The sequence below is a fragment of the Gadus chalcogrammus genome, chromosome 15 (assembly GCF_026213295.1).
Source record: "Gadus chalcogrammus isolate NIFS_2021 chromosome 15, NIFS_Gcha_1.0, whole genome shotgun sequence".
Taxonomy (NCBI): Eukaryota; Metazoa; Chordata; class Actinopteri; order Gadiformes; family Gadidae; genus Gadus; species Gadus chalcogrammus.
The window spans coordinates 24671579-24954078 of record NC_079426.1 but is presented as its reverse complement, the minus strand read 5'-3'; the positions used below and the strand labels follow the sequence as shown (position 1 = coordinate 24954078).

The window sequence follows — 282500 nt, the reverse complement described above, 5'->3', positions numbered from 1 at the left end:
TAATATGTCAAGCATATTTCTATGCATTTCCATTAGACTTTTTTTCTAAATCTGTCCTGAATTGGTAAATTGCTACCAGGTGAATCTTGACTTTCTCTAAAGAAGGGAAATGTGGGAAGTGTTAGATCAACCAACGATCAACCAGTTTACTGAAATAGCTCAAAGGTGCATCTCCTGAACTGGCAAGTATTTATATAGCTGGAGCACAACACAATGTTACATTGTCTGACAATGGAGGGACAAGGAATTGGACAGGGTCAACAGCCAGAGAGAAGAAGAAGAGGAAGAGGAGTGAGGCTGCGTGAGAATGAGAATTTGTGGCCCAACAGACCGGAACGTCAGGAGGTGTAGGCAGACTGTAATTCATACAGCAAAGCATGTACAGTTTACCCTGAGGAGATTTTCCTATGTTCACATTTCTAGCAATGACATGGTCTGTCAACAAATTAGAGTACAAACAGTCAAAGAGTAAATGTGAATCTTGTCCAGTCTCTTGCAATCAATCTCCCACATACACTGAGGTGTAACTTACAATAATTGTCTTCAAAACTTTAGCCATAGTTTACATCAGAACATCCCTCCAAAGTACACTGTTATATTGACAACATGACTAAGCAATTTGACTGTCTTATCCGTACACAATGACACAAGGTCCAGGACTTGTCATTGTGATGGCACTGACATGTTCATTGACACAGATATTTACTTCTGAGAAACAAACTAAGGATTTGGAGCAAGAGACTGGCTTTTGCATGAAATCCATGGTGTTTAGCTATTTGTACCAATTGTTTTGAGAAATGCACTTACTGTTTTGCAAATTCCAATTCTGATCTGAGAAATGTACCAAAGCGACTGAGAAAAACTGTAATATATTTACATATACAGTTTATTCAAGCACATGTGTATTTATATCCTGTGTGTGTGTGTGTGTGTGTGTGTGTGTGTGTGTGTGTGTGTGTGTGTGTGTGTGTGTGTGTGTGTGTGTGTGTGTGTGTGTGTGTGTGTGTGTTATTTGTGTGTGTGTGTGGTTGTGTGTGTGTGTGTGTGTGTGTGTGTGTGTGTGTGTGTGTGTGTGTGTGTGTGTGTGTGTGTGTGTGTGTGTGTGTGTGTGTGTGTGTGTGTGTGTGTGTGTGTGTGTGCGTGTGTGTGTCAGCTTGAATCTGGGGTCCCCCTGCCCAGTCCTCAGGAGCTGATGGGTAAGATCCTCATCAAGAATAAGAAGTCCCATAAAGCCGCAGTGGCCCCTGAAGTCAAGAGGTTGACTGACCAACCATCCAATCAGAATGCAGAGTCCACGTCGCCAAGCAACCACATCAGCGGTACGCTTCACACACACAACACTGAGTGCTGATCAATGTTCCTGATGTCCACCAATGCTGGGAATCGGTCATACTTGCTTTTATTACAGCTTCAATCCGCATAGCAACAGGAAGGCCAATGTAATACGACACGGTGTTCAGCAGAATCATGTGTTATGCAACGCAACATTTCATTCTTCTTGAACAGAGATAGAGGCCGAGAGTGAGGAAGACGATGAGGATGAAGACGACGAGGGTAAAAAGGTCTGCTGATGCTATCGTTGTCCTTCTTATGGCACAAGATTCTCCTGATAGTAATGCTCATGAGGATATTGATGCTGTGGTGCCTGGTGTCTCCTGCAGGGGTCAGCAGAGAGAGAGGCGGTGGCCACTGAGGAGATGTCCACCCTGGTCAACTACGTCCAGCCCACCAAGTTCAACTCTTTTGAGGCATCCAAGAGTAGGAAACACAGACTACTACCACTAATATTACTATGGCGACTACTACTACAACTACTACTAATATGACCTCTACTACTACTTCCACTACTGCTACTATTACTACCACTTCTACTACTATGACCTCTACTACTGCTACCACTACTGCTACTACTACTTATACTATTACTACTACCACAACTTCTACTATGACCACTACTACCACTACTGCTTCAACTACTTCTACTACTACTACTACTACTACTACTATGACCTATACTATTACTACCACTACTGCTACTACTACCTCTACTATTACTACTACCACTACTACTACTACTACTGCTACTACTACTACCACTACTGCTGCTACTACTACCACTACTGCTACAACTACTTCTACTCCTACTATTACTACCACCACTACTATTATGACCACTACTACTACAACTACCACGATTGCTACTACTACTACTATACTACTACTACTTCTACTACTGCTACTATTACTACCACCACTACTACTACTAAAAACCTATTTAAATATTGGCACTGCTTTTCAGTCATTCGTTTTGAATGCTAAAAGATAGGTCTTAGGTCAGCAGAGAGAGAGGCAGTGGCCACTGAGGAGATGTCCACACTGGACATCTCCAGTGTGCAACGCACCAAGTTCAACTCTTGGAACCACAGACAACTACCACTATGGCGACTACTACTAATGTGCTTTATTTTCGTGTAATTTTACCCCGTGCCACTAGGGGGCTGTGTGGTTCAGTTGACCTCGGGTCAGCAGAGTGAGGCATTTAACCTGATTGAACCTGATCACAGGTTGTTGTTGATGGGGAAGCAAACAGTTTTTCGACTGTGCCCGTGTGCCCGTGTGCCCGTGTCCCCGTGTGTTAATGCATCTTAGTTTAGTGAGGAATTCGGGTTTATTGTTTTGTTACATATATTTTGAGTTAGAATTACTGCGGCTGTGTATTATTGGAAGGAAAATAAACCAGCAAAATAAACTGAACTGTCTTCGTTTTTGCGGTACTTGAAGGGCGCTGGGCGCACGTCGGAAACTATAAACGGAATCAACAACCAGTAGTACTAAGTTTAGGGCTTAGTCACTACATTTAGGTCGAAAAACTGCTTCGATTTGGAGAACGTTCACCAAGAGGACGCCGACTTGTTACATTGTGGATTAACGTCTTCTTTGGAAACCACGGATGTGAGGGTGGGCGGGGCACTATCGCCCACCAGGGGCCAGCCGCCCCTGTGTTTGGAGTTGCCGATCGCTTACGGAGCTGGAGCTACCGGAGTGAGCTACGGGTCAGCGACAGCATCATCTCACCGGGACATCATTCATCAAAGCCGGCCAACGCTCGATTGGGGGCATAAAGGTTTATGTATGTGTGGATCAGCGCTGATATGAATGGCCATGGCATTTGTGTGCACACATTCGCGTAAACCCAATGCATTGGTAGCAGACTCGCAACCGACTAAAAATAACTTTCTCGTCGAGACGAGTTGTTTGCGCAACACAAACTATTTTGCGGACTAATAAAGCCAACTGACTTTGTCGTCATTATGGCTGAAGAGGAAACAGGCCAACTGGGCCTTGAGACTGAGCTTGCGGGTGCAGAGGTAAAATGTGTAACTGAAAAACGTGTTGGTAAATTAACACATAAAGCTTTGTTGGAAAAAATAAGCATTTTAGAAAAGGAAAGAAAGTCTAACTTTGGTAAACTGTCTAAAGTAAAACATTCTATTCTTAAATTCATGGGTGATAAAGAACATGTGAATAAGGTTGAAAATGAGCTAACCGTTTTTAATGAGTTGTGTAACACAATACAGCAGGTGCATGCATCTTTATTGGGTTTACTGCCTGCTGAGGAAGCAAGCAAACATGAAATATGGTACCAAGCTAAAATGTTGAATGTAAAGGAGTTTCTTGTGGGTACAAATCAATGGTTGTCTGACACTGCTGCTTGTCCAGCTACTAAAGTGGGTGATGATCATGATGATGAGGTTAATGATGATTTACTGGGTCAAACTGAACAATCTCAAACTGTCCAAAGTGAAAATGAGATTGGACCTCAAGACAGCATTTCAAATGTGCAGTCAAGGCACCATGGCTCAAACAGATCGTCAAGTAGCAGATTCTCCACTTCATCAGCCAGACGCAGGGCAGAGGCGGAACGGGCCGCACTCTTGGCCCGAGCTGCTGCTTTAAAGGCTAAACATGCTTTGGAGGAGCAGGAACTTCTCTTGAGGAGAAAAAGGGAGAAGCTTGAGCTGGACACTGAGATAGCTGCCACTTCTGCAAAGCTAGCAGTGCTACAGATGGGGAGCAGCATCCATTCAAGGCAATCTGATGGAATGGCTTCCTACTTCAGAAAAGGGGCTAGATCTAAGCTCACCGCTCTCAATCCACAGGCCTCAATATATGTGGCTCCACCCACACAGCAGCGTGAATCTTTACCACAACAATGCAATGCTGAAACTTCAATCGTTTCAGCATCTTTGTCCATGCATTTTGCATCACAACCACAGCCAACTGTCAGTCATGGCTCTCAACTGCCTCACTTGCAATCAATGCCAACATTCAGTCAAAGCTTTCAACCCACTCTAGGCCAACAAGTGCAGCAACCCCTGCAAGACCAAAATCAGACAGCAGGTCTTTACAATCTGCTGCAACAACAGAATGACATAACGGCTCGCCTTGTTCAAATGCAAACATCACATCTGCTGCTGCGCAGAGAAATTCCAACTTATGATGGAGACCCTTTGCAGTTCAACACATTTATGAGGGCATTTGAGCACTGCGTGGAAGCAAAGACTGGCTGTAAAGGAGACTGTTTGTACTATCTCGAACAATTCACTAGGGGGCAGCCTAGAGATATTGTACGCAGCTGCCTTCACATGACTGCAGACAAAGGATTTGCTGTCGCTAAAAGGTTACTAAAGGAGCACTTTGGAAATGAGTTCAAAATAACAGCGGCCTACATGGAAAAGGTCACAGGATGGCCAAGCATCAAAGCTGAAGACACCAAAGCGCTCAAAGCTTATGGGCTTTTCCTCTGTGAGTGTTCCAACGCTATGGAAGATCTTCAATATTTGGAGGAACTTAACATGCCAGCGAACATGAAGATTCTTAGTCAGAAGCTTCCGTATAAACTAAGAGACAAGTGGAGAGCAAAGGCATGTGACGTACTGGAGAAAACTGGTCGAAGGGCACGATTCTCAGACCTTGTCAAGTTCATTGAGCGCCAGGTCAGAATCATTTCAGATCCAGTCTTTGGTGATATACAGGACACTTCACCTGTGCTCAAAGGAGCTACAAAAGTGAGCAAGATACAGGTGACGCCACAGCTTTGGGGAAGAAACAGCTTTGCAACACAGGTGGTCATTGAGGATGGATATAAAGCAGACACTCACAGGAATGAGGACGGATGCAGCAGACCAGATGGTGACCAGAGGGAAAAGGCTCTCGGCAAAGTGACCACCTTCACTAAAACTACTTCTGTATTCTGCCAGTATTGTGCTGCTGGTGGTCATGTTTTAGATCAATGTTTTAAACTGGGAAGAAAACCACACAGGGAGAAACTGGACTATCTAAAGGAGAAAGGTCTGTGTTTCAGTTGTTTGTGCACAGGACACTTGAGCAGGAATTGCGACAGGCGCATCACTTGCAAAAAGTGCAACCGAACGCACCCCAGTGTTTTGCGCATTGAAGAGAAAGAAAGGGTTTCTTCAAAGGATGAGAAGAACAGTGAGCGGTCAAAAACATCTGAGAGCCGCACAACATCCTCCGCTTGTGGTCTTACAGGGGCTGGCCACTGCAATGGTATTCTTCCCATTTTGCCTGTTAAGGTGAAGTGCGCAAAGGGAAACAGGGTTATTGAAACCTACGCTTTTCTGGACCCAGGGAGTACAGGAACTTTCTGCACCAGGAAGCTTGTCGACAGGTTGAACATGGAAGGATGCAAATGCAAAATTCATATCCGCACCTTGGGCCATAACAACTCAATAGAAAGTTCTATCGTTGACAGTCTGGAGATTTCCGGATTTTCTGGTGAGAGCTTCTATCCACTTCCCAAAGTGTTTACCCAGAAAGAGATGCCCGTCTCTACAGCCAACATAATCAGTGAAAGGGAGCTGAGAAAATGGCATTATTTAGACAATGTAAACATTCAACACATAAACGCTGACGTGGATCTGTTAATTGGCACAAACGCCTCCAAGTTGATGGAGCCTTGGGAGGTCATTAACAGTCGTGAAGGTGAAGATGGACCCTACGCGATCAGAACCCTACTGGGGTGGGTAATAAATGGCCCGTTAGGGGGAAGTGACGACTGTGGAAGTGACCACCCTTCATTTTGTGCAAATAGAATTGCCATTGACCATATTGAAGAACTGTTAATTAGCCAATATAACTATGACTTCAATGACCGAGCTTCTGCAGAACAGGAAGAAATGTCAAGAGAAGAAAATAAGTTTATGGAGAAAATGGAAAGCTCTGCTCAGCTCCAGAACGGACACTACACATTTCAATTGCCTTTCAAAGGGAAAAATGTTTTGATGCCGAACAACCTCAGGGTTGCCGTGCAACGTGTCCGTGGTCTGAGAAGAAGAATTCAGAAAGACGTAAGCTTTCATGAGGAGTACAAAAACTTTCTTGCTGATGTCATTAGCAATGGCTACGCCGAAGAAGTGCCGCAGCATCAGTTAGAAGCACCAACAGGGAAGGTGTGGTATATCCCGCACCATGGTGTGTACCATCCACGGAAGGGAAAGTTACGAGTGGTGTTTGACTGTGGAGCAGAGTACAAAGGGATCTCTCTCAACAGTCAGCTCTTGCAAAGACTTCACGAGGCAGAGGAGCAGAATCGAAACCTTGTTGCCGAAATAGGTCGACTGAAAGAAGAGCTCCTCGAGAGAGAAGCTTGGCTGAAACAACAGCAGGTCGCCATGGTTTCCTTGGAGAAGCAGACGCTGGTGCAGCAGGAGGAGGTGGTCAGGATGGAACAGTGCAGCGCAGTGCAGGCGCCGAGACCGGAGACGACGGACCAGAGAGATGAAGACGGAGAGTCTCTGGAGTCCTTGAAGGAGAAGCTGACTGAGGTCAAGAACGAGAAACTGAAGATCCACAAAGACTTCACCAGGTTGCAGAAGGACTTCCGGTCGCTGAGGAGGGAGAATGAGCAGGATCTCGAGCACCTCAAGAAGGAGTTGGCGGAGGAGAGTGACAAGAATTTGAAGTTGGAGTTGGAAGATCTGGAAATAAAGCAAAACTATTCTCTCAAGCAGCTCATGAGGGACTTCAACACACAAATGGCTCATTTAAAATTGTTGGTGTAATTGCTCTAGCAGACGCAATTAGGGGCTGGTGTGTAGGAGCCATATTAAATGTGCTTTATTTTCGTGTAATTTTACCCCGTGCCACTAGGGGGCTGTGTGGTTCAGTTGACCTCGGGTCAGCAGAGTGAGGCATTTAACCTGATTGAACCTGATCACAGGTTGTTGTTGATGGGGAAGCAAACAGTTTTTCGACTGTGCCCGTGTGCCCGTGTCCCCGTGTGTTAATGCATCTTAGTTTAGTGAGGAATTCGGGTTTATTGTTTTGTTACATATATTTTGAGTTAGAATTACTGCGGCTGTGTATTATTGGAAGGAAAATAAACCAGCAAAATAAACTGAACTGTCTTCGTTTTTGCGGTACTTGGAGCGCGCTGGGCGCACGTCGGAAACTATAAACGGAATCAACAACCAGTAGTACTAAGTTTAGGGCTTAGTCACTACAACTACTATTACCACTACTACTACTATGACCACTACTACTACTAACACTACTGCTACTACTACCACTACTACTATGACCTCTGCTACTACTATTAATACCATTCTATTACTATGACCTCTACTACTTATACGACTACTACTACTACCACCACTTCTACTATGACCACTACTACCACTACTGCTTCTACTACTACTATGACCTATACTAGTGCTACCACTACTTCTACTACTTCTTCTTCTACTACTACTTCTACTACTACCACTACTATTACTACCACTACTGTTGCTGCTACTACTACTACTTCTACTCCTACTACTACTTTCACTACTGCTATTACTAATGCCACTACTATGACCACAACTACTACTACCACTACTGCTTATTCTACTACTGCGAATATTACTGCCACCACTAATAATACTACTAAAAACATCTTTAAATATTGGCACTGCTTTTTAGAGTAGTTAGTTGTGAACGCTAAAACATAGGTCTTACATCAAACGTCATACAATAAATTACAATACATGAGTTCACAGCTGCACGTGTATATTGATTTTATTTATTATTATTGACAGTTAGCTGAAGATTATACTATCTGTTTTCTAACTTAAACACAGAAATCAAATTCATTTGTCCCAATGTTATGTTAAATTAAGCAAAAAAGACGCTCTAATTGGCCGGTTACGAATTCGTTCGCGACACCTCTCTTCTTCGTAGTTTCTTCTATTTGTCTCTAACTCATGCTCAAATCTTTCATCGATCGATGCTTCGGATGTTGTGAATTCAACAGAATATATGATGCATCGTTGCAGCAACATTAAAGATGATCGCGATGAGTTCTGCCCGTTCTGCCTCCAAGATGTCTGCGGTAGAGGTGGCTCGGTCGCGACCGAATCAGTTCGAATGAACGAATCTTTAAGACGAACGAACCGAACTGGTTCCTCTCTCTCGTTCGTCTCGTTCGTTCTCAGACTCGACTCCTCTCAGACCCACTAGTCGCTGACTCGCTGCGGTCAAACCAAAACAAACTTGATAATAATAATTAATTTAATAATTAATTTCATTTGAGGGCGCCATTCATAGCACTCAAGGTCACCTTACAGGGCAGTGTTTAAAAAACAAAATCAACAATCATAAAAAACACAAGAACAAGATACATTGAAACAATTTACACAAGTGTGTCAGGATTCTTGTATGGACTGTTGTTTTTGTCTCCCCCTACCTGTTGGAGTGTGATAATTCAGGACTTTGTTTATGTTTGTAGCCATGTGTTGGTCATGTGCCCGGAGTAACACCCATGTCCTTATTTGGGTAACTTCCTGCCTTTGTTTGTTTCCCTCCAATTTCTCTGTTCACTTGTCTCTCATTTGGTATTGATCGGTGGAGTATTTAAATACTGCCCTTTCTGTTCACTTTGTCAGATCGTCACGGTATATACTGTTTGCTACCTGACTGCCACGTGAGTGAGACTAGCGTGAAGATCTTTAAAGAGAAGTTATAGTTTACTGTTCTTCCCGGTTTTGAACCCTGCCTGTTTTGGACTAAGTCTTCTGCCTATCGGTTTTGGATCTCTTGCCTGTACCTGTCCGTCTGTATCTGTCTGCCTGCCTGTTTATGAACCCCGCCTGTACCTGGAATCTGATTTGCCTGCTGGACTGTTTGTGAATAAATCCTTTTGATCTGCAATTGATTCCCGTTCTGAGTCGTGACAGTACGATCTGACCAAGATGGAATCAGCAGATCTGAATCAGGTGAAGACTGTGCTGGAGAGGCAAGGAGCACATCTCGGTCGACATTAAGCCCAGTTTGAGACAGTTGAAAGGTCTCTGGACACCACCCGGCCCATCTGGTAACCCGTTCCGAGAGCCCCGAATGCCAGCTCCTGCACTTTATGCCGGGGAACCAGGAACATTCAGATCTTTCCTTTCGTAATGTTCGCTGGTGTTCCAGCTGCAGCCCGCCACCTTTCCGTTGGATCAGTCCCGGGTTGCATATGTCAGGGGTTCTCAAACTATATGGGGCCGGGGACCCCCCCATAGGGCAGAAATTATTTCAAGGACCCCCTCATAACCGCAACACAAATGTAATCATATAGGCTCATGTCTATTTTTTCTGTTAGATGCTTTTGAACTCTTTTATGCTTCAATCATTCAGTGCTAATACCACAATAGTGTTAAATAAGCATTTTATTGTATTTTGGCATACTTTACAATATGTAAATAGATTTGACTTTTTTATAAATGTGTGTATAAAAATTTCGCCCAGGCACACACACACACACACACACACACACACACACACACACACACACACACACACACACACACACACACACACACACACACACACACACACACACACACACACACACACAATACCCAACCCAAACAAAACCAGCAAAAACATGACATGGCAACATTGCCCAATGTTGTCACAATGGACATGGGACAACGGCAGAGGACATGTTTATTTCCAAATGTCTGCAAGGATTGGTTTACAAGAGAGATAGTAAAGTGGTGCAAAACAGTTAAATTATTCACCCACGTAAACACGTTACCTACTGTTACCAATGGTCCATCGTAACAAATCGCCTGCTCGGCATGCCATGCATATATGGATGAAGCCTTGAAGGGGACGCAAAACACAGCTTTGGCAACGCTATTGAACGCTGCTTGGCCGTCATCACGCGTTTGCTGCCGAAAAGTTGAAATATTTCAACTCGAGCAGCATTTGACGCGCCGCAAAATACGTGAACGCGCCTGCAGCGCGGGCAGCCGGGCACGGGCGTGCTCGCTGCAAATCAAATTGCCGCGCTCGAGCATGCGTTGACAGGTTGACGCAATGTTAACAGAGTTACTATTGGCCGAAAATTAAAGCAGGGGGAGGGCTGAACACAATGCGCCTGTTTAATTGGCTTTTATTGAGGTATTTAGGTGCGAGATGTGAAGGTAAAGCCTGAGGGAGTTTGACGTAATGTAAAAGCAGAGTGTTCATTGGTTTAACGTTACGCCGACGGGAGTAATGACGACCGGCCCAAATTTTTTTCCGTAAATACCGGTATGTTTATGTTGCAACAACAAGCTCTTCACGGACCCCCTGGCAACGCGCCGCGGACCCCCGGGGGTCCGGGGACCCCACTTTGAGAACCGAGGGCATATGTCATAACCCTCTTGACGGGCCGTGCAAGAGAGTGGGGAACTGCGGTTTGGGACTCCAACTCCCCAGTCTGTCTCAGCTATCAGGCATTCATAGGTGAGATGAAGGAGGTCTTCGATCGCTCGGTGCATGGGAGAGAGGCCGCCAGAGTGATGTTGCAGATCCGTCAAGGCAAGAGGTCTGCTTCCGACTATGCTATAGACTTCCCCACCCTCGCCAACACCAGTGGCTGGAATTCAGATGCCCAGTATGATGCCTTCCTCTATGGACTCTCTGAGGTCATCAAGGATGAGATCGCCACCCGTGAACTGCCTTCCACCTTTGATGACCTCGTCGAGCTTGCCATCCGAGTGGACAAACGCCTGAAGCAGCGGGCCAGGGAGTGAGAGTTCCGCCCTCCTCCGAGGTCAGCCTCCTCGGAGGTCCCTCTCCCGTCCCTGCCAGTGCCAGCTGACACCAGCGTACCAGAGCCCATGCAAGTGGACCGTACCCATCTGTCTCCGGCCGAGAGACAGAGAAGAAGGGACACCAATTCTTAAATGTATTGTGGTAAACCGGGCCATTACTCCGCCCAATGCCCAGCAAAAGGCAACGCTCACCCGTAGAAGGGGGATTACTGGTGAGCATCACTCCTCTTCATCCCTCTTCTACCTTCCGTACCCTTGACCCTGCCACGCTCATTACAGGAGCTCATTCCCACCTCGTGTCCGCACTTATTGACTCGGGAGCTGATGGCAATTTCATGGACACCTCTCTGGCTTCTGAGCTACACCTCGTCCCAGCCCAGCTGAAGACAACCCTGGAGGCAAGAGCACTAACCGGAGTAAGGTTCTCCCAGATAACCCATGTCACGTCCCCGGTGAGTCTACTAATTTCTGGCAATCATCAAGAGAACCTAGTGTTCCATATGTTAGAGTCACCGACTGCTCCCATCGTCCTCGGCCGGCCATGGCTGGTAAAGCACAATCCACATATTGATTGGGCTAATAACACCATCCTAGGCTGGAGCCCATTCCGTCTGAATAACTGTCTTAAGAATGCTTTTACCCCCCTGCCTGCAGTCTCACAAGCCACAAATGATTCCATGGATCTGTCTGATGTACCACCTGAGTACCTGGATCTCAAGGCCGTGTTCAGTAAAGCCTGTGCAACCTCCCTGCCACCACACCGACCCTATGACCTGGCCATCGATCTTCTACCTAGTACATCACCTTCTAGGGGCTGTCTCTATTCCTTGTCTCCTCCCGAAATCGCAGCTATGAACAAATCCATCGGTGAATCACTAGCTGCCAGTATCATCCGCCCCTCTTCCTCGCCTGCTGGTGCCGGTCTTTTCTTCGTAGGGAAGAAGGACGTGCCCTGCGTCCTTGTATAGACTATAGGGGCCTAAACAACATCACGGTGAAGAACCGCTACCCTCTGCCTTTGATGTCCTCAGCTTTTGAGCTGTTGCAGGGGGCCAAGATTTTCAGCAAGTTGGATCTCCGCAGTGCTCACAATCTGGTCCGAGTACAGGAGGGGGATGAATGGAAGACTGCATTTAATACTCCTTCAGGTCACTATGAGTATTTATTCATGCCATTTGGTCTCACTAACTGCCCAGCTGTGTTCCAGGGTCTGATTAATGATGTTCTGAGGGATATGCTTAACAAGTTTGTTTTTGTTTACCTAGATGACATTTACATTTTTTCTCTGTCGGTTTCCCAGCACTCCCAGCATGTTCGTAGTGTCCTGCAGCGCCTTTTGGAAAACCAACTGTTCGTTAAAGCGGAGAAATGTGAATTTCAAAAAGAGACTGTTTCCTTCCTGTAGTATGTCATCACAGCAAGAGGGGTCCAGATGGATGGTCCGAAAGTAAAAGCAGTCACCGACTGGGAGCGTCCAACGTCTAGGCGGGAGCTACAAAGATTCCTGGGATTTGCTAACTTCTACCAGCGGTTCATCCGCAACTATGGTTTAGTGGCTGCTCCCCTAACCACAGATGTTGAGGTGAGTGCTATTCTCTCTCAGAAGTCTGGGGCAGATCAGAAGATCCACCCCTGTGCATTCTACTCCCACAAACTCACTCCCACTGAACGCAATTACGACATTGGGGACAGAGAGCTATTGGCAGTAAAATTGGCCCTAGAGGAGTGGCGTCATTGGCTGGAGGGAGCTAAGGAGCCATTTTTAGTTTGGTGACAAAGTCCGGATGCCCTGGACTTTGTCACAGGTTTGCCACCATCTCACGGTACCACAACAATCCTCGCTATTGTTGACCGCTTTTCCAAATCCGTGCACTTAGTCCCCTTACCCAAGTTACCCTCTGCCAAAGAGACAGCGGACTTACTCGCGCAGCATGTCTTCAGGCTACACGGGCTCCCAGTGGATGTGGTCTCAGACAGAGGTCCCCAGTTCACCTCTAATTTTTGGCGTGCTTTTTGCAGCCTTCTCGGTGCTAAAGTCAGTCTGTCCTCAGGTTTTCATCCCCAGTAAAACGGCCAGTCGGAGCGAGCCAACCAGCAGATGGAGACAGCATTGCGGTGTCTGACGTCACAGGACCCTACAGCCTGGAGCCTTCAGCTGGCATGGGTGGAGTACTCCATGAACTCCTTGCCATCTACTTAAATTGGTCTGTCACTGTTTCAGTGCTGCCTCGGCTACCAGCCTCCATTGTTCCCGGCCCAGGAGGTGGAGGTTGGGGTTCCCTCAGCACAGACATTCATCCAATGCTGTCGCAGAACGTGGAGGCGGACCCGGGCCGCCATTCTTCGCACACAGACCAGAACGAAGAGTCAGGCAGACCGTCGCCGCATCAGGGCTCCCCATTACACCCAGGGGCAGCGGGTGTGGCTTTCCACGCGTGACCTTCCTCTGAAGGTGACTTCCCCAAAATGTAATCCACGCTTCATCGGCCTCTACTCCAGGGTGGTCAATCCCTCTGCAGTTCACTTGAACCTCCCTCCTGCCCTCCGCCGCATCCACCCCACCTTCCATGTGTCCCGTGTCAAGCCCTTCCGGTGTAGGCGTCTGGGTCCCAACCCCGACCCCAAACCCCCACCACCCCCCAGACTCGTTGATGGGTCTGAGGTCTACAAAGTTCGCCGCCTGCTCGACGTCCGCCGTCGGGGTCGGGGCCACCAGCACCTGGTGGACTGGGAGGGCTACGGCCCCGAAGAGAGGAGCTGGGTCTCTGCCCGGAACATTGTTGACCCCTCGCTCATCAAAGACTTTCACTGTCAGCACCCTGCTCCTTCCACGGTCAACGCCAGGAGGCGTTGGTAGAGGAGGGGGTACTGTCAGGATTCTCGTATGGACTGTTGTTTTTGTCTCCCCCTACCTGTTGGAGTGTGATAATTCTGGACTTTGTTTATGTTTGTAGCCATGTGTTGGTCATGTGCCCGGAGTAACACCCATGTCCTTATTTAAGCAACTTCCTGCCTTTATTTGTTTCCCTCCATTTTCTCTGTTCACCTGTCTCTCATTTGGTATTGATTGGTGGAGTATTTAAACACTACCCTTTCTGTTCACTTTGTCAGATCGTCACGGTATGTACTGTTTGCTACCTGACTGCCACGTGAGTGAGACTACACTGGAAAAAGGGTTTTAAGCCGTACTTCATCTGATTATTATTTTGTAATTCAATTCAAATAAACATTTTTTGTTTTATTTTTAAAATATATATTTTTTATTTCAAAATACTGTGAAATATAGATATTTTTAATTAGGAGCTCAATTAAGAAATATCCATTTTGACAAATGTAAAATTTTAAGGTTGTGTATTCAACTGATTAATAATTTTGTAATTCAATCCAAATATTTTTGTTTTGTTTTCTTCCTAAAACACTGTTATATTTGATTAGGAGCTCAATTTAGAAATATTTGTTCTGACAAATGTACAATTTCAAGGTTACGTACAAGCCTGCGCATGCGCATTAAATACAAAGACGCTTACGACTACTGGACCAAACCGCAGTGTTGCCAACTTAGCGATTTTGTCGCTATATTTAGCTACTTTTCAGACCCCTTTGGCGACTTTTTTTCAAAACAGCGACAAGCGACAAGCTTCTTTTTCAGCTGCTATTGGTGACTTTTGGCGACTTTTTGAGGTGAAAGCACTATCACTATTACCTCTTCACAACGAGCACCGGGTGCCTGCGCGGCCCCTCCCCCGTCTCAACGCACTTACAGGCAGCTCAGTCCTCGTGGTAAAAAGCAAACTCAGGAACCGGATGTCCTTGCAGACCTTAAACTCCATCCTATACATCCGATATGGATTAAAGCAGAGTGGATTAAAGCTGTCAGGTGATGCTTGCTTTGAGCACCAGCTGCCTGATCATGTTTTGAAGCTTTTTGGAACATCAGCTGCTTATTCATTCAAGGTAGCACCTACAGCTGAACCTGCAGTAGAGAGCCTTGACCAGAGTGACGATGACTCACTGGTTCTGTGAGCTAGGACAGTCTGTCTGTGTCTGGAGGGAGGTCTGGAGTAGGCCTAACTCTGCCATTTATGCCGCTTTTCCACCGCACGTGTAGCTCGACTCGACACGACACGACTCGACACGACTCGACACGGTAGCAGCGCGGGTGCTTTTCCACCGCAAATAGTACCTCCGGGACGTGGGCGGGGTCGTCTGCGCGAAAGGGCCGTGACGTATTTTTGTATGCGACGCAAACAACACCTACGTAACCCACACATGGACAGAACCCACATAACAACAATGGAGAACATCGATGCGATGGTATTCGTGTTCGTATTATTAGCTGGCATGTTGAAGAAGTGGAATATGTTGGCTGCGGCGCTACTATGGCTGTTCTATCGTTACCAGCATGGTTGCCATGTCGCTCTCGTGACTTCGTCACACTCTCTGGCCAATCAGTGGCCGGCCGTCTGCCGACGTCACCTTTTAGCATCGGCTCAGCCGCTTGGAACCTAGAGCGAGGCGGTACTAGAAAAAGCAGCCACTTGAGGTACTAGATCGCGGTGGAAACGCAAAAAAGGCGAGCTGAGTCGAGTCGAGTCGAGTCGTGTCGAGCTGGTACCATGCAGTGGAAAAGCGGCATTAGATTGTTAATTGGTTCGATCCCCGGCTTCACCAAGCAGAGTATCGAGGTGTCTTTGACAAAGCACCTAACCCTGACTGATGTCGCGATGTGATGTCGAATCCAGACATCCTGCTGATGCTGGAACAGAGACTTCCAACTCTCCAGCAGAAGCGCCCCAAGGCCATGAAGCGGCGAGAGCCGAGCGGGAAAAAATGATGATGATGTATACAAAAACATGTTTTGTTTAAAAATGTTCATGTTTAAATGAGAAACAATTGTTTGATTAAATTGTAATCTTTTTGATTGGATAAAACAAATTATTTCTGATAGATATTTCTTAAATGAGAAATAATTGTTGGAGTGAATCAATATTTTTTTGTTTAGGATTTAACATACGAATTAAATGTATTAACTTCATTCAAAGAATAGAATTATACTTGGTGCCAAGTTGTATTATTTTGTTTTTATGAACATAGGAAATATTGTTTGAGGCAAGCTATATATTTGTCATTGGCTCAAGTCATGTAATATAGATGTGAACCATTACCCTTGTTTTTTTTAATTGGTTCAACAGAAGGCTTTTTCCAGTGTAGCGTGAAGCTCTTTAAAGAGAAGTTATAGTTTACTGTTCTTCCCGGTTTGGAACCCGGCCTGTTTTGGACTAAGTCTTCTGCCTATCGGTTTTGGTTCTCTTGCCAGTACCTGTCCGTCTGTATCTGTCTGCCTGCCTGCCTGTTTACGAACCCCGCCTGTACCTGGAATCTGATTTGCCTGCTGGACTGTTAGTGAATACATCCTTTTGATCTGCAATTGATTCCTGTTCTGAGTCGTGACAAAGTGGGGTGAAATGGGTGGTAAATTATCATTTAAATCCACAAACAACATATGTGTAATCCAGGGCATATAAAGACTGGGACCAGAAAATAATTACTTTCAATCGAGAGAAAGTAATTATTTTCTGGTCCCAGCCTTTAGTTTGACCGTTTATTGTGAAATTGTTCAGTTAAATGCTGGAGAGAAAACACAATGAGAATGACTACATGTCTCGTATGTGACGTCAGGCTCCTTGCGACTGGCGTGTACAAGACCGACAATCGCCCCATCGGCATAACGGAAACTATCCACATGCCCCGACTTATCATGGTTTTCACCTCTTTCGATGCTTTTATCCTCACCTTGGAAAAAAGCTGTGAAATGGAGCAGCACTACTGCAACTACTACAACTACTTCTACCACTACCACTACTAGTGATACTACTACTACTACTACTTCTACTACTACACAGGTCTACCACAGCATGACCAGTCATTTGACCTGCCACACTACTATATTTCTGACAACATTGACCCTCTAAACTCTTGATTGTGTGTGTGTGTGTGCGCGCGTGTGTGTGTGTCCAGAGGCTGGCAGGTCTTTCCAGATGTCGTCCTTTGTAGAGACCAAAGCACTGGAGCACCTCACCAAGTCCCCTGTGGAGTTTGTGGAGTATCCTTCACATCACCATAGCAACGACACACCACTTCAGCATGGCGACGACACACCACATCCCAGCAGCCCTCTTCTGCATTTAAATAAATATTCTCAACGATAATCCTTCGAAATCCACACATACATGAATCAAACCTTATAAAGAGACAGAGTCCCTATAACACGGAACGAAAACATGTCAATAACACAGTATGGTGAATTATGTCTATAGAGTCCAACACAAGACTACACTTTGTTGCTAAAAGGTAATATTATGCTCCTCCTTGAGCCTCCCGAAATTTCTTTATACTTTGTTGCTCATACTTAATATTACTCTTCTCCTTGAGCCTCCCGAAATGACTTGCGATATTGATATCCCCTCTCCCCCCTGCCGACTGTTTTAGTTGTTTTATTTTTCTAATGTTTTGTTTGTTGGTTATGTGTGACTAGGCTACTGCAGCCTTTCTTGGCCAGGTCACTTGAGAAGGAGATGTTTAATCTCAATTACGCATTCTTCTGGTTAAAAAAAACAAAAACAACTTAACCTCTCACGTCAGGTTACTTTTTATGTGGCTGTCTGCCCAAATATCAAATAGTCATTCCGTCTCCTTTTTGCACCATGTTGAGCCATGACTCATTTTCAACCGACGGTCCTACAATGTCCTGCTAATATTGGAGTAGTAATATTTCCCATAATGTGCGCGGCTAAGCAAGAGCCTGTTACGTCCAAAGAAGCTTATGATTTTTAGAACTGGAAAGGACTGAAGTGCGGTCGCTTTCAGAATCAGGATCGGCTATTGCATCAATAGACACACAGGAATATAACTTGCCATCCAGTGCTTAACACACAACTAGACAGACAGTAAAATACGCATAGCTCTAATAAAACATGATATTAAAATCAGTTCTATAAATAAGGAATAATAAAATTGTCCAATTCAGAGGGGGGGAGGGGGGGGGGGTTGGGTGCGGTGTGTAGTCATTGATTGACGAGAGAAATAACCTTAAGGAAAAAGCTATCTTGAACCAGAGGTCCTTGTCCTGATGGCACGGTACCGCCTACCCGAGGGGAGGAGCTCAAAGACCTTTGCCGGATGAGACTTATCAGCAGAAATTTGACCTGCCCTCTTCCTGACCCTGGCCTCTTGCAGGTCACTGATTGAGATTGAGACTGCCCCTGTCGAGTCAGCCTTTCTGCTGTGAGCACGATACGTTGCAGCCTGTTATTTGCATTGACGGATGCTGAGGCATACCACACTGAGATGGACGAAGTCAGATAGTTTTCAACAGTGGCTCTGTAAAACCTGGACCGAACAGAGCTGGAGACGTTCAGTTTCCGTAGCTGCCTCAGGAAAACATTCCACTGTGCGTGCTCTTAATGGTGGAGGAGGTGTGTGAAAAAGAGTTTCCTTGATGCACAATGTTGTTGGTAAAAAGCATATTTTTACTTAAAACAAACTACCACAGCAGTCGATTCACTTGTACAACTCAAGCCTCCCTCCAGTCTAGAACTCTGGCCCTCTTCAGGAGCACCAGAATGGGTGTGGCTCAATTAACCTATGAGCCACAGTTGCCACTATTACAGGGCTAACAGCCAGACAGGAACATCTGCATCTTTTAAAATATGGTTTAACACAGTGAAGATGCCATTCACATTTTCGCAAGGTGTTTTCCTTCCATTTCAGGAAAACACCTGAAACATCTCAAGCAAACTCCCCAAGGGTTCATTTTGAAGCAAACCGAGACCATCTCTTCGGCTGGTTCTCGGACTGGTTGTTTGGTCCACTCCTGAGTTCGATAGTTTGTATTTAACAAACTCAAGTAGCTGTAATGTTATAGCTGTAATAGCTGGAATGTTGCAGGGGGCTACCGTGTCCTTCTACATGAGCTTGCACAGCACATTGGCAGCCTGGAGACCAGACCGATCTGCAGCTCATTTTTGATTTGCTATGGCGTATGCGTTATGCCAAAACCCCTTCAAGATTGATTTCCAGCGGACCTGCCAATCACAGCATCTATCTAATATGGGGGGGCTTGATACAATGTACAGAGGAGCACCCTATGTGTGCTGTTGAGGCATATACATAAACAACCAAGATGACTGATGTTGATTATATGGCGGCTTCTGGTTGGTCTATCCAATGGTGTCCAGAGACCTTCTGGTCTGTGTCTGTTGAGTACAGCCCTTGACAAATTGAAAGAGGTTCGAGGCGCATCTGAGAATTGGTCCTGTGGTGTCAGACGAGCAAAACACCAGAACAGACATCATTGGTTAATTAATTACAGTAAATACGATGAAAGATAACACAACAGGAATTGCAATCACCTGTTCGGACATTTGAGGTGATAACAAAAAATATACCCCCAAAATAAAACTAATAATTTTTTTTTATTTAATCTCGGAAAACACATTGAGGGGAAAAAAAAACTCCTTTAAACTTAGGCTGAAGGTTTCTTTTGTTCTTCTTTTTTTTGTGCTGAAGTATCTCATGCCTTAACCCAATCTCTTGACCAGATACAATAAATCCCAGCTGAGTCGTATATACCCTAAGGGGACGCGAGTGGACTCCTCTAACTTCATGCCTCAACTCTTCTGGAACGCCGGCTGTCAGCTGGTGGCGCTCAACTACCAAACGATAGGTGAGTGTTTAACCTCTGAACTCTTTCTCTGTCCAAACTCCCTGCTGTTGTCCAAACTGCTCCCAGAATACGTGATGCCAAGTTTCTTTAGGAGCTGGTGACCTAAAATAAATGTTTCATATTTATATGACAGATAAAATTGCATGACACCAGGTTTTAGGGTGTTAGTTTTATGTTTTTATTTCCATTTATTTATGTCAGTGCCGTTCTTTTTGGAAATTTCTGTCTGTAAATATGTAAATATGCGCAGAAATTAAGAAGGGAAGAATCTCTGGATCAAATATATTATTTAAGAAATGATATTGCACGACACTGATCATGTTATTAAAATTGGATAAATGTGTCTCTCAATGCAGTTAAGTGTAAAGTGGATGAAATGGGACAAGGCTTTCAAACCCCTCATTTCGCCCTTGTCTACAAGAGCAGTGCACAAGAGCAGAGCACTGCACCAACTTCACAGATCAGAGTCCAGCCTTTGCTCTTAAAGACGTTCCCTGATTACCTCAACCATCACTGTTTCCTCTAAGAGAGATTGCATGTCTTATCCTGAAACAGCATTCATACCTCATCATCTGTACTTTGAAACAGTATGGCTTGCTTCCTCTACCGGTTCCAGACCTTTCCACACAGCTGAATCTCTTCATGTATGAGTACAATGGCCGCAGCGGGTACAGGCTGAAGCCCGAGTTCATGAGAAGGCCGGACAAACACTTTGACCCTTTCACAGAGAACACAGTCGACGGCATTGTCGCCAACACTCTTTCTGTCAAGGTAATATCCTTCTTGTTCTTTCTCTAGCACATGTGGAGTGCTGTGATGATTATGCAACAAGGCCTTTGCAATTAATACCAAAAAAACGGCCATTGTTATTTTGAGTTCTGCCGAGTTTATATCACATCCTTTCCTGTATTCATATAGCATCATTCAAATTTTGATAAGATAACTTTAATACTGGGACAAAGTTGACATTAGATTCAAAGAAATATAAAACACAAAGGTATAGTTGGTAAAAATGAAAAAAAAATTTTTTATTTATTTATTTAATGTGTCAGGTGATCTCAGGCCAGTTCCTTACCGAGCGCAGAGTGGGTGTGTATGTTGAGGTGGAGATGTTCGGACTTCCTGTTGACACCAGGAGAAAAGCACTGAGGACCAAAACCTCTCAGAACAACGCCATCAACCCTGTGTGGGACGAGGAGGCAGTGGTCTTCAAAAAGGTGAGATAGACAGAGGTATGAGAGAAGGTGAGAAAGACAGAGGTATGAGAGAAGGTGAGATAGACAGAGGCATAGGTATGAGAGAACGTGAGACAGTTGGGTTGGGTTGTTATGGTGATGGCGCCTTGTATGGCTGCTTCGGTGTGTTGGTGCACACTTCTGTGTTTGTTTTTAGTCTTTAATAGTGTTTAATTTAGTTTATTGCGAATCAAACCAGATTATTTTGTGTTATTGTCTTATTGTCACAAACTGTGTTGGTTTTAATTTTGTTTATTACGGATCAACTCAGACTTTTTTAGTTTTTTTCCATTTTTCAGTTTTTTCCGTTTTTGTTTTTGTTTTGTTCCATTTTTTTTGTTATTATGTTGCTATGGCGATGTCACAGAATTTTTTTACGAGAGATGAGATCCTTAACCACAGGGACTCAACACCATCGGATTTATGTCCCAACTTTCTCGCCTCTCCCGTGGACTTACAAGACCGACTTACATCAGCCCGTATTTCAAATGGATGTGTCTCAGTTTTACGGATCTATGATCGGGACTCTCTGGTTCGTATCAAAGAGTCGATGGAGGGCCTGTTTGATACACGGGGCAGGTACAAACAAGCGTTCCCTCCTCCTTTCCTCATCGACCCCGACTCACCTGAGTACCTGCTGCTTTGTCGGGCGCCAGGCAAAGTCCGCAGGAAATCGAGGAAAAGAGGCTCGCGATCCGGAGTCCAGGTCAAGCGAAGACGCGCTGCAGCACGCCTGGGCTCTGCCATCTTCGGCCACGGAGAACGCGTAAAGGTGCGGCCACACCAGACGCGTATCTCGCGTACTTCGCGTATAAAATCGCCATTTTTTCCATAGGGAACCATTGGTTTACGCGCGTATTACGCGTTTCACGCGTATAAGCAACATTTTACGCGCGTATAGCGCGTATGTGGCGCGTATATTTACGCGCAATACGCGCCATACGCGCGTATATCGCGTACATTTCAAGAGTTCAAAAAATTGAACTTTTTACGCTCAATACGCATGATACGCATGACGATTAGCCGCGTTGCCCAATCAGCGTTGAGCTTGACCCGACGTCACTGGCAGAGAGTAGTGAGCTTGGACAGAAGCATACGGCCGACATCTTTCTTTACTCTGTGTGGAAATAGTAACATAGTTACGCCATTAAATGCTTTTATGGAAACATTTCTAGCGAGAAATGTGCATTTTACTTTCATAATGTTCGCTCGGTGAATGTGAAGGATGTTTGGTTTGATAGTTATGACGAAGAGGGAACGCTCCGTTCACTTGCATGGACAGAGTCTCTGGCAGTGGTTACTAAGCAACCTCAACGACTTGGCGGACTATATATCTGCTTATCAACACTAAGAAAGCTGGAAACACACCAGACACACCATGTGAAGTTATTTAACCCGATTATTGTTATTTATATATCCGAGATTATTTAATCTAACCCGATCTAAACTCTATCACCCAAACACGGCGGCGTTTGGGTTTCCTACCTCGGACTCCAGTGCAGCTTATCCTGGGGCAACACACACACACACACACACCCAACCGTGGGGAGCCTCATCCTGGGGCAAGACACACACACAGACACACACAGCCACGGCCGACAACTTTCTTTATTCTGGGTGGAAATAGTAACATAGTTACGCCATTAAATGCGTTTATGGAAACATTTTTAGCGAGAAATGTGCATTTTACTTTCGTAATGTTCGCTCGGTGAATGTGAAGGATGTTTGGTTTGATAGTTATGACGAAGAGGGAACGCTCCGTTCACTTGCATGGACATGGACTCATCTAGGCGAGTGACGTAGGCGCGTATGGCGCGTATTGCGCGTATGTGACCATTTTTGACACAAAATGGTCAAGCAACATTTTACACGCGTATCTCGCGTAAAAATTACGCGAGATACGCGTCTGGTGTGGACGCACCTTAAGGTATCTGTGCCGGATCCCTCTCCTCAATGTGTGTGACAGCACATCCACGCTGCCATCTGCTTGGACCACTATGACAGTCTTGGAGCCTACACGGCACTGGAGTAGTGGTCAGCGGCTTTCATCGCCTCCACGCTCTTCCGTATTTACACCGGTTCCGGCACGGTCCAACTGGAGCCCACGTGACCGATGCCTGCGACCAATCCCGCTGCGCTCCGCGGACACTGCCTCCGTGACGTCATCAACATTGCATATCGGCCTGTTAAATGCCCGGTCTATTGCAAATAAATCCTTCTCTCTGAACAATCTTTTCACAAGAGAAAAGCTGGATTTAATGTGTCTTTCGGAGACATGGCAGAGAGAGGAAGAGTTTATTCATCTAAATGAACTCTGTCCAGCTGGTTGCTCTGCCGTCGGGAAGCCCCGCCCCTGTCGTCGTGGGGGGGGTCTGGCTGTTGTATACAAGGACAGTTGCACATGCAAAGTGACTCAGACCCAAGAATACACTTCATTTGAGTCTCAGATGGTCAGGGTGGGTTCTTCAAATCCATTCTACTGTGTGTCAATCTACCGTCCTCCTGGCCCTGCTGCTGTGTTCTTGAAGGATTTTAGTGACTTTTTAACCTCCATAATAAGGTTGGAATCTGTTCTAATCCTTGGAGATTTTAACCTTCATGTTGATGACAGCTCATCTTGCTCCGCAAAGGAACTCTTATCATTGACTGAAGCTTTTAATTTTGAGCAACATGTTTCTGAGCCTACACACCAGAAAGGCCACATTTTAGATTTAGTTTTTACTCTTGGCCTGGACATTTCAAATGTGTCTGTACAGGACGTCCATCTGAGTGATCATTGTTTTGTTTTGTTTGATCTGCACTTCAGCCCTGAGCCTAAGCCCTTAGAAGTTAGGTCTCAGAGGCGTGTTATCTCTGCTAATACTCCAGTTTGACCCTCTTTTATTTATGGATTGCCTCGATGTGGACAATTTTATGCACTGTTTTACCATGCAGTGTGTTAAAAATTTGGACCAGGTGGCACCTGTTAAATAAAACTTGTCAAAAAGTGTGCCCTTGGACAAATTAAGTTACCTTGAGTCTAAAGAGACTATGTCGAAAGACTGAGCGTCTGTGGAAAGCCACTAACCTTGAGATGCACAGACTTTATCTCAGGGATCTTGTGTCCTCATACAATGAGATGGTGGAAAATGCCAGATCGGACTACATTCGCCAACTGGTAACAGTAAATAAGAAAAACCCCAAAGTGTTATTTGACACTATCAATTCTCTTGTATGTTCTGCTGCGCCAGTTACCCCTGTTTTTTGTGAAGCTGACAGCAATGCATTGTTGAGATTTTTCACTGACAAAATTAAGATGATCAAGGAGAAAATCCCTCCCCTTTTGTGTGGAACCCCTGCTGTCATTGAGCCTGTCTCCAGCTTGTGGTCTTCATTTAAGTCTGTGACTCTTGCTGATATCTCTGCACTGGTGACCAAGATGAAACCCTCCTCTTGCTCATCTGACGTCCTTCCATGTAGGCTCTTTGTGAAAGTGTTTGATATAATTGGCCCCTGGGTCACCAAAATGGAAAACCTCTCTCTGTCTACAGGTGTGTTTCCCAGTACATTTAAGCATGCCATAGTGGAGCCTTTACTTAAAAAAACAGGCTTAGACCCGACTGTCCTCAGTAACTTCAGGCCTATTTCAAAGCTGCCACTCTTGTCCAAGATCCTAGAGAAGGTGGTCTCTGAACAACTGTCATTATTCCTGGATCAGGGTAACATCCATGAGACCTTTCAGTCTGGTTTCCGCAAACTTCACTCTACGGAGACGGCCTTACTGAAAGTGTCCAGTGACATTATGATGTCTGCTGATTCGGGAAAGTGCACTGTTCTAGTTCTCTTAGATCTGTCCTCAGCCTTTGACACAGTTGACCACCAGATCCTGCTGAGAAGACTGAGGGATGAAGTAGGACTGTCAGGGTCAGTTTTACACTGGTTCTCGTCATACCTCTCAGGGCGTAGCTTTAGTGTCACTCTTAACCAAATAAGGTCTGAGTCAGGCTTGGCGGACTATATATCTGCTTATCAACACTAAGAAAGCTGGAAACACACCAGACACACCATGTGAAGTTATTTAACCCGATTATTGTTATTTATATATCCGAGATTATTTAATCTAACCCGATCTAAACTCTATCACCCAAACACGGCAGCGTTTGGGTTTCCTACCTCGGACTCCAGTGCAGCTTATCCTGGGGCAACACACACACACACACACACCCAACCGTGGGGAGCCTCATCCTGGGGCAAGACACACACACAGACACACACAGCCACGGCCGACAACTTTCTTTATTCTGGGTGGAAATAGTAACATAGTTACGCCATTAAATGCGTTTATGGAAACATTTTTAGCGAGAAATGTGCATTTTACTTTCGTAATGTTCGCTTGGTGAATGTGAAGGATGTTTGGTTTGATAGTTATGACGAAGAGGGAACGCTCCGTTCACTTGCATGGACATGGACTCATCTAGGCGAGTGACGTAGGCGCGTATGGCGCGTATTGCGCGTATGTGACCATTTTTGACACAAAATGGTCAAGCAACATTTTACACGCGTATCTCGCGTAAAAATTACGCGAGATACGCGTCTGGTGTGGACGCACCTTAAGGTGTCTGTGCCGGATCCCTCTCCTCAATGTGTGTGACAGCACATCCACGCTGCCATCTGCTTGGACCACTATGACAGTCTTGGAGCCTACACGGCACTGGAGTAGTGGTCAGCGGCTTTCATCGCCTCCACGCTCTTCCGTATTTACACCGGTTCCGGCACGGTCCAACTGGAGCCCACGTGACCGATGCCTGCGACCAATCCCGCTGCGCTCCGCGGACACTGCCTCCGTGACGTCATCAACATTGCATATCGGCCTGTTAAATGCCCGGTCTATTGCAAATAAATCCTTCTCTCTGAACAATCTTTTCACAAGAGAAAAGCTGGATTTAATGTGTCTTTCGGAGACATGGCAGAGAGAGGAAGAGTTTATTCATCTAAATGAACTCTGTCCAGCTGGTTGCTCTGCCGTCGGGAAGCCCCGCCCCTGTCGTCGTGGGGGGGGTCTGGCTGTTGTATACAAGGACAGTTGCACATGCAAAGTGACTCAGACCCAAGAATACACTTCATTTGAGTCTCAGATGGTCAGGGTGGGTTCTTCAAATCCATTCTACTGTGTGTCAATCTACCGTCCTCCTGGCCCTGCTGCTGTGTTCTTGAAGGATTTTAGTGACTTTTTAACCTCCATAATAAGGTTGGAATCTGTTCTAATCCTTGGAGATTTTAACCTTCATGTTGATGACAGCTCATCTTGCTCCGCAAAGGAACTCTTATCATTGACTGAAGCTTTTAATTTTGAGCAACATGTTTCTGAGCCTACACACCAGAAAGGCCACATTTTAGATTTAGTTTTTACTCTTGGCCTGGACATTTCAAATGTGTCTGTACAGGACGTCTATCTGAGTGATCATTGTTTTGTTTTGTTTGATCTGCACTTCAGCCCTGAGCCTAAGCCCTTAGAAGTTAGGTCTCAGAGGCGTGTTATCTCTGCTAATACTCCAGTTTGACCCTCTTTTATTTATGGATTGCCTCGATGTGGACAATTTTATGCACTGTTTTACCATGCAGTGTGTTAAAAATTTGGACCAGGTGGCACCTGTTAAATAAAACTTGTCAAAAAGTGTGCCCTTGGACAAATGAAGTTACCTTGAGTCTAAAGAGACTATGTCGAAAGACTGAGCGTCTGTGGAAAGCCACTAACCTTGAGATGCACAGACTTTATCTCAGGGATCTTGTGTCCTCATACAATGAGATGGTGGAAAATGCCAGATCGGACTACATTCGCCAACTGGTAACAGTAAATAAGAAAAACCCCAAAGTGTTATTTGACACTATCAATTCTCTTGTATGTTCTGCTGCGCCAGTTACCCCTGTTTTTTGTGAAGCTGACAGCAATGCATTGTTGAGATTTTTCACTGACAAAATTAAGATGATCAAGGAGAAAATCCCTCCCCTTTTGTGTGGAACCCCTGCTGTCATTGAGCCTGTCTCCAGCTTGTGGTCTTCATTTAAGTCTGTGACTCTTGCTGATATCTCTGCACTGGTGACCAAGATGAAACCCTCCTCTTGCTCATCTGACGTCCTTCCATGTAGGCTCTTTGTGAAAGTGTTTGATATAATTGGCCCCTGGGTCACCAAAATGGAAAACCTCTCTCTGTCTACAGGTGTGTTTCCCAGTACATTTAAGCATGCCATAGTGGAGCCTTTACTTAAAAAAACAGGCTTAGACCCGACTGTCCTCAGTAACTTCAGGCCTATTTCAAAGCTGCCACTCTTGTCCAAGATCCTAGAGAAGGTGGTCTCTGAACAACTGTCATTATTCCTGGATCAGGGTAACATCCATGAGACCTTTCAGTCTGGTTTCCGCAAACTTCACTCTACGGAGACGGCCTTACTGAAAGTGTCCAGTGACATTATGATGTCTGCTGATTCGGGAAAGTGCACTGTTCTAGTTCTCTTAGATCTGTCCTCAGCCTTTGACACAGTTGACCACCAGATCCTGCTGAGAAGACTGAGGGATGAAGTAGGACTGTCAGGGTCAGTTTTACACTGGTTCTCGTCATACCTCTCTGGGCGTAGCTTTAGTGTCACTCTTAACCAAATAAGGTCTGAGTCAGCAGATCTGTTGTGTGGAGTCCCCCAAGGCTCCGTTTTGGGCCCTGTGTTATTTTTGCTGTATTTGATCCCCTTGGGAAAAATCATCCAGGGATTTCCTGATGTTTCTTACCACATGTTTGCTGATGATATCCAGCTTTACTGTTCCTTCAAGCCAACTGAGCTCCAGAGGCTAAGTTCCTTAGTTCAGTGCTTGGTGGAGATAAAACATTGGCTGAGTGATAACACCCTGCAGCTTAATGTGGACAAAACAGAAACACTGGTTATTGCCCCTGATGATTCCATTCCAGGGATTAACCAGTACCTGGGTGACTTGGGCCAGTCTGTCAAACCGAGCCTAAGAAACCTGGGTGTTGTGTTTGACAAAGACATGTCATTAGTGCAGCACTGTAAACAGCTGACCAAAAATTGCTTTTTTCAACTGAGGAACATTTCGAAACTCAGGAAAATGGTTTCACAAAATGACTTGGAGCTGATCACTCATGTATTTGTGTCTTCGCGTTTAGACTATTGTAATAGTTTGTTTTCTTGTCCAAACAAAAAGGAGCTGTCTCGCCTGCAGTTAGTGCAAAACTCTGCAGCGAGAGTTCTGACTCGCACCAATAGGAGGACTCATATAACCCCTATTCTTAAAGCTCTTCATTGGCTGCCAGTTTCGTCCAGGATCAATTTTAAAATTTTGGTTTTAACGTTCAGAGCTTTGCATGGCCAGGCTCCGCCTTACATCAGTGATCTGATCCAGCCTTACACCCCAACTCGGGCTCTGAGGTCTGTGGATCAGAATCTGTTGACGTTGCCACACACTCGTTTCCGGACCAGAGGAGACAGATCCTTCCAGGCTGTTGCTCCCCGGCTCTGGGCCCCGTTTCCCGATAACGATGGATCTTCGCTCGTACGATCATTCTCCCGATGGATCTTGCGATCCATCGATAATTTCTTTGGAGCGTTTCCCGAAACTCCTCTTAACGTGAACGTGCATTCGCTGCACTCACGACGTCGTAGGATTGTAACTGTCTACTGACACGGTGCTGAAATGGGCTCCGTAGGAGGGGGAGGGTTAAAATATATCCCCATCAAGGACAACAGCAGAGTAGCCTACGAAAAAAATAGACTGCAATTATATGAATGCTAAAGACATTAAAACACAATTGATTAGGCTGAAACCGACATATATCAGTCCTAATCCTGAATGCACTGTGCGTTTCACGGCATTTTCCCCCCTGAAATAATTCCATATGACAAAAAATTAAAAATAGCTTGTGTGACAACTACATTTATCTTAATGGGCTGATTTCTGAAACATGCTTTGCGCAGCAAAGAGAGCCGACTTAATCTGATTCCGCATAAGGGTTTCCTTGATTGATAATTTGATTGGCTATAAAAGCCCCTCCGGAAATAGGGTAAGGTATGTATTGATGAGGAATACAACGAAGCCCACCGTCTGGCCCGGTGCATCGTTGAGCGCACGATCGGGAGGTGGAAGTTGCGCTTTAGATGCCTTCACAGGTCAGGCGGAGGGCTCCAGTTTTCGCCGCCCAAGTCATGCGCCGTGATATGTGTGACGGCTATGTTGCACAACATTGCAGCTAAGGCTGGGGTGGCATTGCTTGAACCGGAGGACGCTGAGGACGATGACGACGAGGAAGATCGGTGTGAGGACGGCCTCCCTCAGTATACGCGGCTGGTTTTCATGCGCGTCGAAGAGTGATTGAGACTTTTTTTTAACCCCCTCCACCCTCCCACATGTCACTAAACATTCCCGTCAACGTGACCAATCCCCACCATATCCCAGCCTTTTGCCTGCTCCTTTGTTTGTTTTTTATAATTTATTCTATTTCTTTATTTTTATTTATTTATTTATTTTTTTATTTATTTTTTTTTTACATTATTTTATGCTACGTTATATGAGTAGCCTATGTCAGTCTGCACAAATCCCCCCACTTTCTCTCACACATTTTGAGTGCCCTGCCTGCGCAAACATTTTCTGGACTTATTTTGGCCATTTTAACATCTTTGTTAATAAATTAATTCATAATCTTTATTAATTACCAAACTAAGAACATAAAGGCGCAATGCGTTTTGATAAAACGCATCCAATAGACGGAATGTCCGATGGTGTCGCCACTGAGGCTATAGCTGACGATGCTCTTAGAGTCCTACGAGTACCTACGAGCACCCCTGGAGTACTCGTTAGCTACGAGCGTTTTCAAGACGTTCGTTCCCCACGATGCTTTCGGGAAACGCGGTGAAAACTCTACGATGCCCTTTCGACGCACTTCACGATCCACTTAGGCTAACGACGCTTTCGGGAAACGGGGCCCTGGAACGATCTTCCGCTCTCTCTGCGTTCAATGGAGTCTGTTGACTCCTTCAAAAAGCAACTAAAGACCTATTTGTCTGCTCATGCTTTTGCTTAGCTGTCTTGGGGCTGCTATGTTTGTCACCTAGTTGTCTTGGCCTTTTAAACTTAAATTTGTATGTACTTCTTAACTGTGTATTGTTATTGTTTTTGTTTTAACTGTGAAGCGCTTTGTGACCCTGGTCTGTGAAAGGCGCTGTACAAATAAAGCTTACTTACTTACTTACTTACTTACAGACAGAGGTATGAGAGAAGGTGAGATAGACAGAGGTATGAGAGAAGGTGAGACAGACAGAGGTATGAGAAAAGGTGAGATAGACAGGAAGGAAGGAAGGAAGGAAGAAAGGCAGGATTGAAGGAAGGCAGGCAGGCAGGCAGGCAGGCAGGCAGGCAGGAAGGAAGGAAGGAAGGAAGGAAGGAAGGAAGGAAGGAAGGAAGGAAGGAAGGAAGGAAGGAAGGAAGGAAGCCAGGAAGGAAGGGCAGGCAGGCAGGAAGGAAGGAAGGAAGGAAGGAAGGAAGGAAGGAAGGAAGGAAGGAAGGAAGGAAGGAAGGAAGCAAGGAATGTAGCCAGGAAGGAAGGAAGGGAGGAAGGCAGGCAGGCAGGCAGGCAGGCAGGCAGGCAGGCAGGCAGGCAGGCAGGCAGGCAGGCAGGCAGGAAGGAAGGAAGGAAGGAAGGAAGGAAGGAAGGAAGGAAGGAAGGAAGGAAGGAAGGCGGGCAGAAAAGGTAATAGGAAGGAAGGAAGGAAGGAAGGAAGAAAGGCAGTATTGAAGGAAGGCAGGAAGGAAGGCAGGGAAGGAAAGAAATCGTACTATTATAATTTCAAGCCTGTCGGACAATATATGTCGGACAGTATGCATGTGCCAAGCAGCCTGCAGCTCACACACACACACACACAGCACGCACACACGCACGCACGCACACACATACTGCACGAACGCATGCACGCACACAGACACATACATACACACACACACACACCACTCGGTGTAAATGCACCATTACATAGGCCTACAAGCTAACATACACAGAAATGTATTATTACTCTCCTCCTTGAGCCTCCCGAAAAGTCTCGCAATATTGATATCCATATCCCCCCCTCCCCCTACCGACTGTTTTATTTTTCTAATGTTTTGTGTGAAGGCTATGTGTGACTGTAGGTCAATCTTGCCTGTCTTGGCTAGGACACCTCAAATGCTCACACTATAAGGAGAAAATCATTATGCTTGCATCATAACGTAAGGAGAGAATTATTATTCTTTTCATTATGTAATAGGTGAACCAAAATGTAACATTATAGGCAAAATGTTATTATATTGTGCGCTCAGTAATTTGTTGCATTATTGACTGGGGTACTAGAGGTTGAGCGTGCGCAACACTGCACAGAAACTCTTGTCCCAATAAATTCCAGATTTACCAAGGCTGCTGCAAATAAATAAGGTTTTTGCGGAAACACACAGTTTAGTTGGTTGATTAGTCGGTTTGTTTGTTGCTTAGTTAGTTTGTTAGTAAGTTATTTATTGAATTATTATTTATTATTCTGTCTGATTGTTTTGGTTGTTGGTTAGTAGGTCAGTTTGGTTGTTTCCTCACGTTGATCTTTTACAGGTGATTCTTCCTACCCTGGCCTCGCTAAGAATCGCTGCTTTTGAAGAGGGAGGAAAGTTCATCGGTCATCGCATCATTCCAGTGTCTGCCATACGACCAGGTGTGCTCCATCTCAGGGAAAGAGTTACTACGACAAATGCCTTATACAGTTCAGAACCAAACCTTTGTAAAAAATTGACTGAAAGCTTTAAAGGGTAAAGAAACTGTATTTAACTGGAATATGGAGTTATGTATTTATAAAATAGAAACATTGCTTTTATTGACACCTATTTATACCCCTCACATCTTATCTTTTGTAGAAATGTATTTTTGTTAGATGCAAGCCAATCAATCTGCCATCAATGGCAGATTGATTGTAGCCAGAGCTCTAGCCTTGACTCTGAGTCACAATCCAATACTCGCCATTGGTACCAACAGGTCCTGAATCCAATTTGAATCCAATCAATTAGCCCCAATACATTACAAATGTATGATCAAAACTTGAGCAAGTATATGTGATATTTTATTTAACTTGCAACTTGAATAGAGTTTTTGTTATTTGTACTTCAGGTTATCGCTACATCGGTCTGAGGAACGAGAGGAACCAGAACCTGATTCTGCCCGCTGTGTTTGTGCAGCTAGAGGTTAAGGATTATGTACCGGACACTTTTGCAGGTATAAGGCTCCAATACATACAGATTCACAGACACACGAATAGACGCACGCTGACACACCCATTCATGTGTGCAGATGCATCTATCACACATACATCCACACAGCCCCCTGTACACATGCATATCAACATCGAAATGCACTTTAATGTTAAACTTTTGCAAATTGTAATTGTAATTGTGCATAATATATTGTGATAGTTTCTGATATGTCATGCTGTCATCAGCTCAGTACCAGCTGTGTGTCACATCCTAGTGTTATTCTTCACACTGGGCAGATGTGATCGAGGCGCTGTCCAACCCCATCCGCTACGTCAACCTGCTGGAGCAGCGGTCCAAGGCGCTGGCTGCCCTGACCCAGGAGGACGGAGAGGAGGAGGCCCACACTGAGGTCTGAACCATGCTCCTCTTCCCTCTAATTAAGGAGAGGAAGAGGCCTTCACTGAGGTCTGCCCAAACCATGTTCCCCCCCATTACTTAAGGACAGGAGGAGGCCCACACTGAGGTCTGAACCATGTTCCCACCAATTATTTAAGGAGAGGAAGAGGCCCACACTGAGGTCTGTCTGAACCATGTTCCTCTACTTAAGGAGAGGAGGAGGCCCACACTGAGGTCTGAACGATGTTCCCACCAATTATTTAAGGAGAGGAAGAGGCCCACACTGAGGTCTGTCTGAACCATGTTCCTCTACTTAAGGAGAGGAGGAGGCCCACACTGAGGTCTGAACGATGTTCCTCGATGCCCTCTACTTAAGGGGAAACACAAAGAGCTGAAGTGCACTGATCAAATGAAGGGATATCTCAAGAAGTAAAGGTTGTTCAATTGTCAACCTTTTTTTCTAACTCCTCATCCTCATCTTCAGACCGCTTATCGGAGGTCAGGTCGTGGGGGCAGCAGCTCAAGCATGGGACCCCAGACTTCCTTTTCCCGGGCCACATTGACCAGCTCTGAAGGGGGGGAGCCTGACGGGTTCTCAGGCCAGTGTTGAGATATATTCTCTCCACCTAGTCCTGGGTCTTCCCCGAGGTCTCCTCTCCACTGGTCGTGCCTCCTTTTTAATTTTTTAATTTATTTATTTATATTTTAACATAAGTACTAGTAAGTGGTGTTTTATGAGATACTATGAAACCTTCTCAAGCTGAAGACTGTATCCACTAATATAATTGCAATACATCACAATCACATCAATGTGGTCCTTCAATAAGTTGATATTTAGCATGTTCAAGAAAAGTAAAGGTAAAAATAGTACAAATTGTGATGATGTAACTTATATGCCGTTCAATCTGGGGAAATTGTAGGTAAGGATGGAGTGAACCATTCAACAGACTTTAAGAGAGTGGTTCACTCCATCCTTAAAGTTTACTCAAACAAACACATTGCAAACAGGTCAGGTTGTATTTAATTCTTTGAATCTTAATGTCTAAAGCCCTGTTTCCTATTCAGGAGGAGGCTGAGAGCTCTTTAGACCGGAAGAACGACCCAGGGCCAATCCCCGTAGAGAACGGTCTTAGCCCCGCCCCTGGGCCAACCAGCCAAACGCAAATCACCACGACACCAAAGGCAACCGCAGCCAATCAGCAGGCAGCAGCCACAGGTAACACATTCTGCTCCAGTGGCAATCCTCCAACACCAAATTAAAGAAATACAGAACAAATACATACACTGTCTGCTACCACTTATAGGAATACCACATAGCATGGGTTTAATGCAACACAAAGCCAGGGAATCGAACCAGAAGCTCTTGATTCCCCTTCAATTCCACTCAAACCCCCGTTGACTCAGAATCAGCTCATGTCCTTCGGCACCACGGCCAGAGCCTCTTATCGCTCTCTTCCAGCAGGGGGCAGCCTTCAGCTGCCTTTCAATTCAAACTCAGCTTCAAACCTCCGTAAATGTCCTTCCAGAATTCCTCCTTTTCTAGTTATTCTAACTCCTACTCCTTCTATTCTAACTCCTCCTCCTCCTCATTCTCCTCCTCCTCCTCCTCCTCCTCCTCCTCCTCCTCCTCCTCCTCCTCCTCCTCCTCCTCCTCCTCCTCCTCCCCCCTTCTATTCCTAAATATTCTACTCCTATTTAACTATTTTCCGTGATCTTGTGATGTTGTCTTCCATTGGTGTTCCAACAGAAGCGGCCAAGCCCGCGGCCAAAACAGAAGATCTGGTGCTCAGTGTTCTGATAGGTTAGTCATACAAATTACCACATTAATACCATAAGTCAAATTGACCAGAGGGCTAGTCTCCTCGATATTCGGACATCTGCATGTGAGATTGCTTTAATATTTTGTAAGAAGCGACCCCTTTGACTCTTATACCGCGTGCCTGCACATTTGTAAGTTAAATCATGTAATATAAATATAATCAATAAACAGTCTGCCAGAGCACCCAACTCTTTAATCAATACGCTGAACATTCTGACGGCCAGCCGTATCAGCAGAGGGCCAGATTCATAGGCCTTCACTGAGTGACCCTGTCCCCAGACCTCCCGCTGTGTTCGCTGGAGAGCCTGCAGCAGCTCAAGGGCTACCAGAAGGAACAGAGGCGACAGTTCAAGGAGCTCAAAGAGCTGGTGAGACGGCACCAGAAGAAGACCTCTGAGCTCATCAGAGACCTCAACAACCGCCACAAGAAGACTGCGCGACAGCACAGCAAGAACAGGCACAGGGAGAGCGCTTGCGTGTGTGTGCGTGTGTGTGTGTGTGTGCGTGTGTGTGTTTGTGCGTGAATGTGCATGAATGTGTGTGCGTTTGGGAATGTGCCTGTTTTTGCATGCGTCTGTGCATGCGTGTGTTTGTGGAGGCGTTAATGCGTCTGCGTGTTTTTGTGTGCGTATGCAAATGCATCTGTGCTCGCATGTGTCTGTGCGTGCTAGTGTGTATGCGTGCATATGCATGCTTGTGTAGGTGTGTGTGTGTTAATGTGTATGTGTGTGTGTGTGTGTTTCTAAGGAGTGAGTCTGCAGAAGGCGAGCGGGAGGAGGAGCTGCAGCAGCTGAAGGAGGAGCAGCACAAGCATCTCCTGGCTCTGAGACAGGAGCAGTACTTCAGTCAGAAATACCTGCAGAGGGAACACATCAAAACGGTGGGCCTCCCACACAGCCACATCACCACACTGCTGCTTCTGCTTCTTCCATGTTTGGAACACCAATGAACCTTATATTACCCTTGCAACTACACACTATCACTGCAACAAACCAAATACAACCTCTAATGGCGTTAGTCAACTACACACTATCACTGAAACAAACCAAATACATTCTCTAATGACTTTAGTCAATTACCCTATCACACCAAAACACTAAATACAATCTCTAACAAAGTCAGTCAATCCACCCAACTGCGGCCCCATTGTTGTCACTGTTTTGGACCTGGACTATATTGTAAACTGGTTGTGAGGGTGTAACGAACATATAGCTGAATGTTCTAGCGTTCCTGTCTCAGGGTCCTCCTTGTCTTACAGCTGACCGAGCGACTCACCGGCCTGGCGGAGGAGAATCACAACACTCAGATGAAGAAACTCAAAGACATCTGTGATAAGTGAGCCAGTTCATACATATGAGATTAGAGTACGATTTTATTTATATTAGGGCTTACATATCGTGACGTCACATCTCAATGACCGTCGGCATTTTGAAAGTATAGTAGCACTAAAATGTTAACGTTACTAATAGCGTTTTGGTCATTGTTTAGTGATTAACATAGGATACACGTTTTGATTGACATAGGATACGGTATATTTACATTTATTCAGGACTTTACATTACTACTCTCTTGAATACTAAATCGTGGGCTATCGCCAACAAAAAATCCCATGATGCAATCTGATGTCCAAGCCCTATAAACCTACTCCCGTTCTGGGTATTGGGCATTTCGTTTAGGTACAGTGACTGTTAACCCATTTGGATCAACAAACTGACGCAATGCTCAAAGTCAGCTTAAACACATTTAATAACCCAGAACAGACCAGCATGGACGGCAGAAGACATTGGAGTCCTACCTTCATTGTGATGTGAGCTCCGCTCACTGTATTCTACTCTCTGGACAGGGAAAAGAAAGAGTTGAAGAAGCAAATGGATCGGAGGAGAACAGACAAGATCAATCAGGCCAAGACCAAAGAGAAACATCTGGCAGAAGAGTAAGCTCTGCTGTCCCATATATTCAAACCATCCTTCTCTTTCCTGTACACATCATTACCCACCCCTTTATGGACCCTATCCATTACTAACACCTTGAGCCATAGACAAATACGTCTTACCACCACATATCATTCCCATAACATACCATGCAATACTTAATACTAAAACATATAGGGTTATTCAATGATGCATCTTTCAAACTGTCTACTGAGCAACGACACATAGTATTACAGAACACTGAGATCTAGCAGTTAACTTCATGAGACCCACCTGTGTTTGGCCCTATGAGAGCTCCTTTCTGATCTAGGCCTACTGTCCTTGTGCTTCTGTATGAAGGGAGAAGATTGAGATCAATAAGTCCTACGTCACCGAAGTGGTTCAGAACATCAAGCGGGTGAGAGAGGAGGACTCGGTCTGTTATCTGCTAGCATGTCTTCCAACTTGGTACCCATCAAGCAATATTTCCTATAGGGTATCACTCTCTATGCCTGTGTCACTTCCCTGTCTGTCTGTCTGTCTGAAGCTGGAGGAAACCCAAGCCAAGCGTCAGGACCAGATGGGGGAGCAGAACGAGCAGCTCCTTCAGGAGATACTGGAGCAGAAACCTACGGTACACACGCACGCACAAACTCCATGTACACGCACACACACACACACACACACACACACACACACACACACACACACACACACACACACACACACACACACACACACACACACACACACACACACACACACACACACACACACACACACACACACACTCGTACAAACTCCATGTACACACACACAGGGACATACTCCCATGTACAAACACACACAAACTCCATGGACACACAAACACACACACACACACACACACACACACACATACAAACTCCATGTACAATCACACTCAGCACATGCACACAATGTAACAGCTGGGTGAGCAGCAGGGGAAAAAGGACTCAGTAGATAAAAAAACAACAGGAACCGTGAATATCGTTAGGAAAATGCAGGGATGCTTGATGCAAAGAACCAAGACAAACTGGCACACACTGGGAAACACACTGACGGGATGTGACACCCAAAAGCTCACGTGTGCACTTTTTCAACCCCAGCTCCTGGGAGCCGTGGATGCTGACTTTCAGGAAAAGTTCCAGATGTTACCGGGGGAGATCGAGGACTTCCTGCTGGACAGGAAGTTGGCCCGCGGTCACAGCAAGTCCCGCTCCTCAACCCCACATGACACTCTCTCAGAGGAAGACGGATGATATATTTGAAAGAGAGAGATTGAGAGAGAGAGAGAGAGAGAGAGAGAGAGAGAGAGAGAGAGAGAGAGAGAGAGAGAGAGAGAGAGAGAGAGAGAGAGAGAGCAGACAAAGGGAAGATGGAGAAACATCATATGAGATGGTCTATATATTTATTTATTATTTTCAAGGCCTTGATATTCTGATCAAATCACCAAAGCTTGTCGCATGCATGATATAGGATCAATCTTTCTATAGATCTATCTATCTACCCATCCATCTATCTATTGATCCATCTATCTATCTTTCTATCTCTCTCCATACATAAGTGAACATATTGTTATTGTTAAGGTCTTTTATTGGTTCTGACTGAAGACCAAACTGTATCCGTGTACATCTTTGGGTTACGTGGATTCTAATCCAGCCCATTACTGGAACTAAATCACCCAAAGTTAGTCAAATCCAAAGGCATTTCAGTTTGTGGGTCTGTGTGTTTTCTGGGCTCACAGCGAATACATTCGAGCAACGATTATATCCACATATCTTTTTAAGGCTCATGCTTTTTCTTTCTATGTATTTCATGTTTTAAAATGCCTACTTTATGCGCCAAAACATCCATTCTACAGCCCTTGTCCTCCGCTTATAATCAATAACCAGAATCAGCTCCACCAGTAAGAGGGAAGGTTGACGCTGCAGTCGAAAAACAATGCTTGAAGAACAACGACAAGCTGGTCCAGCATCTCAGCGGGAACCTGTCAAATCTGTAAAATCTACAGTATGAAATCAAAATTACACATGCTTATGAACCAGCTGATGTTAACATAATTCATTTCTGAATGATTCCAATAACATTGACCAGCAAGGTCATTTCACTATATTTATGGATGATTGGCTTTCTGAACAGTATATCAACTGTACATTATGTAAACCAATGCATTTGGTTTGGGGTAAAGCAGCATGGTTTTATGAGGGTTAGGATAATATGTTTAAATGTGTGTGCGATGGTGTGTATTCCCCAGTCCAATGTCTGTTTGAGATGTACAGATTGTTGAAAAAATGTTTTCACATCTGACGACATGTGTTTGAGAACATGCTTCCAAAGCATTGATCAAATGCACCTGATGGATGGATTAATGCTTGTTGGTGAAACCAAAACTGTTTTGTATGCTTTGTAAATCTGGCTTTTGTAGGGAAAATACATTATAGCTTAGTTTTGATCAACCAAAGTCCCAAAGAACTGACTAATATGCTCTTATTTTACAAGTAAATATTACTTGCTTGCTTGAGAATGGAAAATACACCAAAAGACTGTTAAAAGGTTTAAAGTAATAATATTCCAATCGGCCCCAGCATGTGCATGTGGGTATGTGTTATTTATTATTATTATTATTATTTTTATCTATTTCAATCTGCACTATGTACGGTTACATTAGCATCCTCTAGTTGCTCAAGGTGTAGCTACTACAGTTATTATTATACTATATTATCACCAAGAGTCCCTGGATAGATCGACTCATGGTTGGTTAGGGTTTGAGAAAAGTAAAAGATATTTTTTTGATGGAGCAAATGGCTGATTTAGTGTGTGCATGTTTAAGAGTACAATGCTGGTGGGGGACCATGAATCAATTGGGTAACCATAAAACCAAATACAATGGAGAAATCGACTATACTAGTTTTTGTAAGAACATTGCTAGTACCGTGTTTTTCAAACATTTTCTCAAATTCTGTGGACTTTCTAGCATTGTCTCCACCTAGTCAACAAGATATCATGTTGTTGTCGAATGGGCATTTTGTAAGAACCTAACACATTCTTCTGTGGAACATTGTAGATCATTCTAGACTGGATATCCAGACTCATTTCTACAATATTTTGTAATAATGTAAGGTCCAATGATGTATTTAAAGCTGTATGTGATGCATTATAAATAAAGTCAGTTTGTAAATACCACATTTAAAGAAATACCTATAGCTCCCCCGTGTGTTGCTAACTGATGTCAAATACAGTGGCTGATAATCTCCAGCGATACGCCTTGTAAAACCCACACCTACCAACTGAAACTGAGCATGATTTACTGTTTATTTCATGTTTTATTTAAAGTTTATTTACTGGATGCTGTTTTGAATTAAACACATTTAATGCAAATGTGATGATTTATTCTGGTTTCAGTGGACCTATGATACATACCTATCATATAATATAATATTATTATTATGAGCCATGGAAGAATAAAATGGAGATCAGATGGTTTAGGAGAGGTAGAGCTATCGTGTCTGCTAGAGACACGATAGCTGTACCTCAGGCCTTGTACACCCTTATGATGGCGGTCTAAGATTATAGGTAAATTGTGAAGTGAAGCCCCTGGTCAGCTTGTCTGGGTCTTACCAGTCATGGTGGGCGGCTGGGGGGTTTCTTTAAGCCCCCCTCCCGCCGCTAGGGGGCGGTACCAGCCTTATAGATGACGTCACACGTGGAGAGGAACAGTCGCACCTCAGCTTCAGCACCGAGAGACGTTCGTGCCACTGCGGAACATCGCTCTGTTTTCCTTTAGGTCCGCATATTCACCTTGATAACAGCGATGGATAACTCCGGGAAAGAGAAGGAAGCCGTCCAGCTGATGGCCGAGGCGGACAAGAAGGTTAAGTCGTCCGGATCATTCCTAGGAGGGATGTTCGGGTAGGATGCTCTCTCTCTCTCTCTCTCTCTCTCTCTCTCTCTCTCTCTCTCTCTCTCTCTCTCTCTCTCTCTCTCTCCTACTCTCTCTCTCTCTCTCTCTCTCTCTCTCTCTCTCTCTCTCTCTCTCTCTCTCTCTCTCTCTCTCTCTCTCACTCTCTCTCTCTCTCTCTCTCTCTCTCTCTCTCTCCCCCCCCCCCCCTGTGTTGGGGTGGGTTTCAATCAGGCAGGTCTGCAGTCCCTTCAAAGCCGGATTGCTTATTATTGTTTATTTCACATGTCGCTGTTATAATATAAAGATAATATAACATAGTCCATCACAGCGGGAACAGCGGTCACATGTTGCGGGGGAGGGGGCGGGGCCGGGGGGTGTTGCGCAGTCAGAAGCCTGCTGCAGAGATACCGACTAGATACTGACTCCGTGCGGTGCAGAAACGGTTGGATAGCAATATTAATCAGTTTCAAATATCTGAAGGAAGACTTTAGGGAAATAGTCCTATGGAAAAACGTCCTATATTATAATTAGCATGAAGAAATTATAAATATAATTTATCATCAATTCTCTAAAACTCTATTTAGTTGTAATTGTACAAAGATCCAAAGAATATTCAATCCAGTGAATATCCGATTCACAAGTGTGTCTGTGTTTGTATGTTCTTGTGTTAGGGGGAATCATAAGGTGGAGGATGCCTGTGAGATGTATGCTAGAGCTGCCAACATGTTCAAGATGGTAAAGAACTGGAGTGGTAAGACAAACACACAAACATGCACGCACAGCGATCTCTCCGCTTATCGGGAGGCAGGGCCTTCCCCTTCGCCACCCCCTCTCTCTGGAACCGATCCAGGACTCATCTCTCCTTTCTTTCTCTAAAACAAAACTGCAAACACAACTTTTAAAATAGCTAACTCTCCTCCCCTCTCTTTCTGTGACCTAAGTTGTATGCTTTTACCCTATGATGATTCATTTATTATGTAATCAAACAATACATAATGAATCCTGAGCCTATTTCTTGGCCTTCTTGAAATTAAGGTGTGGCCCTGCAATAAGTTCAATGATTGTCGTTGCTGATAGAATGCTGATAGAGAAAATGTATTACACACTGCGTCATTTTTTTAATATGTTTTATATTGACCTTGTTTAATTTTTTGAAGAAATTTCGTGAACGATTATGCTTTCCGGTGATGCAACTCAACATGTGTGTGTGTGTGTGTGTGTGTGTGTGTGTGTGTGTGTGTGTGTGTGTGTGTGTGTGTGTGTGTGTGTGTGTGTGTGTGTGTGTGTGTGTGTGTGTGTGTGTGTGTAGCTGCAGGAAATGCGTTCTGCCAGGCCGCTCGACTCCACATGCAGCTCCAGAACAAACTGGACTCAGCCACCAGCTTTGTGGATGCAGGAAACGCCTACAAGAAGGCGGATCCACAGGGTGAGACACAAACACGCACAGGAGGGTGAGAAACACACACACAGGAGGTTGAGAAACACACAGGAGGGTGAGAAACACAAACACACATACACTGGAGGGTGAGACACACACACACACACACACACACACACACACACACACACACACACACACACACAGGAGGGTGAGAAACACACACAGAAGGTTGAGAAACACACAGGAGGGTGAGAAACACAAACACACATACACAGGAGGGTGAGACACACACACACACACCCACACACACACACACACACACACACACACACACACACACACACACACACACACACACACACACACACACACACACACACACACACACACACACAGGAGGGTGAGACAAACACACAGGAGGTTGAGAAACACAAGGGAGGGTGAAAAACACAAACACATATACACAGGAGGGTGACACACACACACAGGAGGGTGAGACACACACACAGGAGGGTGAGACACACACATACACACACACACACACAGGAGGGTGAGACACACACAGGAGGGTGAGACACACACATACACACACACAGGAGGTTGAGACACACACAAACAGGAGGGTGAGAAACACACACACAGGACGGTGAGACACACACACAGGAGGGGGAGACACACACACAGGAGGGGGAGTAACATACACACACACACATACACAGGAGGGTGACACACACACACACACACACACACACACAGGAGGGTGAGTAACATACACACACACATACACAGGAGGGTGACGCACACACACACACACACACACACACAGGAGGGTGGACACACACACAGGATGTTGAGACAAACACACACACACTCACATGGGTGTGAGAGACACAAACACACACACACAGGGTGAGACACACACAGACAGGAGGTTTAGACACACACACGGGTTGAGACACACACACACACACATACAGACAGGAGGGTGAGACACACACAGACAGGAGGTTGAGACACACACACACACACACACACACACAAGGATGAAACACATACACACACACACACACACACACACACACTGGAGGGATTTAAACATACCTGTTCCTACTCCTCTGTGCCTGCTTCCTGTAAATCGTTTTCCCTTCCCCCCTCCTGTCAATGTCTCACTCTGTCTGTGATTCTTTCTGTCTGTCAATCTGCCTGTCTCTCTTTCTCTAGAGGCCATCAACTGTTTGAATCAAGCAATTGATATCTACACTGACATGGTTAGTTCTAACTTAAACACAATATCATGTATAGTTACTTATTATCGAGGGTTATTATATGTTTTGGGTTTTTGTGTGTGTTCTAGGGTCGTTTTACGATCGCAGCCAAACACCACATCACCATTGCAGAAGTGTACGAGTCTGAGCTGGTAGACATTGAGAAGGTAAGGGGAGGTTTGGTGTCCTGAATTTGTTAGTCATTTCAGTTTCAGTGAAACCCTGGAGAGCAGCATCTCTGATTGAACAAGCTTTGATTGGTCAGATGTGATTGATTCGACCAAATCTCTGTTGAAGGCACATTCCATCAATTTGCATGGGACTTCACTTGAGATTTTGTGAAGGAAAATGACCTGGCTCAAATTAGAGCCAATCAGAAAAGGCCTTTTCATGAATGTGTGTGTGTTTGTTTGTGTGGGTATTCAGGCCATCGCTCACTATGAACAAGCAGCAGACTACTATAAGGGGGAGGAGTCTAACAGGTGGGTGTTCCATATTGATTTATTGTAGCTGTTAACCTCTTCTAATAATTCACCTGAACGCCAGAACTTTATTCTTTTGAATGTCAAGCCATATTATACCCCTGTGATGATAATGATAAAGAGTTCATATATGTGTGTTGTTGTGTGTGCGCGTGTGTGTGTGTGTTTGTGTTTGTGTGTTTGCTTCAGCTCGGCCAACAAATGTCTCCTGAAGGTGGGACACTACAGCGCTCAGATGGAGCAGTACGCGAAGGCCATCGAGATCTACGAACAGGTAACAGCCAACAGCGTGTGTGTTTATGTGTGTGTAATGTGTCTTTTTTAAAGGTCCCATGACATGCTATTTTATGTATTCTTTAATATAGTTATTAGTGGGCAACTAACATAGTATTCAAAGACGTTCCCGAAATTCAGCCGTGGTGCAGAGTTACAGCCACTCCGAGCCAGTCGCACATTGAGCTTCTCCCAAATGCGCTGTTTTGGCGTCTGTAGCTATAAATATATATATCATCTCTGGTTGTAGAAATACTAGAGATGAGAGTCCGACGTGTTATGCGCCATAACACCAAAAGCAGAACGGTTATCCAAATAACCAGGAAGTGTACAAAACTTGCGTTACAGTCCTGGAGCTCTATATCTAAATAATATATAGATATCTATATCATATAATACACATCATCACGGCCAAAAGCTGTGTGCGCCTCCAGACGATATTATGAATCACCAACGACTTTGTCGGATTCTGCGACGTCTCTGGTTCTTCCACTTTCACATCAATCTGAAGTAGACTGAACCGCGCGCTGCCTGCTGCCGGCTGCCCGCTGCCGGGCGATGGTGCCTCGCGGCAACCGGCGGCATGTCGCAGTTCATGTACTTCAGCGAGTCAAAGCCAAAGTTCCTTTCCCCCAATTCCTTCTCAACCATGGCTCAGATAACCCCTACTACAGTCTCCTTGTGGAAATACAAGAGATGTCAAAGAACCGACAAGAAACACTTGCGTTACAGTGTGTGTACTCACACACACACATGTGGTGCTCGCACGGTCGTGTCTCATTGGCGGGCCAACGTCTCTGGGCGGGCCAGGCAGAGTAAGGGGAGGAGCTTAGATGCTTTATGACGACAGACATTCCAAATCAGCGCGCTTGAGCCTCCGTTTTTTCAAAGGCGAGCAGAACAGCTAGTGCTCGTTTTACACCAAACGCAAGTTTTAGCCACTGGGGGACCATAGGCTGGCTAGGGGAACTCATATTTATGTTAGAAAACCTCATAAAGTGAGATTTTCATGTCATGGGACCTTTAACTACAATTGCTTGTCCATCTATTGAACCGGGCTAAACTGGGTGTATCTGTGTGCTTGTGTGTGTGTGCGTGTTTTTGCAGGTTGCCACCAGCACCATGGATAACCCACTCTTGAAATACAATGCCAAGGAGTACTTCTTCAAAGCCTCCCTCTGCCACTTCATCGTGGATGAACTCAACGCAAAGGTAGAGATTTACGCTCCGTACACCATGTCACTGCCCCGCCACATAATGATCCTCTGTACGTCAGGTCACTGCCACATAGTGAGCCTGTTGGGAACACCATGTCACTGCCCCACCACAAAGTGAGCCTCTGTACGCCATATTGCCACATAGTGAGCCTGTTGGGAACGCCATGTCACTGCCCCGCCATATAGTTAGCCTCTGTACGTCATGTCTCTGCCCCGCCACATAGTGAATCTGTTGGCAACTCCATGTCCCTGCTCCGCCACATAGTGAGCCTGTTGGGAACTCCATGTCACGGCCTCGCCACGAGTGAGCCTGTTGGGAACACGATGTCACTGCCACATAGTGAGCCTGTTGGGAACGCGATGTCACTGCCACATTGTGAGCCTGTTGGGAACACCATGTCACTGCCCTGCCACATAGTGATCCTCTGTACGCCATGTCACTGCCACATAGTGAGCCTGATGGGAACGCCATGTCACTGCCCCGCCACATAGTGCGCCTCTGTACACCATGTCTCTGCCCAGCCACATAGTGAGCCTGTTGGGAACGCCATGTCACTAGCCTGCAACATAGTGACCCTTTGTACGCCATATGACTGCCCCGCCACATAATAATCATCTGTACGCAATGTTACTTGCCTTCCACACAGTGAGCCTGTTTGGAACGCTATGTTACTGCCCCGCCACATAGTGAGCCTGTTCGGAACGCCATATCACTGCTCCGCCACATATTGAGCCTTTAGGGAACGTCATGTCACTGCCCCGCTGCATATTGAGCCTGTTGGGAAATTCATGTCACTGCCCTGCCGCATAGTGAGCCTTTTGGGAAGGCCATGTCCACTGCCCTGCCACATAGTGGGCCTGTTGGGAAGGCCATGTCACTGCCCTGCCACAGAGTGAGCTTATTGGGAAAACAGAGACCTGTTGGTTCAGAAACCCAACTCTCTGTATCCCAGTTAAATATTACATATTCGCTGGCCAGTGTTACTATTATGTAAATATATGAATATAGAAAAGTGCATTATTAATGTTATTTATTATTCGTAATAACTCTGCTTTGTACTTATACTGTATTCTAACTTACTTACTGACTTACATACTTGCTTACTTACTCACTTAGACCTAGTTACTTAAATACTCACTAACTCACCTACTTAAAATGTTACTCAATAACTTACCTAGTTACTTACTTACCTACTTACCTAATTACGATTAACTAACTAATTTACTTACTATTCAGTTTTATTCACTGTGTTCGTTTATTTCTAACTGTGGGTTCTGTGTCCAGCTGGCCATTGAGAAGTATGAAGAAATGTTCCCAGCCTTCTCAGATTCCAGAGAACTCAAACTGCTCAAGGTAAAGGCTGCATCACAATACTTATTCCAAATGTAGTTCATCCGTGGCTCATTTATTCATGAGAATATTCAATTTGAGATCGATTTCAGTTGATTACACTGGTAGTAGCAGTACGCAAATGGAGCAAATCAAGTGGTTGTTTTGGTGTTGCCATAGAAACTGCTTGACGCCCACGAGGAGCAGAACAGCGAGGCGTTCACCGAGGCTGTGAAGGACTTCGACTCTGTGTCGCGTCTCGACCAGTGGCTGACCACCATGTTGCTGAGGATCAAGAAGACCATTCAGGGAGACGCCGGGGACCTGAAGTAAAGCAGAGGGCCAAGAAAGGGATGGGGAGAAGAGGATTTATAATGGGATAGATAAGGGAAGGGAGGAGGAAGAAGAGGATTTATAACGGGATAGATACAGGGAAGGGAGGAGGAAGAAGAGGATTTATAACGGGATAGATACAGGGAAGGGAGGAGGAAGAAAAGGTTTTATGATGGGATAGATACAGGGAGGGAATAAGGAAGAAGAGGATTTATAACGGGATAGATACAGGGAAGTGAGGAGGAAGGAGGCAGGACAGGAACGGAGAGGGTTTAAAATACAAAGAGAATACACATACAGAAGCAAGCAGAATAAAATGGAAAAGGGTAGAGAGGAAGATTTGTGGAAATTAATGAATGAAGGATGGGAGGGAGGGAGGAAGAAAAAGGAGGTAGGGAGGAAGGTAGGGAGAGAGGAAGGGATGGAGGGAGGAAGGGAGAGGTAGGGAGGGAGGAACTGAGGGAGGGAAGGAAGGAAGGAAGGAAGGAAGGAAGGAAGGAAGGAAGGAAGGAAGGAGGGTTTAAGGGGGAGTTTTCACTTGTACATATTGAGCTGCATGTAACCCCCAATGACCTGCAGCTGGTTGCACCAGCAGAACGTAAGGTCCAACTTAGGCTACGTTGAACGTAAATCACCCAAACGTTCGACTTTACACTCTACTAAAAAAATAGCAGTTGCACCAAGCAGATAGTTTCAACGTAACACTAAGTTATAACTTATCTTTTACACCTCCCCTCTAGCTGGTGTAAGTTCCATACTAACGATAAAGAACCGTTAAAAGAAAAAAAGGTAAAAAGATTTCAACACTAACGCAGGGTAAAGATGGCTATTCGGTTTGAGCAATGGGAAGAGGAGTTTCAATGCGATTTGCGCCAGGAACGGATTGTCCGTGACCGTATCGATCCATTTCTTTATTATGATGATGTTGAATTATATGCGCGATTTCGGTTTTGCCGGGCGGAATATTATATTTATTTATTTATTATAAAATCCGCCATCAAATAGCTTAACCTCACGCCTATACCGTCCAAGCAAATTTTAGAGAATAAATGACTGAAACTGTTTTGTTTGCCCTCTCATTTGAGTGTTAACGCGTCTTCACTCGGGTAAGGTGGACACTTGCCGGTATTTCCTGTTTACATTGTTATCTGTCAATGATTGGCTTGAAATTATCTAAACGTCATTAAAAGCGACACTAGTACCGTTTACGCACTACCAGTAACGTTACAACTTAAGTTATGGTGGTGCAACCAAAATTTAGAACACCTTTAGTTTGACACTAGCTACGTCGAGCGTAGGGTTACGGCGGACTTTACACCCGTACTTACGATCGGCTTTACGTTCTGCTGGTGCAACCGACTGCTGGCCCTTAACCCTCTGTTAACCTTTAGATGTCCTCAGAATAACCCTTCTCCTTTCCCAGACCCAACAGTATTGGTTTGTTAGCACTGGACATGATAATGTTCAAATTTTAGCAAAATTGTGTGGTGTGTGTGTGTATGCGTTTGTGTTGTATGTGTGTGTGTGTGTGTGTGTGTGTGGGGGGGGGGGTATTGGTCTGTATGTGTCTGTGTGTGTGTGTGTGGGGGGGGGGGGTGTCTGGGTGTGTGTGCATGTCTGTGTGTGTGTGTGTGTTGTAGCTTGTGTGTGTGTGTGTGTTGTAGTTTGCGTGTCAGGTGAATTACAAAAACAGTGAACGGGACTTTGTGCAACTTATATCAGAGAAATATATATATAAAAAATGTTATTTATAACAATAATTATAATTGCTTTTTATTGTCACTGCAGAAGATCTGCATTCTTTATTTTGGAGCTCAGTGTTAGCCTGGTCCTACCAGACTCTCGTACTTCATTTCATTTGCACAGAGTCTGGACCTACTCAATTGACAAACGTTAACTCACTTGAAGGCGGGTGTCTGTTTAATACTATTGGATCTGCAGGAGTAAACAAACAAAACACTGTGCGTGAAGATGTCCGTCAACGAGAGCTGACATTAACGTGATTATTCCCAGCCACTCCCTCTGTTCGCTAATTTGGACGGAGAAAACACACTAACATACCGCAGACACAGACGTACGGTGGTACTGAAGGGAAATTCAAATTGAGCGGAAGTACTTAGGCGGGCGGAGCCAGGCTAGCTCAGTGTATCAGTCGGTGTAAATATGTTGACCTTCTCCTGATCTCTGCTATCAGACTCCCCCCTCTTACCCCATTGGTCGTATTCCCGCTGATGGGGGTTATATTCATATTTGTGTTCTGGCCAATGAGTGGATGACAGAGTTAGCATTATCCCCAGATGTTCACCGCTGCCATTTTGCTACCTTGTTTGTGCATGTCTAATGTCAGTTGGTATAAGTGTGTCTGTGTTGATATGTTTAGAACACCCGTATAACCTGGTATCATTCGTAACGTCAATAAACAATGTACCACAGTAAACACAATATGAGATAATTGTTGTCTTATATATTATATTATATTTTGTTGCATGGGAGAGGGTAAAACTACTATAAATTAACAATAACATTTTAAAACAAAGTGAAATTAGTATCCATCTTACCAAAAATAAATGTAATTCTTAATCATACTCTGCAGAAGTGCTAGCCTCAATCCTTAATTTACAATACTTACGCAAAAGTAGTCAATTTAGTATTAATATTATAATTGTCATTATGTGTTAGGAAACTGGAATTAAAGTCATGCTCATACGGAGTCCATCATATGTAGGCAGATATGCTTTAAATGTCATGGTCAATGTGGGGAATATGTTATCAAAACTAATATCTAAATTTCTAAAACATTTACTTAACATTCAAAAACAAATTGTGGGTCAAATGCCAGTTTTTCTTTCAAAGTGGCGAAGTCAGGCCCGTTCCGGTAGAGCCCATGGGACCTATGCGGACCTATGAGATCGAAAAATATTAATGAAAGTAATTATTTTCTGGTCCCATTCTTTATATGCCCCGGATTACACATATGTTGTTTGTGGATTTAAATTATAATTTTTTATGCAAAGAAAACTAAACATTTTCGTGAAGAAGTTTGATCATGTTAGGCTTTCCAAGGGGAGGATAAAAGCATCGATGCTTTTATCCTCCCCTTGGAAAAAAGCAGTTAAGTGGAGCAGGGTGATCGATAGTTACGAATGTAACTACGGTTCTATGAATCCTGGATGACCGCAAGAGGCGGTGCTTAAAGCACTGGATCTCCACCTCGCGCATGCGCATTTCAAGTACCTAATAACAACATAGTCACCTGTGACCCCCACGTGACACCGGGAAGGCTATATCTTCCGGTGTCATTAGAGGATCTGTTCCTAGAATCTTCTCGCGAGAACACAAGGATTCTGAGTGACTGAACGCTCTGGCGTGCCAGCTGGTTAACGTGCCAGCTGGTTAAAATAGGTGCGTGAAAGCACCTTGGGCAGAATAACCTCCATCTGTTAGCATACTGTGCTCTGGTAGATGGTGCCCTGGCACTCAGAATGGTATTCCTGACGGCTTCAGTGCAAACATTCATGCAGCTGGGTGCCAAATCTGGCCCCCCAGCTGCGAAAGGAGGTCCTTCCTGCAGGGGAGGCGCCATGGAGAGCTGCAGCAGAGCCTGCGCAGCAGTGGAAACCAGAGTCTCCCTGGCCAGTAGGGGGCCACCAGAAGTAACCTGTGGCCCTGCAGAAATACCCTCTGGAGTGTGGGGAGAATCAGGGCAGCGGTGGGAAGGCATACAGAGGACACTGTGGCCGGTCGTGAGCTAAGGCATCCTGTCCGAGGGGGCCGGTCACCTCCGTCCAGGAGAACCAGAGGGGGCAATGTGCGGATTCCTCTGATGCAAAGAGGTCTACCTCCGCCCTGCCAAAGAGACCCCACAACGTCTCCACCACCTCCGGATGAAGCCGCCACTCCCCCGGTGGGGGCTTCTGCCGCGATAGAAAATCTGCGACCTGGTTCCTTTGCCCCGGTATGAAGACCGCCCGTACGCTGGCCAGGCGGGGATATGCCCAGGCCAACAAGTTCCGAGATACCCGGAGTAGCCGTGAAGACCGGGTCCCCCCTTGGTGGTTGATCTGGGCAACAGCTGACATGTTGTCGGATCGAACCAGCACATGCTTGCCTCTCAAATGAGGCAGAAAATGATTGAGTGCTAGCTGTACCGCCCTGAGCTCTAGCACATTGATGTGAGCGTGGTTCTGGGCCGGCCACTGCCCTTGGGCAGTCCTGCCCTGCCAAACCGCGCCCCATCCTGATAGGCAGGCGTCTGTTGTGACCAGCTCCCGACGGGATGGAATGGTGCCCATGGGTACACCCACAGACATATACGACCTCTTTCTCCATGGGGACAGAGAGAAGAGGCACTGCCGAGACACTCTGACCTTTCGGTGCCTGTGCCACTTGGGGTCCAAGTGGAGCCACATCTGCATAGGGCGCAGAGACAGCAAGCCGAGGGGCACCACAGCTGAGGCAGCTGTCAGCTTGCCCAAGAGCTGCAGGCAAAAAATTAATGGTACCATCCTTCCATACCCAAAGCGGGGTAGGCAGAGGAGGATGTCGTTCACACGCTGAGGTGACAGATAGGCCCTCATAGCGTCCGAGTCTAGGACCATCCCCAGGTATGCGACCCGTTGGGATGGGTCCAGGCGACTCTCCACAAAATTCACCGTCAGGCCAAGCCGGGCCACGTGCAAGAGCAGCCGAGCCGTGTCCCGGGCCGCCTGAGACTGGGAAGGTGCACAGATCAGTCGTCCAAATAAGGCAGGACCTTCATGCCCTGCTTCTGCAGGGGTGCGGGAGCTGCCGCCACCACCCTGGTGAATACCCTCGGAGAGAGGGAGAGACCAAAGGGAAGTACCCTGAATTGAAAGTGCCGGCCGCGAAAGGCGAACCGGAGGAAGTGCTGATTGCGCTGTGCAATTGGGACGTGGAAGTATGCGTCCCTTAGGTCCACCGTGGTGAACCATTCTCCCCTTGCGACCACCCGCAGCGTGTCGGAAGCGGTGAGCATGTGGAATGGCAGGACCTTCAGGAACCGGTTGAGTCCCCTCAGGTCGAGAATTGGGCGAAACCTGCCATCTTTCTTTTTCACGAGAAAATATCTCGAGTAGAACCCTCTGGGGTGCAGCAGAGGATCCACTGGCTCGATTGCCCCTTTGGCCAGGAGGGTGGACAACTCCTGGTCCAGAGCTAAGGCCTCTGCCGGGTTGTTGACGACAGTCATTTTGACCCGGCTGAAGGCTAGGGGCCGACGTCGGAACTGTAACTCGTACCCTTGGGTCAAGGTGGAAACCACCCAAGGGTCTGAAGTACAGGCAGCCCAGTAGCAAAGCTGCTGATGGGAAAAAACTCCAGACGACCGGCCCCGAGGGCCTAGTGCCTACCCCCCCGGCCTCCTGAGGCTCTGGGGGGGCGTCGGTTGGGTTGTGGGTCACGGGGCTGCCAGGAAGGTAGGCGTTCGGGGGACCGAAAGCCATCCGTTGGCGGTTGCGCAGCCCGCTGGGACCTTCGTAGGCCACCGGAGTACTCAGGTGGCTGAAAACACCGCTGGGGGACTGCCGAGGGGCCCCCAGGCCTGCTAGGAGCGGACACACTCCTATTTAGGCCTGACAGTTGCTGCCTGGTCTGCCTAGCTCGGGCAGCCCCCTCCAGTGCTCCAAGAGCTCCCCTGGTTCCACCGGCACCGCACGAAGGACCCTCCTACATGTCTCCGTCAAGGGCGACTGCGCAAGCCACACCTGGCGGCGAGTCTGCACGAGGGTGGACATAGTGCGCCCTAACTCCCTCGACATGAGGGCAAAAGCCTGCAACGAGGCGTCACTCAGACTCTGCAGCGGCGGCTCGACCTGGGCCTGCTGCAGAGAGGTCGAAAGACCCAGCAGCAGGTGGGAAAGGGAGTTCCCAATACGACCCATGCGCGCCGCTGTGTCGTAGGCCTTTGATAGGAGGTCATCTGTGACCCTGCACTGTGGCCGAGGGCACCTGGCATTTGGCCTCAGAGCCTCATCAGGAGCCAGAATCAGGGAGGCGATGGCAGGCTCGACTGCCGGCATGCGGACCAGCCCAACCTGTGCCGCATTCTGCATGGCAGCCAAGGTCCGGGCGTCCGACGTCGAGTGGGACAGAGCCCTAGTGTCCCTCCAGCAAGCATGGAGCTCCTTCAGATACTCCTCTGAAGGAGGGACGGAGAATGTGGCCGGGACAGGGTTGCGCCTGAAGAAGGCGCTGGCCTGGGCTGACTCCGTCTGCGCCGCGTCAAGCTGCAGGTGAGCCAGAGCGGTCCGCAGGACGGCCGCCATGGAGGTGTCTGCTGCACCCTGCAGGGAGCCTTGTGCCGAGGAGCAGGAGGCCTCATCCAACGTGTGGGAGGCATCGCCCTCGGTCATAGTCTCATTAAAGAGGTTAGCCGAAGCCGCCAGAGAGAGGGCATCGCTTTCAAATTGGGAGGAGGGAGGGCCGGGCTGCAGCCCCGCCCGCCCCTGACCAGTCCCAGGCTGAAGGGCCAGGAGGAGGGACCGGATTTGCTCAATGTCGGATGCCAATCCGTCCACCCTAGCAGCAAGGCCGCCCCTTGCCTTCTTTTTGGGGGGGGCACCCATAGCCGCAGCCCCATCATGCCGCTGCCGCCCTCTCGAACGACCGGGCTGATCGGGAGGGAGGCTCATTAAAGCAGAGGGGTCGTTGGCTGCTGCCCGATTCTCCAGCTCTGCTAGCCTAGCCACTCTGAGCACCCAAGGCAGAAGGCTGCAGTTCATGCAGGCGCTGTCCGTGAGGCTCTCCCTCAGATGCCCGAGACCGAGGCAAGGAGGGCAACTGTCGTGGCCGTCCTCAGGCTCAAGAGGAGCCGCACAGGCGACACACAGGTGGGCCATTATAGAGGTAGCCACCGGCAGCGTACTGGGAGCAGAAGCGAGAGCACTTCCCTCGTCAGAAAAAATGAAAAACCGAAACTAATTAGCCTGAGCGTGATCGCTGCTAGTAATTATCAACCAAACAAGGGGTAATTGCGGCGTTAACGGGAGCGGGAGCGAGAACACTGCCTTCACCAGAAAATTAAGTCGACCGATATTAATTAGCTTGAGCGTAAGCGCTGCTGCTAAACAAGGGAGAAACCAAACAAAAACGTTACTGGGAGCGGGAGCGAGATCACTGCCTTCACCGGTAAGTTGTAAGGGCTAAATAAATTGATGGTTAGAACAGAGCAAAGCTAACGGCTAACACAACAAACAATAACAGTGCAAGAGGCGAACGAGTGCTGGGAGCGGGAGCGAGCACACTGCCCTCCCAAACAAACGCCGGCCACTCTTCTTATAGTTGCTTTCACTAAGTATCTGTATGAACTAGCCACAGCCTCTGGAGGACGGGTTATCCGCAGCTCCGACCTTGGTCACGAGGCTGCACGTAGCCAGTTGTAACAGCTTCCTTCCTTTCTCAAACAAAGGTTCAATACGGTACCTGCGCAGCGAGAAGATGTAAGGAACAGATCCTCTAATGACACCGGAAGATATAGCCTTCCCGGTGTCACGTGGGGGTCACAGGTGACTATGTTGTTATTAGGTACTCGAAATGCGCATGCGCGAGGTGGAGATCCAGTGCTTTAAGCACCGCCTCTGGCGGTCAGTAAGGATGAAATAGAACGCCATGTCTACTCTGTACCGGAGTTCCCGTGTGGGTGGTGGTGACTGGTGACGTATATCATTCGTCGAGAGCAGCGAAGAGCTGTAGTTCACAAAGCGGCCTCACACAAAACCTAACATTATCACTTTTTCGCAAAATATTTTAGTTTTCTTTGCATGAAAAATTGTCATTTAAATCCACAAACAACATATGTGTAATCCTAACCCATTCATATTTTTCGATCTCATAGGTCCCGTGGGCTCTACCGGAAGGGGCGTGACTTCGCCACTGGTGTTTTCTTGCTTTTCTTCTAGATATGTTGGGGTAAGACAGTGTTGTGGTTAGACCAGGGGAACCCAAACTTTTTTCGGTGGGGGCCACATCAACTTTCCTTTCTGTGATGGGGGCCGGGGTCAGTCTATAACAGGAAATGATATGGGCCAAAGTGACAACCAGTATTATTGTGGAGATTATAATGATAATTATTTTGCAGCTGCCCTTCGCCGGGCGTTGGCACCACCTGTTGGTTTGCAAAAAAAGTAATAGAAAGTCTTCACGTGTTTATTTGAAGTACCACAGGAACTCCTTTTATTTTATGGAAAATAAAAACGCAAGCTGATGCCAGGTAACCTAGTTGAAAGTTGGTGTGTCCCTGAGCAAAACACTTAACCCTAACTGCTCCTGATGAGCTCGCTGCCTGTCGCCTTGCATGGTTGACTCTGCCGTTGTAAGTCTCATTGGATAAAAGCGTCTGGGAAATGCCCTGTATGATATGCTGCAGTCTCATTTTGTCTGTGACATCACTGTTCAAGAAACATGTTTCCTACAAAAAGAGCACTATACTGACATTTTTTCATTTTCATAGATATTGAAATCAGCAGGCTTACCATATCAGTGTGAGCTGTGGGCTTGCTTCTGACTGGTGAGGAGATTGATGTCAGGTTCCATTCCAGTTACAGCCAGTCTCAGAGCCTGATGCAGGTGTGAGAGTCTTGATCTTGTCAGATTTTTTATCAGCTTCATGCGTGCAAAGTTTGCTCACAGATATATTTGTGGTCCCAAAAACTGTGGACATCTTCATTGCGTGCTTTCTTATGTTGGGGAAGGTCTCGTTTGGGAGGGAAGCATATATTCTATGAGACATTTGGGGTTGAATGCGTCTTTCAGCACATCGCAGGTCTGCAACTCAGCCAGTTCAAATTGAAGAGAAGGCAGGGTGTCATTAATGTCGGCAGCAAAAGCGTTCTGGAATATGCAAATGTCTTTAACGTGGGCACGAAGCTCACGGAACCGCACACTGAACTCCGCTCTCAGCATTTCCAGTGCGTCCTTCTTGGTTGGAAACGGGATCGCTGGTTTCTCAGCTGAGAGGCTTCGAGTAGCAGGGAGATGGGTGAAGTCTTGGTTTTACACTTGTCCAACAAGCAGCGCCAGTTTAACCTCAAATGCTTTTAAGTGGGAATACATGTCACCGATTAATTTTCCCTTGCCTTGGAGCTGTAAATTGAGGCCGTTTAAAATTTCTGTTACATCTGTTAAAAAGGCGAGGTCCCATTTCCATTCTGTGTCGATCAGCTCTGGGACCGTTTTTCCCTTTGTCAGGAGAAAGGCGTTGATTTCGGGTAGAAGCTCGTAAAAGCGCTTCAAAACTCTGCCCCGGCTTAACCATCTGACTTCAGCGTGGTAAAGCACGTCTCCATGGGCAGACTCCAGCTCAGATAGGAAAGCTTAGAACTGCCTGTGTTTTAGTCTGTTTCCTCTGATGAAGTTTATGCAAGACACAACCACCTTCATGAGAGATTCCCACTTCAGAACTTTGCAGCACAGTGCTTGCTGGTGAATCAGGCAGTGGACTTATAGTGGGGGGGTGAGGCCTCGTTCCTGCATTTCTCTTTTTATGCGCCCCACTAGCGCCGCGACGCACCAACCATACTCGGAGCACCGTCCGTTGTGACGCTAGCAAGCTTAGACCAGTCTAAACCCAACTCTTCCATCGTTTGGCGTACTTTATAAAAAATATCCTCTCCTGTCGTAGTATCCGTGAGACTTTGTAGAGCTGCCAGCTCCTCGGACACTTCAAAAATGTAATTTACTCCCCAAATAAAATTCAGCATTTGTGCCGTGTCCTGCACGTCATTGCTCTCATCCATTGCAATGCAAAACACTCCAAATCTTTAGCTCTCTCTTTCAGCTGGACATGTACATTATGCCCCATTTCTTCAATTCGCCTGGTAATTGTAGATGCGGACAGACTCACCGCGTTCAGAGCATCTTTCCTGTCCGGACACACCTCCTCCGCGACAGCGTTCAAACACTTCTTAACAAACTCCCCATCACTGAACGACTTTCCACAGCTTGCAATCAGTTGAGCTACCTTGAAGCTGGCCCGAGCGGATGACAGGTTCATCTGTGTTTGGCGTAGCATTGTACTCTGCTGGGCAGCAAATCCACTTTTTAGCCTAGCCACTTTGTCTCTCCTCAGTTGGCCCAGCAAGCTAGCATACTGCCCGCCATGGCGGGTTTCATAGTGTCGGCGCTTGCACTGGCCAAACAAATAGTCATCTGTCCACTGCTGTTTGAAAACTCTGCACTATGAATCTATTTTCCGTTTCCCCAACAGTTTCGACATTTTCTTGTCTTGCTTTCTACCACCCGTGCAAACTTGCCGCTCAATCGCCGCACGCAATTGCAGCTTGATCTCCCGCTTGCACTTGTAGCTTGATCGCCCGACATTGCGGCGCGAACTTGGTGACGTCACGTTGCAAAGCGCTATTTCACATCTCAAATATATGAAAAAGTACTATGTAAAAATTAACAATTGACTTGTATGTTATATTTTAATTTTTACTTCCCTCGTTTCTTCACTTCCCTCGTTTTTTTTTTTTAAATAGGCCATGTTTAGAGGGATTGTTTGGGATCGTTAAGGGGGCGACTCCAGTTGTTTAGGCTGAATCAACCATTTATGACTTATTTATTCATTTATTTATGACATTTAGAGTGCCTCTAGCAAAAAATATGCTAAATTCAAATGGCAATGCAATTTGCAATTTATTAAGTCATTACATTATGCAATTGACAATTCATTATGTTATTTAATAATGTAATTTGTCAATACGTTATTCAAAGTGTATTTTAATATGCAAAGTCACGATAAAATCCTCAAAAGTGCAAAAGTTATAACAATAATAATAGAATAACATTTTGTCTAGGTTTTTGAGTTCCTTTATTCAAATTGAAAAGCTATAGCGTCCCCGTGATGCAATGCACGTTTTGCAAAAGACTATGCAAAACGCTTTGCAAAGCGTTTTGCAAAACGTATCAGCCAATCGTGTCTGGGCGGGATCTACGTCACTTCCTCGTCAGACCAGCTGATCATCCACGACCTAGCACTTGGCACTTTATTTTCTATGCCCTACTACTATTGTGCCAGGTTTGACTTATATAGTAATAACGTGAAAATGGCGGAAAAGACGGTCGCGGAGCTGCTGCGGGAGGTCGCTGCAACTCGAGAGGAGCAGTGGGATGCAGGGGACGAAAGAGCGACCAACATGCCTGCACCGGATCGCACCGCGCAAACCGGTGTTTCAGTTCTGACATTGTTAACTGGTGACCATTAGCCGAAAGCGTCGCTTGTTGTCGTGGCTACGGCAGCTGTTGGAGTAGGTCCATGGTTGAAAATAAGGAAAAGACTCGTAGCTGTCCTTGCAATGCCTCTTTGAGTTGTTTTCAATAAAATGTCAGAAACCTTTCCATCTCATTCGTATTTGGAGTCTAATGCCGCTTTTCCACTGCATGGTACCAGCGTGACACGACTCGACTCGACTCAGCTCGCATTATTTGTGTTTCCACCGCGAAAACATTGTATCTGGTACCTGAAGTGGCTGCTTTTTCTAGTACCGCCTCGCTCTAGGTTCCAAGCGGCTGAGCCGATGCTAAAAGGTGACGTCGGCAGACGGCCGGCCACTGATTGGCCAGAGAGTGTGACGAAGTCACGAGAGCGACATGGCAACCATGCTGGTAACAGCCATAGCAGCGCCGCAGCCAACATATTCCACTTCTTCAACATGCCAGCTAATAATAGTAATGTAATCGATGTCCTCCATTGTTGTTATGTGGGTTCTGTCCATGTGTGGGTTGCGTAGGTGTTGTTTGCGTCGCGTACAAAAATACGTCACGGCCCTTTCGCGCAACCGACCCCGCCCACGTCCAGGAGGTACTATTTGCGGTGGAAAACAACCCGTGCTACAACCGTGTCGAGTCGTGTCGAGTCGTGTCGAGTCGAGTCGAGCTACATGTGCGGTGGAAAAGCGGCATAATTGGAGGAAATTTTAAGCCAAAATAAATGGAAGATGTGTTTTTCTTTTAATAATAAATACGGGATTCGAACTCATACCATTTTTTGGGGGAAATATTTCGAGCTGAGATTCCATTCCATTGTGCCACAGAAACGTGATCATCTGCAGTATTAAAAAGCACAAGACTTCCTAAGAGCAGGAGACAGCCAGATAAACTTGTGACCCGACTGTCCATGTTATTATAGACCATGGTATTTGTCTAGTTTCCAAAAAGAGGCCATTACACCAGTTATTCAAAACCTCATGTTGTGTTTCAAAAATTATCTTTTTCGCTCTTTCGCTATCATTTCGGTCGCCTGATGTGATGTAGTCTCTTGTTCTGGATCGTCTCTAAGCAAAGCAGCGAGCTCGAGAATCAATGTGACGCAAGGCAGTATCACTCGAGACACAACGTTTATTCAGATCAACAAAACATACCTACCTACAGATCGTCCAAGGGAGATAACGCCTGTGACTAGTTATTTCAGTAAAGTAGCCGATACGAGCAGGAAAGTGGCACACGCGGTTTGCGTGCCCTCCTCCGGTGCGATCCAGTGCAGGCATGTTGGTCGCTGTTCCGGAATCCGGACCCGGCTGCAATACATCCCGCTGCTCATCTTTCTAAGGGACTCTCTAGGGCCCAATCCCGTTTCTTTGCTCACTGTCTCAACCCTACATCTCAACCCTAACCCTAACCCTTACCCTCATAGCTCATGCTCATTGCTACCCCTAACCGATCCCCTACCAAATGGGACAACCCTACCCTGTGACGTCATCATGGCCTCCCCGTGCCCCCTAGCAGATAACCAGACCCCTGGTAATGTAAAGATGTTTAAGCTGAAATGGTATTTATATTTTGTAATTGGCATGTTTAAATAAAGTATAAAAAAAATAAAAAAATAATAATACTATTTGTCCCTCGTAATATACCTTTATTTTGAATGTCACTTAGCTACATGTTAAAGGTGGTATTAGGGTGCACTCACACTAGGCCATCTGGCCGTGGCCGTTGGCCGTTTTCACACCTAACCGTGCTCAAATGGCCCCATTGTTCTCTGGCCTGCACTCACACTAGGCCATCTGGCCGTGGCCGTCGCAGATGTGGCCTGGCCACCGAAGGCTCTTGTACATACGTCATCACGTCGTAACAGGTCATCACCAAGCGTCCGCTGCATGGACCATAATAAAGTCTGCCGCCAGTCAGAGTTTTAACAACAATGGACAACAACACAGAGAACACACCAACAGTTGAACCGCTTGACGCAATGTTTACCGTTTAATGGGAAAGAAGGCTCGTCGCCTTTATTATGTCCGTGGTCGTCGCATTGACTATACGTCATCCAGCTCAGGTTGCGTAGCCGTGCGTGTGCGCGTGTCGGCTCATTAGCATCTGTACCGTAGCGGCCCGTGCCGTAGCAGCACACCTCTCCCAAGTGGCCAAATTGGCCCGGCATGGCCAGACTGGCCACACCCACACTGGCAGATTTGAGCACGGTTAGGTGCTAAAACGGCCACGGCCACGGCCAGATGGCCTAGTGTGAGTGCACCCTTAGATAATAATCGGTTATGAACAAGAACACTTTAGAAGAAACACTTTATTTAAATAAGAAACACTGAACAACACATCTAAAAATACACACACACGCATCTAAAAATACACACACACGCTGTGGCATCCCGCCCCGTAAGCATCGGCTCGGACCAGCCCGAGGGTTGGTCCTGGACGGCGTGTACCGCCGTCACCCACCAGACGGCGAACGAGAGCAGCCCTTTCGGCTCCCCAATCAGGGTGATTGGGTGACACCTGGCCGAAAGCCGAGGAGGAGATATAAAAGGACTGACACTTGGACAGCACGGCACAGCACGGCAAGGGGGAAGTGCTCGTGTCCGCGAGAGGCTAGAGGCCCACGGAGGCCCTAGACTGCAAGCTCCTTGGTTGACTAAAGTTGATTGTTAATAAATGCCTGCAATGGCTTTAACCCTCACTAAACGCGTCGTTTGTACCGGTAACCCGGCTCATTCAAGGAGCGGGTTGCCACATATGGTGGAGAATGCAGGCACGAAGATCCTACTATGACCCCCCGCTAGAGCCGCCGCTGCTGCCGCAAGGGACGCTGCCGCAGCCGCAAGGGACGTCGCCGCCGCCGCCAGAGACGTCGCCGCTGCCGCAAGAGACGTTGCCGCTGCCGCAAGAGACGCTGCCGCCGCCGCAAGAGACGTCGCCGCTGCCGCAAGAGACGCTGCCGCCGCCGCAAGGGACGCCGCTGCCGCCGGTGCCGCAGCGGGAGACAAGGCCGCAGCGCGAGACCGGAACGGGACGGCGCCGCCGGCCGACGCGGACGTGGGGACGGGTCGGCCCTGTATGCTGGCAAACTGTTGGACGCAGGGTCCGTCCCGGAGCCCGACCATACCAGCGAGGGTTATGAACCAGGACACGCAGGCCATGGTGGACACCGGCAGCATGGTCACCCTCCTCCGCCCCGACTTGGCGGGAGGGAGGGAGGGGAAACCCATCGAGGTGGCCTGCGTGCACGGGGACATACGGCCCTATAAGACCTGCCATGTGGTCGTACGGACACCACAAGGGGTGTTTACGGCACGGGCGGGGATTGTGCCCCACCTCCCGGTTCCGCTCCTAATTGGGAGGGACTGCCCGATTGTCCGTCGGCTTTGGGACCCGGTGCTGGAGTCCCGGGGCAGGAGAGGTGTGGTCGCCACCGCGGCAGGAGAGGCAGCCGCCGCCGGCGCAGCGGGAGACGAGGCGGCGGGAGACGAGGCGGCGGGAGACGAGGCGGCCGGAGACGAAGCTGCCGGAGACGAAGCTGCCGGAGATGACGCAGCCGACGCAGACCAAGCACCTGACTACCCGGGGCTTAGACAAAGGGTGGAGGAGTGTGGCATCCCGCCCCGTAAGCCTCGGCTCGGACCAGCCCGAGGGTTGGTCCTGGACGGCGTGTACCGCCGTCACCCACCAGACGGCGAACGAGAGCAGCCCTTTCGGCTCCCCAATCAGGGTGATTGGGTGACACCTGGCCGAAAGCCGAGGAGGAGATATAAAAGGACTGACACCTGGACAGCACGGCACAGCACGGCAAGGGGGAAGTGCTCGTGTCCGCGAGAGGCTAGAGGCCCACGGAGGCCCTAGACTGCAAGCTCTTTGGTTGACTAAAGTTGATTGTTAATAAATGCCTGCAATGGCTTTAACCCTCACTAAACACGTCGTTTGTACCGGTAACCCGGCTCATTCAAGGAGCGGGTTGCCACAACGCACACCTAAAAATACACACACACACACACACACACTCTCAGCTTTTGAGAGAATGGTGGAGAATCACATCTTCGTCCTGAAAGAAAACGAATAAGGAATAAGAAAATATATGCCAGAACTGGTTGATATGGCCATATGTTATGTACAATATATAATAGCTATGTACACAATATAGTACTGCCAAAAAATACATTGATTAACCAAGTAATATTACTAATATAATACAATATATTAGTATATATAATAATACTTATAGAATATTACTAATATAATATATATTAGTATATATAATATTACTTATAGAATATTACTAATATAATATAATATATTAGTATTAAGCTTATTTTTAACCTGGAGTCACTAGAACATGGAAGATCTGGATATCATACGACATCATATGCAGCCCGGTTCTCGGCCGAGAACCGGGGTCGGGCGGCCCTCGAAAGTCGGCCGCGGACTTTCGCGATCTTCCGAGAGTCCGCGGCCGGGCTTCGAAGCCCGCGGCCGTGCTGCAGAGTATAATTAATAAAATAATTACTAGTTAATTACAGAGAAAACACTTACATTTGTGTTTTCCCAATCCTGTCGCATCTTTTCGCCCTCCATCTTGTCTAGGATATTTCTTGATTTTCCGTTTTCTCGCAAGGTATTGTGGGAGCAAGTCAGAACTGAAGCGCTTTGAGTGTGCCCATCGAAAATCTAAATTTTGAGGGGATGTTAGCCCTCCCCCTACCCCTTAAGCTACCTTTAAACTGGTATTGGGACATGGCTCCACGGCGCGTGAACGTGCAACAGCGAGGGTTAGGGCTGAGATTTTGAAGCGAGCCAAGTAATGGGATTCAAATCGACGCCACTTCGACCTGGGCGGGACTTTACGTCCTACGTCACTCGCTATGGGTATGTGTGCGCGTAGCCGTCACTCGCGATGGGTGTGCATGTGAGAAAGGTTTTGGCGTCTATGGGTTGGTAATAACGGTTCTGATGATTTTTCTGATGGAAAAGTGGTCTTTTATTTCCATAATCTTTGTTCTGTGAACGCATAAACCCGTTTGTTAGTTAGCAGTTAAACAAAATGCGATCTCTTTGTTTACAGTTACCAACGACCAACTGATGATTGGGGGTTCGATTCAAGATAATTTATTGTCATTTCAGCCATATACACAGTATACAGTGAGATGAAATAGTGTTTCCCAAGAACATAAGGTGCAACATAGAGCGACAATAATAACAACATCAACAACAACATGCTACATAACTGCAAACCAGTAAAGTTACTGTGTGGAATTTGTAGTGCGGGAATATAAATATAAATATGACTACGTGTCTGAGTAGTGCGGGAATATAAATATGAATATAATAAATATGAATATAAAACAATAGTGCATAAACCAAGGGCAACAGAGATGATCAGATCAGTCCCTTAGAGTTGAGGAGTCGGATGGCCTGGGGGAAGAAGCTGTACTGTAGTCTGGTTGTGGCGGACCGGATGCTCCGGTACCTGCTGCCAGACGGAAGGGGGGAGAAAAATGTGTGTGAGGGGTGGGAGGAGTCATCCACAATGCTGGTTGCCTTGCGGATGCAACGAGTGGTGTAAATGTCTGAGATGGAGGGGATTCCCTAGTGATGCAAGGTTTTTTCTTTCATTTTGGACTGCACACACATCGCGTGTGACGGATTCTCGCACAATGTACACACATCACTGTCTTTACAATTTCTAGGCAACCGAAGTTTAAAGATTGTCAAGTGGTTAACTCTTGAATCGCATGTACTAAGACCTGATGGGTTAGTGGTCAGAGAACAACTCAATAACGCGGGGATAAGGGGTTCGATTCCTTAATGAAGCTAGCTTTTTTCTTTCATATTTGACTGGATGTTTGTATGCCATTTTGCGTAACTTGTAGTTTATGATGAAGAAATGTTACTGGGGTTAAGGTTAGGGTAGGAAGGTAAGGGTAAGACACAAAGTGTTTTTGCAACACAATATTTCTTACAATAACGAAGTCCAAAGTTTTGATGACTCCAGTAGGAAACTTAAGATACCTAGAGAAATGCGTGAGTGCTCACAAAACATCAACAAGTCAGCAGTGTGGTACAGGGTGATCATTTCTGATATACAGTACAAAAGCTGAAACTATTAGCCAGGAGTGGGAAAGCTGTAGACGCAGACGTGGGAAGCAATAAGACACACACACCAACACACAGTTGCCTGTTGCAAAATGGTTCAGAGTTTAATAGAAATAGTTAGGGTTAGCTGGTATGGCGTTATCTGGTATGGCTATAGTCTAATGTTAGCTTAGTTCGTGTTGTTTCGTCATGTTAATCGCTAGTAATAGTAAGTCATTGATAGAAATATAGCCTATCATCACAGACTGTAGGAATGTCACCCACCCTCCATCGCGTACGACACAAACGCTCGTAATCCTGTGTAGTGCAAGGGAGTTCGTGCACAGATCCCTGAGACAAACGGCTACGCGCACACATGCACACACCGAGTGACGTAGCCTAAAGTCCCGCCCAAGGGCGAAGTGGCGTCGATTTAGAGAGTCCCGCTCATCTAGAGCTGCTGCGGGACCGTCTTCTCCGCCATTTTCACAATATTACTATGGCCGTTTCTCAATTCGTAGCACGCGTACTACGGACTCGATGACTTGCAAGCACGTACTTGGCAAGTCTGTACTTCAAGCACATACTTGCGAGCACGCGAGTACGTACCTGCAATTGGAACAGCAGCAGACTCGATGACGTCACCACCTCTGCTCGTCCGTTAACTGCGCTACGGCCTCATTTAGGCATATACTACTGAACAATATAAACAAATGATATAAAACAAAATCCCAGCCTCTTTCATTTTCAAATAGCCTAGTATGTAAATATTCTGAATGAATAAAAATTGAAAAGATATGCGTGTCCTTTCATGTGTATAAGCTATACACACACAACTTTATATATATATATATTTATATATTATCTTATATTATTATTAGTATATTATATAAATATATATATAAGTTAAGAGTAACTTAAGCTACAGTTGTACATCTTCTCCATATTGTCCGCCATTGTACTGGTGCCAGTGCGAAATGCATCCTGGGATTTATAGCGATTGCAAGCACACACGAGCCACCTCCGATGCATGCTCGGTGAAACGGCGATATCGAGCACGCATCAAGAACACTTCCGGGTTTTACGACAGTACTCGCTTGATGCGTGCTTCGAATTGGAACAGTGCTCGGGCAACGACTGATGACGTTTCACGAGTCCACGAGCACACGAGCACGCACAAGTACGCGAATTGAGAAACGGCTTATATACGTCAAACCTGGCACAATGCTAGGCATAGAAAAGCAAGTACCAAGCTAGGTCGTGGATGATCAGCTGGTCTGACGAGAAAGTGACGTAGTTCCCGCCCAGACGCGATTGGCTGATGTTTGCTAAATGTTTTGTAAAACGTTTTGCTAAATCTTTTTCAAAACGTTTTTCAAAATCTTTTGCAAAGCGTTTTGCATAATCTTTTGAAGAACAGACTGCCTTCAATCAAAGGCAATTTTCTAATATGGCAACACGTTGGACAAATAAAGCTTTTGAACTTTCAACTTCATGACATAATTTCCGGTTGGAGATTTCCGGTCGGAACACGTTTGTTACTTCGTCATTAGTTCTTGGTCGGTGTACTTCATGTTATGATCGCGGATCGTTTAAAATAAGTGTTGATCTGAAGATAAATAACGGATTGTTCCTAAAGAAAGAGAACAACACGCCGCCAAGATGCCGCGAATTATGATCAAAGGAGGCGTGTGGCGCAACACGGAGGTGGGTCACACGGCTAGCGCATAGCTAACGCTAGGCTAATTTTAAGCTAACGCATTAAAACCTACAGCTTCATTAAGCCAAGGAAGCTGGCTGAGGTTCACCATTACATTTTTCTTTGTCACACCAAGATATAACGCACAAACCTGCATGGCAATTAAGTTGAACAAATATTATGCAGACTGAATCTAAAGGAGCTACAAGCCGCCAGTAGCCTCATCTCCATGATGATGATAGATACAATGATGATAGAACAGTACCAGCTCAGCGTCCCTGTCCATGAACCGGTATCTGTCCTGGAACTGGTAGAGGTATCTGTCCATGAACTGGTAGTTGTATCGGATGTATTTATTGGGGATAAACGGACGATATGGAAGCTCTGCGACCGCTTGGGTCATCCTCTTTGTATCGGTATGCTTTTGGTTTCACTAAATCAACGTTTATAATGTAGGTGCGATGTTCTGTCAATCAGTATGAAGCCTTCAGTCTCTTCATTCTTCACTGACTTCTGGACAGAAGGTCTAGAAGGTCGTGATGCTAGATTTCCGCTCGTAGTCACTGTACCATGCACGAATGCGTAACCTATTTGTACGATTGAGGAAGGGATTTATGATGAACAATTATAGTTTTTATCAAGAAGTTGTTCCTGACTTTTATTGTGTCTAACCATATACACCCCTGTGGCTCCCTCACACACCACCAACCTGTAGACGTCCAAAATGAAACCTTACCGGTCATTGTGTTTCCGTCCAGGATGAGATCCTAAAGGCAGCGGTGATGAAGTACGGGAAGAACCAGTGGTCCCGTATCGCGTCGCTGCTGCACCGCAAGTCGGCCAAGCAGTGTAAGGCCAGATGGTGAGTGTCTGTAAAACATCTAACCAGTGTTGTCTCTAATATGAACAACCATATAATCAAATATTTATAAAACTGTTTATATGTGAGGTACAGGCAGTATGTTAAGTAGGTTGATAAGAAGGCAATGGACATGCAGACTAAAGGTATTGATTGTGTTATTATATATTACAAACGAGAGATCTTTAATACATTACGATATCAAAATTCTACAAATCACTTTCCGTCATTCAAATCTAAAGTATATCATGCATAAATATAAGTATACCAAAAGATAGGCCGACAATGGCTAGAGAATGAGAGACAATGCAGTGTCCTCAGTGGTTCTCCGGTTCCCACCCTGTTTGTAGGTATGAGTGGCTCGACCCCAGCATCAAGAAGACTGAGTGGTCCAGAGAGGAGGAGGAGAAGCTGCTTCATCTGGCCAAGCTGATGCCCACCCAGTGGAGAACCATCGCTCCCATCATCGGACGTACCGCTGCCCAGTGCCTGGAGCACTACGAATACCTCCTGTAAGAACTTATAACATGGCCTCCCACTATGGGGTCAGAACAGTCTCATTAATAATGAATGCACAGAGAAGGATTCACAAATGTATTTTTTGATTTATATATAAATTACTCTCTTCTCACAAATAAATGTCAAAGCACACACAATTGGATATCGGTATGTATAAATGTAAAATAAATCCATAAACAAAAATAAGTTAAACAAACACATTTCTGATCTGCCCACAAATTTCTTGTTTTAACTGAATGTAATATGAATCCATAAATATGTTAATTTAAAAAATATTTGCAATTTTCATAAAAAATGTATTTGGATGTTACATTTATATACAAACTGTTAAACTTGAATTAACAAGACGCTTTTCATTTGTACACTTGTTTGCATTTGTGTGTGAGCTTAACTGTATTTATATGTGGATTTTTGAGACTCCTGACGTGGCTGGATTCACAAATGCATTGCTTTCAACAAGGAACTCGGATGCCTCCCTCATTTTCAGCCATTCACATGACTGCAGTTCCTACCTCTGAGTCCAGCCTCCGTGCCTCCCGGTTCCCTCGGTCAAATGTCTATGGGAAATAACATGTTTTTTTTAATGATCGTAGATGACAATCTCTAGGTGGCGAAGCTGCATCATGTTTTGAACTACACTTTTTCTATCTAGTTTCGACTAGGTTTGGGGATTGTCTGTGCTGTTAAAGTAGTAAACGACAATGTAAAACCCAGTCACTGCAGTCATGTGATTGGCTGAAAACATGGGAGGCATCTGATTGGCTACAGAGAGTTCCTTTTTGAAAAAATACATTTGTGAATCCAGCCACATCAGGAGAGTCTCAAAAATTCACATATAAATACAGACCAGTTCGCACACAAATTACAACAATATCACAAATGAAAAGCGTCAATATAACGACATCCAAATATGTTTTGATGAAAATATATTTATGGATTTACATTACATTTAATTAAAACAAGACACATTTGTGTGTGCATTGAAATTTATTTGAGAGAGTAATTTATGTATAAATCACAATACATTTGTGGATCCTTCTCTGTGCATTCATTATTAATGAGACTGTTCTGACCCCATATCCCACCTGTCTGATAACTAAAGTACTCATACCATTCCCTCCCCCCTGTCTGTAGATAACTAAATAACTCATAACATGATCTCCCACCTGTCTGTTTTATTTGTACGATCATGTATTCCCTTTGTGTGGTGGGTGAGTGTAAAGGCTTGAGGTTTTTTTCGTTTAATTTCCAGAGACAAAGCTGCCCAGAGGGATAATGAGGAGGAGGGTGGCGATGACCCCCGCAAATTAAAACCAGGAGAGATTGACCCCAACCCTGAGACGAAGCCCGCCCGACCCGACCCGGTGGACATGGATGAAGGTGTGCCTACCTAGAAATTTTCTTGAACCAGTGTCTTTTGATAAAAATGTATTTTAGTTTTGGTAATTTTTAAGTCATCTGAATTGTTTGTTTTAGTTTAGATATCATTAAGTGTAAAGTAGGGATGCACCGTTTTATCGGATGAACATCTGCATAGGCCGATATTCGCGTTGTTGACTGCCATCGGCCTATCGGGAAATAAGATGACATTCACAAATGGCAGTGGCCGATGTTTATCTGTTGTGTCATATACATTTTGCGCTGGCTAAATGTTGTGTTGGTTATTTGCGGTCTGACTTGCCGTTTCGGAGAACATGCAACTGGTGGTAGGCTACTAAAAATACCACCCTTAACGGCCACTGGCTGGACCCGCCTCAGGCATGATGACGTAAGTTCCACATGCACGTGTGGTTTGTTTATAAATAAAAGTGAAAGAAAATGTCGGTCGTGTGAGAGTATTTCACTGTCTTGGAGAAAGATCAGCGACATGCAGTTTGTAAGACATGTTCCAGTGACATTTCAAGAGGAGGTACTACAACCAAGCATTTTAACACATCAAATCTCATCAGCCATTTGAAAAGCAGACATTGAGAAGTGTACAACGATTACCTGTAAGCTGATAAAAAACAGAGAAAGGAACTGGACACCAAGAAAGCCCAGTCGATAACCACAGCATTTGAGAAAGGGAAAAAGTTCCCCATGGACGTCGGCAAAGCTAAAGGGATACCTTACAAGGTGATGGAGTTCATCGCATTAGATGACCAACCTTCTCCACTGTGGGGAATGTGGGGTTTCGAAGCCTGATGGAGTATATGGAGCCCCGCTACACACTGCCCAGTTGTCGTCAGTTTGTTCGTCTGTCTCCCCGATATGTACATCGTTGTGGCCACACACAATTATGAGCTACTGACTCGTGACATCCCTGCCATCAGTTTTACAACTGATATATTGAGTTCGGATGTTAGCCCTGTGAGAATGCTTAGCCTCACGGCACAGTGGATTGACAACGATTTTAACTTGATAAAATTAGTGTTACACTCCTTGGTGTTCGCAGGCTCCCACTCCGCATCTGCTATCTCAGAGGTATTTGAGAAAATGTTTGAAACATGGAAAATAGACAATTCCAAAGTGCATGCTGTTCGTGAGAGAATGCCAGAAATATGGCAAAAGCTTTGACAGATATTGGTCTGGCTAGTTTTGGCTGCATGGCAGACACCCTGCAGCTGGCTGTCCACAATGGCGTTCTGAGACAGCACAGCATCTCGGATGTTGCGGCAATAAGCCGAAAGATAGTCTGACATTTTAAGCACTCACCCCTTGCCTACTCGCGCCTGCAGGCTGTGCAGATCCAGTTGCGGATGAAACCAAAAAGGCTACAGCAAGATGTTGCCACCCTGTGGAATAGTACATTCTACATGTTGGAAAGCCTTCTGGAACAAAAGCATGCACTCACTACATATGCCGCAGACTACGACCTCCCCCGCAACCCTCACTGTGCACCAGTGGGGATTATTTGAAAACGTTATCACACTTCTCTCCCCGTTTGAACAACTGACAAGAGAAGTCAACTCATCAGAGGCATCGGCTGCTGACGTGATCCCCTCGGTACGAGCCCTGAGACGTCTTTTTAACAAGGCGGCTGACACAGACCATGGTGTTAAACGAGGGACGAGAGCATCACAGCAACTGGATGGTTTCTTTGCAGAAGCCCCCATTCCCAGAAATGAGACCGCACTCGGATATTGGAGAAACAATCACCTTCATTTTCCAGCACTGGCACAAATGGCACGTAAATACCCATGTGCTCCATGCACCAGCACGGAGAGTGAGCGGCTGTTCAGCTCTGCGGCTCACATCTTGGATGAGAAGAGAAATAGACTGAGCTGCAACAAGGCAGAGATGCTTATCTTTGCAAAGAAAAACATGCATCTTACTAAGAAGTAGGCTGAGGTACTGATTTTATTTTATCATTAATATTCGGAAGAGGAAGCCCACTGAATGTAAGGCTTTTCCTAAGAGGCCAAGTTTCGTTTTGCCAAAAGGCCCATGTTCAGCCCCATGTTCCAGCCTACTGCAAGTTTGCATAATGGAAACACAAGAATGTTGTATTCTGTATAAAACCGAAGAGTTGAAAGATGGCCCTATTTATGTTATTTATTACTAGCTCATTATTTATTTTTTTATTTTATTGATTTGATAATCGCTTTTACATTTAATTTATGTTTCACAAAAATATATTTTGTTGCGCTATAATTACTGATCTCTTCTCATTCAGTAGGCAGTTGTATAGCAGACTAAAAAGAAGAGTGTTCATATTGTTCTGTCTCTCATCCATTCTCGGCTTTCACTCATACTCGGACACACACCTCCAGGTTGGCTCTATACTACATAACTGGTCCTTTCTCCCGTCATAATAATGTTACTGTATGTGTGTGTGGCGTGGCATATAGATAGCTTTGTATTTTTTAAACATTAGTATTTTGAAAGTATTTCTCATCTCACAGAAACCAGAATAAATCCTGTGTTTCTGTGCTGTGGTGTCGACAGCACGGATCTCCAGTAAGGTTACAGGACAGCACGGAGCTCTAGTAACGTGTTCTAGGAACGTTATAGGACAGCACGGAGCTCTAGTAACGTTACAGGACAGCACGGAGCTCCAGTAATATGACAGGACAGCAGCACAGAGCTCCAGTAACATGACAGGACGGCAGCACGGTGCTCCTGTTAACGTGAAGGGACAGCACGGTGCTCCTGTAACGTGACGGGACAGCACGGTGCTCCTGTAACGTGACGGGACAGCACGGTGCTCCTGTAACGTGACGGGACAGCACGGTGCTCCTGTGACGGGACAGCACGGTGCTCCTGTGACGGGACAGCACGGTGCTCCTGTGACGGGACAGCACGGAGCGCCAGTAACGTGACGGGACAGCACGGAGCTCCAGTAACGTGACGGGACAGCATGGTGCTCCCGTAACGTTAGAGGACAGAGCTCCAGTAACATTACAGGACAGCACGGCGCTTTAAGGGCAGCAGTAGTTTCTTTCAGCTTGCATTGTATTCCAAGTTTAGCGAAAGACATTAGCTTGAAAAAAAAAAACGTGCAAGATGTGGAATGATCAGTCGTCTCTAAACAAAGATTAGTTCTGATTGAATCTCTTCCGAAATCGTCCGGATAACATTTTCGTCACGTTTTTATTCGTGATGAAAGTGTAAATAGATTTGGTCATTGCTTTTTTCGTCATAAATTTATTTTTGTTTGGTTATCGTCTCATTTTCGTCAGTGTAAACATGTCGTTGAAGAAAACTGACGTCAACTATATTCATAAACTAAATGCACACTGCCTGGAACCAGACAGTAAAACAAACTGCATGTTATGTAAAACGACCTTCAGAACGAGCAACAGACGACCACCATAAACATCATCCACAGAACATTGGTTCTGTGTATGCTCTTTAAAGACATTGTTTTGTGTTGAACCTTTCTGAGGTGCATCCTAACTGTATTGTTTGTATGAACCCAGATGAGCTGGAGATGCTGTCGGAAGCCCGGGCCAGGCTAGCCAACACCCAGGGTAAAAAGGCCAAGAGGAAGGCCAGGGAGAAGCAGCTGGAGGAGGCCAGGTAACGTCCTAAAGCCCCCCGCCACACACTGTGGAGTCCAGTGGCTCTGGTGTCTGACGGGCCTCATCACCACTGCTCTGTTGTTCCTCCCACCAGGCGTCTGGCTGCACTTCAGAAACGACGGGAGCTGAGGGCGGCAGGCATAGATGTCCAGAAGAAGAGGAAGAAGAAGAGGGGGGTCGACTACAACGCCGAAATCCCCTTTCAGAAGAAACCCGCCCAGGTTACCAGATCATTTTAAACACCTTTCAGGACCCTGCCGGTCACTTTATACACCATTCAGGACCCTGCCCGGGTCATTTAAAAAACCTTAAGGTCCATGCCCGGGTCATTTTATACACCACCAGGACCCCGCCCGGGTCTCCACAGCTGGTGTCTTTTCAGCTCTCAAGGTGATGGCCATTTATTCCGATGGTTTATTGGAAGTGAAGTCTGGTCTTGATTAGGGCTGCACGATATGGGCAAAATATGATATCCCGATATTTTTTGGCTGAATGGCGATATACGATATATATCTCGATATTTTCTATAGAGTGGGTTAGATGTTTTTTTTCTAAGTCAAAAGCCACATGTGAGATGTTGCAAGCACTTTTATTAAAACATAGGTCAGTATGACTGCAACATGTGATTTTGTATCGTTATTTTAAACAGAATTGAATGAAAAAAAAAAAGGGACGTTTTTCACCTTCTTCACAAAATAATCACCTATGCAAAACATTATAAAGCTGTAGGTTACACACATTAGCTACCAATAAGAGCATTGGCTTCGTCACATTGTCCTGTGTACTACGGTGAGGGTTTCAGTGCGCCGTAACTTTAATCCCTCGCCCCCTCCCTTCTCCGTTCCATTTGGGAACATGTTTGGTTTCATTTCGCTTGTTTCGTATATTTTAATTAATTAATTAAGAGCGTCACCAGAGGGCGCCCACAACACATTTGCCGAGCGCCGGCCCTGGTTTCGGGGCAGAAGAAACTGTCGCGGCCGGTGATGCAGCAGCACAGCCACAGAGTATTACGCATTCCTTATACTGCACTTTGTACCGCTGGTGTAAATGGTGGAACAGATTTGTCGTGCTTCCACTTTTAGTCGCAACGGTTTTGCTACACTCTCTACAGATGACCTGCAGCTGCTGCTCATCTGTTTTTTTTTTTAAACCCGAACTATTTCCACATTATGGAGCCGTTGTTTCTCCTCTTTGAAACAATTTCGTCTACCGCCGCCGTCTCGTTTTCTTTACGGGTATCATCCATGCTTGTTGTGTTGTGAGGGGGCGGCGGTGGCGGGAATGAGGCGTCTTTGCACACGGCACGTTCGGAAAGACAGAGTAGGAGGGGGAGCGGTCGCGCTCACAGTCTCCAAGGCAAGCGCTGTAGACGCTTGAGGGGGAAACTGACCATTTTAACGCATATCGATATAAACTATATTGTCAAATCTTGTATCCCCGTGGAAATTATATCGATATATCGTACATAGCCGATATATCCTGCAGCCCTAGTCTTGATGACCGCTTTGTTTTTTCCTCCTAGAGCTTTTTCGGATATTGAACTTCCAGTATGAATTATTCTAACATCTCTAGTCCCCCGGCTATAATACAGTGCACACTGAGCTCCTTTCTATGAAAACAAGGAGATACAGTGGAACAGGTCTAGCATGCTCCTGTTTTATCACAAATATTTACTCAAAACAATGAACACGATTAGATTGTCAAATTTCACCATATAGAAGAGAGATCGAAGTAGTTTTGGATCCACAGTGTGGATAAACAAGCTGTCTTTTTAATGCTGGCTTGTGTTTCCTCTGTAGGGCTTCTACGACACCAGCATGGAGGAGTACAATGCGCTGGAGCCAAACTTTAAAAGGCTTCGCCAGCAACACCTGGAGGGAGAGCTACGCAAGTCAGTTCCACACGGATCCGCACGGCACACACTTTCCCACACTGTACACACTCTGTCCCACACAGATCCACACTGTACACACTCTGTCTCCACACAGACCAACTGTAAACTTTACACACTGTCCCCATGCATACTAACTGTACACAATCTCCCCCCACACGTACCACCTGTACACACTGTCCCCACAAAAATTCAATTGTTGTGGGGATAAAATTGTCCCCCTCTGTAGCTATTTTTAAATCAAATCTTAAAACTCAACTCTACTCTATTGCCTTTAATTCAGTATAACCTTTCTTTTACCTCATCTTTATTTAATATTTTAGTCTTTTGATCCTGATTGACATTGATTTATTGCATTGTGGAAACATCTAGCCAACATTGTTATTGTTATTACTGTCATTATTACTATTGTAACTGTTATTATCGTCGTCTCAAATGTATGATTGTTGTTTTATTATTCTTTTTTAAATATTTATTCTTTTTTTTAGCACTTTGGTCAACTGTTGTTTTTTAAATGTGCTTTACAAATTGATTTACACCCACACTTAACACAACATGCAGAACATTGAGCTAAACAAACTGAGGTTAAACAGAGGATAATGAAACCATTATGCGAGGACTAAAGCGGTTTGTGTGCAGTGAGCGCGAGGAGCGGGACAGGAAGAAGGACAAGCAAAAGATCAAGAAGAAGAAGGAGAATGACCTGCCATCTGCCATCATCCAGACCAGCGGCGTGGCAGAGTTCACCAAGAAGCGCTCTAAGCTGGTGCTGCCGGCTCCGCAGGTAGACATGATGGAACTCGTGTATAGAACTCTATGGATCAACCATAGAATAGTATCTTCAATGCATGCTTGACCATTGGGAGGATTAATCCTCCCCGCTAAGTTATTTATTTGTTCCCTAAAACCGTAATGTGCTTTTAGGGACTTAATATCAAATGTGTGTTGTCTGTGTTTCATTGTAAATGTAAGGTTTAAATAACTTTCTTTAAATGTGCTGTACTGCTATCGCTGCAAGTTGGATAGGAATAGGTATATGAAACTGTAGAAGGTGATCATGGCCAGAGGCAGTATAAAGACCAGTCCCTATCTGAATGCCTCAGATCAGCGACGCGGAGCTTGAGGAGGTTGTGAAGGTGGGTGTGGCCAGCGAGGCGGCCCGCCAGGCCGCGGAGGAGAGCGAGAGCGGCAACTCTGCCTCCTCTGCCCTCCTCTCGGAGTACAACCTGACCAACAACCAGGGCCTCCGCACTCCCCGCACGCCGGCCGCCCAGGACAAGATCATGCAGGTCAGTCCTCCTTCCTGCCGTTAACCCCATATGCACAATCTGAGGTCTTGCCCCAATGCACACATGCTGAGGTCTTGCCCCAATGCACACATGCTGAGGTCTTGCCCCAATGCACACATGCTGAGGTCTTGCCCCAATGCACACATGCTGAGGTCTAACCCCCATGTACACATGCTGAGGTCTAACCCCCATGTACACATGCTGAGGTCTAACCCCCATGTACACATGCTGAGGATCAGGATCCGCACTAAACCCCCGTGTGTGTGTGTGTGTGTGTGTGTGTGTGTGTGTGTGTGTGTGTGTGTGTGTGTGTGTGTGTGTGTGTGTGTGTGTGTGTGTGTGTGTGTGTGTGTGTGTGTGTGTGTGTGTGTGTGTGTGTGTGTGTGTGTGTGTAGGAGGCCCAGAACCTGATGGCTCTGACAAACATAGACACGCCCCTGAAAGGGGGCCTGAACACGCCGCTGCACCAGAGCGACTTCAGCGGCTCCACCCCTCAGCGCCAGCAGGTGCAGACGCCCAACACCGTCATCACCACACCCTTCAGGTACACTGTCTCAGGGATTATTATGGGATGTTTTGTGTCTCGCCCTACGAAATGCCAGTCTCTCTGTAGTAGGTGGTGGGTTTGAATGTTTTAGGAAGGACTTGGTGCATCCGGTTATGTTCCTGGCCTTTTAGTCTCACCTGCATTATTAAAGAAGGTTTGAGTTGTAAACCGAGAGCAGCTATAATCTTGCGTCATGTCCCCATCTCTGTAGAACTCCAAGTCAGAGCCAGGGGGCGGAAAGCCTGACCCCCCAAGCCGGAGCCGCAGGGGGCCTGACCCCCCGTGGGGCCCTCACCCCCGGGACCACCCCCAGCCGCACGCCCTTAAGGGACAAGCTCAACATCAACAGTGAGGAGCAGCTTGCGGACCCTGCTTACGCCAAACACCTGGTACGTGGCCACGCCCTCACCGCCCTCAATCTCATTAGGAACATGAGCACCACCTGGTTCCTGGTCATGCCCTCACCCCCCTCAGTCTTATTAAAGCTTGGAACCATGGCCACCCAAATAACACGTTTTAAAGGTGCTGGAGTTGAGATTTGTACAGGGTGCAGTAGAGAGAAGAAATGGATTTTCCTCAAACGTGGAGAAGTGAAGCCCCTTAGCCTCCGTGTTGGGCCTGAATGTGACCCTGAGCCAATCAGGGAAGAGTTGCCCTGGTTGGTCAGTATAGAAGTGAGCCCTGTTTCCCATACTGTGCCTCTCTCCCCACAGCTGAGGGAAAGCCTACAGCAGCTGAAGCAAGGCCTGATGTCACTTCCTGTTCCCAAGAATGACTTTGAGATTGTGCTTCCGGAAAATGCAGAGAGTGGGCTGGAAGACACAGAGACGCCTGCAGGGTTCATTGAGGATGCTAGCGACATGGAGAACCGCAAGCAGGTAGTCACCTCCTCAGGAGCACTGGGACATGGTCAAACACGTGCAAGATGCACGCATTTTGATTTGAAAGTGTGAACCATGCTTTTCAAAGTGTGTGTGTGTGTGTGTGGCAGGCTGTGCGAGACTTTGAGCGAGAGAAGGAGCTGAAGCTGCGTCACACTCCGGTGCGAAGGAATCTGCCAAGACCCACAGAGGTGAGTGACCAACACGCCCAACGTTGGATAGATCGATCAAAGTCCGCTCCCCACCCACACTGCCCAAACGACTCCTGCAACTCATAATCGTTCCCAAGCTCTCTGGTTCCCGATGGCGTGCGTGTGGTGACACGACCATATGAACCAGATGAAGCATACCTCACGTCAGCATCAAGTTCCACAAGCGTACCTTGAGTTAGTATGTGTCGTATCTTGTTGTTTTTGTCATTCAGAGTACGACATTGAAGGCTCCTATAACACGTGATTATATTAATTTGTCGTTCTAAAACGATTAAACGATTAATCTAGCGATTATTTTTTCGATTAGTCGACTAATCTAACGACTAATTTTACGATTAATCTTACGATTATTATTATTATTTTATTTTTTTATATAGCATAAGTCTGCATGATTGTTGTTGTTATGCTATTTGATAACAGTTTACTAATACTGCCACCTCAGAGCCTCAACTTCAAAAAGGATTTATGTAATTTAAATTGTCAACTTGTAGTGTGTGTTTACTAATTAGAACTGGTTGATAGATCGTGGAATTTCGACAGTCAACAGCTAGACTAGAACTACATAACATGACAAAAGTTCTCTTTTCACCAGAGTATAAAATCCGAACCCGACAAAGTCTATTCATAATATTGTAATGACCACGGAAGAGGCAGTGAATGAAGTGATTAGACGGCTTATTAGATACCTAATAAACCGTTGGAACATGCAAGACCGATCCCCATAGCAACGCTGGTAAACAAACTCTCGGAGCTCGGCTATAAGACCTATACGTTTTATACCATATAGGTCTTGCTGAAGGCATTTAATGGTCCGAATATTATTAATAAATATTCGAATATATTCAAATATTAATAAACAAACTAACTTTTATCTTTGGTTTACTACTGCGACTGCTTGATAAATGAACATTCCAGTGCGGGGAAGGGGAAAAATCAACAGAACTTACGGTGTTTTGCTGCCATCCTGAACCAGAGCTTCCAGGGTGTTTTTGTTTTTAACGTGTTTTTTTTTTGCTCTTTGAGCCTCTGTGCTCCCAGCCTCTGTGAGCCTCTGTGGGACGACTAGTCGACTTTTTGAAGTCGACTAGTCGTCCCAGCTCTACTCTCTGATACTATAGTATAATGTTCAACATCTGACTGATGCATGAAGTGACTGTTTGTGATGTTTCTTCTTCTCTCAGGTCAATGAGTCAGTACTTAGGCCCGCCTCCGTTGAGCCCCTTTCTGACCTCCAATTGGCTGAGGAGTTGATCAAACAAGAGATGATCACCATGCTGCACTTTGACTGCCTGCACCATCCTTCGACTGCCTCAGCCAGCCAACTGCAGCGCTTCAAGTCCAGAGGGACTGCCTCCGCATCCAACAACGCCTCTCACATCGCATACCTTGAGTCGAACAGCTACCAGCCAATCAGCACAGAGGAGATGGAGCAGGTAACCCTACACTCCATCATTAGGATTGTTTTTACCGGTGTCTTAAATCCGGCCTTTCAGTGTGTCATTGAACTTAATTAGGGATAGATTAATGGAGTGTACTGTTCCTGAGATACTGTTCACATATGTTCATGCAGGCCCTGCATTCATTGCCCCTCATAACTTTTAATCAGAATAGTATTCAAATATCGCTTCGCAAATGTTCGCTATTTACTGTGTCTGTCTGTCTGTATGTGTAGGCCTCAGGTCTCCTGGTAGCAGAGATGGACGTGGTGAAGTCAGGGATGAGCCACGGAGACCTCAGCATGGAGGCGTACAGCCAGGTGTGGGAGGAGTGCTACGGCCAGGTAAACATGGCTACATTAAAGGTCCCATGGCATGCTACTTTATGGATGCTTTGATATAGATATTAGTAGGCCCCAAACACAGTATTTGAAGACGTTCCCGAAGTTCAGCCGTGGTGCAGAATTACAGCCACAACGAGCCAGTCGCACATTGAGCTTTCCCCAAATGTGATTTTTCGGTGTCTGTAGCTTTAATGGAAATGAGGAGGAGAGAGGTGGGTCAAGGAGGAGGGTGGCGTTGAGGGTGTGGCCTTGAGCAGCTAAATAATATCATTATCTATATTAGGGCTGGGCGATATATCGATATTTAAAATATATCAGGTTTTTTTCAAACGCGATATGAAACGAGACCATATCGGCAATATCGATATAATTTAATTTGCATTGAAATTACAGCACATTTGTTCCAAATAACACTAGTTTCGAACCGCGCCTGCCGCCTGCTATTTTTGAACTCTGCTTATGTCTCTCCCGCTCTGCCTCCGGCTCACACACAGTCTCTGCCCCTCCCCCCCTCCCCTTCCACTGACACGTCACTTTTTCAAATCGCGAAACATGAGCCGTGTTTGAAATCGTTCACTATTCATTGGGTATTTTAAGTGCACTATATTGTGCATGAAATATACCACTGAGAAATCGAACACCACTACAAAATGGCGCACCCTATATAGTGCACTATATCCGTGATGAGGAACGATTTTGAACACAGCTATGGAGTCCGCCTGCACAAACGGCTCCGAGGAGCTTGTTTGCAAGCGAAAGACCAACGGCTCCATAGTATGGAAATGGTTTGGATATAAGGTGTCTGACGAATTACAAAAATACGTAATTTGAAGAGTGCTTAAAAACTGTAGCAACCAAAGGGTTGCAATTCTGTGCATAATATTCCGGAGGTGCACACAGCTTTTGGCCGTGATATTATATATTATAATGTCAACCTGGTCTCACAGGAATCCGTGAAATTACCACGGACGCTTAACTCGAAATCCGTGGGATAATCACGGAAACACGCCGATTTCCTTGATGTGGCCACGGAATTCACTCCATTGCAAGTTAATGACACTGATGTTCCGTGGCTCACACACGGATCCCTGTTTCAACCAGCAAGTCGACCACGGGCGCTTAACTCAAAACCCGTGGTGGTCTCACTGAAACACTTAAATTGTCCTTGATGCGTCCACGGAAGTTGCTCCAATGCAAGTAAATTACACTGATATTCCGTGGCACACACAGATTCCCGTTTCAATCTGTGTGTGTGCCACAGTACACCACGGCGGGGGCTTAACTCAAAGTCTGTGGTGGTCTCACGGAATCACTTAAATTGTCTGTGATGTGGCCACGGAATTTGCTCCAATGCAAGTAAATTACACTGATATTCCGTGGCACACACACAGATTCCCGTTTCAATCTGTGTGTGAGCCACAGTTCACCACGGCAGGGGCTTAACTCAAAGTCTGGTGGTCTCACGGAATCACTTAAATTGTCCGTCATGTGGCCACGGAATTTGCTCCAATGCAAGTAAATGACACTGTTATTCCGTGGCTCACACACGGATCCCCGTTTCAACGAGCGAGTCGACCACGGGCGCTTAACTCAAAGTCCGTGGCGGTCTCACGGAATCACTGAAATTGTCCGTGATGTGGCCACGGAATTTGCTCCAATGCAAGTAAATGACACTGTTATTCCGTTCTGAACGGTAGGAATAGTAATTGTAAATCGAAACGGTAGGTAGGTATAGTAGTAACGGTAACTCCACAGTAACTTCAAGGTTTCTTAAGCCCAGTTCAGACCAAAGAATCCCCTTGCAACGAGACGGTTTTAGAACGTCGCAGGGGCGGTGTGAACGGGTCGTCGCAAGGAGTTGCAAGGAGTCGCCAGAGATTGAACATGTCAAATCGCAAGGTCCAGTTTTAGAACGCGGCGATTTAACTATTTATCTTCAGCCAATCACAGCACAGAACAACTTGTACGTCACGGCCTTACTCCGTCCCAGTACCGTACTGTCCACCCCAGCATAAAAATATCCGATTGAAATATCCGATATCCGGTGAATGACAAAACACAGTAACTCTAGCCTACTCTCATGCAAAATAAAACTAATTGCAAACCTAACTAATCGCAAACCTAACTAATCTAACCTAACCTACGCAAATGATGCTGTTGCGGCTCTCTGTGCCAGAGCGTTCACAGTTGCTAGGGAAACCACCTAGCGTCGCAGTGCGTTGCAGCCAGTGTGAACGGCCCAGTTTTAGAACGTCGCAGCCCGTCTCGTCGCAAGGAGTTGCGAGTTGCAAGCCGTTGCAAGGTGAATTTTTGGTCTGAACTGGGCTTTACTCAACGAGACCCAAACATAAAATAGTGTCGTTACGATTCAGAATATTTCGGAGGCGCACAAAGCTTTTGGCAGTGATGTTATATATTATAATGTTCTCAAATACGAGGCGGAGGCAGTGTCTAGTCCACGGTTTATTCAACCATCAAACTGTATTCAATTCCGAACGGTAGAAATAGTAATGACAAATCTGCGCGGAGCGCGCTGGCCCACCCCCCCCCCCCCCCTCGACAAATATCGATATTTATCTTATATCGATATTCTGCTTGAAGATATCGAGATATGACTTTTGGTCCATATCGCCCAGCCCTAATCTATATCATGTAATATATATTGTCACGGCCAAAAGCTGTGTGAGCCTCCAGACGATCTTAGGAATCTCAAACGGCCGCGTCGGGTTCTCCGATGTCTCTGGTTCTTCCACGTCAATCTGAAGTAGACTGAACCATGGAGGTGAAAGGGATTGTTGCCCGTAATGGTTGACCGAGGTTGTCTCCCGCCGGAGCCTCGCTGCCGAGGGAGCGCTTAGGCACCACCGCCTCCTGCAGCGCCGAGGCAGTGGTCCCTCGGAAGCGGGGCTCATGCGGGAGACATTCGCGGCCAACAATCCCTTTCTCCTCCATGTCGTGGTTCATGTACTTCAGGGAGTCAAAGCCGAAGTTCCTTTCCCCCAATTCATTTCTCAACCATGGCTGAGATAACCCCCCTCTCCCCTGTTATGCGCCATAACACCAACAGCATAACGGTTATCCAAATAACAAGGAAGTGTACACTTGGAGCTGAAGCTCTATATCTAAATAATATCATGATACATAGATATCTATATCATATAGGGATGCAAACAATTAATCGATTAATTGTCGATAAGAAATTACTAGATTAAAATAAATTAATTGCGTTCTGAACCCTTAATTCCCCGTCAGTCCACGTGAGGGCGTGCTTGACGCCAGACGTACTTGACGCACACGCGGGAACTCAAGAGAAGCAGTGCTCTGACGACAACAAGAAAAACGAGAAGCGGGACACAGAGGATGAAGAGGGCAAAACGGAGTGCAGTATGGAACCACTTTAAGTTGGTTAATGACGACAAAGACGCCAAATGCACAATATGTGGAAGTACAACAACTCCACAACTTCGTTGAATTACCACCTAAATACGTCACATTCAACCGTGCTTTGAGCAGCGAGTGGTTCTCGGCCTACAATCACCAGTGTTGGGACGAAGGGTATGTGATAGGGATGGGCACGAGTAGTAAATTCCAAACTCGAGTGATCGAAGGAATTCCTTGAGGATCAATCGAGTACTCGTTAAATCAAATCTATTTTTAGAATGCAACGCATCTGCAGCAGGAATAGGCCTGATGATGAACGGCAATATTACCAACCAAACATGTAATGCTTATTCTCCATCAAAACAGTCAGAGTTATCAGAGTATTCATTATTTATTTTTGCAAACGTTCAAAACACATTTTCCTTACAAAAATAAATATGCGTCTCACAATTTAAATCACGTCGAACCGTCGAAAGGCCTGTAACAGTTTAAAAAAACAAAACAAGTAGCCTAACCATTGCAAATAAATGCTTAAAGCTGCAAATAAAACGGCAAATATGTAAAATACTAAGCGTTGTGATCTTCTCTACACGCCCGGGATTACAGCTGCGTCTTGCGGCGGTGAAAATAGCCGACATACTTTCACCGTTGCTGCGGGTCTGCTTTCCCGAACTCACCGTTGTGTTTCAGGAGCATATGTTGCCGCATAGTACTTTCTGGTAGCTCGATTTCGCTTGGCATATATTACATTTCACCTTATGATCTCCTATTTCTTTAAAGTATTTAAATTCTTCGCTGCGGTTTGCTTTAACCGCCATCTCTTAACTTTTTGAATTCTGGCGTGCCTGCACACGGGACGGAACGCGCCATGGAAATGGATGCATTTAATTTTCTTTGTGCCCACGTCATGCGTTAGTGGCGCCAACAGAAAATTGATACATTTGCTTCAGAAAACTTTGTTTGTGTGTATATGCAAACTCGAGTTTGCCTGTCCACCAACCAAGTTCATTTGTAACGAGGAGTACTCGAGTAATCGATTCCTCACGCCCATCCCGAGTATGTGACTCCACGAAAGCAGAGGGAATTACCCAGCGGATATGTAACATGGTTACTACATGGTCATGCTGCCGATAAATGTTGTTGACAGACAGGGACTTCGAGAGGTAATAAAGTACATCGAGCCAGGGTATTATATCCCCTCTAGAACAACCATAACCACCCGCAAGGAAGAAGGCCGAGTTTAAAACACAACTTGCAACCGCAAATGTGGCCCTCACAACAGACTGGACTTCCTTGACTACCGAAAGCTACATCACATTTGAGCGTTTATTCTCAGCAACTGGCCTAACATTAACAGGCTGCGCACACGACTTACTCCTGACCATGTTGATACGCTGATATTCTTGAACAAAAATAGATAGGTGTATCTATGCGATAAGGAGCACTAGGGAGGTTTTTGTTTTACGAAGACCGACACATCTATCATCAGGCAGCCTATATTTTAAGTTAACTTGAGCTACGACAGTCCAGTCCTGGTCTACTAATGTTATTGTGATATTGTCACATTTCCCAGTTTAAGGGGGATTATATATCGTGCTAATAGTCCACGTGACACCTTATTTACTTTTCAGAATTCATTTTATTATTTATTATTAGGCCAAAAGCAGTGTGCTACGTTATTATGAATCACAAACGACTTTTTCGGGTTCTCCAAAGTCTCCGGTTCTTCCACATCAATCTGAAGTAGACTGAACCGCGTGCACATATTGTACCTGGGGCGAAAATTGTACCGCCTACGTAATTTGCGTTCGAAACATTACGCCATCATTTGACGCGATTGTCCGTTGCCAGGCAGGTTTCATAATACAGAAAACACTTGTTTATACTTTATATTTGTATTGAATTTAGCTAGTAAACTGAGTGTTTAAAGTTTATCATAGTCTAGCTAGCTTGTGTTAACACTCAGTTTACTAGCTAAATGCGATTAAACAATAAAATACAATATAAATATAATGTTAGAAACGCTAAGAAATGTAATTTGTGCAATAAGTGTTTAATATGTTTAAGTGTTAACTGTTTAATTTTGTCTTGTGACGCTCAATGAATGAGCGTGAATGTTCATGAACCTTCCTAAGTCATCGTTCGACGCGATGGTCCGTTGCCAGGCAGGTTTGGAATTTTCGAACGCAGATTACGTAAGCGGTAGGGGTGCAACGGATCATCATTGATCCGTTCGGATCATCTATTTCGGTTCGGCACACGCATGATCCGCGGATTGATTTATGAAAAAAAAAATTGTGCGCATGTTCAGTCCACACACAGCCGCCTTAACCATTCCTGCTAGTTCCAGGGACAGAGCTACTTAACACGCTCTGGGTAAAAGTCTGCAACAGTTCCCTTTTCAATAAGCAAACAGTCCTATGGCTCGTTGTGATTTATTGTCCTCAGCGTACAACATGAAGAACAGTGGGCATGGAAAATAAAAGTAGGCTAGACTTCGGGGGCTACTGTAACGATAACTGCTGCTTCCAGTGCTACGTCTGTTTCCATATACTCGCGCTGCCACACAGACGTAACACGTAGCTGACATAGCGATTGCTAACATAAAGAAAAAAAAAATCGAGCATGGCCACGCATTTACAGCGACATCACCCCGGTGTTTCACTGACAGGAGTGAAACCGAAAGCGGCTCAACAACTGCTCATCACCGCGGCATTTAAGCAGCCCCTTCCTCCACAATCAGACCGGGCTAAAGCAATCACAAACGCTTTTTTTTTGCTGATCCGAAAAATTATCCGATCCGAGGAATGATCCGAACCGTGGGTTTTTTGATCCGTTGCACCCCTAGTAAGCGGTACAATTTTCGCCCCCGGGACAATTTTGTTGTGACAGTGCCTCGTTGCAACTGCCGGCAGATAGCATATCGCAGTTCATGTACGTCAGGGAGTCAAAGCCAAAGTTCCTTTCCCCCAATTCCTTCTCAACCATGGCTGAGATAACCCCAACTACAGTCTCGTTGTGGAAATACAAGAGACGTCAAAGAACCGACGTGTTATGCGCCATAACACCAACAGCAAACACTTGCGTTACAGTGTGTGTAATCACACACAAGTGGCGCTCGCACGGACGTGACTTATTAGCGGCCCAGATTCTCTCGGCGGGCAAGGCAGAGAAAGGGGAGGAGCTTAGATCCTTTATGACGACAAATGGGACCACATTCCAAATCAGCACGCTTGAGCCTCCGTTGTTTCAAAGGCGAGCAAAACACCTAATGCTCGTTTTACACAGAACGCAAGTTTTAGCCACTGGGGGACCATAGGCTGGTTAGGGGGACTCATATTTATGTTTAGAAAACCTCATAAAGGGAGATTTTCATGACACCTTTAACGTCTTCACCTTTCTGTTGACTATGTATTGATTCAACTAGACTTCTCCTTCAACCCTCAGAATGACAATTTCAATTTTCTTCTGGCGGCCCCATCTCATACTTTGTTTCCAGTACGCTGACACTAATCCAACATCATGCGTTCATATCCTCTGCTTGTGTAGGTGCTGTACCTCGCGGGCCAGAACAGGTACACCAGAGCTAACCTGGCCTCCAAGAAGGACCGCATTGAGAGCCTTGAGAAGAAACTAGAGGTAGAGACACACACTTCGGTTTTATATTCTCACATTTTGCGTTGCATGAAGATGGTCCTTTTATCATCAAGAGAAAGGGCAACATATTCAGTCAAACATTGGATTGAAGTGTTGCTTTAAGAAGCCATCAAACTGAATTATAGCTACTTACCAACACACTAGAGTTAGTTTATGTTAGTGTTTATCCTCTGTCACCAGCCCACTCATAACATAGAGCCGTGGTGTTGATCCTCTGCTCTGATAGGTCAACCGGGGTCACATGACGGCGGAGGCCCGCAGAGCAGCCAAGCTGGAGAAGAAACTCAAAGTGCTGCTGGGAGGCTTCCAGTCCAGAGCACTGGGACTTCTGAAGCAGCACAACGAGCTCTGGGAGCAGGTACCCCTATCCTCTACCTATATACCAGTAGCAGGTACCCTCAGTCCTATAGCTATAGACCAGTAGCAGGTACCCCCAGTCCTATAGCTATAGACCAGTGGCAGGCACCCCAAGTCCTCTACCTATAGACCGGTAGCAGGTACCCCCAGTCCTATAACAATAAACCAGTAGCAGGTACCAGTCCTCTACCCCAGGCATAGGGCTGCCTGATATGGACCAAAAGTCATTTCTTCAAGCAGAATGTCGATTTAATGTATATATCGTTATTTGTTGACGCAATAACATTGTTGCCGTTGCCGCGCTCCAACTCGTCAGTCGACATCCGGGGCGCCGCTCTGCTTTCATTCCCAGCCTTGCTGCCATGCTGTGCTCGTTTAACTGCCTCAGTGATTGCAAACTCAATCCTAAATTTGGGTCTAGGCCAGGGTAGCTAAACATTTTATAATTAGTCAGTCAAAAACAGTTGGAGCAAGATGTGGCAAAGGAGTTTGACAGACAGAGCCAGAGATAGAGCTGGATGGCGAGAGATAAGCAGAGTACTGCACGGGACTTATTTTGCAAACCCGCACCCGCCCGTACCCGCAATACTTAAAACCGCATCCGACCAGTGTTCAGACTAGGGCTGCAACAACTTATTGATAAAATAGATTCCTAAAAGCGTTGGCAACGAATTTTGTCATTGATTCGTTGAATTGCGCGATTAATGTGGCAGTTTACAGCCAGCCGCCGACAGGTTGGTTCATGGTTCATGCACGCGCAGTGAGCTTTAGTCCAACCGACTCCGAGCCCCAGACGGGCTCGGAGTCGGCACCGCTTGCATCAGTCATTCAAAGCAGCGGTAGTAATCACACAACAGGACGGTGTAGAAAGTCCTGTCAGTTAAAAATAGTAATCCAGTTTTTAAATCCATCTTAAAATCTGCAGGATATAGTGCTAGTTAGCTTAAAAGAAAGTCGCAAACAGTGTCAAATGTGATGTGTTCAGGTCAGCTCACTAATATGATAGATGTGTTCAAATGTAACACAAAAAAAAGAAATTGAGATTTTGGCGGAAACTTGTTTTCCCGGCAATATATAATGGATATTAAAGATGGAATTATGACCCCTTTAAAGTCCTTTCTTGAGCTATGATCATCTTATCAGCATTAAAGCAATAATACAAGTTCTATTTCAACAAAATAATAGAAAAGTATCAATAGTGGTATCAATAAGGGTTAACGATCTGTCATCTGAGAGAAATTAAGATGATTTAATTTACTTTTAACCGTTAGTATTAACCGGTTAAGAATCGTATACATCCCTTATATACTGTGTATATCATACATTGTATGTATTTTTTGTGTTATCCCATTTATCTTTTATTTTTTTATCATCGAATATTAGTTTAAATAGTTCCAGGACGTTGGAGCAATAACCTGGTGTTTTTACACTGCAGTTTTAAATGTTGCTCTTGTTATCCGATTCATCGAAAAATTATCGACCGATTAAATCGATTATTAAAATAAGCGTTAGTTACAGGCCTAGTTTAGACAGTGGCGTAAATTACATTCCGACCAGTGGCGTGGTGCTTTAGATTGCTGTGCAAAAAAAGGCATGCTGCGCCATCCCTCAGTGCAATCTAAAGCCCTGCACTGAGCAGGGATGGCGTGGTTAAATCTAGCAATCTGAGCAATATTGGGAAATGAATGACCGGGATCTCCGCACCACGATAACACACCTAAAGAGTTTGATAACACACCTTTGACCCGCACTGTTCAGGCGTCCGACCCAGTACATTTTTCACCCGTTTCATCCAAATTGTGTGGGTCACCCGTCGGGTGCAGAAACCCCTGCAGGACTCTGAAGCAGAGTGAGGAAATGGCAGGTCCGGCTCGGAACGTTCTTTTTGGGCGCAAATGCGCTGTTATCAACGCAAATGAACTATCGATGTTGACGATAGTGTCTTGTTCGAAAAAATATCGATAGACCACCCATCCCAGGCACAGTACATTAAACTGGGTGCTGAAGCTATTCTGTGCATGTCCACTAGGTGGAGCAGGCAGCGACCGAGCTGCAGACCTTCACACAGCTGAAGAAACAGGAAGATCTGGCTATACCCCGGCGACAGGAGGTGAGGATGAACAGCCATTGACACTCCAGTTTAAGTTTGAAAAACATTATTAAACGTGAATGATACATCACTCTGAATGTGTGTTTCAGGGCTTGCGGGAGGACGTTGAGAGGCAGATGGAGAGAGAGCGCGAGCTGCAGCACAGATATGGAGACCTTCTCATGGACAGAGAGACGGTGCTCTCTAACCCCCAGAAGTACTGACTCGGCCCGCTCCCACATTTTGGTGTCGGGCTCGACACGTGACCTTTGGGCTGATTCTATCTAGTATCAGATCTAGAACATGCTTTACCTTTACACACATTCCAGCACAGTTCAAGTCATTTGGGTGCAGTGTTGCCAGATTGGTTGGGAAATCTGGAAACCCTGCTTGGGCTTGGTGTTTGAGTCCAGGTATTTTGTCTATATAACTGGGCCTCAGCTAACGATATGACAGTGGCCTTTATACAGACATTCTTACTGCTCATCTAACTTCACAGTAACAATGGGGACAACATTTCTTGCTCCTGTAACATGCATCTTCTGACTGTTTAGAACCTGTGTGTGGCCGCTAATGTAATTTGTCGAGTGATATCCAAGGCTTTGTGAGCATGCTCAGTCGAGGTATTGGATTCTGTACTAGTGATAATAAAGTTACTTTTTGACAAATTGTCTTGTACTGTGTATGAATGTTTAGTTTTACAATTATGATCATACAATTTGAACAAAATCTTGCCGATAATGTCAGTTAATATGAAGTAGCATTTTAATCAATGGCTGGACCAATAATAATTAAAATGTTATTTTAATGTACCAAAGAATGTAAGCAGAAGCTGTTTAAATACTAGGAATCCTCAGCAGGCAAGGAACATCATCCCACTGCGGCGATAGGCATTCTGGGAAATTAAAATACATTTAGATTTAGTACACAGTGGGTCGGTTTTGTTTATCCAACAGATGACCAACATGAACATTTATTAAATACACAACCTAGATGAAAAGTAAAAAGGTTTTGCTGATGGAAGTGCCATGACACGCTAAAGGTACGGCCACACCAACCGCGTTGCTCGCGTTAGGGGCGTTGAAAATCGGCATTTTTGCATAGGGAACCATTGGTCTAGGCGCGGTACACGCGTTGAAGCGTTGCGTTGGGCGCGGCAGTTGCACGTAATTACGCACGTAAACGCAGTAACGCGCCCAACGCCCGGAGTTCAGAAAATTGAACTTTCAACGCTCCAACGCGTGACGCTTAGCCGCGGTAGCCAATCAGCGTGGAGCTTGACCTGACGTCACTGGCAGAGAGTAGTGAGCTTGCACAGAAGCATACGGCCGACATCTTTCTTTTTTCTTCTGGGTGGAAATAGTAACATAGTTACGCCATTAAATGCGTTTATGGAAACATTTCTAGCGAGAAATGTGCATTTTACTTTCATAATGTTCGCTCAGTGAATGTGAAGGATGTTTGGTTTGATAGTTATGACGAAGAGGGAACGCTCCGTTCACTTGCATGGACAATGGACTCATCTAGCTGCGTTGGCGCGTTGACGCGTTGGAGCGTTGAACCACCACACACTGGTCAAGCGTCAGGTTAAGGCGGCTGCATGCTTCAGCGTTGGTGTTACGTTGTTGCGCAAAATTTACTCAAAGCAATTCATGCTCCCTTTTAGGTTGCGCGTGTTGCCAAGCAATTTACCGCCAGAACAGTAGGTGGAGTAATATGTGGAGGAAAGTTTTTCGTTGAAGACGACCTCGAGAATGACGTCTTTGTCTGTGGGAGTCGTTGGTTTGTTTATGTGCCAGATCGTGTTCTCCCCATACACAGTGAATGATGGCAACAGACAGAGGAACAGGGGTGATGAAGTTGTTGATCATTGGGGTTGTATAAATGTGCATATCTCTCTACATTTTAAAACGACATAATGTGTTGGCAGCAAAGTTAACTTCACTTCAGGTTAATGCTTTTGTATATGAGCCTGCCGGGTGATACTCCAGACAGGAAGTAGTAACCAGACCAGCAAACCAATCACAGCCTTGCAGGCTGGGCGGCTCGCGTAAAAGCTTACGTAAAAAATGACGCAAGTCTAGAAAAATCGCCCGACGCACGCAAGACGTGAGAAGTCGCGCAAGGGGGGCAAGGGCGCGCAAGGGCCTCTTGCGCTTGCGCTTACGCTTACGTAACCGAGCATAAACCAGCCTTTAAGGCGGCTGCATGCTTCAGCGTTGGTGTTACGTTGTTGCGCAAAATTTACTCAAAGCAATTCATGCTCCCTTTTAGGTTGCGCGTGTTGCGCGTGTTGCTTAAGCAATTTACCGCCAGAACAGTAGGTGGAGTAATATGTGGAGGAAAGTTTTTCGTTGAAGAAGACCTCGAGAATGACGTCTTTGTCTGTGGGAGTCGTTGGTTTGTTTATGTGCCAGATCGTGTTCTCCCCATACACAGTGAATGATGGCAACAGACAGAGGAACAGGGGTGATGAAGTTGTTGATCATTGGGGTTGTATAAATGTGCATATCTCTCTACATTTTAAAACGACATAATGTGTTGGCAGCAAAGTTAACTTCACTTCAGGTTAATGCTTTTGTATATGAGCCTGCCGGGTGATACTCCAGACAGGAAGTAGTAACCAGACCAGCAAACCAATCACAGCCTTGCAGGCTGGGCGGCTCGCGTAAAAGCTTACGTAAAAAATGACGCAAGTCTAGAAAAATCACCCGACGCACGCAAGACGTGAGAAGTCGCGCAAGGGGGGCGCAAGGGCGCGCAAGGGCCTCTTGCGCTTGCGCTTACGCTTACGTAACCGAGCATAAACCAGCCTTTAGGCGCTTCCAACGCGTCAACGCGCCAACGCAGCTATTGAGTCCATGTCCATGCAAGTGAACGGAGCGTTCCCTCTTCGTCATAACTATCAAACCAAACATCCTTCACATTCACCGAGCGAACATTATGAAAGTAAAATGCACATTTCTCGCTAGAAATGTTTCCATAAACGCATTTAATGGCGTAACTATGTTACTATTTCCACCCAGAAGAAAAAAGAAAGATGTCGGCCGTATGCTTCTGTGCAAGCTCACTACTCTCTGCCAGTGACGTCGGGTCAAGCTCCACGCTGATTGGCTACCGCGGCTAAGCGTCACGCGTTGGAGCGTTGAAAGTTCAATTTTCTGAACTCCGGGCGTTGGTGCGTTGGGCGCGTTACTGCGTTTACGTGCGTAATTACGTGCAACTGCCGCGCCTAGCGCCCCCAACGCAACGCTTCAACGCTTCAACGCGTGTACCGCGCCTAGACCAATGGTTCCCTATGCAAAAATGCCGATTTTCAACGCCCCTAACGCGAGCAACGCGGTTGGTGTGGCCGTACCTTAAGACTGCTCCGCCCCATTCAATCCCCTGGTGTTTTGTTCCTAATGGAGCCTTCAGCACAAAACATTTGGGTTGGAAATGCGTTATCATTCATGTGTGCGTTAGTGGGTGTGAACATTACCACAATGTTTGTAAAAATGTCTTACATTTTATTTTACTTCACTTATTTGTATATTGCCCTTCAGATTCATTTTGTTCTCTTACACGCTGTTTTTACAACTCTCAAATCCTACCTCCAGCAACTTCGATATGGAGGACCACAATTGTCACGGAAATAGTAAAAGAAATAGACTCAATAATAAAGTAATTCATTATTTGATGGGCAATGAAAGAGGAATTAAAAAAAAATATTTACAAATTAAATATTAATCCATCAATAAGTAGCTCAAATTAAAAAGGGATTTACAAAAAACAAAAGTCAATAAATACATTAATGAATTCATAAATAAATGATGCAATTAAAATATCGATTTGAAAATGCAGTTTAAAAAGAGAAATAAATAACTGGATTCACAAATTGAATTAAGAACACAGATTTTAATCAGGCATTTAAATGGGCGATTTCCTTGGCATTTGCATTTCCATTTCCCCGCTGCTTTTCCTTTTCGCTATTCGATTAGCTTAGTCATTTAGCTTTTCCGTGACACTTTGGTCCTTGCGCTGGTAAGACGAGGTAAAGCAATGCAAATTAGCCATGTAACAAGATCTCTGATGGCATCACCTGGCATGTCATATGCAGACGTATGACATGGATGTGGGAAGGAGAAGGTGGGTTTTTTTAAGCACTAGATGGAACTAAATGGAAGAAACACGGAATAACACAATAAATGCCATAATTAATTTGGCTGACTGTCGACAGTAATGTTCCAGTTGACTATGACTATGCTCTAACGAGGTTGCTTCAGCTAAGGGAAAACTTGGAAGCATCCAGCTGCCATTTAGAGGACGCTGTTCGGGCCAAGTTTGATGAGGTGGAGCATTTAATTCGCCAAATTGGTAACATTTCAGAGATTCAGCCCTGTCTTGACATACAAATGCCGCTTTTCCACTGAATGGTACCAGCTCGACCCGACTCGACTCGCATTTTTTGCGTTTCCACCGCGAAAACTTGGTACCTGGTACCTGAAGTGGCTGCTTTTTCTAGTACCGCCTCGCTCTAGGTTCCAAGCGGCTGAGCCGATGCTAAAAGGTGACGTCGGCAGACGGCCGGCCATTGATTGGCCAGAGAGTGTGACGAAGTCACGAGAGCGACATGGCAACTGTCACGTTAAAATTGTACCGGGGGTGAAAATTGTACCGGCCTACGTCATCGTTTGTTTACATCCTGACAACCTGCCCGGCAACAGACGACGCGATGCAGAAAACATGTTTCCAAACGACGAAATAACATAATACAGATAGCGGATCGCTATCTGTATTATGATAGATAGCGATAACAATTGTTTTTACTTTATATTTGTATTGTATTTAATTGTTTAATCGAAACAATAAAAGAATTTGCCCGCGAAACGGGCGATCGCGTCAAATGACAAATGTTTTGCCCGCGAAACGGGCGATCGCGTCAAATGACGTAGGAGGGTTCTTGAAACATAATACAGATAACGGATCGCTAGACAACACTTGTTTTTACTTTATATTGTATTGAATTGTTTAATCGAATTTAGCTAGTAAACTGAGTGTTTTAAGCAGGTTTCATAGTCTAGAATGTTCAAGAACCTTCCTACGTGATTTAACGTCATTTGACGCGATCGCCCGTTTTGCGGGCAATTTTTTTTATTGTTTCGATTAAACAATTAAATACAATACAAATATAAAGTAAAAACAAGTGTTATCGCTATCTATCATAATACAGATAGCGATCCGCTATCTGTATTATGTTATTTCGTCGTTTGGAAACATGTTTTCTACATCGCGTCGTCTGTTGCCGGGCAGGTTGTCAGGTTGTCAGGATGTAAACAAACGATGACGTAGGCCGGTACAATTTTCGCCCCCAGTACAATTTTAACGTGACACAACCATGCTGGTAACAGCCATAGCAGCGCCGCAGCCAACATATTCCACTTCTTCAACATGCCAGCTAATAATAGTAATGTTATCGATGTCCTCCATTGTTGTTATGTGGGTTCTGTCCGGAGCTGTGTTCGAAATCGTTCCCTATCATGGATGTAGTGCACTAAATAGGGTGCACGCCATTTTGTAGGGTGTTTTCGAATTCTCAGTGGTCCACTATATAGGGCACTATATAGTGGACTTAAAATAGGGTACATACGATGTTCCCTACATGTTACTCCCGTATACCACAATGCAATGCGGTTGTATTTTTCCAGGGGAGAAGAAGAAGCTGAATAACCGCGAAAACGAATACATTTAGGCCGTTTCTCAATTCCTAGCACGCGTACTACGGACTCGATGACTTGCAAGCACGTACTTGGCAAGTCTGTACTTCAAGCACAGACTTGCGAGCACGCGAGTACGCACCTGCGATTGGAACAGCAGCGGACTCGATGACGTCACCACCTCTGCTCGTCCGTTAACTGCGCTACGGCCTCATTTAGGCATATACTACTGAACAATATAAACAAATGATATAAAACAAAATCCCAGCCTCTTTCATTTTCAAATAGTATGTAAATATTCTGAATGAATAAAAATTGAAAAGATATGCGTGTCCTTTCATGTGTATAAGCTATACACACACGACTTTATATATATGTATATATTTATATATTATTATTATATAATATAAATATATATATAAGTTAAGAGTAACTTAAGCTACAGTTGTGCGTCTTCTCCATATTGTCCGCCATCGTACTGCTGCGAGTGCGAAATGCATCCTGGGATTTGTAGCGGTTGCAAGCACACACGAGCCAACTCTCGGTGAAATGGCGAGATCGAGCACGCATCAAGAACACTTCCGGGTTTTACGACAGTACTCGCTTGATGCGTGCTTCGAATTGGAACAGTGCTCGGGCAACGACTGATGACGTTTCACGAGTCCACGAGCGCACAAGTACGCGAATTGAGAAACGGCCTTAATGATGGAGTCTCCGGCTTGTGTTAAGAAATGTCAACAATTTATTTGGGATTTAACATAGAATATTTATCATTCAAAATTAATTTAAAAAAACTTGAACAAGGAAATGTAACATTCAACATCAATACAACCTCCAGCCCGGTTTGTTTAGATGATGTCGACGCATCACGTCACACAAATACCAGGCGCATTTACTGACGCAAATGACGTTTAGAAATGTTCACCGTAGTGTCCGATTTCTCGTTCCCTATTCCCTATATAGTGCACTATATCATGTACACTATATAGGGAATAGGGAACGAGTGCATAGGGAACGATTTCGAACACAGCTCATGTGTGGGTTGCGTAGGTGTTGTTTGCGTCGCGTACAAAAATACGTCACGGCCCTTTCGCGCTGCCGACCCCGCCCACGTCCAGGAGGTACTATTTGCGGTGGAAAACGACCCGTGCTGCTACCGTGTCGAGTCGAGTCGAGCTACATGTGCGGTGGAAAAGCGGCAAAAGAGACCAGTTACAGCTGCAGATCTCCTTCGGAATCCCGCGCAGGGAGATAGCAAGACGTTTTGGTGTGTCTTTGAAAACTCCCCATCGCAGGATTGCACTGCGGTCAAGCCAGCCGACCCATCGAGATCTGCAGTCAAGCCAGCCGACCCAGTTTTTTGCTGTACCTGTTTATACTAGCCATTACGGTAATAGCGTCTCAGAACTAGATTAAAATAAAAGCATTCGTCGGGTACATACATGGACAGGGTACATACAAAAAGACAGTCAATAAAAGCAAATACTATCAAAGGAAGTGTACGGCCGTTGTGATATTTACTTTCAAAATAAAAGCCCACCAAACGTTCCAATATGAGACATATTATATATGATTTTGGATTCGATTTAAAAGAAAATGCCCTGTTATTCCATGTTCATTTCACTTCAGAGTTATACTTCAAAACCCCATAGGGTCACCCAAGAAGTTTCAGAACATTCTGATATGGAGTTACAAAATAAAAGCCCAACAAACATTCCAATATGAGACTTATTACAAATGATTTTGGATTCGATTTAAAAGAAAATGATACATTAGATATGATTTAGGTATGAATTTGGATTAAATTTAAAAGAAAATGCCCTCTTATTCCATGCTCATTTCACTTTATCTAGTGGGCTTTTAATTTGAAACTACGAATCAGAATATCCTGAAACTTCTTGGGTATCACTATGGGGTTGTGAACTATGACCCTGAGGTGGAATGAGTCCGGAATAGCAGGGAGTTTCCTTTTAAATTGAAACCAAAAAAAGATGTAATAAGTCTCATATTTCAATATCTAGTGGGCTTTTAATTTGAAACTACACATCAGAATATCCTGAAACTTCTTGGGTATCACTATGGGGTTGTGAACTATGACCCTGACGTGGAATGAGTCTGGACGGGCGTTTCCTTTTAAATCGAATCCAAAATCATATGTAATATGTCTCATATTGGAATGTTTGGTGGGCTTTTATTTTGAAAGTAAATATCACAACGGCCGACTTCCTTTGATAGCATTTGCTTTTATTGACTGTCTTTTTGTATGTACCCGACGAATGCTTTTATTTTAAACTAGTTCTGAGACGCTATTACCGTAATGGCTAGTATAAACAGGTACAGCAAAAAACTGGGTCGGCTGGCTTGACTGCCGATCTCGATGGGTCGGCTGGCTTAACCGCAGTGCAATCCTGCGATGGAGAGTTTTCAAAGACACACCAAAACGTCTTGCTATCTCCCTGCGCGGGATTCCGAAGGAGATCTGCAGCTGTAACTGGTTTCTTTGTATGTCAAGACAGGGCTGAATCTCTGAGATGTTACCAATTTGGCGAATTAAATGCTCCACCTCATCAAACTTGGCCCGAACAGCGTCCCCTAAATGGCAGCTGGATGCTTTCAAGTTTTCCCTTAGCTGAAGCAACCTCGTTAGAGCATAGTCATAGTCAACTGGAACATTACTGTTGACATAGTCAGCCGAATTAATTATGGCATTTATTGTGTTAATCCGTGTTTCTTCCATTTAGTTCCATCTAGTGCTTAAAAAAAACCCACCTTCTCCTTCCCACATCCATGTCATACGTCTGCATATAACATGCCAGGTGATAGCCAATCAGAGAGCTTGTTACATGGCTAATTTGCATTGCTTTACCTCGTCTTACCAGCGCAAGGACCAAAGTGTCACGGAAAAGCTAAATGGAGAGGCTAATAGGAGAAGCTAAATGACTAAGCTAATCGAATAGCTAATAGGAAAAGGAAAAGCAGCGGGGAAATGGAAATTCAAATGCCAAGGAAATCGCCCATTTAAATGCCTGATTAAAATCTGTATTCTTAATTCAATTTGTGAATCCAGTTATTTATTTCTCTTTTTAAACTGCATTTTCAAATCGATTTTTTAATTGCATCATTTATTTATGAATTCATTAATGTATTTTTAAATGATGTACTTATTGACTGTTTTATGTTATTTTTGTAAATCCCTTTTTCATTTGAGCTACTTATTGATGGATTAATATTTAATTTCTATTTTTATTTTTTTAATTCCTCTTTTATTGCCAATTAAAAGATCAAATAATGAACTTTATAATTGAGTCTATTTCTTTATTACTATTTCCGTGCACTTGTGGTCCTCCATACTTTGAGCCAGTTTAGCAGCAATTTAAATGAAGTGCAGCCGGTAAATCTGCTAGAGATGGAACAGGAACTGATATGCTTTTGTGTACGTACCGTGGGCCTGTAGTTGTATCTTCTAATGGCTTCTCGTATGTGACCGGGCTGGATGGCTCCGCTGGGCTGCTCTATGGCCGCAGGGCAGTTCTGAAACACAACACGCCTATCAGGACCAACACACCTTCTGATGTGCTGCTGGCATCCCGGCTGCATCACATCAGCGTGGGACACAAAAGGGCTGTCAATACCTAGGTAAAGACCTTTGCTGAAAATGCATGTATAACTTATCACCACTCACACCCAGTCACCTGATGGTTTTAAAAGGTATTGTAGAGATGCCCTATGCAGCCTACCTTCTTGCGCTTGCGGAGTCTGGCTCGACCGTCAAGGCTGCCGTTGCCTTGAAGGAGGGGCTTAGAGTGGGAGGAGCCGGGTGTGGAGGGGGGCGTGGCGTCAGGAGATTCCGGGTCCCTCTTCACCTGAGACATGGACAGTGTAAGGTTGTAGAGAGAGATGTCTAACCAGGGGGAGGTGTTTCCACTGAGGGTGAGCTGTACCTCTGGATGTGTGTTGTAGTGGATGTAGCTCGAAGAGATCACATGACTGACTGGATCGTTCTTCGACTCCATTTCCTGTTTAACCAACAGAGACAGATCCACAATCTGGAACGAACACACACAATAAGATTACTAGTTGTATGTCTAAATTCCTATTAGGGCCCGACCGATATTGATTTTTGAGTGCCGATGCCGATGCAGATTATTTTCAGAGAAAAATTACGATTACGATTTAATCGGCAGATTAAAAACAAAACAAAAAAAAGCATACAAAACATAGTTTTTGATACCTTAAATATACTTTAAACACTTTTGACATATATGTGAATTGAATGCAGAACCTTTGAGTGTTTTAGAATACATTTACAGTAAAAAATTAGTGTAATGTAAAATGTAAAATAAATAACTAACTCCCAATGTGCTGCGCTCGTGAGCAGTGACTAACACGTGCGTGCTGAGCAGTATGGTCTCACCGTTAGAGTCTACAGGATAACAAATTAACATGGCCTGGGACCTAAAGAAAAACAGGCACAACATGCTCAAACAACGCGTCTCGTGTACATTGGTGAGGTGAGCGCGCAGCTGCCTGAGCGAGAGTGCTTTCATGTTGTACGGTAAAATTCAATCTCCTCTTTTACTCCAGCTTAAGTTGTTAGTTAGCAAGGCGAGTAGGAACGCAATCTGCAGGATACTAAGCGCAATAACATTTCAAAAAAAAAAAAAAAAAAAAATCGGTTGTAATCGGCGTCTTTTAGGCAGATGTTGATTATTTTCAAAAAGGCTATAATCGGCAGATTAAATCGGCAGGCCGATGAATCGGTCGGGCCCTAGTTCCTATGGCTTATGGAAAGTTTGCTTAAAACAGTGTTGCCCATTTTTGATATGTATGTATGGATTTAACACTTGGCTGCGGTTACCTGGGCAACCGTTTCATAGGCAAGGTAAGATAGTATCTCCATTGCGATGCTGTTGGGTTTGACTTCCAGGTTACTGCAATCCAGCCAGTCCCGGAACTTTGAGGCTTTCTTAGCTTGAGATGTGCGTCCAACACACACACACACACACACACACACACACACACACACACACACACACACACACACACACACACACACACACACACACACACACACACACACACACACACACACACACACACACACACACACACACACAGAGAGAGAGACAAAGCAAAGCGAATTCAAAATTCACTCACAATGCCTGAACATTGGCTGAGTATCTTGCCTCCTGGTCCAGGGTCCTACCGAAGCTGAGCTGTCGGCTCTCACAGAACTCAGAATACTGGGATTGGTCCATGGTCCGGGTCTGACGCTCCAGGCGCTGGACAGACAGAGACACACCCACACACACACACACACACACACACTAAGTGCGGATCCGGAGGTACATGCGTACACTAGTTTGACAGAAAGTTATCACAGAATTTTGCAGCTCTAACCTGGAGAGTGCTGAGGGCCCAACTACAGGCCGGGGGTGAACATCACTACACTGAGGGCCACACTCCCACTACCTTCCATCCAGCCCTCCACTCCCACTGGGCATGCTGTTCCAACCTTACAACTATATAAAAGCAGGTCGGACAAGTTACTCAAGTTGGTCAGTGCGCATGTGCCAGAGTTATAGAGAGAGAGAGTTGCGACACTTCCATTGGACTCCGTTGTAGCGCCTACTTCCGGGGTATGGAGCCTCGAATAGTTCCAAACAACCATTTTACGGCGTAGGAGACCGTTCACTTCCATTGCTGGCCGCCGAGTAACTTCTGAGGTAAATTGATTAAATAGCTACCTCTTTTGAATTGTCAACTGTCTATATTGTATCAGAGGCCCTTTATGATGCATATACTGATCTTTATTTGTAAATGCACAGCGTAATTATATATATATTTATCTTGGTAGACGACCGATTGCTTGCTAGTTTGTTAGCTCAACTTCACCATCTGTGAAGGTATCTCCAGGGGTAAATTGATTAAATAGCTACCTCTTTTGAATTGTCAACTGTCTATATTGTATCAGGACCTTTATGATGCATATATTGATATTTATTTGTATATGCACAGCGTAATTATATATATTTTTATCTTGGTAGACGACCGATTGCCTGCTAGTTTGTTATCTCGACTGCACCATGTGATGGTACATGGATTAAAAGTTCTCCGTCGCTACGACGGATTTCCGTCATTTGGAGTTCACAGAGGCCACTTCACATCTCCGATAACGTCGGGACAAATTTACAAACAGCCGTCATTTGGATAAACTAATCGCATATTAAGGATCTAAATGGGTACTTTCTCGCATAAAAAAATATTAAAACTTAAGAAAGTGATGTATTAACAGCACTGAAGCGAGAATTAAAACAGCTTTTAGCAGCTTTACCGCTACCGCGAAATGCATTCTGGGAAACTTGCATACTGTATACTGCGGTGCAGTCGGTCTGCTGTATACTGCATACTGAATCCCACATTCAGTATGCAGTATACAGTACATACTGCGCAGTATGTAGTCGGCAGTACGGTAGTATGCAGTTTCGAACATGGACATAATACACGCGTGTATTATGTCATCATACGTCAACGCCGGTAAAATTGTCAAATTATATAGTGAGTATTTAAAAGGTCTACCGTTAAAATTGACTGAAAACACAAGCATTTTAATGTACATCCCGATTATATATTAAATATATATTAAATATATTATATACAAATGTATATATATACACACCATTTTCGCGCCACATCTTACGTCTCTTTGTTGTGTTAGTGTTGAGTGTCAGAGCGAAAGTTAAGCTAGTATGAACTCCCTTATAATGATTGACGGCTCTGATGTATCGGATATTGATAAAACACAAAAAAATAAATGGAGATGGGCATGGCTGACGGAAACGGGGAACGATGGCAAGCCTTACGGTTCATGGTGCAAAAAAATTCAACTGCTGTTTGTTGTATTTTTTTATTTCTATTTTCTTATATATAAAAGGTTTACTTGAAATAAAACATGTAATGAAAAGTTATGTAGATGCTTGATTTTTTTAGAGAGTAAAATATGAGACAAGCTTTGCAAAAAAGAAATCTTAGAGTCTAATTGAAAAGACAACAAAAAAATTGCAATAGATGCAAAAGAACAGCTGTTTAAAATCCTCCTCCTGTAAAACAGTATTGGTCGAGCATTTAAACGTGATGGCTGCATTTGGTGCTGACGTCTTATACATTTGTGTTTCTTAAGCAGGTGTCAAGTAACCTAACCTGGAACATGTTTCACACACTGCACGTGACTTGGCTGTAGCGCGAATAAAATTTCAGTCAGAAGATTTTTTTTCACTTTAATCCCTGGATGGTATCTACAGCAACAATTACAAAGTTCAGTACTAGTGAATCTAACTTTTATTTAGTTAGTTATTTATGTTGGATTACTAGGATAATTTAGGTTGATTTAAGGACGGGTTTTATGATGCGATAGCTAGTAGAAATAACAGTGTTTGTTTAATTATATCCTGGAAAGGGATATAAGGGCTTCAGCACATGAAGCCCTACAGATGCCGCCGATTCAACAATGCTGATTATGATGGGCGGTCAATTTAACTTGTATGGCTTTTTCGTTTTAACTTCTTGTTGACTGAATTGTTTCTCTTAGTGCCAAATTGATTCTCTTTCTTTATTTTTTTTTGTTTTGCAATAGCCCTCTCTGCTCTCCTTCTCATACATTTTTCCTTTTCTAGTTGCCTTATTAGGTCCTCCACAGTCGCCCCATCAGTCCCTGGCAGTCTGGTCCCTGGAGCAGCTGGCCCTGGCAAAAGTTATTCCTTCACTGTTGACCCCTGACTGACTGGCCCTCGGCACACAAATCCCTGGATCACCCGCCACTGGATCACCTGCCCCTGAATCACCTGCCCCTGGCAATGTGGCCTCTTGATTGCTCTCTCTGTCTCCTGTGATGTCCTTTTCAACGCTCTTGAAATCCACCTAAATTTCTCCCTCAATCTCTGTAACAATTACAAGGTAATGTTGCTGTTATATGTATTTTGCCTTTGCATTTGCAACTACTGTCATCTCCAATGTAAGAAAATGAATTAAAGCAAAACATTTCTGTCATGTGAATTAAATCATCTGCCACAATCAGAAACGAATACAATTTATAAATGGATCTACCGGCAATTGTTAATTGGGTAGAAATGTGTCGATTATCTACATTGTGTGCAAATCCTCAGAGAATCCCTGCCTTCTGGTTGTTTTTTAAACTGAATGTACAAATATGAATTATGTAATCTCATTAGGAGTGTAGTCTATCCTTGAATTACATGAAATGGGGAATATTGCTAGCTGCATGGATCATACCGAAGTTTAATTTGGCGCAATATGTGTGGTCCGTTGCACTTGGTTCCGGAGTCACCCTCACAGAAGGGGGTTTCCTCCTCTTCGGTTTAGGGCGATGGATGAAAACTGTTGGGCCTGCATCGGGCCTCAACTACAACATCCTATCTACTTTTGTGGCTTTGAATTGGTCATTTTCAAAGTGTACCTGTAGGTAGGCTTTAATATCAGTTTCCATTGCACTTCAAATATCATTGGAAAGTCATAATTCTCTACACTTAGAATTATTATGCCCTTTGAAATGCTAGCAAGTGATCTGAACATTACGTTACATCGTTTTTGACTGTTGCTGACTGTCAATAAGTTTTGACGGCTGACCATTGCCATCCATTTCTCCCTGCGCTCTTGGTCCTTGGGGAAGCCGTGATAACCCTTCTCGGACCGATTGGAGCATCCAAATGCTGCACAGCCAACCATGGTATGACCATTGATCTATAAAATGTTAGTTGTAACCAATGAACCATGACACTATTGAAGATCACAGAGCGGGTAACAACTGTTCCTCAACCACTTATGCCCTGACTTTTGAGAATAGGTTAGAGGTCAGAGTTCATGACCAAACGAGGATCCTCCCTCCTAAACCCATTTTGAATTTGCTAGGGCTATTCTAAGTATTGTAATGGCATAAAGTATAGTATATTTGCAACGTTATATGTTAATGGTTTGCCCTAAATATATAGTGTTCCCTGCTGTGTCCATTGTTGAATCTGTTCACACAATCGCAATCACTTGTTCTTGTCACACTAATTGTTTAATAAAAAAAAATACAATTTCATTCATCCAAGCGTAATGAGTTGTTATTCTTTAATATATTTGATACTTTGTGTGGCTTATATCTTTAAATGATCATGGTAGAACATCTTGAATACTTTGATTTCAACACAGATGTAAGGTAAAAGTTAAGGTTAGGCCAGTATGCTAACACGAACGTGAAGCTTTCCCTCCAAAACTTAAAAACGTATCTAAGTAATAGTACTTGTAGATAGCTTTCAGTTGCCCCCCTACCGCTCTAAATGTAAAACTGACATTTACAAATATGCAATAATGCAATAACAGTCAGACAAATACTTGCATGTGATTTTTTGATTCATATTTACCATTTAATATTGAAATCTCTGCTGTCGTCCCATAGAATAACATTGAAAGCGCGGCGTGTTTGGAACTATTGAGGCTTACATGAACCACGTGACAACCACGTGACCACCCTGTCGGCGAGATCATAGCGTGTCGCAACTCTCTCTCTCTCTATAGCTCTGGCATGTGCCAAGCAGCCTGCAGCTCACACAGCACGAACGCACACATACACACACACGCGCGCTGACGCAGACGTTTCATGACAAAGGCAGCGCAGTACACCGCATACACGCATGCACACCCATGCATGCCAAGTGCCCTGCAGCTCACACAGCACGCGCGAACGCACGCACATATACACCGCATACCCACACGCGCAAGAACACACGTGCGCAGACTAGGGATGGGCATGATTAATCGACGATCGACTAATTGATTGTTAAGAATTTCGTAGATTACGTAAATTTTGCATCGATTAAACTAATGCAGTGTGCAATTAAACATTTTACCACACTGGGGCAATATTTAAATTTGCAGCTCCTCCCCCGCAATAAACATCCCGCTTTGAACGGTGAACTCTTTACGCCTAGCAGCTATAAGAAGCTATAAAAACTATAAAAACTAAAAAATTACTATAATGCAGGCTATGTGGAAAATGCGCCGACTTTGGCTCAGCCTGGCTCCGCCCTCTTCCGCTACATAGCTAAGATGGCTGCCGTTGAGTACGAAAAATGTACATCGCCACACACTTCGCGATTTGACCGTTTTCAGTACACTTATTTTCGCCCGATCTGAATCGGAACGCCCTACGTACTCAAACTTAGACTAGTAAGTACGGATAGTATGGATATTGGAACACAGCGTTAAAATGAAGCGGACGAGGCCATGGCAAAGTCTGGTGTGGGACCATTATGATTTAAAAGATGACTTCTTGGGGAGCACTATAGCCCTACCACTCAAGGCGAGGTTAGCATCGAAGCAGAAATAAAGAACTTTCTGAGCCCCTGGATTGTGGAAGGTTGTTCCCCCGCCTTGCCAAGTTAGCACGGAGGTATTTGTGCATCACGGCAACATCGGTCCCCTCACGCCTCGTTTCCACATACGTATGTTTTTCGTATCCGTGCTTCCGTAAATTTACGGAAGGAGTCGCTAGTGTTTTACGTACAGACATGAATTTATTTACGGACAAAAGATGGGGGAGAGTATGATAATGGCCGTTTTTAGGAGACCGGTACTTTGGAACATGAGGATCGAAATATACAGAGATAAAAACAAAACCAACCAGGCTTGGAAAGAGATCGGCGAGGAGTTTGGCCTGCCAGGTACTTACATGTTTTGTGAAAAACATAAAAACTTTCATACAGTATCTCCGTAAAACAACGGCGAAAGTTAAAATTTTTGAACGTATATTACGGACATACCGGACAGAAATTTTACGGAGGGGAGGAGTCTCAGAGGAAAAACGGACATTACGGAGAATCACATAGGAATGAATGGACTTTCGGTCGGAGATGGTTGGCTCTCATACGAGAATGTACGTATGTGGAAACGAGGCGTCAGAGCGGGTGTTTTTGGCGGCTGGACTGACGGTCACTAGGCTGCGGTCGCGTCTGACCCCAGAGCATGTCAACATGCTCATCTTTCTGAACAAAAATCCGTAGATTGGTTGGTTAAGTTATAACATGATTGTTTTTTTGATATTATTATTGTTATTATTTTGGGAAGAAACTAGGGTTGTGTTTATTTTTAGTTATGTTTATGAACACCTGCTTCGAGCTGCATGCTCCGTTGCTTAGCGCAGAGTAGCGCATAACTATTGAACGGATCTGGTTTAACTGAGTTGTTCATCTAATAATAAAGATCCCAATGAGGAAAACACGCTGCATTTGTATTTTCATTTCATTTTTAATATAATATATATATATTTTTTAATGTAAAATATTAACGATTAATCGACTAATTGATCATTAATTCTCCCGTCGATCGACTACGACAACTTAATCGAATGCCCATCCCTAGCGCAGACACAGACGTTTCAAGACAAAGGCAGCGCAGGACTGCGCATACACATGCACACACGTGCGAGTTGAAAGAACTGGCAAGATTGATCCCGCATCCCGCAATGTCTTGCGATATTGATATCCCCCCCCTCGCCCTTCCGTCTGTTTTAACAGCGTCATCGTCGACAAACTCCCAGGTGAGAAGTTCTGTCTGTAGACTGTAGAAATTTCGATAAAAGAAGCAAAAAGAGAAATTTCTCACGTCAACAAGCAACGGCAGGTTGTTCATTTTGTCATATAAAAACCGTTAAATTCAAACATTGCGCCGACCGGCATATCAACACACAAGTCACGTGACCTCGTAAAGAGACAGCGTCCCTATAACACAGAAAGAAAAAGTCAATAACACAATATGGTGAATTATGCCTAGAGAGTTCACCGCAAGACTACACTTTGTTGCTCAGATATAATATTACCCACCTCCTTGAGCCTCCCGAAATGTCTTTACGATTTCCTCCTCCCCCCTGCGGACTGTTTTATTTTTATTTTTATTGTGTTTTGTGTGTATGCAATGTAGGCTACTGATGCCTGTCTTGGCCAGGACACTTGAAGAGATGTTTAATCTCAATGATTATTATTATTTTCAACTAACCAATAGTAGTTGCCATGCATTTTAAAATTTCAATTCACTTTTCAGCCCTGAATAACAGTAAAAGCTATTGAATAATTGATTTGCATGCATAGTAAACTACACTTTCCATTGAACAATTACCCCTGTTACCCATAAATGTACTCATTTTATAATGTAATCAAATACTCACACACTAGCTCCTTTCAGACATGCGTGTAAGTCCTGATATTCTCCTGCTATTCTCCTGATGGGCCGTATGTGTGAACAACATATCCTGACATTTGTACCCTGTAAATCTCCTGAATAATTAATAATAATTCCTAATAATTCCTCCGTAGGAAATGTAAATTAACTTATGTGAATGAGGAGTAGAAGTTCCTGTCCTCCCATTCCCTGTTTTCTGAGTTAAACACAGAAATCACCAACATTTGTCCAAGTGTTAGTTATATGTGAAATTAGGCAAAAAAAATACGCTGTCTTTCTCCGGTAATGCAAACGTTCGCGACGCCCTTCTTCTTCGTCGTTTCTTGCATTGATCTTTCATTGATCGATGCTTCAGATTTTGTGGACCCAGCGGATATAATACATCATTTTAGCAACATTTAAAAAAGATACAATTTAGGCAGAACGGGCAGAACTCATCGCGATCATCTTAAAGGTCCCATGACTTGCCACCAGGTGTGGTGTGATTAGCCGTTACAAGCCGTTTTGGAAATCTGCCCCTTATGACATCACAGGTGGGTGTGTCCACCTAGATGTGTGCTGGATTGATCAGCATCAGCCTACCAGCCTACCCAATGGACTGTAGCAAACGTTGCTCATCTATCCGTCAGTTCTGCATACATTTTTTCTATGGTCAAAATCAAGACAAACTACAGTGACAGCGGCCACACTTATCCAACCTCTTACGAACTTAGACCCTACGTCGTATCCCGCCCCTTGCAAGCCCACCTCCATAAACCCCCCCGTTCATTCTACCAATGTCTTAATGACATCGATGTCCGCATATAAAGCATCAAGTGTGAATCACCCTCAGGGTTGAATCTCCTGATATATAAATGCGGCAAAAATGTGTGAAAATGGCTTATAAATAGAAAATGATTGTGCTTGCTTCATAACGAAAGGAGGAAATTATTATGCTTGCTTCATTACGTAATAGTTGAACCAAAATGTTACATTATAGCCCAAATGTTATTCAATTACGCGCTCAGAAATTTGTTACATTATCGACTGGGGTTCCCACATTTTTGCTATGGGTTTAATTACAACCAGAGGTTTGGGACACTAGTATAAATAAAGACACTTATAACCTTAGAGGCTCCAGAACTGACCTCCATCCTTTCCAGTTTCACAGGGTCTACTACTTCCTGTCTCTCAGCCAATGACAGGAGCTCCCCGGTCTGATCCATCCACATCAGGAAGTCCTGAGCCAATCGCTGCCTCCGTTGATTGGACGCTAGAATCCCCCCTCCCGACTTGTCTGAGGGACCATTTTAGGGGAAAATGTGAAATATACAAACCGCCAAAACATTGGTATTTTATACAATTAATGTATGCAAATGTGGGATCTTTGTGCGTACGGCTACTTATCATCACAGTCTTTTCTTGGATAATCCAAGGCAGTTGGACAATGTGCTCATGATTGACTGGACTTGAAGGATTTTGTGGATAGTTTACCAGTTTCTTGTGGTACCTCTTCTTCCTCCAAAGACTTGAGGAGTTTTGATTTATAATCCCTGAACTGAAGATACTTCAGTAACCTAGACAGCTTCCGCTGATTAAAGATAGAAGAGGGAGGGATAAACAAAGAGGAGAAAGGAGCAGAGTCAAAGAGCAGACCGAGAAGAAGAGCAGGAGACGCGTGTTTACAACACAACCTGGTCGTCCTGTTTCAGCCGCAAAGAACAGGTAACAAAAGGTCAGCATGTTACCTTGTCTCTCCTCATCAGGAACAAGATGTCTTCTGCTGAGATCACTCTGGAGCCCCGAAGTACTGCCCCCTCGGATGCCTGCTGCAACTGGCCAGCCAATCAAATCCTTTCAATTAGCATGCAAGCAATATAGCCCATTTCTAAATTGGCTCCACTGGACTGCCAAGGAGAAAAGGGCCCAGCGTTTATGAAGCTAACGTGGCTAGCTATAGCTCGCCCAGTTGGGGCAGGCTGAGGCAGCATAAGAGTCACATGGGTACAGGAGCAGCAGAGTTCACACAATAGAACGTTTTCTGTGGTGTTATTTGTACCAGAATAAAACAATATTTCTTGGTTTATGCGTGTACGGTTTATGGAACTTTAGCTCGGCTAAAAAGAGGAAAGCTAATGCAATATCCGCTTCAAAAGATCTGAATGAGTCCATAATTATACCTCCTGCGGTCATGACGCCATTTCTGGCTCATGCACCAAGCACTAAGGGTTAGGGATGTCCGATATTGTTTTTTTGCCGATATCCGCTATGCGATATTGTCCAACTCTAAATTTTCGATTCCGATATCAGCCGATACCGATGTCGATATTTGGGTTATTTTTCCTCAAACCTAATTTAGGTAACATTACACATCTCCTGTTGTGGAATTAACACAACATGCTTAATGTTATTGTGATGCCCCACTGGATGCATTCTTGAATGCAACAAGGCTTTCCAAATGTTAACATTGTCTGTGCAAAATAAGAAAAATACTTCAACTTAATTTAAGGGAAAAGTGCCATGTTTATCTTTTTTTTTTTTCAAAAAAAATCCGATACCGATATTGACAGATATTACATTTTTATGCTAATATCGGGCCGATAATATCGGACATCTCTACTAAGGGTCTTCAATGATTCTGGTTTATTAGGAAAGTGTGTGTGTGTATGTTACCATCGTGATGAGCTGTGTGTGTACAATGTCCTCCACCAGAGCAGCTGAATCGTAGAGTGGCCTTCGAGCATCTCCCAGTGCAAACCTAACACACACACACACACACACACACACACACACACACACACACACACACACACACACACACACACACACACACACACACACACACACACACACACACACACACACACACACACACACACACACACACACACACACCTTTTATGGGAAACTTTTCTCTATACAAAGGTCTGAAAACTATTAAAATTACCAAATGTAATTGTAATTATATTTTTAAGATGTGACATCTTCAAAATAACGCTTTTCAAACATGCTTTTCCTTTACAGTTAAACAATATACACAATAAAGAAGGCAGGATGACGGTGCATGCAAAGAAACCAACATTCAAGTCATTTGTCAATGGTCTCACCTCTTACCATGTCTACCCCCTCTCCGTCCATCCCTTACACACACACACACACACACACACACACACACACACACACACACACGACAAAATCTCTTTCTAAAACAGGCAAAAAAATTGGTCAAGCCACAATTTGCATGGAGAGAAGCCACTTCCATGATGGCAGAAAGAGAAACCTCAGCCCACATCCTGCCCTCTTCCCTCTCCTGTTCCTTCCCTTATTCCTTCTCTCCCCTCACCCTTTCAGTTCCTAACCACCCACACCCTCTGGACCGGTGTGCTGGAGTGGGTTGGGCCTGGGTTGGGCCTGTGGTCTTTGGGGGCTGGGTTTACAGGTCTGTGTTGGAGGACAGTGTTGAGTTTTTTGGGGTTTAGTTGGGTTTGATTCATTCTGACCACCAGCGCGACCGGTCAAGACTCCGCCACAGCCTCACCACACTACTACTGCAGCCGCGGTGAGTCCCCCTGACCACACAGACACACACACTGATCTGGGGGAGAACCTGGGAATCCAGATCTTATTTGATGATCAGGATGGGCATCTTTGTATTGGACAAGGAGATGGCTTTGAAAAAGTTCCCTATATATTTCATTGTTCCCTTGTTATGGTTAAATTCATGGATGAGGCTACATCCTCAAATAATTGTTATAGAAGAGTAATTTCTGTGTGTTAATACCAAAAGTTTCATACTACTATAGTATATACCATGGAAAATAACATAATAACTTTAGCTGCTTCAAATAATTTATTCGCCAACCCTGGCTATTATATTTATTCTTAAAATGCTTTTATTTGATTTCACTGTCAATCCCTAAAAAAACAGTTTCAATTTATTTCAAGTGAGTGGCGTTTGCTACAGTCAAACAGTGTTTACAATTTGCATTGCACAAATGTGGATTTTCCCATTTTCCTTTCAGTCCATCTTGTCAGCATGGCCTCAAACAGCCTGTTTGATAGCAGCACTCCAACTCACTACTGGGGTGAGTATCTGAGTCTCTGTTTGTCTTTCTTGGTGTCTCTCTCTCACTCTCTCTCCTTCATTGTTACTGGGCAGCTATTCTTTGTCAATTTTATTTTCAATTAATTCCATATATTAATAAATTAATTCCTTATATAGTAAGATTGTGAAACGTTTTATTCCTCCACCAATATCATAATTTGCATGACGGTATAGCTGTTGAATGGCTCAGACTTCAAGTGTGGACAATCTCCTGTACATATCAACCTCATGTAGTGCATATAGTGTGTGTAGCGTGTGTGTGTGTGTGTGTCTTACATCATGCTCTGGATCTCTGCGATGAAGCTGGTTCTGCAAAGGGGGCGGTCTTTAAAACTTGAAGGGGCGAAGCTAGCCATGGGACTACTCATAGCCACTCCGGCCTAGGGACAAAAATCACAACAAATGAAATAACGGTAGCATATTTGCATGACAACAGAATCCAAAAGCTGCTTGTTGTCATCAGTTTAAAGAGCACTTAGAGTGGATGTTAGACAGGACTCAAACGGCCTATCTTTGATGCATGGCTGAAGCTCAGCTGTGGTATTCAAAGCAGAGGATAGAGTCAACACTGAGGGGAAGCAGGCAGGGCAGCAGTTAAGATACCCAATATATAGGAAGAGAACATAGAGTATGGGCAAATGAAAGCCATGTTGGTTAATCCCAAACAATACTGAAATACAATCTACACAGAATGTTTACACTACTGTTCAATAAGTAATTACATGGGTATGGGGAGTCAGTCAGTCATTCGGATTCAAACAATGCGGCGGCAGAGCCATAAAGACAGCAGGACGACAGAGAAGTGGAGCAGAGAGGGAACATTCAAATGAGGAAGGCTCACCTGAAGGCGTCGAGTGGAAACAACCTACAAAAACACAACTAGTGAAACACAGAAAAACACAACTAATAACGTTTGTTTAGCTCCCTCTGATGCGTGCTGATGACGACTACAGCGAGGAATGCTGGGAGATAGAGTTGTTTTACCCGGAAACCCGCTGGCCCTTTAAGATGAACCCAACCCTATGCATCCAGTCGAGTCTATACATTGATATTTATGTTTTAAGATGATGTGAACCTATGCATTGATATTATTGTTCAATCAAAATGCAAAAGTGTGTTGTAGTGACAAAACATCTTGTGAAAATAATAATTTATAATAATAATTATAATTGTATCTAAAAATGCTCTACACCTTCTCCCCCCCCCCCCCCCCCCCATCTCCAGAGTCAGGGTCAAGGCGCCGGGATCAGGACCCACCACCGGAAGGCCGGGATTACGTCAGGGTCCTGCACCGTCCGGCCCCTCAGCCCGTCCCCCAGCGCCCCACAGCACCCCCCCATGGCCTTGTCCAAACCGACAGCCCCAACATCCTGTGCAGCTGCCTGCCTCAGCACTGGAGGTGCAATAAGACGCTGCCAAGAGCCTTCACCGTCAGTACCCTCGGCCAGCCCGCTGGGTTTATCTTTTAAACAGAAACTGCACATAAAACGGGGGGCAGTAGCTCAGGAGGTAGAGCGGGTTGACGGTTAACCGGAGGGCTGTTAGTTCCAGCCCTGGCTCCTACTAGCGGAGTGTGGAGGTGTCCCTGAGCAAGAAGCCTCACCCTGACTGCTCCTGACGAGCTGGGTGTCACCTTTAGGGGTCGACTCTGCCGTCGCTGTGTGAATGAATGGTTGTAAGTCGCTTTAGATAAAAGCGTCAGCAAAATCCCCTAATTGTAAATGCAAAACATCACTGGTGACTCATCAAAGCCCAAATAATGTCATATCATGTGATCTCTATTAAAGATTGCACTCATGGTGAATCTCAAGGTTAGGCTATGGTATCACACTAAAATGTGTCCCTCCTCCAGGTGGTGGCCCTGGGTGATGATGTGGTGGACGGGGTGGTGGTCACCCTGATGGCCGGCAACGAGGACAACAGCAGTGCTGAGCTTCGCAATGCCACCGCTACCATGAAGCAAGGCCACGCCCACTTCAATGACCTGCGCTTCATAGGACGCAGCGGGAGAGGTAGACAGAGAGAACCCGCCACAGCTAAGGACCTGTTAGGTCCAGAGGTAGACAGAGAGAAGCCACCACAGCTAATAACCTGCAGGTACAGAGGTAGACAGAGAGAAGCTAACCTAATTCTTTATGCTTGTTCCATCTTTGGACTTTTTGGTATTAACATAGCTAATAAGTTTCACTATGAGAGAAATAATTATCTTTTTGTTCTGTTGTGAGGCCTAAATGTATCTTCTTGGATAAATGACGCCCCACCTCTCTTATCTTATTGGATCTTAGGTTCTGTGTGTGTGTGTGTGTGTGTGTGTGTGTGTGTGTGTGTGTGTGTGTGTGTGTGTGTGTGTGTGTGTGTGTGTGTGTGTGTGTGTGTGTGTGTGTGTGTGTGTGTGTACCTGGGTTCATAAACGTGTGTGTATGTGTGTTTTTGATCCTCCCAGGAAAGAGTTTCAGTCTGTCCATCAATGTGCTGACCCGCCCCCCTCAGATTGCCACCCTGCAGGGAGCCATCAAGATCACGGTGGATGGACCACGCCTGCCCCGACGTTAGTACCTACTACATACTACATATCATCCAACCAACCTGTAACAATATGACATGACATACAGATGTCTATATAAAAATAATAGTAAAAAAAATTAAATTAAATTAATGTAATGAAAAGCTACATAAAACACAGGTTACGAATAATCCTTAAAATAAAACAAAATAAAACAGTGAGGGCTGATGTAGAATGTCATTTTCTCATGTTGTGACAAGCTGAAATAAACTGTCCTGCGAGGACGGAGCTCTCTTTTCTCTCTCCCATTAATATTTGTAGTTGGTCTAAATGGGAGTATATAAAATGTGGGTGTTTTTGGCCGAATTTGCTCAAATAAATTTCTCAGACATTTTTTAATTTGGGGCAGTATAGGAGGCAGTGCTGCTCGGTCTCTACAGCAGCTTCTTCACACTGCTGGCACAGCCAGCAGTGCAGCCACGTGCAGCCTCTTTTTGCAGCCACGATTTCTTATGTCGGCCTGTTTCTATGGCCAGGCTGTGAGTGCTCAGTCTGTACTTTGTTAACATCAGGTCTGACAGTAACGGTCTAGTAGGTCTGTTGAAGTCCTTCTTTTGTGGGACTTAACAGGATTAAATCATCTGTGTAAAGCAGGAATTTGATCTAGGTGTTGTGGAGAGTGTTACCAGGCACTGTGGACTGTTCCAGAATGGAGGCCATTTCATTTATGTAAATGTTGAACAGGGCAGGTGATAGACAGCAGCCTTGTCTCATTCTCCCCTCCTGAGAAATAAAATCTGTTTGCTTGTGTCCAATCTTGATGCCGCACATGTTGTTTGTGAACATTGATTTTATTATGTCATATGCTTTACCCCCTATACCGCAATTCTAATTTGTTTAAGTTTTCTGTAATTTGAGTTTGCTCTGAATCAGATAGGTATGTTGCTGTATAGGTTTTTGAAGTGATTGATCAGAATATCTCCATCTTGTATAACTGGTTTGTTGGGTTAGGTTTTTTTTTCTTTTTTAATTTTCCCAGAATTTGTGTGTGTTTATGGACTCCTCAATTATTGTCAGTTGTTTGAGTGTATATTGAGCCTTTTTGATCTTGAGTGTACGTTTGTATTGTTTGAGCATGTCACAGTAAAGAAGGCGAACGTCTGTATTGCTTGGGTCTCTGTGTTTCTGATAGGATCATTTTCTAAGTTATTTTCTTTTTTCTTGACATTCTCTATCAAACCAATTGTTCACTTTTGGTTTTTGGGGTTTGTGGCTGTTTTTTTTTCAATTGAGATTTATGAGCTATATTCCTAAAGATTTGGTTAATTTTTCCAACTGCATTGTCTATGCCTTCTTTACTGTGAGCATTTGCGGTGTCCAGAAAGGTGTCTAATTGTGTCTGAATTTGTGGATGCCCGATTGCTTTCTGAAACTCTTGTTCACTGTTTGGGGCCCATCTGAAGGTTCTGGGGATGTTTATCAGATTACTGGGCTTTGATTGTGAGGTGTTAGTTTCTGTCCTTTTAATGAACACAGTAATTTGGCTGTGATCAGACGGAGGGGTTAGTGGTTTGACTGTGAATGAATTGAGAGAGAAAGGGTCTAAATCTGTTATCAAATAATCCACTGTGCTAATGTCAAGAGGTGAGCAGAAGGTGGGTCTTCCCAAGGAGTCACCTCTAAACCTACCGTTAACAATGTACAGACCAATGCTTTGGCACAGCTGGAGCAGCTCTCTTCCAATCTTGTTAGTCTGGGGATCAGAAGGCGAGGAAGGTTTGTGGTGTTTTGGGGAAAATTTTGGCCAAATATATGGACGTTACCGTTATCAGGGTTTGAGTCTGGACGGCAGCCTGTGCGGGTATTGAGGTCCCCACAGAACGGCACAATTCCCTGGGCCTGAAATCTGCAGATCTTGGTGTGGAGGTTGGGGAATGTTTCCTCGCTGTAGTTGGGAGAGTCGATGGGGGGAATATATACCGTACATTGAAATCAATCTCTGTCTGTGCCGGATATATTTTTTGATATTTTTATCCAAAATGTTGTGTCCCAATTTATTATTGTTGTATGTTTTGATATTTCTGATTTGTGCCAAATTATAATGCCTCCTGAATCTCTACCTCTTTTTATCCCTGGGTTTTTCACTGAGGGAACGAATATTTCTGTGTAATTTGGGGTGCAGGGAATATCGGTATCGGTTCTACACCAGGTCTCTTGAAGATTTAAAAAATCGAAATCAATTGTATTCTCAAGGAAATCTTTTGAGTTGCACTTTGGTCCATACAGGGAAGAACGTATTCCCTGTATGTTCCACATAGACATTTTAAAGGGATTCTACCGTGTACAATGAAATAAACAAATATGTTAACATTTTAAATTGAGATAAACACAAATGCATAAAGATTCGTGAATAAGTTAGTTAAATTAGTGGAGTGGTGTTTGTGGGTGGGTGTGTGTGTGTGTGTGTGTGTGTGTGTGTGTGTGTGTGTGTGTGTGTGTGTGTGTGTGTGTGTGTGTGTGTGTGTGTGTGTGTGTGTGTGTGTGTGTGTGTGTGTGTGTGTGTGTATGCTTGTGTGTGTGTGTGTTTCTGTTTCAGTGTGTCTGTCTGTGAGCGATTTAAACAACCTGTCCCATTAGTTTGGTGCATATCAGACTGAGGAGCTGTGTGATCTCCCCTAGGTCTACATTGTTCCTTCTGGTCTCTGTAGGGCCTGGGCATAGCTCAGCTGACGGTGTAGCTGCAAGGCTCGCTGGGGAGGAGGGGGGTGCTTATGTGGGTGAGTCGTCTCTTGCTGGGGGTGGCCCCATCCTGGCGTCGTCCTAGGGCTGCATGCTTGAGGGCTCTAGCAAAGACACCCACCATGTCTCTGCGGAGGTGCACGCGGTCGTGGAGGCTGCTGATGTTCAGTGCGGGGTGGTGGGCCAGTTGTACGTTGGGCAGGGGGGAACATCCTCGGTAGATATCGATGTTCACCCTGTGGATGGTGGCGGGGTGAAAATCTCTCCGGGCCAGGTTGGTGGAGATGGTGATCCTGGAGAACACTACTGGAAGGTGTGGGTAGCTTTCTGTGCCACTCTCCTCACACACTCTTCCACTGTCTCCTGCTGGGCCCATAGGTCGTTGGTGCCTGTATGGATGATAATGTGCCCCTTTGTTTGGTTGGTAGGAGGGGTTGTTGTGGTGGTAGTTGTTGGTATTAGATGTGGTGTTGTAGTTTGGTTCAGGTTGAGGGGGGTTATTTCTGATTTTTTATGGGTTGTTTTTCTTTGAGGCCTTCAATTTGCTTTGTCAAATTCTCTCTCTCTCTCTCTCTCTCTCTCTCTCTCTCTCTCTCTCTCTCTCTCTCTCTCTCTCTCTCTCTCTCTCTCTCTGTGTGTGTGTGTGTGTGTGTGTGTGTGTGTGTGTGTGTGTGTGTGTGTGTGTGTGTGTGTGTGTGTGTGTGTGTGTGTGTGTGTGTGTGTGTGTGTGTGTGTGTGTGTGTGTGTGTGTGGGGGAGAACAGTCCAGCAGGATGTGGAACACAGACGTGCTTGGTTAACAAAACCATGCAGGCACTACTGGTCTTGTTTTTAAAAATCACTTATTATTTTTCAGGACAGAGACAGAAAGAGGGGAAGTCAGGAATGTTCCGGTCCACCAACAGCATCACCACTCTCACACCTTCAGGTATTTAAATGTGTGTGTATGTGTGTGTGTGTGTGTGTGTGTGTGTGTGTGTGTGTGTGTGTGTGTGTGTGTGTGTGTGTGTGTGTGTGTGTGTGTGTGTGTGTGTGTGTGTGTGTGTGTGTTAGGTAGAAAGGCTGATCTAACATAACCTAACCTAACCCTGTCCCTCAGACACTGGCTCCATCCTCTCCTCTTTCTGGCCCGGTGAGCCGCCGTTTCTTGGCCCTGTGACGTCTCTGGCACCGACGTTCACCACCAGAATGCATAGTCTGTCTTCCTATCCAAACCCTGCTTCTCCTTACCCACACTATCTCCCCCCTCTGAGCCACAGTGGTCAGTTCCAGCAGGGAAACTTCTACTGTGGACCGAACCAAGCGCTCCACTCCATGGGGGATGTGCCCACCCAGTTCATGAACCACATTGAAGGGCCCTGTCTTTCCTTCAGAGGGGAGGAGCCTGTTTGGAGGCCCTATTGAAATATTTTAGAGCCATTATTTGAGTGTAATTTGTAAGGAATGCGATAACCATCCATTCAGCAGTGAGCTAAATGTGCTGTGAGAATATCTGTTCCCATTGCACCTGCACCTGTATAAGACTATTTAAGTTAGAGGCCACCCCAGCTAATTTCTAATCAATCTGGGCATCTCTTGGTTTCTTTCGGGGAATTGTTTTGGAGAATTCATCTTGCAGGTCTGTGAAATACAACACTGCTGAATGATGGAGAAACGTAGGCAGGGAGAGAACGTTTTTTGAGGTTGTTTCAAAATCTTGCTCTCTTCTGCTCTTTTCTGGTCTCTCTCTTAACACCTATCAGATGTTACCAACTAGCAGCCCGACTTGTATCAGATCTTACAAACTAGCAGCTTCACTGGTATTAGATCTTACCAACTAGCAGCCTTATTGGGATCAGATCCTAACACCTAGCAGCCTGACTGATATTGAAATTATTCATGGGTCACCAAATTAATATTATTCAGAGCAAATGTGAATGAACATGATGTTGCATGTTAATCAATGATATCTGACAGGCTGCCCTTCTATTATCATCTATTTATTTGTCCTGTTACCATTTTATTTAATTATGTATTTTTGACTGTCATAAAGTGATGTGTTTTCTCTTTTTAGTAATCTTTGTTTTTTGGAAGTAGACAACTGTTTACTTGTGAGAAGAGACGTATTTAAGCATTTGAGGACAGATAATCAAAATCCTTCCCATTCCCAACAAGCAATGAAACGGTCAATAAATCATCAATGTTTGTACTTTTGGAAATTACCCCATATCAACCCAATCTGAGGGAAATAAAATGCAAAAATATGACCAAAAAATTGGTTTCTAAAAACTAGATTCCTAAAATATTTCTAAACATTTGGCATTGTGAATTTTATATAAAAAGGTATGCTATATAAAAATATGCATAAATGCATTTATATTGGAATCAATTGGAAAGAAGAAGAAACAACCTCGCCATGGTGACGCCCCCAACGCATTTGTCTCCCTAGGCGATCGCCTACGTCGCCTATGCAGAGAGAGAGAGAGAGAGAGAGAGAGAGAGAGAGAGAGAGAGAGAGAGAGAGAGAGAGAGAGAGAGAGAGAGAGAGAGAGACTTCAGAAGGGGTGTGCGCAGATAATACAGTAGTGCACCCTCTAGTTATATCGGCCTATGTTAATATTTTTGAAGCAGACCTCCTCAAAAACTGAAAATAAATAACTAAATAAAAATAACCGTGCTCCACAGAATGAAATGTAACCCAATGCATTCTGAATGGGAGCGTTTCTCAGATTTTTCCATGCTACACAGAACGAAATGTTAACCATGCATTTTGGATTGGTGCGTTTCTCAAAATATACATATATATATATATCAGTGTCCTTCTCTATGGCTCCTTCTCTCTCTTTTCCACTGTGTCTCGAGAATTCACATTGATATAACGAGAAAGAATGTAATGATAACGGCAAGAAAATAAATGCTCCATGGTCATAATAATTTAAAAATAATCAAATTAAAGCGTGTAAATCAGATGAACTACTTGTGGGCCAGCAGAGGCTGAATTTTAACCGAAATCGGCCCATAACCTTAGTTTTACATCGTTTTTATATTATGAATAGTGTAATATCTTCTGGTACCTGAACCACACTTACAAATTGGTGGAAGTGGATTTTCAACGGTCAATTAGGCTACAGATCTTGTTAAAACGACAATTGATAAAAGTTACATGGTCTAAATATTAGAGGCTAACTAAATAATTGTATGTTTATATCTAGGCCTATAAATATATATATATATATATATATATATATATATATATATATATATATATATATATATATAATATTTATTTTAATATTAAATGAATTCAATATTAAACCAATACATTTCAATCAGGAGATTTTTTCGAATTCAGAAGGGGGGGCGGTCTGCGCAGTGCATGATCTAGCATCATCTTGTTATTAGGATAATTGAATAAAAGCTAGGCCTACATGTCTAGTTATAATTATAATATTATAACTAAATAATTGTAGATAAAAAAAACAAGTGTAGCGCCCTTCTAATTTGATGAAATGGGATTTTCCTATGTAAAATGTATGCTAAATTGTCACTAATGTGGGCCTGAATTTGTAATACTGTTGAAATGTGTCGGAAGTTTGTGTAAAATATAAAAAACATCCTATGTTTTAAAGAGCCCTTGAACCCCTCCGTTTATTTTTATGGATTTGGATTTGTTTAGGCAGGTGTCAATCATTTTATCTGTCATTGGGGATTAACCTGTCGGAATGTCGGAGGGGCGGGGTATAACAAAAAGTCTGGGGATGAGAGAAAAGAAGCTGTGAGAAGAAGCTGAAGAGACTATGTTATGTCGGAGAAAACTTAAAGTAAACTTGAAGAACAGTTATACTATTACGTGCTTTAGAAGTGCAGCTTTTTGCTAATGGCTGACGCAAGCTTATGGAAAGCCAAGAAGGTCACTAACTGGCCCTAGAATGGCGCGATAAACGTGCTAAACCCGTGCGGAAACCGTACGGAATCCATACGGAATCCGTGCGGTTTGGCAAGAATTCCGTACGGTTTCCGTATGGTTTTTGAATGACTAAAGGCCCATTCACACCCTACGGTAAATACGGATATGGACCATTTCGTCCCGTCCCGGAGGTGTTTCGTCCTTCAATGGGTCCGTCACCTCTGAGCTTACGAATCCGGAGTGCTCCGGGAGAAACGGAGCAATACCACTTGAAATCGAGGCGGCAGTATAGAGTCAAAAGTCAGACCAATCAACCGAAATCAAGAAAATAAAGTGCTACAAGTTTTGATTTGTCGCGCCACACTTTCGCCGTGCACAGGCGAGCGCGTTCACGTTTCGCGTGATGACGGCCAAATCAGCGTTCAACAGCGTGGCCACTGAGTCACATATGTAACGTAACAGTGTTCAACCGTCAAACTCAGTGCAGTTCAGTCCGGGGTGAACTGCAGCATGGAGGAGAAAGTGATTGTTGCCGTTTGCGACTCCCGGAGCTCTATATATAACATAATAGTATGTAATATAATATTTGTATATATAATATCACGGCAAAAAAAGCTCTGTGCGCCTCCGGATGGCTGTAGAGGTGAGCTCCGGGAGCTCTCATAGGGATTGGGCTTCTCGGGGTTTGTTTACCGGCGTTGCTATGTTTCCAGTCTTGTGTGTTCCAACGGTTTATTAGGTAGGCCTATCTAATGAATCTCTGTCTATTCAATACTTCATTGACTGCCTCTTCCGTGGTCATTATAATATTATGAATAGACTGCGTTGGGTTCTCCGACGTCTCTCCCTTTGTTGTTATACTCTAATGCACGAATTAACTAAAAGAGCCATCTTTGACTGTCTTAAAAAAACAACTAAAAAGTAGTAGTCCTTTTTAAGTTAAGACAGTCAAAGATGGCTCTTTTAGTTCTTCAGTTGTAACAACTGCAGTTGGTCAAGGACTTTAGTTTACATGCATGTTTCTTAATAAATACATTTGAAATCAATTCTTAACTTTTGTTTTCATTCTTACATTAGAGTAATGGCATGTAATGTTTTAATGGTATGATGTCATGTTTGTAAATATTACTGTACATTGTGAATATTGCACTGAAGCCTGATTTGAAGAAAATCGTGAAGAAAATCGAAATCGCAATATCTGCCAGAAAAAATCGCAATTCGATCTTTTCCTTAAATCGTTCAGCCCTAGATGGCGGTATAAATATCACATATCTACATGACTGTAGAATATAATAAAACAACAAATAAACCAATACATCAATAATTGTCCATATCATAAATAAATAGCAGCACATATAGGCTATACAAATAGATGGCAGTATAAATACCACATATCTACATGACTGTAGAATATAATAAAACAACAAATAAACCAATACATCAATGATTGTCCATATCATAAATAGCACACCAACCGACGACACCAACAGCTTCTGCCAGCTCACCGGCGTCAACCGCTATCAACTAGATTCAAAACACTGCAAATCACACTTTCAAACACAACAAAGCTCCCCAACAACATGAACAAACACACCGCCCATAGGAATGCGTGATAGATTAACCACAGTTCAATGGAATATAATAAGACATACCTATGGGTAATACGAAGTGGAGAACAACAGTTTTCAATCTTGCTCAAGCAATCAGCAGTTTATTAACTCGAGTTACGTCTCCATGGCAACCCACCTCGTCAACAGTGGGAAGCAGGAAAATAATACAATAGCGATTAATATTAACCGCTATTGCAATTAACCGCTAATACCAAAAAATGGGTGGGGGGAACTGTTTTATAACACAAGCCATTTTCTATACCCATTACACTCTCCCCTACTTTAAAAGAGGTCTCCTGACTTCTAGAACTAAACTATCTGTGACGCTGTCTGTCAAGTTAGTCATCGATCAGAACATCAGATAAGGAGTCAACAGTCGGAAGGTCAGGTAAGAACAGTCCCCAGGGGTCATCAATCTGAACAGGAGATGAATCTGCCGAACGTCAGTCACAGGTAAGTCTTATGTAAGTAAGATTGTATGTCAATGCCAATGTTCTGGTCACTGTCAATTCTTCCGTATGTCCATACAGCTTGGGGAGGGTAGTAGCACATCTCAGGAAACACTGGGTAGGTGAGCATGGGATGCGGGACACAGTACAATGCATTTGCTCCCATTCTCCAAGGCTGGTAGGAAGGTTGTCCTCAATGGTCATACAGTGCGAAATGAAGCTGCTTCTGATGCTTCTGGGTTTCACTGGTCTGGTGGACCTCCCCAATTGCTGTTCTACCTCTATCACTGGCTGAGGAACAGGTACGACATATGTCTCAGAATCCTGAGGACTTCCACTCTCCACAGCATCATCCCTGTGTTGTTCCTCTACTTCCACAGCTGGGGACAGATCTATCCTTCGTGGTGCGGTCATTGGCTCTCCTGTCATCGAAGGGTCAGATGCTTCTGCCTGCCATACATCCTCAGACTCCAGTGCTCGGTTCTGTTAAGTATTTTAAGAAGCTGCATTACCCTCACATAACCACAAGGGGAGCAAGACCTTATTGAAGGCTGCTCCACCACAGAAGGCATCACCTTTATTTAAGGTGAAGAAGCCGAAGCCATTACGTCACACCGGCCACGCCCACTAGGCCACGCCCACTTGACATCTCCTAGCGGGTGATTTCGAACTCCAGAGGCAGAGATCAATAGGTAGACGGCGCAGAAAGCCACCCGGGCCTAAGCCCGGGGGGCTTGAAGTAGATCACTGTATTTTCCTCTCACACGTGTTAGATACAATTCCCTCCCTTAAGCTTCATAGTTTACCATACCGAAACATGCCGACGACTTTAATAAATGAAGTGAGCTAAAAGCAACCCGGGATTGGACAACTTTCTTCAAGAATATGCAACAGTTCAAAGGCTGATATGCTGGAGCCACAGCCCTCAGCTTGCTGTGAAGTTCACGTTGAGGTGAATGGTGTCTGACAGCCTCTCTCTCATACACAGGCAAAGGTCTGAGGTTGCATGAGCACTCTCCCTCATCAGAGGAGGTGCTGGAATCTGACTTGGTGGCTTCTCTGGGCTGAACATGATGTCTCTGTCTTTGTGGCTTCCTCTCCACACGAGTATCATGTTACTCATGGCTGACTGGCAAGTCACTGACAGGCGAGAGGAGGTTGCGGTGGAGAACCCGGAGGTTTCGGTCAGTTTCTGTTTCTGCTTGGACACGATAAACTGGAACATCTCCTAGCCTCTCGATGACACGGTGGATTTTCCCCTCCCAGTAAGATCTGAGTTTTCCTGGGCCACCTCTCTCAGACAGGTTCCTGACAAGCACATGATCACCTGTGAGGGGAAAAACGGTCTGTCTAGTAACTAGACCAGATGAAATGAGACGGAGAGGTAATAAAGTCTGTCGGCACGAGGACCTTGGATTTATTAAGTAAAGTGGCAACGGTTATACAGAGTCATAAAGCGTGAGAGATCGAATATGTCTAAGTCCCTAATCAGCGCTGATGGTTCGTCCGGAGCTTCGCCTCCGTGGAAGGTCTGCTTCAGAAGAAGATGCAGAGTCCCTGTGTGATACAGTCTTATGCTGTATCCTCCTCTCAATGAGGTGTGTGCGTTTGAGGTGTGTGTGGTTCTGTGTGTTTTTGCTTGACCTTGGCTCCCAGGCCCTAGTATATGCATGTGTATCTTCTTGTGTTCTTCCTAACGGGGGAGTGCTCCTCAAAGTGTCTCCTGTGTCCTCGAAGTATCTCTTGTGTCCTCGAAGTATCTCTTGTGTGATAAATTAATGTGGCTCTCCCGTTCTTGAGGATGACTGGTGCATTGTCTGAGTGTCTACCATTTGCCTGGATGGGGAAATGGTGCCTTCAGCTCCGGCCTTGACCTGACTATATTATCATGTTTGTGTTATTTGTTCGTTGGGTTAGAGCAAGAGTCGACTATATATTAATGTGCCTGCCATGTGATGTGCTCATCAGGCTAGGGTAGGAGTTAGCTATATTTGTAATGTACATGTGATGTACTCAGCAGGTTATTTTTCCCAACATATCCCCCTCAAGTCGTCGCAAGACGACTTTTACTCATTAGGGGTACGAGGGATAGGACTCCAGCGCGGGACTACCATTATAACACCATTAGAAATAACAGAAAGAAGGCATAATGATCATAAAAACAAACAACCATGAGTATGGGACTAAAACAACTCGCTGGACCGGGTGTATGGGGAACCACGTGGGAGAAACGCTACCCCTGCTTCAGACATGGGTATGCCATACACACCCCACCTAGGGGGGTGGCATCCACCCCGGCCTTACATCACGAGCAGACAATACCAACAATACTGGCAGCAGATGATACACAACAAAACCAACACCAAACCATAACAACAACAACAAAATGCAACAATAAAACTAACAGTAAACAATAACGATATAAACAAAAATGCAACAATCACACAAACACTTACACAATAACAATCACAGGAAAGAAATGCAACCATGAAACGTGTCCCTAAATAGTAATAATAATATCAGAAAGATATGAGGTACACAACGAATGGCAATCCCCCTCAACCCATCCCTAGATGACCACACACTAAGGATGTGAGGAGGAGTTAACTGGTCATGTAACAATAAGCAATCACACGCATGGGGTATTCAGGGTAGGCCCGGGGCACGGGAACAACTGAAACCACGGAATAGTCCTGAGCGTCATCACGGGCAGGTGGTCGCAAGGCGCCACCTGAGCATTAGACCCTTTTATTCAACTGCGCTCAGGACCTCATCTGATAAACGGGCAATCAAGGCCCCTGGAATCTCGCCCGTGTGTATCCCCGAGCTCCATCTAGTGGGACAGCGATATAAACAACAACATTTGCGTTCCCGGCGGCGGTTGCGTAGACGCGGGCATAGATATGGGAGCGGCTAAAAACAGTGAAGCGTACAGAGGCGAATACAGCCAGGGGCGTCCTCAAGCCTTAAAGGAACGGGCCGCGGCCCCTGGTACCGGAACGCAGATCCCTGGTCCGGGCGACGTGGGTGCATCAGGTGGGAGGGGGGTGGTGCCGTTGGCGGGGACGGGAATGGGGCAGCCCACCTGGAGAGGTTACTAGCACGTCACAGGCGGGGGGGGGGGGAGGGGGGTGTGGTGGTGGGGTCTGCTTGTAGTGGCTGGGATGGGGAAGGGAGGGGAGGGGGGGGGGGGGGGGGGGGGGGGGGGTCAGGTGATCTTCATGTATTGGTGCGCTGCATTGCGTGGGGGCTCTTGGACAGTGGGGCAGGGGCCGGATGATCTTCATGTATTGGTGCGCTGCATTGCGTGGGGGCTCTTGGACAATGGTGCAGGGGGTCTATTCTATATTCTCCAGCCAGATCAGGTCGGGCCCCTCTGGTGGTCCCGCGTCCAAACTCTCCGGTGTATACTCGATCCCCAGGTAAGCTTGGATGGCACCTGCTGCACCTGTAGCGCCCATCGCTCTCCATCCATCCTGTGAAGGGGTCATTAATTTCGGAGCTCTCTGCCAAATCTAATCTGAGGGACTGTAACCCTGCCAGCACCCTGGCCACCGACCCATCCGGTGCTGTGTTATTGGGGATAAAAGTACAACATGTCGTCTTTATCATCCCACACACCCCTCCTTGCTCTGCCAATAGCATATCTATATCTATATAGTCCCTTGACCTTATCCGTGGAAAAATTGACAAAACGTTGCTGATTATAGTATATATTATTTATCCAATCAACATTTTTGTTAATAGTGGACCACCAAAACAGGACTGATTCAAACCCTGCCGAAATCTGATTGCATCATCCTTGGGTAGTTGGTCGGCTCCGGGCGTGTCTGCATCTGGCTCCTCCTCTGGCCCTGGAACTTTGTGTTTCTCTTGCTGGAATTACAAACTTATGTACAACAGTTAGATGTTCAAACATATTTTCCTTAATTCTATTTCTAATTACTCTAATGGAAGTCCCTTTTGGGACCCTTGAATGTTAGGTGAATGCATGGGTCGACCCTTAAGCATTTCATGCGGGGTTAGATGTGTCGTTCTGTTAGTTTTCATGCGATAACTCATTAGTGCCAGTGGTAGTGCATCAATTCAATTTAGTGCTTGCACAAATGTTGTTAATTTTTTGTCTTGAGCGTCCCATTCACTCTTTCCACCATACCTTGTGGTTGAGGATTGGGGCGTAATCTAGTCTCTATTTGACATGCAAATGTTGAATCACTTGTTTGAGTGTTCTCTGAATAAACGTTTTGTCTTAGCTTATTTCTGACGGAATTCCAAACCTTGTCATGACTTCTCTAGTCCGAAACTTGATTACTGTAGCCGCACTTTGGTCTTTTGATGGGACTGCTTCTACCCATCTGTTGAACACTGTTTTTTTATTTTTATTTTTTTATTTTTTATATTTCACACTCATTTTAGCTGGATGTCAATCATTGTTTGCAAGTATGGTGAAGAAAAACCTTGTTTTCAAATATATATATTTATATATATTTTTTAATTCTCCTCAATACCTCCCCCCTTGGGCAATGGTCAAAACCATGCGCATTAAATGATAAGCAAATCTAAAAACGCCGTTGGTACAACCAACGTCGAAACGTCCAACCTTAACCATAAGCAAACTAAAACCAATCTTTTGGGAAGGGAAATCGAAACCAGTATGTCCAAAACCAAAGCCCAATATGGGTGGGTTTACCATCAGCCGCCTGAAACCACGCTGTTCCAAAGTCATGCACTAAACTGAAAAACGTACATGCGTTAGTGGGCTTCTATACCACAAAGGTAAAATAAAATAAAATAAAATAAAATAAAACGCGACATGCCCCGTTCCAAGACCACCTCTGCTGAAAGAGCTGACATATCTGACTCCTGTTCCTCCTCCACCCTACACCCCACCCGGCACTTCCTATGATTGTTGCAGCTCGTGACTTCATGATCAAGTAAGCCAGTGCCCACAGCGACTCTGCCAAGTAATCGTGACTGTGCCTGCCTTAGGTCGTCCCGGGTGTCAAGGTGGGATCTTACCCGTTGTTGGCTAACCAGCCTTCAATACTGGCTCGCTGCAGGATGCCGTACCTGGAATACAATCAACCCCCACCCATATGGTAGTATAGATCGCAAAGTGGAGGGATGGAGACAGAGTCTTCAGCCCCATCTGCCCTATGCAGCCAAGCGTGCGTAATGGATACACATCAGGGGGACTATAAGACAAAAGGTAATTTATCAGAGTTAAAATTATTGCAGCAGCAGTAGTGGCATTTGAAAGGTAAACCCACTACTTCCGAATCCAAATTGACAACATAACATGTAGGACCCCTTCCCAGCAGATGTGGCTTCAATCCACCTGTCATCCTTGACCAAAGAGATACACCCCATATTTTAATAGGTGTAGTCCTACTTGTACAGTTTATCAAGATTACTTTATTTTATTGTATTATTATTCTCCTTCTTTATCATATCCATATTTATTCAATTATTCTTTCCTGTGTGAAAATAATATGAATCACTTAGTTAATAGCAACACCTTCTTTAGTCCAATTGCATTAGATTATCATCACTGTTGTCCTATTAAAGTATCAACATTATTGTCCTTATAACCTCCTCATGAACTTTGATGTTCATCATCCTGAATGATAACTGTGTCAGGATGTTCATCATCCTGAATAAAAAACAAAACTAAAACTAAACTTAAAGAAAAACAAATTAGCCATAATGTGAATATCCACTGCGTGTCTCCCTGTGACTCTCTCCCTCCCTCAGGAGAACACGCCCCCCCTCCCTCCTCAGTACGGGGTGCTGTTTGGTGCAAGACAACAGATAAGGGTGTCTCCCTCCCACGTTGGGTGCGGCCATAACGCCTTGAAAGCGAGCGTGCTCTGGGGGCTGGGTGTGAGAGAAACCATGGGTAGTTCCTTTTCTCGGCCAGCAGAGGGGTTGTTCAGGTGAAACCTATGGACAGAGACTACAAAGAACTTCAAACATGGCAGACAGGGAACTACAAATTTATCAAAGCCTGAAAACTCAACAGAGCTCTACCTGCATTCCTTGGATATGTGGTATTTTATGGCGTATGGCCACCACACGCTTTCAGTTGAACACACTCTATTTCCTTTCTCTGTACTGTGTGTTAGTGTGTCTCTCTGTACTGCCTGAATGGTGTAGGTCGACAAATGGGGGGGAAATGTGTTCTCTCTCTCTCACCCTTCCTCACTCCCCTTAGGGTCAAGCAGCAGCTAGGACCGTTAACAGATAAGCCTGGAATGCAACATCCTCAACTCCCCATCATGGAACAAGACCTAATAACTATCTCTCACACACAAAACGATCCTTCTGTCCCTTCATTCACAATCCCATCTTGCCGCATCCATTCCCAAATAACTTTTCACTTTATTATAAATAACTTTAATACTGCTCCCCCTTTCCAAATTTCTATATACACAAAACTACGAAGCTGACCACCGAAATTGGTACAGGCCTCGTCAGGCCGAACCAAAACACCCTCACAGGTGTCTCGATCGTCCTCTGACTTTATATCTCCTTGCTATCTCTCCTTGCTATCTCTCTCGCTCCCTCTCACACAAACGCACATTCACACTGACTTCACACACGGCTCCTCTCATTCTGTCTCCCGCAGACGCACACAGAAACATATCAACAGACTTCTCATTCTGTCCCTCGCAGACGCACACAGAAACATATCAACGGACCTCTCATTCTGTCTCCCGCAGCCGCACACACAGAAACATATCAACAGACTTCTCATTCTCTCTCCCGCAGACGCACACAGAAACATATCAACGGACCTCTCATTCTGTCTCTCGCAGACGCACACAGAAACATATCAACGGACCTCTCATTCTGTCTCCCGCAGACGCACACACAGAAACATCACCTCTTGCGTACCCGCGCACACACAGAGTCGCTCACAGCCTTTCTCTCTCTCTCACACGCATACACACACTGTCTCTCTGTCTCTCTCTCACCCATGCTCTCCTATTCTTCCACCCACGCTGACTCTCGTTCTCGACTCCATGCACACGCACTTGCTCTCTGGTCGTGAAGGTGGGGGTGAGAGGTCTCTGCTATCCCTAGTCTGCGTCAGTTCAGGTGTCTGTCCGTCAGTCCCCGCATATGCAATGAATATATGGCCAAGAAATCGTTGTGCTTCTTCGGGCACCTCAGATTCACTTATCAAGGGCGGCGAGCCTTAGGCCTCGAGGGTGTTCTTTCACGACGCAACGAGCCTAGTTTATCTTATTCTCATTTACCTTTTTCCTCTGGGTGTCACTCATGCCCCAGGCATACCGTTTCCTCTGCAAAGGGACTCTAACCCTGATAAAGGACTCTAACCTTCTTTACCACATAGAATTATTTAATACACATCCATTACTTGGCCATCGGTAGTCTTGTATCACTATGCCCGATTCTTATAGGCCCTAGGTCTCGAGGATATTCCTTCACCATGCAACGAGCCTAGTTTATCTTATTCTCATTTTACCTTTTTTCCTCTGGGTTCCACTCATGGCCCAGGCATCCATTACTTGGCCATCGGTAGTCTTGTATCACTATGCCCAACTCTTATAGGCCCTAGGTCTCGAGGGTATTCCTTCACCATGCAACGAGCCTAGTTTATCTTATTCTCATTTTACCTTTTTTCCTCTGGGTTCCACTCATGGCCCAGGCATCCATTACTTGGCCATCGGTAGTCTTGTATCACTATGCCCGATTCTTATAGGCCCTAGGTCTCGAGGGTATTCCTTCACCATGCAACGAGCCTAGTTTATCTTATTCTCATTTTACCTTTTTTCCTCTGGGTTCCACTCATGGCCCAGGCATCCATTACTTGGCCATCGGTAGTCTTGTATCACTATGCCCGATTCTTATAGGCCCTATGGTCTCGAGGGTATTCTTTCACCATGCAACGAGCCGATATTCAATGTGTCACGCGTTCAGGGTCAATCGGGTTTATGGGGAAATGCTGGGATACAGTCCTATTCGTCCCCACGAGATATCCCGTAGCGAACCGCTCTCACAGTCTCACCTCCTAATGTGGTTCCTATATAACTATGCAGAGTTTGGATTTTATCAACAGGTTCTGCCTACCTTTTGTTGGGCGATCGCGAGGTGAGACTGCAGGAATCGGTCCGGTGCTCCGGGGTCCCGAGGTCGTGCCGCTCTCCGTCTCTCGTTTCCCAGTTGCGGTTCAATTCAACGAAAGATCACGTCGGGGTCATCAAATTTAGGGGAAAAACGGTCTGTCTAGTAACTGGACCAGATGAAATGAGACGGAGAGGTAATAAAGTCTGTCGGCACGAGGACCTTGGATTTATTAAGTAAAGTGGCAACGGTTATACAGAGTCATAAAGCGTGAGAGATCGAATATGTCTAAGTCCCTAATCAGCGCTGATGGTTCGTCCGGAGCTTCGCCTCCGTGGAAGGTCTGCTTCAGAAGAAGATGCAGAGTCCCTGTGTGATACAGTCTTATGCTGTATCCTCCTCTCAATGAGGTGTGTGCGTTTGAGGTGTGTGTGGTTCTGTGTGTTTTTGCTTGACCTTGGCTCCCAGGCCCTAGTATATGCATGTGTATCTTCTTGTGTTCTTCCTAACGGGGGAGTGCTCCTCAAAGTGTCTCCTGTGTCCTCGAAGTATCTCTTGTGTCCTCGAAGTATCTCTTGTGTGATAAATTAATGTGGCTCTCCCGTTCTTGAGGATGACTGGTGCATTGTCTGAGTGTCTACCATTTGCCTGGATGGGGAAATGGGGCCTTCGGCTCCGGCCTTGACCTGACTATATTATCATGTTTGTGTTATTTGTTCGTTGGGTTAGAGCAAGAGTCGACTATATATTAATGTGCCTGCCACGTGATGTGCTCATCAGGCTAGGGTAGGAGTTAGCTATATTTGTAATGTACATGTGATGTACTCAGCAGGTTATTTTTCCCAACACCTGGATGCTGCAGAACACCCCTGGCACCTTGGTCATAGTGCCTCTTCCCTTTCTTAGAGGACTTCTTGCTGTTTTCTGAGGCAATCCGGTATGCCTCCTGCATCCGGGAAGCCCAACAGCAGGTCGCTTTTGCTTAATGCATGAGCAGTGGCGGACGACGTAGTCTTCAATGTCGCGCTGCATAAAAGGCCAGTAGAACCGCTGCCTTGCGAGGTGGATGACTTTGTCAGCTCCAACATGTCCCATATCATCATGCATGTGTTTGAGTACAGTTAACTTGAGTGCTTTGGGAAGGACTAGCTGTTGATTTTGTCCTGACTGCCTGTACAGAATTCCTTTATCCAGTTTGAGCCTGTTCCACTCATGTATGAGCCGCCGCGTTCCTGGTTGTATTAGCCTCTGGTCTTTGTCTCTTGGATTCCATCCGCTCCTTTTCAACTGGATCACCTCACAAATGGATTCATCCCCTTTCTGGGCATCTCTGATGTCCTCTGGGGTGAACATTGGTGTACTCACAGGAGGAGGGTCATCATCAACGGTGGAGATCTGAAGGGCGGCAGCCCAGGGTACATCCTCATCTCTCTCGGCTTTGTGCCCCTGCCAGATGGCAGATACAACCTCAGGTAGCATTATCTCAGAGTACTCCAACAAGTCATCTTGGAGCTTCACTGGATACCTGGACAGGGTGTAAGCGTCAACATTTGCCTTGCCTGGCCTGTACTTGATGGTAAAGTTGAAGTCAGGTAATTCACCAACCCAGCGGTGTCCAACAGCATTCAACTTGGCCGTGCTCAGGACGTAGGTGAGGGGGTTGTTATCTGTATACACAGTGAATGTTGGTGCATAATACAGATAATCACGAAATGTATTGCAGATGGCCCACTTCAGGGCAAGGAACTCAAGCTTACTGGAATGGAGGTGATAATTCTTCTCAGCAGGCGTGAGTGACCTGGAACCATAAGCAATAACCCAGACTTTACTATCCTGTTCCTGGTAGAGCACAGCCCCCAAACCTTCATTGGATGCATCAGTGTGCAGGACAAATGGCAAATGGAAGTCGGGGTAGGCCAAGATGGGGGGGTTAATCAACATGTCAACAAGGCGGAACCCAACAGCACTGTGTTCAGGGGTCCACTGAACTGGTGTCTGATGGTAACTGGCCACTGTTCTTGCCTTTCTGGTTGGACTTTGCTGTAACAGGACTCTTGTTAGAAGCAGCAGGCTGTTCTTGGAGCTTAAACAGTGGCTTTGGCTGTCTCTCCTTCATATGCAACACCGCTTCCAGGTCTTTGGGGTCTATCTGAACACCTTCACTTGTGACCAGGCGTCCGACATACCTGACTTGGCGTTTGAACAGCTCACACTTTTTCGCGCGCAGCTTCACACTATGCTCTCGTAAGCGACACAGCACTCGTCTCAATTCCTCAACATGCCCCTGGAATGTCTTGGAAAAGCAGAGGACATCATCCAAATAAGGAGAACAGCATTCATCCCTCAAACCAGCAAGCATGCCTTCCATGCAGTGCTGAAATGCTGCTGGAGCATTGGTGAGGCCAACTGGGAGGCGTGCCCACTCATAAAACCCCCAAGGTGTGCTAAAAGCGGTCAGGTGACGGCAGCTCTCTTCAACAAAGCCTTGGTGGTAGGCACTGCCCTGGTCAACTATGGAGAACCATGAGTTGCCTCCTAAGTTGTCCAGGAGGTCTTGGATGCGGGGAAGTGGATGACTATCGGGGATGGTTTTGTTGTTCAGCCCACGGAAGTCAAGTGTCCTTTTTTCCCACGGAAGTCAAGTGTCCTTTTTTCTCACACAGACCACAGGAGAAGAGTAAGCTGAGGTGGTTTTTCTGATCCAACCGCGGTCAAGCAAGTTCTGAACGTAGTCTTTCACCTCTCGATACAAGGGCTTTGGGATGGCATTCTAAGACTTTTGGACGGGTGTTTAATCTGTGAGGTTGATTCTAAGTGGTAGGTCAGGAATACAACCAATATCAGCATCGTCTTTTGCGAACACGTCTGACTCCTTGAACAACATTTCCTTAAATACTCTCTGTTCATCCTCTGCTAGATGTGAAACGTCAACAGGAGGGTGCCACTCATCTTTGATCGGTCTGTCTTGCTCATCGTTCAGGTAGGTCAATGGATCTGTGTTTAGCTGAGCTGAAAAGGTTTGGGCAACGTCATGCTGCATGCCCTCAGGACTCAGGACAGGTTTCACATCAGCCATTTCCTCAAGGGTGCTGAGAATTGTTCTCTGGGTCAGATAAATGGCATGTCGGGTTGCATTTTGGATGGGAATTTTAATGCATTTTGATGACCCACAAGGAACGTCGACTAGGCCAGGAAACAGTTCTACACCCTCAGGGCAGGTGTTCTCTATGAGAGGCTGGAACAGCATGGTACGATTCCCTGATAACCCCCTAACCCGGCAAAGTATTTGATAGACTCGACCAGCAGGGATTGTGACATCTTTCCTGCCAATGCGCACCGTACACAAGGCTGTCTCATCACTGGTTGTGATCTGGAGGGCAGAGACTAAAGCCTCAACTGTGTTTTCAGGGACACTCAAAGCATCAGTCAGGATCACAGTCACATTAAAGGGGTAGTTCGGAATTTTGGACATAGGGCCTGATTCCGAAGTGAGCATTGGTATTCTATATCACTGGAGACAGTTTTCAACACATTTCATTCAGTCCTTCTAGTTGCAGAGTTCGCTCGTGCTAGGCTAGCGCACGTCAACGGGCAATGCTAGCCTGCTATTAAAAACAGTCTTACCCACTCCACAGTACACCCGAGGTAAATCAATTATAACGCCAGACTATAGATTTAAATGTCTGTGTTGATTGAATAATGTTAGAAATAAAACTAACCTTGCATCGCATGAATCATCGAGGGACTACTTTCTCAGCAGAAGCGGAATTCTACTATGCGCTGGTTAGGTTTGTAACCGAATCACGACAGAAGAACGTAAACAGAGAAGCGTGGGACAGAAGCGCAATTGAACGACTAGGCAACATGATGGTTCAGTGTGCTTTTAGAAATTGTAGAAATAAACGGTACAGATGGGCACCACAAAGTTTCCACCAATTTCCAGTGCGAGATCCAGAAAGGACTCAACTGTGGCTTGTTGCTGCTGGCTTTGACATCAAAACACCGGCTCGTACATGTACGGTTCGTTGGAAGTCTAAATTGCAGAAAATAAAAACATCCAAGCTGCCTTTTAAGGATACCTTGGAATATCTATCAATTTTTTAACCATCGGACCCTAGTTTACGACAAAAACAACACAATGGACGGCAGCTCCTTTGCCGCGTGGTTTTTAGAGCCATGTAAGGATTAGAGCTGAGGGGCTGGTCGATAGCAACCACCATAGCAACCATGACGGTCAAGTGACTGGATGCAACCCCGTTGAAAAAAATAGAATACCACCCTACACACTGAGGAGAATAATGATATTTAAATTATTATGACCATGAAGTCTTTATTTGCATGGGTTTACATTTCGTTCTGTGTTGCATGGAAAAATCGGAGAAACACTCCCATTCAGAATGCATTGGTTTACATTTCGTTCTTTGGAGCACAGTTATTTTCATTTATTTATTTATTTTCAGTTTTTGTGGAGGTGCTTCAAAGATGCTAATTTTTCTGCAATAATCCAAAATCCAATGGAAAAACCCGTTGGCTTTTTGTCAAGGGAAACCCATCGACGCTCACTTCCGGGTTGGCCAACATACGTCATCCCTCCACCACCCTATACTGTAAAAACACATGTTCAAGTTGAATGATAATGCATGAATCTATTCATGCTATTCATGACAATTATTTTGGCCATGGTGGATCCAGATCTGCTCCGGAGCATTTCTGCACCTCGGGCAACAGCGCAGGGTTGCCAGGTCCTGCCTGCAAAAAACGTCCTGCCCACATACCGTTCAAAATTCACCCAAAATGTCCTAGAAGCAGCCCAAGTTGTTGTTTTAGCAGCGAAATGCATTGTGTGTGTGTGTGTGTGTGTGTGTGTGTGTGTGTGTGTGTGTTAGCGTGCGTGCGTGTGTGTGTGTATGTGTGCTTAGCACGCTATTTTATGTTGAAATGCGACGTAATCTAGTGTTCACGAAAACGTACACTGTCAACGTATGCTTTTGGCGACTGGGTCAAGTGCCCCTGACTGCAGCCCACAGATCGAGGAGGAGCTAAATGTGGGCGGGTCTAAACGTTTAACCCATGGTTTTACCCTCGCGGGCGCCATCTGGTGGCAGAGATCCGGCAGCACATTCTCAAACATCAATTCAGCACAGCACAGCACAATGACTTACCGGTAATATGGAAAAAGGTATCATGCATTTGATAGACTTTCCTACTTTTAACTTGTCATTTCAAATGTCTTTTTTAGTATAGACACATATTATTTCGTACACTCAATTATATTAGCTAAGTCAAATAAACGAAAGACAGAAGACTTTGCATCATTGATTTTTATTTTCACCCCAGGCAAAGAAATTTGATCTGTAAAGAAGAAAAAAAAAAGCTTCCATAAATGTTTGACAAAGGCAAGTATCAAGGTATTTTTCTGGCCCATAGCAAGCAACCCTGTTCCCGGTTTCCAGGTCCGTCAATTTCAGCAGTGGTACACCTGTCACGCACATACACACACACACACACACACACACGTACGAAGGCAATACAAGGTCAATCAAAGTAGCTGTGGGTAACAAATGGACACAAAGAATGAATAAATGAATGCATTTCATTGCATTTATTTTGATTATTGTCAACGCAGAATTCCAATATCAAAATGGAATGCACTATGCAAAGAGTAAGGCCATGCATTAAATGTTGATATTCAAATCCTGTTATGCCTTATCATACTCTAATTCAAGTGAATGATTTATTGATTTCCTTCTTTATTTCTCTCAGACATACTCTAGGGTAGAAACACACACAAATATAGCGCATTAGTAACTGTTTTTATAGACCCGGATATGAAATATGATTTTTTTTAAGCATTGCAGTGAACCTACCTGACAAGAGAAAATAAGGACACAGACGGTCCGTCAGACAGACAGACAGACAGTCAGTCAGTCAGACAGACAGATAGACCATCAGTCAATCCGACAGACAGACCATCAGTCAGTCAGTCAGACAAAGACAGACAGACAGAGAGGAGTTCTTAAAATAACTGTTGGTTTCGTAATGTGTGTTTTATGTGGTGCAATGTCGTGGTGCAATGTGCAGGCAAATCTGGAGGGGAAAAGCAAAATTTAAATCAGGTTTCAATGTTTCACGGAACATATCTTACCAATGTGGTTTGGAGAATATTACCATGATAAGCAAAATATTGGAGTTTATTTAATTGTCCTCATATGTGGACCCGATTATGTGTCCTCATATGTGGCCCGAGGGCATGGCGTTAAAAAAGCTGAAAAACACTGCCTAAATGCTATTTTTCAATCGACCTCATGACATAAACATGAGGCCTACACTGGAAAAAGGGTTTTAAGCCGTACTTCATCTGATTATTATTTTGTAATTCAATTCAAATAAACATTTTTTGTTTTATTTTTAAAATAACTTTTTTTTATTTCAAAATACTGTGAAATATAGATATTTTTAATTAGGAGCTCAATTAAGAAATATCCATTTTGACAAATGTAAAATTTTAAGGTTGTGTATTCAACTGATTAATAATTTTGTCATTCAATCCAAATATTTTTTTTTTGTTTTCTTCCTAAAACACTGTTATATTTGATTAGGAGCTCAATTTAGAAATATTTTTTCAGACTCAGCTCAGTCCTGGTGGTAAAAAGCAAACTCAGGAACCGGATGCGTTTGCAGACCTTAAACTCCATCCTATACATCCGATATGGATTAAAGCAGAGTGGATTAAAGCTGTCAGGTGATGCTTGCTTTGAGCACCAGCTGCCTGATCATGTTTTGAAGCTTTTTGGAACATCAGCTGCTTATTCATTCAAGGTAGCATCTACAGCTGAACCTGCAGTAAAGAGCCTTGACCAGAGTGACGATGACTCACTGGTTCTGTGAGCTAGGACAGTCTGTCTGTGTCTGGAGGGAGGTCTGGAGTAGGCCTAACTCTGCCATTTACATTGTTAATATAAATACAGTGTGGCGGCAGTAGCTCAGGTGGTAGAGCGGGTTGGCTGGTAACCTGTAGGTTGTTGGTTCGATCCCCGGCTTCACCAAGCGGAGTATCGAGGTGTCTTTGACACTGCTGATGCTGGAACAGAGACTTCCAACTCTCCAGCAGATGCGCCGCACGGCCATGAAGCGGCGAGTGCCGAGCGGGAAATGATGATGATGTATACAAAAATATGTTATGTTTAAAAATGTTCATGTTTAAATGAGAAACAATTGTTTGATTAAATTGTAATCTTTTTGATTGGATAAAACAAATTATTTCTGATAGATATTTCTTAAATGAGAAACAATTGTTGGAGTGAATCAATATTTTTTTGTTTAGGATTTAACATACAATTTAAATGTATTAACTTCATTCAAAGAATAGAATTATACTTGGTGCCAAGTTGTATTATTTTGTTTTTATGAACATAGGAAATATTGTTTGCGGCAGGCTATATATTTGTCATTGGCTCAAGTTATGTAATATAGATGTGAACCATTACCCTTGTTTTTTTTAATTGGTTCAACAGAAGGCTTTTTCCAGTGTATGCATGTTACTTCACTCTAAAAAATAACACCTTGGCAGAACTTAAAAAATTAAGGTAAGTATTTGCATCACCCTTTTTAAGTATTCCCAACAAAGCAATTATTAAGTACTACCAACTCAATCCATTAAGTACTACCAACTCATTCTTTTGCCAATGCCAACTCAATTTTTAAGTAGGCTAAACCTAATTTGAGTGGGCTTCAAAAAGCTTAGACATGTTGAACAAACTTAATTTCCCCAAGTACCAACTTCATTTTTTTAGTATGCTGCACTTAATATCAGTTGACTTTTAAAAACATAGACATGTTCAGAAAACTTTATTTCCTAAGTGCCAACTTAAATTGTTAAATATTCTAAACCTAAAATCAGCTGGCTTTTAAAAGCTTAGGTATGCTGAACAAATTTAACTTCCAAAGAAGATTTTTAGTATAATCTGTGATTAGATCATTGTTGTGAGTAATACTAACTCAATGGATTTAATATAATTTTATCATTTAAAATGATACCTTAGTGCTTTTTCATGTTTTCCAACTTTCTATACTAAAATATAATAGACTAAACCATTTGAGTTTTAAAATCAAAGTTTTTTATTTGCATATGACTGCAACAGTTCAACAAGTCAACATTGCACACAATGGAACTTGGAAAGTCAAAAAATCAACCGTACAAACATGTGTGTCATTCTGGCCCTCATTAGAGCCTTCACATTTGAAGAAAGAATATGAACAACGAAAAAGATAAATATAAAAAAATAAAAAATTCTGTATTCAAAACACACACAATAAAACCGCATCCATCCCACCTTATATCAGAAGTTTAGATTTCAAGGACATTACCTTGTGGCTGGCTTTCAGGCTGTCTAATTCAAGAAATATTTTCTGGAATACCTCGAAAGTATTTCTGAGATTTTTTGGGTAGCTCAGGTTCAATGCACAGATGAGACCCATCAGCAGAGCACAGGCCCTAGGGACATCAATGTCTTCAAGAACAGAAGTTCCCTCAATGACCACTCGTGCTCTCGGTGGATCAGATCTGGTGGTGATGATTTTGATCACTTCAGCGCTGTCATCGTCAACATCCTTAATCAGACAAAAGAAATGAATAAGTCACACAAGTAAATAGTCTCCAAACTTCACCATGTCTTCACCCCTAGACACAAACGCATGGATTCTTGCCCATCTTTAATCATATTTATATTTAAATGAAATGCTTCAACCAGTAACCATTTTTATTGGGCATGGGCAAAATAATAGATAAGTAAGAGAGACAGAGAATCAATTTGTCATTGAGTGTTAAATGGGGGGCTGAATCTATATAATAAAGTTTATTTGCCCCACGATACTCTGAAGTGAGGGACATTACAGTTTCACCCGCACATTATTTCTGCAACAGACTCCTGCAGATGTTCTACCAGTCTGTCATGGCCAGTGTGCTCTCTTATGCTGTGGCATGCTGAGGCGGGAGCATTAGGAGGAGAGATGCTGGATGCCTAGACAAGCTGGTGAGGAAAGCGGGATCTGTTGTTGGCACAGAACTGGAGGCTCTTAGTACTACAGCTGAGAAGAGGACACTGGGCAGACTTAGTGAAAGGGGTGATGGTAATTGTCCATTATAGAGTCCAGTCTTTGCCAACCAGAAGCCTGTTCAGCCACAGATTTCGTGCCATTCCCTGCAACACTGACAGGCTGCGTAACTCCTTTGTCCCCAGAGCCATCCAGCTATTGAACACCACTCAGAATAGGCCAGTCAATCTAGCTCTAAAAAGGCCAAAACGTGGAACGAATTGCAATAGTAATGGTTCCTACTCTTAAGTGATCCTTACACTTAAGTGATCCTTAAACCCCCTTGCATCACATATTAAAAATCTACGGATTGATATTTAGTGGAACATGCTTTTTTTCCAAGGTCAACCTTGGAGATTTCCCATTCATTTTTCCATAGGGTGACATTATAGGAGATACTAGGTGAATAGGATACAATTTTAAACTATGACATATTGATTTGAAACTTTCACAGTTGCTAAACGCACATTAGGGCAAATATTTTTTGTATTGCAAGTTTTATGAAATATGATGATTGAATATGCAAATGAGGTAATGTGTACTGAAATATGTGATAAAATCAGTGGTAGCAGACCAAACATAAAACAAATTGCATTAGTAATGGTTCATACATTATATTGATCCCTCAACCCCTCTGCATCACATATTAAAAATCTACCCTCATAATTTCAGTGGAACATACTTTTTCTGAGGTCAAAAGTAGCAAGTTTTACCCACTGAATGGCAAAATGCATTGGAAATTTGCTACTTCTGACCTTTAAAAAAGTATGTTCCACTGAAGTGACGAAGGTAGATTTTTCATATGTGATGTAGGGTGGATTAAGCATCAATAAAAAGTGTGAATCATTAGGGGTCCAAGCCAACAGGTTGGATCCCTATTGTTTTTGTAAGGATTCTTATTAGGGGTCCAAGCCAACAGGTTGGATCCCTATTGTTTTTGTAAGGATTATTAGGGGTCCAAGCCAACAGGTTGGATCCCTATTGTTTTTGTAAGGATTTTTCTTTTTATTATTATTAGGGGTCCAAGCCAACAGGTTGGATCCCTATTGTTTTTGTAAGTATTTTTAGGGGTCCAAGCCAACAGGTTGGATCCCTATTGTTTTTGTAAGGATTTTTATTTTTAGGGGTCCAAGCCAACAGGTTGGATCCCTATTGTTTTTGTAAGGATTTTTCCTATTATTATTATTATTAGGGGTCCAAGCCAACAGGTTGGATCCCTATTGTTTTTGTAAGGATTATTATTAGGGGTCCAAGCCGACAGGTTGGATCCCTATTGTTTTTGTAAGGATTTTTTTTATTAGGGGTCCAAGCCAACAGGTTGGATCCCTATTGTTTTTGTAAGTATTTTTAGGGGTCCAAGCCAACAGGTTGGATCCCTATTGTTTTTGTAAGGATTTTTATTTTTAGGGGTCCAAGCCAACAGGTTGGATCCCTATTGTTTTTGTAAGGATTTTTCCTATTATTATTATTATTAGGGGTCCAAGCCAACAGGTTGGATCCCTATTGTTTTTGTAAGGATTATTATTAGGGGTCCAAGCCGACAGGTTGGATCCCTATTGTTTTTGTAAGGATTTTTTTTATTAGGGGTCCAAGCCAACAGGTTGGATCCCTATTGTTTTTGTAAGGATTTTTAGGGGTCCAAGCCAACAGGTTGGATCCCTATTGTTTTTGTAAGGATTTTTCGATTTTTCTTATACTTACCCCCCTAAAAGTGGTACCACAGCCCAAACCGTAAATGGTGCACCCACGCCAATTACATGACTAGATCCAGATCTGTTCGGACTACGCAGACGACAAAATCCAGACATGCCGGTCACTAGGTGGCGCTATACCTAGGAAAACTTGTTTGGGGCTATAACTCCCACACCGAACCTCCCAGAGTCCAAAAACTTGTACACACAGATGCACTGGAGTCTGCTGCATCTTTTGGCATAGGCCACGCCCATTTGCGTCTATAATTTTTTTTTTCGCAAAATCGCAAAAAACGTGAAACTGCATTTTCGCTACTCCTCCCACATTTCTTGACCAATCGACACCAAACCTTGCAAACGACATCTTCAGACGCACACAAAAAGAAAGCATGGAACACTTTTTTGATCCGACCTTCGACGACGAAACGGTAGCGTTTTGAATATTTGTTGCTTAGCTACGTTTTCCGTCGAAAATCCAAAATCCAAAAATAAAACAAAATTAGACATCGGATCGAGTCCAAATTTTAGACACATGTTAGCGCTACCCTTAATTGCATTCGAAAATTCGGAAAATTACGCCCTAAGGGGGCGCAATAAACGAGGAATTTGTATATCCTCTAATTGGCCAAAGGAATGTTCTTCAAACTCAAGGGAAACCATCAAGGGGTAATCCCGAGTCTATATAGAAAATATGGCCAAGAATTATTAATGTGGGCGGGAGTTATTTGGAAAAGGATAATTCTCTTCGGAAAATTTCGCCACATGGGGGCGCAAAAAAACGACGAAATAATATATCTCCTAACTGGCCAATGGAATGTTCTGAAAACGCTCCCACAGTCAAAAACGTTACACGCACAGATTCACTGGAGTCAGCTGCATCTTTTGGCATAGGCCACGCCCATTTGCGTCTATAATTTATTTTCACAAAATCGCGAAAACCCCTAAACTGCCTTTTCCCTACTCCTCCCACATTTCTTGCCCAATTGACACCAAACTTTGCACACGACATCTTCAGACGCACGCGCAAAGAAATTATTGACAGTTTTTTGATCCGACCTTCGACGACGAAACGGTAGCGTTTTGAATATTGGTTTATGAGCTAAATTAGACGTGGAAAATCAAAAATCCCAAAAAATCCAAAAGTAGACATCGGATCGAGTCCAAAATGTACACACATGTTGGTGCTAACCTTAATGTCGTTCGATAAAAAATTCGGAAAATTTTAGGGGGCGCAATAAACGAGGAAATTGTACTTTGCCGCTTTTCCACCGCACATGTAGCTCGACTCGACTCGACTCGACTCGACACGACTCGACACGGCAGCAGCACGGGTCGTTTTCCACCGCAAATAGTACCTCCTGGACGTGGGCGGGGTCGGCTACGCGAAAGGGCAGGGTGACGTATTTTTGTACGCGACGCAAACAACACCTACGCAACCCACACATGGAGAGAACCCACATAACAACAATGGAGGACATCGATAACATTACTATTATTAGCTGGCATGTTGAAGAAGTTGAAGAAGTGGAATATGTTGAAACGGGAATCTGTGTGTGTGCCACGGAATATCAGTGTCATTTACTTGCATTGGAGCGAATTCCGTGGCCACATCACGGAAATCAGCGTGTTTCCGTGATGTGGCCACGGATTTCGAGTTAAGCATCTGTAGTCATTTCACGGATTCCTGTGAGACCAGGAAGCAACGGAAGGTTATGAGATTAACATAAAACAGTCTTAGTTTAAAAACCTGTTGCTTGAAAAGATGTGTTTAGTTTAACTCTCAAGAGGAGTGAAAGAAATAATTAATGTTTTCTTAACATGAGTTTTATTGTGTAGTTATGCATCTTCTTAGACAGCATCTGTAAGTCAGAAAGGGGGATGTAGTATTAGTTGTAATACGGGGTTGGAACGTTCTGTATGTAACCTAGGCAACGATTTTATGTTCCATAAAAGGAACATACCATGAAGTCACGTCTCTACGAGTCTCCTTGATATTTTAATATATGTTGCAAGGCCAACCTGGGAGAAGGTTGGGAGAGTAAAGGGACAACGCTGAAATTGATGAAGGACACCATTTGGGGTGATCAAACCATCGTAAATCATCTCTCCTGGCCAGTGGCGGTTTTAGGCACGGGCGAACCAGGCAGCCGCCCGGGGCGCCATATTTGTGGGGGGCGCCAAATCACATTTGGAGGAAGTCTTGCCCGGGGCGTAACTGGACGTAGAACCGCCATTGCTCCTGGCTGCATTGTCAACGTCTCCACCTCCACCACCATCACCTCCACCTCCATCACCAGCACCACAACCATCACCTCCACCTCCATCACCACCACCATCACCTACACCTCCATCTCATCACCTTGACCACCACCACCTTCAACTCCACCACCATCATCTCACCTTCCACAACCACCTCCACCAACTCCACCCCCATAACCACCACTGTTACGGCTCCAGGATGTTAGCTTGCTACGTCTAGGGGGGGAGTAGGGGAACCATAACACATATTACTGTTAGGCTGACTGGGAGAACAACAAAACAGGGCACAACAGCAAACTGGATACGTAAGTGTGTTTATTTAGCTAGCGATCAGCCAAGGGGAATAGGGAACTATAAGCGGAGCCAAATCAAATAAAACAAGATAAAGTGACAACTAATTAGTGCACACATACAACCTAGCTAATACATACAGAGGGTGGCCCCGCTCCTAACCTGATGTGATAACAGAGTATGGTCTACGTGATGGCAGTGTAAACCCAAGGGTGTCTTACCTATTCGCCTAAACCCCTATGGCATCTCACAAACAAAAGGCAACAGCACGACACAGCCAACACACAGGCAGACAATGGCCTCCCCATGGAGACAAACAGGTGCAAGTTATCAAGGCCTGATGACACTGATTGGCCAACAGACAGCTCCCAGATTGGACAGGGGGTTGGACGATGGTGGAGGAACAGCCAATGGTGTGAGACCTACAGAGAACGAGAGCGGAGACGCAGGAAAACAACCACACACGTAACAACCACCATCACCTCCATCACCTCCACCACCACCTCACCATGCGCCTCCACCACTAACACAATCACCACCGCCTCCACCACCACACCCACCACTACCTCCAACACCATCGCCAACATCACCTCCACCTCCATCACCTCATCCTCCACTACCGCATCCACCACCACACCCACCACTACCTCTAACACCTCCACCACCACCACCACCACCTGCACATCACCCTCCACCAGGACCTCCACCACCACCACCACTACTTTCACCACCACTACACCCACCACCACCTCCAACACCATCACCTCCACCTCCATCACCTCAAACCTCCACCATTAACACCAACACCATCACCACCACCACATTCACCACCACCATCCCCTCCACCACCTCCGTCACCACCATCACATCAACTACAACAACAGCTCCATCACCACCACCACCTCCATGACCTCCACCACCACCACCACCACCACCACCACCACAACCATCACCTCAACCTCCATCACTTCCACAACCATTAGCTCAACCACAACCCCCTCCACCACCATCACCTCCACCACCACCACAAAACCACAACCACCACCACCGCCACAATTACCACCATCACCTCCAACTCCATGAACTCCGTCACCTCCACCACCATCACCTCACCTCACCCTCGAACCTCAACAACCACCACCACCACCACGACCACAAACATCAAAACCACGATCACCTCCAGCATCACCTCACCCTCCACCATCACCTCCAACTCCATCAACACCGCCATCACCTCCACCACCTTCACCTCAACCACCCCAATCACATCACCATCCCCTCAAACCTAGACCATCATCTCCACCACCAACATCATCACCACCAACACCACCATCACCGCCAACAAAATCACCTCAAGCACCATCACCTCCACCACCTCCTCCATCACCTCCACACCACCATTACCTCCAACCCCACCACCACAACCTCCACCTCCACCTCCATCACCTCCGCAACCATTACCTCAACCACAACCCCCTCCACCACCATCACCTCCACCACCACCACAAAACCACAACCACCACCACAATTACCACCATCACCTCCCACTCCATCAACTCCGTCACCTCCACCACCATCACCTCACCTCACCCTCCACCTTGACAACCACCACCACCACAACCACCATCACCACAACCACCATCACCTCCAGCATCACCAGCATCACCTCACTCTCCACCATCACCTCCAGCACCACCTCCAACTCCATCAACACCACCATCACCTCTACCACCTTCACCTCAACCACCCCATCACATCACCATCCCCTCAAACCTAGACCATTACCTCCACCACCAACATCATCACCACCAACACCACCTTCACCACCAACACACTCACCTCAAGCACCATCACCTCCACCACCATCACCTCAACCACCACCTCACCATCACTTCACCCACCACCACCTCCACCACCATCACCTCCACCACCATCACCTCAACCACCACTTCAGCCACCACCACCTCCACCACCATCACCTCCACCATCACCACCACCTCCACCACCATCACCTCAAACCTCCACCATTATCACCATCACCACCACCACCACAATCACCTCCACCACCATCACCTCCACCACCATCATTGATTATAGGAGGAATAAGCTGGACATTCAGCCCATCTATATGAACGGGGAGAGTGTGGAGAGAGTCTCGGACTTCAGGTTCCTGGGCATGCACATTCAGCAGGACCTGACCTGGACAATAAACACCAAGGCGCTTCTGAAAAAGGCCCAACAGAGATTGTATTTCCTAAGGATCCTCAGGAAGAACAATCTTCAGGAGAAAATGCTGATGAGCTTTTATCGCTGCACCATTGAGACTGTCCTAAGCTACGGCATCTCGCTGTGGTTTGCCAGTTGCACTGCAGCTGAGAGGAAAGCGCTCCAGAGGGTCATAAAAACGGCACAAAAAGTCATTGGATGTCCTCTTCTCTCTCTTGAGGATGTGTACAATAGACACTGCCTCAGGAGAGCTCATAGCATCCTGAGAGACTCATCCCACCCAGGCCATAACCTGTTTGAACTGTTGCCCTCTGGGAGGCGCTACAGGGCAATCAGGTCAAGAACAAATAGGCTTAAAAACAGTTTCTACCCCAGAGCTGTTATTTCTCTAAATAATGCAGAATTATAAATGACTGCATTATCATACCAATCTGACCTTTTAAATTGGCTGACATTTTAAAATGTATATATTTTTTTGAGTTCAACATTCTAAATTTATTTTCAAAAAATACACTCATTTTCTCATTTAGTTTTTGGTTTTAAAAGCACTTATTTTGAGAGCCTCTACCCCAATTTCGTTGCACTTTGTGTAATGACAATAAAGAGATTGATTCTGATTCTGATTCATCACCACCAACTCCACCACCATCACCACCACACCAACCACCACCTCTACCACCATCACCTCGAGCATCACCTCACCCTCAAACATCATCTCCCCCACCACCTCCCACTCCATCACCACCACCATCACCTCCACCAGCTTCGACGTCCCGCACCCCCATCACCATCCCCTCAAACCTCCACCATCACATCCACCGCCACCATCGGCGGCGCCAGAAATAATTTGTTGCAGTTGCTTAACAGTTGCTGTATGAATTCAAGAGGTTGCTGGTAAAAAAAAAAAAACCTTGATCAAAACACCTGAATTTGGCAGAGGCACGGCCGGGAAGACATTTTCGGCACGGGTTGGGGTGGTTGCGGTCCCGTACGAGGCAAGTTTACAGTACAGTAACAACACAGACTAATCGCACCAGTGTGATTGAGTGTGATCGTATCATTTGACAGTTCAACGTGCGCTATCTTTCTCCCTCTCCCTCACACACGCACAGACATAAAGACGTAAAGACATAGAACAATATAGAGGAAGATCTTTAAGAAGGCCAACATGAAAATAGCCCAGCGGCATGTACACATTCACTGCTAGTCCAGAGGGGTGTTCCACGAACGGAGGTTTAACAAACACTGAGTTAACGCTGAACTCTAGGTTGATTGACCCTGTGCCGACCAACCCAGAGTTTTCGGTTCCACAGCAGCGGTTATGCATTAGTTCAATCAACTCGGGGTTGGTTAACACAGGGTTGTGCGCGTCCACGCCAAACTTAAAAAGACGTGATGTATGGATCATGGAAACCCTGATCGATATGGCGAAACGGGCCGCTTATTTCAATGAAATGGAACTCCAGGTTCTCCTGGAGAGCTATGACGAGGAGAAGGACATTATCACAAGAAAAGGGAACGCTAAAACCTCTGGAACCCGGAGAACCAAAGCCTGGTAGCGGATCGCTGACCGCGTAAATGCGTTAGTTACACGTCAAAAGCATGATCCTTAATATTTGAGCCATGAATATATAAATATCCCAGTTAAGCATTCTTAAAGATCCTACCACACAACCCCTTTCTTCTAAAACAATATGTACTCCGATTGCTTCCAAGCGGTCAGAGGATCAAGTATAAAAATGAAGTATAAAAAACATACAAACTGGTAAGCTTTTCCCACCATCGTATTGGTATAAATTTAAATAAGCCATTTTTTTAAGCCAATCGTGAAAAGGCCGACAGTCGGCAGACTGGATCTGGCCCTCAAATTGTCTTGACCCCGGTGGAGGAGCTGTTAATAAACATAAATTCAGGGCGCCCTGGCATGGAGGGGGTACCTGGAGGTACCTAGTACCACCTCAGAGAGTCATGGGCCATACCCCACACTGGTTGAATGTAGGTTTTTGTGTTTTCTTGTATTTTCGATTTTTTTTGCCTTCGAAGTAACACATGCAAACCGTGTGCTTGCCACAGCGCATACTATTCCAAATGTTTCTTATTTTGGTAACTGGGTAGAAAACCTAAAAGTGACAATTCATCAACTTCACAGATCAAGATGGATCATTGCTTGTAATGAAGCCGCCGGCTACGATCGAACATTCTCCAGTGGATGCAAGTCCGTTAGGACTATTTTATACTTTATGTTGTAAATGCCTCTCGGCATAGTACTCAGACAATATTGCTCTTTGTATGATAGGAGGCCGATACAAATCTTGGATGGGTCATCTGAAACGACTGTGACATGTGCTCAGCATCTCCAGCATTATAGCCTAGATAAAACTACCATTTGAAAAAAACGGAGGGCTACGCAAATAGTCTGGAGTGAACTGAGGCCAGGTCCTCGATTGGTAGTGTTGGCTATGTAAGGCTATTTAAATATATTAAAGATTTGCGCGAGAATCTATATCTCTCCACTCCAGCAAAAAGTCATCCAATATGCCAAGATGTCGAGCCGTGGTCTTATCAATCGCTCCCGGTGGATTGCACGTATAATTTGCGCTCTGATATATATGTTGCTATAGCAACTAACATACCGTGATCCTTTTGGAACGGAAAACCTAGGGTTACAGCAAACCCTGGGTTAACTTACCCGGTTATGTGATAAAACCGGCTTTGTGGAACACCCCACAGGTGGCACTGCGGCCACACGATAACAAACAACATAGTTCTCTCAATCAACAGCCCGTCAGCAGTCCCCCAACTAAAAGGTTAGCTGTCCTGTCAATAGTGGTGAATTGCACATCTCAGACCCACCGTCGCCACGGTACATTCCAAAGCATTCACATTAGTTGCGCGATACGTCTCAAATGTAGGCCTATGTGGAACATTAATACAATAGTTGCTATTATTGTTGATACTATTATACTTCATAATACTTCTATTAAGGGCGGATCATACCAGGCTACGATAAACCCATCCTTTGGCATGAGCCAAACCTATAATCTAGTTCTACTTCAAAACAAAATCACATGGGCCCCAAGTCAATATGCTGCGACGGGCAAACTTAAATAACCAAACGGCCTACCTTAAATCGATGTCTTGATCACAGGACTTCTTGCAATATTCCACTTTAATCCATACGGTTTAACACACCAACATTGCTAGCAAGCATGTGATAACATTGTATTGCTAATTCAGAACTGTGTAGGCTACAATATTTTCTTCCGTTTCTTGACCTCAGCATAACCCCCCTCCGAACAACTGCCAAGTCCAACACAAGTCTGGCTATTAACGAGCCCATCCTCAGCCTCACCATCGCGAGTGTTGTGTATGAACTTGATTTTCTTTCGAAATAGTTAAAAAACTGGTGTCCTATGTTTTTAATGCCCGCCCAACGAGACGAGCAAAACGACCTCACTGACTGAATCTCAGCCGCGAGAATGATCCGGCATATTTGAAATGTTATTTATTTTCGAGAGCTTATGCTAATAATGAAATTATTGTTCATGTACATTAAAATAATAATAATTAATATTGTTACATATGCTTGGTGATAGTTGTTACCCTGTGTTACATCTGTGTATGTGTGTTTTTTTTTAATCTGATTAAATGTCAATTACAGATGTTGTGCCGGCTTCATCATAGCCCAACTGATCGCGGGAACAGGGGCACGGTGAGGGGCACCGATGGGTGGAGGAGAGGAGAGTCCCAGGCGACTCGTGTTCATTTGACGGACAGTCAGTCACCAGGCCCTGAGAATAGTTGACGCTTAGCTCACCTGATCAATGAGAATTATCTGGCGAATCATATGAAAGGTGAATGGCGGTATGGTGACGGGTACCGCATTCGGCCATAGGTTTAGTTGAACTTATTTAATACCATTTACGGAAAATGGCATTATTTCAAATATGTTGTTTGAGTTTGACAAAAAATCAGGGGTTGCTCTGGGGTTTCTGAGTAATTGCTTGGAGTTGCTATAGCAACGGCAAGCAACCGTTTGGCGCCGCCCCTGGCCCTACACCATCGTCACCACCATCACCACCAACACAATCACCTCAAGCACCATCACCTCCACCACCATCATCTCCACCACCATCATCTCCACCATCACCTCCACCATCACCACCACCACCTCAAACTTCCTTCACTTCCAACATCATCACCTCCACCTCCATCACCACCATAACCTTGAACCACCTTCTCCTCCAGCATCATCAACTCCACCTCCACCACCACTACACCCACCACCACCTCCCCCACTACCATCACCACCACATCCAACACCATCACCTCACCCACCACCATCACCTCCATCACCACCTCCAACTCCATCACCACCACCATCACCTCAAGCACCCCATCAACATCCCCTCAAACCTCCAACAACACCATCATCCCCACCAACATTACCACCACCACTTCACCTCCAACATCATCACCTCCATCTCCATCACCACCACCATCACCTCCACCGCCATCACAATCACCTCTACCTCCATCAGCACCACCTCCATCACCTCCACCATCATTACCTCCACAACAACACATCCTACCAGCAGGGTGGTGTCAGAGGAGGTGTTAAGAGCAAATACCTCCCCCTTCTGGTGTTGGCTGACTTGGCTCTGACACCAGATAATCAAGTGCTCCCTTAAATAGCCTTTGTTTGTGTCGGTGTGTGTGTGTGTGTGTGTTGGTTAGGTTGAGTAGGACAGAAAGTGAATGTGTTTTGTTTATGGGTGTGATGTAAGGGAAAAAATGTTATCAGCTCAAATGTACCAAAAATAATTCAGGAGGTGTGAGGCACACACAAACACAGACACACACGCACGCAACACACACACACACACACACACACACACACACACACACACACACACACACACACATGAGAGTGAGGTATCAGTTTGAGAGGGCCGAATTAGAGTATGCAGTCACTCTTCTGTACATACCTTGCACTCTCTGGTTCCATCCATCCCCTGGCTCTCCACCACTGTGGAGAGCCACGCTTTTTCAGGATCCTTTCTACAACCCTATTACAAGACAACATTCTAATTAACTCATGATACACTGTTGAACTCATGTACTTGGTCCCATTCAAAATACTCTCTCCTGGTCTGTGTCAAAATGTCCTTCAGCCCCGTGGTTTACACCCTCTTTGGGGCTAGGGTTAGGCCATGATCCCAAAACAAGGCACAGCAACTTAAAGTGGTTCGACATGTAAAAGGTCAAAATAAAGGGTAGATAGATGTCAGATATGGATGAAATGGAGAAAAAAATGAATGACGTAGAACGATTTGTCAGTATAAAGCAAGAAATAAATGCAGACTGTTCAACCGGCTCACCTACAAAATACCTTTTAATCCCCAAGAATCTAGAAAATTTAACCAAAACCAGGACAACCTAGCTATCCAGATAAATGCCTCAGTGACATCAAGGTTAATCCTGTCGTGGTTAATCTGGGAATTTATTCATCATGGGATTACTCTTTAAGATCCTCATTGTGTGACTGCTCTATAACAACCAGGCCAGCCTTGCTGTCTCTGATCCTACTGAAGACTGGCTGTCCTGATCCTACCGAAGACTGGCTGTCCTGATCCTACTGTGGACCGAAGACTGGCTGTCCTGATCCTGCTGAAGACTGGCTTTCTCTGATCCTGCTGAAGACTGTCCCTGATCCTACTGAAGACTGAAGAGTGGCTGTCCTGATCCTACTGTAGACTGGCTGCCATGATCCTACTGAAGACTGAAGACTGTCCTGATCCTACTGTAGACTGGCTGTCCATATCCTACTGAAGTCTGGCGACCCATTGTTTGAGACTGTTCATGCCCTCTGCTCCTTCTCTGTCGACACACAGGAAGAGTTAGAGGTCTTCATCTGAAAAATGAAGCCATCCACCTGTGCACTGGCCAACATCTCTGCCGTCTCTCTGCTCATCACCAAGACCTCCTGATGGCAGCAGACACCGGTTCTCCATCTCTTCTCATCCTCTTGGACCTAACAGCTGTTTTTGATACAGTCGATCACAATATCCTCCTCCACTGCCTGCAATACACCATTGGACTCTAAGGAAATTCACATAGCTGGTTCACCTCATTGCTCACGGGCAGAAAAGTGCACGTCGCCCTGGGCAAAGCGAAGTCACACACCCACAACGTCACCTGCAGTGCCCCCAGGGCTCGTTGTTGGGCCCCAACCTTTTCTCAATCAACATGCTCCCCCTGGGCAGTGTCATTAGTAGGCATGGGTTATCATTCCATTGCTATGCTGATTACACACAGCTCTACCTCAGGACAACCCCCACTTCTTCTGCCCCTCTGCCAACATCCACACTGACCACCTGCCTGGAGGAGGCGTGGATGAAGCTCAACTTCCTTCAACTAAACAGCTCCAAAACGGGAGCCATCCTTGTTGGCACACCACATCATCTCCGCTCTTCCACCATCACCAATATCCATTTCTCTGGCCAAAACATCTCCCTTTCCACATCTGTCCCAACTTGGGTGTTAAAATGGACCCTCAACAAAACTTTAATCCAACACCGACATCATTCTGTACGACATCATTTTACCACCTCAGGAACACCTACAGGTTGGACTACTGTAATGTACACACTCATCGGGACCATCCAGATGCTTCTGTACATACAGAACAGTGCTGCCAGGATCCTGAAGAGGGTGCGAAAACATGATCACATCACCCCCATTCTGAAATCTCTACACTGGCTCCCTGTCCCACTCAGAATTGAGTACAAGGTGTCCCTCCTCACCAACCAGTGCATTCACGGACATGCCCCCCTGTACCTCCAGGAACTCCTCACCCCCCAGAACCCCTCATTTACCCTCCGTTCTGCATTCATACGCACCCTCCCAGCCCAAAGGACAAAGCTCCGCACCATGGGTGATCGCAGTCTTTTCCGCTGCTGCCCCTAGACTGTAGAACGCTCTCCCTGACCACCTGAGGGCCCCACAGACTACAGCTGTTTTTAAAAAAATGTAACTTCAAAAAGTATATAAAAATGCATGTTGCTAAATTGTCTTTTATAGGTTCTCCTTTTAACCATTTATTGACTTTCTTAATACTTGTTTTATTGCATTTAGTCTCATCGATTTTTTTACTTCTCTGTAGCTCTTTGAGATTCCAGAAATATAAAGTGCAATGCTAACACAATTTATTAGTATTATAATTTATATCATTAAGACTGAAGAGTGGCTGTACACTGGAAAAAGCCTTCTGTTGAACCAATTAAAAAAAACAAGGGTAATGGTTCACATCTATATTACATTACTTGAGCCAATGACAAATATATAGCTTGCCTTAAACAATATTTCCTATGTTCATAAAAACAAAATAATACAACTTGGCACCAAGTATAATTCTATTCTTTGAATGAAGTTAATACATTTAAATCGTATGTTAAATCCTAAACAAAAAAATATTGATTCACTCCAACAATTGTTTCTCATTTAAGAAATATCTATCAGAAATAATTTGTTTTATCCAATCAAAAAGATTACAATTTAATCAAACAATTGTTTCTCATTTAAACATGAAAATTTTTAAACATAACATATTTTTGTATACATCATCATCATCATTTGTTCCCGCCCCCAATGGCCTTGGGGCGCTTCTGTCTGGATTCGACATCACATCGCGACATCAGTCAGGGTTAGGTGCTTTGTCAAAGACACCTCGATACTCTGCTTGGTGAAGCCGGGGATCGAAACCAACAACCTTCAGGTTACCAGCCAACCCGCTCGACCACCTGAGCTACTGCCGCCACACAATATACAATATATATTAACAATCTAAATGGCAGAGTTAGACCTACTCCAGACCTCCCTCCAGACACAGACAGACTGTCCTAGCTCACAGAACCAGTGAGTCATCGTCACTCTGGTCAAGGCTAGTGCTTTCACCTCAAAAAGTCGCCAAAAGTCACCAATAGCAGCTGAAAAATAAGCTAGATTTGTCGCTTGTCGCTGTTTTGAAAAAAAGTCGCCAAAGGGGTCTGAAAAGTAGCTAAATATAGCGACAAAATCGCTAAGTTGGTAACACTGCGGTTTGGTCCAGTAGTCGTAAGCGTCTTTGTATTTAATGCGCATGCGCAGGCTTGTACGTAACCTTGAAATTGTACATTTGTCTGAACAAATATTTCTAAATTGAGCTCCTAATCAAATATAACAGTGTTTTAGGAAGAAAACAAAAAAAAATGATTTGGATTGAATGACAAAATTATTAATCAGTTGAATACACAACCTTAAAATTTTACATTTGTCAAAATGGATATTTCTTAATTGAGCTCCTAATTAAAAATATCTATATTTCACAGTATTTTGAAATAAAAAAAAGTTATTTAAAAAAAAATAAATAAAATGTTTATTTGAATTGAATTACAAAATAATAATCAGATGAAGTACGGCTTAAAACCCTTTTTCCAGTGTACTGATCCTACTGAAGATGTGATAAGAGAGATAAAACCAACAATCTTATACTCATACGAGAGGTCGAGAAGGGTTGAATGATCAAGGTTTTATTACAACTTGCATAGAGTAGCAACGAAACCTGAGTTGGTTTGCAAAGAACTCACGAGCGGCCTCAGACCCCCACACAGGGACGCGGGAAGTGGGGGTGCTTAGGGTGCTGCAGCACCCCCCTGGCGGTCCCTGGCTGCAACTGCAAGTGAGAACGTTTTCTGAACGAATCAATACTTTATTTTTTTACAGTAGAATTTTATCATACAACATGATTATTCATGAAATTATTGACATCCACCCTTTTTGTTATATTTATCATATTAGCATTTCATTTTATTTAGGACATTGTCTGTGTAGGCTGACGTAGTGACGCACAACGCAGAACAATGCTGTGTGCGCGACGGGAAAATTCGAAAAGTCAAGCTTGTTACAAGTGCAATGTGGCGCAGAAAATAAGTATTTTCCGATTTTTTTGGCACCAAGAAGGCAAAACTTTGCGATCAAAACACCAGCCGGACATCCAATTCCCTGCATTTCGTATGTGACCTGTCCATAGCTCAATATGGTAGGCCTACTATGCTGATTTTACATAAGCATGTTGGTGTTCAACATCTGTTGTAGCGCAAAACATTCTAAAACTGGTGTAAAATGTTGCTGGCCATATTAATAGACACGTTGAATGTTATCGTTTTGATTCTGGAATCCCGCACGTAAACTGGTTGGCAAAAAAAGAGCAAAGACGGTTCACTTGACGGAGAAATCGTCACCTTCCTCATATCAGACAACTCGTAAGTCTGGATGAAAATTAAGGCTTTCGTTTACTGTCACTTTCCTTTGTAAACCTTTAGAAATAACCTCCTGAATCCTTGTTATAACGCTGTGCATAATCCCGGACCGCAACAGCTTGTCGGCATGTTGTTAGTGTGTGCAATTCAGCACAGTATCAGCCGAGTTGACTCTAATTTCCACATTGTTTACTTGCTAACGTTTTCGAATAACAGTGGCTAGTTGGCAGAGTTAGAATTTTTACACACCAATAAGTTTTTATCAGAACGGAGCTCTAAATGTGACGTCACCCGTCATCTCGTCTCTGTAAACATTGGATGTTGCGCAGCATTTATTATGACGTCATTATATAGACTCTCTCTCAGCACCCCCCACTCGGACTCACTTCCCGCGTCCCTGCCCCCACATTATATTCCGACTTGTGTGTTCTCCCCTAAAATGTCTTTGGCCCATCACAATGCTCTAAACTACGGGCCCTCCCCGTTCCCCATGAACATTTATCTTCCCTGTCCCGGTGGCCACATTAAATTCAAATACAGTAATTCAACAAGTACAACTACACTGGAAAAAGGGTTTTATGCCGCACTTCATCTGATTATTATTTTGTAATTCAATTCAAATAAACATTTTTTGTTTTATTTTTAAAAAACAACAGATGTTGAACACCAACATGCTTATGTAAAATCAGCATAGCATACCCTTGACCAGAGTGACGATGACTCACTGGCGGCAAAAAAAAATAATAATTTTTTTTATTTGAATTGAATTACAAAATAATAATCAGATGAAGTACGGCTTAAAACCCTTTTTCCAGTGTACTGATCCTACTGAAGATGTGATAAGAGAGATAAAACCAACAATCTTATACTCATACGAGAGGTCGAGAAGGGTTGAATGATCAAGGTTTTATTACAACTTGCATAGAGTAGCAACGAAACCTGAGTTGGTTTGGAAAGAACTCACGAGCGGCCTCAGACCCCCACACAGGGACGCGGGAAGTGGGGGTGCTTAGGGTGCTGCAGCACCCCCCTGGCGGTCCCTGGCTGCAACTGCAAGTGAGAACGTTTTCTGAACGAATCAATACTTTATTTTTTTACAGTAGAATTTTATCATACAACATGATTATTCATGAAATTATTGACATCCACCCTTTTTGTTATATTTATCATATTAGCATTTCATTTTATTTAGGACATTGTCTGTGTAGGCTGACGTAGTGACGCACAACGCAGAACAATGCTGTGTGCGCGACGGGAAAATTCGAAAAGTCAAGCTTGTTACAAGTGCAATGTGGCGCAGAAAATAAGTATTTTCCGATTTTTTTGGCACCAAGAAGGCAAAACTTTGCGATCAAAACACCAGCCGGACATCCAATTCCCTGCATTTCGTATGTGACCTGTCCATAGCTCAATATGGTAGGCCTACTATGCTGATTTTACATAAGCATGTTGGTGTTCAACATCTGTTGTAGCGCAAAACATTCTAAAACTGGTGTAAAATGTTGCTGGCCATATTAATAGACACGTTGAATGTTATCGTTTTGATTCTGGAATCCCGCACGTAAACTGGTTGGCAAAAAAAGAGCAAAGACGGTTCACTTGACGGAGAAATCGTCACCTTCCTCATATCAGACAACTCGTAAGTCTGGATGAAAATTAAGGCTTTCGTTTACTGTCACTTTCCTTTGTAAACCTTTAGAAATAACCTCCTGAATCCTTGTTATAACGCTGTGCATAATCCCGGACCGCAACAGCTTGTCGGCATGTTGTTAGTGTGTGCAATTCAGCACAGTATCAGCCGAGTTGACTCTAATTTCCACATTGTTTACTTGCTAACGTTTTCGAATAACAGTGGCTAGTTGGCAGAGTTAGAATTTTTACACACCAATAAGTTTTTATCAGAACGGAGCTCTAAATGTGACGTCACCCGTCATCTCGTCTCTGTAAACATTGGATGTTGCGCAGCATTTATTATGACGTCATTATATAGACTCTCTCTCAGCACCCCCCACTCGGACTCACTTCCCGCGTCCCTGCCCCCACATTATATTCCGACTTGTGTGTTCTCCCCTAAAATGTCTTTGGCCCATCACAATGCTCTAAACTACGGGCCCTCCCCGTTCCCCATGAACATTTATCTTCCCTGTCCCGGTGGCCACATTAAATTCAAATACAGTAATTCAACAAGTACAACTACACTGGAAAAAGGGTTTTATGCCGCACTTCATCTGATTATTATTTTGTAATTCAATTCAAATAAACATTTTTTGTTTTATTTTTAAAATAACTTTTTTTTATTTCAAAATACTGTGAAATATAGATATTTTTAGTTAGGAGTTCAATTAAGAAATATCTATTTTGACAAATGTAAAATGTCAAGGTTACGTACAAGCCTGCGCATGCGCATTAAATACAAAGACGCTTACGACTACTGGACCAAACCGCAGTGTTGCCAACTTAGCGATTTTGTCGCTATATTTAGCTACTTTTCAGACCCCTTTGGCAACTTTTTTTTCAAAACAGCGACAAGCGACAAATCTAGCTTCTTTTTCAGCTGCTATTGGTGACTTTTGGCGACTTTTTGAGGTGAAAGCACTACCCTTGACCAGAGTGACGATGACTCACTGGCGGCAGTAGCTCAGGTGGTAGAGCGGGTTGGCTGGTAATCTGAAGGTTGTTGGTTCAATCCCCGGCTTCACCAAGCAGTGTATCGAGGTGTCTTTGGCAAAGCACCCAACCCTGACTGATGTCGCGATGTGATGTCGAATCCAGACAGAAGCGCCTCAAGGCCATGAAGCGGCGAGAGCCGAGCGGGAAAAAATGATGATGTATACAATAATGAGAAACAATTGTTTGATTAAATTGTAATCTTTATGATTGGATAAACCAAATTATTTCTGATAGATATTTCTTAAATGAGAACCAATTGTTGGAGTGAATCAATATTTTTTTGTTTAGGATTTAACATACGATTTAAATGTATTAACTTCATTCAAAGAATAGAATTATACTTGGTGCCAAGTTGTATTATTTTGTTTTTATGAACATAGGAAATATTGTTTGAGGCAAGCTATATATTTGTCATTGGCTCAAGTTATGTAATATAGATGTGAACCATTACCCATGTTTTTTTTACTTGGTTCAACAGAAGGCTTTTTCCAGTGTAGCATTATGTACAAAAGGTTTACATATTAAACATTGTAGTTACAGATAACACATTACAGTTATATGAAGTGAGGTCTTTGATTAAAATCCATTCATCACCTTGTTTATTAACTTGATCGTAAACCGTCATGACTTACCACATGTGTTTAAGAGATGAGCCCTGTAAAACCAATATTCATTGAAACAGTAAAACATGCATTGAAATAGTTAACAATACCACTCTATTTGTCTGTGGCATAGACAGTCATTATCATAAAGCTGGTAGTGTCTGACATTAACAGAAGTATGGACTAGTTAACTCCAACTTCTGAATGGGCCTCCTCTCATCAAAGCCCTGATCCTACTGACTAAAGACTGGCTGTCCTGATCCTACTGATTGAAGACTGTCTGTCTGATCCTACTGAAGACTGAAGACTGGCTTTCCTGACCCTACTGAAGACTGGCTTTCCTGATCCTTTCTGAAGACTGGCTGTCCTGATCCTCCTGACTGAAAACTGGCTGTCCTGATACTATTGACGAATGGCTGTCCTGATCCTCTTGACTGAAAACTGGCTGTCCTGATCCTACTGACTAAAGACTGGCTGTCCTGATCCTACTGACTGAAGACTGGCTGTCCTGATCCTACTGAAGACTGAAGACTGGCTGTCCTGACACTACTAATGACTGGCTGTCCTGATCATACTGGAGACTGAAGACTGGCTGTCATGATCCTACTGACTGAATACAGGCTGTCCTGATCCTACTGAAGACTGGCTGTCCCTGATCGTACTGAAGACTACTGTCCCTCATCGTACTGAAAACTACTGTGATCCTACTGTAGACTGAAGACTGGCTGTCCCTGATCCTACTGTAGACTGAAGAATGGCTCTACCTGATCGTACTGAAGAAAGGCTGTCCTAAGCCTACTGTAGACTGAAGACTGGCTGTACCTGATCCTTCTGAAGACTGGCTGTCCCTGATCCTACTGAAGACTGAAGACTGGCTGTCCTGATCCTATTGACTGAAGACTGGCTGTCCCTGGTCATACTGGAGACTAGCTGTCCTGATGCTACTGGAGACTGAAGACTGGCAGTCCCTGATCCTACTGAATACTGTCCCTGATCCAAAGTGAGTATGCTGATGTTTGATTGCTTCAAAAACCCGGTTACACCAGGAATGAGATGGCCTCAATGGCTAACGTCTTTTGAAATTTTTGCTGATGGAAAGGGTCTCCTAGTTGTAGATGACACACTAGCAGCACCCTTACAATTTAGGAAAGCACTACTTTTACATCATGCAGGACCAGATGTTCAAGATATTTTCTCTACCTTGCATAATGCAGGGAGACGTGCCGATTATGATGCTGCAGTGATAGCTAGAAATAATATTCTTTTTCCGTTCCATGCACTTTTGCAAAGACAAGGAGAGACAGTGCAACCGTTTGCTACAAGGCTCAGACCAGCAGACAGGGACTGTGCATTTGATGCAGATATGGATAACCAAATTTGTGATTAAGTAGGTGCACAGTGTTCATCAAGCTATGTGCGCCGTAAACTTCTGGAGGAGGGTAATGATCTCACTCTCGTTCCCACAAAGAGAGTTGCATCACTCTGAGAAAATTGCGGAGCAGAAGGTAACAACGTTGCGGGAGGAGCCAGCAAGTGCAAAGCCGGAAAGCGTGAATCCTATAGGTCAAAAGCACGGCAAAGCAAAATTCCAGAGAGAACAGATCCCAGAAGCAAGAAAGTATGATCAGCCAAGCTGTTACAGATGTGGAAATACAGATCACTTTGGCATTGACCTGAATTGTCCAGCTAGGGGTCAGAAATGCCATAAATGTAACGGCAAAGATCACTTTTGTAAAGTGAGCAAAACCACTAGGAAACCAACAAAGAGCGAGCAGACTAAGCATTTGTGGTGAAAGACAGCACGGTGAAAAGCAGACTGAATGTGTGCGGGGTCATACCCAGGACAACATCAAGCCATGAACTCTTCCGGATGTCTGGCTATGCCTGCTGAACATAACAGTCCTTCTCAACCTTTTCTCAGGGCAACGAGAAAGGCTCCTGTGAGACAGAAAAACTTAGTCATTAGTTGGGTCTCTCACACTGAGTATAATGGTTGACTCTTCTTGTCAACACAGGCATTTACAGAATTTACAGAATGCATATAGATGTTTGTAACTGAGAATCCTGATTTAAAGAAGATAAAAGATTTATTTTAGAGATAGAGTTTAAGTCCAATTAAAGGGGGGATGTCGGGTACTGCGTAAGAGGAACGTTATATTGCGAATATGATTAGGGAACAAGTTTAATGTATCACATGCAGGTGGACAATTCAAGTAAAGCAACAGTAATGAGTTGAAATGCGTGTCCATGTCTTTGATTAAATTCAGTAAGACTAAAGACACATAGAACTCAAAACAAAACCGGTCTTATGTGTCTTATGAGGCTAGGATTTATCTTTTCATGACGTTTTTTTATGTTTAGGTTTTATCCTTATGTATTTATTTAGCTTTAGCTTTTTTACGGTGTGAGTCACATGGTCTACATTATCTTCTTAAGGGGTTTGGGTTATGTGTTGATGATGGCTGGTTGAAGCTGATTGAACACTGGGGCTGGGTGAGGATGCAGCTGTGAATCATTGGGAAATCAATGCCCACAGGACAAACCAGCACCAGTCACCACACACTCAGAAGTAGAGCCCTTTCATGTCAACTTGTAACATCGGCTCTGCAGGCAAAAAAACATCAAGCCCTGCTATAAACTGGTTTTCAACAAAAACAGAGAAACTGCTTCCAGGGCAATAGAAGAATTGCCCTGGTTTTGAAATCACTTTGACCAATGTTTACTGTAAATTACAAACTTTACAATCAACTTGCACATGCCCAACTAGAAAACTTAAAGATAGACACATATGCCACCACATATGCACACATTCACCAGTCAGACATCAACATATACGTACAAATAAGTACACATTTCAACATTAAATGAATGTAACTTAAATATTGGCACACCATTAGACCCAGGATCACACAGACAAATAAAAATAGGCAGGCAGCCGATTTATTAATAGTGCAACATGTGCAATAGTCCCATGCTCGTCTGAGGCTGCCATGTGCCTCGCCACAAACAACACATGGTTTTTATCCATGTAACCACAGGAGCAACGGCTCACAATTAAAATATAATCCTTATTCTATTTTAATAATCCATAAAAAAACAATTTTGAGGAATGCCAAAATTTGGTTTTATTTTCAGCACCATATGCGTGCTTCGTTCCATTCTGACTCTGAATATAGATTATGAAACGTCCAGTCGCTGGTACAAGATGTTCCTGCTGGACGTTCAATAACTCTTGGATGGCTTTACATTTCTTGCTTTCTTTGACCACAGAACAAGAACAACATGAAGGTTTGAAAAAGACAGACAAAGAGGAGAAGAGAATGACCAATGAAGGTTCAATAAGTAAAGGGAACAGCAAGAGTGGAGGACTGGAGGCTCTGACTTGCGAGAGCACACGGCACACGCAGGAAACCACGTTTCTTGTGCTGCAAACAGGAAACCTTGTTGCCCAGATCCCTCGACTGGCTTTCAGCCCACTGCCACCGCCCTGGCGAATGGAGAGATGGAGGTGATTGGTCCATTGACAGCACCTGCCACTCATTCACCGGTCTGCTAATTGGGTCCCCAGAGAAACGCCCCCTTCCCATCTCCGGCCAGTACAGGAGAGACAGAGCTCCACCACAGAGAGACCAGTATAGGAGAGACAGAGCTCAACCACCTCCACAGAGAGACCAGTATAGGAGAGACAGAGCTAAACCACAGAGAGACTAGTACAGGAGAGACAGAGCTCAACCACGAGAGACCAGTACAGGAGAGAGAAGCAGAACACGTTGACTGGGTGAACAAAGCCTGTAAGGAATGTAGGTCTGCACCCTGCTGCCATTGTATGCCAACACAATCTGTCTTCCTGTGCAGTCGAGAGGCAAGGAGTACACACCCATGTACATCACACACCCACACGTTAAAAGGGAAAGAACAACACAACCACTCACATCCAGGCAAACACAAACACACAGAGGACCTAAATGAGAGAGAGAGAGAGAGAGAGAGAGATAAAGTCTCCACAGGCCAGGCTCATTTGTTTCTTCGCAGAACTATACTCTGACTGACTGGATGTCTAACTCACTGAACGTCGTTTCAACTCTTTGTGTCAGACTAGCGGACCGAGGTCTGCTACAAGGTAGACTTTTGTATGTTTGCACTTTTTGATGTGTTTGATGGATTATTCCTTTAAACGGATTGTTACACTGGACCATTTTATTTGAAGCCGTTACACTTCAGACACGTCTGTCATTCTGCCTTCAAAGCGGTAAATGTTAGACTGTTTAACTTTCTTGTCTGTCAAACTCTCTGTGAGTGAGCTCTGCTCCCTGTCTAATGAGCCGCTTCTTCCCCTTCAGAGCACTTGAATGTGATGAACACAGCTCAGAGTGACTTCGATACTTTGAGAAGATCTGTTGTACACGGGATCGCCGCCAAAGCTCAACATTCACAAGACCTCATGTTTTTTTCTGTAATTATTTATTGATTTTGATTCCATTTTTTGGTAGACTTAAAGTACGTTTCATTCTCACAACTGGAACAGCTTGGTATAAACACAAAAACATATTCATTGTGCTTTGCTGCTGGATAAGTACTGCCTTAATCCCCCTCTGGTCTGGATTCATTTTATTGGACTCCTTGTTATATTCTTCTACATCTAACCAGGTAAAGTGTTTGTGTGTGTGTAAGCGAGAGCAAGAGTTGCCAATTACAATTATTCCCTTTTCTGTTTCCTGTATTTGTGCAATTTGAAATGCAAAATGCACAAATGTGCATGACCACATTGTTACAAGAAAAACTGTATAAAGTATAGTTTATTTTATCAGATATTTTAGTCAGCCATGTTTTTATTGTGTACAACATGTTGAAATGTAAAAATGCAATTTGGCATACATAGACATACTATGCATATACACACAGACACACACACAGACACAGACACACACACAGACATACAGACAGACAGTGAGGTATGTGACTGTGTTATTTCCGTGGCAGTGTTTACTCTACGTCTTTATTTCCTTTCCCAGAGAGAGGGCGCGTGGGAACCCTGCGTCAGAATAAATCAAACCCTGGGAAACATAATAGAGGAGGTCCTAAAGGTAACACACATTTAGACTACAATAAACCCTGGGACTACATTCTATAATGTCTCCCAGGGTTTAATTTAGTCTAAATGGTAACACACATTTAAACTACAATAAACCCTGGGAAACATAGAGAAGTTCCTAAAGGTTACACACATTTAAACTACAATAAACCCAGGGAGACATATAGAGGAGTTCCTAAAGGTAACACACATTTTAACTACAATAAACCCTAGGAGACATTATAGAGGAGTTCCTAAAGGGAACATATTTAAACTACAATAAACCCTGGGAGACATTATAGAGGAGGTCCTAAAGGGAACACATTTAAACTACAATAAACCCTGGGAGACATTATAGAGGAGGTCCTAAAGGTTACACACATTAAAACTACAATTAACCCTTTGAGACATTATAGAGGAGGTCCTAAAGGTTACACAAATTTAAATTACAATAAACTTACCCAACTTCCCATACACACACGCATGCAAGCACAGACACACCAATCCACTAAATGGGTGGATGGCGGGAAAAGCAAGGGAACATCGATAATGCTCCTACAATTCCAAATTCTAAACTACTTAATGTTTGCCGTCCACAAACTAAGAAACCTGCTTAATTTGTACCTTTGTATAAGCCTTAGAACCAGACAAATCTGGGAGTTTATGTTTTACTTGCTCTTGCATGTGTCTGGCCCCCGTTCCATCAGAAAGATTTCTAGCTTCCCTGGTCCGGGTCATGTCAATCCCAAGCGTTGATCTAATGTGTGGTGGTCCGACAGGGCGATAATTGTTTAGACCAGGGGTTTTCAAAGTGTGAGAGAGTGAGCCCCCCCTCAGAGAAAAAAATTCAGCTGAGCCCCCCCCCCCCCCAATTTTTTTTTTTCTAAAGACCTGTGTTTTGAAAGCTATCTTAATTATTTTACACATTTTAAACATCTCTGATCATAACTTTAAAACATTTGAAACATTTTTTAAACATTTGAAACATATTTTTTAAACATTTTAAACATATTTCTGAAACATTAAAACATCTTTGTGCGTTTTTAAACACATTTCTTAACACAATTTAACCTTTTATAAATACATTTGAACATCTTAATCTGTGATCTTAAACTGCCAGTTTGCACAGATTCATTCAGGATCCCCGACTCTGAATTTTCAGAGTCGAATCAGATCTGCTTTTTCAGTCCAGAGATTCGACTATTCGGCAGGGTTTGTTTACCGGCGTTGTTATGGTGACCTAAATTATTATAAGCAACTGAAAACGATGCCGGTTTGAAACTAAAACTGTGATTCTGAAAAAAGTATAAATGCTATCAAAATTCCGTTTCGATAGTATTGAAGATACAAGTGTGTTGATTTGTTTAATGGTTTGAACGATGGTAAACGGTTGAAAAATGAATGAGTTACGATGTCTAGAAGTAGGTGTATCAGAATGGGCTGACGTCTTCAATGAAAACAGCTGAAAACGAAGCGGTACGAAACTAAAAATGTGATTCTGAAGACATTTTAAATGATATCGAAATTCTGTTTAGTTATTATTGAAGATACAAGTGTGTAGATTTGTTAAATGGTTTGCACGAAGATAAACGGTTGAAAATCGATTTAGTTAGGTTACTTCTACAGTTGAAGTACGATTGATGATTTGAATCATCGACTTCCAGGTTTTTCTTCGGGTTTATTTTTTTCACACGTCGCGCCCCCCCTGAAGAACTCTGGCGCCCCCCAGGGGGGGCGCGCCCCACAGTTTGAAAACCACTGGTTTAGACCCAGGCCCTATGGGAGCTGTTGAGGCCTTTTCATAGTCAACCACAATGTGTGATGTTTTCCGTTGCTCTAATTGGTTGTCGGACTCACCGTCCTGCCTGTGTAAAACCTTCGTCATAGAGCCGGCTTTCTTGGTTCATTGGAGTAAGCGAGGCTACGCATGGAGAGTAGACGTCTTTAGAATCATTTGCATACTCTGATTTCAATTTTATTTTAATTCAAGCCACTCACATGCACGAATGAGTAGACCACATCTCAGTATAGGCTACTATTTACAAGTGCAAAAAGGCCAACATATTCTTTATTTTGCTGAGCACATGTTTTTTATCCCGACAAATGCCTCGCAAGGAAAGTTCCCCTGCTGCTTTCTCATAGTTGGCCACCATCTTTCCCTTTCTTCGTTAAACGTGACTGCATCACCTTCTCTCCCATGATCGTCAGCAGCTCTCAGATTTCGCCATCTCTACAGTTACAACTCCTCATGTTGATTTCGCTGCGTTGTAGAGAACGCCGGGAGGCACGCAATGTTTACAACTTCTCGGGGGAGTGTATTTGCAGACATGGGCAAAGTGTTCGATCAATCGCAACAGAGAGAGCGTACCCATCAATCACAGCAAACTGGGCTACTCGGAACGGGAGGGGGGCTAACGGGGGGGGGGTTAGACGCTGATATGGGTTTTGCAGTAATGAACAGTTGTAGAACTATTCTATTCTAGAAGTACCCCCAAATGCAATTATTAACCCTAAAAAAGCATGATATAGGATCTTTAATTTAGTGGTTCCAGACTTTAACACTGATATAAGCAAATATATATCAAAGTATCCCAATCAACTTCCTGAGAACAAATACTGTGGTCACTAAGATAACCCTTTTCTTCCTTCCGACAGGTTACTACCAAACCGATTGCAGTGCGCTGTTGTGACCCTGCTGTCCTCTGATTGGTCATGGCAGACTGGAGCCTTCTGGGAAACTTCCTTGAAGAAGTACAGGAACATTCTACCTCTGTTGGCAAGGTACCAGGCATATGTAGCACACACACTTGTTAAAACACACATTCATGCACATATTAATTAAAAGTATTGCCCTAGATCAAACCTGGTCACACAGGAATCCGTGAATTGACCACGGACGCTTAACTCAAAATCCGTGGAATCCTCACGGAAAGACGCCAATTTACGTGATATGGCCACGGATTTTGCTCATTTACATTTAAATTTAGGGCATTTAGCTTTCAATAACAAAATTTGTCATAAGACGTGAAACAATATATCGCTGTCAGTACAGTAATGATGTTCATAGAGCCAAGTGCAAGTACTAACAATTGCTAGGCTAACCCATTCCCCGTGTACAGCAATGCTAGCAGCTACTGCAGATGTTACACAATTAAGTACTATGAACAGTGTTGGGAAGGTTACTTTAGGTGTTGCCTATAAAATCAGAGAGAGAGAGAGAGAGAGAGAGAGAGAGAGAGAGAGAGAGAGAGAGAGAGAGAGAGGAAAAGAAAAAGATCGTTCAATCATCGGCATGTGTTTTCCAGCATATGTTTTATGTGGGTGTCTGTCCAAATTCCCAGACGGTCCGACAATTTGCTGCTAGTCTTGGAGTTACCGCTAATCAGACAATAATTCCCATAATGCGCGCGGCTAAGCGGGTGCCTGTTACGTCCAAAGAGGCATATGCTTTGTAGAGCTGGGGCCTGTACTACGAAGCTCGATTAGAGGGTTAGCGAGGTATGTTGAGCTGAAAGCCTGGGTTAGCTGTACCACGAAAGTCGATCTCTTTAAGCGTTGCGGTATCACCATGGTGACTTATGCTCGCAACCAAACCTGGTCGGGAGCAGCTTTTCAGCTTATGCCGCGTTTCCACTGCAGGGTGCGGAACGGATCGGTTCGCAAAGGTGCGGTACGGGTTGCGTTTCCACCGCAAAAAGTGGGCGTGACCCGGACTTAGCTGTACCCGTTTTGGCCTCGTTTTCAGTACTCCTCCGTTGGGGTACTGAAAACGAGACGAGACGCCTGAAAGGGTCCCGGGAAATTAAAGCTACACACCCCCTCCGTTGATTGGTGGACAGAATTATCACTTCCGGGCGACGTGGGGATAAAAACAAATAAACAGTAGCCTCGAGGTATTATTCTTTACAATGAACCTGTCGCGTCAAACGCTTGCTTGGGCGAACAAGGAGGTGGAGACGTTCGTCTGCATTCTTGGGGAGGAAGACGTTGTTTACGATGTTTACGTAGCTGCCGCGGCGATCAACATCCGGCCTACCTTAAAGGGTACTGTCGGCGGTGGAAACGCGACCTCGGAACTGAGCTGGGTTATACCGCCCCCTCCCTACCGCGCCTTTGCGAACCGATCCGTTCCGCACCCTGCAGCGGAAACGCGGCATAAGTATACCCGGAGATCGGCTACTTACATCGGCGCGCGCAGCTTCCTAGCCCCTGCTCCGACAATGGCGTCACCATTTGTGGGTGTTCCCGTGGACCTCGGCGCACTTATCGTACAGGTGTCTCTCCGGAGACAGACGGTTTTTCGGGACAGAACCGATCCCTTGGCATTGTCTGACGATATTCTTTATGAGAGATACAGATTCTCATCAGAGGGTATTCGTTATTTGATCGTCCTTGTTGGACCGTATTTTTTATTTGACCTTTAGTTAACCAGGAAAGTCCCATTGAGATTAAAAACCTCTTTTTCGAGGGAGTCCTGGCCAAGAAGCATTTTCGTATGTAGGCAATGCTACACAAAGAAGCCGTGCACTTACTGTTGCGTAGTGTGTCTGTGTTTCAAGTTCGAAGGTGGCCCCGCACGTTAAGTACCGTGTTGTCCATTATCCCTTATGTAACCGCTATGTCAGTGACACAATTAGGCCTAGGCATTTTTTATTCTACAAATTCATATTATAGCTGTGAGAATTGTTAAGAAAAATCACCTCCATAGTCGGAAAACCAAATCATAGGGTAGATTCACCTGAAATTATTCAAATGGATGCTTACAACTTACCAAATTGAATAATATTTTTATATTTATTTTTGACTTGGCCCCATGTTCGTAGGAGCGTGCTGGCACCACATATATGGGGGTAAAAGGCATGATTATACATTATATTTTTTAGACAATATGCAGAATCTTTTCACTTACGAATTAACACGGTCGGCTATTGTTTGCCAGCACGCCACCCTAGCCATATTATGGGCAACCGTGTTCCCCTTGGCTGTGATTTGAACTTTGAATTCAGGTGTTCATAATAATACACTGCTCGCCTTGGATGAAGTACACCGCTCTCGCACGATTTATTTTGCATAAGGGTGAGTCAAATGACACGATAAACCCCCTTTTTATGTGAACGAGCATTGAACCTAAAGCGGAAAATCTGGACCAACTAATTTAATCTAAAGTGGGCGTCGTGGTACCATTGAACTCTGATTGCGAGTTGCGCCTCTGTCGAGCCAGGTTTTCCCAAGAAAGCCTGGGTATGTTCAGCGAAGTTCGTGGTATACCCCCCTGGATCGGACAGGGGTGCGTTCGCTTTCACATCTCAAGCGAACCGTACCAATGTTTGTTTGGAAGCGAACCGAGACCAGTGGGGTGTTCCACAAAGCCGGTTTTATCACATAACCGGGTAAGTTAACCCAGGGTTTGCGGTAACCCCCTGAGACTGAATCGTTCTACACAGTATTGCGATGCATCGAAGAATCGATTATTTTTCCCACCCCTATTGGTTACTGTACTTAACAGTTCTAACAGAGTCTATTGTTTTGCATGTAAGCTTTTTGGTGAAGCTAGAGTTGCTGAAACGCGCCTTGTGGTGGGGTATAATAACTGGCAGTGTCTTTCAAAGATACTGAAGCACCATGAAAGAAGTGGTTGCCACATAAATGCTTATCTGATTGGAAAGAATTGGCATCCCGCTTATGCCTAGGTAAAACTATTGATAGCGAATTGCAGAGAGCCTGTTGACTCGAGTGATCGACTGCATATTCTTTCTTGCAGAGAGAAACCTGCCACTGAGGGGGACAAAATGCAGGAAATCCTAGAAATTGACATTTTCTAGGTATCCTTGATCTCATAGCACGGCATGATGTTACACTGAGCATCTTAGAAAGGCTGCCTCTAAAGAAAACACCGGATATCTGTCCTGGTGCACTCAAAATTAATTTTTAGCGCCTGCTAGCGCCTGCTATGTGTCTGCATACCCCCCAGAAAGTAGGCAGTTGCGCCCCTGACGGTATGTTAGTTGCTATAGAAACATTTGCTCTGAATCAAACCTGAGGGGTATTCCACAAAGTCGGTTTTATCACATAACCGGGCAAATTAATCCAGGGTTTGCGGTAACCCTAGGTTTTCCGTTCCAAAATGAACACGGTATGTTAGTTACTAAAGCAACATATGCTCTGAATCAAACCAGAGGGGTGTTCCATGAACGGAGGTTTAACAAACACTGAGCTGAACGCTGAACTCTGGGTTGATTTACCCTGTGTGGACTAACCCAGAGTTTTCGGTTCCACAGCAGCGAATATGCATTAGTTCAATCAACTCGGGGTTGGTTAACACAGGGTTGTGCGCGTCCACGCCAAACCTAAAAAGACGTGATGTATAGATCATGGAAACCCTGATCGAAATGGTGAAACAGGCCGCTTAATTCAATGAAATGGAACTTCAGGTTCTCCTGGAGAGCTATGACGAGGAGAAGGACATTATCACAAGAAAAGGGAACGCTAAAGCCTCTGCAACCCGGAGAACCAAAGCCTGGCAGCGGATCGCTGACCGCGTAAATGCGTTAGTTACACGTCAAAAGCATGATCCTTAATATTTGAGCCATGAATATATAAATATCCCAGTTAAGCATTCTTAAAGATGCTACCACATAACCCCTTTCTTCTAAAAAAACATGTACTCCGATGGCTTCCAAGCGGTCAGCGATCAAGTATAAAAATGAAGTATAAAAAACATACAAACTGGTAAGCTTTTCCCACCATCGTATTGGTATAAATTTAAATAAGCCATTTTTTTAAGCCTATCGTGAAAAGGCCGACAGTCGGCAGACTGGGGCCACGTTTATACGTAGCAGGGTATTTATAGAAACAAATATTTCCCCCCCTCCGTTTTCAAAAATAACATTGTGCACACAGCATCGTTTTCAAAAAAGTTGTCGTTTACATCAAAACGCATAAATACGCCGTCGAGCGCCATTATAACTATGCCAAACGTATGGGCGGCAGTGTAGTAGAGCTTAGATCGGGCCCAGAAAATCAAGCCCGACCCGGCCCGAGCCCGTGCACGTGCACGTTCTGTCCGAGCCCGGCCCGACACATTAACCGTAATTATGAGCCCGAGCCCGATTTCAACCCGACTTTTTATGTAACTTTATACACATTTGTTACTAGGCCTACTCTGCTAAATATATATGTAAGGGATAATGTATAGAACGCCGGTCATTATTGGGAAAATAAGCCCCGACAGGGTGAAGAGTACACCGACCGACGCGCAGCGAAGGTGTCTTGCTTCGCCCTGAAGGGGCTTATTTTCGACAATGACCAACGACGTTCTATACATTATCCCGCTTATTACACGGCTACTTGCCAAAACGAAAATATAACTTCACATGGTGTGTCTTTTTACAATTTATTCGTTACCAGCATTCTTAGTAGCCGCGTTTACATGGACACATCTGTTCCGCATAGATTTCTATGCGGAACAGAAAATGATCATGTATACCCCTCATTCGGAATACAATTATCTGTTCGGCATAGATTCTATGCCGAATAGAAGTGGTGGTGTAGTCCGTTTTAATCGCCATGTATACACATATTCCGAATAGATTGGGGTTTAACTTAGAGCAGCCGCAGTAGTTCGCCATTGGTCCACTGAGCTCCGTCGGTACTTTTAAGCACACCGAACTTCACCGCTGTCAAGGAAAGTGGATTTATTGCCTGATTCACGTCTTTGTAACCCTGCGTTCACACCAAAAGATGCAAAAAGTTGCCGCGCAGCACGATCCCATTCAAAGTGAATGTAGAGACGCGTTGCTGCTTTGCTGCCGCAGCACTAGCTGCCGAGAAAACCGGCAGCAAAATTTGATTTGCGGCGCAGCAAAATCTGATTTGCAGCGCAGCACGCCCGTGCCCGCTGCCGGCACGGGCGGCGTGCGCGTTCACGTATTTTGCGGCATGTCAAATCTGCTCAAGTTGAAATATTTCAACTTTTCGGCAGCAAACGCGTGATGACAGCCAATCAGCGTTCAACAGCGTTGCCACCGAGTCAATTGCCACAGCCAATCAGTGTTACTCCCTTGGAGTGACCTAGAGTTCACTACCGTTACATTTATTTAGTAACTCGAAAAAACCCACAAATCAGTATTTTGTAGTGTAGTTGTGTTTACAGTTAAACTAAACTATGAGTATGCTAAAGGGCTAGAATAACAACCCCAAACAAAACCCAGTTGGGTAGCAGGCAGCACCAGCCTTCCAGGCTCCGAATGGTCTCATGAACCCATAAACGAGGGGCATTCCGACGTCTCTCCCTCTCCCTCGTAAAGACAGGCAATGCTCGTAATGTCGGCCATGGTTGTGAATGAATTCAGAAGCACCGCGGGCAAAACTTGCCGTGCCGCGAAACTTCCCGCGCTGCAAAACTGCGGCGCAGCAAAACTTTTGCTCCGCGTCAAAACCTTTGCTCCGCGTCAAAACCTTTGCTGCGCCGCAAAACCTTTGCTGCGCCGCAAAACTTTTGCTGCGCAGCAAAACTTGATTTGCTGCGCCGTAAAACTTCGGCGACAACGCGTTCGGGCAGCAAATGCATCTTTTGGTGTGAACGCAGGGTTATCACTCCGTAAAAGTAGTCCGGTAAGCGTGTCCGGTTGCTTAGCGACGGGACATGGGTGTTTATTAATGTCGTATCAGAGCGTGTCCGAAATAACTGTAAATGAGTAGGCTACTACTAGTACTTTTGCAGGCTGAACGTTAAAATACTTCTTAACTTAGAGAGATGGCATCTGCAGTAGTGCGCAATTGGACCTTCGAGGATTCCTGGTCACTAAATTCCCGTAAGACCACTCTCTCCCACCAGTCTTGGCTGCGGACTCGCATCCAAATTCCTCTTGTTTGCGGCGGAGCTTAGGGTAAATATAAAGATCTGACGAGAAATTTACGTTGCTGCGCTGTCCTGCTCCTTCTTAATTGAAGGAGCAGGCAGAGAAAAGCTCTCTCCTGCTGTGCTTTCATTAAAATCAAATTTAAAATCCCCGATAGTGATAAGACATCCATTATGTCGCCGCCGTTCCAGAGATGTGTCAGGTGTGCACGAGAGACATAACGGACACTTTTGTTACTGCCATGTATACACAACCCGGTCTCACGAAAAGACGTGACACTGTCACGTTATTTAATCTATTGAAACGTGATCAGGATCACGTATTTTCAAATTTTTCGTGTTTACAAGCACAAATTTCAAACCCATGTATTTCAATTGGAAGTATTTGTCGTGTCACCAGCACGACTTCCAAACTAAGGTTCTGTGCGGGAGCGTTCTCCCTAATGTCCCTTAAGGAGCTCCGTACAGTACATTTATTGTTAAAAATTATGAACAATATGACATCTTTAGGCCACCCGTTTCTACTTTCACCTTTGATTCTGAGAAATTGTGACAATTCACGGATATAGGCTATTAAATGCAGGTGCGCTGCTCAGGCAAACCGCGAAAGAAAAAAGGGTAGCTGCTTAATCTGATCTTTTTAGAATTGTATGTCTTGATGTTTTGATCTAGCCATAGATCTATTGTCTTGTTTTTGGCTATGTGAATGGAAGTCCGCGTCGATGCCTCGCAAGTCCAGTGTCGCGAGCGGACGTGACATCTAGAAGTCATACCGTATAATAATGGGTTATCATTAATATTGATGCGTAGGGGTTGATTATAACTCTTGTTTATTGTTTATACCACAGTCTGGGGGAATACTCGTATTCTGATTGGCTGCAGGGTGTGTATTATCTCCTGATATAGGCCTACCAGACCCCTGCTAAGTAGTTCCAGTCAGTGTTTAGATTCTCTGCCCGAGCCCGAGCCCGACCCGACCCGACCCGACCCGCGGGCCGGGTCGGGTCGATATTTCCCATCACTATCCTCGGGCCGGGCCTTTGATCGAGCGTTTTTACTTTTATTTTATCATTATCATAAATTAGCCTAATCTGAGGAGAAATCTATGCCATAAACAGAAATATTATGGGTCTTTATTACACGTGTATTCTCAATGCCGTGGAATGCTCCGTTCACTTGCATGGGTCCGGGGATATCTCGGGATTGGTTTCTTTATTAATCGAATGGGAAATGCAATAGGCCTATTTTAGGACCGAATCACCGTTGAACTTGTTTCTAATAACATTTCTAGCGAGAAATATACTTTTTACTTGCATAATCTTTAGTCAGTGATTACGTCTGATCTTTAGTTTTATAGTTATTAGGAAGATTTTATCGGCTCGCTCGCATGTTTCAATGACGTCAGGTTGCTAAGGACGCTGCTTTCGCTAAACTAGCACACACACACACACACACACACACACACACACACACACACACACACACACACACACACACACACACACACACACACACACACACACACACACACACACACACACACAATGCATTTCGCTGCAGTTATTCCCTCAATTATTATTACTTTCAAAACGTTGGCCAAGGTGGAATATCCTTTTTATTTGGGCTGCTTCTAGGACATTTTGGGTGGATTTTGAACGGTATGTGGGCGGGACGTTTTTTGCAGGACCTGGCAACCCTGCGCTGTTGCCCGGGGTGCTGAAATGCTCCGGAACAGATCTGGATCCACTATGGCCAAAGGACTTGTATGCCCCCCCCCCTTAAATAAATTCTATGGCAGAATAAAGAATAAATTCATGCATTATCATTCAACTTGAACATGTCTTTTTACAGTATAGCGTGGTGGAGGGCTGACGTATGTTGCCCAACCCGGAAGTGAGCGTCGCCCTGGTTTCCCTTGACAAAAAGCCAACGGGTTTTTCCATTGGATTTTGGATTATTGCAGAAAAATTAGCATCTTTGAAGCACCTCCTCAAAAACTGAAAATAAATAAATAAATAAAAATATCTGTGCTCCAAAGAACGAAATGTAAACCAATGCATTCTGAATAATAATAATAATAATAATAATAATAATAATAATAATACATTTAATTTAGAGGCGCCTTTCAAGACACCCAAAGTCACTTTACAGAGCATATAGTCATCATTCAAAACTATGTAAAACAGACTAGGAATAAAAGAAAAACAGAGGTTAATCATGAATAATAATAATAATTAATAACACTCAAAGACGCCTACAGTGAAGGGGGGACCTCACTAACCACCACCAATGAGTAGCACCCACTTTCATAATCTTCGCTCATTGAATGTGAAGGATGTTTGGTCGGATAGTTATGACGAAGAATCATAATGTGAATCGGAATATTCTATAAATGTCTTGATATCATCTTTCGTCTCAACACTTCTGCTGCAGCCGCCTAAAGTCTCACTCCGAGAACCTTAAAATATGAATCAATCCATTAGAAGTATGAAAATATCTTCCCGGAGGCGTAAGGGGGAAAACAAGGTGTCCTTTGACATCTACATTTCGAGGCGATTGCAACAGTGTCACACATGATCATATTTGAATATGTTTCGGGGTAGTAATTAGCTGTCGATTTTGGGGGCCTTTATCAATAATGACCAGCTATAGATTTGCTTCCCGATGGAGATTCTTGACAAATTACATGTTATTTAGCATCTACACGTTAAGCTGAGTCCAATGAGATCAAGCTTGCCCTCTTGCCACACCGAGATCATGTCCTAGACCATATGTACCATGTAAAATACATTTGCTAGAGTGTCATGCTTGGTGTCATTGGAATCAGCTCAACGTGTAGATGCTAAATAATATGTCATTTGTCACAAATTTCTATCGGAAAGTAAATCAATAGCTGCTCATTATTGATTAAGGCCTCCAATTTCGACAGCTAATTACTACCATTAAACATGTTCGAATATGCTCATGTGTGGCACCATTGCAATCGACTGGAAGCGTAGATGTTGAAGGACACCTTGTTCGCCCTCTTACGACACCGGGAAGATATTTACATACTTCTGATTGACTAATGAATTGATTCAGCTATTCCCTCAGAAGTCTGGGGTCAAAAGGTCAAAAGCAGCCGACACCACGCCGCTTATGAGACAACAAAAGTTTATGTGTATTCCTCTCATAACTTTTTGTCATTATTAAAGAGAGGCCTGATTCTCCGATATGCAGGTTGGATGGCTACGGTGTAGGTCTGGGAAGAACTTCAGGCCAAAATCTTGCAAGCGAGCCGCTGGGTGGGTGCAACAAGATGGAGCACTTGCTGAGTCATTTCCTGTAAGCCACAGGTTGAAGCGTATATGCGTCCTTTGAGACCCCCTTTGATATATAAGAGACCCAAAGGCTTACTTAAATGTTGTCGACTCAGTCACCTATTGCATCACTTCCTTTAGGGCTTCGGCCTCCTAATTGATCATTGTAGTATAATTGAATGCCCTCTTTCATATATATGATACCTCCACCACCGGGACGTGGCAGCAATTCTCCAAATCCATATGGGGAGGGGGGGGGGGATGCTTGCTGACAGTAGGGGTGTACACTAGACATAAATAGGAAGCAAACTCAGGAGAAGGAATGACCTCTCATAAATATTTATTCAATAAATTGTTTCAAATAACCCTGCCTCGTTAAATCAATGAGCTTGGTGTTTTGCTTTCAAAAATAGGTTATAGAAGAAGTCTAAACTGCACAAAATAAAAACATCCAAGCTGCCTTTTAAGGATACCTTGGAATATCTGTCTATTTTTTAACCATCTGACCCTAGTTTACGACAAAAACAACACAATGGACGGCAGCTCCTTTACCGCGTGGTTTTTAGAACCATGTAAGGATTAGAGGGGGCGGTCGATAGCAACCACCATAGCAACCATGACGGTCAAGTGACTGGATGCAGCCCCGTTGAAAAAAATAGAATACCACTCGACACACTCAGGAGATTAATGATATTTAAATGATTATGAAGTCTTTATTTGCATGGGTTTACATTTCGTTCTGTGTAGCATGGAAAAATCGGAGAAACACTCCCATTCATCACCCAAGTGGGTGCTACTCATTGGTGGTGGTTAGTGAGGTCCCCCCTTCACTGTAGGCGTCTTTGAGTGTTATTAATTAGGGGTCCAAGCCAACAGGTTGGATCCCTATTGTTTTTGTAGGGATTTTTCTTATTATTATTATTAGGGGTCCAAGCCAACAGGTTGGATCCCTATTGTTTTTGTAAGGATTTTTATTATTAGGGGTCCAAGCCAACAGGTTGGATCCCTATTGTTTTTGTAAGGATTTTTATTATTATACTTCCTACCAAGAAAGTGGCAATACAGCCCATACCGTAAATGTTGCACACACGCCAATTGCATGACTAGATCCAGGTCAGTGAAGACTATGCAGACGACAAAATCCAGACACGCCGGCCACTAGGTGGCGCTATACCAAGGAATACGCGTTTGGGGCTATAACTCCCACACCGAACCTCCCACAGTCCAAAAACTTGTACACACAGATGCACTGGAGTCTGCTGCATCTTTTGGCCTAGGCCACGCCCATTTGCGTCTATGAATATTTTTCGCTAAATCGCGAAAACCGCAAAACTGTTTTTTCCCTACTCCTCCCACATTTCTTGACCAATCGACACCAAACTTTGCACACGACATCTTCAGACGCACACGCATAGAAATCTTAGACAGTTTTTTGATCCGACCTTCGACGACGAAACGGTAGAGTTTTCAATATTGGTTTATTAGCTAAATTAGACGTGGAAAATTAAAAATCCAAAAAAATCCAAAATTAGACATCGGATCGAGTCCAAATTCTACACACATGTTGGTGCTAACCTTAATGACGTTCGATAAAAATTTCGGAAAATTCCGCCATTAGGGGGCGCAATAAACGAGGAAATTGTATATCTTCTACAAAATTTCGCCGCGAAAACGCTACACTGACTTCTCGCTACTCCTACCACAGTCAAATCCTTTGTATCCACAGGTTCAGGGTAGCGTTTTAAACACATGCTTCGCGTTGTGCCGGCGAAACGCACATTTCTTGTTTTTATTAGGGGTCCAAGCCAACAGGTTGGATCCCTATTGTTTTTGTAAGGATTTTTCTTATTATTCTTACCCCCCTAAAAGTGATACCACACCCCAAACCGTAAATGGTGCCGACACGCAAATTGCATGACTAGATCCAGATCTGTTCGGACTAAGCAGACGACAAAATCCAGACGCGCCGGTCACTAGGTGGCGCTATACCAAGGAATATGCGTTTGGGGCTATAACTCCCACACCGAACCTCCCACATTCAAAACCTTGTACACACAGATGCACTGGAGTCTGCTGCATCTTTTGGCCTAGGCCACGCCCATTTCCGTCTATGAATATTTTTCGCTAAATCGCGAAAACCGTAAAACTATTTTTTCCCTACTCCTCCCACATTTCTTGACCAATCGACACCAAACTTTGCACACGGCATCTTCAGACGCACACGCAAAGAAATCTTAGACAGTTTTTTGATCCAACCTTCGACGACGAAACGGTAGAGTTTTGAATATTTGTTTATTAGCTAAATTAGACGTGGAAAATCAAAAATCCAAAAAAATCCAAAAGTAGACATCGGATCGAGTCCTAATTCTACGCACATGTCGGTGCTACCCTTAATGGCGTTCAATAAAGAATTCGGAATATTTCGCCCTTAGGGGGCGCAATAAACGAGGAAATTGTATATCTTCTAATTGGCCAAAAGAATGTTCTTCAAACTATAAGGGAACCATCAAGGGGCAAACCCGAGTCTATATAAAAAATATGGCCAAGAATTATTAATGTGGGCGGGAGTTATTTGGCAAAGGAAAATTGTCTTTGGAAAATTTCGCCACAAGGGGGCGCAAATAAACGACGAAATAATTTTTATTATACTTCCTACCAAGAAAGTGGGAATACAGCCCATACCGTAAATGTTGCACACACGCCAATTGCATGACTAGATCCAGGTCAGTGAAGACTATGCAGACGACAAAATCCAGACACGCCGGCCACTAGGTGGCGCTATACCAAGGAATACGCGTTTGGGGCTATAACTCCCACACCGAACCTCCCACAGTCCAAAAACTTGTACACCCAGATGCACTGGAGTCTGCTGCATCTTTTGGCCTAGGCCACGCCCATTTGCGTCCATGAATATTTTTCGCTAAATCGCGAAAACCGCAAAACTGTTTTTTCCCTACTCCTCCCACATTTCTTGACCAATCTTCACCAAACTTTGCACACGACATCTTCAGACGCACACGCATAGAAATCTTAGACAGTTTTTTGATCCGACCTTCGACGACGAAACGGTAGAGTTTTGAATATTGGTTTATTAGCTAAATTAGACGTGGAAAATTAAAAATCCAAAAAAATCCAAAATTAGACATCGGATCGAGTCCAAATTCTACACACATGTTGGTGCTAACCTTAATGACGTTCGATAAAAATTTCGGAAAATTCCGCCATTAGGGGGCGCAATAAACGAGGAAATTGTATATCTTCTACAAAATTTCGCCGCGAAAACGCCACACTGACTTCTCGCTACTCCTACCACAGTCAAATCCTTTGTATCCACAGGTTCAGGGTAGCGTTTTCAACACATGCTTCGCGTTGTGCCGGCGAAATGCACATTTCTTGTCGCGTTGTGCCGGCGAAATGCACACTTCTTGGACCCCTGCATAACTGCTTGCAGTTCTAGTTATTATTATACTTCCTACCAAGAAAGTGGGAATACAGCCCATACCGTAAATGTTGCACACACGCCAATTGCATGACTAGATCCAGGTCAGTGAAGACTATGCAGACGACAAAATCCAGACACGCCGGCCACTAGGTGGCGCTATACCAAGGAATACGCGTTTGGGGCTATAACTCCCACACCGAACCTCCCACAGTCCAAAAACTTGTACACACAGATGCACTGGAGTCTGCTGCATCTTTTGGCCTAGGCCACGCCCATTTGCGTCTATGAATATTTTTCGCTAAATCGCGAAAACCGCAAAACTGTTTTTTCCCTACTCCTCCCACATTTCTTGACCAATCGACACCAAACTTTGCACACGACATCTTCAGCCGCACACGCATAGAAATCTTAGACAGTTTTTTGATCCGACCTTCGACGACGAAACGGTAGAGTTTTGAATATTGGTTTATTAGCTAAATTAGACGTGGAAAATTAAAAATCCAAAAAAATCCAAAATTAGACATCGGATCGAGTCCAAATTCTACACACATGTTGGTGCTAACCTTAATGACGTTCGATAAAAATTTCGGAAAATTCCGCCATTAGGGGGCGCAATAAACGAGGAAATTGTATATCTTCTACAAAATTTCGCCACGAAAACGCCACACTGACTTCTCGCTACTCCTACCACAGTCAAATCCTTTGTATCCACAGGTTCAGGGTAGCGTTTTCAACACATGCTTCGCGTTGTGCCGGCGAAATGCACATTTCTTGTTGCGTTGTGCCGGCGAAATGCACACTTCTTGGACCCCTGCATAACTGCTTGCAGTTCTAGTTAGGGGTCCAAGCCAACAGGTTGGATCCCTATTGTTTTTGTAAGGATTTTTATTAGGGGTCCAAGCCAACAGGTTGGATCCCTATTGTTTTTGTAAGGATTTTTATTATTATTATTATTATACTTCCTTCCCTAAAAGTGGGCCCACACCCCAAGCCGTAAATGGTGCGGACACGCCAATTGCATGACTAGATCCAAGTCTGTGATGTGTACGCAGACGACAAAATCCGGACACGCCGGTCACTAGGTGGCGCTATACCAAGGAATACGCGTTTGGGGCTATAACTCCCACACCGAACCTCCCAGAGTCCAAAAACTTGTACCCACATATTCACTGGAGTCTGCTGCATCTTTTGGCCTAGGCCACGCCCATTTGCGTCTATGAATATTTTTCGCTAAATCGCGAAAACCGCAAAACTGTTTTTTCCCTACTTCTCCCACATTTCTTGACCAATCGACACCAAACTTTGCACACGGCATCTTCAGACGCACACGCAAAGAAATCATCAACACTTTTTTGATCCGACCTTCGACAACGAAACGGTAGCATTTTGAATATTTGTTTATTAGCTAAATTAGACGTGGAAAAGCAAAAAATTAAAAAAATACCAAATTTAGACTTCAGATCAATTCCACATTTTAGACACATGTCGGTGCTGGCCTTAATGGCGTTCAATAAAGAATTCGGAATATTTCGCCATTAGGGGGCGCAATAAACGAGGAAATTGTATATCTTCTAATTGGCCAAAGGAATGTTCTTCAAACTATAAGGGAACCATCAAGGGGCAAACCCGAGTCTATATAAAAAATATGGCCAAGAATTAATAATGTAGGCGGGAGTTATTTGGCAAAGGAAAATTGTCTTTGGAAAATTTCGCCAACAGGGCGGCGCCAAAAAACGACGAAATAATATATCTCCTATTTGGCCAATGGAATGTTCTGAAAACACGTTTTGGGCTATAACTCCCACACCGAAGCTCCCACAGTCAAAAACGTTATATGCACAGATTCACTGGAGTCAGTTGCATCTTTTGGCATACGCCGTTTCTCAAATTCCAACACATGCTTCGCGTTGTGCCGGCGAAATGCACACTTCTTGGACCCCTGCATAACTGCTTGCAGTTCTAGTTATTATTATTAGGGGTCCAAGCCAACAGGTTGGATCCCTATTGTTTTTGTAAGGATTTTTTTTATTATTATTCCCCCCTAGAAGTGGGTCCACAGCCCAAACCGTAAAAGGTGCCGACACGCCAATTGCATGACTAGATCCAGGGCCCTGAGTTCTAAGCAGACGACAAAATCCAGACACGCCGGCCACTAGGTGGCGCTATACCAAGGAATACGCGTTTGGGGCTATAACTCCCACACCGAACCTCCCAGAGTCCAAAAACTTGTACACACAGATGCACTGGAGTCTGCTGCATCTTTTGGCCTAGGCCACGCCCATTTGCGTCTATGAATATTTTTCGCTAAATCGCGAAAACCGCAAAACTGTTTTTTCCCTACTCCTCCCACATTTTTTGACCAATCAACACCAAACTTTGCACACGGCATCTTCAGACGCACACGCAAAGAAATTATCGGACAGTTTTTTGATCCGACCGTCGACGACGAAACGGTAGCGTTTTGAATATTGGTATATTAGCTAAATTAGACGTGGAAAATCAAAAATCCAGAAAAATCCAAAGGTAGACATCGGAACGAGTCCAAATTTTACAGACATGTTGGTGCTAACCTTAATGTCGTTCAATAAAATTTTCGGAATATTTCGCCATTAAGGGGCGCAATAAACGAGGAAATTGTATATCTTCTTATTGGCCAAAGGAATGTTCTTCAAACTCAAAGGAAACCATCAAGGGGCAAACCCGAGTCTATATAAAAAATATGGCCAAGAATTATTAATGTGGGCGGGAGTTATTTGGCAAAGGAAAATTGTCTTTGGAAAATTTCGCCACAAGGGGTCGCAAATAAACGACGAAATAATATATCTCCTAACTTGCCAATGGAATGTTCTGAAAACGCGTTTTGGGCTATAATTCCCACACCGAAGCTCCCACAGTCAAAACCTTTCTATCCAAAAAATTCACTGGAGTCAGCTGCATCTTTTGGCACACGCTGTTTCTCAATTTTTGAACACATGCTTCGCGTTGTGCCGGCGAAATGCACACTTCTTGTTATACTTACCTCCCTAAAAGTGTGCCCACAGCCCAAACCGTAAATGGTGCAGACATGCCAAATGCATGACTAGATCAAGATCCGTGGCGACTACGCAGACGACAAAATCCAGACATGCCGGCCGCTAGGTGGCGCTATACCAAGGAATACGCGTTTGGGGCTATAACTCCCACACCGAACCTCCCACAGTCAAAAACGTTATACCCACAGATGCACTGGAGTCTGCTGCATCTTTTGGGCTAGGCCACGCCCATTTGCGTCCATGAATATTTTTCGCTAAATCGCGAAAACCGCAAAACAGTTTTTTCCCTACTCCTCCCACATTTCTTGACCAATCAACACCAAACTTTGCACACGACATCTTCAGACGCACACGCAAAGGAATCATCAACAGTTTTTGTATCCGACCTTCGACGACGAAAGGGTACCGTTTTGAATATTTGTTTATTGGCTACGTTTTACATCGAAACGCAAAAATTCAAAGAATACCAAAAGTAGACGTCGGATCAAGTCCAAATGTTAGACACATGTCGGTGCTACCCTTAATGGCGTTCAATAAAGAATTCGGAATATTTCGCCATTAGGGGGCGCAATAAACGAGGAAATTGTATATCTTCTAATTGGCCAAAGGAATGTTCTTCAAACTATAAGGGAACCATCAAGGGGCAAACCCGAGTCTATGTAAAAAATATGGCCAAGAATTAATAATGTAGGCGGGAGTTATTTGGCAAAGGAAAATTGTCTTTGGAAAATTTCGCCAACAGGGCGGCGCCAAAAAACGACGAAATAATATATCTCCTATTTGGCCAATGGAATGTTCTGAAAACGCGTTTTAGGCTATAACTCCCACACCGAAGCTCCCACAGTCAAAAACGTTATACGCACAGATTCACTGGAGTCAGCTGCATCTTTTGGCATAGGCCAGGCCCATTTGCGTCAGTATTTTCTTTATGCAAAATCGCAAAAACAGCTAAACTGCCTTTTCGCTTCTCCTCCCACATTTCTTGCCCAATTGACACCAAACTTTGCACACGACATCTTCAGACGCACACTACAAGAAATCAGCAAAACTATTTTGATCCGACCATCGTTGACGAAACGGTAGCGTTTTGAATGTATGTTTTGCGTTGCAAATCAGTAAAAACTATTTTGATCCAACCGTCGACGACTAAACGGTAGCGGAAAATGCGTTTGGGGCCGAAACTCCCACACTGAACCTCTCACAGTCAAAACCTTTATATCCACAGGTTGTTCACGGTAGCGTTTTGAATACTTGGTTCGCGTTGTGCCGGCGAAATGCACATTTCTTGTTGCGTTGTGCCGGCGAAATGCACACTTCTTGGACCCCTGCATAACTGCTTGCAGTTCTAGTTATTATTATTATTAGGGGTCCAAGCCAACAGGTTGGATCCCTATTGTTTTTGTAAGGATTATTATTATTATTATTTCGTACGCCTTAGAAGTGGTACCACAGCCCAAACCGTAAATGGTGCACACGCGCCAATTAGATGACTAGATCCAGAATCGGCACCGCTACTAAGATAACAAAATCCAGACACGCCGGTCCCTAGGTGGCGCTATACCAAGGAATACGCGTTTGGGGCTATAACTCCCACACCGAACCTCCCAGAGTCCAAAAACTTGTACACACAGATGCACTGGAGTCTGCTGCATCTTTTGGCCTAGGCCACGCCCATTTGCGTCTATGAATATTTTTCGCAAAATCGCGAAAACCGCAAAACTGTTTTTTCGCTACTCCTCCCACATTTCTTGACCAATTGACACAAAACTTTGCATACGGCATCTTCAGACCCACACGCAAAGAAATCATCAACAGTTATTTGATCCGACCTTCGACAACGAAACGGTAGAGTTTTCAATATTTGTTTATTAGCTAAATTAGACGTGGAACATTTAAAATCCAAAAAAATCCAAAATTAGACATCGGATCGAGTCCAAATTCTACACATATGTTGGTGCTAACCTTAATGACGTACGATAAAAAATTCGGACAATTTCGCCTTTAGGGGGCGCAATAAACGAGGAAATTGTATATCTTCTAATTGGCCAAAGGAATGTTCTTCAAACTCAAGTGAAACCATCAAGGGGCAAACCCGAGTCTATACAGAAAATATGGCTTATAATTATTAATGTGGGCGGGAGTTATTTGGCAAAGGAAAATTGTCTTTGGAAAATTTCGCCAACAGGGCGGCTCCAAAAAACGACGACATTGTCTATCTCCTATTTGGCCAATGGAATGTTCTGAAAACGCGTTTTAGGCTATAACTCCCACACCGAAGCTCCCACAGTCAAAAACGTTATACGCACAGATTCACTGGAGTCAGCTGCATCCTTTGGCATAGGCCAGGCCCATTTGCGTCAGTATTTTCTTTATGCAAAATCGCAAAAACAGCTAAACTGCCTTTTCGCTACTCCTCCCACATTTCTTGCCCAATTGACACCAAACTTTGCACACGACATCTTCAGACGCACACTACAAGAAATCAGCAAAACTATTTTGATCCGACCATCGTTGACGAAACGGTAGCGTTTTGAATATATGTTTTGCGTTGCAAATCAGTAAAAACTATTTTGATCCAACGACGACTAAACGGTAGCGGAAAATGCGTTTGGGGCCGAAACTCCCACACTGAACCTCTCACAGTCAAAACCTTTATATCCACAGGTTGTTCACGGTAGCGTTTTGAATACTTGGTTCGCGTTGTGCCGGCGAAATGCACATTTCTTGTCGCGTTGTGCCGGCGAAATGCACACTTCTTGGACCCCTGCATAACTGCTTGCAGTTCTAGTTATACTTCCTTCCCTAAAAGTGGGCCCACACCCCAAACCGTAAATGGTGCGGACACGCCAATTGCATGACTAGATCCAGGTCTGTGATGTGTACGCAGACGACAAAATCCAGACATGCCGGCCACTAGGTGGCGCTATACCAAGGAATACGCGTTTGGGGCTATAACTCCCACACCGAACCTCCCACAGTCAAAAACGTTATACCCACAGATGCACTGGAGTCTGCTGCATCTTTTGGGCTAGGCCACGCCCATTTGCGTCTATGAATATTTTTCGCTAAATCGCGAAAACCGCAAAACAGTTTTTTCCCTACTCCTCCCACATTTCTTGACCAATCAACACCAAACTTTGCACACGACATCTTCAGACGCACACGCAAAGGAATCATTAACAGTTTTTTGATCCGACCTTCGACGACAAAACGGTATTGTTTTGAATATTTGTTTATTGGCTACGTTTTACGTCAAAACGCAAAAATTCAAAGAATACCAAAAGTAGACGTCGGATCAAGTCCAAATTTTAGACACATGTCGGTGCTACCCTTAATGGCGTTCAATAAAGTATTCGGAATATTTCGCCATTAGGGGGCGCAATAAACGAGGAAATTGTATATCTTCTAATTGGCCAAAGGAATGTTCTTCAAACTATAAGGGAACCATCAAGGGGCAAACCCGAGTCTATATAAAAAATATGGCCAAGAATTAATAATGTAGGCGGGAGTTATTTGGCGAAGGAAAATTGTCTTTGGAAAATTTCGCCAACAGGGCGGCGCCAAAAAACGACGAAATAATATATCTCCTATTTGGCCAATGGAATGTTCTGAAAACGCGTTTTAGGCTATAACTCCCACACCAAAGCTCCCACAGTCAAAAACGTTATACGCACAGATTCACTGGAGTCAGCTGCATCTTTTGGCATAGGCCAGGCCCATTTGCGTCAGTATTTTCTTTATGCAAAATCGCAAAAACAGCTAAACTGCCTTTTCGCTACTCCTCCCACATTTCTTGTTTTTTATTAGGGGTCCAAGCCAACAGGTTGGATCCCTATTGTTTTTGTAAAGATTTTTCTTTTTATTTTTATTATACTTACCCCCCTAAAAGTGGGCCCACAGCCCAAACCGTAAATGGTGCCGACACGCCAATTGCATGACTAGATCCAGATCTCTTCGGACTACGCAGACGACCAAATCCAGACATGCCGGCCACTAGGTGGCGCTATACCAAGGAATACGCGTTTGGGGCTATAACTCCCACACCGAACCTCCCAGAGTCCAAAAACTTGTACACACAGATGCACTGGAGTCTGCTGCATCTTTTGGCCTAGGCCACGCCCATTTGCGTCTATGAATATTTTTCGCAAAATCGCGAAAACCGCAAAACTGTTTTTTCGCTACTCCTCCCACATTTCTTGACCAATCAACACCAAACTTTGCACATGGCATCTTCAGACGCACTCGCAAAGAAATCATCAACAGTTTTTTGATCCGACCTTCGACGACGAAACGGTAGCGTTTTGAATATTGGTTTATGAGCTAAATTAGACGTTGAATAACAAAAATCCCCCAAATTTTACACACATGTTGGTGCCAACCTTAACGTCGTCCGTAAAAAAATTCGGAAGATTCCGCCTTTAGGGGGCGCAATAAACGAGGAAATTGTATATCTTCTAATTGGCCAAAGGAATGTTCTTCAAACTCAAGTGAAACCATCAAGGGGCAAACCCGAGTCTATACAGAAAATATGGCTTATAATTATTAATGTGGGCGGGAGTTATTTGGCAAAGGAAAATTGTCTTTGGAAAATTTCGCCAACAGGGCGGCTCCAAAAAACGACGACATTGTCTATCTCCTATTTGGCCAATGGAATGTTCTGAAAACGCGTTTTAGGCTATAACTCCCACACCGAAGCTCCCACAGTCAAAACCTTTATATCCACATGTTGTTCACGGTAGCGTTTTGAATACTTGCTACGCGTTGTGCTGGCGAAATGCACATTTCTTGTCGCGTTGTGCCGGCGAAATGCACACTTCTTGGACCCCTGCATAACTGCTTGCAGTTCTAGTTATTATACTACCTCCCCGTGAAAGTGGAACCACAGCCCAAACCGTAAATGGTGCACACGCGCCAATTGCATGGCTAGATCCAGAATCGGCACCGCTACTCAGATAACAAAATCCAGACACGCCGGCCACTAGGTGGCGCTATACCAACGAATACGCGTTTGGGGCTATAACTCCCACACCGAACCTCCCAGAGTCCAAAAACTTGTACACACAGATGCACTGGAGTCTGCTGCATCTTTTGGCCTAGGCCACGCCCATTTGCGTCTATGAATATTTTTCGGTAAATCGCGAAAACCGCAAAACAGTTTTTTCCCTACTTCTCCCACATTTCTTGACCAATCAACACCAAACTTTGCACACGACATCGTCAGACGCACACGCAAAGGAATCATCAACAGTTTTTTGATCCGACCTTCGACGACGAAACGGTAGCGTTTTGAATATTTGTTTATTGGCTACGTTTTACGTCGAAACGCAAAAATTCAAAGAATACCAAAAGTAGACATCGGATCAAGTCAAAATTTTAGACACATGTCGGTGCTACCCTTATTGGCGTTCAATAAGAAATTCGGAATATTTCGCCATTAGGGGGCGCAATAAACGAGGAAATTGTATATCTTCTAATTGGCCAAAGGAATGTTCTTCAAACTATAAGGGAACCATCAAGGGGCAAACCCGAGTCTATATAAAAAATATGGCCAAGAATTAATAATGTAGGCGGGAGTTATTTGGCAAAGGAAAATTGTCTTTGGAAAATTTCGCCAACAGGGCGGCGCCAAAAAACGACGAAATAATATATCTCCTATTTGGCCAATGGAATGTTCTGAAAACGCGTTTTAGGCTATAACTCCCACACCGAAGCTCCCACAGTCAAAAACGTTATACGCACAGATTCACTGGAGTCAGCTGCATCCTTTGGCATAGGCCAGGCCCATTTGCGTCAGTATTTTCTTTATGCAAAATCGCAAAAACAGCTAAACTGCCTTTTCGCTACTCCTCCCACATTTCTTGCCCAATTGACACCAAACTTTGCACACGACATCTTCAGACGCACACTACAAGAAATCAGCAAAACTATTTTGATCCGACCATCGTTGACGAAACGGTAGCGTTTTGAATATATGTTTTGCGTTGCAAATCAGTAAAAACTATTTTGATCCAACGACGACTAAACGGTAGCGGAAAATGCGTTTGGGGCCGAAACTCCCACACTGAACCTCTCACAGTCAAAACCTTTATATCCACAGGTTGTTCACGGTAGCGTTTTGAATACTTGGTTCGCGTTGTGCCGGCGAAATGCACATTTCTTGTCGCGTTGTGCCGGCGAAATGCACACTTCTTGGACCCCTGCATAACTGCTTGCAGTTCTAGTTAGGGGTCCAAGCCAACAGGTTGGATCCCTATTGTTTTTGTAAGGATTTTTATTATTATTATTATTATTATTATACTTCCTACCAAGAAAGTGCTACTACAGCCCAAACCGTAAATGGTGCACACACGCCAATTACATGAGTAGATCCAGGTACGTGAAGACTATGAAGACGACAAAATCCAGACACGCCGGCCACTAGGTGGCGCTATACCAAGGAAAGACGCGTTTGGGGCTATAACTCCCACACCAAACCTCCCACAGTCAACAACTTCTACCCACATATTCACTGGAGTCTGATGCATCTTTTGGCCTAGGCCACGCCCATTTGCGTCTATGAATATTTTTCGCTAAATCGCGAAAACCGCAAAACGTTTTTTTCGCTACTCCTCCCACATTTCTTGACCAATTGACACAAAACTTTGCATACGGCATCTTCAGACGCACACGCAAAGAAATCTTAGACACTTTTTTGATCCGACCTTCGACGACGAAACGGTAGCGTTTTGAATATTTGTTTATTAGCTAAATTAGACGTGAAAAGTAAAAAATCCAAAGAAATCCAGAATTATACATCGGATCGAGCCCAAATTTTACAGACATGTCGGTGCTAACGTTAATGACGTTCGATAAAAATATCGGAAAATTTCGCCATTAGGGGGCGCAATAAACGAGGAAATTGTATATCTTCTACAGAATTTCGCCGCGAAAACGCTACACTGACTTCTCGCAACTCCTACCACAGTCAAATCCTTTGTATCCACAGGTTCAGGGTAGCGTTTTAAACACATGCCTCGCGTTGTGCCGGCGAAACGCACATTTCTTGTCGCGTTGTGCCGGCGAAATGCACACTTCTTGGACCCCTGCATAACTGCTTGCAGTTCTAGTTATTATTATTATTATACTTCCTACCAAGAAAGTGGGAATACAGCCCATACCGTAAATGTTGCACACACGCCAATTGCATGACTAGATCCAGGTCAGTGAAGACTATGCAGACGACAAAATCCAGACACGCCGGCCACTAGGTGGCGCTATACCAAGCAATACGCGTTTGGGGCTATAACTCCCACACCGAACCCCCCACAGTCCAAAAACTTGTACACACAGATGCACTGGAGTCTGCTGCATCTTTTGGCCTAGGCCACGCCCATTTGCGTCTATGAATATTTTTCGCTAAATCGCGAAAACCGCAAAACTGTTTTTTCCCTACTCCTCCCACATTTCTTGACCAATCGACACCAAACTTTGCACACGACATCTTCAGACGCACACGCATAGAAATCTTAGACAGTTTTTTGATCCGATCTTCGACAACGAAACGGTAGAGTTTTGAATATTGGTTTATTAGCTAAATTAGACGTGGAAAATTAAAAATCCAAAAAAATCCAAAATTAGACATCGGATCGAGTCCAAATTCTACACACATGTTGGTGCTAACCTTAATGACGTTCGATAAAAATTTCGGAAAATTCCGCCATTAGGGGGCGCAATAAACGAGGAAATTGTATATCTTCTACAAAATTTCGCCGCGAAAACGCTACACTGACTTCTCGCTACTCCTACCACAGTCAAATCCTTTGTATCCACAGGTTCAGGGTAGCGTTTTCAACACATGCTTCGCGTTGTGCCGGCGAAATGCACATTTCTTGTCGCGTTGTGCCGGCGAAATGCACACTTCTTGGACCCCTGCATAACTGCTTGCAGTTCTAGTTATTATTATTATTCATGATTAACCTCTGTTTTTCTTTTATTCCTAGTCTGTTTTACATAGTTTTGAATGATGACTATATGCTCTGTAAAGTGACTTTGGGTGTCTTGAAAGGCGCCTCTAAATTAAATGTATTATTAGGGGTCCAAGCCAACAGGTTGGATCCCTATTGTTTTTGTAGGGATTTTTAGGGGTCCAAGCCAACAGGTTGGATCCCTATTGTTTTTGTAAGGATTTTTATTAGGGGTCCAAGCCAACAGGTTGGATCCCTATTGTTTTTGTAAGGATTTTTATTAGGGGTCCAAGCCAACAGGTTGGATCCCTATTGTTTTTGTAAGGATTTTTTTTATTATTAGGGGTCCAAGCCAACAGGTTGGATCCCTATTGTTTTTGTAGGGATTTTTCTTATTATTATTATTATACTTCCTACCAAGAAAGTGGGAATACAGCCCATACCGTAAATGTTGCACACACGCCAATTGCATGACTAGATCCAGGTCAGTGAAGACTATGCAGACGACAAAATCCAGACACGCCGGCCACTAGGTGGCGCTATACCAAGGAATACGCGTTTGGGGCTATAACTCCCACACCGAACCTCCCACAGTCCAAAAACTTGTACACACAGATGCACTGGAGTCTGCTGCATCTTTTGGCCTAGGCCACGCCCATTTGCGTCTATGAATATTTTTCGCTAAATCGCGAAAACCGCAAAACTGTTTTTTCGCTACTCCTCGCACATTTCTTGACCAATCAACACCAAACTTTGCACACGGCATCTTCAGACGCACACGCAAAGAAATCATATACAGTTTTTTGATCCGACCTTTGAGGACGAAACGGTAGAGTTTTGAATATTTGTTTATTAGCTAAATTAGACGTGGAATATCAAAAATCCAAAGAAATCCAAAATTAGACATCGGATCGATTCCAAATTTTACACACATGTTGGTGCTAACCTTATTGTCGTTCGATGAAAAAATCGGAAAATTTCGCCATTAGGGGGCGCCATAAACGAGGAAATTGTATATCTTCTACAAAATTTCACCGCGAAAACGCTACACTGACTTCTCGCTACTCCTACCACAGTCAAATCCTTTGTATCCACAGGTTCAGGGTAGCGTGTGCCGGCGAAACGCACATTTCGTGTCGCGTTGTGCCGGCGAAATGCACACTTCTTGGACCCCTGCATAACTGCTTGCAGTTCTAGTTAGGGGTCCAAGCCAACAGGTTGGATCCCTATTGTTTTTGTAAGGATTTTTTTTATTAGGGGTCCAAGCCAACAGGTTGGATCCCTATTGTTTTTGTAAGGATTTTTCTTTTTATTATACTTCCCGCCTTGAAAGTGGGTCCACAGCCCAAACCGTAAATGGTGCACACGCGCCAATTACATGACTAGAACCAGGTCCGGCACCGCTACTCAGATAACCAAATCCAGACATGCCGGCCACTAGGTGGCGCTATACCAAGGAGAAACACGTTTGGGGCTATAACTCCCACACCGAACCTCCTAGAGTCCAAAAACTTGTACACACAGATGCACTGGAGTCTGCTGCATCTTTTGGCCTAGGCCCCGCCCATTTGCGTCTATGAATATTTTTCGCTAAATCGCGAAAACCGCAAAACTGTTTTTTCGCTACTCCTCCCACATTTTTCGCCCGATCAACACCAAACTTTGCACACGACATCGTCAGACGCACACAAAAAATAAATTTCGAACACTTTTTTGATCCGACCTTCGACAACGAATCGGTAGCGCTTGGAATATTGGTATATTAGCTAAATTAGACGTGGAAAATTAAAAATCCAAAAAATCCAAAATTAGACATTGGATCGAGTCCAAATTCTACACACATGTCAGTGCTAACCTTAATGACGTTGGATAAAAATTTCGGAAAATTTCGCCATTAGGGGGCGCAATAAACGAGGAAATTGTATATCTTCGACAAAATTTCGCCGCGAAAACGCAACACTGACTTCTCGCTACTCCTACCACAGTCAAATCCTTTGTATCCACAGGTTCAGGGTAGCGTTTTGAACAAATGCTTCGCGTTGTGCCGGCGAAATGCACATTTCTTGTCGCGTTGTGCCGGCGAAATGCACACTTCTTGGACCCCTGCATAACTGCTTGCAGTTCTAGTTATTAGGGGTCCAAGCCAACAGGTTGGATCCCTATTGTTTTTGTAAGGATTTTTCTTATTATTAGGGGTCCAAGCCAACAGGTTGGATCCCTATTGTTTTTGTAAGGATTTTTCTTATTAGGGGTCCAAGCCAACAGGTTGGATCCCTATTGTTTTTGTAAGGATTTTTCTTATTATTATTATTATACTTCCTACCAAGAAAGTGGTACTACAGCCCAAACCGTAAATGGTGCACACACGCCAATTACATGACTAGATCCAGGTACGTGAAGACTATGCAGACGACAAAATCCAGACACGCCGGCCACTAGGTGGCGCTATACCAAGGAATACGCGTTTGGGGCTATAACTCCCACACCGAACCTCCCAGAGTCCAAAAACTTGTACACACAGATGCACTGGAGTCTGCTGCATCTTTTGGCCTAGGCCACGCCCATTTGCGTCTATGAATATTTTTCGCTAAATCGCGAAAACCGCAAAACTGTTTTTTCGTTACTCCTCCCACATTTCTTGACCAATCGACACAAAACTTTGCACACGACATCTTCAGACGCACACGCAAAGGAATCATATACAGTTTTTTGATCCGACCTTCGACGACGAAACGATAGCATTTTGAATATTGGTATATTAGCTAAATTAGACGTGGAAAATCAAAAATACAAAAAAATCCAAAATTAGACATCGGATCGAGTCCAAATTCTACACACATGTTGGTGCTAACCTTAAGGACGTTCGATAAAAATTTCGGAAAATTCCGCCATTAGGGGGCGCAATAAACAAGGAAATTGTTTATCTTCTACAGAATTTCGCCGCGAAAACACTACACTGACTTCTCGCTACTCCTACCACAGTCAAATCCTTTGTATCCACAGGTTCAGGGTAGCGTTTTGAACACATGCTTCGCGATGTGCCGGCGAAACGCACATTTCTTGTCGCGTTGTGCCGGCGAAATGCACACTTCTTGGACCCCTGCATAACTGCTTGCAGTTCTAGTTATTATTCTTACCCCCCTAAAAGTGGGCCCACACCCCAAACCGTAAAAGGTGCCGACACGCGAATTGCATGACTAGATCCAGATCTCTTCGGACTACGCAGACGACCAAATCCAGACACGCCGGCCACTAGGTGGCGCTATACCAAGGAATACGCGTTTGGGGCTATAACTCCCACACCGAACCACCCAGAGTCCAATAACTTGTACACACAGATGCACTGGAGTCTGCTGCATCTTTTGGCCTAGGCCACGCCCATTTGCGTCTATGAATATTTTTCGCAAAATCGCGAAAACTGCAAAACTGTTTTTTCGCTACTCCTCCCACATTTCTTTACCAATCAACACCAAACTTTGCACACGGCATCTTCAGACGCACATGCAAAGAAATTATAGACAGTTTTTTGATCCGACCTTCGACGACGAAACGGTAGAGTTTTGAATATTTGTTTATTAGCTAAATTAGACGTGGAAAATTAAAAATCCAAAAAAATCCAAAATTAGACATCGGATCGAGTCCAAAATCTACACACATGTTTATGCTAACCTAAATGTTGTTGGATAAAAATTTCGGAAAATTTCGCCATTAGGGGGCGCAATAAACGAGGAAATTGTATATCTTCTACAAAATTTCGCCGCGAAAACGCTACACTGACTTCTCGCTACTCCTACCACAGTCAAATACTTTGTATCCACAGGTTCAGGGTAGCGTTTTAAACACATGCTTTGCGTTGTGCCGGCGAAACGCACATTTCTTGTCGCGTTGTGCCGGCGAAATGCACACTTCTTGGACCCCTGCATAACTGCTTGCAGTTCTAGTTATTCTTACCCCCCTAAAAGTGGGCCCACACCCCAAACCGTAAAAGGTGCCGACACGCGAATTGCATGACTAGATCCAGATCTCTTCGGACTACGCAGACGACCAAATCCAGACACGCCGGCCACTAGGTGGCGCTATACCAAGGAATACGCGTTTGGGGCTATAACTCCCACACCGAACCACCCAGAGTCCAATAACTTGTACACACAGATGCACTGGAGTCTGCTGCATCTTTTGGCCTAGGCCACGCCCATTTGCGTCTATGAATATTTTTCGCTAAATCGCGAAAACCGCAAAACTGTATTTTCGCTACTCCTCCCACATTTCTTGACCAATCAACACCAAACTTTGCACACGGCATCTTCAGACGCACACGCAAAGAAATCTTAGACAGTTTTTTGATCCGACCTTCGACGACGAAACGGTAGAGTTTTGAATATTTGTTTATTAGCAAAATTAGACGTGGAAAATTAAAAATCCAAAAAAATCCAAAATTAGACATCGGAACGAGTCCAAATTCTACAGACATGTTGGTGCTAACTTTAATGACGTTCCATAAATTTCGGACAATTTCGCCGTTAGGGGGCGCTATAAACGAGGAAATTGTATATATTTTACAAAATTTCGCCGCGAAAACGCTACACTGACTTCTCGCTACTCCAACCACGGTCAAATCCTTTGTATCCACAGGTTCAGGGTAGCGTTTTGAACACATGCTTCACGTTGTGCCGGCGAAACGCACATTTCTTGTCGCGTTGTGCCGGCGAAATGCACATCTCTTGGACCCCTGCATAACTGCTTGCAGTTCTAGTTATACTTCCCGCCTTGAAAGTGGGTCCACAGCCCAAACCGTAAATGGTGCACACGCGCCAATTACATGACTAGAACCAGGTCCGGCACCGCTACTCAGATAACCAAATCCAGACATGCCGGCCACTAGGTGGCGCTATACCAAGGAGAAACACGTTTGGGGCTATAACTCCCACACCGAACATCCTAGAGTCCAAAAACTTGTACACACAGATGCACTGGAGTCTGCTGCATCTTTTGGCCTAGGCCCCGCCCATTTGCGTCTATGAATATTTTTCGCTAAATCGCGAAAACCGCAAAACTGTTTTTTCGCTACTCCTCCCACATTTTTCGCCCGATCAACACCAAACTTTGCACACGACATCGTCAGACGCACACAAAAAATAAATTTCGAACACTTTTTTGATCCGACCTTCGACAACGAATCGGTAGCGCTTGGAATATTGGTATATTAGCTAAATTAGACGTGGAAAATTAAAAATCCAAAAAATCCAAAATTAGACATTGGATCGAGTCCAAATTCTACACACATGTCAGTGCTAACCTTAATGACGTTGGATAAAAATTTCGGAAAATTTCGCCATTAGGGGGCGCAATAAACGAGGAAATTGTATATCTCCGACAAAATTTCGCCGCGAAAACGCAACACTGACTTCTCGCTACTCCTACCACAGTCAAATCCTTTGTATCCACAGGTTCAGGGTAGCGTTTTGAACACATGCTTCGCGTTGTGCCGGCGAAATGCACATTTCTTGTCGCGTTGTGCCGGCGAAATGCACACTTCTTGGACCCCTGCATAACTGCTTGCAGTTCTAGTTATTATTATTAGGGGTCCAAGCCAACAGGTTGGATCCCTATTGTTTTTGTAAGGATTTTTTTTATTATTATTATTATTCCCCCCTAGAAGTGGGTCCACAGCCCAAACCGTAAATGGTGCCGAAACGCCAATTGCATGACTAGATCCAGGTCCCTGAGTTCTAGGTAGACGACAAAATCCAGACACGCCGGCCACTAGGTGGCGCTATACCAAGGAAAGACGCGTTTGGGGCTATAACTCCCACACCGAACCTCCCACAGTCCAAAAACTTGTACACACAGATGCACTGGAGTCTGCTGCATCTTTTGGTCTAGGCCACGCCCATTTGCGTCTATAATTTTTTTTCGCAAAATCGCGAAAACCGCAAAACTGTTTTTTCGCTACTCCTCCCACATTTCTTGACCAATCGACACAAAACTTTGCACACGACATCTTCAGACGCACACGCAAAGGAATCATATACAGTTTTTTGATCCGACCTTCGACGACGAAACGATAGCATTTTGAATATTGGTATATTAGCTAAATTAGACGTGGAAAATCAAAAATACAAAAAAATCCAAAATTAGACATCGGATCGAGTCCAAATTCTACACACATGTTGGTGCTAACCTTAATGACGTTCGATAAAAATTTCGGAAAATTCCGCCATTAGGGGGCGCAATAAACGAGGAAATTGTATATCTTCTACAAAATTTCGCCGCAAAAACGCTACACTGACTTCTCGCTACTCCTACCACAGTCAAATCCTTTGTATCCACAGGTTCAGGGTAGCGTTTTCAACACATGCTTCGCGATGTGCCGGCGAAATGCACATTTCTTGTCGCGTTGTGCCGGCGAAATGCACACTTCTTGGACCCCTGCATAACTGCTTGCAGTTCTAGTTATTATTATTCCCCCCTAGAAGTGGGTCCACAGCCCAAACCGTAAATGGTGCCGACACGCCAATTGCATGACTAGATCCAGGGCCCTGAGTTCTAAGCAGACGACAAAATCCAGACACGCCGGCCACTAGGTGGCGCTATACCAAGGAAAGACGCGTTTGGGGCTATAACTCCCACACCGAACCTCCCACATTCAAAACCTCGTACACACAGATTCACTGGAGTCTGCTGCATCTTTTGGCATAGGCCACGCCCATTTGCGTCTATAATTTTTTTTCGCAAAATCGCGAAAACCGCAAAACTGTTTTTTCGCTACTCCTCCCACATTTCTTGACCAATCGACACAAAACTTTGCACACGACATCTTCAGACGCACACGCAAAGGAATCATATACAGTTTTTTGATCCGACCTTCGACGACGAAACGATAGCATTTTGAATATTGGTATATTAGCTAAATTAGACGTGGAAAATTAAAAATCCAAAAAAATCCAAAATTAGACATCGGATCGAGTCCAAATTCTACACACATGTTGGTGCTAACCTTAATGACGTTCGATAAAAATTTCGGAAAATTTCGCCATTAGGGGGCGCAATAAACGAGGAAATTGTATATCTTCTACAAAATTTCGCCGCGAAAACGCTACACTGACTTCTCGCTACTCCTACCACAGTCAAATCCTTTTGTATCCACAGGTTCAGGGTAGCGTTTTCAACACATGCTTCGCGTTGTGCCGGCGAAATGCACATTTCTTGTCGCGTTGTGCCGGCGAAATGCACACTTCTTGGACCCCTGCATAACTGCTTGCAGTTCTAGTTAGGGGTCCAAGCCAACAGGTTGGATCCCTATTGTTTTTGTAAGGATTTTTCTTATTATTATTCCTGCGCTAAAAGTGGTACCACAGCCCAAACCGTAAATGGTGCCGACACGCCAATTGCATGACTAGATCCAGGTCCGGCACCGCTACTCAGATAACCAAATCCAGACACGCCGGCCACTAGGTGGCGCTATACCAAGGAATACGCGTTTGGGGCTATAACTCCCACACCGAACCTCCCACATTCCAAAACGTTATACGCACAGATTTACTGGAGTCTGCCGCATCTTTTGGCCTAGGCCACGCCCATTTGCGTCTATGAATATTTTTCGCTAAATCGCGAAAACTGCAAAACTGTTTTTTCCCTACTCCTCCCACATTTCTTGACCAATCGACACCAAACTTTGCACACGGCTTCTTCAGACGCACACGCAAAGGAATCATCAAGAGTTTTTTGATCCGACCTTCGACGACGAAACGGTAGTGTTTTGAATATTGGTATATTAGCTAAATTAGACGTGGAAAATTAAAAATCCAAAAAAATTCAAAATTAGACATCGGCTCGAGTCCAAATTCTACACACATGTTGGTGCTAACCTTAATGACGTTCGAGAAAAATTTTGGACAATTTCGCCGTTAGGGGGCGCAATAAACGAGGAAATTGTATATCTTCTACAAAATTTCGCCGCGAAAACGCTACACTGACTTCTCGCTACTCCAACCACAGTCAAATCCTTTGTATCCACAGGTTCAGGGTAGCGTTTTGAACACATGCTTCGCGTTGTGCCGGCGAAATGCACATTTCTTGTCGGGTTGTGCCGGCGAAATGCACACTTCTTGGACCCCTGCATAACTGCTTGCAGTTCTAGTTAGGGGTCCAAGCCAACAGGTTGGATCCCTATTGTTTTTGTAAGGATTATTAGGGGTCCAAGCCAACAGGTTGGATCCCTATTGTTTTTGTAAGGATTTTTTTTATTATTATTATTATTATTCTTCCCGCCATAGAAGTGGGACTACAGCCCAAACCGTAAACGGTGCACACACGCCAATTGCATGACTAGATCCAGGTCCGGCACCGCTACTCAGATAACCAAATCCAGACACGCCGGTCCCTAGGTGGCGCTATACCAAGGGAAAATGCGTTTGGGGCTATAACTCCCACACCGAACCTCCCAGAGTCCAAAAACTTGTACACACAGATGCACTGGAGTCTGCTGCATCTTTTGGCCTAGGCCACGCCCATTTGCGTCTATGAATATTTTTCGCAAAATCGCGAAAACCGCAAAACTGTTTTTTCGCTACTCCTCCCACATTTCTTGACCAATCAACACCAAACTTTGCACACGACATCGTCAGACGCACAAGCAAAGAAATCATCAACAGTTTTTTGATCCGACCTTCGACAACGAAACGGTAGAGTTTTGAATATTTGTTTATTAGCTAAATTAGACGTGGAAAATTAAAAATCCAAAAAAATCCAAAATTAGACATCGGATCGAGTCCAAATTCTACAAACTTGTTGGTGCTAACCTTAATGACGTTCGATAAAAATTTCGGAAAATTCCGCCATTAGGGGGCGCAATAAACGAGGAAATTGTATATCTTCTACAAAATTTCGCCGCGAAAACGCCACACTGACTCCTCGCTACTCCTACCACAGTCAAATCCTTTGTATCCACAGGTTCAGGGTAGCGTTTTGAACACATGCTTCGCGTTGTGCCGGCGAAATGCACATTTCTTGTCGCGTTGTGCCGGCGAAATGCACACTTCTTGGACCCCTGCATAACTGCTTGCAGTTCTAGTTATTATTATTATTATTTCGTACGCCTTAGAAGTGGTACCACAGCCCAAACCGTAAATGGTGCACACGCGCCAATTGCATGACTAGATCCAGAATCGGCACCGCTACTCAGATAACAAAATCCAGACACGCCGGTCCCTAGGTGGCGCTATACCAAGGAATACGCGTTTGGGGCTATAACTTCCACACCGAACCTCCCAGAGTCCAAAAACTTGTACACACAGATGCACTGGAGTCTGCTGCATCTTTTGGCCTAGGCCACGCCCATTTGCGTCTATGAATATTTTTCGCTAAATCGCGAAAACCGCAAAACTGTTTTTTCCCTACTCCTCCCACATTTCTTGACCAATCGACACCAAACTTTGCACACGACATCTTCAGACGCACACGCAAAGAAATCCTAGACACTTTTTTGATCCGACCTTCGACGACGAAACGGTAGCGTTTTGAATATTTGTTTATTAGCTAAATTAGACGTGAAAAGTCAAAAATCCGAAGAAATCCAGAATTATACATCGGATCGAGCCCAAATTTTACAGACATGTTGGTGCTAACCTTAATGACGTTCGATAAAAATATCGGAAAATTTCGCCATTAGGGGGCGCAATAAACAAGGAAATTGTATATCTTCTAAAAAATTTCGCCGCGAAAACGCTACACTGACTTCTCGCTACTCCTACCACAGTCAAATCCTTTGTATCCACAGGTTCAGGGTAGCGTGTGCCGGCGAAACGCACATTTCTTGTCGCGTTGTGCCGGCGAAATGCACACTTCTTGGACCCCTGCATAACTGCTTGCAGTTCTAGTTAGGGGTCCAAGCCAACAGGTTGGATCCCTATTGTTTTTGTAAGGATTATTATTCCTATACTTGCCCCCCTAAAAGTGATACCACAGCCCAAACCGTAAATGGTGCCGACACGCCAATTGCATGACTAGATCCAGATCTGTTCGGACTAAGCAGACGACAAAATCCAGACGCGCCGGTCACTAGGTGGCGCTATACCAAGGAATACGCGTTTGGGGCTATAACTCCCACACCGAACCTCCCACATTCAAAACCTTGTACACACAGATGCACTGGAGTCTGCTGCATCTTTTGGCCTAGGCCACGCCCATTTGCGTCTATGAATATTTTTCGCAAAATCGCGAAAACCGCAAAACAGTTTTTTCCCTACTCCTCCCACATTTTTTGACCAATCAACACCAAACTTTGCACACGACATCTTCAGACGCACACGCAAAGAAATTATCGGACAGTTTTTTGATCCGACCGTCGACGACGAAACGGTAGCGTTTTGAATATTGGTATATTAGCTAAATTAGACGTGGAAAATCAAAAATCCAGAAAAATCCAAAAGTAGACATCGGAACGAGTCCAAATTTTACAGACATGTTGGTGCTAACCTTAATGTCGTTCATTAAAATTTTCGGAATATTTCGCCATTAGGGGGCGCAATAAACGAGGAAATTGTATATCTTCTTATTGGCCAAAGGAATGTTCTTCAAACTCAAAGGAAACCATCAAGGGGCAAACCCGAGTCTATATAAAAAATATGGCCAAGAATTATTAATGTGGGCGGGAGTTATTTGGCAAAGGAAAATTGTCTTTGGAAAATTTCGCCACAAGGGGTCGCAAATAAACGACGAAATAATATATCTCCTAACTGGCCAATGGAATGTTCTGAAAACGCGTTTTGGGCTATAACTCCCACACCGAAGCTCCCACAGTCAAAACCTTTATATCCACAGATTCACTGGAGTCAGCTGCATCTTTTGGCATACGCTGTTTCTCAATTTTTGAACACATGCTTCGCGTTGTGCCGGCGAAATGCACACTTCTTGGACCCCTGCATAACTGCTTGCAGTTCTAGTTATTAGGGGTCCAAGCCAACAGGTTGGATCCCTATTGTTTTTGTAAGGATTTTTCTTATTAGGGGTCCAAGCCAACAGGTTGGATCCCTATTGTTTTTGTAAGGATTTTTTTTATTATTAGGGGTCCAAGCCAACAGGTTGGATCCCTATTGTTTTTGTAAGGATTTTTATTATTATACTTCCTACCAAGAAAGTGGGAATACAGCCCATACCGTAAATGTTGCACACACGCCAATTGCATGACTAGATCCAGGTCAGTGAAGACTATGCAGACGACAAAATCCAGACACGCCGGCCACTAGGTGGCGCTATACCAAGGAATACGCGTTTGGGGCTATAACTCCCACACCGAACCTCCCACAGTCCAAAAACTTGTACACACAGATGCACTGGAGTCTGCTGCATCTTTTGGCCTAGGCCACGCCCATTTGCGTCTATGAATATTTTTCGCTAAATCGCGAAAACCGCAAAACTGTTTTTTCCCTACTCCTCCCACATTTCTTGACCAATCGACACCAAACTTTGCACACGACATCTTCAGACGCACACGCATAGAAATCTTAGACAGTTTTTTGATCCGACCTTCGACGACGAAACGGTAGAGTTTTGAATATTGGTTTATTAGCTAAATTAGACGTGGAAAATTAAAAATCCAAAAAAATCCAAAATTAGACATCGGATCGAGTCCAAATTCTACACACATGTTGGTGCTAACCTTAATGACGTTCGATAAAAATTTCGGAAAATTCCGCAATTAGGGGGCGCAATAAACGAGGAAATTGTATATCTTCTACAAAATTTCGCCGCAAAAACGCTACACTGACTTCTCGCTACTCCTACCACAGTCAAATCCTTTGTATCCACAGGTTCAGGGTAGCGTTTTCAACACATGCTTCGCGATGTGCCGGCGAAATGCACATTTATTGTCGCGTTGTGCCGGCGAAATGCACACTTCTTGGACCCCTGCATAACTGCTTGCAGTTCTAGTTATTATTATTCCCCCCTAGAAGTGGGTCCACAGCCCAAACCGTAAATGGTGCCGACACGCCAATTGCATGACTAGATCCAGGGCCCTGAGTTCTAAGCAGACGACCAAATCCAGACACGCCGGCCACTAGGTGGCGCTATACCAAGGAAAGACGCGTTTGGGGCTATAACTCCCACACCGAACCTCCCACATTCAAAACCTTGTACACACAGATTCACTGGAGTCTGCTGCATCTTTTGGTATAGGCCACGCCCATTTGCGTCTCTGAATATTTTTCGCTAAATCGCGAAAACCGCAAAACTGTTTTTTCGCTACTCCTCGCACATTTCTTGACCAATCAACACCAAACTTTGCACACGGCATCTTCAGACGCACACGCAAAGAAATCATATACAGTTTTTTGATCCGACCTTCGACGACGAAACGGTAGAGTTTTGAATATTCTTTTATTAGCTAAATTAGACGTGGAAAATTAAAAAAACAAAAAATTCCAAAATTAGACATCGGATCGAGTCCAAATTTTAGACACATGTTGGTGCTAACCTTATTGACCTTCGATAAAAATTTCGGAAAATTTCGCCATTAGGGGGCGCAATAAACGAGGAAATTGTATATCTTCTACAAAAATTTCGCCGCGAAAACGCTACACTGACTTCTCGCTACTCCACAGGTTCAGGGTAGCGTTTTGAACACATGCTTCGCGTTTTTCCGGCGAAATGCACATTTCTTGTTATTATTATTCCCCCCTAGAAGTGGGTCCACAGCCCAAACCGTAAATGGTGCCGACACGCCAATTGCATGACTAGATCCAGGGCCCTGAGTTCTAAGCAGACGACCAAATCCAGACACGCCGGCCACTAGGTGGCGCTATACCAAGGAAAGACGCGTTTGGGGCTATAACTCCCACACCGAACCTCCCACATTCAAAACCTTGTACACACAGATTCACTGGAGTCTGCTGCAACTTTTGGTATAGGCCACGCCCATTTGCGTCTATGAATATTTTTCGCTAAATCGCGAAAACCGCAAAACTGTTTTTTCGCTACTCCTCGCACATTTCTTGACCAATCAACACCAAACTTTGCACACGGCATCTTCAGACGCACACGCAAAGAAATCATATACAGTTTTTTGATCCGACCTTCGACGACGAAACGGTAGAGTTTTGAATATTCTTTTATTAGCTAAATTAGACGTGGAAAATTAAAAAACCAAAAAATTCCAAAATTAGACATCGGATCGAGTCCAAATTTTAGACACATGTTGGTGCTAACCTTAATGACCTTCGATAAAAATTTCGGAAAATTTCGCCATTAGGGGGCGCAATAAACGAGGAAATTGTATATCTTCTACAAAAATTTCGCCGCGAAAACGCTACACTGACTTCTCGCTACTCCACAGGTTCAGGGTAGCGTTTTGAACACATGCTTCGCGTTTTTCCGGCGAAATGCACATTTCTTGTCGCGTTGTGCCGGCGAAATGCACACTTCTTGGACCCCTGCATAACTGCTTGCAGTTCTAGTTATTATTATTAGGGGTCCAAGCCAACAGGTTGGATCCCTATTGTTTTTGTAAGGATTATTATTCCTATACTTGCCCCCCTAAAAGTGATACCACAGCCCAAACCGTAAATGGTGCCGACACGCGAATTGCATGACTAGATCCAGATCTGTTCGGACTAAGCAGACGACAAAATCCAGACCTGCCGGCCACTAGGTGGCGCTATACCAAGGAATACGCGTTTGGGGCTATAACTCCCACACCGAACCTCCCACATTCAAAACTTTATACACACAGATGCACTGGAGTCTGCTGCATCTTTTGGCCTAGGCCACGCCCATTTGCGTCTATGAATATTTTTCGCTAAATCGCGAAAACCGCAAAACTGTTTTTTCCCTACTCCTCCCACATTTCTTGACCAATCGACACCAAACTTTGCATACGACATCTTCCGACGCACACGCAAAGAATGCATGGAACACTTTTTTGATCAGACCTTCGACGACGAAACGGTAGCGTTTTGAATATTGGTTTATTAGCTAAATTAGACGTGGAATATCAAAAATCCAAAGAAATCCAAAATTAGACATCGGATCGAGTCCAAATTTGACACACATGTTGGTGCTAACCTTAATGTCGTTCGATAAAAAATTCGGAAAATTTCGCCATTAGGGGGCGCAATAAACGAGGAAATTGTATATCTTCTACAAAATTTCGCCGCGAAAACGCTTCACTGACTTCTCGCTACTCCTACCACAGTCAAATCCTTTGTATCCACAGGTTCAGGGTAGCGTTTTGAACACATGCTTCGCTTTGTGCCACATGCTTCGCTTTGTGCCGGCGAAACGCACATTTCTTGTCGCGTTGTGCCGGCGAAATGCACACTTCTTGGACCCCTGCATAACTGCTTGCAGTTCTAGTTATTATTATTAGGGGTCCAAGCCAACAGGTTGGATCCCTATTGTTTTTGTAAGGATTATTATTATTATACTTCCCGCGCTAAAAGTGGGTCCACAGCCCAAACCGTAAATGGTGCCGACACGCCAATTGCATGACTAGATCCAGGTCCGGCACCGCTACTCAGATAACAAAATCCAGACACGCCGGCCACTAGGTGGCGCTATACCAAGGGAAAATGCGTTTGGGGCTATAACTCCCACACCGAACCTCCCACATTCAAAACCTCGTACACACAGATTCACTGGAGTCTGCTGCATCTTTTGGCATAGGCCACGCCCATTTGCGTCTATAATTTTTTTTCGCAAAATCGCGAAAACCGCAAAACTGTTTTTTTCGCTACTCCTCCCACATTTCTTGACCAATCGACACAAAACTTTGCACACGACATCTTCAGACGCACACGCAAAGGAATCATATACAGTTTTTTGATCCGACCTTCGACGACGAAACGATAGCATTTTGAATATTGGTATATTAGCTAAATTAGACGTGGAAAATCAAAAATACAAAAAAATCCAAAATTAGACATCGGATCGAGTCCAAATTCTACACACATGTTGGTGCTAACCTTAATGACGTTCGATAAAAATTTCGGAAAATTCCGCCATTAGGGGGCGCAATAAACGAGGAAATTGTATATCTTCTACAAAATTTCGCCGCAAAAACGCTACACTGACTTCTCGCTACTCCTACCACAGTCAAATCCTTTGTATCCACAGGTTCAGGGTAGCGTTTTCAACACATGCTTCGCGATGTGCCGGCGAAATGCACATTTCTTGTCGCGTTGTGCCGGCGAAATGCACACTTCTTGGACCCCTGCATAATTATTATTAGGGGTCCAAGCCAACAGGTTGGATCCCTATTGTTTTTGTAAGGATTTTTTTTATTATTATTAGGGGTCCAAGCCAACAGGTTGGATCCCTATTGTTTTTGTAAGGATTTTTCCTATTATTATTCTTCCCCCCGTACTTGTTGGACTACAGCCCAAACCGTAAAAGGTGCACACGCGCCAATTGCATGACTAGAACCAGTACCGGCACCGCTACTCAGATAACCAAATCCAGACATGCCGGCCACTAGGTGGCGCTATACCAAGGAGAAACACGTTTGGGACTATAACTCCCACACCGAACCTCCCAGCGTCCAAAAACTTGTACAGACAGATGCACTGGAGTCTGCTGCATCTTTTGGCCTAGGCCACGCCCATTTGCGTCTATGAATATTTTTCGCTAAATCGCGAAAACCGCAAAACTGTTTTTTCGCTACTCCTCCCACATTTCTCGCCCGATCACCACCAAACTTTGCACATGGCATCTTCAGACGCACACGCAAAGAAATCATAGACAGTTTTTTGATCCGACCTTCGACGACGAAACGGTAGAGTTTTGAATATTTGTTTATTAGCAAAATTAGACGTGGAAAATTAAAAATCCAAAGAAATCCAAAATTAGACATCGGATCGAGTCCAAACTCTACACACATGTTGGTGCTAACCTTAATGACGTTCGATAAAAATTTCGGAAAATTTCACCAATGGGGGCGCAATAAACGAGGATATTGTATATCTTCTACAAAATTTCGCCGCGAAAACGCTACACTGACTTCTCGCTACTCATACCACAGTCAAATCCTTTGTATCCACAGGTTCAGGGTAGCGTTTTGAACACATGCTTCGCGTTGTGCCGGCGAAATGCACACTTCTTGTTATTATTATTATTCCCCCCTAGAAGTGGGTCCACAGCCCAAACCGTAAATGGTGCCGACACGCCAATTGCATGACTAGATCCAGGGCCCTGAGTTCTAAGCAGACGACCAAATCCAGACACGCCGGCCACTAGGTGGCGCTATACCAAGGAAAGACGCGTTTGGGGCTATAACTCCCACACCGAACCTCCCACAGTCCAAAAACTTGTACACACAGATGCACTGGAGTCTGCTGCATCTTTTGGCCTAGGCCACGCCCATTTGCGTCCATGAATATTTTTCGCTAAATCGCGAAAACCGCAAAACTGTTTTTTCGCTACTCCTCGCACATTTCTTGACCAATCAACACCAAACTTTGCACACGGCATCTTCAGACGCACACGCAAAGAAATCATATACAGTTTTTTGATCCGACCTTTGAGGACGAAACGGTAGAGTTTTGAATATTTGTTTATTAGCTAAATTAGACGTGGAATATCAAAAATCCAAAGAAATCCAAAATTAGACATCGGATCGATTCCAAATTTTACACACATGTTGGTGCTAACCTTATTGTCGTTCGATAAAAAAATCGGAAAATTTCGCCATTAGGGGGCGCCATAAACGAGGAAATTGTATATCTTCTACAAAATTTCACCGCGAAAACGCTACACTGACTTCTCGCTACTCCTACCACAGTCAAATCCTTTGTATCCACAGGTTCAGGGTAGCGTGTGCCGGCGAAACGCACATTTCGTGTCGCGTTGTGCCGGCGAAATGCACACTTCTTGGACCCCTGCATAACTGCTTGCAGTTCTAGTTATTATTATTCCCCCCTAGAAGTGGGTCCACAGCCCAAACCGTAAATGGTGCCGACACGCCAATTGCATGACTAGATCCAGGGCCCTGAGTTCTAAGCAGACGACAAAATCCAGACACGCCGGCCACTAGGTGGCGCTATACCAAGGAAAGACGCGTTTGGGGCTATAACTCCCACACCGAACCTCCCACATTCAAAACCTCGTACACACAGATTCACTGGAGTCTGCTGCATCTTTTGGCATAGGCCACGCCCATTTGCGTCTATAATTTTTTTTCGCAAAATCGCGAAAACCGCAAAACTGTTTTTTCGCTACTCCTCCCACATTTCTTGACCAATCGACACAAAACTTTGCACACGACATCTTCAGACGCACACGCAAAGGAATCATATACAGTTTTTTGATCCGACCTTTGACGACGAAACGATAGCATTTTGAATATTGGTATATTAGCTAAATTAGACGTGGAAAATTAAAAATCCCAAAAAATCCAAAATTAGACATCGGATCGAGTCCAAATTCTACACACATGTTGGTGCTAACCTTAATGACGTTCGAAAAAAAATTAGGAAAATTCCGCCATTAGGGGGCGCAAAAAACGAGGAAATTGTATATCTTCTACAAAATTTCGCCGCAAAAACGCCACACTGACTTCTCGCTACTCCTACCACAGTCAAATCCTTTGTATCCACAGGTTCAGGGTAGCGTTTTGAACACATGCTTCGCGTTGTGCCGGCGAAACGCACATTTCTTGTCGCGTTGTGCCGGCGAAATGCACACTTCTTGGACCCCTGCATAACTGCTTGCAGTTCTAGTTAGGGGTCCAAGCCAACAGGTTGGATCCCTATTGTTTTTGTAAGGATTTTTTTTATTATTATTATTATACTACCTCCCCGTGAAAGTGGAACCACAGCCCAAACCGTAAATGGTGCACACGCGCCAATTACATGACTAGAACCAGTACCGGCACCGCTACTCAGATAACCAAATCCAGACATGCCGGCCACTAGGTGGCGCTATACCAAGGAGAAACACGTTTGGGGCTATAACTCCCACACCGAACCTCCCAGAGTCCAAAAACTTGTACACACAGATGCACTGGAGTCTGCTGCATCTTTTGGCCTAGGCCACGCCCATTTGCGTCTATGAATATTTTTCGCTAAATCGCGAAAACCGCAAAACTGTTTTTTCCCTACTCCTCCCACATTTCTTGACCAATCAACACCAAACTTTGCACACGACATCTTCAGACGCACACGCAAAGGAATCATCAACAGTTTTTTGATCCGACCTTCGACGACGAAACGGTAGCGTTTTGAATATTGGTATATTAGCTAAATTAGACGTGGAAAATTAAAAATCCAAAGAAATTCAAAATTAGACATCGGCTCGAGTCCAAATTCTACACACATGTTGGTGCTAACCTTATTGACGTTCGAGAAAAATTTCGGACAATTTCGCCGTTAGGGGGCGCAATAAACGAGGAAATTGTATATCTTCTACAAAATTTCGCCGCGAAAACGCTACACTGACTTCTCGCTACTCCAACCACAGTCAAATCCTTTGTATCCACAGGTTCAGGGTAGCGTTTTCAACACATGCTCCGCGTTGTGCCGGCGAAAAGCACATTTCTTGTCGCGTTGTGCCGGCGAAATGCACACTTCTTGGACCCCTGCATAACTGCTTGCAGTTCTAGTTATTATTATTCCCCCCTAGAAGTGGGCCCACAGCCCAAACCGTAAATGGTGCCGACATGCCAATTGCATGACTAGATCCAGGTCCCTGAGTTCTAGGCAGACGACAAAATCCAGACACGCCGGCCACTAGGTGGCGCTATACCAAGGAATACGCGTTTAGGGCTATAACTCCCACACCGAACCTCCCAGAGTCCAAAAACTTGTAGACACATATTCACTGGAGTCTGCTGCATCTTTTGGCATAGGCCACGCCCATTTGCGTCTATGAATATTTTTCGCAAAATCGCGAAAACCGCAAAACAGTTTTTTCCCTACTCCTCCCACATTTTTTGACCAATCAACACCAACCTTTGCACACGACATCTTCAGACGCACACGCAAAGAAATTATCGGACAGTTTTTTGATCCGACCGTCGACGACGAAACGGTAGCGTTTTGAATATTGGTATATTAGCTAAATTAGACGTGGAAAATCAAAAATCCAGAAAGATCCAAAAGTAGACATCGGAACGAGTCCAAATTTTACATACATGTTGGTGCTAACCTTAATGTCGTTCAATAAAATTTTCGGAATATTTCGCCATTAGGGGGCGCAATAAACGAGGAAATTGTATATCTTCTAATTGGCCCAAGGAATGTTCTTCAAACTATAAGGGAACCATCAAGGGGCAAACCCGAGTCTATATAAAAAATATGGCCAAGAATTATTAATGTGGGCGGGAGTTATTTGGCAAAGGAAAATTGTCCTTGGTAAATTTCGCCACAAGGGGTCGCAAATAAACGACGAAATAATATATCTCCTAACTGGCCAATGGAATGTTCTGAAAACGCGTTTTGGGCTATAACTCCCACACCGAAGCTCCCACAGTCAAAACCTTTATATCCACAGATTCACTGGAGTCAGCTGCATCTTTTGGCATACGCTGTTTCTCAATTTTTGAACACATGCTTCGCGTTGTGCCGGCGAAATGCACACTTCTTGGACCCCTGCATAACTGCTTGCAGTTCTAGTTATTATTCCCCCCTAGAAGTGGGTCCACAGCCCAAACCGTAAATGGTGCTGACACGCCAATTGCATGACTAGATCCAGGGCCCTGAGTTCTAAGCAGACGACAAAATCCAGACACGCCGGCCACTAGGTGGCGCTATACCAAGGAAAGACGCGTTTGGGGCTATAACTCCCACACCGAACCTCCCACATTCAAAACCTCGTACACACAGATTCACTGGAGTCTGCTGCATCTTTTGGCATAGGCCACGCCCATTTGCGTCTATAATTTTTTTTCGCAAAATCGCGAAAACCGCAAAACTGTTTTTTCGCTACTCCTCCCACATTTCTTGACCAATCGACACAAAACTTTGCACACGACATCTTCAGACGCACACGCAAAGGAATCATATACAGTTTTTTGATCCGACCTTCGACGACGAAACGATAGCATTTTGAATATTGGTATATTAGCTAAATTAGACGTGGAAAATTAAAAATCCAAAAAAATCCAAAATTAGACATCGGATCGAGTCCAAATTCTACACACATGTTGGTGCTAACCTTAATGACGTTCGATAAAAATTTCGGAAAATTTCGCCATTAGGGGGCGCAATAAACGAGGAAATTGTATATCTTCTACAAAATTTCGCCGCGGAAAACGCTACACTGACTTCTCGCTACTCCTACCACAGTCAAATCCTTTTGTATCCACAGGTTCAGGGTAGCGTTTTCAACACATGCTTCGCGTTGTGCCGGCGAAATGCACATTTCTTGTCGCGTTGTGCCGGCGAAATGCACACTTCTTGGACCCCTGCATAACTGCTTGCAGTTCTAGTTATTATTATTAGGGGTCCAAGCCAACAGGTTGGATCCCTATTGTTTTTGTAAGGATTTTTCTTATTATTCTTACCCCCCTAAAAGTGGGCCCACACCCCAAACCGTAAAAGGTGCCGACACGCGAATTGCATGACTAGATCCAGATCTCTTCGGACTACGCAGACGACCAAATCCAGACACGCCGGCCACTAGGTGGCGCTATACCAAGGAATACGCGTTTGGGGCTATAACTCCCACACCGAACCACCCAGAGTCCAATAACTTGTACACACAGATGCACTGGAGTCTGCTGCATCTTTTGGCCTAGGCCACGCCCATTTGCGTCTATGAATATTTTTCGCTAAATCGCGAAAACCGCAAAACTGTATTTTCGCTACTCCTCACACATTTCTTGACCAATCAACACCAAACTTTGCACACGGCATCTTCAGACGCACACGCAAAGAAATCTTAGACAGTTTTTTGATCCGACCTTCGACGACGAAACGGTAGAGTTTTGAATATTTGTTTATTAGCAAAATTAGACGTGGAAAATTAAAAATCCAAAAAAATCCAAAATTAGACATCGGATCGAGTCCAAATTCTACACACATGTTGGTGCTAACCTTAATGTCGTTCGATAAAAAATTCGGAAAATTTCGCCATTAGGGGGCGCAATAAACGAGGAAATTGTATATCTTCTACAAAATTTCGCCGCGAAAACGCTACACTGACTTCTCGCTACTCCTACCACAGTCAAATCCTTTGTATCCACAGGTTCAGGGTAGCGTTTTGAACACATGCTTCGCGTTGTGCCGGCGAAATGCACATTTCTTGTCGCGTTGTGCCGGCGAAATGCACACTTCTTGGACCCCTGCATAACTGCTTGCAGTTCTAGTTATTATACTTCCTTCCCTAAAAGTGGGCCCACACCCCAAACCGTAAATGGTGCGGACACGCCAATTGCATGACTAGATCCATGTCTGTGATGTGTACGCAGACGACAAAATCCGGACACGCCGGTCACTAGGTGGCGCTATACCAAGGAATACGCGTTTGGGGCTATAACTCCCACACCGAACCTCACAGAGTCCAAAAACTTGTACCCACAGATGCACTGGAGTCTGCTGCATCTTTTGGCCTAGGCCACGCCCATTTGCGTCTATGAATATTTTTCGCTAAATCGCGAAAACCGCAAAACTGTTTTTTCCCTACTCCTCCCACATTTTTTGACCAATCGACACCAAACTTTGCACACGACATCTTCAGACCCACACGCAAAGAAATCATCAACAGTTATTTGATCCGACCTTCGACAACGAAACGGTAGAGTTTTCAATATTTGTTTATTAGCTAAATTAGACGTGGAACATTTAAAATCCAAAAAAATCCAAAATTAGACATCGGATCGAGTCCAAATTCTACACATATGTTGGTGCTAACCTTACTGACGTACGATAAAAAATTCGGACAATTTCGCCTTTAGGGGGCGCAATAAACGAGGAAATTGTATATCTTCTAATTGGTCCAAGGAATGTTCTTCAAACTCAAGTGAAACCATCAAGGGGCAAACCCGAGTCTATACAGAAAATATGGCTTATAATTATTAATGTGGGCGGGAGTTATTTGGCAAAGGAAAATTGTCTTTGGAAAATTTCGCCAACAGGGCGGCTCCAAAAAACGACGACATTGTCTATCTCCTATTTGGCCAATGGAATGTTCTGAAAACGCGTTTTAGGCTATAACTCCCACACCGAAGCTCCCACAGTCAAAACCTTTATATCCACATGTTGTTCACGGTAGCGTTTTGAATACTTGCTACGCGTTGTGCCGGTGAAATGCACATTTCTTGTCGCGTTGTGCCGGCGAAATGCACACTTCTTGGACCCCTGCATAACTGCTTGCAGTTCTAGTTAGGGGTCCAAGCCAACAGGTTGGATCCCTATTGTTTTTGTAAGGATTTTTATTAGGGGTCCAAGCCAACAGGTTGGATCCCTATTGTTTTTGTAAGGATTATTATTATTATTATTTCGTACGCCTTAGAAGTGGTACCACAGCCCAAACCGTAAATGGTGCACACGCGCCAATTACATGACTAGAACCAGGTCCGGCACCGCTACTCAGATAACAAAATCCAGACACGCCGGTCCCTAGGTGGCGCTATACCAAGGAATACGCGTTTGGGGCTATAACTCCCACACCGAACCTCCCAGAGTCCAAAAACTTGTACCCACAGATGCACTGGAGTCTGCTGCATCTTTTGGCCTAGGCCACGCCCATTTGCGTCCATGAATATTTTTCGCTAAATCGCAAAAACCGCAAAACAGTTTTTTCCCTACTCCTCCCACATTTCTTGACCAATCAACACAAAACTTTGCACACGACATCTTCAGACGCACACGCAAAGAAATCCTAGACACTTTTTTGATCCGACCTTCGACGACGAAACGGTAGCGTTTTGAATATTTGTTTATTAGCTACGTTTTACGTCAAAACGCAAAAAAATAAAAAAATACCAAAATTAGTCATCGGATCAAGTCCAAATTTTTGACACATGTTGATGCTACCCCTACTGGCGTTCAATAAAATAATCGGAATATTTCGCCATAAGGGGGCGCAATAAACGAGGAAATTGTATATCTTCGACAAAATCTCGCCGCGAAAACGCTACACTGACTTCCCGCTACTCCTACCACAGTCAAATCCTTTGTATCCACAGGTTCAGGGTAGCGTTTTGAACACATGCTTCGCATTGTGCCGGCGAAATGCACACTTCTTGGACCCCTGCATAACTGCTTGCAGTTCTAGTTAGGGGTCCAAGCCAACAGGTTGGATCCCTATTGTTTTTGTAAGGATTTTTATTATTATTAGGGGTCCAAGCCAACAGGTTGGATCCCTATTGTTTTTGTAAGGATTATTAGGGGTCCAAGCCAACAGGTTGGATCCCTATTGTTTTTGTAAGGATTTTTATTATTATTATTATTATACTTCCTTCCCTAAAAGTGGGCCCACACCCCAAACCGTAAATGGTGCGGACACGCCAATTGCATGACTAGATCCATGTCTGTGATGTGTACGCAGACGACAAAATCCGGACACGCCGGTCACTAGGTGGCGCTATACCAAGGAATACGCGTTTGGGGCTATAACTCCCACACCGAACCTCACAGAGTCCAAAAACTTGTACCCACAGATGCACTGGAGTCTGCTGCATCTTTTGGCCTAGGCCACGCCCATTTGCGTCTATGAATATTTTTCGCTAAATCGCGAAAACCGCAAAACTGTTTTTTCCCTACTCCTCCCACATTTTTTGACCAATCGACACCAAACTTTGCACACGACATCTTCAGACCCACACGCAAAGAAATCATCAACAGTTATTTGATCCGACCTTCGACAACGAAACGGTAGAGTTTTCAATATTTGTTTATTAGCTAAATTAGACGTGGAACATTTAAAATCCAAAAAAATCCAAAATTAGACATCGGATCGAGTCCAAATTCTACACATATGTTGGTGCTAACCTTAATGACGTACGATAAAAAATTCGGACAATTTCGCCTTTAGGGGGCGCAATAAACGAGGAAATTGTATATCTTCTAATTGGCCAAAGGAATGTTCTTCAAACTATAAGGGAACCATCAAGGGGCAAACCCGAGTCTATATAAAAAATATGGCCAAGAATTAATAATGTAGGCGGGAGTTATTTGGCAAAGGAAAATTGTCTTTGTAAAATTTCGCCAACAGGGCGGCGCCAAAAAACGATGAAATAATATATCTCCTATTTGGCCAATGGAATGTTCTGAAAACGCGTTTTAGGCTATAACTCCCACACCGAAGCTCCCACAGTCAAAAACGTTATACGCAAAGATTCACTGGAGTCAGCTGCATCTTTTGGCATAGGCCAGGCCCATTTGCGTCAGTATTTTCTTTATGCAAAATCGCAAAAACAGCTAAACTGCCTTTTCGCTACTCCTCCCACATTTCTTGCCCAATTGACACCAAACTTTGCACACGACATCTTCAGACGCACACTACAAGAAATCAGCAAAACTATTTTGATCCGACCATCGTTGACGAAACGGTAGCGTTTTGAATATATGTTTTGCGTTGCAAATCAGTAAAAACTATTTTGATCCAACCGTCGACGACTAAACGGTAGCGGAAAATGCGTTTGGGGCCGAAACTCCCACACTGAACCTCTCACAGTCAAAACCTTTATATCCACAGGTTGTTCACGGTAGCGTTTTGAATACTTGGTTCGCGTTGTGCCGGCGAAATGCACATTTCTTGTTATTATTATTATTAGGGGTCCAAGCCAACAGGTTGGATCCCTATTGTTTTTGTAAGGATTATTATTATTTCGTACGCCTTAGAAGTGGTACCACAGCCCAAACCGTAAATGGTGCACACGCGCCAATTGCATGACTAGATCCAGAATCGGCACCGCTACTCAGATAACAAAATCCAGACACGCCGGTCCCTAGGTGGCGCTATACCAAGGAATACGCGTTTGGGGCTATAACTTCCACACCGAACCTCCCAGAGTCCAAAAACTTGTACACACAGATGCACTGGAGTCTGCTGCATCTTTGGGCCTAGGCCACGCCCATTTGCGTCTATGAATATTTTTCGCTAAATCGCGAAAACCGCAAAACTGTTTTTTCGCTACTCCTCCCACATTTCTCGCCCGATCAACACCAAACTTTGCACACGACATCTTCAGACGCACACGCAAAGAAATCCTAGACACTTTTTTGATCCGACCTTCGACGACGAAACGGTAGCGTTTTGAATATTTGTTTATTAGCTAAATTAGACGTGAAAAGTCAAAAATCCGAAGAAATCCAGAATTATACATCGGATCGAGCCCAAATTTTACAGACATGTTGGTGCTAACCTTAATGACGTTCGACAAAAATATCGGAAAATTTCGCCATTAGGGGGCGCAATAAACAAGGAAATTGTATATCTTCTACAAAATTTCGCCGCGAAAACGCTACACTGACTTCTCGCTACTCGTACCACAGTCAAATCCTTTGTATCCACAGGTACAGGGTAGCGTTTTGAACACATGCTTCGCGTTGTGCCGGCGAAATGCACATTTCTTGTTAGGGGTCCAAGCCAACAGGTTGGATCCCTATGGTTTTTGTAGCGATTCTTCTTATTCTTCCCGCGGTGAAAGTGGAACTGCAGCCCAAACCGTAAATGGTGCACACGCGCCAATTACATGACTAGATCCAGAATCGGCACCGCTACTCAGATAACAAAATCCAGACACGCCGGTCCCTAGGTGGCGCTATACCAAGGAATACGCGTTTGGGGCTATAACTCCAACACCGAACCTCCCACAGTCCAAAAACTTGTACACACAGATGCACTGGAGTCTGCTGCATCTTTTGGCCTAGGCCACGCCCATTTGCGTCAATGAATATTTTTCGCAAAATCGCGAAAACCGCAAAACTGTTTTTTCGCTACTCCTCCCACATTTCTTGACCAATCGACACAAAACTTTGCACACGACATCTTCAGACGCACACGCAAAGGAATCATATACAGTTTTTTGATCCGACCTTCGACGACGAAACGATAGCATTTTGAATATTGGTATATTAGCTAAATTAGACGTGGAAAATCAAAAATACAAAAAAATCCAAAATTAGACATCGGATCGAGTCCAAATTCTACACACATGTTGGTGCTAACCTTAATGACGTTGGATAAAAATTTCGGAAAATTCCGCCATTAGGGGGCGCAATAAACGAGGAAATTGTATATCTTCTACAAAATTTCGCCGCAAAAACGCTACATTGACTTCTCGCTTCTCCTACCACAGTCAAATCCTTTGTATCCACAGGTTCAGGGTAGCGTTTTGAACACATGCTTCGCGTTGTGCCGGCGAAACGCACATTTCTTGTCGCGTTGTGCCGGCGAAATGCACACTTCTTGGACCCCTGCATAACTGCTTGCAGTTCTAGTTATTATACTTCCCGCGCTAAAAGTGGGTCCACAGCCCAAACCGTAAATGGTGCCGACACGCCAATTGCATGACTAGATCCAGGTCCGGCACCGCTACTCAGATAACAAAATCCAGACACGCCGGCCACTAGGTGGCGCTATACCAAGGGAAAATGCGTTTGGGGCTATAACTCCCACACCGAACCTCCCACATTCAAAACCTCGTACACACAGATTCACTGGAGTCTGCTGCATCTTTTGGCATAGGCCACGCCCATTTGCGTCTATAATTTTTTTTCGCAAAATCGCGAAAACCGCAAAACTGTTTTTTCGCTACTCCTCCCACATTTCTTGACCAATCGACACAAAACTTTGCACACGACATCTTCAGACGCACACGCAAAGGAATCATATACAGTTTTTTGATCCGACCTTCGACGACGAAACGATAGCATTTTGAATATTGGTATATTAGCTAAATTAGACGTGGAAAATCAAAAATACAAAAAAATCCAAAATTAGACATCGGATCGAGTCCAAATTCTACACACATGTTGGTGCTAACCTTAATGACGTTGGATAAAAATTTCGGAAAATTCCGCCATTAGGGGGCGCAATAAACGAGGAAATTGTATATCTTCTACAAAATTTCGCCACGAAAACGCTACACTGACTTCTCGCTACTCCTACCACAGTCAAATCCTTTGTATCCACAGATTCAGGGTAGCTTTTTGAACACATGCTTCGCTTTGTGCCGGCGAAACGCACATTTCTTGTCGCGTTGTGCCGGCGAAATGCACACTTCTTGGACCCCTGCATAACTGCTTGCAGTTCTAGTTAGGGGTCCAAGCCAACAGGTTGGATCCCTATTGTTTTTGTAAGGATTTTTAGGGGTCCAAGCCAACAGGTTGGATCCCTATTGTTTTTGTAAGGATTTTTCTTTTTATTATTATTTTTATACTTACCCCCCTAAAAGTGGTACCACAGCCCAAACCGTAAATGGTGCACACACGCCAATTACATGACTAGATCCAGATCTCTTCGGACTACGCAGACGACAAAATCCAGACACGCCGGCCACTAGGTGGCGCTATACCAGGGAATACGCGTTTGGGGCTATAACTCCGACACCGAACCTCCCAGAGTCCAAAAACTTGTACACACAGATGCACTGGAGTCTGCTGCATCTTTTGGCCTAGGCCACGCCCATTTGCGTCTATGAATATTTTTCGCTAAATCGCGAAAACCGCAAAACTGTTTTTTTCGCTACTCCTCGCACATTTCTTGACCAATCAACACCAAACTTTGCACACGGCATCTTCAGACGCACACGCAAAGGAATCATATACAGTTTTTTGATCCGACCTTCGACGACGAAACGGTAGAGTTTTGAATATTCTTTTATTAGCTAAATTAGACGTGGAAAATTAAAAAAACAAAAAATTCCAAAATTAGACATCGAATCGAGTCCAAATTTTAGACACATGTTGGTGCTAACCTTAATGACCTTCGATAAAAATTTCGGAAAATTTCGCCATTAGGGGGCGCAATAAACGAGGAAATTGTATATCTTCTACAAAAATTTCGCCGCGAAAACGCTACACTGACTTCTCGCTACTCCACAGGTTCAGGGTAGCGTTTTGAACACATGCTTCGCGTTTTTCCGGCGAAATGCAAATTTCTTGTCGCGTTGTGCCGGCGAAATGCACACTTCTTGGACCCCTGCATAACTGCTTGCAGTTCTAGTTTTTATTATTATTCCCCCCTAGAAGTGGGTCCACAGCCCAAACCGTAAATGGTGCCGACACGCCAATTGCATGACTAGATCCAGGGCCCTGAGTTCTAAGCAGACGACAAAATCCAGACACGCCGGTCACTAGGTGGCGCTATACCAAGGAATACGCGTTTGGGGCTATAACTCCCACACCGAACCTCCCACAGTCAAAAAACTTGTACACACATATTCACTGGAGTCTGCTGCATCTTTTGGCATAGGCCACGCCCATTTGCGTCTATGAATATTTTTCGCAAAATCGCGAAAACCGCAAAACAGTTTTTTCCCTACTCCTCCCACATTTTTTGACCAATCAACACCAAACTTTGCACACGACATCTTCAGACGCACACGCAAAGAAATTATCGGACAGTTTTTTGATCCGACCGTCGACGACGAAACGGTAGCGTTTTGAATATTGGTATATTAGCTAAATTAGACGTGGAAAATCAAAAATCCAGAAAAATCCAAAGGTAGACATCGGAACGAGTCCAAATTTTACAGACATGTTGGTGCTAACCTTAATGTCGTTCAATAAAATTTTCGGAATATTTCGCCATTAGGGGGCGCAATAAACGAGGAAATTGTATATCTTCTTATTGGCCAAAGGAATGTTCTTCAAACTCAAAGGAAACCATCAAGGGGCAAACCCGAGTCTATATAAAAAATATGGCCAAGAATTATTAATGTGGGCGGGAGTTATTTGGCAAAGGAAAATTGTCTTTGGAAAATTTCGCCACAAGGGGTCGCAAATAAACGACGAAATAATATATCTCCTAACTTGCCAATGGAATGTTCTGAAAACGCGTTTTGGGCTATAACTCCCACACCGAAGCTCCCACAGTCAAAACCTTTCTATCCACAGATTCACTGGAGTCAGCTGCATCTTTTGGCACACGCTGTTTCTCAATTTTTGAACACATGCTTCGCGTTGTGCCGGCGAAATGCACACTTCTTGGACCCCTGCATAACTGCTTGCAGTTCTAGTTATTATTATTATTATTATTAGGGGTCCAAGCCAACAGGTTGGATCCCTATTGTTTTTGTAAGGATTTTTATTAGGGGTCCAAGCCAACAGGTTGGATCCCTATTGTTTTTGTAAGGATTTTTTTTATTATTATTATTATTATTCCCCCCTAGAAGTGGGTCCACAGCCCAAACCGTAAATGGTGCCGACACGCCAATTGCATGACTAGATCCAGGGCCCTGAGTTCTAAGCAGACGACCAAATCCAGACACGCCGGCCACTAGGTGGCGCTATACCAAGGAAAGACGCGTTTGGGGCTATAACTCCCACAACGAACCTCCCACATTCAAAACCTTGTACACACAGATTCACTGGAGTCTGCTGCATCTTTTGGCCTAGGCCACGCCCATTTGCGTCTATGAATATTTTTCGCTAAATCGCGAAAACCGCAAAACTGTTTTTTCGCTACTCCTCGCACATTTCTTGACCAATCAACACCAAACTTTGCACACGGCATCTTCAGACGCACACGCAAAGAAATCATATACAGTTTTTTGATCCGACCTTCGACGACGAAACGGTAGAGTTTTGAATATTCTTTTATTAGCTAAATTAGACGTGGAAAATAAAAAAAACAAAAAATTCCAAAATTAGACATCGGATCGAGTCCAAATTTTAGACACATGTTGGTGCTAACCTTAATGACCTTCGATAAAAAATTCGGAAAATTTCGCCATTAGGGGGCGCAATAAACAAGGAAATTGTATATCTTCTACAAAAATTTCGCCGCGAAAACGCTACACTGACTTCTCGCTACTCCACAGGTTCAGGGTAGCGTTTTGAACACATGCTTCGCGTTTTTCCGGCGAAATGCACATTTCTTGTCGCGTTGTGCCGGCGAAATGCACACTTCTTGGACCCCTGCATAACTGCTTGCAGTTCTAGTTATTATTATACTTCCTTCCCTAAAAGTGGGCCCACACCCCAAACCGTAAATGGTGCGGACACGCCAATTGCATGACTAGATCCAGGTCTGTGATGTGTACGCAGACGACAAAATCCAGACATGCCGGCCACTAGGTGGCGCTATACCAAGGAATACGCGTTTGGGGCTATAACTCCCACACCGAACCTCCCACAGTCAAAAACGTTATACCCACAGATGCACAGGAGTCTGCTGCATCTTTTGGGCTAGGCCACGCCCATTTGCGTCTATGAATATTTTTCGCTAAATCGCGAAAACCGCAAAACAGTTTTTTCCCTACTCCTCCCACATTTCTTGACCAATCAACACCAAACTTTGCACACGACATCTTCAGACGCACACGCAAAGGAATCATCAACAGTTTTTTGATCCGACCTTCGACGACGAAACGGTAGCGTTTTGAATATTTGTTTATTGGCTACGTTTTACGTCAAAACGCAAAAATTCAAAGAATACCAAAAGTGAACGTCGGATCAAGTCCAAATTTTAGACACATGTCGGTGCTACCCTTAATGGCGTTCAATAAAGAATTCGGAATATTTCGCCATTAGGGGGCGCAATAAACGAGGAAATTGTATATCTTCTAATTGGCCAAAGGAATGTTCTTCAAACTATAAGGGAACCATCAAGGGGCAAACCCGAGTCTATATAAAAAATATGGCCAAGAATTAATAATATAGGCGGGAGTTATTTGGCAAAGGAAAATTGTCTTTGGAAAATTTCGCCAACAGGGCGGCGCCAAAAAACGACGAAATAATATATCTCCTATTTGGCCAATGGAATGTTCTGAAAACGCGTTTTAGGCTATAACTCCCACACCAAAGCTCCCACAGTCAAAAACGTTACACGCACAGATTCACTGGAGTCAGCTGCATCTTTTGGCATAGGCCAGGCCCATTTGCGTCAGTATTTTCTTTATGCAAAATCGCAAAAACAGCTAAACTGCCTTTTCGCTACTCCTCCCACATTTCTTGCCCAATTGACACCAAACTTTGCACACGACATCTTCAGACGCACACTACAAGAAATCAGCAAAACTATTTTGATCCGACCATCGTTGACGAAACGGTAGCGTTTTGAATATATGTTTTGCGTTGCAAATCAGTAAAAACTATTTTGATCCAACCGTCGACGACTAAACGGTAGCGGAAAATGCGTTTGGGGCCGAAACTCCCACACTGAACCTCTCACAGTCAAAACCTTTATATCCACAGGTTGTTCACGGTAGCGTTTTGAATACTTGGTTCGCTTTGTGCCGGCGAAATGCACATTTCTTGTCGCGTTGTGCCGGCGAAATGCACACTTCTTGGACCCCTGCATAACTGCTTGCAGTTCTAGTTCTTTTTATTATTTTTATACTTACCCCCCTAAAAGTGGTACCACAGCCCAAACCGTAAATGGTGCACAAACGCCAATTACATGACTAGATCCAGATCTCTTCGGACTACGCAGACGACAAAATCCAGACACGCCGGCCACTAGGTGGCGCTATACCAGGGAATACACGTTTGGGGCTATAACTCCGACACCGAACCTCCCAGAGTCCAAAAACTTGTACACACAGATGCACTGGAGTCTGCTGCATCTTTTGGCCTAGGCCACGCCCATTTGCGTCTATGAATATTTTTCGCTAAATCGCGAAAACCGCAAAACTGTTTTTTCGCTACTCCTCGCACATTTCTTGACCAATCAACACCAAACTTTGCACACGGCATCTTCAGACGCACACGCAAAGAAATCATATACAGTTTTTTGATCCGACCTTCGACGACGAAACGGTAGAGTTTTGAATATTCTTTTATTAGCTAAATTAGACGTGGAAAATTAAAAAAACAAAAAATTCCAAAATTAGACATCGGATCGAGTCCAAATTTTAGACACATGTTGGTGCTAACCTTAATGACCTTCGATAAAAATTTCGGAAAATTTCGCCATTAGGGGGCGCAATAAACGAGGAAATTGTATATCTTCTACAAAAATTTCGCCGCGAAAACGCTACACTGACTTCTCGCTACTCCACAGGTTCAGGGTAGCGTTTTGAACACATGCTTCGCGTTTTTCCGGCGAAATGCACATTTCTTGTCGCGTTGTGCCGGCGAAATGCACACTTCTTGGACCCCTGCATAACTGCTTGCAGTTCTAGTTATTATTAGGGGTCCAAGCCAACAGGTTGGATCCCTATTGTTTTTGTAAGGATTTTTTTTATTATTATTATTATACTACCTCCCCGTGAAAGTGGAACCACAGCCCAAACCGTAAATGGTGCACACGCGCCAATTACATGACTAGAACCAGTACCGACACCGCTACTCAGATAACCAAATCCAGACATGCCGGCCACTAGGTGGCGCTATACCAAGGAGAAACACATTTGGGGCTATAACTCCCACACCGAACCTCCCAGAGTCCAAAAACTTGTACACACAGATGCACTGGAGTGTGCTGCATCTTTTGGCCTAGGCCACGCCCATTTGCGTCAATGAATATTTTTCGCTAAATCGCGAAAACCGCAAAACTGTTTTTTCCCTACTCCTCCCACATTTCTTGACCAATCAACACCGAACTTTGCACACGACATCTTCAGACGCACACGCAAAGGAATCATCAACAGTTTTTTGATCCGACCTTCGACGACGAAACGGTAGCGTTTTGAATATTGGTATATTAGCTAAATTAGACGTGGAAAATTAAAAATCCAAAAAAATTCAAAATTAGACATCGGCTCGAGTCCAAATTCTACACACATGTTGGTGCTAACCTTAATGACGTTCGAGAAAAATTTCGGACAATTTCGCCGTTAGGGGGCGCAATAAACGAGGAAATTGTATATCTTCTACAAAATTTCGCCGCGAAAACGCTACACTGACTTCTCGCTACTCCAACCACAGTCAAATCCTTTGTATCCACAGGTTCAGGGTAGCGTTTTGAACACATGCTTCGCGTTGTGCCGGCGAAATGCACATTTCTTGTCGGGTTGTGCCGGCGAAATGCACACTTCTTGGACCCCTGCATAACTGCTTGCAGTTCTAGTTATACTTACCCCCCTAAAAGTGGTACCACAGCCCAAACCGTAAATGGTGCACACACGCCAATTACATGACTAGATCCAGATCTCTTCGGACTACGCAGACGACAAAATCCAGACATGCCGGCCACTAGGTGGCGCTATACCAAGGAATACGCGTTTGGGGCTATAACTCCCACACCGAACCTCCCACAGTCCAAAAACTTGTACACACAGATGCACTGGAGTCTGCTGCATCTTTTGGCCTAGGCCACGCCCATTTGCGTCTATGAATATTTTTCGCTAAATCGCGAAAACCGCAAAACTGTTTTTTCGCTACTCCTCGCACATTTCTTGACCAATCAACACCAAACTTTGCACACGGCATCTTCAGACGCACACGCAAAGAAATCATATACAGTTTTTTGATCCGACCTTCGACGACGAAACGGTAGAGTTTTGAATATTCTTTTATTAGCTAAATTAGACGTGGAAAATTAAAAAAACAAAAAATTCCAAAATTAGACATCGGATCGAGTCCAAATTTTAGACACATGTTGGTGCTAACCTTAATGACCTTCGATAAAAATTCGGAAAATTTCGCCATTAGGGGGCGCAATAAACGAGGAAATTGTATATCTTCTACAAAAATTTCGCCGCGAAAACGCTACACTGACTTCTCGCTACTCCACAGGTTCAGGGTAGCGTTTTGAACACATGCTTCGCGTTTTTCCGGCGAAATGCACATTTCTTGTCGCGTTGTGCCGGCGAAATGCACACTTCTTGGACCCCTGCATAACTGCTTGCAGTTCTAGTTATTATTATTCCCCCCTAGAAGTGGGTCCACAGCCCAAACCGTAAAAGGTGCCGACACGCCAATTGCATGACTAGATCCAGGGCCCTGAGTTCTAAGCAGACGACAAAATCCAGACACGCCGGCCACTAGGTGGCGCTATACCAAGGAATACGCGTTTGGGGCTATAACTCCCACACCGAACCTCCCAGAGTCCAAAAACTTGTACACACAGATGCACTGGAGTCTGCTGCATCTTTTGGGCTAGGCCACGCCCATTTGCGTCTATGAATATTTTTCGCTAATTCGCGAAAACCGCAAAACAGTTTTTTCCCTACTCCTCCCACATTTCTTGACCAATCAACACCAAACTTTGCACCCGACATCTTCAGACGCACACGCAAAGGAATCATCAACAGCTTTTTTATCCGACCTTCGACGACGAAACGGTAGCGTTTTGAATATTTGTTTATTGGCTACGTTTTACGTCGAAACGCAAAAATTCAAAGAATACCAAAAGTAGACGTCGGATCAAGTCCAAATTTTAGACTCATGTCGGTGCTACCCTTAATGGCGTTCAATAAAGAATTCGGAATATTTCGCCATTAGGGGGCGCAATAAACGAGGAAATTGTATATCTTCTAATTGGCCAAAGGAATGTTCTTCAAACTATAAGGGAACCATCAAGGGGCAAACCCGAGTCTATATAAAAAATATGGCCAAGAATTAATAATGTAGGCGGGAGTTATTTGGCAAAGGAAAATTGTCTTTGGAAAATTTCGCCAACAGGGCGGCGCCAAAAAACGACGAAATAATATATCTCCTATTTGGCCAATGGAATGTTCTGAAAACGCGTTTTAGGCTACAACTCCCACACCAAAGCTCCCACAGTCAAAAACGTTAGACGCACAGATTCACTGGAGTCAGCTGCATCTTTTGGCATAGGCCAGGCCCATTTGCGTCAGTATTTTCTTTATGCAAAATCGCAAAAACAGCTAAACTGCCTTTTCGCTACTCCTCCCACATTTCTTGCCCAATTGACACCAAACTTTGCACACGACATCTTCAGACGCACACTACAAGAAATCAGCAAAACTATTTTGATCCGACCATCGTTGACGAAACGGTAGCGTTTTGAATATATGTTTTGCGTTGCAAATCAGTAAAAACTATTTTGATCCAACCGTCGACGACTAAACGGTAGCGGAAAATGCGTTTGGGGCCGAAACTCCCACACTGAACCTCTCACAGTCAAAACCTTTATATCCACAGGTTGTTCACGGTAGCGTTTTGAATACTTGCTTCGCGTTGTGCCGGCGAAATGCACATTTCTTGTCGCGTTGTGCCGGCGAAATGCACACTTCTTGGACCCCTGCATAACTGCTTGCAGTTCTAGTTCTTATTAGGGGTCCAAGCCAACAGGTTGGATCCCTATTGTTTTTGTAAGGATTTTTCTTTTTATTATACTTCCCGCCTTGAAAGTGGGTCCACAGCCCAAACCGTAAATGGTGCACACGCGCCAATTACATGACTAGAACCAGGTCCGGCACCGCTACTCAGATAACCAAATCCAGACATGCCGGCCACTAGGTGGCGCTATACCAAGGAGAAACACGTTTGGGGCTATAACTCCCACACCGAACCTCCTAGAGTCCAAAAACTTGTACACACAGATGCACTGGAGTCTGCTGCATCTTTTGGCCTAGGCCCCGCCCATTTGCGTCTATGAATATTTTTCGCTAAATCGCGAAAACCGCAAAACTGTTTTTTCGCTACTCCTCCCACATTTTTCGCCCGATCAACACCAAACTTTGCACACGACATCGTCAGACGCACACAAAAAATAAATTTCGAACACTTTTTTGATCCGACCTTCGACAACGAATCGGTAGCGCTTGGAATATTGGTATATTAGCTAAATTAGACGTGGAAAATTTAAAATCCAAAAAATCCAAAATTAGACATTGGATCGAGTCCAAATTCTACACACATGTCAGTGCTAACCTTAATGACGTTGGATAAAAAATTCGGAAAATTTCGCCATTAGGGGGCGCAATAAACGAGGAAATTGTATATCTTCGACAAAATTTCGCCGCGAAAACGCAACACTGACTTCTCGCTACTCCTACCACAGTCAAATCCTTTGTATCCACAGGTTCAGGGTAGCGTTTTGAACACATGCTTCGCGTTGTGCCGGCGAAATGCACATTTCTTGTCGCGTTGTGCCGGCGAAATGCACACTTCTTGGACCCCTGCATAACTGCTTGCAGTTCTAGTTATTAGGGGTCCAAGCCAACAGGTTGGATCCCTATTGTTTTTGTAGCGATTCTTCTTATTCTTCCCGCGGTGAAAGTGGAACTGCAGCCCAAACCGTAAATGGTGCACACGCGCCAATTACATGACTAGATCCAGAATCGGCACCGCTACTCAGATAACAAAATCCAGACACGCCGGTCCCTAGGTGGCGCTATACCAAGGAATACGCGTTTGGGGCTATAACTCCCACACCGAACCTCCCACAGTCCAAAAACTTGTACACACAGATGCACTGGAGTCTGCTGCATCTTTTGGCCTAGGCCACGCCCATTTGCGTCTATGAATATTTTTCGCTAAATCGCGAAAACCGCAAAACTGTTTTTTCGCTACTCCTCGCACATTTCTTGACCAATCAACACCAAACTTTGCACACGGCATCTTCAGACGCACACGCAAAGAAATCATATACAGTTTTTTGATCCGACCTTCGACGACGAAACGGTAGAGTTTTGAATATTCTTTTATTAGCTAAATTAGACGTGGAAAATTAAAAAAACAAAAGATTCCAAAATTAGACATCGGATCGAGTCCAGATTTTAGACACATGTTGGTGCTAACCTTAATGACCTTCGATAAAAATTTCGGAAAATTTCGCCATTAGGGGGCGCAATAAACGAGGAAATTGTATATCTTCTACAAAAATTTCGCCGCGAAAACGCTACACTGACTTCTCGCTACTCCACAGGTTCAGGGTAGCGTTTTGAACACATGCTTCGCGTTTTTCCGGCGAAATGCACATTTCTTGTCGCGTTGTGCCGGCGAAATGCACACTTCTTGGACCCCTGCATAACTGCTTGCAGTTCTAGTTATTAGGGGTCCAAGCCAACAGGTTGGATCCCTATTGTTTTTGTAGGGATTTTTCTTATTATTATTATTATACTTCCTACCAAGAAAGTGGGAATACAGCCCATACCGTAAATGTTGCACACACGCCAATTGCATGACTAGATCCAGGTCAGTGAAGACTATGCAGACGACAAAATCCAGACACGCCGGCCACTAGGTGGCGCTATACCAAGGAATACGCGTTTGGGGCTATAACTCCCACACCGAACCTCCCACAGTCCAAAAACTTGTACACACAGATGCACTGGAGTCTGCTGCATCTTTTGGCCTAGGCCACGCCCATTTGCGTCTATGAATATTTTTCGCTAAATCGCGAAAACCGCAAAACTGTTTTTTCCCTACTCCTCCCACATTTCTTGACCAATCGACACCAAACTTTGCACACGACATCTTCAGACGCACACGCAAAGGAATCGTATACAGTTTTTTGATCCGACCTTCGACGACGAAACGGTAGCATTTTGAATATTGGTATATTAGCTAAATTAGACGTGGAAAATCCAAAATCCAAAAAAATCCAAAATTATTATTATACTTCCTACCAAGAAAGTGGGAATACAGCCCATACCGTAAATGTTGCACACACGCCAATTGCATGACTAGATCCAGGTCAGTGAAGACTATGCAGACTACAAAATCCAGACACGCCGGCCACTAGGTGGCGCTATACCAAGGGAAAATGCGTTTGGGGCTATAACTCCCACAACGAACCTCCCACAGTCAAAAACTTGTACCCACATATTCACTGGAGTCTGCTGCATCTTTTGGCCTAGGCCACGCCCATTTGCGTCTATGAATATTTTTCGCTAAATCGCGAAAACCGCAAAACTGTTTTTTCGCTACTCCTCCCACATTTCTCGCCCGATCACCACCAAACTTTGCACATGGCATCTTCAGACGCACACGCAAAGAAATCATAGACAGTTTTTTGATCCGACCTTCGACGACGAAACGGTAGAGTTTTGAATATTTGTTTATTAGCTAAATTAGACGTGGAAAATTAAAAATCCAAAAAAATCCAAAATTAGACATCGGATCGAGTCCAAATTCTACAAACATGTTGGTGCTAACCTTAATGACGTTCGATAAAATTTTCGGACAATTTCGCCGTTAGGGGGCGCAATAAACGAGGAAATTGTATATCTTCTACAAAATGTCGCCGCGAAAACGCTACACTGACTTCTCGCTACTCCTACCACAGTCAAATCCTTTGTATCCACAGGTTCAGGGTAGCGTTTTGAACACATGCTTCGCGTTGTGCCGGCGAAATTCACATTTCTTGTCGCGTTGTGCCGGCGAAATGCACACTTCTTGGACCCCTGCATAACTGCTTGCAGTTCTAGTTATTATTATTATTCAGAATGCATTGGTTTACATTTCGTTCTTTGGAGCACAGATATTTTTATTTATTTATTTATTTTCAGTTTTTGAGGAGGTGCTTCAAAGATGCTAATTTTTCTGCAATAATCCAAAATCCAATGGAAAAACCCGTTGGCTTTTTGTCAAGGGAAACCAGGGCGACGCTCACTTCCGGGTTGGGCAACATACGTCAGCCCTCCACCACGCTATACTGTAAAAAGACATGTTCAAGTTGAATGATAATGCATGAATTTATTCTTTATTCTGCCATAGAATTTATTTAAGGGGGGGGGGGGGGGGGGGGGGGGGCATACAAGTCTTTTGGCCATAGTGGATCCAGATCTGTTCCGGAGCATTTCAGCACCCCGGGCAACAGCGCAGGGTTGCCAGGTCCTGCAAAAAACGTCCCGCCCACATACCGTTCAAAATCCACCCAAAATGTCCTAGAAGCAGCCCAAATAAAAAGGATATTCCACCTTGGCCAACGTTTTGAAAGTAATAATAATTGAGGGAATAACTGCAGCGAAATGCATTGTGTGTGTGTGTGTGTGTGTGTGTGTGTGTGTGTGTGTGTGTGTGCGTGTGCGTGTGCGTGTGTGTGTGTGTGTGTGTGTGTGTGTGTGTGTGTGCTAGTTTAGCGAAAGCAGCGTCCTTAGCAACCTAACGTCATTGAAACATGCGAGCGAGCCGATAAAATCTTCCTAATAACTATAAAACTAAAGATCAGACGTAATCACTGACTAAAGATTATGCAAGTAAAAAGTATATTTCTCGCTAGAAATGTTATTAGAAACAAGTTCAACGGTGATTCGGTCCTAAAATAGGCCTATTGCATTTCCCATTCGATTAATAAAGAAACCAATCCCGAGATATCCCCGGACCCATGCAAGTGAACGGAGCGTTCCACGGCATTGAGAAGACACGTGTAATAAAGACCCATAATATTTCTGTTTATGGCATAGATTTCTCCTCAGATTAGGCTAATTTATGATAATGATAAAATAAAAGTAAAAACGCTCGATCAAAGGCCCGGCCCGAGGATAGTGATGGGAAATATCGACCCGACCCGACCCGCGGGCCGGGTCGGGCTCGGGCTCGGGCAGAGAATCTAAACACTGACTGGAACTACTTAGCAGGGGTCTGGTAGGCCTATATCAGGAGATAATACACACCCTGCAGCCAATCAGAATACGAGTATTCCCCCAGACTGTGGTATAAACAATAAACAAGAGTTATAATCAACCCCTACGCATCAATATTAAAGATAACCCATTATTATACGGTATGACTTCTAGATGTCACGTCCGCTCGCGACACTGGACTTGCGAGGCATCGACGCGGACTTCCATTCACATAGCCAAAAACAAGACAATAGATCTATGGCTAGATCAAAACATCAAGACATACAATTCTAAAAAGATCAGATTAAGCAGCTACCCTTTTTTCTTTCGCGGTTTGCCTGAGCAGCGCACCTGCATTTAATAGCCTATATCCGTGAATTGTCACAATTTCTCAGAATCAAAGGTGAAAGTAGAAACGGGTGGCCTAAAGCTGTCATATTGTTCACAATTTTTAACAATAAATGTACTGTACGGAGCTCCTTAAGGGACATTAGGGAGAACGCTCCCGCACAGAACCTTAGTTTGAAAGTCGTGCTGGTGACACGACAAATACTTCCAATTGAAATACATGGGTTTGAAATTTGTGCTTGTAAACACGAAAAATTTGAAAATACGTGATCCTGATCACGTTTCAATAGATTAAATAACGTGACAGTGTCACGTCTTTTCGTGACACCGGGTTGGTATACAGTACATTCGGAACACATTTTAGGAACAGATCTATTCCGCATAGAAATCTATGCGGATCAGATGTGCCATGTACACGCGGCTATTGTTGATCAGCAGAGAAATAATTTGTCTGCAAAGACGGTGACGTCGCTTAGCAACGGAAGACGCTGGGCTTGACAAGTCACCGGGCTACTACCCATGCAAGTGAACGGAGCGTTCCACGGCATTGAGAAGACCCGTGTAATAAAGGCCTATAATATTTCTGTTTATGGCATAGATTTCTCCTCTGATTAGGCCAATAAACCAATGATCAACCAATCGATCATAGGCCCGGCCCGAGGATAGTGGTGGGAAATATTGGCTCGGGCTCGGGCAGAGAATCTAAACTCTAGTAGGGAGAAGGATAAAGCCATGCAAGCCAATCAGAATCCTCAGAATCAACAACGAATAACACTCAACGAACGCTCAACGAATAACACGAGCGTCTTCCTGTAACAAACAAACTGTAAACATAGGGCGCTCATATGACGTTAAGCATTTCCTGGCGCATAATGTGACGCTTCAGAACCTAAAACCCAGTTTCTCCCCGTTGACACGACAACACATAACCGGCGTTGTCAGAAATCTCCACTTTGGCCGGAGTTTTTAGAAATGATCGTTTTCTGTGACAAAAACGGCGTTTCGTGTAAATGAGAGGCCAAACCGCGTGGAAATATCTGCGTTTTCCCTTCGTGTAAACGGGGCATGGATCTGGCCCTCAAATTGTCTTGACCCCGGTGGAGGGGGTAACTGGAGGTAGGCTACCTACCTCCTCAGAGAGTCAGGGGCCATACCCCACTGGTTGAATGTAGGTTTGTGTGTTTTCTTGTATTTTAGATATATTTTGCCTTCAAAGTAACACATGCAAACCATGTGCTTGCCACAGCGCATACTATTCCAAATGTTTCTTTTTTTGGTAACTGGGTAGAAAACTTAAAAGTGACAATTCATCAACTTCACAGATCAAGATGGATTAGTGCGTGTAACGATCAAACATTCTCCAGTGGATGCAAGTCCGTTAGGACTATTTTATACTTTGTGTTGTAAGTGCCTCTCGGCATAGTACTCAGACAATATTGCTCTTTGTATGATAGGAGGCCAATACAAATCTTGGATGGGTCATCTGAAAGGACTGAGATGTGCTCAGCATCTCCAACATTATAGCCTAGATAAAACTACCATTTGCAAAAAACGGAGGGCTACGCAAATAGTCTGGAGTGAACTGAGGCCAGGTCCTCAATTGGTAGTGTTGGCTATGTAAGGCTATTTAAATATATTAAATATTTGCGCCAGAATCTATAGGCCTATCTCTCCACTCCAGCAAAAAGGCATTTGATATGCCAAGATGTGGCCGTGGTCTTATCAATAGCTTTCCGGTGGATTCATTGCACGTATAATTTGCGCTCCGATATCAGCCGTTCTCTCATCAAAAGGGCATGCCATTGTGAAAACATGAAATCTGCGGTGAACGCGGGTTTAAATACCCAAACCGGGTTATGTTTCAAACTTAACCTGCGCAAAAAATTTGCTCCGACCAGGTTTGATTCAGAGCATATGTTTCTATAGCAACTAACATACCGTGATCCTTTTGGAACGGAAAACCCAGGTTACAGCAAACCCTGGGTTAATTTACCCGGTTATGTGATAAAACCGGCTATGTGGAACACCCCACTGGTCGGACCAGGTTTTGCGCAGGTTAAGTTTGGAACATAACCCGGTTTTGGGTATTTAATGCTGCGTTCACCGCAGATTCCATGTGTTCACAATGGCATGCCCTTTTGATGAGAGCCCTGTTGATATCAGAGTGCAAATTATTCGTGCAATCCACCGGGAGCGATTAATAAGACCACGGCTAAATCCGGATGACTTTTTGCTGGAGAGATATAGATTCTCACGCAAATCTTTAATGTATTTAAATAGCCTTCTCCACAGTAGCGTGCAGTGAATACATTAACGCCTCGACATGTTTTGATTGGTAGTGATTTTCACCTCTTGAAATTGATTTATTTTCATTTTGAAAGAAACGACACATGGAAGCAATGGGAAACGCCATCTCTCGTTCGGTTGTGTAGAACTGAAAATCCGGTTCCCAGGACAACGTGACATTTTCACTTTCAAGCGGCCCGTTTCAACATTTCGATCAGGGTTTCCATGATTCATAAATCACGTCTTTATAGGTTTGTCGTGGACGCGCACAACCCCGTGTTAACCAACCCCGAGTTGATTGAACTAATGCATAACCGCTGCTGTGGAACCGAAAACTCTGGGTTAGTCGGCACAGGGTAAATCAACCTAGAGTTCAGCGTTAACTCAGTGTTTGTTAAACCTCCGTTCGTGGAACACCCCCAGCTGTTCAGGGAGGTCTCGTCGGCTGATTTGGTTCACATCGAAGTTAGGTAGTTGCATTCACATCAACGAAGGGGACTAAACTCGTTTAGTGCACACTAAATGCTGTTGGTGTGAAAGCATGAATAAACTGCTGAAACAGAAGTATCGTCATGCAATCCATTGATTTCAACAATGTAACTGTATTCTAAATACCAACTATTTAAATTGTAACTAACGGAATACAGTTAGCTATCATATTCTGGGGCACACACACACAAAGATCCCCGTCTCTACGACCGAGTCAATCTGGTCTCACAGGGATCCGTGAAATGACCATAGCCTATATATATAGATTAGATATATGAATGAAATTCATATTGACGGTATGGCACTATATCCCTATTCTTGCCGGCCCTTTAATTTAATAGACCACTTTCGTTGCTTCGAGGAGTTCTGGGTGTCATTAACTTGCATTGCAAATTCCGTTGGCATATCACAGACAATTTACGTGATTCCGTGAGGCCACCACGGATTATGAGGTCAGCGCCCGTGGTCGACTCGTTCATTGAAACGGGGATCTGTGTGTGTACCACGGAATATGAGTGTCATCAACTTGCATTGGAGCAAAATCCGTCGCCATATCACGGAAATTGGCGTGTTTCTGTGAGGATTCAACGGATTATGAGTTAAGCGTCCGTGGTCATTTCACGGATTCCTGTGAGACCAGGGGCCCGTTTCAGAAAGCAGGTTTAGTGAAAACTCTGAGTTAGTTAACCCTGAGATGAGGGAAACTCTGGTTTTTCAGTTTCACAAAGCCAGTTCAGCTTTACTCTGAGTCAGTTACCCTGGCAACATACTCCGTGAACCTAACCTGCTCGCTGGCAGGTTTTCTTCAACTAACCCCGAGTTTCTCCTGCTCTTAAGTTGAAGCCTGCAGACTGAAGGCAGTGGCAGACATGGCGTGTCCTTTTATTGAAGAGCCAGTTGATGTCGAGGCGCAGATACTTGGATGTTTTATCATTCCCTGATGAGTTTGAGCGTTTCCGTTTCTCTGCATCATCAATAATTTATATAAACAATATTCTCAGCCCTCACATCGCTCACATGACACATCGTGGACACGCTCTCAGTTCCGAGCAAATTCTTTGTATTGCACTTCGTTTAGTTTTTTGTATAACGTCGGTGATGCAGAGCATGTGTCCAAGGCAACTGTCTGTCGGGCTGTCCGAAATGTGACACTTGCACTGAAACGGCTACTATGCACGTTTGTAGTGTTCCCAAGTCACAGACCCACCAGACTTCTCAAAGAAGAGTTCCACAGAATTGCAGGTATCAGTCTAAGCAGTAATTCATTTATGTTATAAAGCTTTGAGACTTGAAGCACTAATCAGTCAATTATATTTTAGGGTTTCCAGGTGTGATTGGCTGCATAGATGGCACTCACATTCCTATCATAGCTCCTTCAATAAATGAAGGAGATTATGTGAATAGGAAATCTGTCCACAGCATTAATGTACAGGTAGGCCTAAATAGTAGCCTTTAACATTCCAAATGAAATATGCTTCACTATACAGCTATTTACTGTTCTCCACTGTGAAGATCATATGTGACGCAGCCCACATGATAAATAATGTGGAAGCGAAGTGGCCTGTGTGACTCACGAATGTTTCGTGAGTCTACACTGAGTGCCAGATTTGCCCGTGGTGAGTTTATATATATAGTTTATATATCCAGTATATAGTTATATCCTATGATCAATATTTTGTTTCCTCCTATTACAACTGAAACAATAAAGTGCATCTTGTATTATCATAGGAGAGTTTGATGGTTATCTACTCGGAGACAGAGGGTACCCCTGCCAGCGCTATCTGCTGACCCCTTACCCTGACCCTGACCCTTGCCCACAGCAACACTACAACTTGGCTCACTGCAGGACACGAGCCAGAGTGGAGATGACCATCGGCATGCTCAAGGCCCGGTTCCAGTGCCTTCGAAGGCTCAGGGTCACCCCAGAAAGGGCTTGTGACATTATAGTGGCATGTTTGGTTCTCCACAACATTGCCACTATTAGAGGAGAACAATGTCCTACTCTTTCCCCCAATGATCCAGATAATAATCCTGACCCCCCTGCTGATGCACGAGATGGAAGAGCTGTTAGAGACATGATATGCTTCAATCATTTCTAACTGACTCTGCCTTTTTTCTGTTGGCTATAATGGAGGTCAAATTTTAAGATAACCAGAAAACACAAATTTGGAGACTTGTATGTATAAAAGGCATTTAGGTGTTGCTTTCATATAGACAATATTAAATACTGGCAGTGTTGGGATTTTTCTTTGTTTAGCAGATTTCCCTAATTACTTAAATATATCTATCACATGTTGAATGCAGCCACTAAATGCTGTTTAATGAGGGCAGGCTAAACAACATCACAATTGCTTGTACTTAAATTATACCTTATCTGTTTGAACTACATTTTTATATTTCATTTTTAGTTGCAGCCAAGTCCGTTTGGGGCCTGTTGGGTTGCACCTGTGCGCACAAACACACATATGGAATATAATTGTTGAATAAGTGGAACATTCAAGAGAAAACATTTTCTTTTTCTCAAATACTCTGACTCGGTCAGCTATTTTTTTCCACGCGAGCTCCCGCTTTTTGGCTGCTGCCATAGTATTGCTTTTTAGTAAAAAGATATGCTAGTTTCTGCATATGCAGTCATTAAGATTTGCAACTCCGCTGGGGAGAAGTAGGAGGATCGAGGCTTGTTAGTACTTGTTGCCATGGTGAATCATGTTATCTGTGTTCCATTGATGAGGGCTTTTTATATCCTCATGCACAAGCTTCACTCAGAGTTACCTTGACTCAGAGTTGATTGAACTAAGCGTTATCACCTGAGGCCTGTTTCAGGTAGCTGGTTTAACATACTCTGAGTTTAATCCTGCGCTCTGAGTTGGTTGACTCAGAGTTCAGGGTTGAAAAGCAACTCTGGGTTTTCGGTTTCAGAACAGGTGATCAGCGTTGGGTTAATCAACCCTGAGTATACTCTGGGTTGGGGGCGTGCCTGTTGACTATGAAGAGCCATCATCAATGGATCTCTGATAACATGATCAAACATGGACCAAAAGCGTAGATCCACTTACTTTTCCCCCACGGAATTGGAAATTCTAATGAACGTGTATGCCGAGCAGTTACTCATTTTAACAAAAAAAAGCAATACCGCCGCGGCAGCGAGAGCGCGAGAGAGAGCTTGGCAGGAAATAGCTGAACAAGTCAATGCGTGAGTCAAATAAAAAATAAAATAAGAGGAAAGTTTAATATCTTCCACTTATTCAATATGTAAATTGTGTGTGTGTGTGTGTATGTGTGTGTGTGTGTGTGTGTGTGTGTGTGTGTGTGTGTGTGTGTGTGTGTGTGTGTGTGTGTGTGTGTGTGTGTGTGTGTGTGTGTGTGTGTGTCAATTTACGCAACCCCGAGTTGCCCCACGAGGACTTGGCAGCAAATGAAGTACAAAAATATAGTTTAAACAGGTAAACTAATGTTTCATTGAAATCAAATCAATTGTGCTGTTTTGCCTGCTCTACCTAATTGAACAGCTATGTTCAACATGTATTATATATTTGTATACTATATTTAAGCAGTAAATGTAAGTAGTAGCCTATATTACCCAGCCACCCCAACACTGCCAATATTTAATAGGATTTAGATATATTAGAAGGCTACACCTAGGCAAAATGCATTATAAATATATATCTGTCTTCAAAATAGCGCTTACTGAATATTAGGGTAACATTTTACTCCATGTTAGCAAATCGAAAAAATGCAGAGACCCGGCAGACTGGAGGAGGTCCACCACCTGCAGCCCTCACAGAGGCTGAGGAGATGGCCCTCACCCAACAGAGTATGCGTCCTGTGGCTGAGGGCATCCCTGGGGGGAGCACCTCTGATCCCCCCCACCCCCCAGGATAGAAGTGCCTTTACAGTATAAGGGGTTGGTTATTCAAAATAATTAAATATGTACACGCAACCCAGCGCGTTGCAAATTAGATGGGGCAATATTCTGGCTCAATAATTGCACTGTCTAATCATCTTCTTCCAGTTACTGATAGCGCCCTACTTGAACCAGATGCCCTCAACAACCTCCATGCAATTGTAACAATTCAAAAGATGCAAAAGGATGCTTTGGAGATCCAAATTTTGGAACATAAGTTATAGGTGGGTGAGGTGCAAACTGGGATAATGTTCCCTGCTCTAAAAACATACCCAATATAAATGACTTTTTTTTTTTGTGCTTTCAGGAAATAAAAAAATCCTCATAATAAGTAGATTGTCTTTATTAGAACACGGGCTGTGGTGGGACAAGTTATTTTGTTGAACAGTTTACTCAAAGGGTTTTACTTCAGTGAACAATGCAGACGATTATGCTGAGCATGTGCATGTAGAGAAGAACAGCATCTGGTTAAAAGCAGTACCAGGGTCTTTTCTGCCTTGCATTCTTAAAATGAGTTTCTTGACTTGCAGCAGTTATAGGTCCGTGGTTAGTCAGCTACTCTGATCATGGGAAAGCCACAACGTTGAAGTGACTGTAGTAGGCCTACAGAGCGGGTGGGATGTACGGGGCGGATCATTCTGCACATGCGTTAATTGCGATAAAAAATTAAAAAATAAACTTAAAGCATGTCCCCGGTGCGTTTGACAGTTAACATGGGGGCTGAGAAGGTGGTCTAAATAAATGATAGATTGCGCTGAAAAACGATAGCGCTAGTGAAGAAAATTATCAGGAAAATAAAGTATATCCAACCGGGGTCTTAATAATCGTTCCTCACGGAGATTCCTTCTGAGGATCGCAGCCTCTACGTCCACAGGCTCTTGTAGAAAATGACATGCCATTTCTAACACTTCCTTCTGTCGGAGAGCTGCCTTCAGCCTTATAGACAACAAACTCAGAGTAGGTCTAACCACCTCCCGAGCAGGTTAGACCCACGGCGTATGTTGCCGCAGCAACTAACTCTCGGTTGCGGGGTTGCCTCAAAACCAGCTACCTGAAACAGGGCTCTGTTCTGAAACCGAAAATTCAGAGTTTTACAGCTCAGAGTTGGTCAACCTAGAGTTAAGGTTTTAACTTAGAGTTTGTTGAACCTGCTTTCTGAAACGGGCCCCTGGTTGCCTAGAATTAGATGTTGTATTGAAGCGACCACGGGCGTTGATGCCGGTTCGCTAAGGATTCTGGGGGTTCTACTGTTCAAGGGGTTTGGAACGTTTCAGGGCCCTCCTGGGTCATTTGTTTTTGGGAAACCAGGGTTCGTAGGTTGGGGTTTATCAATGTTTTGGTGTATTTGCGACTGTTGTGCTCATGTTGTATTCCAGTCATACTCAAGTAGCGGCCCGCGGGCCTTTTGTGGCCCGCGGGGTGTCTATTAATGGCCCTCGAGCTGTTTTGAAAAGTTTTTTTAATTATAAAAAATAAAATAAAAATAAAAAATCGTGCTGGGCGCTCTTATTTTGAAACCACGCCCCGCGATCTCAATACGAGGCTGGGGGTTGCAACGATAAACAGATAGCACTCCAGCCCACAGACCGCTCCAGCCCTCCCAAATTCGAGGCAGACAGTCCATCTCAGCAGCAGTCAAGGCCGATTTAGGGTCGTTTTAGACGCAGAGACGTAAGCACGTAATTTACACAAGGGACTTGTTTTAGACAAGTTTTGATTTACGGTTCCTTTAAGGTTCCTTAAGGATTGCGCGTGTTGCAAGGGGATTCTCCGCCAGAACAGTAGGGGGAGCAACGAACGAATCTGTGGGCGTGGAAGTGGAAATCGCTGGCTTGTTTATATTTATAATTATCATAATTCGTTCTTGTGTTTTCTTCTTCTCCTTCTTCAAAATTCTTCATTCGCTTCTGTCACAGCCTTTTAAAAATGGCGCTATTATGCTGTAAAACCGGCGCTATTATGCTGTAAAACCTGTCAGTGGTTAGCTGGCCAATCACAGTCTTTGCGAGCTGCGTAGGGCCGTAGTGTTTTAGTCGCATAGTCAGGAATTTTGGCCGACGCACTTAAGCACGTAAGGGGGGATATTTTACCGCGCAAGGGGGGGTTATGTATCTTACGTGCTTACGCGTTACGTCTAAAACAGAGCATATATCGGCCTCAGTCACACGTATACCGACCGGCCCCTTGAGTCACTGAAAAAAAAAATTGTGGCCCCTCATCATTTCTACTTGAGTACCCCTGTTGTATTCATTGCACCATTACTGAAAGTGTTAGTGTCGTTGAGAGGTTGCATGTGTTTTAGTTTGCAACATGCTGGTGTTATTAAAGGCAATTGCGTTGTCGAGCAGTGTATGAGGTGCAGAACTTCAGCCGGCTGCTAAACTCGGGCTTCCGTCTCATCCTTCCCGTGCTGCTGTATTATTCAAATGCTGCAAACAAAGTCCTCCCCTCTCAGGCCACTCCATGTGGCTCTAGGGTTAGGGTTGTGTTGACTGACCATTGTGTTTCCTCATGTGGCTCCAGGGTTAGGGTTACTGTTGTTTTTCCTTATGTGGCGCCAGCGTTAGGGTTACCGTTGTTTCCTCCATGTTGATCAGGTGTGGCTGACGTTGTGTTTCCTCCGTTCTGCTCCAGGTGTGGCTGACCATTCTGTTCATCTTCCGAATCCTCGTCCTGGGCACTGCGGCCGAGTCTTCCTGGGGAGACGAACAAGAGGACTTCACCTGTGACACCATCCAGCCCGGCTGTGAAAACGTCTGCTACGACCGGGCCTTCCCAATAGCGCATATCAGATACTGGGTATGGTGCATGGTGTAGCTAATCCCTTTGCACTGTAGATATCCCACTTGGTTTTCATTTAGGAGCTGGCTTTTTGTCAGTTCGAGCTTACGCTCTCTTGCTCAAGGAACTGTCGCTCTCTACGACCGGTTTGGGTCAGCTTCAATTTGATCAGATTAAGACTTTGGACCAGGATCAATCAATAGAATGCCTTAACCGATTGTTTCTCAAACTTTTTATATCGCATATCACCTGAGAAAATGTGTCCCCCCAAGTACCACCGTTATGACAGATGTTTAGCAATATAACAAAAAGATTCAGCTATGCACAGTTCAAGCAGGAGACACATTTATTCTTAAAAGTAATATCATTTATTGTGGTAGTCAGCTGTACAAAGTGGTAGTACTAGAACTGAAATGCACACACACAGCAAATGACAACATTTACAAAGTGCCTCCTCCCAAACAGGATACGATTTCAAGGGGATAAGCCAAAAAGGCACGTTTATTCCTAGCATAACACAAAGTCTCTTACTGAAAAACACAAAAGAATGAAAAACCTGGGAGGAATCGACGGTCCTATCCCTCGTGGGTGGAATCCCGTCACCCACAAGGACCGGTCTCTGTACACGAACCACATGGCTAGGAGAGCCCTGAATGAGTGGAGAAGCAGGCTATTTCAGCCCTGCTTCTCTCCCTGCTCCTCAGGTGCTCCGCATCTCCTTAATATGTAGCAGCTCAAATGTCCTTAATGGCACCATCTTGGGGAAATGGGTGGTATACTTCCTCTACAACCCGTCCCCTGGGCTTCCAAGGGCGCTGTCCTGGAGCCGGGTTGCCACACTCCTCCACCCTTTGACCAAGCATCGGGTTGCCTCTGGGCGGCCAGTGCCAAGTGTCATGGCTGGACAGGGATCTCCGCTGGACCAGGTTGGTTCCTCCGCTAGACTGGACCGGTTCCTCAGCTTGGCCGGGTCCTCCACTGAACCAGGTCCTCTTCTGGACCAGACCGGGTCCTCAGCTGAACTGGACCGGGTCCTCCGCGGGACCGGACTGGGTCCTTCGCGGGACCCTATTCTGCACCAACCAACGCTCAAACTCAAGGCCCTACTTGTGGGGTCCGTAGCTAGATGTCTGCTCCCGCTGGCCTCTTTATCTTGGAGCATGCTGCTGCTGTATTGGGGTCCTGGCATCTACTCAAAAATAGTCTGTAGCGTGGCCCAGTTGCCCGCATTCTCCACCATATGTGCCAACCCGGCGCGGTGAGTGAACCACCTCCTCCCAAACAGGACACAATTTCAAGGGGAAAGCCAAAAAGGCATGTTTATTCCAAACATAAACACATAAAGTCTCTTACTGAAAAACACAAAAGAACAAGAGACCTGGGAGGAATATGTCTATGGGTTTTCAAAAGAAAGGAGGAAGCAACACAGCGTAGTCCTAATATCCGCTTTGTTGCTGTTCTAAAAGTACAACAACGACCACCTTCTGAAGCAGACTTCAATGCATCGTCGCATGATAATTCAGTTAAAATCTCCTGCTAACCAACAGTGAAGTCCTCTGGCATTTCATAGGGCGACAGTAGCTCAAGGGCGACAGTAGCTCAGGGCGACAGTAATAGGGCAACAGTAGCTCAGGGCAACAGTAGCTCAGGAGGTAGAGCGGGTTGGCTGGTATCCTGAAGGTTGCTGGTTCGATCCCCGGCTCCTCCTAGCTGAGTGTCGAGGTGTCCTTGAGCAAGGCACCTAACCCTGACTGTTAGCTCCCGACGAGCTGGCTGTCGCCTTGCATGGTTGACTCCGCCGTCGGTGTGTGAATGTGTGCGTGAATGGTGAATGTGAGGCAATATTGTAAAGCGCTTTGAGTGGCCAATGGTTAGAAAAGCGCTATATAAATGCAGTCCATTTCAGAGGTTTCGATGCTGAATGGGTTTCTCATCATTCGCTTTGGCCGTCACTGAGTAGTAATCGCGGAACTGTTGTCTGAGCGAGACAAGGCGTGCAATGATGTTGTTCTTAATCGTGGACTTTGGACAATCCAACATGTATATTTAGGAAAAATCAACAGTTTTTCTTTCAGCACTCGTGTTTTGTTGTAAGATGACGTTTGAGATGCGATGGTTTCATGGATTAATTTCTAAGAATATCACCAAATACTACCTGTGCTCGGTTCACTGTCACAGATTTTAGAGTACTGCCCGAAGAATTCTCCTCCTGTCGCCGCATTTCTCTTCCAATAGTTCTCGTTTTGAGCCAAGGGTGTAACACTTCGTCATTTAAGCGCTTATATCTTGCCGTCAGTATAGCTTGTGGCCTAATCATGGGTGTTTGCAAGCAGCAAAACCCTTATATAAAACCAGCTGATGCCAAAAACAAAATGCCAAACTTATTTTAACCTACATTTTAATGGTCTCATGGTTAAATTGGTTTTCATTCATACTAGTAATTTGATATGTCTAAAAAACAATAGAAAGCGCGTTGATTGCGTACCAGTGGTACGCGCAGTGTTCACGTTAGCCGGCTATAGCCGGACATTGGCCGATTGCACGCACGCATGGCCGGTATAATAAAATGTAAACGGCCCGCATGTCCGAGAAAAAAAAGAAAGAAGTTCGATCTTGTCGCCCCGTCGCGTTTGGTGTGAACGCACAAATCTTTCCCGACTGGGCAAAGCTGGCCAAAATCGCCAGTACAATCCCCGTGTCCAGTGTTCCTGCGGAACGAGCCTTTTCTCTCCAAAACAGGATTAAAACATCTATCAGAAACCGCCTATCTGGGGAAAAGATGAGGCTGATGCGCATATCGAGCCTTGGGCCGGGGTTGAAAGACTCAACTGGGCAACCGAGCAGCGGAGCACTTCCATGCCATGAAGTTGCGCCAAAAGTAGCCTGCAAGAATTGCAATTATCGAATGAATAATTTTTTACCCGTTTACCATTTTTGCCGAGAATGGCTGTTATGTTTTTTTGCCTAGGCTAATTTAATAAATGGCATTTATTGAAACATCTTAGTTTGTGTCGTTTGTCGTTTAAATGTGGACTTTTGGTGATTACCGTATTTTCCGGACTATACGTCGCTCCCGAGTATTAGTCGCATCAGTCAAAAAATGCTCCATGACGAGGAAAAAAACATATATACGTCGCATCGGTGTATAAGTCGCATCTATTTTTAAACATTTAAACAATAACGTTTAGTCTGGAGAGACTGAATAAAATTGCAATAGGAATATAGGTGTGTCGGTCCCACTCGTAGTTCTGAGAGTATACCGAATTCAGTGACACCGGGATTCCACCGGACGCGTATGCGCCGCGGTCCTAAACCTGAGCGCACGATCGGGAGGTGGAAGTTGCGCAACTTGCGCTAGATGCCTTCACAAGTCCAGCGGAGGGCTCCAGTTTTCGCCGGCCAAGTCATGCGCTGTGATATGTGTGACAGCTATGTTGCACAACATTGCAGCTAAGGCTGGGGTAGCTTTGGTTGAACCGGAGGACATTGAGGACGATGACGACGAGAATATAATTTATTCGGTGGTGCAGTAGGCTTGCAGCGTTCAGTTGTAGGCCTAATGAATGACGGTGCCATCTTGCGGCCGAAGATTATGTACGCACAATTTTGGCATATAAGTCGCTTCGAAATATAAGTCGCAGGGCAAGCCAAACTACAAAAAAAACGCGACTTATAGTCCGGAAAATACGGTATTTAATTATTAGTGAATAACGTCCGGAAGATATTCCAAATGTCCGATATTCTGGAATAGTGTTGGACATTTGTCCGCCCAAGAAAAAGTCTAGCGTGAACGCTGGGTACGCGTGCCATAGTTTGAGAACCACTGCCTTAACCTATAGAGGAAAATTGAATCTGATTCAAGACTTTAGACCAGGATCCATCAATAGAATGCCTTAATGTAATAATTTTATGATGGCTAGAAAAAAGAATGCCTTAATGTTACGGCCTCCTATTGATTACATTTAGAGTAGGAGTCTTCCTTGAAGAAAGAGTAGGATATTTGGAAGAACAGTCTTATTACAGGCCGGCAACAGCCACACAGGAATCAGAATATTTTCTTCATTTATCGAATTATATATTTATTGATTGCTGAATGACAAATTTCAACCAATACGTCCAAACATGCTTCTTGATAATTAGCCTTGCTTCAAGGTGACCATTTTGATGTCGTCTTACCTCAACGTGTCCCTCACCACCAGGTTCTCCAGATCGTGTTTGTGTCCACGCCCAGTCTCATCTACATGGGCCATGCCATGCACATCGTACGCTGCGAGGAGAAGAGGAGGAGCAGAGAGGCGGAGATCCAAGAGGAGGGTGGAGGCAGAGAGGATGACCCAGGAGGAGGACAGAAAGGAGGAGAGAGGAATGTAAAGGGAGAGCAGGATGGAGGAGTAGGAGGAGCAAGAGGAGAGAAAGGGCGTATCCACCTTAGGGGGGCGTTGCTACGAACCTACATCCTCAGCATTCTCATACGGAGCATCATGGAGGTATGTTTGACAGTCACTAATATGAACCCTGCAAAGAAACAAATAATCACCCTGGACGAGCACCAAAAATCAAACAAGCTGAATGACTTTTACCTGAGATTCGACCGTCAAAACTTCTCTCAGGAGTATGACAGGGTTTTGCAGTCCCTGCACGACACTGATGACACCTGCTGCCTCGAAGTCAACCCGGACAGCATCCGCCATCTCTTTAGTAGAGTACGTACGGGCAAGGCCGCAGGCCCTGACGGCCTGCCATCTTTTTTTGCTCAAAAGCTGTGCAGAGGAACTAACAACAGCATGGTGTCCAATATTCAGTCACTAAACATTCACACAGTTCCAGCACTGTGAAAGAAGTCAATTATAACTCCAGTGCCTAAAAAGCCCTGTGCCACAGTAAACAATGATTTCCGTCCCTTGGCCTTCACTTCGATTGTTATGAAATGTTTTGAAAAATTTGTTTTCACTGCTCATGAAGGATGTCGAGCCAAAAGTTAGACGTGTACCAGTTTGCGTGTAAGCAGGAATGCAGTACTGATGATGCAATCCTTTGCATCTTGCACTTAATTTCCAAGCACTTTAAAGAGCCCATGCCATTAAAATCACATTTTTCCTATTGTTTGTTAAATATCATAGGTCTGAATAAGTTTGTGAGCTGTGGTAAGTTTGGAATCTATGCAGTTTGTCTGCTGAATGCAATGGGCAATGAAAGGAAAAAGGCAGAAGAAATTAGCCGATCTGGATAAGGTGACACTGTGACGTAGCGTTGTCAAATTATTATTCATGGCCCTGCCCACTTGGTTGGTTCGTAACCACCCACAAGAATTCTGAAGGAGTCGTGATTGAGCTAGTGCTAAATGCTAATACGTGTACGGTAGTTGCTAAGTTCGTAGTAACAGGCTAGTTACAGAATTTTGAATGCAATGGCAGAACGACATCGAACTACATGAACTGCGACATGCTGCCTGCCGCCGGTTGCCGCGAGGCACCACCGCCGCGAAGCACCACCGCCCGGCAGCGGGCAGCCGGGCGGTGGTGCCTCGCGCCGGCAGCAGGCAGCAGGCAGCGCACGGTTCTGTCTACAGATTGATGTGGAAGTGGAAGAACCAGAGACGTCGGAGAACCCGACGAAGACCTTTGTGATTCATTATATCGTCTGGACGTGCACACAGCTTTTGGCCGTGATAATATGTATTATTTGATATAGATATCTATGTATTATATGATATTATTTAGATATAGAGCTCCAGGACTGTAACGCAAGTGTTGTACACTTCCTTGTTATTTGGATAACCATTCTGCTGTTGGTGTGATGGCGCATAACACGTCGGACTCTCGTCTCTGGTATTTCTCCAACGAGACTCGTATTGGGGGTTATCTCAGCCATGGTTGAGAAGGAATTGGGGGAAAGGAACTTTGGCTTTGACTCGCTGAAGTACATGAACTGCGAATTGCCGCTGGTTGCCGCGAGGCACCATCGCCCGGCAGCGGGCAGCCGGCAGCAGGCAGCGCGCGGTTCAGTCGACTTCAGGTTGATGTGAAAGTGGAACCAGAGACGTTGGTTCTCCGACGCAGTTGTTTGAGATTCATAATATCGTCTGGAGTCGCACACAGCTTTTGGCCGTCATAATATGCATTAAATGATACAGATTTCTATGTATTATATTATTTAGATATAGAGCTCCAGGACTGTAACGCAAGTGTTGTAGGTACACTTCCTTGTTATTTGGATAACCGTTCTGCTGTTGGTGTGATGGCGCATAACACGTCGGACTCTCGTCTATGGTATTTCTACAACTAGACTCGTAGTGGGGGTTATCTCAGCCATGGTTGAGAATGAATTGGGGGAAAGGAACTTTGGCTTTGACTCCCTGAAGTCATGAACCACGACATGGAGGAGAAAGGGATTGTTGACCGCGGTCGTCTCCCGCCGGAGCCTCGCTGCCGATGGACCACCGCCTCGGCTTCAGGAGGCGGTGATTAGTGCTGACCGATGCCGAGGCGGCGGGAAGCAGGGCTCAAGCGGGATACATTCGCGGCCGACAATCCCTTTCTCCTCCATGTCGTGGTTCATGTAGCCTACTTCAGGGAGTCAAAGCCAAAGTTCCTTTCCCCCAATTCATTCTCAACCATGGCTGAGATAACCCCCACTACGAGTCTCGTTGTAGAAATACCAGAGACGAGAGTCCGACGTGTTATGCGCCATCACACCAACAGCAGAACGGTTATCCAAATAACAAGGAAGTGTACAACACTTGCGTTACAGTCCTGGAGCTCTATATCTAAATGATATCATATAATACATAGATATCTATATCAAATAATACATATTATCACGGCCAAAAGCTGTGTGCGCGTCCAGACGATATAATGAATCACAAAGGACTTCGTCGGGTTCTCCGACGTCTCTGGTTCTTCCACTTCCACATCAAACGCGGTCGTTTGAGATTCATAATAACGTATCGTCTGGAGGCTCACACAGCTTTTGGCCGTGATAATATATATTATATATTATATGATATAGATATCTATGTATAATATGGGTTTCTAAGAGCCATTGCGATACATCCACCGTAAACAGAGCGCATGGTACCGTGGCTACAAGCTGCTCAGGGCCAGGTGATAATATATATTATATATTATATGATATAGATATCTATGTATAATATGGGTTTCTACGAGCCATTGCGATACATCCACCGTAAACAGAGCGCATGGTACTGTCAGTGGCTACAAGCTGCTCAGGGCCACACCCCCACCCCCCTCCTTGACCTGCCTTGACACGCCCACCGTATACAGAGCGCATGGTACTGTGGCTACAAGCTGCTCAGGGCCACACCCCCACCCCCCTCCTTGACCTGCCTTGATACGCCCACCGAAACAGCGCGTTTGGGGGAAGCTCAATGTGCGACTGTTTCGGAGTGACTGTAACTCTGCACCACGGCTGAATTTCGGGGACGTCTTTGAATACTGTGTTTGAGGCCCACTAATACCTATAATAAAGCATCCATAAAATAGAATGGCATGGGATCTTTAAGAACACAAAATCTTATGCTAGAATTGTATTTGTTCTCCCATGAAGACTCGATCACTGATAAGTATGAACAGGATTTATTTAAATAACGACATGGGAATATTTTGCATGGTAAATCTTTGGCATGAGCCCCGTCACTGATCCAGGGTGACGTGCGGACTCGGCGTATCCTGCCAGGACTAGCAGGGGCGGAGCCTTCCCCTGGACAAGTAGACTGAGGCCGACCTGGTGGTGGTGGGGTGGATGGAGGTGCGTTGAACGAAGACCTGAGCAGCAAAGACATATGTTAGACTACTCTTTATAGAGCAGGTGTAGGCAGGTGATTGGTAGCTGGTGATTGGTGATTGGCGGCCAGCCGCGCGTGATTTGAGTCCTCCTGGTAGAACTACCAGCAAGCTTAACATTTCTCCCATGAAGACTCGATCACTGATAAGTATGAACAGGATTTATTTAAATAACGACATGGGAATATTTTGCATGGTAAATCTTTGGCATGAGCCCCGTCACTGATCCAGGGTGACGTGCGGACTCGGCGTATCCTGCCAGGACTAGCAGGGGCGGAGCCTTCCCCAAAAGAGAGGACGTAGGCCTACGCCGGAAATAGGTGATAACTCGGCATGTCCTGCCGGGACTGGCAGGGGCGGAGCCGACCCCAAAAATAGAATAGCGAAAGGAGGTAATGAGACCATACATACCCGCGTAGAAGAAGTGGACAAGGATCTATACTGCTTCTGGAAGATAAAAGGCATACCCAATATACGACATATTAAGAGTCAATCATACATACCGTAAAACGATAAGCTTAAAACCGTCAGCGAGATCGATGAATCACGTAAAAGCAGTTGACTTGAAATACCTCAGCGAGATCAATTAAAATTTAGAGCACTCTGCAGCTGTTACGCAGCGAGCCACGAGTGCTTTCGTGCTGTACCAACTGCCGTGGTCGATTCACTCTCCGGGGTCGCTGCGTGACCTGAGTGCTTTCGCGTTGAACCACCGATGTGGTCAACGAACTCACGAGTGCCCTTGATGTGCCACCGACGTGGTCACGCACTCACCGGTGTTGTTGCAGCAAGTATTGTGAACTTTCATGTTGAACACCGACGTGGTCAACGAAATCACGAGTGCCCTTGATGTGCCACCGACGTGGTCACGCACTCACCGGTGTTGCTGCAGCAAATATTGTGTACTTCCGTGTTGAACACCGACGTGTTCAATGAACTCCGAGTGCCCTGCACTTGAGTGTTTGATATTATGCCACCGACGTGGTAATTAAATTTGCATGTGCCCGAGTTGTGCCCACCGACGTGGTCAACGCACTACCAGGGTTGCTGCAGCGAACGTGGAGTTCTGAGTTGTACCGCACCGACGTGCGCAACGAACTCACGAGTGCTTGGGTTGTTCCCACCGACGTGGGCAACGCACTCACCGGGGTTGCTGCAACAAACTAGAGTTCTGAGTTGTACCGCACCGACGTGCGCAACGAACTCACGAGTGCTTGAGTTGTTCCCACCGACGTGAGCAACGCACTCACCGGGGTTACTGCAGTCAAACCATGAGTATTAGATAACGTGCCACCGACGTGGTCATACTCACGAGTGCCCGAGTTGTTACCACCGACGTGGTCAACGCACTCACCGGGGTTGCCGCTGCAACCTTGAGTTTTATTTTCCTATGTACGCCACCGACGTGACAGCGAACTCAAGAGTGTTTTCTAGATGATCCACCGACGTGGTCACACTCGCCGGGGTTGCTGCAGGTTAACCTGAGTTATGAAACCGAATTTTACTTTATGAATTTAGTACCCGATAACCACCACCGCCGGTAGTTGCAAATAGTGTTGCTTTTGGCAATGAAAATTATGACTAAGAGTCGTCATCAACAAACCTTTATCGCGTGAGAAAAACGAGACTGGACGCAACGTGGATGCTGGGCATGTTACAATAGCAGTGATTAAATGCATAGTACAATATAGTTGGCGAATAAAACAAGACTAAAAAGTGTTTTACGAAAATAAGACCGCTAAAATGTCTCTTCATTTTAGTTGACCTAAACTAGGCGATAAAGACGTATAACGTTATTTTGTTCGACTGGAACTTCAACTGTTCCAGACATAACATCAATTTTCAACCATTTACCTTATTTAACAAAACTACGCACTTGTAACTTCGATAATATCTAAATGGAATTACGATAACACTGGAAAGAGTATGAATGTAACTAAAACTAATAAAAACTAAAATGACAGCTTGACACAAGACTATACCAACACTAGAAAGGAAACAGGCCACCAAAAACAGCTATGGTTGCAAACGTGTGAAACCTGTCTTAACCGACGTTAGAGAGCATCGTGTGCGCTTGAAGAAAGAACCTTGAATTCTACCGGATGTAGGACGTCGAGTTCTGTGTTGTACCGCACAGACGTACGCAACGAACTCACGACTAGTGCCTGAGTTGTGCCCCAGTTGTGCGTTGACGTGGTAAACGCACTCACCGGGGTTACTGCAGTCAACCATGACAGGGTGTCCGCGGAGGTCTTAAAAGTCTTAAAAAGTCTTAAATTCATTTTTCTAAATTTAAGGCCTTAAAAAGTCTTAAATTCGTCAAAAATGTCATATGCTGGTCTTAAATTTATAACTCAGAGGTCTTAAATTTGTCGGGGCAGGGTTATTTAATTTATTTATTTTCTCGCGGGACTTTTCGGGAAGGAGATGTACGAGGGGCTACTTTCTTGCTAGCTGCATATATAAACGGATGTCTGCGCGCTTGCTAGCTAGTCTGCAACAATGGGTAAATGCAAGTTCAACGTCAGTTGGCTGGAAGACGTCCGTTTCCGAGGTTGGCTAGCGTCCGTTGCCAACCCAGAACAGGCCAGATGCATTCCGTGCAAAAGTAGCCTACATTCAAGCACCATGGGGATTAAGGCTGTCGTCAGCCATATGCAGAGCCAAAAACATAAAACCTCTGCCTGGAGCCACACACAGACCCCAGCCATTTCTACGTTTTCCATCTCTGCCCCGGCGCCACCGCCGCAGACGGTCCGCGCTGCTAGCACTGACCTGAGGGTAGCATTTGGTGCGACACCAACACTGAAAGCGGAGGTGTTGTGGATTCTAAACACAGTGGTCAAGCACCAGTCCTACAACTCGAATGAGGGGATAGGAGATCTCTTCGGTTTGATGTTCCCTGACTCTCAAATCGCGAGCACCTTTACTGCTGGAAGGGACAAAAGGGCGTATATAACTCGCATCGGACCAGCGCCTTTCATCCGAAATGAGCTAATCTGCAGCGTCAACAAGGCTGATTTTGTTTTGATATTTGAGACGTTGAACCACGCCACTAAAAGCAAGCAACTTGACGTGCACGTCCGATATTGGGTCGGAGATCGAGTGCATTCCCGGTACTTGGGCTCGCAATTCATGGGGCCCCACATATATGGGGGTAAAAGGGATGATGATACATAATATTTTTTAGACAATATGCTGAATCTTTTCACTTACGAATTAACACGGTCGGCTATTTTTGCCAGCACGCCACCCTAGCCATATTATGGGCAACCGTGTTCCCCTTGGCTGTGATTTGAACTTTGAATTCCTCGTAGGAGTTCATAATAATACATTGCTCGCCTTGGATGAAATACACCGCTCTTGCGCGATTTATTTTGCATAAGGGTGAGTCAAATGACGCGAGAAACGCCCCTTTTATGTGAACGCGCATTCCTAAAGCGGAAAACCTGGTTCTACTAATTGAATCTAAAGTGAGCGTCGTGGTACCATTTAACTGTGATTGCGAGTTGCGGCTCTGTCGAGCCAGGTTTTCCTAAGAAAGCCTGGGTATGTTCAACGAGGTTCGTGGTATACCCCCCAGGTCTTACTGAAGGCATTTATTTAATGGTGAAAATAAAATTAATCAGTGGCGTAAATATCGACGGTGCAACCGGTGCAGCTGCCCGGGGGCCCAGACGCTGTCACCCCCCTCTCAACAACTCACAACTTGGGTGCACCATAAATACGTGCTGGTGCACCCAAATTAAAAATTTTGGCGCACCAGTGCACCCAAGGAAAAAGTTAGTCTGGAGCCCTGGAGTATCACTTTATGTTCAATAAACAGACAGAAAGTCAACTTGAATGAGTCTCATTGAGTGACACACATGCTATGCTTGGGTTGTAATACAGCGGGATCCCCCCCACCATCGCCGGTTTAAGGTCTTAAATTTCATTCAAGGTGGTATTAAAAAGGTCTTAAAAAGTCTTAAATTTGACTTGCTGAAACCTGCAGATACCCTGCATGAGTAATGTGCCGCCGACGTGGTCATAGTCACGAGTGCCCGAGTTGTTACCGCTGCGCTTTGGTCAACGCACTCACCGGGGTCGCCGCTGCGAACCTTGAGTTTTATTTTTTCCATGATATGCCACCAACGTGACACCGAACTCAAAGAGTGTTTTCTAGATGATCCACCGACGTGGTCGAACTTGCCGGGGTTGCTGCAGGTTAACCTTGAGTTATATAGCCGCATTTTGCTTTATGAGTTTAGTACCTGATAACCACCACCACCAGTAGTTGCAAATAGTGTTGCTTTTGACACCGAAAATTATGACTAAATGTCGTCAACAAACCTTTATCGCGTGAGGAAAACAATGCTGGTCATATGACAATACTATAATTAAATGCGTAGTGCAATGTTGTTGGCGAATACGAACGAGACTGAAAGTGTTTTTACAAAATAAGACTGCTAAAATGTCTTCATTTCCGTTGACCTAAACTAGGCAATAAACTAATAACGTCTTGTCCAAACGGAACTTCAACTGTTTTAGACATAACATCCATTTTCGACCGTTTACCTTATTTAACAAATCTACGCACTTGTATCTTTGATGATACCTAAACGGAATTTCAATATGTTGCATATTCTTGAAGAAAGTTGTCCAATCCCGGGATGCTTTTAACTGACTTCATTCATTATAAAGTCGGCATGTTTTGGTATGGTAACTGAAGCTTAACGGAGGGAATTGTATCTAACGCGTGAGAGAGGAAAAATACCGTGATCTACTTCAAGCCCCCGGGCATAGGCCCGGGGTGGCTCTCTGCCGTCTACCTATTGATCTCTGGCCTCTCGAGTTCGAAACCACCCGCTAGAGAGGACGTCAAGTGGGCGTGGCCTAGTGGGCGTGGCCGGGGTGACGTAAAGGCTTCGGCTCCTTCTGTGGTGGAGCAGCCTTCAATAAGGTTTTGCTCCCCTTGTGGCTATGTGAGGGAAATGCAGCTTCTTAAAATACTTATCACATATCACAAGAAAGAGTATGAACGTGTCTAAACTAATAAAAACAAAAGTGACACCTTGACACAAAGACTAAGACTGGAATGGAAACAGGCCGCCAAAAACAGCTGTAGTAGCAAACGTGATAAACCTGCCTTAACCGACGTTAGAGCATCGTGTGCGCTTGAAGGAAGAACCATGAATTCGACCGGATGTAGGATTCGTAAGCTGTGGAAGACCGCCTTCCCAGCCGTTTGATAGACACGACCGGCAACCCTTGTTCAGCTTTTTAGATGAAAAATGCCTTGCAGAGAAGGTGACATCAGCGAAAGTTAGGCCCCGTGTAGGGGAAAAAGTCTGAGTAGGAGACGTGTACGCATTTGCGCATAAACCCAAGAACGCATAAACCCGAGAACGCATAAACCCGTAAAACGCATGAACCCGTAGAACACATGAACCCGTAGAACGCTGTGAGAAACACTGACTCGAGTAATATGTTAAAATAAGGATGGAAACTCCCAGAAAGAGCACACTAATCTATTCAAAATATCGAGTGAGTTGGAGTGGCCAACACACATAAATAATTGTAATACACCAAAATTGTTAACTGACATACATGGCTAAACAAGCAAATGAAAAATTAAATACCCCGTGTAGGGGGAAAAGTCTGAGTAAGAGACGTGTACGCATGAACGCATGAACCCGGGAACGCATGAACCCGTAGAACTGTGAGAAAACACCGTCTCGAGTAATATGTTAAAATAAGGATGAAATCTCCCAGCTCTGAGAGAGCACACTAATCTTTTTGAAATATCGAGTGAGTTGGAGTGGCCTACACGCGTAAATAATTGTAATAGGCCTGCACCAACATTGTTAACTGTCATACGTAGCTAAACGAGCAAATGAAAAATTAAATACCAACGCGACTGAAACTATTAACAATAAGACTAAATAATAATATAAAATGATACCATAATGTACCCGTTCTTTGTCTTTGGATCTTTTGAATAAATTGAACGATATGTGAATCGCATTGCGAGCAGAGGAACGTGAGAGTTAGTGAGCAGCAGCTGAACCAATCTAAAAGGCCCTTCGTCAATAAAAACCTTTTAATAATAATCAGTTACCACAGTGCCTAAAACCCATCAACTTCATTCATGTTAAAGTGAAGGGAAAAACCTCAGACACAAGGAGTTAACCGAACAGTGCACGGTATAAAGATAATTATGAACCTTTGATTGCGAACGTAGAGTTCTGTGTTGTACCACACCGACGTGTGCAACGAACTCAACGAATTCAACCGGATGTAAAATCCGTATGCTGTGGAAGACCACCTTCCCAGCCGTTTTGACGCTGCTTTGTTATCGCAAAACATGGTTATACGTTAACGCCGCCATGCTTTGCCCCACAGAACGCTAGCTGCTACGATAGCGTAAAGCTCGAACAGCGCAGACGACTCTGACCAGAGGGCGAACGTACCAGCTTCGACTGGCCATCCCTCAGCAAACCATTGCCCTTGGAATAAACCCCCTAACCCAACCGAGGGAGCCGCAACCTGAAGCTGGACTGTAGAGCTGTGAGAGAAAATACGCTGCGGGGGCTAACGCGGGGACTGCAGTAGCCATGGTAGCAGGGCACGTGCCAGGTGCGTAGCCTGTGAAGGCGGAGGAAGCCGAGCCTGATGGTTGCTGGAAGTAGAAAGGCGCCGTGGCGACCGACGACAGCGGGTTGGGGGCCTGGACCCGTCCGGGAGTTCCGCATGGCGTTTCGACGGCGTCCATCCTGGCGCCAATGCTTTGCACCAACTCGGCGAGGGTTTGTAGAACCAGGCGGATGTCCGTGTTGGGAACTTGTTGGTGGTGTTGTTGAGGATACCGGGGACCGAAAAGAACGGCTTTCTGCGCTCGCTTGCCGGGACCAGAAGTAGTAGGCCGACCAGCACGAATCCGAAGTTATAACCTCTTGGTGTGTATTAACCGACGTAGCAAATAAGCGACGAGATAATCAGAAGCACAGTAAAGCAGCAGTATGCGTTGAACGAAGACCTGAGCAGCAAAGACATATGTTAGACTACTCTTTATAGAGCAGGTGTAGGCAGGTGATTGGTAGCTGGTGATTGGTGATTGGCGGCCAGCCGCGCGTGATTTGAGTCCTCCTGGTAGAACTACCAGCAAGCTTAACATTTGATTTCAACTCAGCTTTTTTTTTTCTTTTCTTTTTTACAGTGCAAATCCACATACTCTTAGAGAAGCTCAAAGACATGAGTGTAAACACCACCTTGATCAAATGGTTTCACTCTTTTTTAACTAACAACACAGCAAGTGAAGGTCAACAGAACACTGTCAGACACAAATCACTGCAACACAGGAGTCCCACAGGGTTGTATCACCAACACTGTTAAATTGTACACCAATGATTGTAGGACTGTGCACCCTAACAACTATATGGTCAAATTTGCGGATGATACCGTGCTCCTGAGCCTTCTACACAAGGAAATGGACCCCTCTGTGAACCAGGATGAGATAGACCTATTTATTAAGTGGTGTGACATCCATCTCATTCTAAATGTGACCAAAACACAGGAAATGGTTTTGGATCTGAGGCAAGTGACTGACAATGAGCCAGTGGCCATCAAAAATCAGGAAATCACCCAGGTATCCTCATATAAGTATTTAGGGGTTCATATTGATAATCTTCTCGGTTGGAAGACACATATTGACAACCTGTGCAATAGACTGCAACAAAGGTTATATTTTTTGCGACGATTAAGATTGTACGGCGAAGGCAGCCACATCATGATGATTTTCTACCGTGCCATTGTAGAGAGCATCATTAGATATGGGATCACTTCATGGTCTGGCAACCTAACCGTTAAGCTAAGAAGCAAACTGGCCGGCATGCACACAACTGCAATGATAATCGTAGGGAGGAAAGAATATGAGCCTATACAGAGCATCTATGAGCAGGCAGTTAGGAAAAAAGCAAAGAAAATAACTCCCAACACCCACTCTTCCCTGAATATGAAACCCTGCCATCAGGGAGAAGAATCTGTGTGCCCTCATCCTCATCCTCATCGTCATCCGCTTATCCGGGGTCGGGTCGCGGGGGGAGCAGCTCAAGCAGGGGGCCCCAGACTTCCCTTTCCCGGGCCACATTGACCAGCTCTGACGGGGGGATCCCGAGGCGTTCCCAGGCCAGTGTTGAGATATAATCTCTCCACCTAGTCCTGGGTCTTCCCCGAGGTCTCCTCCCCACTGGACGTGCCTGAAACACCTCCCAAGGAAGGCGCCCAGTGGGCATCCTTACCAGATGCCCGAACCACCTCAGCTGACTCCTTTCTAAGTAAAGGAGCAGCGGCTCTAATCCGAGTTCCTCACGGATGGCTGAGCTTCTCACCCTATCCCTAAGGGAGACGCCAGCCACCCTTCTGAGAAAACTCATCTCGGCCGCTTGTACCCGCGATCTCGTCCTTTCGGTCATCACCCAGCCCTCATGACCATAGGTGAGGATAGGAACGAAGATCGACCGGTAGATCGAGAGCTTTGCCTTGCGGCTCAGCTCTCTTTTCGTTACAACGGTGCGGTAAAGCGAACGCAATACCGCCCCCGCTGCTCCGATTCTCCGGCCAATCTCACGCTCCATAGTACCCTCACTCGCGAACAAGACCCCGAGGTACTTGAACTCCTTCACTTGGGCTAAGGACTCATTTCCTACCCGGAGTAAGCAATCCACCGGTTTCCTGCTAAGAGTCATGGCCTCAGATTTAGCGGTGCTGATCCTCATCCCAGCCGCTTCACACTCGGCCGCCAGCCGATCCAGTGAGTGCTGAAGGTCACCGGCCGATGATCCAATGAGGACCACATCATCTGCAAAAAGCAGTGACGAGATCCTCAGACCACCGAACTGCAACCCCTCCCCACCACGACTACGCCTCGATATCCTGTCCATATATATCACAAACAGGATTGGTGACAAGGCGCAGCCCTGGCGGAGACCAGCACCCACTGAGAACGAAACTGACTGGCTGCCGAGAACACGAACACAGCTCTCGCTCTCAGAATCTGTGTGCCGCTTTGCAAATCGAATCGCCTTAAATTATCATTTGTCCAAGCTTCCATTAAGCTGGCGAACAATGTGTAATAGAATAATGTGCAATAAATGGGTTAGCACTTTAGCACATAACACTTTAGAACCAAGCACTTTAGCACATAGCACAATATCCATAAGTTCTAGTGCAATAAACAATTGCACTTTATCCCCATACTGTAGATTCTATGTTATACAGCAAGGGGCAATTTAAGTCTATCAAGCTCCATGTTCTCGATGTTAAAATGTTGGTTTGTCTGGTTGTGTTTGTGTCTGTGGTTGTGTTTTTTGTTCTTTTGTATTCTGTGTACCGGTATGTTAAGAAAGCAATGATGCACTGTGCCCAAGACAAATTTCCCCAAGACAAATTTCCCCAGAGGGACAATAAAGTTGAACCTTGACCTTGACCGACTGCACCCCGAGATGCTTATTTCTAACTCACACGGGGGGTCACCTGACACGTGTCTGGGGTCAGGGGAGAACACTGACATATAAGTTATGGATATTTGATGATACATTTTATAAAACAAAAAGGTTGTACTGTGTACAAAGAGACCGCTCATCACTTCGTGTGGTGCTCTGCTCAAACCTCAAACTTGGATATTATAGACAGATTTGGTTTTGATTGATGTGTCTTCCTTATTTCAAACGGCTATTTTTTCTTGCTGGCAGGTGGTGTTCTTGTGTCTGCAGTACTTCATGTATGGAATTTTCCTCCATCCTCTCTTCATGTGCCAGGTATTAAAAACACTAAATTACAAATCATTCATAATAAACAGTTAGACACAGGACAGACGGAATGGCACAGGTAATATCTTGTTATCCTTGTTCTGATCATCCGTCTGTCTGTCTTTGACTGTCTTTATGTCTGTCTCTCTACCCGTCTATGTATCTCTATCTCTCCAGGCCTGGCCATGTCCTCACCCGGTCAACTGCTACATCTCCCGACCCACTGAGAAAAACGTCTTCATCGTGTTCATGCTGGCTGTGTCTGTGGTCTCACTGGCACTCAGTGTGCTTGAACTCCAGCATCTAGCATGGAGACACTGCATCAGGTAGCCTGTGTGTGTGTGTTTGTGTTCTCAAGATAAAGATTACCCAAAATAATGTTACCCTCTGTTTCAGGCACATCATCACCAAGGGGAGAATATCACCCTGCAATAGGGAGTTACCTTTGCCAACACCATTAACTCCACCTCCAGACTTCAACCAGTGTGTGATTGGTTCTTCACATTACCTACCTCTCCCGTTTCCCAACCATCGATTGGCCACTCAGCAGAACTCTGACAACATGGTTGCTGAGATGCGTAAGATGGCTGTGGAGGAGAACTTCCTTCAGATTACCTGCTACAAGCATGAAAGACAGCCTGGAGACTGTGGGCACATGCAAGACGGTGGCTTCCAGAATGAAGGGGTGGACTGTTCCAACAAGGAGGCATCTTTTCCTCAGATCCAGTACAGTAAAACAGGATTCCCAGTACCAAGCCCCAGTGGAGTTTTCTTCCAGAAGGACAAGCGGCGATTGAGCAAGACCAGCGGGACCAGCAGCCGAACCAGGGCTGATGATTTAGCCATTTAGAGACACTTGAAGAAAACCGGGGCGCAAATAGACACATGATGTCCTGTGGTTTTATGAGTAGAAAAGAATGAGCTCTTCATGAAGCAGTTGGAACACACCATCTACAGCCAGATCTCATCAAAAAGTTTGGAAGAGCTCAAGGCCATAGTTACTTGAGGAGGATCATCTCGATGATGGCTCAAAACTGATTCTGCTGACGAAGAGCAGGAACTAATTTGGCTGGGGTCTCATTATGACATGAAAATATTGTGTTGAAACTTTGACTAAACAAGTCTGAGTTTAAGGTAAAAGTTTGAGGTAAAAGCTCAAAAGCAAATAAAACCGGTACACAGTAACTTTACAATAAGGGTACATTAATTAACAATGATTTACCATTAGTTAATGCAGTAATAACCACTTATGTGTTTAGTAATAATTTACTAATGATGTTCACGTTAAGGTATTCATTTATAAATTATCTGATAGAATTAACCGGAACCCACTAACCTTTTACCCTAAAGCTGTGTTCATGCTATATAATAATGTTTATTATTGCATTAAGGTTAATTAACGTGCCCTTATTGTGAGGTTTTACAAGTTAGACTATGACGAAAAGACAGAGTGCATCGGGCAATCTTGCCTCCTGCAACAAACGCATACAAAGGTCAACCGCTATTTAGATTTACTGACCCATGTTTGGTTTTGGATCAATGTATATTTTTATTTGCAGTGTACTTTTCTTTGTTCTTGCACAGAATAAAATGCTAATTAGAAAAGGAAAAGGAAATTCAAATTTTATTAATAGCATAAACATGATTTAAAATCTGTTCAGGTTAGTGTTGGTCATACTAAAGAAACGTATGTTCTACAAAACCATACTTGAAACAAAAGTGATGATGGCTATGGAAACAGATTAGTTGCTATAATTGTCTTAGGCCATAATATTCAAATCAAATTGTTGGAGATGTAATATTGTTTACTTTTTATAAGAACACACTGGTGTCTTGTCCTTTTCACCATGGCTGCACATGTTTGTCGGACACAAACTGCCCATGGGGCTGATTGGCATCAGGGGGGAGCAGAGCAAGGTAGACTGGAGTCTCAGCGCCCTCTTCTGGTGACTTGGGGGCTTTGGTGCCGGCCATATCGGTACGCACCCAGCCTGGGCAACAGGCATTGAGCAAAATCTATCGTGACGAACACAAAACCAACATGGATCAGATGTTACCCGAGTGTTATGGAAGGCATAACAGGATAAAGGCACACTTGGGCAGTGGAACACAGAACATAACTGAATATGCTATGAACTTTGGATTAATATGGAGAAATGACTAGATATGGATATAGTTGTAATATAGTGACCTTGTCTCCATGTCTCTCCCTGGACAGTCTGCGGGCCAGGATAAAAGAGAGTGCCTGGAGATAAAATACAGAAAATAAAAAAAATATACAGATAAAAAGAAAGAAAGAACAAAGGAAAGATATAAATAGAGTGGCAAAGTCACGCCCCTTCCGTTAGAACCCATGGGATCGAAAAATATGAGATCGAAAAATATTAATGGAGAGAAAGTAATTATCTTCTGGTCCCAGTCTTTATATGCCCCGGATTACAGATATGTTGTTTGTGGGTTTAAATGAAAATTTTTCATGTCAAGAGTTTGATCGTTCATTGTGCAATTGTTCAGTTAATGGCTGTAGAAAAAACACAATGAGAAAGACTACATGTCTCGTATGTGCCGTCACGCTCCCTGCAACTGGCGTGGACAAGACCAACAATCTCCCCATCGGCATAACTGAAACTCTCCACATGCCCCAACTTATAATGGTTTTCAACTCTTTTGATGCTTTCATCCGCCCCATGGAAAAAACCTAACATTATCAAACTTCGAGTTTTCTTTGCATGAAAAATTATCATTTAAATCCACAAACAACATATGTGTAATCCGGGGCATATAAAGACTGGGACCAGAAAATAATTACTTTCTCTCCATTGAAACCCATTCATATTTTCGATCTCATAGGTCCCATGGGCTCTACCGGAAAGGGCGAGATTTCGCCACTCTATGGTCTCCAGAGGCCAGGCTCATTTGTTAGATCTAAACTGACTGAATGGATGTCTAACTCACTGACCGTCTACTTGACGATGTTTCAACTCTTTGGGTTTCAATGGAGAGAAAGTAATTATTTACAATTCACACATTCATATTTTCGATCTCATAGGTCCCATGGGCTCTACCGGAAGGGGCGTGACTTCGCCACTCGATGGTCTCCAGAGGCCAGGCTCATTTGTTAGATCTAAACTCTGACTGAATGGATGTCTAACTCACTGACCCTCTACTTGACGATGTTTCAACTCTTTGTGTGAAACTATTGTTGGGCAAAATAACCTGCTGAGCACATCACATGTACATTATAAATATAGCTAACTCCTACCCCAGCCTGATCAGCACATCACATGGCAGTCACCTTACAATAGTCAACTCTTAACGCCTGATGAGCACAACACATGGCAGTCACATTCAACTTTTAAACACATAACACACACATGATAACATAGTCAGGTCGAGGCCAGAGCTAAGGCCCCATTTCTCCGCCAGGCAAATGGTAAACACTCAGACAATGCACTGTTTCATCCTCAGAACGGGAGGGCCACAATCAGGAGACTCTTTGAGGCGCTCCCCCATCAGGAAGAACACGAGGAGATACACTAGGGCCTGAGAGCCAAGGTCACGCAAAGCACTGTTTCATCCTCAGAACGGGAGGGCCACAATCAGGAGACTCTTTGAGGCGCTCCCCCATCAGGAAGAACACGAGGAGACACACTAGGGCCTGAGAGCCAAGGTCACGCAAAGACACACAGAACCACATACGTCTCAAACGCACACACCTCACCAAGAGGAAGATACAGCATAAAACTGTATCACACAGACACTTCTCCCTCTTCTTCTGAAGCAGACCTTCCACGGAGGCGAAGCTCTGGACGAACCATCAGCGCTGATTAGGGACTTAGACATATTCGATTTCTCACGCTTTATGACTCTGTATAACCGTTGCCACTTTACTTAATAAATCCAAGGTCCTCGTGCCGATAGACTTTATTACCTCTCCGTCTCATTTTATCTGATCCAGTAACTAGACAGACCGTTTTTCCCTTCAATTTGGTGACCTCCGACGTGATTTTTTCTGAATTGAACACGCAACTGGGAAACGAGAGACGGAGAGCGGCACGACCTCGAGACCCCGGAGCACCGGACCGATTCCTGCAGTCTCACCTCGCGCGCGCCCAACAAAAGGTAGGCAGAACCTGTTGATAAAATCCAAACTCTGCATAGTTATATAGGAACCACATTAGGAGGTGAGACTGTGAGAGCGGTTCGCTACGGGATATCTCGTGGGGACGAATAGAGTTGCATTCCAGCATTGCCCCATAAACCCAATTGACCCTGAACGCGTGACACATCGAATATCGGCTCGTTGCATGGTGAAAGAATACCCTCGAGACCATAGGGCCTATAAGAATCGGTCATAGTGATACAAGACTACCGATGGCCGAATAATGTATGCCTGGGCCAAGAGTGGAGCCCAGAGGGATGCCTGGGCCGCGGGTGGAACCCAGAGGGAATGAGAAGGGCCTATAAGAATCGGTCATAGTGATACAAGACTACCGATGGCCGAATAATGTATGCCTGGGCCAAGAGTGGAGCCCAGAGGGATGCCTGGGCCGCGGGTGGAACCCAGAGGGAATGAGAAGGGCCTATAAGAATCGGTCATAGTGATACAAGACTACCGATGGCCGAATAATGTATGCCTGGGCCAAGAGTGGAGCCCAGAGGGATGCCTGGGCCGCGGGTGGAACCCAGAGGGAATGAGAAGGGCCTATAAGAATCGGTCATAGTGATACAAGACTACCGATGGCCGAATAATGTATGCCTGGGCCAAGAGTGGAGCCCAGAGGGATGCCTGGGCCGCGGGTGGAACCCAGAGGGAATGAGAAGGGCCTATAAGAATCGGTCATAGTGATACAAGACTACCGATGGCCGAATGATGTATGCCTGGGCCAAGAGTGGAGCCCAGAGGGATGCCTGGGCCGCGGGTGGAACCCAGAGGGAATGAGAAGGGCCTATAAGAATCGGTCATAGTGATACAAGACTACCGATGGCCAAATAATGAATGTGTATTAAATAATTCTATGTGGTAAGAAGGTTAGAGTCCCTTTGCAGAGGAAACCGTATGCCTGGGGCACGAGTGACACACAGAGAGACAGTGTGTGTATGCGTGAGAGAGGCTGTGTGTGTGTGTGTAAGAGGCCCAGAGAGATTGAGACGGAGAGGCTGTGTGTGTGTGTGTAAGAGGCCCAGAGAGATTGAGACGGAGAGACTGTGTGTGTGTGTGTGTGTGTGTGTGAGAGGCCCAGAGAGAGAGAAAGAAAGAGAACAAGCGTATTTGTGGGCCGGCTAAATATAGAAATAAATCAATTAATGATAACCCGGCTATGTGTGCAACGCTTGCTTGCTTTGTTATGCTCAACGCTATTTTGCCGTATCTGATGATTGTGGGTGCGGGACACAGAATGAGAAGTCTGTTGATATGTGTTTGTGTACGTCTGCGCGAAAGAGAGAATCTGTGAGTGAATCAGTGAGTGTATGCGTGGTCCGCTCTATCTTCGCCCGTTAAAACGGGTAAAGGAAAGAATAGATAGATTGATAATAATGAATAATGTCTCTCTGACGTATTGCTTCGGTCTATGGCTTAACCTGCGGAAATAGATAAATTGACAATGATAAATAACCTTTTTACTGTGTTGCTTCCATTTACTGTTGGACCCGTTAAAACTAGACCTAGATAAGTTGACAAGGATAAGAGATATCTCTTTTACTGTGTTTCATTGAATTACTGCTGGACCTGTCGCATAGATAAACTGCGATACTAAACAACATCTCTTTGCCGCGTGGGTTGATGGTTTAGTCTGTTGAAGCGGATTAATCAATAAGGACAGATAACGATTATTGTCTATAAGGAATATCTGGATGTATTGAATAACGTCTCTAGGCCTTGTGGTTGTTTTTTGCTCCCCCCCCCCTGTTTTTTCTTCCTTTTTTCTCGTTCTCCTCCTCCAAAAGTGACAAGAGTTACCCCCTAGCCTCTCATCCGCTCTTGTGTGTTAGACAGGTCACACAGAGTTATAGCACCACGGCCGCCATTTTTTGAGTTCTCTCACTCAGTCCCAAGCCACACCTCCCCCTCCCCCTGCTGGACCACTCCAACTCTGCCCTTCCCCAACTACACCGCCCCCTACTGGACCACTCCGACTCTGCCCTTCCTCAACTACAGCGCCCCCTGCTGGACCACTCCAGCCCTACCCTTCCTCAACTACACCGCCCCCTACTGGACCACTCCAGCCCTACCCTTCCTCAACTACACCGCCCCCTACTGGACCACTCCAGCCCTACCCTTCCTCAACTACACCGCCCCCTACTGGACCACTCCAGCCCTACCCTTCCTCAACTACACCGCCCCCTGCTGGACCACTCCAGCCCTACCCTTCCTCAACTACACCGCCCCCTACTGGACCACTCCAGCCCTACCCTTCCTCAACTACACCGCCCCCTACTGGACCACTCCAGCCCTACCCTTCCTCAACTACACCGCCCCCTACTGGACCACTCCAGCCCTACCCTTCCTCAACTACACCGCCCCCTACTGGACCACTCCAGCCCTACCCTTCCTCAACTACACCGCCCCCTGCTGGACCACTCCAGCCCTACCCTTCCTCAACTACACCGCCCCCTACTGGACCACTCCAGCCCTACCCTTCCTCAACTACAGCGCCCCCTGCTGGACCACTCCGACTCTGCCCTTCCCCAACTACAGTGCCCACTGCTGGACAACAACAACCCTGCCCTTCCCCGACTACATCGCCTCCAAATAGACAGCATCAATACCAATCCAACCCCGACTCTCGATCACCCCCTGTTAGAAGGATTATCCCAGTTACTAATAAAGCTAAAAAGACAAACCTCCCCGCATCCGGCCTTCAGTGCAAAGGCGTCCACAACCCCGACCACCCCCATACCAGGCTGCTGTAAGAAGAAGCGGCGAACACGCCCACCATGTCGGACGAGCGACGAAGAGCCCCCGGAGAGGATTGGCAAGACGAACACCAGAGAAGCCAAGACAGAGAGCGATCCTCAGCCTCCCGGCCCACTGACAGCCACTCACCCCCACCCTCCCCGGAGAGGGCTCACCTACCCATGCCGAGATTGTTCTGTCCCCTAGAATCGACAACACCAGTTCAGTCCCAGCCAAAAGCCCCCGCCTCATACACCCTACCTTCCCCATTAATGACCCCCTCCCAGTTCAGCCCTGACCCAGATCACTTAAGGGACCCCCGTACCAATAAGAGCGAGCCCCGCCGCCCCCGGCCAGGTATACAAGAGGCTTTTATGGCACCTCTATTGATAGATGCGGAGGGAAGAGCAGCATACACACCATGGAGCCACCGGGACATGGCCAACCTGGTCGCCCGCTTGCCAACGCTCACGGCAGGAGCCTCGGCCTGGATCAGAAGATTTGAAACTGAGACGTCTGGCGATCTCCTGACCCTGGGAGACATACGAGCCATCATCGGCAGGGCACATGGTGCCGGACGAATCATTGAACTGGAGACACTGACCAAGACTGAGGCCCTACCTGACAACACCCCCTTCGAAGCTTACCGAAACCTCTTCTGGGAGAGTCTCAGGGCGCTCTTCCCAGCCGACGCAGGCAGAGTGGGAATCTCCGGCCTGACCATCAAACCTGAAGAATCTATCTTTCAGTACATAGAAAGGGCTGAAGGATTGTGGACGGATAATAATGACTGTCCCCCACACAGTAGCAAACTGGCGACACAGACATTCCAGCGGGCAATAATACAGGGACTGCCACCCACGGTCCAGAGGAGACTGAAGACAGTGGTGGCACTGCACTCCAAGCCCCGGACGGAATGGGTGGCTCACCTTAATCACCACCACCGACTCGAGGAAGACAAACGACTTGAAAAGGATGATGATTACGAGGAATTGAAGAAGCAACTCGTGAGGATGCAGATCAAGGAGCTAGCCGAGAAATCCCAGCTGCACAAAAGACCAAGGACGACATGGGGACCCATGAGTATGATGCCTGTAGCGGCCCCACTGCCGACACCCCCAACGCCCCCAGCCCCGACGCCTACCCCACCAATAACACCAGCACCAATGCCCCTATCATGCGCAATGTATCAGATACCGGCGTGTCAAGGGCCCCCGCCACCTGGATGGCTGCAGCCGGGATACCAACCCACCAATTACCCTGGGTACACAATGGCCGCCCCGGTGCCGGCGCCCGCACCACCCCTGTTACAATACCAGCAACCACAATACCAAAACCAAGGACACAGAGGAGGAAGAGGAGGAAGAGGCAGAGGAGGGCCACAAACATCTCCATGGACATGTTTCCATTGCGGGCAACAAGGACATTGGACCAGGAACTGCCCCCTTCAACGCCGTGATCAACATCAGAAAGGCCCCCACCACACCCACCGCACCAGCCTCCAGGGCCAACACGACAACTCCTAAACCCCCGTCCGACCCATAATGACTTGCGACGGCCCGGTCACGATTTTTGATTTAGATTCCGTGGGGCAGCTCCCCACCCACGATTCCATCGCGCTCGCGACCGGCTACGCAGACGATAATGCATGGCTTAGCTGGATTGCTGCTACGAACCGATTCCAGGGGCTGTCCGACTGCGTAGCCTGTGCGTCAGCTCGCCCCCATCTAATCTCGACCCCAGTACTGTTCGATTTTACCAGCGACCCCATCGGTTCTCACTGCATGTTAGCTCTGTTTGTTACCCCCGAACCGGCCGGCTGCGGCCTCCTTAGCTCTCTGTTTCCACCCGGCCTTAACGACTCAATTCCCCCGGTGTACGCCCACTCTTGCATCACCAGGGCCGGTGCGGTGAATGTTGGGGCGGTACCGCCGTCGTGGTGCCACTCCATCGCGAACGTTACGCTTTGGCCCAACATGACCGAACCGGGCCTGGGACGCCAAGACCTATTCTGGTCCTGTGACAAATTCACCCTTAGACTTACACTCCCGGCACAATGGTCCGGAACCTGCATTATAGTGCGCCTACTTATGCCCGTCACGCTCTTTACCCGGGGTTTGCCCGGGCCCAATAACCAAACTACCTCTCGACACCGCCGCGACACCGCTCTGACCGACCACTTTGACCTAACCAAGAACACCCCCACGTACATGGATAGCATAGGCGTTCCCCGGGGCGTTCCAAACCAGTTTAAGTTAGCAGATCAGATAGCCGCGGGTTTCGAGAACATACCCCTTATCTCTGCCATATTTCCAATCACCCCCAACACAAACGTAGATCGCATTAATTACATTCACTACAACGTCCAGCGCCTATCCAACCTGACTCGCGACGCGGTAGAAGGCTTGGCCTCACAACTGGCCGCCACCTCTCTAATGGCGTATCAAAACCGTCTAGCCCTGGACATGTTGTTGGCCAAGAAAGGGGGGGTCTGTTCGATGTTTGGGGCTCAGTGCTGCACCTTCATTCCCAACAACACGGCCCCTGACGGGTCAGTGACAAGGGCCCTGGCCGGCCTTCGAGCTCTTTCCGTCCAGATGGCAGAGGACTCTGGGGTCGACAACCCCATGGAGAAATGGATGACTGACATGTTTGGTGGTAAGTGGAAGGGCCTTCTCATGGCCGTCCTGTCATCCCTGGCTTTCTTCGTCGGGATTGTGGTCTGCTGCGGGTGTTGCTACATCCCCTGTGCCCGCACCCTCTGCTCACGCCTCATCACCACAGCCCTCGAAAAGGAGAAACAACCTCCCCCTCCCTACTCCGAAGCAGCCCCCCTCATGCCCCTTCTGGATTGCCTGGACGAGCTTCCCCTGGACGACCAGATGGTGCCTGAAAAATTTGACTGTGAGTATGGCCTCCCTCGCCCTGCAACCCCTGACTTTGAGTACGAGCTCCCCTACACACTCCCAACCCCCGCCACTGACTGTGTCCCCGCCGAGCCGGACACCTACCCGTGAGTGCTAGTGGCCTCTCCAGGTGCACGGCCCCGGCGTCCTGTTTCCACCACCGTATGCTGGAACCCCACCACGACGCCCCCTTTTTCCCCCCCCGCCTGTGACGTGCTAGTAACCTCTCCAGGTGGGCTGCCCCATTCCCGCATTCCCGTCCCCGCCAACGGCACCACCCCCCTCCCACCTGATGCACCCACGTCGCCCGGACCAGGGATCTGCGTTCCGGCACCAGGGGCTGCGGCCCGTTCCCTTAAGGCTTGAGGGCGCCCCTGGCTGTATTCGCTTCTGTACGCTTCACTGTTTTCAGCCGCTCCCATATCTATGCCCGCGTCTACGCAACCGACGCCGGGAACGTAAATGTTGTTGTTTATATCGCTGTCCCACTAGATGGAGCTCGGGGATACACACGGGCGAGATTCCAGGGGCCTTGATTGCCCGTTTATCAGATGAGGTCCTGAGCGCAGTTGAATAAAAGGGTCTAATGCTCAGGTGGCGCCTTGCGACCACCTGCCCGTGATGACGCTCAGGACTATTCCGTGGTTTCAGTTGTTCCCGTGCCCCGTGCCTACCCTGGATACCCCATGCGTGTGATTGCTTATTGTTACACGACCAGCTAACTCCTCCTCACATCCTTAAGTATGTGGTTATCTAGGGATGGCTTGAGGGGGATTGCCATTCGTTATCTACCTCATATCTTTCTATTATTATTACTATTATTTAGGGACACGTTTTATAGGTTGCATTTCTTTCCTGTGATTGTTATTGTGTAGTATTTGTGTGATTGTTGCATTTTTGTTTATTGTTTACTGTTTGTTTTATTGTTGCATTTCGTTGTTATTATTAGGGTTTGGTGTTAGTTTTGTTGTTGGTTGTTGTTATTTGTTTTTTGTATTATTGTATGCTTGTGGTATGTTTGTTTTTTGTGTATTACCTGCTGCCACTTTACTTGGTATCGTCTGTTCGCGATGTAAGGCCGGGGTGGATGCCACCCCCTAGGTGGGGTGTGTATGGCATACCCATGTCTGAAGCATGGGTGGCGTTTCTCCCACGTGGTTTCCCCATACACCCGGTCCAGCGACTTATTTTAGTCCCATACTCATGGTTGTTTGTTTTTATGATTGTTTTGCCTTCTTTCTGTTACTTCTAAAAAGTGTTATAATGATAGTCCCGCGCTGGAGTCCTATCCCTCGTATCCCTAATGAGTAAAAGTCGTCTTGCGACGACTTGAGGGGGATATGTTGGGCAAAATAACCTGCTGAGCACATCACATGTACATTATAAATATAGCTAACTCCTACCCCAGCCTGATCAGCACATCACATGGCAGTCACCTTACAATAGTCAACTCTTAACGCCTGATGAGCACAACACATGGCAGTCACATTCAACTTTTAAACACATAACACACACATGATAACATAGTCAGGTCGAGGCCAGAGCTAAGGCCCCATTTCTCCGCCAGGCAAATGGTAAACACTCAGACAATGCACTGTTTCATCCTCAGAACGGGAGGGCCACAATCAGGAGACTCTTTGAGGCGCTCCCCCATCAGGAAGAACACGAGGAGATACACTAGGGCCTGAGAGCCAAGGTCACGCAAAGCACTGTTTCATCCTCAGAACGGGAGGGCCACAATCAGGAGACTCTTTGAGGCGCTCCCCCATCAGGAAGAACACGAGGAGACACACTAGGGCCTGAGAGCCAAGGTCACGCAAAGACACACAGAACCACATACGTCTCAAACGCACACACCTCACCAAGAGGAAGATACAGCATAAAACTGTATCACACAGACACTTCTCCCTCTTCTTCTGAAGCAGACCTTCCACGGAGGCGAAGCTCTGGACGAACCATCAGCGCTGATTAGGGACTTAGACATATTCGATTTCTCACGCTTTATGACTCTGTATAACCGTTGCCACTTTACTTAATAAATCCAAGGTCCTCGTGCCGATAGACTTTATTACCTCTCCGTCTCATTTTATCTGATCCAGTAACTAGACAGACCGTTTTTCCCTTCACTATCTGACTGATTTCTGACTAGAGTTTTGTATGTTTGTACTTTTGTAGGTGATAGGGTTAGGTGGATTATTCCTAAAAGTGGATTGTTACACTGGACCATTTCTTTGAAGCCATTAGACTTCAGATGTTAGTCTGTAATACTGCTTTTAAAACGGTAAATGTTAGACTGTTCAACTCTCTGGTCGTCCATCGCTCTGTCCTCTCTCTCTTCAGCATTATTCCTTTAAGAGAAAGAGAGAGAGAGCTGCACACATACATTAGTATACTTGGTATCTTCAATTTATACCCTTTTTCAGGGTTAGCAGGTAAGGCTATAATTCAAAAACCCTGAGGGGCCCGCATAAGGACCCAATCAGGACCCAGTGCTGGAATATCCATGGATTGCAGAGAAACCTATCAGTCTTACAGTCACACCGGTCTTGGACACTCCGTACGCAGTGTCGGGCCAGCCCCCCTTCTTATGCTCATCTTTCTTGGTCTCCTCAACGAATCGCTGCATCAGTCCCACTAGCTCCTCCTCTGATAGGTCCTCACTACGGAAACGCTCCTGGAGGGCGGGGCTACATTGATTCAAAGTACGGGAGCCGACAAAGCTGGAGATGTTGACCACACGACCTGCACACACACACGTATATGAAAAAAAAATATATATATTATTAATAGCATTCTATCACACCCCATGCCGCCATGTGGTTTATTAGCTGTACCTCCAGTTTTAACAAGTGGTAGGAAGTGGGTCAGCATGTCTCTGGTGGCAAAGAAGTTGGTCTTGAGCGTCACCTCTGCCTGCACGGCAAACGGTGTTGTGTCTGCTTCTATGATAATACAAGATGTAAACAGAGTTAAATACACAAACAGTGTTGTGTCTGCTCCTACATAACAAGATGTAAACAGAGTTACATGTAAGCACACAAACAGTGTTGTATCTGCTCCAAGCAAGAATAACAAGAACACGATTGAAAATGATAATATATTTAGACAGGAGAATATCTGTTTAGAGTTTAATAAGCCTGACTCTGTAAGAGACATTGAAGACTTTAAGACTACTCCCAGCTTATTTCTGACCATCTTGAATGTCAATCACAGGCACCTGAATACAACTCTTCCAAAGGGTGTTGAAATGTAGGGAGGCAGGGAAGACAGATATAGGGGAGGATTTTTGGGTTGTCAGTGTCTAAATATAGAAATAGGGGACGATTTTGGGGTTGTTTAGTGACTAAATCTGCTCCCTTGCCCTTTTCACAAATGGACATTCAAATGACACCTTACTTGCATAATATAATTAGGATATTTTCCTAATTATATTATAACACCCTAGTACTCAGAATCTGATTCAACTAAGATTCAGAGTACTTTATTAATCACAAAGGAAATGGTTTGTCACAATTGCCCTGCTGAAGACAATGAAAATAATAACACAATATTGCACAAGAAACTAACCAGCAGTACCTTTAAATGCTATCCCAGCATTGTTGACCAGAATATCTACACCTCCGTACTTGTCTTTGAAGTACGCTGCTGCCGCCTTGATGCTGCTGAGGTCATTGATGTCCAGCTGGTGGAACATGGGTTTGAGTCCTTCCGACACCAAGGTCTCCACGGTCTCCTTTCCACGTCCACTAGAACCACAGAAAAATGCCTCAAACTAACTCTAACTCACTTTGGATTTATTGAGATTAATTTATATTCAGCCCTTTGTTGACCAAATTGGGTCAAATTTTCAAAGTCAATGCAAATCCACTTTGCGATCATGGCTTTTGTTTTTGAAAGTCATGTTTTTTGCAAAATTTGGAAATTAATTTTCTATATCCAATTGCATAGGCCTACACTTATGTAATATCAGATGTTTTAGTACCGAACATGCGATTCACTGCGATTTTTGCACATATCTACAATATCGCTGAATATGCCTTGTTCTCTGTACTGTGTAAAGATAAGAAGATCCAATGTTTCTCACTATTACACAGATGTAACTAAGTATATTATGTAGTTGTGCCTTATCTGCCGAACTTATAAATATTCAAAATAAATACATGCAGAAATTTTTTAAATGGTGTAAACAAATAAAGAGGTAATTATCAAATGCTTTATCACAAGCAGTACAGTATTATCTTCCAGTGGTCCTACATGTCTCTGGCGGTGACGTAGACCACACCCTCAAACTGCTGGCACAACGCCTTGACGATGGCTAGACCAATCCCCTTGTTACTGCCCGTTACCACGGCAACCTTAGTAGACATGTCTGCGGGAAAGGTGAGGAAGAGAAGAGAATAGTTATAAAGGAGTAGGCTACATAGGCTGCAGTCTGAGGGCAGGTTGAACGTTGATATTTTCCACATCATTAATAGGCTCATCAAAACAATTTAAGGTGCGTTCATACCAAAAGCCAATCAAATATTATACTCGCAGAAAGGTGCGTTCACGATGAAGGAGCAGCACGAATACATACAAAGTCGATTCCAAGGCGTGTTTATATGCACATTTTTCAACTGAAAAAGCTGTGGCGTGAATGGCTCGAATGAAGCGGCAGGAACATCCTGGTGGAATGGTAGAATGAGGCGCATTTCGTGTGATTCTACTAGCGAAAACACTTTGCTCAGTTTGAAAATGTTAACTTTTCCGCGAATTTCGCGTGATGCTTTTTCATGACAGCCAACTGAAGTCCAGAGTGAATCGCAACATGGAGGAGAAAGTGATTGTTGACGTTTGCGGACTCCCGGAGCTTTATATCTATATAATATCTGTACAATATAATATACAATATCAGTGCCAAAAGCTGTGTGTTTCTACGGATGATGTTATGAACCATAAACAAACCACTTGCAATGGTGGTTATCTCGGTCATGATTGACAATCACAAAAGAGCCCCTCCTCCTCCTCCTCCTCCTCCTCCAATATCCTCAAGTGTTTTGAAATTTGCGCGGTCAAAATTGTGTGCTCTCGCGAGCACGAGTGTAGAATATTCTACAACAATCACTTTCTCTTTCATTTTGAGGTTAAACTGGACTCCAGGGATTGATGTTGATAGGCTGTCACGACATAGAATACAGCAAAATTTGAGGAAAACGTAATTTTAACAGAGCCCTTCTGGGGTCACATGGTAGAAAAAATACCTTGATGTGTAAAACCGTGTGCAAGGATAGGGAATCCGAAGGAATGGTTTACAATTCCTTCCTAGCGCAATCGATTTTTATGCGATTTCGATTTTAGCGTCAAACAATCACCAAACTAATATAATCGAGTTCAAACTATTTATTTATTTGTAGGTTTATTTATTTTAATCATTAAATGTTTTATAGAAATTGCAGCTGGATACATATAACTGTAAATTATTTTCTATTTCAACATTTTCTATTTGACAATTTTGTTTAAGTTCTCAGTAACAAAGTATTTTTTGGAGAGAAATGCTCAACATTGCATCATGTTTTCTAACTGAAAACTAATCGTGATTTAATTATTGAACAAAATAATTGTGATGATTTTTTCCATAAATAGGCTGCCTTAATGTAGGGTTTATGAGCTATACAGTATGAATGACTGAATGTAGGGGTTATCAGATTCTATACAGTATGAATGACTGAATGTAGGGTTTATCTTTTCAAATTTGACTGACTTTTATGTTGGCTTTACGATCCTGCTAGAGCAGTGGTTCTCAACGTTTTTTGAGCAAACGCCCCCCTGACCTTACTCTGATCCTCTGGCACCCCCACCCACACAAAAAAATATTCCCTGTTTTATTAAGCAGATGGGAGGCTGGTTGGATAAGAAAAAAAACACGACCACATCACTATTGGTTGTAATGTAATTTATTTTAAATCAAAAGGAACATTAAATGTAGGCTACAAGACGTGTCAACAAAAATCATGTGCACATTACGTGAACAACACATGCACGTCACCTGAATAATCAAGGGAACAGTTAACTATCATGAACCAATCATGAAACAGATCGCGTGCGTGAGTCCTAATAAGGTATTCTAAATGCAACAGTCTATTTGTGGAGAGTATGGAGCAGCTGGAAATGAACAACTGCAAGAGGAATGACGAAAACGGGCTACAAAAACAAAATTAGTGAGAGCCCTGTGCTTGGTGGCCCGCTGCCAGCGCCTTGACGTCTGGACATTGTGAGGTCAATTTCAACCGGAGAGCGCCAGAGCTAACCAGGTCTAGGCGGTTGCGGTACTTTGACTGCATGTGCAGAGCTTGGCTGAAGCCCTGCTCCACAAGATAGGATGTGGGGAAAGCGAGGAGCAGAAGGTGGACTCTCTCCCACAACTGAGGGAAACGCTGGCCATGGGTGAGCCACAAAGCTCGCCAACCTGAGTTACGGAACGTTGCCATTGCCTTGGCGTCGTAGCCTCCTCACTAGTGGCGGCATCGTGTTGGAGCGGCTCCATCACCCAATTGGGGACGGCTAACTGGTCCAGATCTCTGAAACGGACCTCCATATCGGCCTTGACTGCCATCAAGTGGTCCCGGTAAACCAGCAGATGGCCATCAGTCAGTTCATCCAACACCTGAATGTCAGTACAGTAAGTTATTTTATTGGTGTGTAGCCTAGGTGATTTTGTGAAAAGAATGTTGAAGATGGTCTGCCCTCGTGTGTCGGTGGTGAGATACTTCCCAAACAAGAAGTCCTCCTTGAGATCCCCCCCAGACAAATACCTAACATAGCCCATTAAGAGGGCATTGTTGTCGGCAGTTGTTGTCTCATCAAGCTGGATGCTGAAGGGACACCCACGTAAGGTGGCACACAGCTCCTCCTCAGTGTCAAGCGACATCTCCCGTATGCGTCGGGCCACAGTATCATTGCTGGGCGGGATGGCCTTGATGACTGGCGCAGCGTCCCGCTCCATGACTGGGGAGATAGTCTCTTTTATTGGTGGAGTTACCAGAGACTCACCTACAGTGAACGGTAGGCCAGACTTAGCAATTAATAAAGCTATGTTATAAGAGGCCAACAACCCGCTTTCACTTTGGTGATGTTCCGGGCGAACAGGGTGTTGACTGTGGGACGCCTTGAATGCCGATCCCTCAGAGACTTGAAGTACGCCGGATCTTAGGATGCCTTGTCCGGATGCTTTTTAAATAAATGTTCCTGTAACCGAGAGGGTTTCATGGCCTCATTTGAGAAAACGTGATCGCAGAGAAGGAACATGGGTAAACTGCTGTTTATGGGTGAATTAATAAATCCATAATTTATGTAATTACTAGAGATGCACCGATTGCAAAATTCTTGGCCGATACCGATTTCCGGTTTTTAAGGAGGTCTGACCTGCCAAAACCGTTTTTTCCGATACCGATTTTCTAAGAAATAATTATAATCATATAATATGTTGATAGGTTTTCAATGTAGTGAGTCCCCGGGACCCACAGGTGGCGAGTTGGGTGGGTCCCTGAGAAATACAATGGGTCCCGACTCCCCAGTTTAAAAAATGTGTTTCTTTTTTATTATTATTCTATTTCTTAAATTAAATTAATAGTGTTAAACTCAATACATGAAATTGTCATCTGAAAAGCGCAGCCATTTGTATGTGGTGAGCCACTGCTTCAGAAAAGTTCACTTTTTTTGGGAGGAACATGTAGAAGGTTGAGGCACTTCTTCTGCAGTGGGCTCATCAGGCTCAGTAGAGGGGGAGGCAGAAGTAGGTACAGGCAATGTTGAGGTACTCTCTCTAGGCTGATCAGAGTCAGGGAGGAGTGCAGAGGTAGTGGGGACAGAAAATGCAGCTGCAATAGTTTGCTGACCTGCAATAGGTTTAATCTTTTTCTTTGGTGGTATTTTGGCGTTCTCTCTTCTCTGCCTGTTTCTCGAGAAAAACGGGATATCGTTGGAAGCGCGATGTATGCGCAGGCGCCGTTTGGGCATAACAATATGGCGGCTGCCGTTCAATGTAGTTTTCATCACCACCACCGGATTATGTTTCATTTATTTCATTACAGCACGTCCCCTAAACGTTACAACATAATCGACACGAATGAGCACAGCATCGAGCAGTGGAAACGTGGGTTTATTTACTATGAAGTTTGTATTTTTAATTGTTGAAATGAAATCAGCGGTGACGAGCTAGTTGTTTTGGTAGCGGCTAAATTAGCATGTCGCGATACTTTGTACAGGGGATCACGTCTGCGCCGAGTAGATGCGCAGAGGGTTGAAACAGCGTCCTTTCAGATTTTAATGCGTCAGGCACGCAGGACGCGTACCTAGCAACATGATCCCCCACGGCTTATTTTTGACTTGCAAGCATTACAAACAGCGTGTTTTGGGTCGTCCTGGCACACAGTGAAATAAGTCCAAATCAGCGACATGTTTTCTTCCCGCGCTCTGGGCACCTTGAACTGCTACGCACCGCGCATGCGGGTGAGTTTGATCGGCCGAAAACCGGAAATTACGACAGTGACCGGCAGGTCACCGATTGTGGCCGATTGGATACAAAACCGGCTTTTTTAATCGCGGCCGGTTGATCGGTGCATCTCTAGTAATTACCATTGTACTGTCTGCACTTTTTCTTGCAAATTTGGATTGAATCTGTGATTAATAAGTCTCAAAATTCCAAAGATAGGCCTACAAGTTCAAGTATGTTGCAGGGATATTCTCTATACTACAAATGGCTGCGCTGTGTTTAGCCACAAAAATACCCCAGAAATAGTGGCCAAGCTACTTCAAGAAGTTAAGGGGGTAATTCAGAATTTTGGACATAGGGCCTGATTCCCAAGTTAGCCTTGTTGTTCTTTACCATTGGAGACATTTTTCAACACATTTCATTCAGTCCTTCTAGTTGCAGAGTTCGCTCGTGCTAGGCTAGCGCAAGTCAATGGGCAATGCTAGCCTGCTAATAAAACCGTCTTGCCCACAGTACACCCGAGGTAAATCAATTATAACACCCAGAAGTGAAAAGACTGAAAAGTTACTTCAGAGTCAAGAAATAGTGAAGCTACCACCAAGCTACTGAGAATTGTAGTTAGTTACTCGCTTAGCTACAAGTAGTGAAGCTACTCCCCAACACTGAATTTTAAATTACATTATTTAATTTAATTACTTATTAATTAGAATTGAATGGATTACCACCACAACATTATGTTTGCTTCTTAATGATTGCTAGTTGTTTACTACTACTACTAGTGAACTTATTCTGATCTGTCTGTCCGTTAGGTGTGATGAAAACAGAGGAGCGTCACTTTGCCGAAGCGTGTGCCAGGTAGTTTCTCGACGTCGCAAATACTGCCATTCGAGCATGTGCCCTGTGTTGCACATGGTGTACAGAGAGCTATTGTAATGTCATTCGGGAAGGTGGTTTTGATGGTGCACTGGCCAAGTGCCGTAAAGTGGTCGGACATTTCAAACACGGCCAACTGAGACGAGCTGAATGCCCAGCAAGCCTCCCTTGGACAAGATCAGGAGCAACTCGTGCAAGATGTTCCAACTCGGTGGAATTCCACCCTTGAAATGATCAAGCGTGTGAGGCGCAACAGAGACGCACTGCACACAACGCTGTCTCAGCAGAAACACAATCTGGCCCTCCCAACAAATGCTGAATATGAGAAGTTGACAAAGTTAGAGAAACAGCTGGAGCCATGCAGGTATGGTCTACAAAGATACCGTGTTCATGAATTGGCATATAAGTTAAATGTAATGTGATTAAGAACTTTAAAAATGTGTAATCTGAGTTAAATGAATTAGTCATATATTCAGTCAAATATTTATTGCTCTCTGTCTGTCTGACTGTATGTGTGGGTGCATCACTGAGCTCCTTGGTGGGGATAAGTATGTATCCTGCTCTGTGGTTCTACCTGCCCTGTGCCACCTCCAGCATGCGATGAAGATCTCAGATGATGATCCTGCCTATATTGTGCGATCCAAGGCTGCCTTCACCACGGACCTAAACCAGCGGAGGGAGAAACTAAACCTGGAATGGCTTAAGGTCAGACTGACCAGAAGATAACTGCATTGTTTGATCCTTATAAACTTTTAAGCCAGTAGATCGGTCAATGAATAGATAGATGAATGAGTCATGAAGAAATACGGAGGTTGGATTTGGAAAGTGAAATTTTCATCAATCAATAATTATTATTTTTTATTCATTTTTGTTCATCAAAAGGTGGCGACTGCTCTAGATCCATGATTTAAGGACCTCAAGGACCTTGCCCAGAGCAGAGAGGGAGCCAGTGTGGGCAAAGCTAAGGGAGTTGGTGAAGGGAGAAGAACCTGCTCTTCAGCCACTCGGGGAGGAGAACCCTGAGCCACCCTAGAAGAAAACAGCCCTGCTAGTGATGGGATCAGACTCAGAATCAGATGAGGAGACACCAGAAGACAATTCTGTGGAGCAGGGATCGACCGATACAGATTTTTTAGGGCCAATACGATACCGATATTTTTTCATCAGGCTTAGCCGATACTCCGATACGGATTTTCTTGAGCCGATATTTAGAGCCGATTCAGGTGGTGCAGCACACTCATATCGCTGTGATGCGTGTATGTCTCAATGAGTGAGACGCACACACACTCACAAACTTCTGTTTGGTAGCTGACGCTGACTGAAAAACTCAACCATCATTGAACTGGATTGATAGTGTCAGCAAACGGCTCTAAACACAAGTAAGGCCTACACGGTGCACTTATGTCTGGTACATGATAAACGTTAACACAAATTAATATTCAACTACGTATAAAACATATCTCTCATCATTAAAGCTCTTCTTGAGTGGGGGCTGCGCTCTGATATCACTGCGATGGCAGCTCCGCCCCGCTCTAAGTAGGGAGAGAGGGAGAGACTACAACGGGTAGAAGGGAGATCGATGTTTTGTTGTGGTGGAAGGAGCATGAAAGGAAAACATTTGGCAACGATTGCGCAGAATGTTCTCTCCATCCCAGCATCGAGAGCTGCGAGTGAGAGAGACTTTTCCACGGCTGGATTTGTGATTCAAGAACGGAGAACGAGATAACAATAAAGCTCATTAATTTGAATGATGTTTAGCTTGTATGTGATTTATCGCGGGCATGGGTCGGGTAACGGGCCAAATATGAACGGGTCCGGATCTAGTGCTGAACTTTGCGAGGGTGGGTCTCAAAAAAATGGACCCACACCACACGCGTCCAAACCTCAGCCAGGTGGTGGCTAAATAAAACTCACACAAACACCACGGAACAACGTCGGCATTACTTAATCCTATGACCAGTGTTCGTAACAGCTACCGCATGAATACATATAGCCACAATTGCAAGCCGTTTTATAGATGAGGCATTCGCATTCACGTTTTCCACTTAGACCCACAAACTTGCTTAGCTATAGTTGCAAGCAAAGCAAATATAGAGCATGCATTTGGCATTCGTGTTTCCATTTCCCCCCCCCACACACACTTTCTTCCACTCTTAAAGGACAATTCCGGTATTTTGATCATTGAGCCCCCTTTCTGGTTTGTTTAGGATGAAATAGAGTGGGTGACACCGAAATTTGAACTATTAGTCCTTTCTCGGGTATTTGGCTCATTTTGAATCGCTCCTGCCTGCTTCACAATGGTTGTCTGTGTGCATACACAAACCTGTCAACCCAGCAACCCTAAACGTTCGTTCTCAAAAATGTGCAAGTAACCGAGTGGTTAGTGGCATTCGTGAAGTTTAAAAAAAAATATCGGCGCAATATATGGTTTCCATCCGTGTTAGTTGCAAATTGGAACTATTTCTTCAGATACCTCACAACCGCATATAAACTTCCGCACAAGGTCCCACTCCGTGCAGCACCTACTTTCGACTTCCGTCGGCATCTGCCTGCACTTCCCACAGGCTCACCACCAATTTCCCGTGATCCTGGGGACCGCTTCAGCCGGAGCTTCAGGCGCCTCCGTAGCCCTAGCCTCCATCTCACGTAGCTCCTCTTGGGTGAATTCTGGTTCAAAACGATATCCTCTGCCGTCAAACTCAAAATCGAGTGCGTCCTCCAGAAGCCACCTTTCATAATCCATTTTCAGTGATTTTCTATGTGATTTTCCCTGATCCGAGGTGCTCACGGTACAAGACTTCAAACCAACGTAAACAGCCCACCTTTCCAGTTCAGCGGAGTAATATCAACGTGCAGTAATGAGTCTTTCAACTGAAATCAACTGGCGATAAATGTGCAATAAAACACGACAGAAACCATATATTGCACAATATTTTTTTTTTTAAACTTCACGAATGCCACTAACCACTCGGTTACTTGCAAATTTTTGAAAACGAACGTTTAGGGTTGCTGGGTTGACAGGTTTGTGTATGCACACAGACAACCATTGTGAAGCAGGCAGGAGCGATTCAAAATGAGGCAAATACCCGAGAAAGGACTAATAGTTCAAATTTCGGTGTCACCCACTCTATTTCATCCTAAACAAACCAGAAAGGGGGCCAATGTTCAAAATACCGGAATTGTCCTTTAAAGTTTAAAACTTACCGTTGTTTTGAAGAGCAGGCTTCCAGCACTCTTCTAGTGGGGGAGGGGCAATGCATGGTTTGCAGTGAACTGCAGCGTCACTAGCAACACGGAGCTGCCCGTGTGGACGCCTGTTTGTAAATTATGGCGAAAAAAATATCGGCGAAAAATAAGCCGCGTATCGGCCGATCGATATATTGGTCGATCACTAGGTAGAGCCCAGTGCCAGCTTAGATCAGTGTCCACTGAAGTGGTGGTCGGAGCACACTGCCGTCTATGGTAAGATTGCCCACATTGCCCGTAAATACTTGGGGACTCCTGCCACAACTGTCCCATGCAAGAGACTTTTTTCTTTAGCAGGCCATATTGTGCAGAAGAGGAGATCTAACTTGTCACCAGAAACTGTGAACAAGCTGGTCTGCCTGAGTGACTGGTGGAAGAAGAAGAAATAGATTCTCAAGTTCTCAAATTCATCATGACCTGTCATGTAGGCCTAAAGTTCAAAATTCATTTTTAACTGAATAAACAGTTCATAAACACAAGTGCATTTTATTGAACATTAATTATTTTCCACACCAATTATCATAGTAGAACAGCTTTCTCAAGCAGTTTGTGATGCATTTTGGAAACAGGAGATGAGCCCCTGGTCTAATGCGCCACCTGGCCTGAGAAACCCTTTCTAAAAGACTAACTTTTATTCATTATTTAGGTAGCACACACATATTCTGAACGCCTTCGGTAGAATTCAAATGAGCCATTTTAATCTAGATTAATTTCAAAATTAATCTAGATTAAAAAATTAATCTATGCCCACCTCTAATATATATTTATTTCTTTATTTCAGGTAGCCTATTTTTGCAAAAATATTTGAAAACCAAAAAGAAAAAACGTTACAAGCGCCCCATGGGTTGCGCGAACGCCCCCATATGCTAGAGCTTCTTGTGTGTTATAGTTTATAGAGTTGCAGGCAGCATGACATAAAGCAACTCCAACCACTGATTTACAATCGTGTCCATAAACTCAACCCAGAGTATATCGCTGTAGTTTTCATGTATATGTTGAAAAACGTAGATATTTCTGTTCATTGTAAACCAAATATTGTAGTTTGTTTTGAATATGTTGTTGAATTCTTTGAATGATATTTGAACTGAAACCCTATATTTGCCGCTCCTTGAACATTTTTTCTCCTCATGCATGAGGACCAGTCAGCGTCACAATGCTTCATGTGGAATCCCTGCTTTGTAGAACAAACCAAATCCATGCAAACTGATTGGGAATCAGACGGAACATTTTACAAACCTGTGAGCATGGATTTACACATGGATGGACAACCCAGAATCACACACATGCTGCGGTTTTTTCCACCGCAGCATTCATCCATTCCACCATTCATCTATTCCTCCGTTCTTTGATGATACCGCAACCAGTTACCTGCGTTCTACAGGTGCCACCACGCTAGATCAAAATAAACATGCTATTATTTATTTGGGAAATTGGCGTTGTAGAGGGAGAGCCGATAGATAACAAACATAAAGAAAAGTCCTGTCAGCAAATTTGAGGTAAAGTCGGTAAAGGGTCTATTTTAAAAAATTTGAGGGTTCAAAAAAAAGTTTACCCAGCTCAATCTTGAGTTTTAAGATAACTAATTAGCATAATTCACATACGTTTTGGTTTTGACATCAGATATAGTAGGAATCACAAAAATATAAGGCACTAATATACTCTTTATGTATCATGTATGTTGTAGGACAGGACAGGAATTACCCCCAATGACCCCAAACTAGCAAATTAACATGAAATTAAGCTGAAATGAAAATTGAAATAATAGCTTAAATTTGGTATTTAAAAAAATACAAAATAGATTCCTTGATAATAAATTGATAGAATATTGTGTGTCAGCAAATTTTTCTGTAGGAAGTCCTCTGTCACTAGCTATTATCAACAGTTTTCAGTCTTTACAGAGGATTTACACAGCATTTTTCTATTGGAAAGGTGACTGTGGTTGCCCAGATATAAAACATCTTCCATCTTTCCTATCATTTAAATTCCAGCCATGCAGTAAAATGGAAGAGCTTGCATGTTTGAAGAGTGCAGAAAAGCGCAATGGAGATTGCATTATTAGCAAAGAATTTAGACAAGATATCCTTTATAACGCAACAACAAAAGGTTTACAGTCATTAAAAGTGGCTGCAGAGAAAAGACAACATTTAAAAGACGTTGCTAATCTAGACACCATTGAAAGAATTTTGTCTACTGCTGAGGACAACATCGAAGATGTTTGTAGGCATAAGAAATGTTTTGCTGTTTTCTCAGACAAGGGTAAGATCACTCGATTAAAGAAGCAATTATCTTCATTCAAGAAGAATCCGCAGGCGACAAGTTCTGGACTACGGAGTAGGATTTCATCAGCCAACTGTAATTCATGCATATTTTGAGAGTAAGAGAGTAAAGGTTAAAAAAACGAAACCCTAAGTTCTGTTATGACTTTTAATGTCAGTCAACAGATTATTGAGCACTTTGGGTTCTGATGTCTCTGGTATTCCAAAAATGAGACTCGTAGTGGGGGTTATGTCAGCCATGGTTGAGAAGGAATTTGGGGAAATGAACTTTGGCTTTGCCTCTCTGAAGTACATGAACCGCGAAATGAAGGAGAAAAGGATTGTTACCAGCGATTGTCTCTCGGAAGACAAGAGCCCCACTGCCCGCCGCCGGCAGCGGGCAGCGGGGCTCCGGCGGGAGACAATCGCAAGCCTAACCCTAACAATCCCTTCTCATCCATGTCGCGGTTCATGTACTTCAGAGAGGTATAGATTGATATTATTTAGATAAAAGAGCTTCAGGACTTCCGCCGGAGCACCCTGAGTGTGAATATTTACAGAACACGGCCAAAGGCTGTGTGCGCCTTGCCATTGCGATACATCAACTGTAAACAGAGTCCATGGTACCGTGGCCGCAAGCTACTCAGGGCCACAACCCCACCCTCCTCCTTGACCCGCCACTCTCCTCCTCATTTGCATTAAAGCTACAGACACCGGAACGGCACGCTTGGGGAAAGCTCAATGTGCGACTGGCCCGTAGTGGCTGTGATTCTGCACCAGTGGTGGATTTAATGATTAGTTTCCGTGACCCTGTTCGCGTGAGTCAGTTTGCCAAGAGGAGTCGTTCGCGAATCTTTCGTTCGTTCGTTCGTTCAGTCGAGTTTCCGGTAGCACTGAGTCTAACTGATTCAGCTGAGAACCGTGACATGGTGTGCATTCTATGATGTGATTTATTGCTACCGGAAACCAGGCTGAACGAAGAAACGATTCGCGAACGACTCCTCCCAGTTTAGTTGAGCTCCAGTAGCACTGAGTCTGACAGACTCAGCTGAGAACCGTGCAATGGCGTGCATTCCATGATGCGATTCACCGCTACCGGAAACTAGGCTGATTCGCGAACGACTCCTCCCAGTTCAGTCGAGTTTCCGGTTAATCGAATGGTGAATCGAATCATGGAATGCACGCCATGATTGGGTATGCAGCCAGGCGGCTAGGTGGTGCTGTGATACACTATCGCACAACACCGCCATGTCTAAGCGCATGCGCAGAATCTTCCTTCTACTCTTATCTACGCCGGTAACGTCACGGTACCAGAGCGCGGGAGGCAAACTATAAGCGACACCAAGCAAGAGAAGTGAGAGAGATGGAGAAAGAATAGATATCTTGTTTCCCTTTACTTTATAACGCAACATTAGCGGGATCTCGGGAGGAAAAGCAATGCTTAGCGAAATGCTAACCTTTGCGTAGTTGTTTGCTTACGTTCACTGTACAGCGCCGCGCCAATCAGCTGTGACTGCTGCAGAGCATGAGCGTCTTGGGAATACCCGGACAATATAATGTATATAATATGGACACATAAGACAATCGATATTCGGTATTTGTTATGGATTTATTGAAATTCCCTGAATAGATGCACGTTCCAGGATGAATTGAAAAGCTCCCGTAAGGGCTGAGATGGCAGAGGACAGCTGATTTGGAACGGAACAACAGCTGTTCACTTTCACGGGGAAAAACGAAGGAACTCCAACTTACTTAGGCTTACTAA

The 282500-nt window shown here is 44.7% G+C and overlaps 7 protein-coding genes across 14 annotated transcripts in view; 5 read left to right on the top strand and 2 right to left on the bottom strand.

The window, feature by feature from the left end:
• Positions 1–37820, top strand: part of LOC130404324 (1-phosphatidylinositol 4,5-bisphosphate phosphodiesterase beta-1-like) — a 58777-nt gene extending 20957 nt beyond the window's left edge. The window contains exons 15-33 of the mRNA XM_056608992.1: positions 1154–1319; positions 1507–1562; positions 1662–1758; positions 17109–17193; positions 19691–19815; positions 20432–20586; positions 20868–21032; positions 31664–31763; positions 32213–32317; positions 32592–32704; positions 33757–33907; positions 34439–34492; positions 34790–34967; positions 35258–35390; positions 35769–35845; positions 36354–36443; positions 36781–36838; positions 36968–37054; positions 37548–37820. Coding sequence (XP_056464967.1) covers positions 1154–1319; positions 1507–1562; positions 1662–1758; positions 17109–17193; positions 19691–19815; positions 20432–20586; positions 20868–21032; positions 31664–31763; positions 32213–32317; positions 32592–32704; positions 33757–33907; positions 34439–34492; positions 34790–34967; positions 35258–35390; positions 35769–35845; positions 36354–36443; positions 36781–36838; positions 36968–37054; positions 37548–37700 — 2148 coding nt within the window. The 3' untranslated portion in view covers positions 37701–37820. The remainder of the gene's footprint in view (positions 1–1153; positions 1320–1506; positions 1563–1661; positions 1759–17108; positions 17194–19690; positions 19816–20431; positions 20587–20867; positions 21033–31663; positions 31764–32212; positions 32318–32591; positions 32705–33756; positions 33908–34438; positions 34493–34789; positions 34968–35257; positions 35391–35768; positions 35846–36353; positions 36444–36780; positions 36839–36967; positions 37055–37547) is intronic.
• Positions 37821–40149: 2329 nt separating this feature from the next.
• napba (N-ethylmaleimide-sensitive factor attachment protein, beta a) lies at positions 40150–46986 on the top strand. Of its 2 annotated transcripts, XM_056608990.1 has the most exons (10): positions 40150–40350; positions 41014–41093; positions 41652–41768; positions 42945–42991; positions 43078–43155; positions 43415–43470; positions 43660–43744; positions 44851–44955; positions 46246–46314; positions 46471–46980. In XM_056608990.1, exons 1-10 carry the CDS (start codon positions 40253–40255, stop codon positions 46621–46623), a joined length of 888 nt encoding a protein of 295 aa, XP_056464965.1. In that variant the 5' UTR covers positions 40150–40252; the 3' UTR covers positions 46624–46980. The 2 variants fall into 2 exon arrangements, with proteins under 2 accessions (XP_056464965.1, XP_056464966.1); XM_056608991.1 differs by lacking the exons at positions 40150–40350; positions 41014–41093; positions 42945–42991 and having other exon boundaries at positions 41661–41768; positions 46471–46986.
• Positions 46987–65427: 18441 nt separating this feature from the next.
• Positions 65428–89166, top strand: cdc5l (CDC5 cell division cycle 5-like (S. pombe)). The gene is made up of 19 exons (XM_056610120.1): positions 65428–65637; positions 66388–66491; positions 66839–67000; positions 68260–68387; positions 71909–72008; positions 72105–72231; positions 73813–73904; positions 74544–74688; positions 75008–75193; positions 75589–75737; positions 75952–76129; positions 76454–76618; positions 76732–76812; positions 78015–78266; positions 78506–78613; positions 85544–85633; positions 85878–86009; positions 88038–88118; positions 88208–89166. The coding sequence occupies exons 1-19, from the start codon at positions 65593–65595 to the stop codon at positions 88319–88321; spliced, it is 2439 nt and encodes an 812-aa protein (XP_056466095.1). The 5' UTR covers positions 65428–65592; the 3' UTR covers positions 88322–89166.
• supt3h (SPT3 homolog, SAGA and STAGA complex component) lies at positions 87968–111083 on the bottom strand. Of its 2 annotated transcripts, none has more exons than XM_056610121.1 (12): positions 110953–111083; positions 110388–110491; positions 108680–108764; positions 107755–107841; positions 107501–107597; positions 107155–107303; positions 99000–99075; positions 98652–98764; positions 97735–97839; positions 97531–97656; positions 97235–97324; positions 87968–88992 (listed from the first exon to the last, which is right to left on the bottom strand). In XM_056610121.1, the coding sequence occupies exons 2-12, from the start codon at positions 110477–110479 to the stop codon at positions 88951–88953; spliced, it is 1062 nt and encodes a 353-aa protein (XP_056466096.1). In that variant the 5' UTR covers positions 110480–110491; positions 110953–111083; the 3' UTR covers positions 87968–88950. The 2 variants fall into 2 exon arrangements, with proteins under 2 accessions (XP_056466096.1, XP_056466097.1); XM_056610122.1 differs by having other exon boundaries at positions 97735–97809.
• Positions 110834–116756, top strand: LOC130404232 (runt-related transcription factor 3-like). Its single transcript, XM_056608879.1, has 6 exons — positions 110834–110837; positions 111336–111541; positions 111964–112123; positions 112555–112659; positions 116209–116280; positions 116452–116756. The coding sequence occupies exons 1-6, from the start codon at positions 110834–110836 to the stop codon at positions 116754–116756; spliced, it is 852 nt and encodes a 283-aa protein (XP_056464854.1).
• A 44396-nt stretch (positions 116757–161152) lies between these two features.
• Positions 161153–261998, top strand: LOC130404827 (gap junction alpha-5 protein-like). 6 transcript variants are annotated; one of them, XM_056609749.1, is made up of 8 exons: positions 161153–161639; positions 161860–162166; positions 162532–165371; positions 238351–238515; positions 242697–242984; positions 256031–256096; positions 256265–256413; positions 256484–261998. In XM_056609749.1, the coding sequence occupies exons 3-8, from the start codon at positions 165303–165305 to the stop codon at positions 256935–256937; spliced, it is 1191 nt and encodes a 396-aa protein (XP_056465724.1). In that variant the 5' UTR covers positions 161153–161639; positions 161860–162166; positions 162532–165302; the 3' UTR covers positions 256938–261998. The 6 variants fall into 6 exon arrangements, with proteins under 6 accessions (XP_056465724.1, XP_056465723.1, XP_056465721.1 ...); XM_056609748.1 differs by having other exon boundaries at positions 161153–161768; XM_056609746.1 differs by having other exon boundaries at positions 161153–162166; positions 162532–162603; positions 165246–165371.
• Positions 257587–270476, bottom strand: LOC130404828 (carbonyl reductase [NADPH] 1-like). Its single transcript, XM_056609754.1, has 6 exons — positions 270146–270476; positions 269468–269637; positions 268726–268833; positions 268425–268633; positions 258279–258332; positions 257587–258103 (listed from the first exon to the last, which is right to left on the bottom strand). The coding sequence occupies exons 1-6, from the start codon at positions 270370–270372 to the stop codon at positions 257930–257932; spliced, it is 942 nt and encodes a 313-aa protein (XP_056465729.1). The 5' UTR covers positions 270373–270476; the 3' UTR covers positions 257587–257929.
• Between the last annotated feature and the right edge of the window lie 12024 nt (positions 270477–282500).

What these genes read in the sequence shown, in the direction of transcription:
- napba (XM_056608990.1), top strand. Translation starts at nt 40,253, where the DNA reads ATGGATAACTCCGGGAAAGAGAAGGAAGCCGTCCAGCTGATGGCCGAG. An exon ending in CAAGAAGGCGGATCCACAGG is followed by an intron (nt 41,769 to 42,944) that starts GTGAGACACAAA and finishes CTCTTTCTCTAG; the next exon opens with AGGCCATCAACTGTTTGAAT. An exon ending in CCATCGAGATCTACGAACAG is followed by an intron (nt 43,745 to 44,850) that starts GTAACAGCCAAC and finishes GTGTTTTTGCAG; the next exon opens with GTTGCCACCAGCACCATGGA.
- cdc5l (XM_056610120.1), top strand. Translation starts at nt 65,593, where the DNA reads ATGCCGCGAATTATGATCAAAGGAGGCGTGTGGCGCAACACGGAG. An exon ending in CTGGAGGGAGAGCTACGCAA is followed by an intron (nt 73,905 to 74,543) that starts GTCAGTTCCACA and finishes GTTTGTGTGCAG; the next exon opens with TGAGCGCGAGGAGCGGGACA. An exon ending in ACAACGAGCTCTGGGAGCAG is followed by an intron (nt 86,010 to 88,037) that starts GTACCCCTATCC and finishes CATGTCCACTAG; the next exon opens with GTGGAGCAGGCAGCGACCGA.
- supt3h (XM_056610121.1), bottom strand. Translation starts at nt 110,479, where the DNA reads ATGAGTAGTCCCATGGCTAGCTTCGCCCCTTCAAGTTTTAAAGACCGC. An exon ending in GCAGAGATCCAGAGCATGAT is followed by an intron (nt 108,765 to 110,387) that starts GTAAGACACACA and finishes TGTGTGTGTTAG; the next exon opens with GTTTGCACTGGGAGATGCTC. An exon ending in ACACACAGCTCATCACGATG is followed by an intron (nt 107,842 to 108,679) that starts GTAACATACACA and finishes TTGGCTGGCCAG; the next exon opens with TTGCAGCAGGCATCCGAGGG.
- LOC130404232 (XM_056608879.1), top strand. An exon ending in CGCTGCCAAGAGCCTTCACC is followed by an intron (nt 111,542 to 111,963) that starts GTCAGTACCCTC and finishes TCCCTCCTCCAG; the next exon opens with GTGGTGGCCCTGGGTGATGA. An exon ending in CATAGGACGCAGCGGGAGAG is followed by an intron (nt 112,124 to 112,554) that starts GTAGACAGAGAG and finishes TGATCCTCCCAG; the next exon opens with GAAAGAGTTTCAGTCTGTCC.
- LOC130404827 (XM_056609749.1), top strand. Translation starts at nt 165,303, where the DNA reads ATGGCAGACTGGAGCCTTCTGGGAAACTTCCTTGAAGAAGTACAGGAA. An exon ending in TCATACGGAGCATCATGGAG is followed by an intron (nt 242,985 to 256,030) that starts GTATGTTTGACA and finishes TCTTGCTGGCAG; the next exon opens with GTGGTGTTCTTGTGTCTGCA. An exon ending in GCATGGAGACACTGCATCAG is followed by an intron (nt 256,414 to 256,483) that starts GTAGCCTGTGTG and finishes CCTCTGTTTCAG; the next exon opens with GCACATCATCACCAAGGGGA.
- LOC130404828 (XM_056609754.1), bottom strand. Translation starts at nt 270,372, where the DNA reads ATGAGCCTATTAATGATGTGGAAAATATCAACGTTCAACCTGCCCTCA. An exon ending in TACGTCACCGCCAGAGACAT is followed by an intron (nt 269,638 to 270,145) that starts GTAGGACCACTG and finishes CTGTGGTTCTAG; the next exon opens with TGGACGTGGAAAGGAGACCG. An exon ending in TGCTGGGATAGCATTTAAAG is followed by an intron (nt 268,834 to 269,467) that starts GTACTGCTGGTT and finishes GTATTATCATAG; the next exon opens with AAGCAGACACAACACCGTTT.